The sequence below is a fragment of the Miniopterus natalensis genome, chromosome 2 (genome assembly GCF_054644295.1).
Source record: "Miniopterus natalensis isolate mMinNat1 chromosome 2, mMinNat1.hap1, whole genome shotgun sequence".
NCBI classification, from domain to species: domain Eukaryota; kingdom Metazoa; phylum Chordata; class Mammalia; order Chiroptera; family Miniopteridae; genus Miniopterus; species Miniopterus natalensis.
This window is the reverse complement of record NC_142082.1, coordinates 67453657-67742014: the sequence shown is the minus strand read 5'-3', so window position 1 is coordinate 67742014 and position 288358 is coordinate 67453657. Positions and strand designations below refer to the sequence as shown.

Sequence of the window (288358 nt, the reverse complement as noted above, 5' to 3'; positions counted from 1 at the left end):
AAACTAAGGAGAATATTTACACTATCATTCATGTCATAGAAAACCCAAAGAGAGGCATAAAAAACTATATTGTTTCATTCTATGTAAGAAAACAAAAAGGAAAGCACAGAATGAGTACACAAAAGCCTAAATAGTGCTTGATTCAAGAGGTAAGGTGGAATGTTTGACCACTGAGGGGCTTTTGAGAGGCTTTCAGAATACCAGTAAGATTTGATAGTAAACTCCTTATAATTATCTGTTACAGTGTACATAATTTACATACTACTGTGGCCTGTGTGTTATTTCTCAATAGAGAGGAATACTTTATTTCTCAAAACCAAATACTTTATGAAGTTACGATAATGAGAATTAGAATTGTATTGAACTATAGTATATATAAATACATTTCTTAAAAATCAAGGTTTTCTTTCTCTCATTATCTCTTAGTAAACATACATTAATGCATATGAAAATATCTGAAAAAACACCAAAATATTCACAATGATTACCATGATTATCACCATAGAATGGGATTTCTAAATGCTTAAATTTATTATTTGGTTAAAGTATTATGTATAATTAGATCATTTCTAAAGCTAAGTATCAGTTTTATATTTAGGACAGTAAAGATAGTTTGAAGGTTAGTTACTTAATGCATTTTTTAAGAAAAGATAAACTACATAATTGAATTTCTTTGAAAGGACAATGTTCTTAACTTAAAAACAAATACAAAGTTCTCATTGGAATGTATAAATTTTCTTATTTTCTTTTAATACCTTTTTCTCTTTGGTCAAATTAAACATGATCTTTCAAATTAAGTGATAGAGGGACTTGAAACAAATATATTTATTTATGTAAAAATTTCTCACACAACTTACACGTAGCTTTTTTATAGAGCTACTTTAGTATAAAGTGCATTTAACTGTAGCACTTGTTATAAGACAAATTTTGTAATAGGAAATAGTATGACGGGTTTTTAGTATATCTTTGGAGCTAAAGCCATCTAAAAGAAGTTTTACTTTTCAACAGCAGATTATTCACAATCCTGAAATATTTTTAATTTCAAAATAATTTTCTTGGACCATTCTCTGTGACACTCTTTTATAAGAATATACTACTTGAGATTATAAACATATATATAGCATTGATTTGTCTTTATTGAACATTTTTGCACCTAAGATAAATTTAATCATACCTCAAGTGACCATTTAGAGATGGAATTAAAAAGGATGGCTACTAGGTAGTCTTGTATTTATAAGTATGATAATATTGCAAAATGTATCTGTTTGTTTAGCAGCAATCAAAATCATTATTCTATCCAGAGAAAGCTTGATATAACAAATGGAAAACTTTGTAGAATGAGTTTTTCCCTAATGAATATATTTTAGACATAAGATTTGAACAGCCCCGGTCAGTGTGGCTCAGTTGGGTGGAGTGTAGCCTCTTATTAGAGAAGATGGCAGGTTTGATTCCTGGCCAGGACACATGCCCAGCTTGCAGGCTCCATGCCCGGTCTGGGTGGGTGTGGTCGGCAGCTGATCGATGTTTCTCTCTTACATCAATGTTTCTCTGTCTCTCTCCCTCACCCTTCCTCTCTCTCTAAAATCAATATATATATGTATATATATATACATATTTTAAAAAAAATTTGAACACTTTTTGTTAGACTTCCTTCCTCCCTACCTCCCTCTTTTTCCTTCCCTCCTTCTTTTCCTTTCTTTCTCCATCCATTTATCCCCTCTTCCTCCCTCCCTCCCTGCCTCCCTCCCTGCCTCCCTCCCTGCCTCCCTCCCTCCCTCCCTCTCTCCCTCCCTTCCTTTCCTTCCTTTCCTTCCTACCCTTCCTTCCCTTCCTTCCCTTCCTTCCCTTCCTTCCCTTCCTTTCCTTCCTTTCCTTCTTTGGAACTGTTTTTTTTTAACTTGGTAAGATTGTATTTAACATAGCTAGCAGAGTATTTTAACTCTGGTAGATGCATTAAAATAAACAGTTATCTTTTACAATCTATTATTTCAGGGCCTCATCTGTTTATAGTAAAAATTTATACTATTTATTTTCAATTAAGGACAGAATAAATTTCCAAACTAGAAAAAATGAGCAAATATGCAGGGCTTTAGGATTTTTCTTTATTTTGGCTTCTGATTTAGGCATTTTTTTCTTTCTGATGAACAGCTTTCCATGTGTAAACGATTCTATATTCATGCTTCATAATTTCCAGTTATTTTCAGTACTGAGTTTGTTTCTTAATGATATTTAACTTTGCTTAGTATGTTGAAATGATTACCACACCTTGAATGATTTTCAGCACTTCTAGGTGCAAAAATTTTTTTCTTAAAAGCTTATTCTAAGGATTTTAAAAAATGTTCTGGTAAGTTAAATAATACTTTGCAATCCGCTTAGCATAAAATGCATTTTCTACTAAAAATAATTGATGTATATCAACATTATACATAAAACATGATAAATTCCCAAAAGCAATAGTCTACATTTTAGGGATAAATAAAACACAAAAAACTGCTAAAACAAAATAATACATTTCTCTTTTAAAGCAATATTCCTAATTTACACAAATGACTTCCTTCTATGATATGTAAATAAAATATATCTCTATATGCTGAAATGATTTACCTCAGCTATTTTAGCATGTGAAAATGTATTTTTACCAAGTAAACCTCAGGATATTTTAGATATTTTATTAACAGCAATAGTAGTTATATCATCATCATTATTCATTACCTAGTCATCGTCATGTTTTCTTACTGAAGAGACTGTCTTTACTCCATTGTATGCTCTTGCATCCTTTGTCAAATATTGAGTGTAATGGCTGGTTGGATTTCTGGTTTCTTTGTGCTATTCCACTGATCTATATGCCTGTTCTTGTGCCAGTACCAGACTGTTTTGATTACATTGGCTTTGTAGTATAACTTGATATCTGGTATTGTGATCCCTCCTAAAGAATATTCTTTAGGTACTGTAGAACTTCTATTATTTCAGTTTTCAATTTTTTAAAAATCAGTTAAAAACTCTCACCACTTGCCCCGCCAGGCATGGCTCAGTGGTTGAGCATTGACCTATGATTCAGGAGATTGCGGTTCAATTCCTGCTCAGGGAACATGGCTGGGTTGCAAGCTCAGTCCCCAATCAGGGGTGTGCAGGAGGCAGCCGATCAATGACAACTCTCTCATCACTGATGTTTCTATCTCTCTCTCTCCCTCTCCCTTCCTCTCTCTGAAATCAATAGAGATATATTTAAAAAAAGAAAAACAAATAACAAAAAAACTCCCACCACCAAAATATCACTATATTTTGAGAGTATCTGATTTAATAAGAAAGAAAACACTCAATAAAGCATGAATAATAGAGATATTCCATAAGCATTTGCAGGACAGAAGCAGTAAACATTTCTCACTTGACTTATTAATTTTTTGTTATAGAGAGATACAAAAACTGAAATCTATTTCAGAGGTCAAAAAGCTACATTTTTACTCATATTTAAGTTTGACCTCTGAAACTATGATTCATTATTATTCCACCTGGCACCTTTTTGTATACAGATATCCTTGAGCATTTTTCCATTTACAGACTGGACAATATTGGCAATCATTCAGTTATGAAAAACAACAATTAGAATGTGAATAATATTTTATTATAAATTGGCATAATTAAGACTGAAATGACTGACTGAATCCTATAAAAGGCCAATGGCACTAACTACTATGAGTGGTGTACTTTGGCTTTGCTCCTCTCTGAGAAAGGGTTGCTAAAAAAAAAAAAAAAAAAAGAATATTCTTAACTACAAGACTGTGATGCATAATGTATTAAAGAGAGAAAAATAATTTAAATTTGAAGAAACATAAAAATTCTCAGACCATCACCACTGTGAAATATGTTATTTATAAGATCACTTCTGGAATAAGAATTTTGCCTCAAACTTCAAAATATATGATTGTTTATTTATTAGTTTTGTTGGTTGTTTGGTTTTAGAAAACCTGAAACATGTTATTCAAATTCTTGTATCTCCATTAATTCATCCTACTTTTAAGTGTATAATTATGCATGCATTTTTAAAGATGTTTTGATGATAGACGATTTTTCCCCAGCTTTGAGATAAAATTCACATAAAACATGTGTAAGCTTAAAGTATACAATGTGATGATTTGGAACCCATCGACATATTGTGAAATGATTCCCACAATCAGGTTAGTTAACACATCCATCACTTTGTGTGTGTGGTAACATATAAGACCTACTCTCTTAGTTACTTTCAAGTATATATACATTACTGCTAACTATAGTCACTGTACTGTATATTAGATCCTCAGAATTTATTTATCTTAGAACTAGAAGTTTATACCCTTTGACCAACATCTTCCCTGCCACCTAGCTTCTTGAAAACACCATTCTACTTATTCTGATTTTAATTTTTTTTAGGCTTGACATATAAGTGAGATCATACAGTATTTGTCTTTCTTTATCAGACTTATTTCATTTATCACAATACCCTCAAGATCTGGCCATGTTGTCACAAATGACAAGATTTCTTTCTTTCTCATGGCTAAATAGAGAATAATGTTGCAATGAACACGTGAGCACAGATATGTCTTTGAGATAGTGATTTCATTTCCTTCAGATATAAATCCAGAAGAATTGCTGAATCATAAAAATATCTATTTTTTAGTTTTAGTGGAAGCTCTATAGTGTTTCTATAGTGACTGTACCAATTTGCATTTCCACCAACAGTGCACAAGGGTTCCCTTTTCTTCACATTCTCACCAACACTTGTCTCTTGTCTTTTCGATAATAGAAAACGTATAGGTGTGAAGTGATAGCTCGTTTTGGTTTTTATTTGTGTTTTCATGATTAGTGAAGTTGACTATATTTTCTTATATCTAATGGCCATGTGTATGTACTTTTGTGTACTCTCCATTTTAATTTAACTTTTTATTTATTTATTTTTAAAGTATGATTTTATTCATATGTAACTTTTCTTTTTTTCCCCTGACCTGAGAACATACTTAGAGGGAGGAGAGAGAGAGGGGGAGAGGGAGAAAGAGAGAGAGGGAGAGACATCAATGTGAGTGAGAAACTGATCCGTTGCCACCAGGGATTCAACCTGCATCCCTGACTGGGATTCAAACTGGCAACATTTCAGTGCACATGACGATACTCAACCAACTGAGCTACTCTGGCTCATCTTTAATTTAATTATTTGTGTGGGGTTTTTATTATTGGGTTGTATGAGTTCCTTATAGATTTTGGACCTGTATCCCTTATCAGATATATGGTTTGCAAATTTTCTTCCATTCTATAGGTTGCCTTTTCATTCTGTTGATGGTTTCTTTTGCTTTGCAGAAACTTTGTAGTTTGATGTAGTCTCACTTGTTTATTTTTGTTGTGTTGCCTGTGCTTTAAATGTTATGTCCAAAAAATCATTGCCAGCACAATGTCAAGGAACTTTTCCCCTGTGTTTTCTTCCAGGAGTTTCTTGGTTTCAGATCTTACACTTAACTCTAAAAGCAAATGAATTCTTAAAATATATGACAGAATAAATACTGAAGAAATGTTAGATATCAACAAGATCATCATTTTTAATTGTTAGTCATTTTTATTCATGTTTCTTAATTTTTTCTCATAGCTAGGATTAGTAGGAAAGAAAAGAAACCTCCCTTTTCTATGTAGAATTTTCATATTGTCTTTGAAAGGGCAGAGGCTTTTGCTGTCCCTTTGTCTATTTTTTTTTTCTAAATTTATACGTATAATGGGTATATTCTTTGAATGAGAATTTTACTAAATGTGATTTCTTTCTGTTTTTTAAAAATTAATTATTAAGTTTGTTATCAAATCTAGCTATAATCAGAGTTCAAGGATACCACTGACTTCATGGAGGCTATTATCTTTTTAATTCTTGTTACAACTAAGTTTAATTTTACTTCAATAACTATTGTGTTCCTTATATAACTAAATTTTACTGGTTATTAGGAATCTAAAAGGGCTAATTGTAGTATCCTCATGAAAACATTGCTTAGTCTTAATTTTGTCTTGAGATGAGAAACCTGGCTGCAACAGACTGGAAAAACTGTGAAATTTCTTTTTCAGTGCAAACATTTTTAAACATATTAACTGAAACAGTTTCTAAAAGTCAGTTTCAAAAATTACCTGGGTGAATTCAGCAAAAGTTTCTTAAGGCAACTCAATTATTGTATGCAAATTGTTGAAAATTAATGTTTTTCTGTATTGCTTTAATCATTGCCAGAAGGGATATACTTATATTTTCACTAGCATGATAATAGGTATGAAAATCTTTTGTTTTACAAAGAGAAAAAATTACAAAGAAATCCGACCAGAGAGAATCAATTGGTAACAAAATTAAGCTAAAAGAGTAGCTGGTCTGGCTTGTGAATTTCAGCTTAGAAGCAGGCTTTGTTGTGCTTATGCAACAGCAGTCTCAGAGAAAACTCCTTTGCAGCAGGCATTTAGTTTCCTGATCAGCAGCTCTTCCCTCTTGATCCTTGTAATATAACCTCAGTTTAGTTCAGGGAGCAATGTGCAGAGACTCGTGAGATGAATCTTGATTTATGTAACTAATTGTAACAATGACATTTCTCTTCGCACATTATTCAGTTACTTACCTAAGTGTGAGCATGTGAGTCTTGACCCAATGCCCTCAGAAGCCAGCTGTAAGAAGGGGTCTGCAAAAGTGTTTCTTTCCTAAAAAGAGACAGACATACAGTGAGTACTCTCTTTTTGAGGATGAACCACTAACTTCTGTCTCATGGGACTTCTTTTTGTAAGGATGTGACACTTGCAGGAATCTATGACCTTTCACATAGAAGAAGCTTTAATCCAGTGAAGATCTCAGAGTGGACGAGTTGTTGAAGCAAGGGTCTTTGGAGAATCTTATTATCTTGATAAACCCTGGGACTCCTGCCTTTGGATGTATCATTAAATAACTATAGATTTTCTTCTGGTTTAACTGTGATCTTTAAACTGGGGCACTTGTATCACTAGAGCAGGAGGGAAGAGCTGTTGGAAGACAATCCAAATAGTACTCTGGCATAAATATTTTCAGGGAGAAATCAATTTCCAAATTACCTAAAAGAAGACTGTTTAGTCTAAATATCTACTTGAGTTGGCATCATTCTCTCTCTCTATTTTATTTTACAACTGTTCCTTTACCATTCCAAAATAGAACAACAGTATCCAAAAGCATACAAATTCTTTTAATAAAGAATATCATGACATTTCAGTTTTTGGCTGACTACAGTATTTCATACCAATTGAATAATCTCTAGAGTGTGTGTGCGTGTGTGTGTGTGTAGTGTTTAGATTTTAGAAAATCACATGACAATAATTACAAACTAAATAACCTATAAAATGGTAGTTTTTAGAACCCATTACAGAATTGAGGTCTCAAAGAAACACATGTACTAAAATCTAGAGAAGTAACAAACCCTCTTAACACCAAAGAGACCCATGTCAACAATGATCCTTGGAGCAGCAGGAAGAGAAGCTGGAATGATTATAACGTAAGAAGGGAGCAGCTGAACTTCCAATAAATGTTTAAAGTTTGAGCATATGCCAGTGTGATGGCTTAGAGTCACTAGAAGTGATAGGAGAATTTATAATTTCCTAAGATTGAGCACCTGAATTAATCTGAAATATAATTATATCACTTATAAATTATAGAACACATATACTCATGTAAACAGGGGTTTAAGTTTATTTTTCCCTGGCGTTTGCCCCCTACACTCCCCTTGATTCCAGGCAAAGCAATTAAGGAGGTGACACAGCTGTGAACAATGTATCCTTGAACAGACCTGGTGAGGCCGACCCAATCAGGAGCCAAGATATCATCTTTTCGTGGTATGTCCAGATGGCCAAAAACAATAGCTGACACCTGTGGATACCGGATACTGGGGCTGCACAAGAGCTGAATTCTGTTCCCAGCCTCAGTTTACCCCATTTCCCTCTATAGCCCTATCCCCCAGGCCATTCCTTAAGATAGGTTTGGATGCTCCTATGCTCCCTGTCTTCTTGGTTGGCCGGCCTTCTCAATAAACGCCTTATATGATTCAACCCCGCCTCTGTTGAATTGGACACAGTGACAGCCTGAACCCCAATGGGGTTTCCCTGTAACATATTTTGGGGACTCCTCTGGGACCCTCTTTTGAGCCCTAAGCTAAGTCCCTTTGGGGAGTGCCAAAGAGCTCTGGGTGGTTGCCTGGACTTGGGAGGCTCCGTGCAAGGCCTGTGCAAACTCCCTAACAGCTGCTGAGTTACTTAACTCGGGGACTTTCCTTAAGCGCTTATGAACTTCCCCAGTCACCTTCCCCGTTGGTTGAATCGGCTTCTGTTTGCGCGCCTGTTCTGATCTGATCTGTGAGTCCCGGGCATTGTCTGCCAGGAGTGGCATATTTAAGGGACCTCCTGTTTCTGTTCTTTGTGGGTGTTGTGTAACTCGAAAAGCATGGGAAATGCACCCGCAGCCTGCTGGGCCGCATTCTGCCTGATTGGTCGACTTATGCTTCTGCAACCCTGGAAGGAGGGGCACCTGTTTTCTGGAGTCTGTTGACTGTTGTCCCCCATCGGGGGTGAGCTTGGCCAGCTCCTGGTTGCAAGTGACCCCTCTCGGTCCTTGCCCGATCAGCTTAGGGTTGAGACGTGGCCCGGTGTGGTGCAGGGCATTCGGTCTGGTGTTCTGTCTGGCTGTGCACCGTAAGCCACAAGTGGTTGTCTGTCTCCTGTCGTATGTTGTCTATCTGTTCTATATGTTTGTAAATATTGTATATTAGGGTAGTTTTGCCTTGTGCAACCTTGTTTGTAATCTTGCTTAAAATTTGTTTAAAGATGGGAACACATCCCACTTTGCTGGAGTCCCCAGCTGCTCCTGGTGGGCTAAGCCCTGGGAGGAGGAGGGGACTGCAGGAACTTGCTGCCCTGCTCTTGTCCAAAGGCATCAGCGGCCTGAACTGCTTAAATAGTGAGAGTTTTTTCTGTCTGTCTGCAATGTGACTTTGGTGGTAGATGTTCTTTGCTTGCTTTTGTCTTTTTGGGGACTTATCCTGCTCTTTGCCGTGTGTGGACACTGGGAATCCTGTCCTCTGTTTGGGCTTTGCACCACTTAGAGGGAAGGGCTTTTGCTGCCCTGGGTTCATGTGAGATGAAGATTCTAAGGCTACTTACTGTCCCAGTCCCTCCTTTTGAGAGGACTCATTCATTTACTTTAGGAGCTTTTTCGTTTCTCTTTTAAAATAGCATAAGAGCTCTTCTTATGTACAAATTTCATATTATATTCAACTCAGAAAGGAAAATATGGGAAATAAATCTTTTAACCCCTCCCCCAAGTTTTTCTCCCTGACGGGCCAGAGCTGCTGAAATGCCCTCAGGCAGAGGGAGGGACCACACCCACTCTATAAAGAAAAAGGGTATTTTCATTTTAAGGCCACCTGAGGCCTTGGAGTTACAAAATTTGCCAAGAAAATGCCTTGGGAAATAATAATTGGCTTTAAAATCTCAAGGTTGTTGAGATGTAAAAAAATTAGATATAACTAAAATAAAGGGGTTTTATAAGGCTTTTCAATAATAATTATACATATATATCTAAACAGTTTTCCAAAGTCTTTGGTAACCTAAGACTGGAGTTTTGCTGGGTTAAATAATAAAAATTATTAAATATCTAGGTATTTTGAAATAACAGGGTATTGAAATGTTAATCTGAGTTGCCTACTTTTGGCTTCTTATTGCAGAGATTATAGAGGATGGATTTGAATCTGTTAATGCATATGTCTTGCATTTTATTTGAAATGTATCTTTAAAAAATGTGGATGTATTGCTAACCTGAGGAATGTTAATTAATTACATGTCACCTAAAAATTAAGGTTTCTAATAGTTAAAAATCCTAATTAATTGAAAAGAAATTGTATAGTTTTATTAAAAGAAGGACCCTCCTGAAGAGGGGGAGGGGCTTAAGGAGGCTTACATTGTCGTGCTCCATCAATAAATTTCATTGTATCCAGCAAAAAAAAAAAATCAATGAATATAAAAGGCTTTTTAATATTGAAATGTTAAATCTCTGTAAAAGACAATCAATTTTACAGAATAATAATAATAATAATAATAATGCAATGGGCATTCATAGTATATGTTAAAGTAAAATAGTTGACAAGAGTAGAGCGTATGTCAGGAAAAATTGGAAACAGCAAATGAACAAATAAATAAAAACTGATAGACACAGACACCTCCTGAGTGAAGGAGGTGAGGGTGGTAAAGGGTAAAGGGGGTCAAACATATGGTGTTGGAAGAATATTTGACTTTGGGTGGTGGACACATAGTGCAATATACAGATCATGTGTCATAGAAATGTACACTTGAGAAACCTATAATATGTTATTAAGCAATGTCACCCAATAAAATTAATAAAACAAGAAAAAAGAACAATCTTTAAAACTAAAGACATAAACATGTTGAAAGGAAAACAGCAACATGTATATTATGCCAACATGAACAATTAAAAAATTAGTATGACTATGTTAATATTACACACTACTGCAAGACAGGCAGTTTTAAGGAAGAAATAAAGAACATATCAAAATATTAAAATGGTAAATTGCAACAGAATATGCATACCATCTTTACCCTGATTAATAATGTTTTCACACTTTTGCCAAGAAACACAAATTTTGAACTATATTTGTCTACCTATTAAGTCCAAGTGTATATTTGTTTTTTAAAAAAGTAAAGATTATATTTATCTTCTAAGGTTAATGAAATCTCTGTCTTTAAGACTCAGAAAAAACAGCTAATTTACATTAAAAGCACCTTCACTTTTTGCTTCTTTTAAATTTATTTTAATAAATATTAAGTTGTAATCATAAGGAAAGTATGCTGTTACAGTGTTTTTTATTTATTTACCTTAATGTAATCCTTATCTTAATGTTTCTCACAGTTTTTGTGTATTATAGCTTGAGAATAGTGTTACTAAATTGTCTAAGCCCCACCTCCTATAATTCAGATTAATCATGTTGTGATGAAATTTAAAACTGATATTTTTAAAAGTTACCCCTAGCGATTTTAATGCAAGTGAGCAATGAACTTTAATTGGAGAAACACTCTCCCTGTTTGCCAGACTGAGTGTCCTCCAGAATTTGGGCTCTTCATTTTTTATTAAAATTCCACTTGATAGTAGCTCTGTGTATCTATATAATAATTCTAATTTCTCTTTACTGGTGGAAAGGACACTCTATACCCCTAATATGAACCACTTGGTAGTTATCAGAAGACAACCCTATAAAATTCTAGTAGAAAAAGTTGTGGTGATCATATAAATATATATTAATATAGGTCATACAAAGTTATAATTGTTACAGTTGGGCATGCCTGAGAATCTTGGAATCATATGTTAGAAAAGCTTGATGTGTCAACTTATGTGTAAAAAGTTATGAGAGACATAAACAAGGAGTCCAAGGAGAAGGAACCATATATCATCCCCAGATATAGGGGTCCTCTAAAGAAACACTGGACTTGGAGATCACAAAGCTTGTTTTTTGTTAGTAGTTTTGTGATTGCTGTCCTTTGCTAAAAAACAAAACAGAATAAAACAAATGATGGCTTGCTGTGCAGATTGATGATCTGTTTCATGTGGGCATGGGGGTCAAATCTGCCTAAATGAGTGAAACAGTTTGACCAACAATCCAATGAACTCACCTAACAGATTTTTGAAGCACACAGGCCATGAATCTTCACCACCATACTTCAGGCTTGTTCCAGAGAGCAGAAATCTGCGTACCTGCGCCCAAACAAAATACTAAATGTTCATTTTATCTAGAGATTTTTAAACAAAGTAAAGTTTATCTTAATCATTTTAAACATTATTATTTTTTATTCTAGTCTGTAGCTCTTTATTTCTTTTGCTTTGACTTTTTATTTTTTAAATTTATCTTTCCTGTTGAAAGTATTAAAGATGTCCCCCTTTTTCCTCCATTGATCCCCTCAACCCCCCTGCTGGCCTTAACTGCAGTATTGTCTGTGTCCATGGGTTATGCATATTATTTCCTTAAATACATGAAACTAGCTTCAATAATTACTATTTTCTTTCCATGATCATAGGAAAGGAAACTATGTGAACAAGTGATTTGCTTAGGCCATAAAAGCAGGGTGATATTGTTTTTAATTCTCCCAGAAACTGACTTGATGCCACATTCCTTCCTAGCCTTGATGTGTTTGGAAGCATTTTTACTGATGGTGGAGACATAAACTTCACTCCAGGAAGTCATCCAGGCCTGAAGCACATAAAGTCTTTCTATCCAAGGAGGACCTACTCTATGCCTAATCTACTGTCTGAGAAAACTGCATCTCTTTTGATTAGCTAATGTCTTAACTGTATTTCATACTTGTTTATCATTACACTATGTGGTTCTTTTACTGTTCACACTTCTACTAACATACTGGAATATATCCTAATACTCATCTTTAGTTTGATATCCCTCATGAGTATTCAAAGTGTTTCCATGAAGTCATATTAGGACATGGGTATAGACAAAACGGAAAATGTTATTTTTAATTGACAAAATAATTATGTAAATGCATTCCTCTTCAAATGGAACTTTAGAGGTCATCTTGGACTATATCCTGAAACAAATGAGCAGTTTGTGGAGAAAAGAAATGTGCTCATGAAGTATTAACAATGTTTATCTCTCAGCAAGTGAATTTTATTTTTTATAAATGCACCATTGTTTAGCAAAGAAAGCAATAGGAATATTGGTATCAAATTGCAAATTAACAGGTGGCATAAAAATATTGATATTTCCCCAAATTTATTTCTCTAGGCTATTACCCATTCTAAGGCTTACAATTATTTGAAGAGACTTTCAAAATCACTTATTAAAGCTATTTTAATATTTAGAAGTAATTTTTCCAGCAAAACAAATATTTAAAAGATAAGATACAGTTGTTACTGGACAGCTGCCCAGATCAAAGGGGGTTGGTACTCCCATCCTCAGTTCTTGTCATGCTCCTGAGAAAGAATGCAGATGAGTGACAGAAAGCAGTGTTAAAGCAAAGCAAACGAATTTGTTAAGGAAGCAAAGCAAGTGAATTTACTATGAATGAATTTGGCATAAAGCATAAGTGGGCAACTCAGCTAGTCTGAGCACACCACCTGGTGGGGGTTCAAGCATTTTATAATCTTTCCCCCTATATGTTTCAAGTTTCCCCTGCCAGATAGACTAAATATCAAGGACCTCCTTTTGCACTGTTGCAGCTTTTCTCAGAATTGCTGAGAACATCTGACAATTTTATCTTGGCAAATCTCGAGACTACTGAATTCTTTGTTCAGTGAGTGAGAGAGATTCTCCCTTTATCTTCCCCTCCCCCTCCTCCTGCCCTAGCAGCTATCTATTCTGCCTCACCCCCCTCTCAAGTGATACCATCCAAATGTTTTTTTGGGTTATTGTTATTTGTCCCCCAGACTTCATCTGTCCTGGGTTTAGCTGACACATATGACATTAATTGGGTCTTCATTTTCCCAGGCCAGGGTGATTTCAGTTATGTTTTCTCTGGTTAGGGATGAGAGGTATAAACCATTTGCCCTCAAGTGTCCTTGCTTGGGGAAGATAAGGTCTTATGAATCATAAGCTGGCTGCAAGCTGCCCAAACTGTTTGGCCTTGTTTAATTTTCTTACCTCATTTCCCCATTCTACTTGCCCTGGAATTTTCCTAGTTTCTTATTATCCTTATTTTTTTCAGTTTAATATTTTGTTGCTTGATAAGTAATACTATACCTACCTAGTATATGTTATCTACAGGGAAATACTAATAAGTGGAAACATAAGTTACTTTCACTTACCTCAACTTTTAGATATAAAACATAGAAATTATAAAATTATGCAGTGGACTTGTTAAAAACAGTGTTTGGGTATTATAAATAATAGGTACTGAGCACCATTTATTTTTATATTTGTGATGCTGCAACTTTCATACAAATTGTGGCTCCAAATGGAATACAAAGTCTACAAATCATATGTATTCTCATGTAAATTAAGTTAGTGGTCACTACTTGTTAAATGAGTTAAAACAAAACTGGACTTCATGTGCAATGAAAATAGCTAAGTATAATATTTAAATAAATTTTATAATAACAGTTAATAACATGCTGTTAAAGTTATTTTTATATGTAGAATGGCTTTTTTCATAACATCCCATTCAAAAATGATTAAATATCCCTGAGTGGTTCACAAATTTATACATTTCTGTGAAAATTGTTCATAGGTCAAAAATAATTGTTAAAAGTTTATCTAAATATGACATATAAATATGACAAACATGGTAACAAACTATTACATGTATATTGTCAATGTAATATATAATGGTTTCATTTACACTACTCAGGATTACTATTAATTCGCACAGTATGTTTTCTGCTGTTATAAAGGTAGAAATTGCAAGTGGAACAATTGCCACTTATTAGTGGGTTAACTGATGAGATGTAAATAGGCTTTTTCTTGTCAGTATAGATTCAGAAGAAGATGATGGAATGATTGTATGTAGGCTGTAATAAAATTAATTTTTTAAAATTAATTCTATCTAACAAATAGGAATATATTTTATTTCAGTATTCTGCCTCTCTAATGTTCACATATTACAAAAATACAATTTTGAAAAGTATTCTTGCTTTTTCATATTTTATATTAAAACAACTAGTATTGTGTTTTGCTGTTTTGACCCTCCCAAGTTTTCTCATAGATAACTGAGAAGATTGAGGGCCAGTTAGTGTCTTGGTAAAAAGCTTTAATGAATGTTGAAGAAGGGTAATTTGCATGGAAATGGCATTTTTTGAAGCTTGCGAAATGCACCAAAAGGATAAAAGGGAGCAACCTGTCTTCATCCTGAAGATAATGTTTATGAGTCTGAAAAATAGTAAAACTTTAACCAGGCCCTGTTATATTATAATCTGCTTTTGATTTCTTTTTTTTATTGCTTTTGATTTCTGTGGGAGCTTTTCAAGTAAATGTGGTTGTCACAAAAGGAATTCTATTTGAAACCCTTCAATTAAACTAAGGATTGATAGAAAATAATTTGTTTAGTTAACTATGTATATGACCATCATCAATGATGCAAATCTGTTGATATTTTCATATTTCATTCTCAAATTGAAACCAGTTAATTTAATATTACTTTAGATGATTCTCTCTCACACATACTTTCACTCTATAGGTATATGTAAATTTGTATGTATATGTATATGTATTTTTTCACTGATCGATGTTCAGGTAGAAAGATATAACTTAATACTTTAAAGAGACAGTAGTGTTGAGAGACTGGAGAAGCTAATTGATCAAAACTAACTGCTTATAATAAACATATAGACTATTTCAAGCATTTTCAAAAGTTCAAATCTTTCACTGGTATGCATTCCAGAATATTATCAATAAGTATTAGTGAGGATTAAGAAACCTATGATGTGCTGAATTTTTTAATAAGTGGTTTTGTTATATAGGTAGTTAGGCAGACATGAGCAGAGCAAGGAAGGTGGGCCAGGTACAGAAACTCACCAGGGCAAAAAACCCTAGCTGCCTAGCAAGGGTCAAAACCAGGAAAACAAGAACCTTGTCCCCAGGGTAACCTTTCCTCCCCTAGCAGCATATCATTGGTCATGAAGTTTGGACCCCCTGACTTTTCATATCACTAGTCATGTGGTTTATACCTCCCTGATCCTCCCTAAATATGACATCTAGGCCTCAGTTGTATTTCAGCTCCAGGCCCAGAAAAGCAGCAAAACCAGGCAAGTGACATCCTGGCTGCCTTAGGACCAGCTACATTGACTGACCCTCTGCTCTGGCATCAACCAATCAGTGGAGTCCAGGACCCTGAAATAGCACATCTGGAAAGCTGATGAATATTCTATTGAGACCCTCCCCTGAGCCCTTCCCTAAGATTTCCACTGGCAAGAGATAAATACACTCAGGACAAAGGACCCCTCTCGCTCTCCCCAAAGGGAGCACGCCCATGCCATTCCTTTCCCCCTTTCTTCACTCCAAGGATCCCCATGTGAATTGCAACCAGGGGAGCAATGGGCAGTGGCAGCTTGTCCTGGGCTTACCCCCTGAACCTGTCTCCAAGGTTCCCTTTTCTCTGAATTCTCAGTTAGCTAAGCATTCCAGCCTAAATGTTACTTCTATTCCCTTCCTTGTTTTACTGTCCTAAGTATATGGCCAGTAAATTCTTACTTACTTTGCTACACTTTGTCCCTTGATTGAAATCTTTCCTTCAAGAAGACAGGAACAAAGGTCTCCCCATCTCCTTAGTAACAGTTTTGCTGAAGAGATTTTTCTGACTTTCCTACATTTCAAACCTGTTTTTGTCTCATTGTTGATTTATTTTTCAGCTTATGTAATATAATGAGTAAACTGAAGTTATTAGTTTGTGTGAAAATTAAAAGTTCTTTTTTGACATAATTGGATTATTTGAATCACCATTAGCTACTAATTATCTAACATCTATCAGTAGATACATATCATGTATGTATAATATATTTATATGTATAGTATGTGTTTGAGATATATATATATTTATGTATATATATGTTTATAGCTATTTAAAGAAGAAAAGAATCCTTTATCTTGAACCAAAACTTAATCCATTAAAAAGAAAGAAAGAAAAAATTTCAGTGTTTAAGGTACTCACCTGTTGTGCTAAACATTTGTTATAAACTTTTACTTATTAAAAGGCTTTATAAGGTTTGAAAATATAAAGAAAAAAGATAAATCAATGTGGCATTTTGTTCTGTAATAAGCAGGGTGACACTTGGCAGCATTAGTCCATCAGTATGTTGACAATATTCAGCCCAGCATTGCTTCTCATCTGACCCAGATGGTGTTTTGCCAGCCTTTTATTGTGTGGTGCTGTTAGGGGCATGGATTAAAACTAACTGATCAAGTTGCAGTCCCAACAAGAAAGAACCTTGATAGGCAGGAGGAGCCATCTGGAGCATGTATAAAGAACAGTTTTCTTCTATTATTTTTCTGTCATTGCCACTGAAGCCTGAAGTCTAAGACTTCTTTGATCCACAACACTCATCAGTTAACACCAGTGGCTGAAGTCCCATTGTATATGATTTATAATTTTCATGTCTATTTTAAAGAAAACTCAGAGGAGGAAATCTATGGATGCTGTACTCTTCCAGTAGGAAAATAAAACTCTAATAAGAAAATTAATAGTCTAAACATTGCATATGCAAGAGAGCCATGGGGATATCCTGCTATGTTTTGCTATGAGAACAAATTAAAAATAGTAAAATGATGAGCCTTGTCAATGTAAGAAACATCTAAACATGTAAGAATTTTTTATGAGTTTATTTGAGACAAAATGATGACAATTGCCAGGAAGCAAAATCTCAATGAGTTGAGAAAATGCTCAGGAAAATGGCAGTTTTACCACTTATTTTGTACATCGGAATCAAAGGGGAAGAAAGTAAGGGAGTTACGTGAAGTCCACTGGTGATAGATTAGGGAGGCAGGAGGAAAGCGAAGTGGGGAAACCTCTGGGACTGGATAAAAAGTAAAATGAATAGACACATATTTATTTTACACAGGCAGGTATAGGATAGTTAATCATTCACAATTACTGTAACTTAATAATAACAATGAGGGGATCCGTGGTCTCTGCTATCATGCTGTGGTTTTGCTTCGAGAGGTCTAGAAATAAGAAAATTACTTTGTTATTTCAAAAGTATGTTATCAGGTATGTCATCATACATGCAAAAAAAGACAACAGACAGACTTAGTTAAAGTAAATATTGATCTTTGTCAAGGAAGATACCAGCCTAGGACATGACTAACTCCCATGAACTGCTTTTAGTTAGAAAGTTTTAATTTCAGACCATCCTATGTGGTTACTTTAGGTCTCTGAGTTTGTAAAGCCACCATGTCGGTTTCCTCTGAGCTTTTCAGGCTTAGCATGTGGCCCCTTTTTCATTCACAGCTTTTTCACTCAGTATGCCATTTAATGATAAAGTGTGAACTGTGTTACGAATATGTACTGGAATATTCTTAAATGCCATATGTACTAGAATCTAATTATCTCTCTGTTTCTCCACCCCTATTTGAACCACATGGTGCAACAAATTACTTATTTTCTTCACTTCCTCTCTTATTCCTAAAATACAAACATGATGATAACTGCAAATTCAAACTAATCTCTTTTGGTTTCTTTGTCCCTTCTAGTTGAAAGAGGACGCTTAAATTCTAATTCCAATTCAGCTATTTCTATAACTGTGATTTCAAGTAAACTATTTAAGCTTAAAAATATAGTTTATACATGTGAAGAATAATAAATTGGATAAGGTGATGCGCAAGAATTCTTCACCTAACACTGTAAAACATTTTATTCATCTCTGTTTGATTTGATGAGATGTTCCTCTGGGGGAATGTTTTACAAGGAAACTTCTAAGACTTTAATATTGGGAATAAATTGGGAACAACTGCATTCCAATTCTCTACATCCCATAATCTTGAGAAGATTCATACTATTCCAAATTGTGTTTCCCACTTACCAAGTTGGCCTTATGTTTCATTCATCTTGGTTAAACTTTAGACAGGTTTCCTCCTGACTGTAGGCACCTGATCTCATTTTTCTTAGAACATTTACTTTAGGAAACTTGCAATTGTAAATTCTTTCTCTACCCTTTTGAAATGCATGTGAATCTTTTCCCAGCTCTAGTCAATTTTACAACCCAGGAAATGTCTTGCTCAGGGACCTGGAGACCCTCTCTTTGAAATGTAAACTTCTAAAGAGGTAGTAACACTATTCTCCTGTCCCTGTGGAAGGATAGAAACCTAACTTTGATGGGCACAGATTAGCAGACACAAATGGCCAAATCATAGGGAAGATGGCCAATTGCATACTCAGGAGTAACTCGATTTTCTTTACATATCTCTTTGACTTATCTCCCCCCGAAAGTTCTCCAGTGCTTTTCCATCAGTTCGGTCTAGTGCTTAACCACCTCCCTTTCCTTTTGTTTCAGTTGACTTGAGTTCAATCTCCCTCCCATATTGCAGTGTCTTAAATAAAATCTTCCTAAGTTTGTCTGGTACAATATTTGCTTTGACACGCCTCATCTTTGTGTGATTATTTTTGTTAGTCACAGGGGTGAAAAAAAGCCATCCTTATTTTCTCAGTTATTCCCTTAAGTTTCTGTACTCAAGTTTCTAGCTAATTCTTTTTAGTACACCCTATGATCCTATTTCCCAGTTTTGTTCACATTTTTCCCTAATGTTATCCATCATTATTACATGAAATTCTGTTACTTCAAGACTTTCAAAGCCTTGTTCAAGTGATGGCTACGTCATGAAATATTATCACAATTCATTTATTCAAAAGTGATCTTTCCTTGTCTGAATTTCTATTATATATTTTATACTACTCTCATAACTTAGCATTATATATATATAATGTATAACATACAATTATGTACATATTTGTTAATTTTAACAAATGACTATGCTAGTTGTTTATTTGTCATACTATACTTTTTATAGACTGTACTTTTTCTACTTATGAAAACAAAAGTTTGATGCAAAATACTATGCCATGTTACACCAGCAGCAACCTCATACAACTTGTGTTTACCATATCCCTTGATTGCATAATTCCCTTCTGTGCTTGATTTAATCTCATGTTGTTATGTACAATAACATGCTATACAGTCTTAAAACCTAGAAACAATAGGTATATATAGGCTATACCATCTAGGTTTGTGTAAGTTCACTCTAGGGTGTTCAATGACAACAAAATCGATTAATGAAGCATCTCTCAGAATGTATCTCCTTTGTTATGTAGAACAAATTGTGTATTATTTTTAAAATGCAAGCTAAAAAATATTTACTACTGCAAACAATTGTGTTTTTTGTTGAAATATATTTATATATATAATGTATTTATTTATAAACTATACAAGAAAATAATATAATATTATATAGAACGTTGATTTCATAAGCCTCATTGACACCATGTAACATCTAATGTCATTTTAGAGTAATATGGGCTAGAGAAATGGTTTAATCACTTTTAATCTAACAGAAAGGATTTTGTTTTTTCAAAGAGAATGATAACTAAGATAAAAATATTTTAAATAGGTAAAATCAGAACTATTCCACTGGAAGAAAATATACATTCATTTAGTGTTTCTTAGTCTCATTTCTTAGCTCCCAGGAGACTCTAAATCTCAGGTATTGTTATTAGAGAATCACGTGGGTGGAATTTCTCTGTTGCTAGTGGAGTGGGATTCTTGGGGCTCCGCTGGAATAAGAATTTCTGGAGGCCCCCACAGATAGATGAAATGTGGTAAAAAGTTTATTTGCGTAGCATTATATGCCTCAGTTTCAAAAGTTACATTTCTCTTAAACCAGTCCTAGAAAAGTTTCAGCTAGAGATTCAACAGAGCTAAAAACAAAGCCAGTGTCCAAAGTTTCCCTTCCACAGTGAAGCTGGGTCCAGCAGAGCATCAAGCTAGTCAGAGCCCATTAGTCCATTGTGTGGGGTCCGCATGACTGTGGGCCCTGTGGACGAGTGCGGGGTTGAGAACCACAAGCCAGTAGTCAGGAGTGAGCAGCAAAAGGGAAGGGAGGGAGCTCTTTTATTTAGGAGCTTATGGATCTCAGATTTTGTATCCTTGCAGTGGCCACACCTACTCTGGCCAATGACCTGCTCCCAGGTGTGACTCACAGGTAATGACCTTTCCTATGTGGTTCAGACCTTACTGGGCATGTATCTGTTCTTTCTTTGTCCAGTCCCTTCCCCCAGGATTACTGGAAAAAAGACCTGGAGAGTGTTCATCTGCAGCTTTCTGGTACAAATGGCATGCCTATATTATCTGGCCTGCTCCTTGCTCCTTTCCTATTAATTAATTCATAACTGGGTTGATTACAATGGTATCAATATGATCGAAAAAACCATGGCAATTGTTTTCTCTCCATCTATATTTGAATTATAGTTTAAAAGAGTGATACTTTAAAAAAAATTGTCATTAAATTTAAGGGAGAACCTTCCACTTCTCTTATTTGTCATATTGTTTTCACCTTGAAAAATAAATATCTTTATCTGTTTTTAAGGTACCTGGAACTGGGAGAAAGATGTAGTCCACTAGTGACAGAATCAATAAGTAAGATTCACTTTTCAGCCTGTAACATCAGTTGGAAACCAGGGTTTTTATATACAAAGTTTTATTGCATTATAATCACATTCATTCATGTATAGCCTATGGTGCTTTCCCGCTACAATTATAAAAGTATAGCAAAAAAGTTTGCCAACACCTATTCTTAACTAGAAAAAGACAAAGAATAAAGTAAATAAAGAATTTTAGCTATCCCCGTTTTTGACAGGTATGTGGGTTTCGGATGAGTCAGACATACATAATATTTAATGTGAAAAGTTTCCATGATTTTATTTATCCATAAACTTGGTATGACCTAAGGTTTATGATGTCCTCACTCAACATGTAAATACAATTTTAAAATTATATTACTTTGATGAACTTCCTTAATCAAGAAAGCCTTCTTTGGTGGATTAACTCAGGGGGTGGCAAACTATTGCCTCAGGGCCAAATTCAGCTTGAAACTTATTTTTGTATAGCCTTTAAGCAATACAAAATATTTTAATTGCTGATCTAAACATATAACACACAAAAGAGAGAATATATTACAGAAACCACATGTAGCCAGCAAAACTTAAAATATTTATGATATAACTATACAAAAAAGTTTAGTTCTCAAGATAAGACCATCTTTAGAAATATGTTTAAGTGTTCTGTACTAGACAGATTAAATTGTGTGTGGGGGAATCTTAAAAATAAACAGTCAAATGGTAAGTTAAAAGTTCTCTTAAAATTAAAAATTTTAATGGCACTAAAGGTGCTTATTTTGAAGACACCACTTAGGGTAATGTAGTTAAAGACCCCTTGCATTTGAAGATCTTGCAGAAAAGAGTCCTTGTTATTTTATTGTTCTACAGAGTGAAATTAAGGCCAGAGGCAAATATGTGGAAGCCACACATATGCAAACTTCACTAAAATATAAGAAATAGTTATTTAAATTTACTGGGTCTCACTTATAAATCATGAGTGTTTTCTATTAGCAAGATGGCTGAGTAAAATAGTATAGCAGTGTAAAATAATCTGTTAAGAGTGAAATAAGATTAAGGACCTTATATTGAATTTTCAACACTTTACATTTTCTGAATGTTATTTTATAATGAATTCTGTTATTGTGTTAGAAGTGCATTATTATATTAGAAGCTTTATCTGAAATTCCTACTCATTCTTGACTTTTTTCTGATATTTGCTAAGTAATCACTAAAATGCTGATAGGGAGCCTTATACATAGAGATGGAGCTTGTCTTCTTTGGAGGATAATCCTGTTGTGATCCTTTCTTTGAAATCATGAATGTTGGTATTTTTACATGTTGTCCTTGTGTTCTTCAGATATCGCCAGAAGACTCTTCCAGTGCTCAAAATGGAAAGGGTAGGTCTGTTTTGTCTTCCAGAAATTCCTTAGATGAGTGTCTGATGATGGCTCGAGGTTCAATGTTTAGTGTTGAATTAAAGGTTTCACAGCTGTCTTAGCTTTCCTCTTGCCTCCGAGATGCCTGGGGACTCGGCTTATTTAACCCTCCTGCAATATTAACTCAGAGACCATATGGTACATTAAACATGAGGTAAAGGATGGCCCTTGGCAGTTGTTCTATAGCGATCCAAGCACCTATGCCTGGTTACAGAAAGTGTTTATTGAATACCATGTAATTGATAAATCATTTATGACTGATAAGTAATATATAATTGGTGAAATGAAGCTCCACTTAGGCACAGGAGAGTGTCATGTACCTCCAAGGGAGTATATGACTAGCAGGGTTTAACAGTCCGAAGACTGATGATGATGATTCCACTCAAAACGCATGCACTCTGCCTTGTCTCCCATGTGGGGTCTAGCGTAGTGTGACTGAGACATCCGGATGGCACATCTGGGAGGACCAATAATTCTTCCATGCTGTTGCAGTGCATGCTGTGCAGCCCCATACCCTGTACCCTTCTCCTCACTAAGCACTTCAGTATCCTATGAGTTTGTCATTTCAAACCCAGGAACCCTGTTGTCGGAGCAGAGTGAACATTGATGGCTGTAAACTTTCATCTATTCCTCTCAATTACAGTGATAATACTTTACTCCTGCCTTAAGTTTGACCCTTTATTACACTATTCCAGAGTCCCTCTCTTTTCCTTTTTCAAAAAATACATCATCAGGTCACTTTGCTATGAAGTGTCACCAGTTCCACAAAGTGGCAGAAGAGATATGGACGTCGAATATCTACTTAGGTTGCTTAACCTATTCTTTTAGCCCTACGTTCGCTTCATTTTGGGGAGCAGATAACATTACCAAATCCTGAATCTCTGGGGGAATTCCTTACCTCAGTTGGGTTGTTTCTTGGCTTTTCATTCTGCTGGTTTAGCATTCAGATGGCCTCTTCTAAGGTACCACTTGTCTATCAGCTTTCTAGCTTCCAACATTGTGCATTTGATCTTTCTTTTCTCCTATTTGTGTTGCTTTTGAATTTAAGTTTAAAAAATATTTTTACTATCCTTTAGTTGTAGATGTCACTCATGCATTTGCTCCATAAATCTCTGGCAAGTTAGTAAACCCTATGGACTTCCATTAAATTCATGAAATAAAAAATATGTAGAGAAATATACCAGAAAGCAATTGCATTAAAAAGCAGTTATAAAAATATTTTAAATAGCATTTTTTATATAAGAATAAATATGTGTCTCCATTCATATATTAAACAAAAATATTGAGTTGCAGGTCTAATGTCTATTATCATTTGATAATGACCAGTGTAATCTAAATTTCTATACCTGCAATAGCTAAAATGTGATATAAAACTACCTGTAATTTATAATGATAATAGAGCCATAAGTACTGATAACATTACTGGGGTTTGTTGCCTCCACATATATTTGATGGAAAGATTATTTTCAGTTAAATGTACTTGAAAATAAATATATACATCCAAGTTCAAATCCATTCAAGTTCAGATACCCTGGTTATGAATTCCTGATTTAGAGGCTCTTCAAGGATATAAAAAACGAAATCTTAAACTAAAAGTATCATAACTTAAATCCATGAAAATCATAACAATTTATTTAAAACACACCCTAAATGCCAAAGACAATTTATAGACACTGTACTTGATGTTTCAATACACTTGTAAAGAAAGAAATGCATATACAAATATATTTAATGAGTAATATGTATTATTTTGACTGTGTTCATGCAGGCAGAAGGCTAGCAGAATACAGATGCAGTGTTGATATTTAAACAGAATTGAAATATATCCGTGTTATTAAAATAGGTCATGCTCCAGTTGTTGTGGTAAGTGGGATGAGAAAGAAAACATGTTTTGAGGTTGTCATTATTCACATTGTGGAACTTCTAATGTAATACATCACAAGGCATGGAGTAGGATTTGCTGGTGCGTGAGCATTTCCAACTATGTAGGAGAAAGAGCTGCGCAGAACATTTGCCCATTTCTTTGTAGTTTTGGGAACAGAATATTTCTGAACTAGAGTACAATATATTTTCTTTATCCATTTCATTATATATTTGGTTAATATATATATATCATTTATATATACAAACCATATATATATGTGTATAAAAATGAGTGTCTGAAATGCTTTGTTAAAATATATAATTTTAGGAAGCATAAAAATAAACAGGAACTTCTGGTTTAGCCAAAAGCTTAAAAACATGTTAAATAGAGATTAAAACAATATGATCAGTAGTAATCTGATCATTCCTTCACAAATTCTAATATCTAAAATACATTATAAATGACAACCACATCAAAATCTTGAGCAGATTAATTCTTTATCAAAAGCATTACAAAGGTTACTCAGAATATCACCCCTTTATATTTACTTTTAAGGAAGTTTTATGGTAAAGAATTATTAGCTTATATTGACTGGAACAGTTACCCAAAATTTTCAGCATGGCTTGACTAATTTGTCTATTTGTTATTTTAATCTGTTTGGTTTTGTCCTTCAGCATGATTGACTGAAAATAATATTAAACTAAAGCTAGTTACTTTTGGTGAGTTAAGTACTACACAGATTGACTCTGGAACATCTGATATGCAGGCTGTGGGAGGAGAAGATGGCACTAAAGAATCCAAAGAGAAAAGGAGCATGGTAGTAGAGAGTCTTATCCCAGATCAAACTGAAGAAACTGATTCTTGTTCCCAAGGCTTTGGGTTAATCAGTGCTTAGAAGTAGGTCTGCTGTAGGCACATTTTTAAAGTTTATATTCACCTACGAATGTCTTTATTTCACTGTCATTCCTCAAGGGTACTTTCATAAGATATAGATTTAATGGTTGACAGTACTTTTCATTCAACATTTGAAAGAGGTTGTGCTACTTCCTACTGCCCCTAGAGTTTCAAATAGGAAATCAAAGTTTTCAAATTGATGTTCCCATGTAAGCAATCTGCCATCTCTTTATGGCTGCTTTCCAGATTTTTTTCTTTGTCTTTAGCTTTCAAAATGAGGGTGTTTTCAGTCATTTTTTTCTTCAAATATTCTTTCATATTTATTCATTCTATTTTAATCTCATATTAACATATTTTACAATTGTTACAAGCTCAGGAAAATCAGAAGGAATTGGTGGTTGATTGAGCAACAAATAATAGTTTGGTTTCTCTATGTGCATAATTAATATTAGAATAGTACATGCCACATAAATTTACCTAATGATAAATATTATTATAACAACAAGTAATTATGTAGCACTTACTATGCACCACAACCTAATCTATGTGGTCTGCATATATGAATTAACTGAATTACTCAATACACCTATTTAATAAATAATGAATCTGTACCATCACAAAGATACATAACTTGAAAAATTTATACTTTATTTAGTATTGGTTAACATTCAAGTTCAAAATTTAAGTGAAATTATATATGTGTGTGTGTGTAATATATATATATATATATACACACTTAGATTAAATCCAGTGAAAATGTTTTTGGTCAGCTAGCTCCCATAGGAAGCCCTCTTTGAAACTGTAATGAATGTCACTAACTGATGACATGTTGTCATCTTATGACTTCAAGTTGACCCTGACAACATTGAGTCTGCAGTCAGGTGAAGAAAGAATGAGGAAAGCATACAATACACAGCACAGGGACTTGGAATGGAGATATTTTACATTATACAGACCTAAGTCCATGGCCCAGTCTATAAAATATTAGAAATTAGAAAATATGATAAAATTTACTTCTTAGTATGGAAGCCAATTTCCAGAAAAAGTTTCTTAGTATAGAAGGGAAATGAGGGATTTTGCTTAAGATGGTGGCATAGATAAATGTGGTACTTGAACCTCCTTCAGCCATATCAAAATGACAACTAAACTACAGAACAACCATCATTTCAAACCACTGAAATCTAGCTGAACAGAGGTTCTACAGCTAAGGATATAAAGAAGGAACCACATCAAGATGGTAGGAGAGGTTGAGACATGAAAAGATCTGGTCCCACATCCACATGTGGTGGATAAAAATCAGGAAGAATGCCTTGGCTGTGGAGGTCCCCACTGAGGAGAGGGGTCCCAGCTCCACATCAAAACTCCCAGCCCAAGGTTGTAAGGCTCTGAAGAGAAATCCTTATAACTTCTGACTAAAAAAACCAGCAGGGGTTATGGTTGAGTGAAACAGTGGGGTGCTAGAGTCCCAGGCATTCCTCATAAAGAGCCCTCTCATGGACTTACCCTGATACTCTTGCTCTGAGCTCCAGCACTAGGGCAGCTGATTGAAAGGCGCCAGGAACTTATGGGGAGGAACTGAATTGTCTGCCTTTCTCCCGGGCAGAAGTGTTGGCAGAGGCCATTGTTCCTTTTCTGAGCCCTCCCCCAACAGAGCCAGCAGGCAAGCAACAAATCTGTGTCTCCATCTGTCTGTCTAACACTGTTGGCTCCTTGCTGATGATTCCCTGAGGCCATGCCCCACCCAATTTGGGGGCCCACCCAAGCTGTTTCTAGTGGCTTTTCTACATCAGAGGCTTGTCTTGACTCAGACTTCAGACTTTCCCAAAATCTGTCAAACAAACATCATCTAACTTTGGTGTGCCTCATACCTCTTGATAGGTGGCCCCAGGCTTGGCACTAGTGGCAGCAGGCCTTGCTTCATAGCTTGGCCGCTTCTGGGCACTTTCAAGCCTAGCATAAGTAGCAGCCACCTGCAGATAACATTTTAGCTTGTGCTAGGTGGCCCTGGGCAGGACATAGGTGGCAGTTGACCTTGACCTGAGCCTCCCAGGAGGCCTAAGAGCAAACGCCACAAGCAACGCAATCAAGGAGTGGATTCAATGGGCACCAGATCCCCACTGAAACAAGTCCTGCTCTGTGGGGTGGGACCCTGCACAAGCGATCTTCCATGAAGATGGCAGCCAGTCCTTGCAGCCAGTCAGCCAGGGGATAAATCTTTCTCACTGATGTGTCAAAAGCAATCAAGGCTCAACTACAACAGGAGGGTGTGTGCAGCCCACACAGGGGCACACTTGGAGTGTTCAACTCCGGTGAATATGGAGGCTGTGCCACCAGACCCTACAGAACACGTACTATATAAAACCACTCTATCAAGTTCAAGAGACATAACAGCTCTACCTAATACATAGAAACCAACATACGAAAGCTGCCAGAGTGAGGAAACAATGAAATGTGTTCCGAATGAATGAAAAGAACAAGGCCCCTGGGGGGGGGGGGGAAAGGAAAAAACAACTAAAAAAATAGAGACAAACAATCTAACAGATGCAGAGTTTAAAACACTGATTATAAGGATGATCAATGATCTCAGTGAGAATTTCAATAGAAAGATAGGAAACATAAAAATGGAACTAGAAAACATAAAAAAGAACATGTGAGAAATAAAGAAAACATTAACTGAAATGAAGAATACATTACAGGGTATCAACAGTAGAGTAGATGAAACAGAAGATCAAATCAGAGATTTAGAAGATAAGGAAGCAGGAAACGCCCATTTAGAACAGTAAAAATAACAAAGAATCTAAAGAAATGAGAATAGTTTAAGGAGCCTCTGGAACAATTTCAAGTGTACCAACTTTTGTGTCATGAGGGTGCCAGAATGAAAATTTATGTGAAAAAATAATGACTGAAAACTTTCTTAACCTAGTGAAGGTAATAGACATACAAGTCCAGGAAGTGCAGAGAATCCCAAACAAGGTGAACCTAAGGAGGCCCACACTAAGGCACCCCACAATTAAAGTGCTAGAGGTTAAAGACAAAGAGAGAATCTTAAAAGCAAGGAAAGAAAAGCTGTTAGTTGTCAATCTGGGAACTCCCATAAGACTGTTAGTTGATTTCCCAACAGAAACTTTGCAGGCCAGAAGTACAACTCTGGAGTATAGACAATAATATTGTAATGACTATGTATGGTGTCAGATGGATACTTGATTTATCAGGGTGATAAGTTAGTAAATTATATCATATCAAACCACTGGGTTGTACACCTGAAACTAATATAATATTGTATGTCAACTGTAATTTGAAAAATAAAAAGTTATTTAAAGTCAAAAAGAAAAAAAGAAGGGAAATAAATCTCTAGTAGCCCTCCAGTCACCTATGACACAGTGGGTGAACCAGAATATAAATAAAGGAATCTGGCTGTAAAGACTATGCTACTCTACTTTGTTGTACACAAAAAAGCATACTTCATATTTTACAGTGTAGTATATACCAAATACTATTATATATATAATATAGTGTGGTATAATAGTGTTTGGTATCTTTAGAAATTTAATAAATATAGCCATCATTTTATTATTTAATAAAGAATTAGTGGCAGGAATAATCACAAGTTTAAGAATAAAAGAATGATTCAGTACAATGATACAAGGTTATGTTATAGAATACAAAGGTGGGGGTAAAATATCTTAAGATGACTAAAAAGATTTTAAAAAATCTCATCAGAGAACTAGAAAGTATAAAAATAAAAATTCTAAGACTGAATAAAAATGTATCTGAATTGAAGGGATTAATCAAAGAAAAAAAGGGATTACACACAGACAAGAGTATGGTGACTGCCAGAGGGAAGGGGATGGGGGGAGGTTGAAGAAGGTAAATGGGATAAATGGTGATGGAAGGGAACTTGCTTTGGGGTGGTAAACACAGAATGCAATGTACAGATGATGTGTTGTAGAATTGTATACCTGAAACCTATAAAGTTTTATTAAACAAGGTCACCCCATTAAATTCAATAAAAAATTCTCTGGGTAAGTTTAATAGTAAAATATATATGACAGAGAATAAAAATTAAATTTTAAAATAGATCTACATTATGTTAAATTTAATAAAGGTTAACTTAGTTGAAGTGTATTAAAGGATTATTTAAAGAAAGCCACAGTCATAAGGAAACCAGCACCAGATATTTAGTTGGAAAAATGGCCAATAAAATCAGTCTGTCATCGAATATTTAAATAATATTTATAAATATGTACATGTGTGTATATGTTTAATTTGTCCGTGTAAAGTCATATGGCACTTGTCCCTCCAGATATACCTGGAGATGTGTTTCTTTGTGGTATCTTTTAATAAAAATGTAGAAAATAAAGTTTTCTATTTAGTCTCAAATTTGAATTGGTCAATTCAACATCACAAGGTCAATTTTAAGATAGAAAAACCAAAAGTATTTAGTAAGAAAGAAACACTTGACTAAAATGCATAAAATATTCTGAGAGATACCCAGGGAAAAATTTTTCAGTTGAATTTTTTACTGCAGTATAATTTACAAATACAGTATAATGCTGAAGGTTATAGAAGCAAGGAAAGCAACATGACCTGAATTTAGTTTGTCCTTTACAGAATTCTGGGCATATGTACATAAACACACACCTATACAAATTAAGTATACAAGATGCACCAAAGTGACACACATACTTTGATGTGTGTTTTTTTTAATATAACCAAGCACATATATTTACTAAAATATCAACTGAAAATCTTGATATTTATATTAAACACATCAAATCAGGATTTCAAATTAATTTTTTTACCTTCATCTAAATACTTGGAATGACTGTGATATAACCTAACTCTAGATTAAAACTTAATAAATTTACAAATATATACACTCAAAGTTTGGATTTAATGAAATTGAAGAAAACTGAACATGGTACTGATATAATAAAAAATATAAGAAATGTATAGTTCTCAACAACTTGTAATTAAATTGAAAATATTTATAGTTGATTACTATATAATTAGAGGAATTCCTGGGCATATAGACAGGATTTTGTTTCAATGTCAGTGATATTTAAAATCAAGATGATAACTTAAATGTTTAAGACTTATGGCAAATAAGTCATATTCTTAGTAAACATTGGAAGGAATTCATACTTCTAAGAGCAGAAGTATGTATTTGAAATTCAACTGCAAAATTAATGTCAAATTTTCAAACCATGAAAAAGCTGTCCATATTTCACAAATACAACTGGATGAATTTGTAGATAATTGTACACCAGTGAAACCATCACCACAATCTATGCCATAAACATCCATCACCTAAAAAAGTTTCCTCCCAACCTCTTTATTTATTATTATTTAAGTTTCTGGTGATAACATTTAACATAAGATCTACTCCCTTTGCAAATTTTTAAGTATACAATACAATATTGATAATTATAGGCATTATGTTGTACATAATATTATCTTGGACCCATTCATCTGAACAACTGAAACGAGGTACTGTTTGACTAATACCTCCCTGTTTCCCCTCTCCCTAGGCCCTGGCAACCACCAATCTACTCTTTGCTTTATGAGCTTCACTATTTTCAGTGTTTCATGTAAGTGGCATCATGTAATATTTGTCTTTCTGTGTCTGGCTTATTCCACTTAGCAGAATGTTCTCCAGCCTTATCTACGTTGTCACAAATGGCAGAATATTTTTTAAGGCTGAATAATAATCCAGTGTACGTATATACTGTATTTTCTTTATTCATATAGGTCAATGGACATTTAAGTTGCTTCCATGTCTTGGTTATTGCAAATGATGCTGTAATGAAAAAGGAAATACAGGTGTCTGTTCAAGCTCCTGATACCAATGCCTTTGACTACATACCCAGAAGTGGGATTGCTGGATTATATGGTAGTTCTATTTTTAATTTTTTGAAGAATCTTCATCCTATTTTCAATAGTTGCTACACCTATTGACCTTCCCTATAGTGTATAAGATTATCCTTTTCTCCACATCCTGTCAACATATTATTATTATAATATTATTATTATTTGATAATGGCTACCTAAGAGGTATGAGGTGATATCTAACTATGGTTTTGATTTGCATTCCCCTGATTATTAGTGTGATGTTGATCACTTTTTACATATCTGTTGGCCATTTGTATGTATTTTTTTGGACCAACGCTATTCAGATCTTGTGCTCATCTTTTATTTTTATTTTAAATATCTCTCTATTGATTTCAGAGAGAGGAAGGGAGAGGGAGAGAGAGAGAGAAACATCAATGATGAGAGAGTCATTGATCGGCTGCCTCCTGCATGACCCCAACTGGGGATCAAGCCCGCAACCCTGGCGTGTGCCCTGACCAGAAATCGAACCCCGATCTCATGGCTCCTAGGTTGATGCTCAGCCTCTGAGCTACACCCGGCTGGGCCTGTGCTCATTTTTTAAATTGGATTATTTGTTTTTGTGTTTTTAGGCTACAAGTTTCTCATATTTTAGATATTAACCTCTTCCAGACATATTGTTTGAAATATTTTCTCCCACTCCATAGGTTGCCCTTTTGTTTTGTTGATGGATTTCCTTTGTGGTTTGCTGTTATTCCACTTGTCTATTTTTGTTGTTGTTGTTATTGCTCTGCTTTCGGTGTCAAAATTTTAAATTATTTTGATAGACATGCCTAAAAATAGATGCCAGTATTAAAGGGAATGAGAAAAGAAAGAAAAGGAGACTTTGATATAAAGTAGAAAATTGAAATAAGGAAAAGATAGAGAAAAATGACAGCTGCAAAGTAGAGGCAATATAATATTAATAAACACTCTTGTTTCAGAAGAAAACAGAAGGATATTCTGAACGTGCTGCACACACTGAAGGTTTTGTGGCCATTTGGTGGTAGGTAGGAGAGAGTGGGTGGCTCTCCAGGTTCCTCTGCTCTAATGCTATAACGGTGGGATATTTTTGGAATCTGTGTAAAAATTTCCTTTTTAGCTGTACTGTTCATACTGTTAATCTTTTAAAGAAATCCAACTGTTATTTCTCTTGCTGCCAATGTATTTAATTATTGTTGTGTAGAGCAAACAACTATAAGATATGAACAAAACAGATGGCTCAGCATTGCCAGAAAACTTATCTTTTACCATGAAGTTTTATAACATGCAGAAGAAATACAATTTTGTTTAAAATGTCCAAGTCAAATCAGTATATATATATATATTTTAAAATATATATATATTAAATATATATGTATATTAAATATATATATTAAAAAATATATGTATATTTTAATATATCTTTATTGCTTTCAGAGAGAGGAAGGGAGAAGGAGAGAGAGATAAAAACATCCACGATGAGAGAGTGTTTGATAGGCTGCCTTCTGCATACCTCCCACTGGGGATCGAGCCTGCAACCCAGGCATGTACCCTGACTGGGAGTCGAACCAGGATCTCCTGGATCATAGGTTCATGCTCAACCACTGAGCCATGCCAGCCAGGCAAATCAGTATATTTTTACAATACTTATATGCATTATAGTGGCTAACACAACATCATTTGATATTTCTTCAATGATACTTTTCTAAGAACTTCATAAAAGCATAAAAGGGGTAGAAATATTTTTTTTTAGATATGACATAATTAAAAATAATTGTTTGTTCACATGTATAGCCATATTAACTGGATAATGCTTCTTTGTATAGCTGCATGTCTTTTTGAAAATCAACCTGTGAACTCAAGCTTTAATTAAATTAATTTAGGTTTTAAAATTGCAGGGTTCTTTAGATTTATTGAATGCACTTGCCATGTTAATTTCTAGTATATTAATCAACATATTAAGTGAAAATAAATATTCTGCTCATGCTCATTTCTAGGCGATGTGGTCTAACCAGTGATATATAGATTCATGAGAAAAATCCTTGTTTTTTGGAGAATTTGCACTAAATGAGAGGTTGGAATATATATTAACTGTAAATTTCATTAAATTATTAGGTAAGTATGAAGTTAGCAGTAAGATTCAGGAAGCACAAAGGTTGGAGCCCTAAAATAAAAATAATAGGGCCACAGAAGACTTTCTTGTATATATGATGATATTTATAATTTACACAGAAATAGAAGTTTTATCAAGGCAAAGACAGATGGAAAATGAATTCAAGCCTGTGAGAAGAGCTTAAGAAAGAGCACCATTGCCCTAGCTGGTTTGGCTCAGTGGTTAGAACGTCGGCCTGAGGACTGAAGGGTCCCAGGTTTGATTCCAGTGAAGGGCATGTACTTTGGTGGCAGGCTTGATCCCTGGCCCTAGCTGGGTGTGTGTGAGAGGCAACCAATTGATGTGCCTCTCTCACACTGATGTTTCTCTCTCTCTCTCTCCCCCTTCCACTGCCTCTCTTAAAAGCAATGGAAAAAGTATCCTTGAGTGAGGATTAAAAAAAAGAAAAAGCACCAATACATTATAATATGTGGTGTAGGCAGCCAGACACAATGTGTAATTTTCAGCTCATAGAGAGTTGAGACAGCTGAAGAACTAAGTAGTGTTGCATCATGTTGGGGCCTTGACATGTGAAATATTACATTTTATTCTGTTAATTACAGATAACTATAAATGTGTATAGATAAGTAAAGGAACCATGTGGTTATAATATTAAAGAAGAGTTTAAGGGAGATAGCAATGAAATTAGCATCAATCACATGTATGTCAACAGTGATATGTACATGTTTGGATGATCAACGATGAAATAAATGAAAGATTGCTATCATCTATCTATATCTACATCTCCCTATCATCTATCTATCATCTATCATCTATCATCTGTGGGCTAGCTAAACATTGTTAACTATTTTTTTAATTGTTTTAATTTTCAAAATTATTATTTTTCTAAATAAGTAAATATCAAACATATTATGTCTTCAGGTGAGGATTATGAAATGCAAGAATCTTAGGTGCCTTTTCTGAGAAAACAGGGAGCAAAGTCAGATGTTTCACTTCCAAACAATTTGTTTTCCACTCTACTATTTTCCCCATCAAATTATAAAAATAACTTACAATTTATCTTTATATAGGAAACAATTTTTTTTTCTATTTTTGTGCATTTACAGTAGTCATTTTAGGTTCTTTTTATGTATGCTGAGAGGGGTTTAGATCAGTTCATTTGTACAAACAGATTATCATATTGATAGATCAGAGTTTAAAGGTAATAAAATAAGGCATCTATACAATGTTTTTTAATTACTTCTAAAAGCACATGATGATAGTCTTTATTCTAAAATTAGGTTTAATAGTTTAATAATTGAATCACTTCTTGGGCAAATGCTATTATCAGAATTGTTCTATATTTATTTGAAAACCTTACAAAGTACTATACATAGGACTTAAAATGTGTGAGTGAGTCTGCTCCTAAAAAATACATAAGACCAGTAAATGCATTTTAATTTATTTTTTAAATGTTTATGGTTTTATTTAGATATATTTATGTTCAAAAAATAAGAAATACTAATGGTATAAATACATTAATTATTAACTTTTTATATCTTAGTATAAAGCTTTCACACATTTTTAATGAAATTATGTGCTAATATATTTTAAATACAGTGCTAAATTCATCATACACCTCATTCAAAACACCTTTTCACCTGTGAAAGTCACCACATTTAGTTTTATTTTATTCTTTATTTTTTGTTTCCCCCGTCATCTCTCCCATTGGAGGAGTTTACCACAGGTGCCCACTCTAATGTGTTCATCGACATTGGCCGTTATTCCTGAAAATATAAGCAGTGTGGTTTGTATATATTTGTATTTTAATTTGTATTAATGTTATTACAAGAGTAATTGCGTTTAATTTAATAATTATTTTATTCCATACAGTTTTCAAGATCTATGCCTATACATACCAATAGTCTAGTCTAATTCAGGATGTATATTTACTTTACACTCTACTGTCACAGGCACCCAACATGCTGCCCTTATTCATTTCCTTGATGGTGGGCATCTGAGATGCCACCATCTCACTGCTACCATAAATAAGGCTTAATAAAGACCCAATTATACATCTGTCTGGGGAATTGTGTGAGAGCTTTGCAGTAGTAAATACTGGATAAAGGAATTGCTATCTCATAGGAAAGAGCATGTTTAAATTCACTAAGTACTGCCATTGGTCTACAGATTGCTATGAGTTTAAGTAAGACGTGAGGTTCTCCATATCCCCACAGACCGTGATATAAATTTACCTTTACATTTAGGCAATCTAATGTATATTTACTGGGTCTTATTGTTGTTTAAAATTACATTCTCCTGAATGCTAGTGAAGTTGAACAGATAAATTAATATTTGTGTGTATATAAACTTATGTAAATAAGTGCACTGATGATGAAAAATATTTTTAAAAAGCCAAAGATCAATATTTTTGATGTTGAATTTCTGTACTTCTCTTGTTCATACAAAGAAGTGCTTATTTGTCTTGTTGGTTTAAGATTTTTATATATCTTCTCCAGAATGTGAGCTGCCTGCTGACTCCATCTGTAATATTCCACATTAAGCACATATAATTACTTTTAATCAATTCAGATCTATAGAATTTACTTTTTTTAGAACTATTACCCTCAAAGAAACCAAGAAATTTCTTAAATATTCTTCTATTACCTTTTAATTTGTCTTTCCCACTTAGTTCTTTTATCCATCTAGAAGATAAGTTTGTATATGGTATAAAAACTCTTATTTTAGTTCATGTCGTGGGCCAGTTTTAAAACAATAATGTCCACACTGATTTGTAATGTTTCTTTGATCACATATTTTGTTGTCATATATATAGACATGTCCTTTGCTGAACACTGAATTATGTGTCTAATTTTTTTTTACACAGTATCACCTGTCTTCCTATATTTATTGTTTATTCATTCATTCATTCATCCACTTGTTAATTCATTTATATTAAGATTAGTTGGTAACATGTTTTAACATCTGTAGAACAAATTTTCCTACTTCACTCTTTTAATGTCCATAAATGTTTGTGAACTTTTTCGCTAAAAGTCTTGGAAAATTTCTTTAATTAAAAATCCAGTAGATACTTAATTAAAATGGAGTTGAATTTCTAGGTGTTTTTGAGAAGACCTGGCATTTTACCATGCTAATCCATGACATAAAATGAGGACTGGGCATGTCTTTATTTATATAGTCCTTTTAAATTTTTAACCACATTTGAAAATTGCTTTCATATATTCTCTTCATGCTTAAATAATTACATATCCAAAAACATTGCATTCCAAAAAATAGTACTTTAAGTTCTCTTTCCCCATATCAATTATAAAAAAGTTCAAGTTGTTAATTATTATTCAGATGCTTTATATCATGGCATATTTTATGTGTTTGATAGATAACATTCCTTTTTATTAGTTCACATATGCCTGAAATGTATTTTTCCATCCTATTATTTTAAACTTTAATGAAATCCTTACATTTAAGTTTACTTATCTGGGATAACAGATACTTTTTTCCTTTTTTTGGTCTGGCTGAATTGTTTTTTTCATGATTGTTTATTTCCCCATGTCTTATTTTTCCCAGATCAGGATTTATTTTAAATATTGTAACAAAGATTTTAATAATCTATCTGAGAGTCTTTCTTTTTGATTACTAGTTTACTCAGTTACATTTCTGAAAATAATTTTTATATCACAACTCATTTAAGCTATATTTTAACCTATTTTCCACTAATCAACTTTTATATATTATTTTTCTCTGTTTCCATCCTTCTCTTTTTAGAGCAAATATTTATGCTGATTTACATGTTACACATTTCATTTTCTTCTTCGGGTAGCTATTCCTATCCTATTACTGCCTACCTTTGTATTTGTCTCTTCCTTTTGTTTAAATATCTCTATTTCACTTTTATATTAACTCCAGAAAGACAAATTGTTTTTATTACCCCCTGCTCTTTCCTTCTCCTTTCTCGCCCACTTCCATAAAACATTAATTCTTAGGATAGAAAGACGCAGATGATTTTGCTCCTGCTTTTCTAGACAAGTAGTTATTCTTCCTCTTTGCTTGCCATGCATCTGCTAAAGCATTGTTTCAGCCAGCGTTCAATCAGAGAAGCCGAAGCCTATTATCGGGCTTTAAACAGAAGACTCTTAAACTGGAAATTAGGTACAAATGTGATCAAAGTGCAGGCGGGAAATAATCAAGCAAGGATCTGCAGTAATTGCAGGAAGCAGAGACTATTTTGGGAAAATTTTATCACTGAGCTCCCTAAATGTCTATGCTGCGGAAGCTGCTAAGCACTCAGGATTGTCAGTGTTTGTAACCAAGCTGCAGGCGTGAGTTACAAACCAGGAGCCTGGCAAGGAGGCCTGGAAAAGGGAGTTTCTGACTACTGACCCCAGCCATCCAGAGCAGACTGTAAACGTACAAGTGTGGCACCGAGACAAAAGAGTCACTATTTGGTTCAAGTATCATCTTTGTGAATATTGTTAAGACTTTAATGTTCAAGATAATTTTCATTTTCCTAGTGCATATTCATAGCATTTTGCAAGCTAGAAAATCTTGGTCGAAGCAGCTCTCCTTCAACGTTCTAGAAATATTAACCCATTTTCTTAAACTTTAAATATTGCTGTTTACCAATTTGATGCCAGTATATTTCTTTGTTGCTCTGTGGACAGTGTCTCTATGGAAAATATAACATTTTTGTAGTCTGATGCAATGTAATTTCTCTGTAATGTGTTTAGATTTATTTTTATTTTTTCTTGTATCCTTTTGGTTGCCTTCTTTTTTCATCTGAGATGTCACATTTTTACCTACTTAGACAATCCTAAGGCATCACCTTCAAATTATTCTGCAGTTCTTTTGTTTTAATTGTGGCAAGAACATCTCACATTTTATCTACCCTAAACAAAAATTTAAGTGTAGAGTACAGAATTGTTAACTATAGGCATAAAGTTGTACAGCAGATCTCCTGAGCTTATTTATCTTGCCTATCTGGAACTTGACACAGGTTGAACATCAACTCCCCATTTCCCCCACCTTCAGTCCTTAGCAAACATGATCCTACTCTCTGTTTCTATGAGTTTGATTATTTAGATACATCATATAAGTGGAATCATGCAATATCTGCCTTCTGCAAGTTTTCTTTATTCTTTCCTCTGACTCTGGTATTACATCGGTCTGCGGCATTTTTGCATCTATAGCTCAAATCTGCCAGCTTCTTTTTTCTTAATTCCCATCTTTCCTTACCTCTTTGAAAATGTCTGTTTAAATTCCTTAAAGGTCAGTGATTTATTCTTTAGTACAGTCCACTTTACTACTAAACACATATTGATGACTCTTGTCATTGTGGTAGTAGTTGTTATTTATCTATTATAAGTATTACACCCTGTATTTTCAGCTGTTTCTTCATTACAGCTTATATCCCCAGTGCTATTATGTTCATCAAATGATTTTTCTGTCTAGGCCACTTAATTCTGTTTCTCCTTGTGCTTTATCATGTTTGTATTTTATGCTTTGTTACATTTTATAAAAATTGTGCTTCCTATATTTTACTGTTTCTTCTCATTTTTACATTGAGAACCTAAGCTTCTTTGACTCAGTGTTATTTGGGTAAGATATGACATCACGGTCCCTAGTTTGTACATCTTTTGCTGAGCTTAAGGAGAGAGAAAGAAACTAGGAAACCTTGGGATCAAGAGCCACTGATGTTAAAATCAGAACTCACCTGGACCTTGCTTTCATAACCTAAGATTAATCATCCCAGTCTATTGGGAATTATCTCTCTACCACTAATTTAACAACTTTTATTTTCCAAGTGCTGCTTCTTGAAAAGGTTGGGGGTGGGGCTTTACAAATGACTCTGTAACTGCAGCGGTTGTTATAGGCTCCCACATTCACCATGACGTGATACAATAATATCACTATCTCTGGGAACTTCAGTTTAACTGCCCCACGTGGAGACGAGTATGCAAGGAGATCCTTTCATTTTCTATATTAGATCATTCCCATTACTATAAAATGGTATATTTACTACTTGAATTATCTTTGTTACTTTTCTTCAACTTATTTGTATACTTTAAAGTCTAGGAGGCCAAACCAAAAAAACCAAACAAAAGTAGCAATGAAGCAAACAAGCAAAAAACAAAACGAGGAAACCAAACACTTTAGTAAAAGCTTAGTTAATGCCTGGTGTTGTGAGGGGACTGTTGAAACTTATATTTACTTTTATTGATCAAAGCCTCCACGATTCCTAAACACTAGATCAATTCAAATTTATTTTAATTTAAATTAGAGCTGGATGAGCTAGTACAGCTCTACCATGGAAGTCTGTTTAAAAACAAGTGTTCTCTCAAGATGAGAGCAGGCTGAATTTAGCTGGCTAGAAGTTTTATTATGATTAAATTTCACTTTTTAAGATTATTTTTTTCTTGTTTTTCTTTACTTTTTGTCCTTGGGGTTTTTATTAAAAACAAACAAACTGGTGTTGCATTTAAGAAAGACATGCAAACACTTTAGCTTATTAATGGCATGTGTAAGTAGATACGAGCATAACAGCTGTGATACATATTCTTGGACAGTAATACAAAAATAAAAAGCAAAAGAAAGGGTGGACAAGAAAAAACTGGCTGCTTTTTTTCCATTCCTAGAGGGAGATCACACATAAAGAAACTTCCCTTTCCTCACAACTGGTGGGGTTCCTCAGTGTGATGGATGTCTCCAATTCCAAGCGATATTACAGCAAGTAGCTCAGCACCGCTCTGCTCAGCAGTGAAGGCAATGGGATGTATTTTCAACTACACTGCAGGGAAGCTGAAATTTTTCTTTTTATATATAATTTATAAATTGATACTGTAACTCTACCAGGCAGTAGCTTTTAAAACTTAATGAGGATGAAAAATTGTGTGTATGTTCACGTGTATACCTGTGTGTGTAAGTATATGTTTAACATTTGATGATTCTGAGTTGACAAGAGCAACAATTCAAGCACTTGAGTATGTTATATTTTGATGTTTTTCCCTGCTTCTGTGCAAAAACAACTTATTTACATATTGATAATAAAATATGCAGAACAAATGATGAAAAATATTCTTTTGTTTAAAATTGTAAGGCACCGCTGCATTATAAATATATGATTTTTCAAGTACTCTGGCTATTGTCTAGGGTTGCCAGTTTAACAGATAAAAATAGAAGACACACAGTTAAGTTTGAATTTTAGATAAATAATGAATACGTTTTAGTAATAATATGTCCCAGATTTTGCATGGGAGAATTTATTCTATAAAAATATTTCTTTTTTTAACTGCAATTCAAATTTAACTGAGAATCCTATATTTGGCAACCCTAATATAATTTATCCCATATTTCATTCTCATAAAAAAATCATTTTGAGGAAAATATGAGTTGTTTCAATGTTTATGTATGATTTCAAAACAAACACTTAGGTATATTAAATAGATCCTTGACAATGGAAAAGCTGATTTTTTTTTCTTCCCACTGCTTCTTTATTTCAGTAAAGTCAAGCAGTGAACAATGTTCCATAAAGGTCAATTGGCAACTGTACCATCTGCTCTGGGTCCCCAGAATAAATCTCCTGCTGGGGCCCTGATACACATGAGCACATGTTGTTTTCACAAAGACCAAAATCTTATATTGTATTCTTGTTTGATTCCTGCCGTGGCGATGCTGGCTTAACAGCATCAGTAATGGTGTTTATGGCTGATTTCTGAACCTTCGTTATGCTGATTGCTGCCAATTCCAGGAATAAAGATACTAGTAGGTTAAAGCAACATGAAATGAAATGCTGGAATCCATGTGTTGAACACTAACATGTAATACAACCAGATTACTTTGACCAGACCTGTTTACCCGTGCTCCGTGTTGGCTTGTGAAGCCTCCCAGCTGCACCCTTCCCCTACTGCCTTGGAAAGACAAAAATGCCTAGAAAGTGATGACCCTCCTACCACCCCTGCTATCAATGGATGGTGGATAATAGGTTGCAAAGTATCTCAAGGTGAGACAACTCTATGATGCAATTAGTACTCCTGAGCTTCCTGAGAAATCAGTCGGAGTCTAAACTTTAGGTAAAAGCATACATTTGCTTGACTTTTTCTCTTGTTCTGTTCTCACAGGTTTCACCAGAGCACTGTCTCAATAAATAACTTACACATAAATCTCCACCTTAAATTATGATTCTGGGATTCTCAGACCAAGACATTCTATTATCATAAAGCAAAGTATTTATTTATCATGTATTATAGTATCATAAAGCAAAGGACTATCTGTTGAATGTAAAACCGTATGAGAAAAGTTATAAATAATCACTAATAACTACACATTGTATTCCTCATGGCACAGCACAGCAGCTTTCGGCCTGGAATATGCCGGGAATGACCACCACTGTGACTGACCTGGTGGCCTGAGAATGACTGACAGTTATCAAATGACTGACGGACAAATCTAAGGCTTCTTTATAGCCATAAGCTGTTTCCTCCTTTTTAGTGTTTTACCAAAACAGCCCTAAACTTTCAACTACAGTTGGCATGTGTTGGTTTCTATGTTGATAGAACCATTTAAAGTGAAAAACCATAGTAACAACATGTTATTGTTTTCTTTTTTTTAATGCTCACCCGAGGAAATTTTTTTCCAGTGCTTTTCAGAGAGAGTGGAAAGGGAGAGAGAGAGAGAAGGAGAGAAACATTGATGTGAGAGAGACACACTGATTGGTTGTATCTGCACACGCCCCGACGGGCTGGGGAGCCAACCCGCAACCGAGATACGCACCCTTGGCTGGAATCGAACCCAGAACCCTTTAGTCTGAGGGCCAGTGCTCTAACCACTGAGCCAAACAGGCTAGGACCTGTTTGAAATGTATCCTTTCATTCCAAGGATACAATTAGTCATGATCATAGAGTTAAATATATTTTAGGAGTTACATGTTACATGTGAATATAATTTACTGGAAAATATGTAGATATTTTAAGTACTGATTTCCCAAAATGTAGAATAATGTTAGTGTCTGGTATATTGCAAATCACAGATATGAACATCCCTTCTCTGATATTCATGTAAAACAACAACTCAAAATAAAAGAATGAAGTGAGGGGAGCCTCAACTCAAATTCTAATGATTAAGGGGGCACCATTTTCTATGGTGAGAGGAATTTATAGAAACAACATTGGTTCTTTTTTCTGAGGACTTCTTTAGCTATTTAGGGTCTTGCTTTTCCATAAAAATTTTGATGATTTTTGGTTCTATTTCTTTAAAAAATACCGTTGAGATTTTAATGGGGATTTCATTAAATTTGTATATTGCTTTGGGTAATATGGCAATTTTAACTAAGTTGATTCTTTCAATCCATTAACACAGATTATTTTTTCATTTCTTTATGACTTTTTCAATATCTTTTAATATTGCTACATAGTATTCAATGTATAAGTCCTTCACATCTTTTGTTAAATTTCTTAGTTTGTGTGTGTGTGTGTGTGTGTGTGTGTGTGTGTGTGTGTGTGTGTGTGAAATTGCAAAAGGAATTTTTTTTTCTTTTTTTTTTCTGAAATTATATTGTTGGTATATATGAATGCAATGGATTTTTGTACATTGATTTTGTATCCTGCAACTTTACTGTATTTGCTTATTGTTTCAAATAGCTTTGTAGTGTAGTCTTTAGGGTTTTCCATATATAAAGAATGATGTCATCTTCAAAAAGTGACAATTTTACTTGTTCATTTTCAATTTGGATGCCTTTTATTTCTTGTCTGGTTGTTCTGGCTATATCTTATACTACTATATTAAATAAGAGTGATAAGAGTGGACATCCTTGTCTTGTTCCTGATCTTAGAGAAAAAGAATGAAGCAGGAGGTATCGCACTCTCTGACTTCAAATTTTACTACAAAGTGACAATAATCAGAACAGCATGGTATTGGCAGAAGAAACAGGCACACAGATCAATGGAACAGAACTGAGAGCTCAGAAATAGAATCATGTATATGGACAAGTAATTTTCAACAAAGGAGCTGAAAACATATAATGGAGAAAAGAAACTAGACTACAGTTTGTCCCCACGTACAAAAATTAACTCAAAATGAATCAGACCCCTAAATGTAAGGCCTGAAACAATACATTGCATAAAAGAAAATATAGGAACTAAACTTATAGACCTTGGTTTTAGAGAGGATTTTATAAATTTGACCCCAAAGGCAAGGGAACTAAAAGCAGAAATAAATGAGTTGGACTATATTACACTAAAAAGCTTCTGCATAGCAAAAGGCAACCAGCCAAAGGGAATAAGATATTGGCAAACAATAGTTCTGACAAGGGGTTAATATCCAAAATATATAAAGAACTCCTACAACACAACACCAAACAAGCAGAAAATCCAATTGAAAAATGGTCAGGTGCCCTGGTCGAGTGGTTCAGTTGGAGCATCGTCCCCTACACCAAAAATGTTGCAGGTTTTATTTCCAGTCAAAACACATACTTAGGTTTTAGTTTCAATTCCCAGTCAGGACATGTGCAGGTCATTGATCAATGTTTTTGTCTCACACTGATGTCTCTCTTTCTCTCTCTCACTTTCTTCCATCCTCTCTCTCTAAAATCAATGAAAACATATCTTTGAGTGACAATTAAAAAAAAGGGAGAGGCATATGACTTGAACAGACACTTCTTCCAACAAGCTATATAAATGTCCAACAGGTGTAAAAAGATGCTCAACTTCACTAGCTAGTACGGAAATGCAAATCAAAACTACAATGAGATACCAACTCACACCTGTTAAAATGATTATTAGCAACAAGACAAGTAATAACAAGTGTTAGAGAGGGTGTGGAGGAAAGGAACACACAATTACTGCTGGTGGGAAGATAACCTGACACAGCTGCTATGGAAAACAGTGTGGAGGTTCCTCAAAAAATTAAGAATAGAGTTACCATATGACCTAGCAATCCCTCTCCTGGGCATTTACCTTCCAAAATGGAAAACACTTATTTGCAAAGCTATATGCACCCCTATTTTTATTGCAGCCATAGAAACAACTGAAGTGTCCTCAATCACTGATTGAATAAAGACGTGGTTCACATTTACAATGGAATACTACTAAACTGTAAGAAAAGATGAAGTACTGCCATTTGCGAGAGCATGGATGGATCTTGAGAATATCATGATAAGCAAAATCAGTCAGACAAAGAATGTCAAGAACCATATGATTTCACTCACATGTAGGGGATAAAACCGAAAGCAACAAAAGAACAAGACAAAAAACCAAAAGCTTACAGACAATAGTTTGGTGGTTACTAGAGGGAAGGAGAGCGGAGGGGTAGTAGGGTAAAGAAGGTCAAATATATGGCGATGGGAGAAGATTTGAGCTGTGGGTTCGCAGTGCAATATACAGATCATGTATCATAGAAATGTACACTTGAAACCTATGTAATTTTATTTACCAATGTCACCCCAATAAATTCAATAAAAAAATAAACAACACTGGTAGAATGTAACAATGTCTGCATATAGAGGCAAGGGAGGGAATAGGCTGGGTGCCTTTACATTAGAATTCAGGATAATGAGGGTAAAAATTACCAGATTAAATTTAAACACATATGTACAAGATGCTGATAAGTTTGTGTAAGAGATTTGATAGGGACTCAAATATATAATTGCTTTCAGTTGATGCAGATGAGTTGTCTCATTTTAATCCTTTTATGAAAATTTATGGCTGACAGTCTGTTGTACTAACATTTTATATTGACTTACATGTTTTTATTCTCAAAACTTATCTGTATCTACATCAATAAATAGTATATTTTGGTGCTCACTTTTTAATAATTTAACACGGGACACTATGACAAAAAGAGTAAAACCATTACAAACCACTTTAACATATTTGAAGTATCTCTTTGATGGAAAAGAATGTTTACCTATTAACATATGCAAGACACTGATATAATTTAAAGTCTATTTTGAAGATAGCTTTTTTGCCTATAATAACAAAATCCCATGTGAAATAATATACTAAAAAGGGAGATTTTTTGTGTTTGTTATTGGTTATGTTTTTTGTCTTTACAATTAGCTAAATTCAAAGCAAGCAGAACATGATATTTTTCTGGATTTCTGTGTTTCTACAGAGCTATGCAAGTTTTCACCCATAAAAGGTATTAATTTTTTAAAAGAAATATATTTTTATTGATTTCAGAGAGAGGAAAGGAGAGAGAGAGAGAGACAGAAACATCAATGCAACCCGGGCATGTGCCCTGACCAGGAATCGAGCTTCGATCGCCTGGATCCTAGGTCTACGCTTAACCACTGAGCCACGCCCGCTGGGCAAGGTATTAATTTTTTAATTGGGCAAATATGACATATGAGTGGAACTATAATTCAGTTCCAACAACGTTTTTTAATTTATATTTTCTAACAAGAAAATTGGGAATAAATTAAATTTTAAAAATAAAATTACAGTTTTAAAATCCATTTTTGTTAAAGACAACAAATCTGTCGGAGAGAATACTGCAATACATAAGAAAAATAAAAGCTAGACAAAAGTCACAGAACCTTGAAGGAAACAGGGATGAAAGATAAAACTCACAGCAGAAGTAAGAGAGCACATGCATTCTCAGTGATAGATAATTAAATTCTGAATTGTGTCTCTGAGCTCATCATGCTGTGCTGCATGGGCACATATTTGTCTGGTATTTCTTAAATTTTATTCTTAGGCAGAAAAACTGTGAACCTCTGGAAACTGGCAATTCAGCAGGGCAATTAACTTGTGCCAATATAACTAACTGAACACAACATAGTGCCAATATCCACTTCAGCCAATTCCTGCGGGCAAACCCACTTTGGCTAGACCTTCACAGACCTGGACTAGTGAGACATATAGAGCCTCCCTCAGCAGGACCAAAGAATCAGTTTTTCCAGATTAACAACAGAGTTGGAATACCATGAGTCATTTTTTCAATCTGCCCAGAGAAGTTAACCATCGATACTCCTCTCCCCTGACAAACACATGCCTGGCCTCACTCAGTGTGCAGAAAAGTTATAGATAGGTTTAGGGCTGGGATTCTGTGAGATTTGTTGTGTGTGCATATCATATGTGCCATGCAAAACACAATAACTATGGAGCTACCAAGGCAGACTCTTCCAAAGATATTCTTCAGTCCAAGAAGTCTGTGGTCATTTAACAACAATTAACTTGTCCAAAACTTATCCCAGCAATCCTTCAAGATCCAGTGCTCTTCAGATGAGCTCCAAGTGTCTGGATTACTAGGACAGAATAGTTTTCCCTTCGTGTCTCTTGGTAACAACATTTGCTTTGAACAGTCAATTGTGTTAGATAACCAAAATATTTTTTATAATAATTTTCAATCATTTCTTCAAAAATATGGGGAGTCCTAATGTTTTTTAAAGTTGTTCTTTGTGTAAAATATTGTACATATTCAATCACATTTGCATAAACAATTTCCATTATACAAAAATTAATTGCATGACTATACAATATTCCAGACCAAAGAAGCACAAATTCCAAATCTCCTGCTTTCTTCAGACTACAATTTCACCCTCCAAATAAGATTTATGACTCCACTTGGGACTTGCATTACAGGCCAGTGAGGGAACTTTCCTCAGGAAGGGGGACATGTATCTAAGTCTGACAGAGTTCTGACATATTTTCTTCTAGAAAGGATGGGAAGATTGAGAGTGACCTTAAGTCCCCTTAAGACTCTTTTGATGGGAGCCAGTGAAGCAAGTTTAAGGTGATGTCATTTTCTGCTGCTTTATCAGTACTATCTAAGATAAATTTGACCTTCTTAGCTCAGCATTAGTAGTGATAGTGCAACATATTATCTCAAATAAAAAGTTGTTCATAGAGCTTTGCCTAAACTAATTGTTTTTCTGATATTAGGAGATGTATATAAGCTGTCATTCGCTCAGTATGATTTAAATAATTTTGTAAGAAAAACAACCTGAAGGGGATCCAAGTCTCCTCATTTTTAACACATTCTGTATCTGAAAATCTGCTTCAATATGAATTCTGCACTTTCCTTTACAACAGATTCAGAAAACAGCACTTCATGTGCTGCTACTGAGTTCTCCTTGAACATGCTTCATGTTAATTGCTTGCTTTAAATAAAAGTTAGGAGTAGATGCCTTAGAAATAAAACTCAACAGAAGAAACAATCCTTTTATCTTTTCTCTGCACTCATTTTCTTTTATCATGTATCCTTATAATTCTGTTCTTTTGTGCTTTTTAACTGGCTATGACAATGGTGCAGAATGTTAAAAAGGCATCTTGGTTCAATGTCAGGTAATAATAACCTTCTCTGTAATGATCAACATAGAAGCTAAATATTAACCATTTTCAGATTTTCCTTTTTGACTTTGCTGGCAGTAATCTAATAAAATGTCAGTGTAAAATTCTCTTTTAATATTCATGTACACGATTATATGAATCTACAAAACTCCTCATGCTCTTAACACAGATCAACAAACAATATAGAAAGAGTCTTACCTTGAATCTCACCCTTAGTGTGTGGGTATTTCAAAGTAATGTATTCTCTTGTGTATGCTATATCTAGCTCAATTTCAAAATCTTTGACAATGGCTAAATGCAGTTGAATAAGTAATATATAATGCATTAACCTTCACAGTAACTGTTCTTGTCATAATGGGCTTTTTCAAACACTGAATACCTCTGCTTAACAATTTTTTTACTTCAGAGCCATTTAAATATATGCTTTCTGTTCCTCTTTTGTTTAAACGAAAGAGTGGTCACCATGACATATGTTAACCCCTTCTCCTCTCTATTTGTGTTTGGTCCTTTCTTTTTTTCCAGCGATAATTTAACTTGCCTTTAAGTACTTCTCAAAATGGGTCAAGTATCACCATTTATACTAATAAGTATTTTAATCAAAGTAAAAGGTTTGCTCTCCACACCCCACTTCTAAACCCAATCTTACCACTTTGTGGGATGATTCTAGCAAAACTTCAGTGGCAGATACAGTGGGTGGGGCTATACCACATTTAATAATGTAAAATGCAACCGAAAATATAGATTAAATTATTCTCTTCTTCTCCACACATCCCTAAAATACTCTCAGTGACTAGATGCTTTTTTCCCCTCTGATGTCTCTTTTTTCATTAGTCTCCCCAGACTAATTAATATTAGACTTTCTGTCTTTGGGAACTCCCTCTCCCACAAATGTTCAGTAACATTTTCACTGCCTGCTTTATAATTTGGGATTCTTCTGGTACCTAACTGAAATTCAGCTCCATGTAGGTGAAACAAAAGGGAACTTAGTTGGCTCAGTTAACTTGGAAATCCAGGAAACAGACCTATATTCAGGGACAGATACATTCTTCTATTCAAAGGATGTTGTGGTTTTTCACCTTAGGTTTTGTTTTTTGGCTTCACTGGTCTGGTTGTTTCTTATAAGAAAGAAGATTATCCCTTGAGTCAGGAAATATGACCTCTGGCAAGACCAACAAGTGGCCAGAGCAGTCTTATCTATAAACTTTAATGTTTAGTAATATAATAATAAATTAGTTACCCATAGGGACAGCAATTTCATATTAAATATTGAATAGATTTTATTAAAAAGCACTCAATTTAGTTTGTTTTCTTAGGCTTTGAAGAAAAACCACTTTAATAGATTTTGAGATGTGGGTTTCCTCTTATTTTTTCTCAGTATTTTCAATAGTTATTAATGTGAAGAAATGAGTAATTAACAATTTTATGACTCTATATAATGATATGGTCATTAAAATAATCCCTCATTATGCATGTGAGCGTGTTCAAACAGCCTGTTTTGTCCCAGCAGAGAATAGAGGTGCAACACAATTACATTCTCTCTCTGCCTTTTACAATGACCATTGTTTTCCTAAACCTTTACTGATACTGTGTAGAACTATTAAAATCCTTTTATTTCCTGCACACAAGTATATGAATTATATTCATTTAAAATCATGAGTTATGTAAATTTAATTCATATGGATTATATGTTTTATTTCATGCTTTCTTTCTTCTTTCCTTCTTTTATTTCTTGTTGATGAAAAGCAGAATATAATCCACCATTTCTGAAGCTATATGACTTGAATAATTCCAACCTAAGATATTAATAATAATAACATAAATAGATTTTTAAAAGTTTTCACTTGTTATATATATTTTCCCAGCTACAAATATGATTCTCCTAAAAAGGCAGAGTAAACACTTACTGATTTAGGTTTAATTACCAATTTTCCAATAAATGTGGTGTCATAGGTAATTCAAGTGGTATAAAGTGTGTCATTTTTATCCATCTTTAGGTATCACTAGGTACTCACGAGCTTAATTTTGTTTAATATTTTTAATTAATAAGAATTATTTAATGCTATGATGTGGCTGTTATGAGTACCACGAAGCTTGCCTTTAACCCTTTGCAAACTCCTTTACACTCTGAGTACATCCTAGTTTGGCACAGCAAGGTGCTGAAAATTTACCTTGAACTTTCATGATTCCTAACTTGTCTAAATCATTTATCTTTGCAAACCTGGGCCTTTTTAGTGAAAAATTATATAATGAACCAACATCAGGGAGCTATATGTATTTATTGATACTGGGATATTTTTGTTATCAATCTTCTAAATATGAAAAAAAAAAAGTTAGAAAAAATATATAACATGGGTAAATTCATAGAGAGACACATGGATAACTAGACACAATATCTGATATACAAAATTATTCAAAATTAAATGGAGTAAGCTTAAATTATTTGATTTGTTAGTTGCAGTTTTTTCATGGTTTTAGTATCAGGAAAAAACTGTACTCCAAAAATTCTATAGACAAGACAGACTTCACTGAGCCTATTGAAATAATTAAATAATAATTAAGCATAACAAGAAGAATACTGTTTTCAATAAAAAATCATCATACACATAAGAACATACACACACACACAAAACAAACAAACAAACAAAAAATAAAAAACCAGAAAAGTGTGGCTATACAGAGAAAAATAAATCAGGAAACAGAAACTACCTTCAAAGTGGCTTAAATGTGATACTAAAAAAATAAAAATAAAAATCTTCAAAGATTTTTGTTATAAATATATTCAAAGATGTAAAGACTAAAATCTTTCAAATTTGATGAAAAATTTAATCTAAACACTCAATAAGCTCAACTGACTCCAAGTAGAATGTACGTAAAGATATCACAACCAAACACATCATGACTGAAAAACAAACAAAAAGAAAATCTTAAAAGCAGCAAAAGCAAAAACAAATAAACACACACACATGCAAGGATCAAAAGTTTGTGATTATTAAAAACATTAATAGTTTTCTCGGGCATTTTCACCATGGAATACTATGCAGCTGTAAAAAAGAAGGATCCCTTACCCTTTGAGACAGCATGGAGGGACCTGGAGAGTACTGTGCTAAGCAAAATAAGCCAGTCAGAGAAAGAAAGTATCGCATGACCTTACTCATATGTGGAAGCCAATGAACAAAATAATCCAATGAACAAAACAGATACAGAGACAGAGAAGCATGGCACAGACTGATGAATCTCAGGGGGAAGGAAGGGGTGGGTGGCTGGGGAGAGATTAACCTAAGAATTTATATGCATATATGCATAACCCATGGACACAAACAATAGCGTGGTGAAGGCCTGGAGGGGGGAATGCAGGGTGGAGCTGATCAATGGGAGAAAAAGGGAGTGTTTGTAATACTTTCAACAATAAAGATGAATTAAAACATAAAAAGATTAATATTTACTTAATGTCACCCATTATCATTCATGATGTATTTTAATATAACTAATATAGCAATACTAACAGAGTATTGATAAACTATGATTTGTTTTGGGTAGGTTTTTTCTCTTATAACATACATCATTATAGATGTACAGTGAGAGGGCATTGTTCTAAAGTCACTTGAAAATATGTTTATGTTTTTCTGTGTGGTTAAGTTACCAATTTCAACACATAAACCAAATGTAAGCTTTTAGTGCCAGTCACTAAGCATCTAGAGCTTTTAAGTATTCTAAGCACTCTAGAAAAATTCTGTTTACTGAAGCTATGTTTTTTTTAGAAGTTGCTACTTTACAAAATTAAAGAAACTAATCGAGGAGACTATCAAATTTATTGGCTAAAGTTTTATTATGCATATTAATTGATTTCTGATTTAATAATGAAATAAATTTAGACCTATTAAGTTTAATGCTACTGTTCCTTTTGTAAGAGAGCGTTTTATGCAAAACAGTACATGTTCAGCCATCTTCATTTTCTGGCCAATGAACCAAATACATTGTGTGCTTTCCTAAGTGTGCCAATCTGTTTTCTTTCTTTCTTTCTTTGTGGTTTCAATGCCATTAATATTTTTTTACCCTTAATAATGGCTTTTAATTAACAAATATTTTCAAAACTCATCATTTTTAAAGGTTAAAGTAGGTAAGGGGTGTAAAATGATAAATATACTATCCTTCTAAGCAGATGGAACAAAGGAGAGTTGGGATCTGAAACAAGAAAAAAGCTTATATTTTCTCCCATAGGAAAAGTTTGAAAAAGTAAGGAAAGCTGAAAATATGGCTCAATAGATGTCTAATTGATTTTGATCAACTCTATTCAAAATGTATGCTATCAAGTTTCTTCTAAAAGATGAATATATACATATATTCTAAATATTTTGGAAAATAAATGAGAAAGATGCACAAAGAATATGCTGAAAAGAAATAAGGCAAATGTTACCACAGTCTATATTTAGGAGCAAGATATTTAAAGTTCTACTTATATTTCTTTGTTTTTCATAACCGTTGCAATTAGTATTATTGCTTTACAATAAGGAGGGGTTATTAACTGATTATGACAAAGTCACTTTGCCAGCAATGCTAAAATGTAAGCGGAGTGACTAAAATGACAATGATACTGCTTATGTTAATTTTGTGAAGGTTATTGCAACATTAACTTAGGAAAAAAACCCAAAACAATGCAGGGTGACCCAATATGATTTAAACAGGGAATTATAAAAGAACAATCACTCTTTCCTTCTACCTAATATTATTAGCATTATTTTGTTGTAAGCATGTGTGTCAAATACTGAAGGCAAATAATTTTCATGTAACTCCTGTATCAGTTATTTTAAAATGTGTCTGCTCTTATCTTTCTTTTAATCACAGACTGAATATATTTACATCATATTTGTTATTAGAATCATAGAACATAAAATTATATTACATTTTTTAAATAATAATAATTTGAGTAAAAATGTCATGTTATCTAGTAGAAGAGATGATGTGAAAGATAGATGATAAGCTCTACATTGAGTGTGGAATCAACTCTCTTTTAGATCACATGAGGAATACAATGCATGTTTATTAAGTAGATTCATGTACTGTAATAGGGAAACAAAGCAGCATCCCCAATACCGGTCACATATATTAGAGGAACATGTTTACTACTTTTTAAATGAATAAAACATTAGCTAGAGACAAAGAGGTATGAAGGGCACCCAAGAGTGATTAGTTAATTTACATGGATTTAAAAAAATATTTTACTTGATTTTTTTACAGAGAGAGGAAGGGAGAGGGAAAGAAACATCAATGCAAGTGGGAACCATCAGTTGGCTGTCTCCTGCATGCCACCTGCCAGGAACTGAGTCCCCAACCAAGACATGGACCCTGACTGGGAATTGAACTGACAACCTTTTGGTGCATGGGACGATGCGAAACCAGCTGAGCCACACCAGGAAGAACTACATAGATTTTTTAAAAACAGGTTTTTGGTATTTCCCCAAAATAAGAAAAGCATTCACAACAAATTATTTGTTGTTTATCACACAAACTGATATTTAGCTAATTTTTTATACTATTCCAAAACTTTTTAGCTTTTGAACTTACCTTCTTAGTTAATTATGAATAAATTTTCTAAATACTCCTGATAGTCTGTGCTTCAATAGAAGTGGCTTTGTTGGGCTCCTTATGTTTGGGACATTCCATTCATGTAGCACAGTCCCTTAACAGGAGCAAGTCCTCTGTAAAAATATCAAAACTTTTATTAATTTTGTATTACAAGAAAACAGTCAATATCTTCATTATGTTTAGAAGAGAATGCAAAGCAGAATATACAGTTCGATCTTAGGCTTTTTCTCTCAAATTGGTAGTTTTCTCCGTCGTCTTTGAAGTTATATTAATATTCTACCTATAATTACTTTGTTAACCCAGTTTAGATTATCTACCTACCTATCTGTCTAACTACCTACTATCTGCCTCTTCCCAATTCTTCCCTGTCATATCTTAGTTTAATTATTTGCGGGTTTATCACACTGTCACTATTACTTTTGCCAACAGGGTTCTAATTTTTTTTTTTCTTAATAGCTTTAAATAATTCACAACATACAGTTAACCAATTTAAAATATTCAAGTCAGTGTTCTTTAAATGTATTAACAAAGGTCTGAAAGCATCAACACTACCTAATTTTAGAACACTTTCACCCGCCCAGCCAGGTGTGGCACAGGGGTTGAGTGTCCACCTAGGATCCAGGCGATAGGGGTTCGATTCCCGGTCAGGGCACATGCCCGGGTTGCGGGCTGCAGCCGATCAACGACTCTCATCATTGACGTTTCTATCTCTCTCTCTCCATCTCCTTTCCTTTCTCTGAAATCAATAAAGATATATTAAAAATAAAATATTTTAGGACGCTTTCATCACACACACAAAAATAATCTTGTACCCTTTAGCAGTCACTTCTCATTCTAACACAGTGCCAGCTCAAGGCATCCACTCTTCAGTTCCACAGATTTGTCTATTCTAGATGTTTCATATAAATGGAATAATCTAATATAATATATTTTTGACTGGATTCTTTCACTTAGCATAATGTTTTCAAAGTTTATGCATGTTGTACCATGTATTTGTACTTTATTCATTTTAATACTGAATTAAATTCCATTGTTTGGCCATGCCACATTTATTACACCTTTTTTCAGTTGAGTGACATGTGTGTTGCTTCCACTTTTGGATATTCATTCATAGAGTTTCTTTGTGTACATATCTATTCATATTTTTGTCATTTTAAGTGGTGTTTTACTTTTGATGGTTTGCATTATTTTTATAAATATTTTAAATAATTGAGTTAACAGTTCTTTATGTATTCTAGATACAAATGTCTTAGGGAAATATTTTCTCCCATTTTGTGGCTTACATTTTATTTTCTGAGTGAGGCCTTTCAAAGCACATGTTTTAATTACAGATGAAGTAAAATTCATCTTTTTATTCCTTTATATCTTATGTGTTTATTATCAAATATAATAAAGCTTTACCTATTCAAAAAATTGACACTTATGTTTTCTAAGATTTTTATGGTTTTGCACTTATACTTATTTTGTTGATTCATTTTGATTTTATTTTTGTGTTATGATATAAGATAGAAATATAATTTTATTATTCAGTATGTGGATATCCAGTTGTCCCAGCAATATTTATTGAAAATACTGAAGGGTTTTTTTTGTTTGTTTGTTTTGTTTTGTTTGTTTGTTTGTTTTTAATGCATAGAATTTCTTGGTGCCCTTTTCAATTAACAGTTGATCAGGCAGTTAACGGTTACTTTCTGGACACTAAATTCTATCTCATTGATCTATAGGTCTATCTTTATGCCAATACTGCACTGCTTTGGTTATTGTAGCTCTGCAGTAATTTTGAAATCAGGAAGTTTGAATGATCCAACTTTTTTTTTAATATTGTTTAGAGACTTTAAGTCCATATATAAAAGCTCCATATCTAAATTTCCACGCAAAACATATACAGGCAGAATTGGTGGGAAAATAAGACAAATGTAGAAGCATCCTTGGAGGACTTGTGGCTGCTGCTTTATTTGCTCTGCTTCATTCTGGATTTTAACCTTAGCATCACTTCTATAGTACTCTTCTGAACTTCAGGTTATGTACATTAAAAACAGGTAAGAATTCAATTTGCATAAGTGTCCTTTTCAAGCCCTTTGGTCCATGCTATGTATATTCCTTTTTATTTCTACTCTTATAATTATCTAATTATTATACTCATTTTCTGAACAATCAGCTCTCAATATGAGTAACCCTCACTATGTTATTTTCCTGATCTACCATCTTCTGTGAGTAATCATGGTGCCATATATTAACTTTGGGTTACTGCTCTCTTATATGATGGTACCACACTCATCATGTTAGCCACATGCTGCCTTGATGGTAGGCTCCATCTTAGCTTCCTCTAAGACTGTTTTCAAGTGTGATTTGTACAAATCACTGTGTATTTTTCTGCTCATAAAATATTCATTGTGCAAACTAATAGTAAGATAGTTTCCCTCCAGTATACTGATAGTCCATAGCTTGTTAGGTTCTAAAAAGATTAAATTACATATTTTAAGTAATAAATAAAAATAATAGTTTCCTTGAAATTGATTTTTAGAACAATATCATGCCAAATATAATTGTGGTGAAAGAAGGAGAATGTCCCCTGGAAATAATTTTTTTAAAAATTTTAAAGGCCTATCTCAAGAAACAAGAAAAAGCTCAAATAACCAATGTGACTCTGTACTTAAAGCATCTTGAAAAACAACAACAAACAAAACCCAAAGTGAGTAGAAGAAAGGAAATAATAAATATCAGAGCAGAAATAAAGAAAATAGACTTTAAAAAACACAAAAGATTAAAAAAACAAAACAAAACACCAACAACACAAGAGCTGGTTCTTTGAAAAGATTAGCATGATTAACAAAACTTTAACCATACTCATCAAGGAAAAAAAAAGACTAAACCCAAATAAATAAAATTTGAAATGAAAGAGGAGAAATAACAAATGACACCAAAGAAATAGGATTGTAAGAAGATATTACAAACAACTACAGGACAACAAACTGGACAATCAGGACAAAATGGATAAATTCCTAGAAAAGTACAATCTTCCAAAACTAAATCAGAAAGATTCAGGGAATCCGAATAGATAGATTACAAGTAGTAAAGTTGAAGCAGTAATCAAAAACTTCCAACAAACAAAACCCCTAGACCAAATAGTTTTACAGATGAGTTTTACCAAACATTCAAAGAACTAACACATATCCTTCTCAAACTATTCTAAAAAATTCACAGGAGAAAAGACTCCCAAACTCATTCTATGAGGCAAGTATTATCCCAATTCCAAAACCAGATAAACACACTAAAAAGAAAAAAAAATACATAAACCAATATCCCTGATGAACATAGATGTGAAAATCCTCAACAAAATATTAGTAAACTGAATCCAGTAATACATTAAAAAGATCATACAACATGATCAAGTGGGACTTATACCAGGGATGCAAGGTTGGTACGGTATCTGCAAAACAATAAATATGATGCACTACATAAATAAAATCAAGGATAAAAACCTTGTGATCATATCAATAGATGCAGAAAAAGCATTTTAGAAAATCCAGCACCTATTTATGATAAAAATCTCAGCAAAGTGGGAACAGGGAACATACCTCAATGTAATGAAGGTCATATATGACAAACTCACAGCCAACATCATACTCAATGGAGAAAAGCTACAAACGTTCCCCTTAAGATCAGAAACAAGACAGAGATGTCCACTTTCACCACTCTTAATCAACACAGAACTGGAAGTTCTAGCCACAGCAATTAGACAAGAAGAAGAAAAAAAAGGCACCCAAATTGGAAAGAAAGAAGTAAAACTTTCATTATTTGCAGATGACATAATACTGTATGTAGCAAACCCTAAAGATTACACCCAAAATACTACTACAACTGATAAATATCAATTCAGTAAAGCAGCAGAATACAAAATAAATATCCAAAAGTCAGTTACATTTTTATACATCAATAATGAACTATCAAAAAGAGAAATTAAAAAAAAACACACAAAACAATCCCATTCTCAATTGCTTCAAAAATAATAAAATAACTAGAAATAAATTTAACCAGGATGTAAAAGACCCATACTTGGAAAATTATAAGACACTGAAGAAAGAAATTGAAGATGAAACAAATAAGTGGAAGCATATACCATGCTCATGGATAGGAAGAATTAACATCATTAAAATGTCCACACTATCCAAAGCAATCTACAGATTCAACATAATTTCTATCAAGATGCCAATGGCATATTTCACAGAACTAGAACAAATATTCCAAAAATGTATGTGGAACCACAAAGACCCTGAACACCAACAGCTATCTTCTGAAAGAAGAGCCAAGTTGGAGGAATTATACTACCTGATATCAAACTATACTATAACATCATAGTAATCAAAACAGCATGGTATTGGCTTAAAAACAGACATATGGATCAATGGAACCGAATAGAGAACCCAGAAATAAACCCATGACCTTATAATCAATTAATACTTGACAAAGGAAGGAAAAACATGCAATGGGCTAAAGATAGCCTATTCAATAAATGTTGTTGGAAAAATTGAACAGATACCTGCAAAAAAAATGAACCTAGACTACCTTTGTACACAGCACACAAGGATGAACTGAAATGGATTGAAGGTTTAACTGTTAGGCTTGAAAGCATAAAAATCCTAGGAGAAAATATAAGTAGTAAAATATTGGACATTCCTTGTAGCAATATTTTTTCTGATATATCTCCTCAGGGAAAGGAAACAAAAGAAAAAAATGAACAAATGGTAGTACATCAAAGTAAAAAGTTTTTGCACAAGAAAGGAAACCATCAACAAAATGAATGACAACCCACTGAAAAGGAGAACGTACTCACTAATGATATATCTGATAAGGTCTTAATATCCAAAATTTATAAAGAACTTAGAAAACTGAACAACAAAAGACAGACAATTCAATTTAAAAATGGGCAAAGAACCTGAATATAGATACCAAAATATGCTCAAGGTCACCAATAATCACAGAAATGCAAATTAAAAACATAATGAGATATCACTTCACACCAGTCGCAATGGCTGTCAACAATAAATTAACAAACAAAAAGTATTGGAAAGGATGTGGAAAAAGGGGAATCTTTGTGCACTCTAGGTGGGCATGGAGACTTGCACAGGCACTGTGGAAAGCAGTCTGGAGTTATCTCAAAAAATTTCATGTTAAGCATTGTTACCCCAGTGAATTTAATAAAATAATAAAATAAAATAAATTAATTAAAAATGGACTGGCCTTATGACCCAGTAATTCCACTTCTGGGAATTTATCAGAATAAACATGAAGCACTGATTCCCAAGCATATATGCACCCCTATGTTCATTGTAGCATTATTTGCAATAGCCAAGATTTGGAAGCAGCCCGAGTGTCCATCAGTAGATGTGTGGATAAAACAGCTGTGGGACATTTACACCATGGAATACAATCAGGTGTAAAAAGGAATAAAATGTTACCATTTGTGACAGCATGGGTGGGCCTGGAGAACATTATGCTAAGTGAAATAAGCCAGTCAGAGAAAGACAAGTACCATATGATTTCACTCATATGTGGAATTTAATGAACAAACTGAATTAACAATCAAAATAGAGAGAGACTTTAGAGAGCAGGCAGACAGCTTTGGTGGGTGGGTGGGGGAGGTGAGGGTTGGTGAGGAGGTGGAGGGTTTGAGCAAAACGGAAAAAAAATAGAAAGAACTCATGGACAGGAACAAGGAGGATTGCAGGGGGAAAGCTGGGTGGAGGTGGAAGAGGGTATAAATGGTTACGGGGGAAAATTAAATTTGAAAAAAGAAAATGATAATCCAGTGAAATCTTTACATATACATGCTAACATACTAATTACAGAACTCCTAGAAATCACACAATTTTTTAATTTATTTTTTTGCTAGCTGGAGAGTGCTTGTGTAGAGAGATTTCACCAGAATGTGCTATGCTTAGTCAGTGTAGAATAGTTTGTAAACACAACAGGGATGATGAAATTTTGAGGCCTGCTTCATAGAAAATGTCACATAAGCCGTGCAACTCTGAGTATAAACGGGGGTGTTTCAAGGATGAACATCTCTCCTTTACGTCATTGTGATACATATGAAACTTAGATATTCATATATTAATCTTAGCCTGATTGCATTCTGATGAGGCAGGATAGCACCTGAGGCGGTGGGGTGTAAAGGCATTCCCAGATCTCATCCTGTTTCTTTTGAATATTGTTTCTAGTCATTACTTACAATTAACAGTAAAGCTTGATACAGGGTAAAATTTCTGGTTTGTATTAGTTGGAATTGATGTTCTTATACTTTACTGTGTCTTATCCATAAATGCTGCAGTTTTGCTTAAAAAAATCTATGTAATCCATATCTTTCTAACCTTCCTTTCTCTAGTAAATTAGCCTTTATTATTTTATTTCAATTAGTTGAAATTTAAACTGAAAGAAATATAGTTATTGATACTTACATTACATAAAGATAAAGATATACTTAGAAAGAAAGAGAGATAATTTATCATTCACTTGGTTGTTCTCTGGAGAGATGAGTAGGTTGTTCCTAACTCTGAATTCATATAATTAATCCATAAAATTCTAAATAAAGTCTTAACTAGGAACTATCTTGTGTTTATATTTTAATTACTTTAATAATAATTGTCATGCTCCATTCATTACCAAGCAGAAATTATAAATCTTTTTCCTGAGTCCCCCACTATTTTACCAATAAGAGGGCACTATGCCAATCTCACCCTACTGAGGTTCAGTGCAATAAAAAATGAATATTTAAAATTAAAATATAGCTTGTCACACAGAATGAGCACCTGATGCCATTTATGAGGAACAGGTGGATGTTTATTCAGGCATGTTGGATGTACCAGCAGGAATTATTTCAGTTAAATATCAATGTCATTGTCATTAGAGAAGACTAAAACAAGAGCAAAAGATACACACACACACACACACACACACACACAACATAGAAACTTAAGGCATCTGAACTGAAACAGATTTTCAGGAAGATGGGTTCAATTTGTCTGAATTACCAAAAGTAAGAGGAAGAAGCCTTAGAAATAGATCAAGATGATCTGACCTTTGTTGTTACACTGAAATGTGCCGTTCCTGCAGATGCCATTATTCTTTGGCATTTTCTCAGGGTGAATGAGAGATCATATCGTTTTTTGAGAGGTGAGGGTTAGAAGATAAAATTGACTAAAATAATATTTGCCTTTGCATTTAGTATATAGCATTATGAACTAACAAGTTAGAGCATTTATTTTAATGGAGGATATTATACAAGATAAATATTTAGATTAATATCAAATGTAAATATTCATAACTGGAGAATGAGATGGGGAGAGAGAATATGAATAACCTATTTAAACATATTTTTATTTTAAAAAGACTAGAGGATATTATGGTTTGTAAATATGGATATGTGTTTTCACAAAAAATTAAAGCTACTTAATGTAGGCAAAATTAAGGCATAGTTTGGTACCAAAATACTCCTCAACAACAGAGTACATCAGCAACCGTTCACACTGAATGATGTAGATAATTAATCTAATTTTCCCTCTGCTTCATTTTGTGTTCTATTAGTTTCCTTATTCAAACTTTCAAGTCACAAATCTAATTTAAAACCTCTTAACTAGTCTAACGCATAATGTGTTATATCTGCATTCAGTGTGTAGCAGTGAGCAGCAAAGACAGAATACTAATTTGCTTCAGAGTGTGCAAAACACTCAATAATCAAATAATAAAATACTGGATCCAGCACTTCTTAATGACATCATCAAATGAGCCCAATGCCCTGAAATATGAGCTTATGTTTACAAAACAGAACAAAGAAGAATAAAGTGATGTAAATGAAAGGGGAAAAATCTTGCTAACCCACACCATATATTCAGTATTCTGGGTCTTTATTCAAAACGGTCTTTATTCATGATAACAGGACTTTAAAATTAACAAGACAAGTTTTGATTAACAACTTCACTTAATGATGTTGCTGTTTTAGTATTGCCTCCTCTCTATACTCTTTCTCTCTCTTTCCCTTTCACCCTGTTTATCAACACACATTTGCACACACACACATGCATACAGGCACACACAATTATCATTATGTAGATTTAATATTTGAAGTTATTTTTCATAGTCTGTAGAAATCTATGTGTTTTTTTCAATGGAGAAAGGGGTTTTCTTTTCTTTTTTTTCCCCCTTTCCTGGTATGTTCACATCCCCTTTACTAAAATAAGGTTTATTTCTATATACTCTCTTGAATTCAAAGTAAATAAAAAACACACTAACATTTCATAAAATGAAGAAATAGGATATGTCAGAAAAATTAACCATGTACTGAGTGATTAAACTATTTTGTGTAACAATGTCATTTCTATTTTGTTTAAATGTAATGCAATTTACCAGACCATAAAGAACTCCTCAGATGAAATGGCTGCTTTCCAGGCAATGCTACTCTGCTGCTGATTACAATATATTCTGACACCTATGACAGTTTTCTAATTCTTCTATTCTGGGCTCTGAAGTGTCCTTATTTTGCTGAAAGCTTTCTCCTGGGAAAAAGATACTAAAGTTTTGTGGACTGAAAGAAGGATGAACAGTTTGATGGAAAAACAATATCACTATGTGATGCAATCTTGTTGTTAATTCGTTTTATATTAATATAGGAAAGTATTTCAAAAGACCTTTACATCAGGATTTAGAGGGCATTCAGTTACACATGTAAATATGTTAGGTGAAATATAGGGAACACAATTATAATTCTGTAATATAACACATCCTTAATAGAATCTTATCTTATATATTTCTGCTTTTATTAAAATGGAAATATAGTGTTTATCACATGCTATGCAATTAATAGATTCCTAAAAATTGTATTCAGATATTTTTCACTAAATGTGCTCTAAAAGAATTTTATAAACAGTGAAAATGCTTGGTCACTATTTATGATAAACTGCTATCCAAAGCATACAGTTACAGTGTTTAGCCTAAGATGATCTTTATTAAAAATATCAAACTCAAATCTATTATAATGTCTGACATTTAATATTTTGAACAGTTTGCATAATCTACCTTATTTAATATAACATGTTTTGCATTGTACATAAGAGGCTATCAAAACTGGTGAGTCCTGCCTGGCCAGGCATGGCTCAGTGATTGAGTGCCAACCTAGGATCTAGGAAATAGAGGTTCGATTCCTGGTCAGGGCACATGCCCAGGCTGTGGGCTTGATCCCCAGTTGGGGGCATACAGGAGGCAGCTGATCAATGACTCTCTCATCATTGATGTTTCTGTCTCTTTTTCTCTCTCTGAAATTAATAAAGATATTTTTTTTAAAAAAAATTGGTGAGTCATTTTTTTGATGAAATGTAGAGTTATTTTTAAAGAACATTTTAATTAACATACTTTTATTTACATGCAACAAAGCTAAGTTACAAAGACTCCCTAATCTTAAGAGGATCCGTTTGACATTGACCTCTCAAATACCCATGGGGTGATCTGATTTCGGGGATTCAGTAGGCTAGCAAATGACAGACTGTATTGGCCAAAGCTAGCCCAGCTTCTAGTTATTCACTTATGATTATAAATAAACTTGTAGTTTATGTATTAAAATTATATATCAGAGTGATTCCTAAAAAAAATTTACCTTCAAAACTTGAACATAGGTAGGAATGGAAAATATAAGCAAACTTTGAGGCAAAAATATACAGATGTGAGAGCATATGATGCAGGCTCACAAGAAGTATTCATTAAAATCTGCAGTTACTACAGTCTAACATTTGAACAAAGTTTAAGAAGTCACTTAAATATTCCATATAAAGTGCATAGATTTAGATTTTCATTTTCTTAGGCTATCCCATTTTCCAATAAAAATCATCATTGTGACTCATCTTGCATCATTAACTAACTGACATCTAAAATTCATCTGCTGGTGCTGTAATAAATAGCCTAGGGGAGGGCAATATGGGAGGGCATAGCACATTAAGTAAGCTTCTGAATACAGAGAACTAATAATTTTATACTTTCTTAGAGAACAAATTGTTTAAAGTAAATAAGCAAATTTAAAGGGAGGTAGTGAAAACTATATCTGGAAAAGAAATATACTACTAAATACATTTCAACAACTTTATTTTGCAACATTTCTATCTCACTACTTTTGATTCACTAAATTATTTCCCAGCACTCTTACTCCAAAGATGCAGAATAAAGGAACCAGACATGCTAAATAAAATGAACACATTTATTTTCTTATTAGCCTTTCACAAATGTGCAAAAGTTTATTGCAAATAATAATGCATTTTTCATCTCGTATTTCTTTTTTTTAAGAAACTTTGCAAATAACCACTGGATTAGAAGCTGAATGAATAAAAATGATTTATAAAAGGTGAAATAAAATTCTGCTATTTTCTTTTACATGTGGTTCAATCAGTGAGGTAATACATTTTGAAAACATGGAACACATTATTATTACTGAAGATAAAAATAAAGTATTTCCACCATTAAACTACTAAAACTATATAATATATATTGAGGGCATTCTGTTAATTTGGCCAATATGCTAAGTACTTTATATCCATTAAAATATTTATTTGATTTTCATTGGCTTCATGTATTTGGCAACAATATTGCATTTTACAGAAAATTTGCATGAGGCCATCTTGGAGTAAGTGGTGGAGTTATAAATAAAATCCAGACACCATACTACCAGGCTGTGTACTCTTAAGCCTAGGAAGTATCAATTAATTTTTATAACTGAAAAGAAATAAACCAATTAATTATACTATTTTTAGTTGAATAATCAAACGTGATATTACTTTATAAAGATTCGTGGAAAAATGCACGTCTGAGTTTATTTATAAAAATTGTTTATAATGCCCTGGGTGGTGTGGTTCACTGTTAGAGCATGGGCCTCATGCACTGAAGGGCCACAGGTTCGATTCTTGGTCAAGGAAACATACCTGGGTTGTAGGTTCGATCCCTGGCCCCCATCTGGGCACCTGCAGGAAGCAACCAATCAATGTGTCTCTCTCAAATCAATGTTTCTCTCTCTCTCTTTCTCTCCCTCCTGCTCCCTATTTCCCTTCTCTAAAAATCAATGGAAAAAATATCCTCAGATGAAGATTAACAACAAAAAAAAATGTTTATAATGCATTATGTATCATATATAGAATATAGAATATAAGTACAGAATATGAGCAAGAACGAGTATTTTAATCATTTTATATTATGTAATCTTTTAAATATAAAAATCTAAAAATGTTAGCCACTATCCCCACTCTTGTGTATATGTGTGTGTTCCCTGTTCGAAATCCAACAATTGATTGTAGAGTGACGTTGATTAGAGAATAAGAAAGAATGATATAGAATAGTAATTGAAAAAACTTGATAGCAATGTTGGAGAGAACACTTCAAACTAGTTTCAACTGACTGTCTTCAATTGTCCTCTTGTTATACTCCTGTGTCATTTGACTGATGAATAATATATTAGTTTACAAGTATTTAAATCTATTGCATTGTTCACGTCCTGGTCATACTCCACATCAATCTGTCTTACATAGGGTAAAAATAGCTTAGGAAAAACACTGCAAGGAGGGTTTTTTTAAACTCTGTGAGTAGTTTCAAAATGAATTGTTTAATTTTATTTAAAATAATACAATGAGTTAATCAACATAGCTATGAATGGATTTGATATTCACTATATTGAAATTATAAATAAAACTACACTTATAAGTGAGGAATAATTTGCTAGAGATGCTCAGTGATTCATGGAGTACAAACTTTGAATGCAAAATATTAAACAGGACCAATGCACTCATTTAACAAAGTACTATATCAGTGGATTACTGATATCAATCTCCTGGAAAACAAATATATATTTAACAATTTACTCTGTTTCTTGTTAACTTTGAGGAAATTTAGAAAATCATAAGCATACTTAGGAAACCAGTTAATTTTTTTTTACTTATTTAATACTTATTTGTAAATTATGTATTACAAGAAATTGGCTTACGCAATTGAGTGGGCTGTGGCTAAGCAAGTTCAAAGTGCAGTTTAGGTCATCAGAAAAAAAATATAATGAGCAATCTGGAATCACAGTCACAGGAGGAGGCTGTTATCTATAGTGGGAAATGTATTATCTCTCCCAAGAACCTCAGACATTTTTTAAACACTTCCTTAGGATTTGATCAGATCTGTCAAAGATAATCTCCCTCCCTACTTATTAAGTTAAACAACCCCAGTATAATCCCCTAAAGAAAGTTAACTTTAGGGAATTTAATGATATCAAAATCCCTTCCCTTTTTGTCATATAATGTAACCTAGTCACAGAAGTAAAATCAGAACCTGCTCCCACAGGATTTTGAGTATATTATGAAGAGCATCTACACAAGGGGGTAGGAATCTAGGGCATCATCATAGAATTCTGTTCACTAGAGAATGCAAAGATGGTTCAATGCTAGAGAACTCATCAATGTAATTATATCTTAAGCTTAAAGAGGAAAAAAAAGTAATAAAATTTGTTTCATCATTTAAAAAAATTTATCATTTTTAAATATAAGTTACCTTTCCCAACTTGATAGATTGATAATACCAATGATTTCCTAAAATAATCAATGTACGTACATAAAGGAAAATTTATACCTCGTAAATATCATTTCTTTGTATATATTTCAGATAAATTCTCACACAAATTCATAATGGGATATAAAGAGTAAAAGTTCACTACAAAAAAAATGGTGGTAGCAGGGAGTAGAAAGCTATATATTATGTTTACCTATGGAAAGGGCAAAAGGTAAGTAAAATTCTATATAAATGCATTTAGAAGTAAGAGCACAAAACAAAAGATCATGTTAAAGGTAAAAGATCAGTGTTAAAAGTAAATAAATAAATAAATAATATCTGTAGCAAAAAATTATTTGTACAATTTAAAAATTTACCTATACCAATCAGCAGTACATATTATATAAGAATCTATACAGATAAGAATAAAGAATACATCATAAATTTCACAAAGAAAACTAAGGAGACATAATCGCTAAATATAATATGGTATACTGGATGAGATTTAAGAACTACAAAAGTATTTTAGGTAAAAATTAAGGAAATCCAAATAAAGTTTGGGTGTTAGTTAAAAGTAATGTATAGATATTCATTCATTAAGTCTGATAAATGCAACACACTAATGAAAGCTGTTAATACTCAGAAATACAAGATACAATATGGTATAGATTGAAACTCTGTACTATCTTTTCAACTTTTCTGTCAATCTATTTTGAAATAAAAAGTTATTTAAAAGTAAAAAATGAGCCCAGCTGGCATGTTTCAGCAGTTGAGCCTCGACCTAGAATCCAGGAGATCACAGTTCGACTCCCAGTCAGGGCACATGCCCAGGTTATGTGCTCCATACCCAGTCCGGGGCGTGCAGGAGGCAGCTGATCAATGACTCTCATCATTGATGTTTCTCTCTCTCTCTCTCCCTCTCCCCTCCTCTCTCTAAAACCAATAAAGAGATATTTCAAAAAATAAAATTAAAAAATAAGTTAAATTATACCCTTGTGATACCTGTTTTCAAAACGAACCCAGGCAATTTTAATAGAAGTTATACTTCATAATACTAACATAATAATAACACTAATATTTGGCTACTATGTTTAGTTCTATAATGGTCTTAATTGTTTTGGCTCAATCAATACCTACTTGTTTTTATATTTATTATTCCCACTATGTAGATATATATTTTTAATTCCATTTTGTCAATCAGGGAGAAAAAAAGACCTTAGAGATTAAGTGATTCACACAAGGTCAATAAAGTTTCCCAAGGGAAATGCTGTGAATAGGTGTCAGGTAAGTCAAGATATTGATTACTTTGGGGCATTAGGACATCTGGACTAAATCTGGATCAGCAATGGCAGCCTCAGCCTACTACCCCATTGTAATGCCATTATTTTCATTTACTGTGCTCCATGATATGAAAAAGGTTGAGAATTACACTGTATCTTTCTGTGTCCATGTTCATATAGAACATTAAAAACAAAAAAATGCAAGCATAATAGTTCTTTGAGTCAAATGTTTATAAAGCACATCTGTAATGTGACTGATATATAATTCTTGTAAAAATGTCTGTTGACAATGTCAGGGGATGGAAGGTAATGAACATGACTGAAGATTGGAGAAGGTGTTACACAGTGAAAATCTCTCCCTTAGTTTGGTGGAAGTTATGTAGTCAGGAATATCAGTTTCTCTCTTTCTCACTGCCTAACAGTTTCTGCCTCTCTCATGCTGCTTTTGAAACCTAAAAGGCCAGGGCAATTAGAGGTAGCACCTGCAATCTTCACCATTTCATTTTTATTCTTTGATTATGGAAAATTTCAGGTTTCTTTTCTTTTATATGTATCTGAATGACATTTATATTAATGAAGACATGTTTTAATAATGAAATCTTTCAAGCTGATGATGATTCAATGCTGACTGATCTTGTCAGCTTTTGCAAAATGTCCTAAAAAATGAACAGCACATTTCAGATCATTGTAGAAGAGATTTTTAGGTTGATGGCATGATATTTTATTTTCAAATGGAGAAAATGCCCAAGAGTAAGCAATTTTCAAAATGTATAGCCCAACAGAGATAGGGACATATGAGAGAATTGTTACACTGAACTATGATTAATAGTTCTAGCTTTTCTGATTAATGGACTGTTCAGAAGATGTGCATCTGGGAACATTGAGTTTAAAATTAAATATGAGAAATTCCTGAGTTTTAATTTCATGTCTTCAAACAATATGACTCTTTAATTTATGCAAGCTGTGATGGATTTTTTAAAAGCAGCATTTAAGATGAGCAGTGTCAATTTCACAGGAGAATAATAGTGAATTTACTATGTGTTCATTACTTCATAGAGGCAACTGAAAAGTGAAAATGAAGTCAACTACTCATTTGGCATCTTATAAATACAGTATTTTATACATATGAAATATTTTTGTCCACTATAATTGTTCCTCATATATGAGCTGTATTTCATACTAATACCACATTGTAAATTAGTTGCCAAAATATCTCAAAATTTTGCAAAATTAATTATCTCTTAAAACTTAACAGAGATATTTTTGAATTTCACATTAAAAAATATAAAGTTACAGTCACGTGCCACAGAGCTGTGTTTCTTCTGTTGCACAGTTGACTACATATACAAGGTGGTCCCATAGATTATAATAAAACTAAAAATTCTTAACTTCTCATGATGTAAGCATCTAACATCATAGCTCAATGCATTACTCACATGCTTGTGATAATGCTGCTGTAAAAAAACCTACTGTGCTGCCAGTCATATAAAGTATTGCATATTCACTTATGTACATCACATAATACTTAATACTGATAACAAATGGCTGTGCAATTGGTTTGTGTTTACTGTATTTTACTTTTTTTGTTTTACAGTGTACTCTTTCTACTTATAAACAAAATGTGTGCTGTAAAACAGTACGCCGTGTTATGCCCGTGGCAACCTCATACATCCCCTGTTTATTGCTTCTCTTTATTACATCATGTTCTCTTGTGCTGATTTAATCCCATGTTGTTTCGTTCATATGGCCTCTAAGCCCCCCAAAAATCACTGTACCTATTGTCATTAAGAGGCCTCATGGAGCGGATGACATAGAAACAAAATTAAAAGCGTTTAAGGACTACAGAGATGGTAAAGCAGTGATGGTTATTGCTTGCCAGTCAGACACGTCCCATCCCTTCATACCTACAGTCTCAAAAAACAAGAACAAAGTTATGGAAGCTGCTAAATAATCTGCTTCACTGATGACAATGAGATGAACAAGAATTTGAAAAGGGCCTGTATGAGACATAAACATGCTATTAATGATCTGAAACGAAGACCAACATAGAAGCACGACCATGACGACTGCACAGCAAAAGAAAATGTTTGTTTGGGCTGTTGAAAGAAAAGGCAGGACCCGATTCTGATGTTGAATTTACTACTACCTCTTCAAGGTAAGAGGGGGCCTGACAGACCAGAGCACTAGAGACCCCAAACTAGTGAGTTAGGGGGTGGTTTTCCCTTTCCAATAGCATGTGAGAGTCAAGAGGGCAACAGGGACTGAGGGAGTTTAAGCAGTCTAGATCCTATAGCCTTGTGAATCTGAGCTATCAGAACTGTGTTCCAGCACAGGAACCCAGAGTAAGGGGAAAGTGTTGGCAGTAAACAAAACTGAGTGCTAAAAAGCAAAACAGAGACAAATGAAAGAGAAACACTAGAAGGAATAGTAGAGGATGCTAACAGCCAGGAAATCTGAAAGGCCAAGCCACCATATTTTGGAACATTATAGTAACAAATGACAGAAAGGGTATTCTGTGAAATCAGGATAGCTGTCCTGGAAATGTTTCATTCTAAACAACTGAGATAGCTAATTTCACACAAAAAGTGAACAACATGAAAGCACTGAGGTCAAAACCCATAAAATGCTTTTGCAACAAAAATTATAATAGAATTACTTCACTACAGGATATGAAGACATGTTAAAAATATATCTGCTTACAGAATAGATTTAAAACTATTAGCTTCTATTGAAAATAAGTGAAGATGTTAAAATAATGATAAAATGCATGAACTAATATAAAAATTAGCGTTAGAAAAAACTCAGGAATGAGATAACTCAGGGAATAATTAAATCAAGCGTATCTATACTTAGAAAAAATCATGATCAAAGTTTAGCCCTTTATTATGGATGTAAAGAATATAGTTATAATTGCATTTGTCTCATACATGGTCTATTTTCTGGCTAATTGATTACTGAGGTGAATAATGAAGCCATGGACCATTGAAGTTTTATGGACTAGCTTGATATTTATTTTTTATTGTGATAAACATTTCTGATATTAACTAGTTTCTTTTCATTGCTCCATAGTGTTGTTAAGTAGAAATAAAAAATAGAATGTGGGAATATGCATTTTTGTGTAATCTAAATGAAAAATCAGCAGCATACCATTTTTTTCTAAGAGTTCTTACAATGCTTTCCATTACATGTATTGCACTAGGCATATCTAACTCTAGAAGTAGTTTTGGTGAGTTATAAAAAATCAGATTCATCCGTCTTTAGAGACCAAATATAAAGGCTATTTTGATTCAATTTATGTTTAAAGCTTAATATTTAAATCTCAAATTTTATATTCTATTTGGACAGTGTGATCACATAACTATGATTTTTATAGATATAAAGCTAAAAATACACGAAGAATAGATTTTTGTAGTAATTTCTGAGTCGTGGTATAATACAATATAGAAGAAAAAATATCCTCAGAAAAGCCACTTAAATTGACAGAGGAATGTGCACTGGCTTTGAACTTGTGATTATCCAAAAGGTGATATTTAGGTATCAACATTGATATTAAAATATCAATAAGCTCAATCATTGCATCACATTTTTAATTTGAACTATTGGTCTAGTATGTTTCCAAGTAAAATCTGAATAGAAATTATATTACCTCCCATGACTACAATCCAGGAACTTCATCTTTATATCAGAGGAATTCCTCACTTGTAAATATCTACTATAGAAGGTCAATGGTATAGACCTTGCACTAAGCTCTTCTGTTCAACTTAGGAAGTTGTGACATGCTTGTTTGTGTGTTTCTTTGGTTCAACTACATTATTTTTCCTAATCAATTTTTTTGTGAGTATATTTTTACTATAAAAAGGAAAAGAAACATTGCATGGGACAAATGTTAAGTTTTAATGTATTGAGTATGTAATGGTTGATCACATTTTATTTTTTCCTTGATATGAGAGAAACAAACAGTGTGCATATATTTTGTTTTAAATCTGTTGCTTATATGTAAGTTTTTGGAGAATAGGAATATTTATTATAAAACAGCCAAATTACTTTTTTATACTAAAAAACTATGTGCTACTGATAACATTACTACAAATCCCTCTCATTTAAGCTAAGTAGACATAAATTATGAGGTAAAACCATGTATTTATGTTATCATCTCTTCCTGACAATGTTCAAAATGCAATGAGATTAAAATGAAAAATATTTTAGTGTTTATTAGTTTTTCCTGTTATATTCACACTGAAAAACCCTTGGAAGATAAAGCACTTTTTATAACAATAAAAACTTAGAGGCTAAAACATCCATTATTCAACCATATTTCTGATAAAAGCTAAAGAAAAGAAAGTGTATGTCATTTCTGGCCAATCACAAAGCATGAACTATTGCTTATAATTATGTAAAAAGAATGGCTACATAACTGGTATTTTGATTTTTGTTTTGTTAACTATAGAGCCTTTATAACACTTGAAAAGTGGAACAAAGTCAGAAATCTTTCTGATACTTTAATATATTTTGAGATTTTAGTTCTCATTATCAAAAACTTCTCAGAAACTTTCTAAAAGTAAAGATTTAGGACATCTTGAATAGATTCAATTACTGAAGCTTTTGCAAATGAGGATTTATAAGAAATTGGTCGGGATTGCCTTTCACTCTGGAACATTTATAACGAAAGATAAAATGTTGGGTTAAATCCTTTTAACTACGGAGGTTGATAATTTGATTAGCTCTCTCAGCCCCTTCTACCAGGAGAAACCTGAAACTAATTTTCTCAGAATCTCTTGTAGCTGAATGAAGTTATGCCAATCAGAGGTGGTTGTACAAGACTTGGTGGCAGAAATTAAACAAGAAAAACATCTCCTTCTTCATGGCAGCTAACACACAAATCCCCCAGATAACTGTTTGTGGCAGCTACACAGTCCATTCACAGGTCCTGTAGCTGTGAGGCAGTGTTGGCAGTGGTTGTGGTTAGAGCAATAGCAGTGGCCCCCTGACCTCTGGATAACAAGCCCAGAGGTGGGATCTGGAAAACAAATGTCCAGAGCCTGACCCCCTTACTTCTGATCCATCCTTTCAAAATATTTTATAGCCACTGTACATATTCCTCCATAGCTAAAAACACCAAAGAGTTTTATGACCAACATAAGCACCAATTCTTAATATTGCCATTTCTTTTACATTTATGTACGTATGGTATTACATATTACATAAACCGTGTTAAATAAAATACAAATTATTTTATAGGGTTGGAGGCAGGAGGTTATTTGTTTTTGTTTTAGACAAATAAAGATTTCCCTAAGAGGAAGCTTGTGGCTTGTCTCTGAGCTTCAATTAGGTAGGCCTTGTCTGAATCATTTCAGACCAGCTTTACACTAACCTGGATCAGGAAAAGGGAAAAATAATAAGAATAGATGGTCATCTGTGAGCCAAGAAACTTGCTTTCACCAGACATTGAATCTGCCAGTTTCTTGATGTTGGACTTCCCACCTTCTAGAATTGTGAGAATTTGATGTTTGCTGCTTAAGCCACCCATTCTATGGTATTTTTGTTATAACAGCCCAAACAGACTAAGACACCCAGATATTATATTCAGGACTTTGATGTAAATAAATAAATAAATTATGCATAACTAGGTTATAAAAATAAAACTTTTTAAAAAATATGTTTTTATTGATTTTAGAGAGAGAAGAAGGGAAATGGAGAGAGAGAGAAACATCACGGAGAGATCGGCTGCCTCCTGCATGCCACCTGATGGGGATCAAGCCCACAACTCGGGCATATGCCTTGAACTGGAATCGAACCAGTGACTTCTTTGTGCATGGGATGGTGCTCAACCAACTGAGCCACACTGGCCAGGGCTTAAAAGAAAACCTTCAATTTACAATTTGGGAAATAATTATCTCAATTAAAATACAATGTAAAAAATGTAGAAAAGTAAGAAAACATAAAGATCAAGATTATCAATACGTCTTCTGATAGACTGGATTTAAATGCTTTTTCTAAGTGTAGTATAAATGGAAGAGAATAAGCTCTCTCTATATTATTATTTAATGTCATTAAAGCATGTACTCATCATCTTATATTTTAATGATTATAAATCTATTTTCTAATGTTATAACAGCTTTGTAAAATGAAGTTATACATTTATACACAAATAATCAGGATATTCTCCTTTTTGATAAAATGTTAAATTTTGAAAATCAATTTTGTACTCAATATTAAATAATATATCCCTACATATTCTTGTTTAGCATATATTTATAATGAATACAAAGCTATCCACATTGTACAAACAAAACTTACTTTTTTGCCCAACCAGGGGATATGTATTTATAACAATTTTATGAACAGCTGAGAATCCTATTTCTCAAAAATTATCCTGTAACAATAGCAAGCAGTATGGTGTATGAAAACCCTTTATAATTATGGGCTATGGGGATCTTATTGATCACACAACAGATGAATAGACTGAATGTGTCCAGGATTTAGATTTAACAGAATTAGATAAAATAGAAAAACAAATATGATAATCCAGAACATGACACATCTTAATGTAAAAATGTATATTTTAATTATTCATTTTATTGTTATAAATAAAGCATATTTAGTTGGTGTTAGATTTTATAATACTTTTTAGAATTACATATTAGAGATGCATTTGCATAAAATTGCAAGTCAACAAATGCATACGTTTATATGTATTATACAAAAATATATGATATATATGCAAATATATACAAGGTGGGACAAAAGTAGGTTACAAGAATAAACTCTGTTTCCTGTACTCACAACTGTAAACCTACTTTTGCCCACCCTGTATATCATACTACGTACATTTTTTTTTTCTTTTCTCATAATATGTCATGGACATTTATCCTTTTAACAATACTTAGAAGTCATTTATTCCCTGTAAGTGCTTCAAATTAGCCTGTGACATGAATCTGCATTACTAGTCACAAACTTTTTTTTTTTTTTTCCCAATCCTCACCTAAGGATATTTTTTCCATTGCTTTTCAGAGAGAGTGGAAGGGAGGGAGGGAGAGGCATAGAGAGAGGAACACCAATGTGAGAGAGACACATTGATTGGTTGTCTCCCGACCTGGGCTGGGGATCTAGCCTGTGACCGAGGCATGTGCCCTTGGGCGACATCGAACCCTGGACCCTTCAGTCCACAGGCCAGTGCTCTAGCCACTGAGGCAAACTGGCTAGGGCCTGGTCACAAACTTTATACGAAGGATCAGTTAGTAAATACTTTAGACATTGTGGATTAAACACTTTTTTTCCACAATTTTTCAACAATGTCATTGTAGCATAAAAACATACAACATGTAAATAAGTGGATGTGGCTGTGTTCCAATAAAATGCTATGTATAAAAACAGGTAGGCCCTCACTGTGCAACTCTGATCTATACAATTAGTTTAAAGGTCTCTCCTTGATAGTCAGTTTGGCTCTTTCCAAATAATTTGCTCTTAAAAACAAACCTGCAATGAATACTTTATGTACACATTACATTTTCACATGTGCTTATATATTACCGCATATATTAAGATAATCTCAAGTTTCAGTTTCCCTTTTGTAGCAGACCATCAATTTATACTACAAGGAACTATATATGAGGACTTTTTTTTCTGGTATATGAAAAATTCTATGTAATTGATTTTAATAATATGTTTCTCTTTAATCAATGTTAATTGATCACTTTATTGGTTGGTGTCATTATCGTTTCTTTTACCTTAGAGTATAGATGTGTATTTTTTTGCTTATTTTTCTAATCATAATTCAACATTATCTTGTCTGGTTACTAAAATATCTTGTTAGAAGTTTTATCAACAAATAATTTAGCTTAGATTAGTTTATGAAAAAGATATCTTAGAAATCCTTTTAATGGCTGGTCCTAAGGGGCCGGTAAATTCTCAGAGTGGCTAGAACCACTCTTGGGCTAGAAAGAAAGTGATCAGACATATATATTTCAACTGTTGCTAATGGTTTTACTGGGTTCTTAGGAAATTGCAAATTGCTGATTTGTGTACAAGAAGAGGCTGGCCTTGCCCAACTGGGTGTGGCTCAGGGTTGAGCATCAACCTGGGATCCAGGAGACCAGGGGTTGTCAGGGCACATGCCTGGGTTGCCGGCTTGATCCCCAGTCATGGGCGTGCAGGAAGCAGCCAATGAATGATGATGCTCTCATCATTGATGTTTCTCTTTCTCTCTCTCTCCCTTCCTCTCTCTGAAATCAATAAAAAAAGATATATTTAATAAAAATTTAAAAAAAGAAGCAGCTGGCCTTATAAAAAAGTGGAAAACCTACTGAATACTCAGTTATGTCACCAGCTAGAATTCAACAGCTTGTGAGATAGGACAGTTATCTAGCAAGATGTGGTATGTTCTCTGAACTAGTGGCTATGATGTGGTGCTCTTTCACAGTAAATTTAAATAATTGAATCTATTAATAAATGTAGTAATATCTCCCTTCACCAGGACACAATTATACTTTCTCAATATGTTCTAAAAACTTGGACTTTCCTTCTTCGGAGGCCTTAGTTCATAAAGGACCATTACTTTGGTATGTGAACACTATTTCTATTAAACTTGAAATTTTGACTGGTCCTGTTAATACTGAAATTAGAGAGTTAATAAACTGATTATGGCTATTGATTTTTTACAACCTAGTGGAAATAGCTTTCATGACAGTTTTTTTGGTTTGTGCCTTGTTGTTTTTTTTTTCACAAATAAAGAAATAATGTCACACACCTTTGGTATTGGCAAATGCTGAATTGTCATCCTGAATATGTGTACTACAGCCCACAGTAGTAGCCCAAAACCAGCATGCTAAACCTAAACAGTGTGATTGTTTGTCAAAATAGACTATTTTAATGAGACCCAGAGTCCCTAATAAATAGACAGAATACAAGAAAAAAATCACCCATTGTACCAAGAACCAAAAAAATTAAAATATGAATGAAAAAGGATAGTCAATTGATACAAACAAGATAAATAAGATGTTAAAATTACCTGACAAGGATTTTACAGAACATATAAAACTGCTCCAACAATCAATTACAAGTTATATTTCAACAAATGAGAAAAAAGAAAATCTGAGCAAAGTAATTTGAAGTTATGCAAATATAGAACTGAAAAATATAATAGCCCAAATATTTTTATTGGATACAGTAAATAGCATAATGGAAATAACAGAGGATATAATCGGTGAATTTTAAGTCAATGAGATTTACCTAATTTGAACTGCATAGAGAAAATAGACTGAAAAAAGATGAACAGAACCTCTGAAGGCTTTGAGCAATAATAAAAGATCCAATATTATATCATTTTAGTCCAAGGAGCAGAGAAAGAGGATGGGACTGAAAGAGTGTTATAAGTAATAATTGCTGATAAATTCTCTAATTTGGCAGAAGAGCTAATCTTACAAATGTTTGGAGTGAACCCCAAACAGAATAAATGCAAAGAAATCCAAACCAAGACACATCCTAATTGAATATTTGAAACTGAAAGGGAAAGAAATTATCTTAAAAGCCATCAGAGAGAAATGACATATTACTTATAATGAGAATTCCAGTTCAAGTAACAGCAGATTTCTCATCCGAAACCATAGTGGTAAGTAAGAAGGGGCACAACATTTTTCATATGCTGAAATCACATTTCTATGAATAGTGTATCCTGTATTTGGCAAAACTATCCTTCAAAAATGAAAGAAATAAAGGCATTGTCAGACAAAGTAAAAATAAAGACATTTGTCATTAGCAGATATATCCTTAAAGATTGATAGTTCCATTAAAGAAGGAAAATCTTTAAACAGAAATGTTATAATTAAAAAGAAACAATTGTACTGTGTTAGGATGGAAGAAGGAAGATCACATTAGACAGTGCTATGATTTTTGCTTAATCATCAAACATAACTTATAAAACACAAGAGAAATAGTAATGCCTATTTATTTGCCCCCTTTTTTTCATCATCACCTGAGGATTTTTCCCCCCATTGCTTTTCAGAAAGAATGGAAGGGAGAGAGTGAGAGAGAGACATCGATGTGAGAGGAACATGTCAATTTTTTGGCTCCTGCATGTGCCCTGACCAGGGCTGCAACCGAGGTACGTGTCCTTGGCTAGAATCGAACCCAGGACCCTTCAGTCCAAGGGCCGAGGCTCTAACCACTGAACCAAATGGGCTAGGACTTATTTGCCATTTTGATTATGTTCTTTTTTTCATTCTTGATATTTCAAGATTTCTTCTTTTAACATTTCCATTCTGTTTCTAGAATTTGTTTTATCCCTTCTTTTGTGGTATGTATGCCAGAGATAAATTATTTATTTTCCTTCATGTGAGAATCTCTTGATTTCTCTTTCATTCTTGAAGGGTATTTTCAGTGGATGTAATGGGAGTAGACTGTGTGTGTTTTTGTGTAACATGAAAAAAATATTATTTTTCTATTATTTCTGACATCTATGGTTTCTGATGAGGAATATATTTTATGCAAATCATTTTTCCTCTATAGGTAAACTATCATTTTTCTCTGGCTGATTTTGAGACTTCCTTTGTCTTTAGTTTTCAGAAATTAATTATGATGCATTCTGTGTGGATTTATTTGTCTTTATACTTAACTTCTTAAAACTGTAGGTTTATTTCTCTTGCAAAAATTGGCAAGTTTTCAGCCATTATTTTTTCAAGTACTTATACGCTTCTCTTTTTAATTTTACCTCTCCTTCCAGGAAACATTACTTACATAAATATTTGTTGTTATTGTCCCAAAGGCCCCAGAAGTTTTGCTCACTTTCTTTTCCAGCCTATTTCTTTATGTTGCTTAGATTGCATAATTTCTATTGTTCTGTCTTCTCAAGTTCACTGTTTTTCATCACTGTTGTTGCTCTCTCACTGCATTTCCTCCATTCTGCTACTGAACTTACCCCTGAGCTTCTTATTTGGGTTATTGGACTTTTCAATTGTAACATTTCTATTTAATCCTTTATATATTCAATTTCTTAGAAGAAGCTCTTGACATTTTAATTTCATTTAATCCTGTTCATAATTGTTCGGTTAAGGGTTTTGATAAACGTTATTTTAAAATCTTTGTCAGCTATTTCTAACATCTCTGTCATCTAGTGTTGTCATCAATTTTCAGTTTTCTAATTCAATTTGAAATATCCCTGACCCTTTGTGTAACGACTGATTTTCAGTTGAAGCCTGGGCATTTATGTCTTGTTATTAAAGTCTGTATCTTATTTAAATGTCCTGTTTAAACTGATCTTTTCTGACCTTGTTACTGCCAGATGGTAAGAGAAGTCCAGGTTACCCACTAAATCTATTCTGACACTAGTGGTGAGAGGGTGGGGGACTCTTTGTTATTGTGGACAAAGGTGAGGTGAGACTCTAGATCCTCAGAATACATTTCTCCTTTTCAATGACCCTATACGTGTTTAATTTTCCAAATTTTCTAAGTTTTTTTTAGCAAGCTTCTTGTTTGTCCTAACTAGTATTTCCACCTCAAACAACTGGGATGTTAAACATTTGTCACTGAATGTTTTCTATGAATGCCCTGGGGATAGTGAGAGGGCTCTAATGTCAATATAGAAAAGCTCTGTGAGTGTGATTTTTTTTTTTCAGGAAACTGCCAACCAGGTCAAATAGTGAAGATCTCTGAAGATAGGGCTGTTTGAGAAGCACCAAAGCCATTTTGATATCTCTAAGGGCTATTAGGCTGTTGGTTTTGATGACTACAATTGTTGCAAGGCTGCTGAATTCAAGGCTACAGTGGAATTAGATTAAGGAGATGTCATAAGGCAAATTAAAATACCATGAAACATGTTTTTACTGTGATTAAATGTCTTTCTTGAATAACCACTTTTTCAATTAATCTTTGGTTATTTTTTAGAGTGAACTGACAAAGTTCATTTTGGCAATTTTTGCCAGTATTCTCATTGTTTTTGTGATGGAGCCTATTTTCTTAGGTCCTTACATTTCAAAGGGTTTTCAAGGTTACTGTTTTAAGGCACTGAGTTTTGGGGACATTTGTTTTGCAGCCATTGATAACTAGAAAACCTTTAGGTGGTTGGGAAAAATGCAGAAAAATGAAGAACAATGCATTTTGAACCCTACATATATGGCTTAGGAAAAATAATCTGGTACCATTTCTTATCTTTTTCTGAATTCTGATCTCTGAGAATTGGTTTAAAATTTTACTGACTCTGTAGATTTTTTTTTCTTTTTGTTTTATTTTTGGTCAGTAGATTTTATTAATTAAGATTCCCACCATGCAATTAGCAAAACATTTATATATATAAAATGTTTCTTTGATTATTTTGAAATCAAAAGATGTTCCATGGTTGATTAAATTTGTTTTTTGTTTTATTCTGCTTTTTCCCTTAAGCCATTAACAATGTCAAATTTGTTTTAGCCAAGAGGCATGACTATGATGTTTCAGCATAAAATATACAAGGGCACATATTTTGAAAAAAAAAAATGTTATCAAAAGCTAATGAAAATTGAGATATTTATATTTAAGACATAGCTCTATAACATATGAGCATTATTTTCCCTAATTTAACTTATTTGAATAAAACTATAAAAAAGACAGGTAGAAATAACAATTCATTATTCAACAATTGCACAAATCTATAAAATAGACAAGTTCTAGAAAGGTACATAATTACAGATTATAACTGATTTGTTGCCTTGTGGTTTTGTTTCCAAATCTTAATGAATCTGTGTACATCTTTATAGGCTCATTATTAAATTTGTTTTGAGATGGCAAAGATATAAATGCTAGGATCTATATCAATTAATATTGAGGTTTTCACCTCATCGCGACTTTTATTTTAAGGGGAAGATTTACATATATATATATTTTAATACAGCCATATTCTTCTAATGAGTAGAGCTCAAGATCAGATTTCCACTGCTTGTTTGTATCTCAATCATTGTTAGTTATAGTCTGTGTCTATCATTGCAAGGTACAATAAAGATAAAGGTAAAATTTTAATAATTTTTATTCAGATGAAAGATTATCTGATCTTAGAAATTATCAAATTTCTATCAGGGAAACAGAGTAGCTTCCACAGGTGAGCTATTGAAACACAGAATGTTATATATATTTATATTAGATAGACTGAAGAATTTATAGACAACTGTGAAAAAAAATACTTAATTGTAACAATTCATCTGACTATATAACCCAAGCCAATTAGTACATTATCTGATATACTAAATTTTAAAAATTGATTAAGACATATAAGTGTAAAATGACAGAATCTTCTATATGAAATTTATATATACTTGAACTCAAAAATTAAATAATTTTTCAATATTTTTAAAGATGTAAACACTATATTTCATTATTTTAATATGCTAAATATTTGCTTTTCTTGTATTTCTGGCATTTGTATTTGCTTTGAGGGACATATTTTAAAAGATAAGCATTCATACGTGCATAATCCATTATCATAATTGCAAATCCTAAGGAATAAAATTGTACCAGATTTCATTTTAGAGTATCTTAATAATAGACATAAAAATTAAGTCATCTATCACCATATTTCAAATTGTGTTCCATAAGCTTAAAAACTATTATTTTCAAGAATCCAAAATGGTGGTAGAGTAGGTGAAAGCTACACCCACCTCTTCCCAGGACCAAACTGTAAATACAACTAAATTATAGACAATCATCCTGAATAACCTACTGAATAACTTTGTTGGAGAGAAATGTTATAACCAAGGCTTTACAGGAGAAGCCCCATTGAGACAGGTAGGAAAGGCCGAATCTCAAAAAGAGTGGGACCTCCCCTGGCGGGTATGGCTCAACTGGCTGGAGTGCTGTCCCCTATTCTGAAAGTTTGCAGATGTGATTCCAGGTCAGGGCACATACGGAAGGCAAACAATCAATGTTCTCTCTCACAACAATGGTTCTCTTTCTCTCTTTCCTTCCCTTATTTCTAAAATCAATAATCATACCTTTGGGTGAGGACTGAAAAAAAACACACAAAAAAACAAACAAAAACTACCCCTCTCTTATAGGCAGCAGCTGAAGGAAGACAAGCAATTCAATTAAGAAACGGGCAAAGGACCTGAATAGACACTTCTCCAAAGAGGACATACGGATGGCCAAGAGACACATGAGAAAATGCTCAATGTTGCTAATCATCAGAGGTGCAAATTAAAACCACAATGAGGTATCACTTCACACCTGTCAGAATGGCTGCCATCAACAAATCAACAAACGACATGTGCTGGCGAGGGTGTGGAGAAAGGGGAGCCCTAGTACACTGCTGGTGGGAATGCAGACTGCTGCAGCCACTATGGAAAGCGGTATGGAGGTTCATCAGAAGATTAAAAATTGACCTGCCATTTGACCCAGTGATCCCACTTCTAGGAATATATCCTAAGGAACCCAAAACACCAATCACAAAGAACTTATGCACCCCTATGTTCGTAGCAAAGCAATTTACAACAGCTAAGATCTGGAAACAGCCCAAGTGCCCATCAGTAGATGAGTGAATGAAAAAGCTGTGGCACATTTACATGATGGAATACTATGCAGCTGTAAAAATGAAGGATCTTTTATCCTTTCACCCAGCATGTAGGAAATTAGAAAGTATTATGCTAAGTGAAATAAGCCAGTCAGAGAAAGATAAATACCACATGATCTCACTTATATGTGGAATATTATAAACAAAATAAACTAATGAACAAAATGGATCCAGAGACGTAGAAGCATGGAACAGACTGAGGGATCTCAGAGGGAAGGAGGGGATGGGGCAGTGGGTGGGGAGAGATTAATCAAAGAACTTATATGTTTATATGCATAACCCATGGACACAGTTATTGGCCTGGGGAAGGCCTGGGGGTGGGATGGATGCAGGGTAGAGGGGATCAATGGGGGTTAAAAAGGGGGCATCTGTAATATTTTCAACAATAAAGATAATGAAACTTAAAAAATTAAATAAGAAATATCTGTTTAAAAAATAATGTAATGCATGGATCACATGGTAGATATATGGTTAAATTTTTAAGAAATTATCAAATTGTTTTTAAACTTGAATGTTTCAAACTTGCTTGATTTTCTCAAACTATTTTCAAACTTGCACCATTTTACATTCACACCAATATCCCTGCCAATTATTTACGTGACCAGTTTTTTTTTCAGACATTCCATACATGTGTCGTGGGATATTATATTTTAATTTGCATTTTCCTATTTTCCTAGTAACTAATTATATTGAGCATCTTTTAATATGCTTATGTACCATCTTTGCATATTTTTATCACAATATTTGAAAATTTTTTCTGTGACTTTTATTTTCATTCTTAAAACACTGCCTTTTGAAGAACATAATTAAAAAAAAATTGGTGGCTAACTCATCAATTTATTTTTATGGCTTATGTTTCGTTTTTTCCTCTAAGCAATATGTCTACCCCAAGGTCATAATGACATTCTCCTATGTGGTTTTCCAGAAGTTTTGTAGCTACCATGTAGATATGTGACTAATTGAGTTACTTTTAGTATATGATGCAGGTTTTAAGTTGAAGCTCATTTTCTTTGATATGGATGTCCAATTTTTTCAGTTCAGTACTCTGTACAAAATACACTTCTACTACTAAACTGTATTTTCACTTTTGTCAAAAATCAGTTGCCCATTTATGTATGGCTTTGTTTTTCACTCTCTTTTATTCTACATTAATTTTTGTCTACCTCTCCAGCACATTATTTTGATTACTTTAGCTTGAAATCAAATAGTTATATCACTCCAACTTTGATCTCACTTTTCAAAGTTTTAACTTTTCTAAGTCCTTCCCATTTTCACATTTATTTTAAAAGCAACTTGGTAATTTCTGCAACAACAACAGAAGACCATAATATATCGCCTAAAACTATAGGTTGCACTGGTAAGAACTAATAATGTGAAACCATAGAGTCTCCTTAAGTATGAGAAAAGCATATTCGTTGATGCAGTTTTTTTTAAATTTTATGTCAGCATGTTTTTGTTTTTTTGTTGTTTTTTTAGATTTCAGTACAAAGAATATCAGGGTTTTTTGTTTTTTTTTCTTTTTCAGATTTATCCATTAGTATTTCATATTTTTGATGTTATTATAAATGGTATTTTTAAAACTTCTTTTGGTTGTATGTTGCTATTCTGTAGAAATACTATTGACTTTTTAAACTAAACATTTTGGGGTGACAATGGTTATTATGAACATGGAGGTTTCAGGTGTGGGTTTCTAGTTACAAAATCTGTATAATGTTCTGTGTTTCCACCACCCAAAGTCGTATTTTTTAAATATTGATTTTGTTCTTTATTATTTTGATTAAACACCTTATTAATATTAACCATTTTTCTTAATTTTACTCACTTTCTACATAGATGACCATGTTTTGTGTGAATAAAGGCAGTTTTGCTGCTTCTTTCCCACTCTAGATGCTTTTGTTTTTACTCACAAGTACACTCCCCAGCATGCTCAGGCTTTAGACTGCATTTTTTCTTCTCTTTCCTTCTCCCCACCACTTTCTCCCCTTTTTTCTGATTCTTTCTTCTCTCCCTTTTTTTTCAGTTCTGGCTTTTACTTCTTCTGTGTCAGATTTATAATCCAATCAGATATTTAGGCCTGTGGAGATCCCTCTGGAGAGGTGTCAAAGGAAATTTATTATTTCATGAATTAACCTAAACACATAAATATAAGATTTTATCAGGCTGTTTACTTCAATACTTAAACATGTTTTAATAACTCATCAGCACATATGGAGGCTCCATTTGGGAATTAGAATTTTAAAATATAAGCTATTTGTTTTATAGAATGATTTCAGTATTCTTTCAATTATGTCATCAATTTTATACTTGAAGAACTACAAGTGAAATACAAGCAAAGTATTACTACTAGTTATGAAAGACATGCCACATATATAATGGCACCTGCATGAAAAATAAACAAGAATTAAATATGTACTCTAAATTGACTATCACTGAGGCAAGTGCCGTGGACTGCAAGCAGATTCTCTTTACAAAGCAACTGCAGACATCTCTGAAAGGGAGGGATTATGATAGGGGCCAACAGAAAAATTGTCATGTCTCATGGAACTTACATTTCAGTGAATATCTTTGGTATATATCTGATTTTAGATCTTATCCAAAATTTTTAGAGGGTATAAGACATTGTGGTATTTATTATTAAAAATATAAGTTTAAATGTAACTATATCCTTATTTTATGTATCTGACCAAAGTGTGGCTTCATGATTTATTCTCTCATCTCGCTTAGAGTGCTAGGCAAGTTTTATTCATTCGTCCTCCCATTGACTCACTCAAGAAATACTCATCATATGCAGGGTATTCCATACTTGATGCTAGAAAAATAAAGCATGTTTTTTTCTTCCAAAAATTTACAGTCTAGTAGAGCAAGTCCAAAATGTTAAATAAATATATGCAAACTTTGCTTGTCTTTTAAGGCATTAATTTCTTCTGATTTAATCTCAGATCCCAATACCTATACCCTTTAAGAAGTACGAAGCAGGGAAATGCTGGGATGGAAAGTGAGACTTCACTTCAAGGTTTACCAAGAAATAGAGTTTGTCTCAGGTAACTTTTTCTTTCTTACTTGAATCCATAGAAAATTAAATGTATTAAAAATAAACTTCACCTTGATAAATATAAAATATCTCAGTTTTCCTATCATGAATTCTCAAAAATATCTTTCATTGAGTGACTAATAAAGAATCCTTCTAAGGTACAATTTGCAAATATACATCACAATTTGCCTTCACCTTATATTTATTTGCATCTAATAAATTCTTTTAAAAAGGTATTGTTGAGGTAAGTGCATTATATATGCTGCATAGGTTAGAGGCCAAAGAAACTAGCTCCCAGAAATCTAAGTATAATAGAATGTCATTGAAAGTTTTACTCTTAAAAATTGTAATAATTGGCAAGTGTCCTCCCCATCTCAGAACAGTGACAAGATCCACTGGGGTTTTAGCAGACCTTTTTGTGTATGTGTGTGTGTGTGTGTGTGTGTGTGTGTGTGTGTGTGTGTGTGTTTTGAAGTAAGAAATCCTCTCTCAGGATTTTTATCTCAATTTCTCTTCTTACTCTCTGACAAGCCTGAACTTGATGGCTGAATAACTCAATTAAAACTTTTTTTTTTTTCAGTTTCTCTCCCATTGCCTGAATATTATATAAATGATTCCTATTAAATGTATGAGCAAAGTGAAATGACTTTGCAGGAGATGAACCTTTGATAGCTAGGGATTAACTTTTCTGTGTTTGCACATGGAGGTCTTTTTTCATTCTTTATAAGTGGGTTCTAATGACACAGAAACTCCATTTATCATGGTACATTAATTAGATGTGCTATACTCCCTAAGATAAAATGCATGATAAAAATGTAAAGCAGCTGAAACAACCTTTCCTCTTAAGAATGTCAGGAACCAGGTTATTCAAACACAGATTGCACACTTTCTATCTTTTCTTCACTTTAATAAGGTATTGTTACCGTCTAGCCAGAATAATACTTCTTTTCTATTAGTCAGGGTTATCCTACCCCCTTAATTTTTCAGATTCTTCAGTCAAATACCAGCCAGTTTATTCATAATATTTAAGCATGCTGAGTTCCTGAGATTTGCCACAGCTTTTCCCTTTCTTTCCACCCTGTAAAAAGACAATGAGAATCAGCTGACTCCAGGGAAAATCCCTGCATCCAACCATTTTGTGATTTCACTGATTACAACCAACTTATTCTCCCTTCTCCTGGATAGGTCCACTAAATCCAGAGTCACTCTGTTTTTCCTCTAACATGTTCTCATTCAGAGAACACAGTTATAAAAACAGAAACACAGATTTTAAGAATTCTTATGCTTTCAAATGTCTCTTTTAATTTTTTTTAATGTATGTTTGGAAAAAAGACTCCTGAGTTAAGATTCAAGATAAAAAGGTTTTAAGTGTCCTTTTGCCACAAACTTAGTGTTGGACTGTTGGACCTAAGCTTACCTTTTTTGATCTATAGAATGAGTGTGTTAAAGAACTTCAAAATATCTGGCAAGCTTTGACATATTCATATGTTGTTATATATAAATTAAACTATTTATTATAGATGATATATTTATTCATAATTAATAGTTGGAGAGGATTGCAGAAACTTCAATAAGATTATAGAAAAATAAATTAATAAAAGTATATAATTTTTTTTTTTATTTTCCTGACTCTAATTGATATAATAGATAATAGAGTGTTCAAAATTATATTAGAGACAATATATTTGTTGATTATAACATATGGAAAAGGGACATGAATAACAATAATGTTTTAAGTGGACGAAAATAGAGAATTGAAAATACTATAAGTTACTCATGTTACCTGTGATGCTGTATACAGTTAACCCCTGAACAAAGCAGGGATTAAGGGTGTAAACTCCTTGTGCAACTGAAAATCTGGGTATAACTTTTTATTTCCCCAAAACTTAAGTTGTTCCTCAATATCTGTGGGGAATTTTTTCCAGGACACCCTGCAGATACTAAAATACACATATGCTCAAGTCTCTTATCAAAAGACATAAGTAGATGAATGGACAAGAAAACAAGACCTACATATATGCTGTCCACAAGAGACCCACCTCAGAACAAAAGATACACACAGACTAAAGGTAAAATGATAAAGATATTTTATGCAAAGAGAAATGGGGAAAAAAGAGCTGGGGTAGCAATACTTATATCTGGCAAAATGAACTTAAAACAAAGTCTATAGTAAGAAACATGAAGGACACTATAATAATAATAGGAGCAATCTAACAAGCGTATATAATCCTTGTAAACATTTATGCACCCAATACAGGAGCTCCAAAATCTGTAAAGCAAATCTTCATGGAAATAAAGAGAGAGATTGACAATAATACAGTTATAGTAGGAAATTTTAACACTCCATTGACATCGATGGGTAATTTTACAAACAGAAAATCAACAAGGAAATTACACACTAGATCAGATAGAAGTATAAATTTATATCTTCAGAGCATTTTATCCCAAAGCAGCAAAATATACATTTTTTCAAGTGTATGTGGAACATTTTCTAGAATAGAACACGTTAGAAAACAAAATATAAGTCTCAAAAAATTTAACAAGATTGAAATCATATCAATTGTCTTCTCTGACCGCAATCAACAAAAACCAATCACAAGAAAAAAACTGAAAATACACAGACATGTAGGTTAAATAACATCTTACTAAGCAATGAATGGGTTAAAAATGAGCTAAAAAAAATTAAAAGGTACCTTGCAACAAATGAAAATGAAAACACAGCTACTCAAAATCTACTGGGCATAGCAAAAGCAGTCCTAAGAAGGAAATTCACAGCATTACAGGCCTATCTGAAGAGAGAAGAAAAATTTTAACTAAACAGTGTAACTTTACACTTAAAGAAACTTGAAATAGAACAACAAATAAAACCTAAAGTGAGTAGAAGGATGGTAATGCTAAAGATTAGTGCAGAAATAAACAAAATAGAGTCTAAAAAACAATACAAAAGATAAATTAAACCAAGAGCTGGCTCTTTGAAAGAATAAGCAAGATTAACAAACCTTTAACCAGACTCATAAAGAGAGAGAGAGAGAGAGAGAGAGAGAGAGAGAGAGAAAGGACCCAGATAAAATTAGAGATAGAAGAGAAAATGTAATAAATGACATCAAAGAAACACAAAATATTATTAAGAAAAATATTAAGAACAACTATATGTCAACAAATTGTACAACCTGGGTGAAATGGATGAATTCCTAGAATCATACAATCTTCCAAAACTGAATCGGGAAGAATCAAAAAATATGAATAGATAGGTTCTAATTAGTGAAATTGAAGCAGTAATCAAAAAACTCCCAACAAACCAAAGCCCTGGATTGGATGGTTTCACAGGTGAATTTTACCAAACCTTCAAAGAAGAACTAACATCTATCCTTTTCAATCTATGCCAATAGATTCAAGGGGAAGGAAGATTCCCAAGCTCATTTTAAGAGGCCAGCATTATTCTACATCCAAAACAAGATAAAGACACTATAAAGAAAAAAATGTATATATAGGCCAATATCTCTGATGAACATAGATGCTAAAATCCTCAACAAAATATTAGCAAACCTCATCCAGCAATACATTAGAAACATCATACACCATGATCAAATGGAATTTATTCTAAAGATGCAAGGTTGGTACATTATCTGCAAATGAATTAACATGATATGCGAAATAAACAAAATGAAAGATAAGAACAAAATGATCATATAAATAGATGCATAAAAAGCATTTAATAAAACCCAGCACTCATGATAAAAATTCTCAGCAATGTGGGAACAGAGGGAACATACCTCAACATACTACAGGCCATATATGACAAACCCACAGCCAACATCATACTCAATGGGCAAAAACAAGAAGCATTTTTCTTAAGATTGGGAACAAGACAGGGATGTCTTCTTTCATCACTCTTATTGAATGTAGTACTAGAAATTCTAGCCACAGCAGTCAGAAAGAAGAAATCAAAGGCATATAAACAGAAAAGGAAGAAATAAAACTTTCATTATTTGCAGATGACATTATTCTGTATATAGAAAACCCTAAAGGTTCTACCAAAAAACTACTAGAACAGGTAAGTGAATTCAGTAAAGTAGCAGGACACAAAATAAATATCCAGAGATTAAATGTATTTTTATACATCAATATGAACTATTATAAAGGGAAACTCAGAAAGCAACCCCACTCACAATTGCTTTAGAAGAATAAAATACCTAGGAATAAATTTAACCAAAAATGTAAAAGACCTGTACTCTGAAAGTTATGACACCGAAGAAAAAAATTAAAGAAGATACCAATAGGTGGAAACATATACCACATTCATGAATAGAAATAATTAACATCATTAAAATGTCCATATTACCCAATGCAATCTATAGATTCAATGTAATTCCTATCAAGATGCCACTGGTGCATTTCACAGAACTAGAATAAATATTCCAAAAACTTATATTGAACCACAAAAAACCCCAAACAGCAATCTTAAGAAGAACAAAATTAGAGGAATCATGCTACCTGATATAAAACTATATTACAAGGCCATAATAATCAAGGCAGCATGGTACTTATATAAAACAGACATAGAGATCAATGTAACAGAACAGAAAGCCCAGAAATAATCCCACACCTTTACAGTCAATTAATATTTTACAAAGGAAGCAAAAACATACAATGGGGTAAAGATAGTCTATTCGGTAAATGGTGTTGGGAAAATTAGACAGATATGTGAAAAAAATTTAAAGTAGATGTACTCCATACATAACAATAAAGTCAAAATGGATTAAAGACTTAAATGTTAGACTCAAAATCATAAAAATCCTAGAAGAAAACACAAACAGTAAAATCTCAGACATTTCTCCTAGCAATATATTTTTTATATATGTTGCCTCAGGTAAGGGAAACAAAAGGAAAGATAAACAAATGGGACTATATCTAACTAAAAATGTTTTGCACAACAAAATGATCATTTTTAAAAAACTTACAAAACTCAACACCAAAAAAACCAACAATCCATATAAAAAATGGAAAGAGAACTTCTCCAAAGAGGACACATGGATGGACTATAGAAATATGAAAAGAGGGCCAACGTTACTAATCATCAGACAGATATCACCTCACAATGAGATATCACCTCACACCTGTCAGAATGGCTGCCATTAATGAATCAGCAAACAACAAGTGTTGACTAGGGTGTGGAGAAAAGGGAACCCTCTTTCACTGCTGGTGGGAATGCTGATTAGCGAAGATGCTGTGGAAGTGTGGAGTTACCTCAAAAAATTAAAAATGGAATACCTAATGACCCATCTTTTACACTTCTATGAATATAATCAAAGAAACAGGAAACACAAATTTGAAAGAATATCTGGACCCCTATGTTCATTGCATCATTATTTACAATAGCCAAGATCTGGAAACAGCCCAAGTGCGCATCAGAAAATGAGTGATAAAAAAGTTGTGGTGCATTTATACAATAGAATGGTATTCAGTCATAAAAAATAAGAAAATATTACTCTTTGCTACAGGACTGATGTACCTGGAGAGCCTTACACTAAGTAAAATAAGCCAATCAGAGAAAGACAAAGTACCATATGATTTCACTCACATGTGGACTCTAATGAAGAAAATGAACTATTAAGCAAAATAGAGACAGACCCAGAGACAGAGAGCAGGCTAATAGTTGTTGTGGAGGAGGCTTCGGGGGCTGAGGGGTGGGTGGAAGGATTGAGAAAAAAAAGAGAATAAGCTCATGGTCACAGACAACAGAGTGGGGATTGCTGAGGAGAGGTGGCTTGGGAGGAGGTGGAGGAGGGTATGGGAGGATAAATGCTGATAGAAGGGACTGAACTTGGAGTACTGAACATCCAATACAGTGTACAGAAGATGTTTGGTATCATTATGTACCTGAAACCTGTATAATTTTGTTAACCAGTGTCACCCCAATAAATTCAATAAAAATTTCAAAAAATTGTATAGAACATTGCATACAGTTGGCCCTCTGCCTCTGTGGGTTCCCAACCATGGATGGGAAACACTGTTTTCTATCCTTGGTTGGTTTAATCTGAGAATGCATAAACCTGGGGATACAGAGGGCTTACTCTATCAAAATGTGCATATACATATATATATGGATCCCTGCAGCTCAAACCTGTGTTGCTCCAGGGTCAGCTATAGTGTTATTTGAAAGTGGACTTCAGTTAGTTACAAATGTGTATTGCAAACTCTAGAGTAACCCTAATAAAAAGTAAAAATATATATATAATTTATATACTAAGAGAATATAAAATATATCAAATGTTGGTTAAAAATAGAGAAGACAAAAAAAAGTAAAAGAAAAAACAAAGAAAAAGTAATAGAAAACAGTTACAAATATGGTACATAAATAACCACTTTAAAGTTTATTAGTTTAAATAGATCAATTAAAAGACAGAAACTGTCTGGGTGGATAAAAAAGTAAGACACAACAATGTATTACCTACAAGAAACTTACTTTAAATATTTAGACACAAGTAGACTAAAGAAAATGACTGAGAAAGATGTACCATGTTAACACTAATCAAAAGAAAGTTGGAGTAGTTATATTAATTTCAGGGAAAGCAAACTTTAAACAAGGAAAAGTTATCTTCTTCCCCTTCTCTATCTCCTCCCCCTCTTCCTCTTCTTCCTATTTCTTAAATTTAATATAATCTCTATTAATTAACTGATAACAGAAGAATATTTTATATTCACACCCCAATTTGAAATTTGTACTGCAGAGATCCTTAGTATAGGTTTTAAACTAAATTTATTATTCCATGAATCACTTTATACAAATAAGTAAAATAGTGTATACATCTCTTTTCTAAACACTTGAAATATTTCAATGTCTGTTTAACATATATGGAGGTTATAGTAGGGGGATCACAATTTTAAAATAGAAGCTGTTGGGCTATTGTAACATTCATTTTGGGATCATGAGGGGCATCACATGATATTGAGAGTCAATTCTCTAAGAAGATATAAGATACTAATGTATATGCACATAATTCTACATCAAAATACATGACTCACAAAGTGCTAGAACTACAAGGAAAAACACAAATCTACTCTTACAATCGGGTACTTCAACAACCCTCTGTCAATAATGGACAGATCCAGCAGGCAGAAAATCAGTAAGGATATAGTTGAACTGAAGTGCCTCATAATGCAAATGGCTCTAATTGACATTTATAGAATATGTCATGCAACAAGAGTAGAATACACATTCTTCTCAAGCTCACATTAAATATTCACCAAATTGGTCCGCTTTCTGGGCCATAACACACATTCAAACGATTTTAAAAGAATAGATATAATGCAAAATATAATCTCAGATTCCATGAAATTAAAATAGAAGTTAATAATAGAAAGATAGCTGGAAAAGTATTTTGAGATTAACACCATAGTTGTAAATAACACATTGGTCAAAAAAAGATGTCTTAAGAGGAATTTTAAAATATTTTATACTAAGTTAACATGAAAATATAAGGTATGGATATTTGTGTGATACAGCAAAAGCAGTGCTCAGAGGACAATTTACAGGATTGAATGCATATACTAGAAAAATAATCTAAAACCATTCCTCTAAGCTTCACATTATGAAACAAAAAGTAAAGAGAAAATTAAATCCAAAGTAAGCAGAAGAAAAAAAAAAAAAAACCCAAGGCAATAGTCCATGAAATTAAAACAGGAAAATACAAAAAAATGGACAAAACCCAAAGCTAATTTGTTATGAATTTGTCAAGTTAATACTCGTTAGGTGGAGCACAGGGTGCCAGGTGGTGAGCTGTGGTTCAACAACAGACCACAAGGGAAACTGAAATAGAGAACTTTATTACTCACAGGTCCTGGGGGAAGCACAAGGACTGCCTTGAGGGTCTCCAGAGGGTAGATGAGACAGGACTGGGCTCACCTGCCTCTTCGGGGTCTGTGGCAGGAATGTTTCGCAGCCCAAGGCTGAGACTAATCGGTCAATTCAAGCCAGCAGAGTGGGGTTCATACCCCCGTGAGGGTTTTATGGGAGAGGCGCATAAGGGGAAGGTACGGGGAGGCAGGGGTCTGTTGCCCACAAGGGCTGTTGGAGAAGTTGTTTGGGAAACGTACACGCACTAGTAAACCTGCGGGCGGTTTTGCAGGGCGTGTGCCTGCCCGAGGGGCGTGTCGTGGAGAATCGCGCAGCGCCGGGCCGCCCAGAGCCGACGCTGGGGCCCAGCGCCGCAGAGCCACGCGGCTAAATCCTTCACACGGCGCTTTGAAAACAAATATGACAAGCCCCCAACCGGTTAAACCAAGCAAAAAAGAGAGAACACATTTTTAAAAAATATGTTTTTATTGACTTTAGAGAGAGAGGAAGGGAGAGAGAGAGATGTCGGTGTGAGAGAGAGCCATCAGTCAGCTGCCCCCGCCCAGGGCCGAGCCTGCAACCCGGGCAGGCGGCTGAATGGGAATCGAATCAGAGGCCTTTCTGGTGCAGAAGACAACGCACAAACAACGGAGCCACACCTGGGGGGCAGGACACAACTTTTTAATGTCAGAAATTAAAGAGAGACCATCCCTGTTGATCCCATGGTCATTAAATTGATAGTAAGGGTAGTAATATGATGACCAACTCTATGGCCTCTAATAACTTAGATGAAATCTACCAATTCACTGAAACACACAATTTACCAAACCTTACACAGAACAAATAGATAATCTGAATAGGTCTATGTCTATTAAAGTAATTAAATCAATTAATAAAAACTGTCTAAGTCAGAAAGCACCAGGCCAAATGGTTTCATTGATGAATTCTACCTAACATTAATAGAATAAATGATACCAGTTTTCTACAATCTGTTCCAGAAAATGGAAACAGAGGGAACACTTTCTAACTCATTGTATGAGATCAGCATTACTTTAATACCAAAACTAAATATTGCAAGAAAGAAGAAGCTATACACCAATATCTGAGAAACATAGATAAAAAAATACAAAATAAAATGTTAGTAAATCAAATCTAACATTTTGTCAAGTGATTTTTCTACAAATATTGATGTGATTTCTTCTTTAGCCTCCTGATACAGTGGATTACATAAATCAATATCTGTATGTTGAACCAGCCATGCATATTGAGAAGAAATCCCACTTGTTGTAGTGTGTAATTATATATATATACACACACACACACATATATATGTATATATATGTATATATGTATACATATGACATTCACAAAAAGGGAAACCTATAGAAACAGTAAAAGAATAAGTGTTGGCCAGAAGTTATTTGAAGGGGCTGTAAATAGGTGGAACATAATAAATTTTCAGGGCAGTGAATCTATGTAATACTGTAACAGTAGATACAAGGAATTATGCTTTTGGTAAAACCCATAAGCCTGTACAACATAAAGACTAAATTCTAATTGAAATTGTAGGCTTTACATAATAACAAGATATCAATATTGTTTCATCAGTTGTAACAAATGTACCACAGCAATACAAGATGTTAGTAACAGAAGAAGCAGAGTGTGGAGACAGAGATTATATGTGAGAATTTTCTGCTCAATTTCACTGTACCTTAAGTTGCTATAAAAATAGTCTATTAATTAAAAAGGGTAAAAGGCTTATTTAAAGATTTACTGAATATCTATTATAATCATAAAGTTAATTGGTCATTATAATTCACAAATAGTATAATTAGTCAATAACTGGATAGTGCTTTGAATTGAGTAAAATTGTTTCACTCATTATAAGTTTTTCTTCTGAACAAACACCTAAGGAAAGGCATAGAATTTATTTTTAGCTCCATTTCACAGATAAGGAAAGTGATTGCTAGAGTGGGGCATGAGAGAGAATCTATTATTGTACCAATTCCTTGTACAATAATAGAGTTTTTATGAGGTTTTATATACTTTTCTAGTGCTCTGTGTAAATTATAATTTATTTTACTTGTCCTGGCTTCACAAGACTATATCACTTTTCTCCTTATTTCCTTTCTTCCCTTCTCCCTCCCTCCCTTCTTTCTTTTCTTAATTTTATTCTGTTTTTCTCTTCCTCTCATTTTTTATACTTTTTTTAATTCAATGAAGAAGGAAACTAATATAACAAATGTGTCCAAAAATGTCAACTGAACAAAGGTATGCCAAGTCAAATGAGATAATAACCTATATTTTAGATAATGAACATATTATTAGATTTGGCTGCCCTCTAACTCTCTTATTAATAATTAAAGTAAGAATACTTATGGTGCATTCTTAAACAGTTAAAATACAAAATGCTATTTAAAAGTCCTTTTTTAGTAACAAAGTTTATGTTGCTGACATTTGCTTGGGACATGTGTGAGGGGGTGAGTTAAGGTTACAAAAGAAATCAAGCACCATTGTCCTTACATGTTTAGAAAAAAAATAATATGTATATTAATGTGAAAAAACTATAGACATTATTAAAAAACTTGTAACTGTTACATACTAATATGCCTAAGTATCAATTTAACAATTGTAAATCAAATAATCAAATAATAAATACTAATAATCAAATACTTTCAAAAGTAGTTTTTATTTGTCCCATATATTTTTTAGAGTAAAGTTGTAAATACGAATGTTACTAACTAAATGTTACTAACTAAATGTAACTAAATGTTTTAAATAACGGCATAATCAAAGAAGAAATACCTGGAGTAGCTTACAGTAACAAAATAAGAAATTATAACAAATAACTTCATGTCAAGGCTCTAGTGCGGTAATGATTTTAAATTAGAACACAACATTTCTAGGATAGGTTGCTCATTTAACATTTTTAGGATCTGTCAATAAGATCCCTTTTGGTATGAAACAGCCTATTTATTTTGATTAGAACAAAATCCCCCAATGAGGTGCTGAAACAGAGGCCAGCAATAACACTTGACTAACCAAATGCCTGACGAGCTATTGTATATCCTTGAGGAATCAAATGGGAAAACAAAGACCTGAAAATGGCTATGCCCCTTGCTTAATTCCATATGCACACTTTAAAAATAACTGTTCTAGCCCAGCCAGGCATGGCTCAGCGGTTGAGCATCGACCTAGGATCCAGGTGATTGGGGTTCGATTCCTGGTCAGGGCACATGCCTGGGTTGCGGGCTCATCCCCAGTCAGGGGCGTGCAGGAGGCAGCCGATCAATGACTTTCATCATTGATGTTTCTATCTCTCTCCCTCTCCCTTCCTCTCTCTGAAATCAATAAAGATATATTAAATAAATAAATAAATAAATAAATAAAATAAAAATAAAAATAACTGTTCTACAAAGGTAGGGAGGCTGTAGATATGATCAATCGATTAAGGACTCTCATTGTAGCCTTTGTATAGACAATTCACAAGAGAGATATTGCAAACTTTCCACTCTCATCATGAAATAAACTTTCTAAGTCAGCTTTCTGCATTGCTCAAATATCTGCTGAAGTTTGAAGGAAATACATATTGTTGTTTGTCATTAGAGAGGAAATGGATACTTATAAATTCTTGACTGTCATAAATGATTAAAGTTCTTTGGTAGAATAAGTACATAGTCAATTCAAGGCAAGAGTTTTTAATATACTTGTTGTTTTCTTCCCTGAAATCCATATATTGTGCAAATGTCTACATAAACAAGAATAATTCTCAAATAAAGTTAGACTTTCTAAAAAACTTTTTGGACACTCTATTATTTAAATCAACTGTTTAATTCAACAGAAAATGTTGAAGATGAATGCCAAATTTCCACAAAATGAAAAGTAATCATAAATCCTGTGGTTAATGTACCAAAATGCTTAAGCAAAAATGAATAAATAAATAAATAAATCAAATAAATCTAGGCTCTTAAGCAAATTTCATCGTTTTTATTAAGAAGAAAAGCATGAGGAAAAAGATCATAAAAAGTCTTATGTCTCTACTATCATAAGTGTCATGGTCCTGAAATATAAGAGAAGTCCAATTCTGCAGGTATTATAAACACAAAGGAAATGTATTGCTGTTAGGGACTATATATTTAGAAATTATGTAATAAGTTGATTTCAAAAACAGATCCCATTTTTATCTCCTTGTGGCATGTTGACTCAAAAGCATTTTCTGTTTCCCAGCAAGCAACAGAGATTCTCTGTTCCTTAATTATCTTTAATTGTGTTCTTCTAGTATTTGTCTACATGCCCAGATTTTGAGAAAGACATGTGTTTGGGATCTTTAAAATACAGAATCCCTAACTCCAGACCTGATTTCATTATAAAGACAAAGAAAAAAAAAAATAGTATAGATATGGTTAAAATTACATTTTCTCTTTCCTGGATATACTAGATATAATGTGCACTGAATTAGGTCCTAATATTTCTAAAATCTTGTTCTCTAGGTACCCTGAATACATATAATAAAGGTGGAAATGAGCTGGGATTGCTTGAGTCTTTTGCCTGAGTCTCTCAATTATGACAAAATAACTTAGGGAGTTAGGGAATGAAAATAACAATGCAGACTCAGGAAGTATTCATACTTCTATCATTGTTTAAGTTGGGGGGGGGGAAGCCCATGGTAACATTTGATTAAGACTTTATAGTATTTGAAATTTGAATGGAATGTTTTATTGGGGAGAAAAAAACGTTTTTCTTTTTCCCTTCTATGTTCTCTGGCCAGTCTAATAAATAAATTGACATAAAACAGATTAACAGGGAAAACATTTAATTTTGTATGTATGAGAACCCCAAAGACACGAGGCGCTCCAACAGTGAAGCAATTGAGGCTTATGTGCCATCTGAGCTGAGAGGTAAGATTCTGAGACTTCAAATGGAAGACAAGTCACAGGACCATGCGAGTAGCAAATGTTTAGTTAAAGAATTTTTGCAATGCGAGGCTGATAAACCTTTATGCTGTAAAGTTACCTCTGTTCTCTGGTATTTGCTCTGTCCTGGTACAGGTCTCTTATCTAAATTGTTTTAGGCACTTAAGGGAGAGGTAACTAAAAACAAAAACAAACAAACAAAACTCTTCCTGAGCTGAGCTTTGGTTGCCTTCAGCTCAAAATAACCCACATGCTAAAGTGTTAGTGTAAGTAGTTAGCTAGTTATTAATAAAGGAAGGGAGCAAATGGGATCAGACGTTAAGCCTAATAAACTAGGGAACTGAATCAGATATTAAGCCTCATTCACTAGGAAGACGCAGCATTTGTAGGCTCCCCAAGGAGACCTCTGAATCCTCCACCTCCACACTTAATCCCCGAGCAGTCCCCCAATGTGCAGGAAGAATCTCTCCAGGGAACAACCTACCTGATACTGGGATTATTGTGGGGAGCAGGGGAGAAATTCCTTTGCTTAGCACATACAAAACAGAACCCAAGGTGGCACAGAGGGGGTAAGCACATGCACATTAGAAACCAGGTGACAAAACAGAACTTTGGGACATGTGCAGTAGAAGCCAAGATGAGGCAGGGGAGGTCCTTCTACTTTAGGGCATGCAGCAGGAGCCAGAATGTTGACATAAAGGGGCAAAGCCAGCCTGGGAAAAGGATCAGGTTGCATGAGGAACAGAACCCTGGAAGGTCCAGGAAAAGGACTGGTTCAGGGGAGAGCCCAGCACAAGTCTGGGAAAAACCCAGGAAGTAGGTGGGATAGTTTGAATGACAGTCTACTTATTCCCGTAAACCAAGAAAATGTACCGAGGAGTATCAAGTATCTTCAGGCAGTGGCCCTTCCCACCCTCTATATCCCCAAGAGCATATTGTTTCCCTTCACCCCAATACATTTTGCCACTACACTTAAACTCTCACACTTGTGCCCTTTGAAATTCCTTTCTCGTGATACCACAAGAACCCATTTTCACCAGCAGCAAAAGTAGCATTATTTTAGGATCACATATTCTGCTTGTTCTGCTCTCCCTCAGTTTCATAGATAATAGTTAAGATTTATGTCACCATATTTTTTACATAAGTGCATTATAGTATTACATTATCTTTTTAAACTCATCTTTGAAATACATGCATTATTTTCTTCATATTAAAGGTGGGTGAATTTATTACAGAGAGATTAAAAAATTCTCAAAGTCATGTAGTCATTTAATGGTAGCACCTGAAGTAAAATTCAGGTAGTTTCTGTTGAGAGCTAGATGGATAGTATCAACGAAAAATTGCACTGGGCTAGTTAAACAGACAAGAAAGACTTTATTCAACACCATTGCAACCGGGGAAAGAGATTAAACTCAACTTCCCTGAAGCAAAAGACAGGAGAGTTTTTAAAGTGCTGGAGTGAGCTGGGGGAAATGAACTGGGAGAGAGGGGAGGCTGGTCGACGTGATTAAGTCATTGGTGTTTGCTCATTGGCATTAATCTAAGTCAGGCTTCTACCTTCCCACAGAGACCTGGAGACAGAGGCTTTATTCTTCTTTTTCCTGGAGAAAGACTTTCCTTAGTTGTAAATTGTCAGGCGGCTGGAAAAGATTTACATCTTAATGGGACATAGAAAGAATTTACAATTGCAAATGAACAATTTCAAATAAAGTACATGCTCCCAGAACAAGAAGATTGGGGGACTATAATCAAGAAGAAACCTGTCTAAAATTTAGTTAAACCGATGGGAGTATTTAGATCAGCTTAGTCAATAGATTATGGATAGCTGAATAGATGGATAGAGGAATGAATAAGTTGATGGGTAGATTAGATGGATAATCAATCTCAAGCACATAAGGCTTTGTAAAAAAACAAAAAACAAAAAAACCCAAAACCTTTCAACACAATATAGTTATCTTTGCTTATGATAAACATCTCCTAGGAAAAACATGTGTATATCTTGGTGTGCTTTGCTGAAGGGTCATACTTATATCCCATTAATTTCTTTCATTTTATGTAAAGTAAAATGAAAAATCATTACCTGATAATATCAAAGAGATCTCCTGCCTCATTTAAAGAATTTTCTCAAGATTTACCTTGGGGCCCGGCCGGGTGTGGCTCAGCGATTAAGGGTCAATCTAGGATCCAGGTGATCAGGGTTCAATTCCCGGTCAGGGCACATGCCCCGGTTGCGGGTTGCAGCCGATCAATGACCCTCTCATCATTAATGTTTCTAGCTCTCTCTCTCCCTCTCCTTTCCTCTCTCGGAAATCAATAAAGATATATTTAAAAAAAAAAAAAAAAAAAAGATTTACTTTGGGAAAATGTCACCAGAAACCTAATACATCATCAGTGATGTGTACCACCATAGGACAACACTAGAAAATTTTCATTTATTGCAAACTATAATAGTATCTTTAATCCTTCATTTATTCTTCATTAACATATTTATATTTATACACTGAACAGATAGGTGTTAAGTGAGTACTGTACCACTGACAATATTCTATGCTGGGACAATTCAGAGGTCAGAAATAACAACGTTGTTTTAGGAACAGGAACAGTGAAAATGAATTAAGGCTGGGTAAGGCTATAGGAATATAGAGAATAAAAATATTTATCCTTTGATAATTTAATTTTTAATTTTGGAAGGTAGGTTGGATAGACATCTCTGAATCATAGGGCTCAGAGCATGGGCGAACAAAGTTCCAGGGCAAAGGAGCAAATGCTGCAATTGTCTTGAGGCATAATTGAAGAAAAAAAGGAAAAAGTATCTTAATCAGAAAGAAAATGTTACAAATGATTGAAGAAGAAATAGAGAACCAGACAATAAGGACGTCTGACCATGCTTCATGTAGTATGGAGGTTATCCTAAATTTGAGAGGATATCTTTGAAAAGTTTGAGTAGGAAAATGTACCAAGCCAAGAGACTCTTCAACAGCAAATCCGTAGCTCTATATTCTGGCAACTCTTGAAAATGTTCATATACACTTGACTATGCCTTGTAAACAGATGCTCTGCTATAATCCTTGATGTACATTGTAAGTTTTCCACAAATTCTAAGGCTACATTTCTACTACTTACAGCTGTGGTTCTCACCTTTAACTGAATGAAGAATCACCATATTCCACTTCTTCCTAGCAAGCAGAAAGTTGGAAAGAGTATCCCTTCCGTTTAACCAGAGAAAGTCAGAAGAAAACTGCAAAATCATGATTTCTCCTGAACTCAGAAGCAAGATTCAATTTTAGGACAACCAAATAGTCTAAATCCCTAGAATGGAGAGTGTAGCAGAGTGAAAGGTGCAGTCTCTCTGACTCTATTTCATTCAAGCCTTCATTGTTCCCATGACTTTCAGGCTAATATCTCCTGCTTAGTATTGCATATAGACACACTAATCATTAGAGGAATTGTGACTGGAGCTTTACAAAAACAGCCCCTCCCATTTCCCATTCCTTGATATAAAAGAAGCCTAAACTTTCTACTTTCTTAAGATGGATTTGAGGTACCACTAGGGCTTGCATCTTTTTGGTTGGTACCTTCTTGATCAATAAATCTTTCCATATTTAAAACTCTGATGTTTTGAGTTTTGATATTTTGAAACATCAGGCACACAGACTTTGGATCCTTAACAAGAGGTCAAGCATCTCTTTGAGAGACACAGCATGTGGACTATTTCACCTGTGGCAGAATGCAAGAGAAAGAAAATACTGCTATACAAATGTGTAAGAAGTCTGCTAAAATTTAATGTGAATGCTAAAAGCCATGTATCAGCTAATATAAGAACATAAAGCCACAGGGAACCCCAAGTAAAAGGAATTTCACAAGCACTTGTGGACTCCATTCAACTGGCTTCCACTGGTTTCTCATGAGTATACATTATTACTTATTCATGCCTGTATTTTCTAAAGAAGCATCATAAAATCTGCAGGAACTAGAAAAACTGAAACAATCTTGAAAAAGAAAAAAAAGTTGGATTATTCAAACTTCCCAATTTTAAATGTTACTAGAAAGCTACATGTAGTAATTAAGACAGTATGGTGGTTAGATAAAAATAAACATGGCTTAATGTAACAGAATTGAGAGTGAATAAATACTTACACATATGTCAAGAGATTTTTGACAAGGGTTATAAGACAATTCAATAAAGAAAGAATAGCTTTTTCAATAAATAATGAAGGGACAATGTGATATCCACTTACAATATAATGAAGTTGAACCCCTCTTTATACCACACACAAAAATTTACTCAAAATCACTGACCTAAGTATGAGAGCTGAAACTATAAAACTCTTAGAAGAAAATATCGGAGTAAGTTCTGGTGACCTTTTGTTAGGCAATGATTTTTTAACTATGACATTGAAAGCACAAGGGTCAAAATTTTAAAAATAAGTAAATTTTACTTCATTAGAATGAATTATATTTTTGCTTTAAAAAACACCATAAAATGATAAAAAATGAAATCTACAAAATGTGGGAAAATATTTGCAAATCATCTACCTAATAATAAACATGCATCTAGAATACATAAAGAACTCATATAGCTCAAAAATAAAAATAGAAGAACCACATTAAAAATTAACAGCAAAACTGAGCAGACATGTCTCCCAAGAATGTATATAAATAATAAACACATTAAAAGATGCTTAACATCATTAATGATTAGAGAAATGAAAACCAAAACTAAATGAGATACCGCTATGTACCCACTAGATAGTTATAATAAAAAATATAATAATGGTCGTTGAGGATGTAGATAAATTGGAACTTTCATATATTGTATTTAGAACTATAAAATGATACAGCCATATTGGCAAAAATAGTTTGGCAGTCCATCAAATTGTTGAATCTATAGAGTTACCATATGACCCAGTAAGGTAATTTCTTCTGATATAGCAAGACTAATGAAAACATTTACATGTAAAATTTGTACATAGATATTTATTCAACCTTCTTAAAAACAAAAAGTAGGTACAATTCAATCGTCCATCAGCTACTGAATTAATAAACTATTCAATTGTATAACCACTAAATGGAATGTTATTTGGCAATAAAAAATTAAATATTAATAAAACACTAATATGTATAAATCTTAAAAATATTATGCTAAGTGAAAAAAGCCAGTCACAAAAGATTTATTTTGTATGATTATATTTTTGAAAATAGCCAGTATAGGAGAATCCACAGAGACACAAATAGATTAATCATCGCCAGAGACTAGAGAGAAAGCAGTAGAGTGAATGACTGTGAATGCAAAGGAGTTTCATCCAAGGATGATTAAAATTTTCTTAAATTAGATAGTGGTGGTGTTTGCACAACTCTGTTAATATCTTAAAAGTTACTTCTTTGTATAAATTTAAAACAGATTGTTATGGTAAAGCTGTTGTAAAAGTAATAATTTTTATTACAAGTTAGAGGCTGTGTCTGAAAATGTCTTTACCAGAAGGCAGAGAAAAGAGATATATATTGGGAGTGAGCTCCACTTCGAAAGGAGCTGGACAAAGTCCCTTTATTTCTGAGGGAGGCAATGTGGCCAAATGATGAAGAGAAAGTCCAACAGCCCTGGTTACAATCCCAACCCTGCTATTTATTAGTATCATAAATTGATCAAGTTTTCCCATTTTTAATATGGGGATATATTAGATTGTTGTGAATATTAAAAGGACTAGAACATGCAAGTTGTGTTTCGGCAACGAGTGGCACACAATTAATGTTAACTATTATTATTATTTTAGCAGGCAGGTAGTGGATCAATAGAGACCATGAACCATTCCAGGATTCCATTTTCCATATAGTTATCATAGCTTCATCTCCTCTGGTCTCTGATGATTTCTCAGCCTTTCCTTATTTTTCACAGATAGGAATGCCCTGATGAATACAGGTCAGATATTCTTTAAGATAATCTCAATCTGGGTTTTTCAATTTTTTCCCTCTCATGATTAGTGTAGAGTTATGAATATTGGGAAGGAATAGCACAGCAGTGAAATTCCTTCTCAACATATCATTTCAGGGGCACATGATATAAATGACTTATAACTGAGGGTGTTAACTTTGATCACTTGGTTAAGGTATTGTTTGACAGGTTTCTCTGCTCTGCAGTTATTATATTCCCCTATGTACACTTTATTCTTCAGAAATAAGTCATTAAGTACAGCTCACTGCAAGGCTTTACCTGCTAGAAAGGGAAATATCTACATATATTAGTTGAAATCCTTCTATAACAAAGGTTTGTCTTTTGTATCCTATTTATATACCCAAACATTTATTTATATCAGTATGGCATCTTACGTATGTACTTTATATATGTCCACATCCTAATTCTTAGACAGCGTAAATGTTACTTTACATCAGCACTTGGCAGGTGTGATTAAGGACCTAGAAGTGGAGTAGTTACCCTGGATTATCTTGGTGAGTTCATTCTTCTCACACAAGCCATTAGAGTACTTTTCCATGACTATAGTCAGAGGAAGATAAGACTTAGGAAGAACAGACAGAAGGATGCAATACTGCTGGCTTTAAAAATGGAGAAAAGGGGACACTATTCAAGGTAAGTGAATAGCCTTTAGGATTTGGAAATGGCAAGGGAACAGGTTCTCCTCTACAGTCTCTAAAAAGCGTACAACCTCCTGTAACTTTGACTTTCAGCCAGTGAACCCCTAGTGGGACTTCTGACCTACAGAATTCTAACAGAATTCTGGAAAAGTTTTAAGCCTCTAAATCTCTGTTAAGTTTTCACAGCAGTAATATAAAACTAATGGAGTGATGTAATCCAATACTGGTTAATTTATTTTATTGGGTATTTTTTTCAGGTTGGTTCCTGTATTCTCCTGACTGCTGTCTCCTTGCTTCTTGAGAAAGTCCTTACTTCTGGCACAGTAAGATGAGCTGGGTTCATACTATGTTTTCCTTGCATCAGCCCTTGAATAAGCCATTTTCCAAAGACATTCTCTGTTCATCCTAGAACTGAATTTAGAAACGAGATCTGAGTGCTGGTTATTTTAGTTGCTGCTGGAGTGTCAATGTTTCTAGGCCTTCTTAACAGACAGAAGTAGAAAATACATCTAAATGTAAAAACTCATATATACACACAAATTTTAATTATCACTCTACCTATGTATCTGGGGGTATATCAAACTAAATGGATTCACAATGATGTCTCAGAATTTAACTTATTATGATAGAGTTTATTCTAGCCCCCTCCCTTGCTTATTTCTTGTGTTTTCCTGACAGCGAGAAATCTGGCTCCCATTTTGTTCCATTTATTTTCTTTTCTCAGCATTAATAGTCACATAAACTGCTTACAGAATTGTTAAACTCTACTCATGTGAGAAAAAACAATTTACCAGAGGACAGTTCTGTTTGCTTTTAGCCTTAGAATTTCTAGTGAAATCAAGATTGTTCCAAAGTTAAATAGGTTAGCTTCTCTTGCCCTAATACCTTTCTGTGAGGTCCTGTCATAAATGTATGAGACAGATTACTCTTTCACAGTATATATTGCACCATGGGATCTACATTGTCCTGTCTGTGTAATTTTCATACTTTAAAGTACTTTTTTTTTTTTAATTTTTATCATGGACAGTTGTATAGGTTTTTACAAATGTATAAAATTATGTTTTCATCACTCTAAAATTATCCTGTGCATTGCCTTTATAAAATACCAACTTTTCTCCCAATCCCTGGAAAGTTCTGATTTTTTTAAAAATCTCTTTCTATAGTTTTGCTTTGTCTAAAACATTATATGAATGAAAACATACAATATGTAGCCTTTTGTATCTGGCTTCTTTTCCTTAGCAAATTGCCTTTAAAATCATTTATATGGTTCTGTGACTTAATTGCTCAGTCCTTCTATTTTTCTGAGTAATGTTTCTCTGTACATATGTATTTTTCATTCATTTATCTGTTGATGATCTTGGTTGCTTCTAGTTTGCCATGGTTATGAATAACGATGCTATAAACTGTCATTTACAGAATTTTCTGTAAACATAATTGCCAACTCACTTCTGTTACATAAGAGTTCAGTTGCTGGGTCACCTGATGTCCATGTTTCCACCTATAAGGTACAGCCAAACTGTCTGCCGAAGAGCATGTACTCTTTTACATTCCCATAGCCATTAATTAGAGTTTAGTTTCTCTGCATATTCATTAGCATTTGTCATTGTCAGTGTTTTGGATGTTGGTCATTCAAATAGATGAATAGTGGTGTCACATTGTGGTTTAGTTTGCATTTACATACTGATAAATGATGTTGAGTGTCCTTTTTTAATTCTCACCTAAGGACATTTTCATTGATTTTTTAGATGGGGGGAGGGGAGAGAGAGAAATAGAGACAGAGAGAGAGACAGAGACAGAGAGAGACAGAAAGCATGGAGCAATATAAAATAAAAAGCATTCAATATATGCTAGTTCTTCTAATAATGACTATTATTTTAACCAGTTCCTATCACTATACATGATGCTCTTTAAAATTTCTCACAGCTTTAGATAACAATTTGCCATATATCATGTTCAACATTTTCAAATGTGAAATAATAGAAATAAAAATATTAATTTAAAGCATACTAGATAAGACTCTTAATTGTGACAGTTATCATCATTACCTGTGATAATCTACAGTTGTATTGAGTGCATGAGCGCTTTTTTTCATTTGATACAACTTTTAATATTCACATTTTAAACCAATTTTTGGAAATTTGAGCAACATAGTGCTTCGTTAATTGAAATGTGTATTTCTTTGATTTTTAATAAGACTGAGTTTTTATGTAACTATTTTTTCATGTGGAATTTAGTGTTCATGTAAGAATTTTCTAGCTCTTATGCACAGCTCCTATTTATATCATAATAAAAATATCATTTTTAGTTGTTCAAATAGTTTCCCCACATTGTTCATATTGGCTAGTTTTCTATCATGGTATATTAAAAGTTGTGCTAGTATTTGAAGTCATTTATCTTTTATTAGTAGGAAGATATGCTTTTCAAAATTATACATTGTGTACCCACATGGTTTATATAAATCTAAAAACCAATATAAAACATTAAAAATTATTGAGAACTGTATTTGGTGATCTTAAATAAAGAAAAGGTCAGTGGAAATACTGGTTGATTTCCTGCAGAGCAGCCTAGCCTCCTTCCTGAGAATATTTGGAATAAATGTGGATGGACTGTGATGAAATAAATGACTTCCTATGCACCATGATGGTATTGCTTCTGGGCTATGTTGGCCAGTTGCTAACTCCACTGGGAGAAGAGGGAAGGAATTAAGTTGTATTTGAAACAGCAAAATGTATACTTCAAAAGTCACTACCCTAATCATGACGTGGTCTTGTACTGCCACTCAGTCATTCAGGAACAGGCAGCTCTCCTTCAAGACCGCTGGAGATATGGTGTATTTTTTTAAAAAACTTTATTTTTTATTGTTGACACTATTACAAATGTCCCCATTTTCCCTTTAACCTCTCTTTTACCTACACATAAAAAGTGTTCTCTTTTTGTGTGTGTATTATACAACCTTGACAACAATCACATACTGTGGTGCTAACATATTAAAACAAATGTAAAGTCTCTTTCTGTCTCCATTCTCCCTACTTTTGCCCACCTCTGCCTACAGCTCCCCATCTCCTTACCCTTAGGCTAACACTCTCTCTATATATGCTTTTTTTGCTTAATCCCTTCATCTTCTTTTATCACAAAGTTTAATGTTATGGAATTTGACCCTATGAATATACTGTGTTTTCCTTAATAGATAATTTAATGATGGATATTGTTTCTAAACCAACAATATTGTGTGTTAGGCAATGTTATTAAAATATATGCATTATTTTAAAATATGTTTCTATTTTTGTGAGTCTCTCCTTAGATTGTGGGGAGCCACTGTGGCCCCAGGCATGGAGGAGCTGCCTGGGTGAGCTGCAGATGTGCTCCCCTGCTCCCAGGGAGATGTGGGTGAGCTGCTTTGGCCCCAGGCACAGTGCCTGGGTGAGCTGCGGATGTGCTCCCCCGCTCCCAGGGAGATGTGGATGAGCTGCTGTGGCCCCAGGCACAGAGGAGCTGCCTGGGTGAGCTGCGGATGTGCTCCCCCGCTCCCAGGGAGATGTGGGTGAGCTGCTTTGGCCCCAGGCACAGTGCCTGGGTGAGCTGCGGATGTGCTCCCCTGCTCCCAGGGAGATGTGGATGAGCTGCTGTGGCCCCAGGCACAGAGGAGCTGCCTGGGTGAGCTGCAGAAGTGCTCTCCTGCTCCCTGACTCAGACCTTGAGGCACCAAGGCGATACTAATTTAGTTTGCGGCCTTAAATCCTAGAAAGGCTTATTAGGAAGCTGGCCCCAGCCTGAAGGGTTAAGGGACAATCAAGCTACATACCAAGCCAAGGACTCAATCCTTCCCAAAAAGTTCCCATTAGAAGCCAAGACAAAGATAGTTACCAAGGTCTGAGCTCCTGCAGGAGGCAGGGTGTTTACACTGAAGCTGTGTTTGTGCAGCCTGGAGAGAGCTACTCTGTATCGGGCAAGGGGAAGGAATGCGGGGCGGGGTGCTATTCAGCAAAAACAACAGCGCCGGTATAAACTGAGCTTGGAAAATAAACTCGGGGCTGCGGCCATCACGAGCTGCAGTCCTCCCGATCCCATCTTTTTTGTGTCTGTCTTTTCTCCATCCTCACCCCTTCCTCAGGACCGTTCGACTCTGCCGGCGGGCTCCGGCATTAGATGCATTCTTAAATATTTTACATGTCAAGGACGTTAAAAAATTAATAGATAGTAATAAAGCAATTGGTACTTCTAATACCAAACACTAAACACCATCACTTTGTTAATCCTACAACACTACTATAACCAAAACCATTCCCATCCTATACTCTATAAAATAAAATAAAAGTAAAGAAACAGATTGAAGAAAAACAAAATCCTGTGATAAATTCATTAATTTTATAAAACTAACCTCTAGAATAATTGTAAAAATTATACTCTAGCCAATGGTTGTTTGATATTTTATGTAGTTTCTATAGCAAGTTCTTTGCCAAACCATTTAGTCTTTGCTGCTCTGATAAATTATATTCCTTGCATAAGTAATGAGACTGAATGTATTTATTTTTTTTAGACATTTGCATTTCTTAGTTTTTGAATTGCCAATTTCTTTGTAGTATTAATGTCCTGTTTTGAATTTGTAAATGCCCCATGTACAGTAATGATTTATCCCAATGAATATCAATCTGTAGCAAACAAGTTCGCAGTATTCCCAATGCACTGCAAATTTTGTTTCTCATTACTTAAGTCTTATTTAGATTGATATTTTAATTTTTATTTATAAAGCTTTTTAAAATTTTTCCTTTGACAAAATTATCAAACTTTGTTTGCTCTTGTGATTGTCAACCTTGATGTCTTACATGGAAGTTCCTACTTTTTGCTTTTGCATGTTTGCTTTTGTGTGTAAGTGAACAGAGAGAGAGAAGGGATTTAGACTCTTTTGTAACCAGTTTTTCCAAATGATTATCAGAAACAATGTAGGAAAGGGGATATAGAAAGTGAAGTGCTCCTCCTCTCTGACTCTATCTTGTCCAAGCCTGCTTTGTTCCCATGGTCTTCAAGCTAATAGTTCTGGTTTAGTCTTACATATAAATATGCATATCACTAAAGAATTCTGCTTCCAGTTCTGGTTTTATGAAAACAGCCCCTTAATAGAAGGTACTTCTTCCAAAGATATAAGGAAAGTATGTACAAAAATAATGATTGTTTATCAAAGATTTGCCGGAACCTTGTGATCAGACTCATATTAACTAGAGTCAAAAGACAGTCTTCCTGGGACTCTTGCTGGAACCCAGACATCTGCAGTCATTAGACATCAGTCACTTCTTTCCACTCCCATTTTTCTTCCCTTGACATAAAAGAAACCTGAACTTTGTACTTTCTTAAGGTGGATTGGAGGCACCACTAGGCCTCCCATCTTCTCAGTTTGCACCTTCTTGATCAACTATCCTTTCCTTACCCCAAACCCTGACATTTTAATTTTTGGTCTTTTCAAGTATTGGGCACACAAACTTTAGACAGGTAGCAAGGGAAGGCATAAAATGTTTAAATATTATAGGAAGTTACAGGATATCTTGACTTTGAATCCATCAGAATTTTATTTTTCTTGCAAATTTATTTCATTTCCAGGTAAATGTCTCTTTTTTGTTTCAAACTGAATTCTCTTAAACAGAAACAGTGATTTCCATCTGTCATACAAGAGCCACTTTACTCAGATTTCACAATTGCCAATTAGGTGATTCTGATTACTCAGAAATTCTTCATCTATCTCGCACGAGACCTACTCATTCCCACAAAAAGTTCAGGGTTTCCACATATGGATCACCACCACTCAGCTCAGTCACAAAGGCAGAGAGCAGTTCTTCTGGCACTGGTGATGCTTGCATATTCAGACAGTCTTCAATATTTTGTTCAATAGCTGGAGGAAATGTGTATGTGTGCTGAGTCCCAAATGGAATTGGAATTATGACCCACCTATGGATTCACTGTTCTTTTTCCAGCATCTGGAGCTCTACTATTTGCTACAAGAGAAGGGGTTCCTGAATAACCCTACCCTCTTACCCCTTGTGGTTTCATAAGATATTCTCAATCATCTTTAGTTCTAGAATACAAATACTGTTTTCAACTCCTTTATTTTGCATAAGCAAATGAAAAACAGGAGTATTTGCACTTTCTTAAACTTTTAGAGGCTTTCTTAGAAATATATCCTTGCCAAATCTAAGAAGTTCAAGTTCTAAATTTCTTACGAAGTCGTATTTCTGTAGATGTTACTGGCCACCCTCACATGCATGGCAGATTGATTCTTTCAGGAGATGTCTTTTTATATCTCTTGCATTTCTGTAAGTCTTGTCTAGTGACATTGATTTTTCTTCAAGAATGTTTGTAGAACCCGGCTGGAGTGACTCAGAGGTTGAGCATCAACCTATAATCCAGACGATCATGGTTCGGTTCCCTGTCAGGGCACATGTTGGAGTTGCAGGCTTGATCCCCAGCAAGGGGCGTGCAGGAGGCAGCCGATCAAAGACTCTCTCATCATTGATGTTTCCATCTCTCTTCCTTTCCCTTCCTCTCTCTGAAGTCAATAAAGATATATTAAAAAAACGAAAAAAGAAAATTCGTAGAGCAAGCACCTTTGGAAGACAGAGATAACATCTCCCTCCAAAGAAGAGGGCAATTTTTTTTATTGACTAAGACAATAACAAGAATGTATTTCTCCAGAGAAAATGTTGTGTAGCATGGCTAGCCTCTCCTTCATAAGTCTGAGAGGTTCCCAAGTCTGATGTTCCTCGGCTGTGATACAAAATACTGTGTGTGCAGTTTCCACCTTTGAGAACCAAATGAACTAATGCAAACATAAACTTTGCGCTTCTCGACCCACTGAGAGGATTCTTGTATCTTCTGTGAACATCTATAGAACTGTGCTGCCACTCATTACTTCAGAAAGAGAGCCAAATCTCAGACCCCTCAACTTCTTGACAGAAGCATGTTCTTTTAAAAGTCTCAATAGAAAACCGCTTAATTGACAGTTAATGTTTGGAGGAAAAGTTAGCATGCAAAAACAGGGTGGGCTACAATGTTCAACTGATAAATGAATAAAGAAGATGTTTTATATGTATTACATATATATGTGAATCTATATGTATGTATATAAATGCTTTGTATTCAAAAGAAAAGAAAATCCTGCAACAACTTGAATGGATTTGAGGGCATGTGCTAAATGCAGTAAGTCAGACAGAGGCAGATACTGGATCATATCACTCATATGTGGAAAAACATTGGCCTTAGAGAAGCAGAGTAGAATTATTGTTACCAGAGATTGGGGGCAGAGAAAATGGGTGAGATGTTGCTCAAAGGGGACAAACATGGATTTAGAGGACAGATACATTCTGGGGATATAATGCACAGCATGGTGATCAAGTTTATAATGCTGTATTATATACCTGAGTATTGCTAAGGTAGATCATAAATGTTTGCACTATAAAAAGTAAATTATAATTCTGTGATGTGATGAGGGTTTTAGCTAATGCGATGGTTAGAATCATGTTACAACATATATGTATCAAATCAATATTTTGTATGCCTTAAACTTACACAAATATTATATGTAAATTATCTCAATGAAGCTATGAAAGCAAACTAAACAATGTACAATATATAACAAAAAATGTTTTTGAGGAACCAGGTATATAAAAGAAAGGAATAAACTAGATAATACATGATAAACTAATAACAGGAAGTGAGCAAATTGTGATATGCCTATACTGAAAAGAGCATGCACATTTTTATATTGTGCTTCCTCTTTTGATTTTTCTGTCATTTAATATTTTGCTTGTCAAATAAACTACACAATTAGGCCACATTTAGCTTAAACACCAAAACTTTGTGAATCTACAGAAAAAGTTTTTAATGTTGTAATAATTCTCTATGATCCTTAGCTGAGAGTGTGTAGTTTCCGCTAACAGAATAAAGAAATCCAAAAGTAAGCTTTTGAAAAATCTCTTGTTTCTACATCTCTTTCTAGATATTCACCATGAAATCGAGATAATTTGAAGTGTTCAAAATTGTTCTAAATCCTTCACTAATCCAGGGTTTCTTCCTTCTTCAGGCTACTGTACTTGGTCAGGATTGTAATGACTCCACAGTTCTCTTTTAATTCAACCTCACTACAGTTCAGTGGCATTGCTGAAATCAGCAGTAACTTTTGAGGAGACATCTACTCTCTGAACATCTATTCATTCACAAGGTCAAAACACTTGCATTAAAATGAATGTTAAATTTTTATGGTTTTTAATTAGTTCATAGCATAGTTCATGTACCACATGAAAACGTTTAATAATATGTAAAGTATAATAATCTAAGCCCATCAATTGCCCACAAGAGATAAATTATTCTGTTTTCCCATGAGTCAAGCTAATTTTGCTTTTATGCTCCCTCCACTGAGGTGATGAAAATTTTAACTTCTAACATTTTTAGAGTTCCTTTCATTTTCACTCGTTATTTGCCAAAGTGTCAAAGGTCTTATTCAGTGCCAAAATGTTGGGATGGTCCACTAGTTATCTGTCCATATATTTCTAAAGTGTCCATTTCTCTGATCAGCATGGGATTTCATGTATGGTGACTCCCTCCCCTAAATTATTTCCAAAGCTTTCCAAGGAGCCTTCTGCATATAGACACTTTGCAACCTTTCCTTTTTTGGAGTCTTTTCACTTTCTAGAGGCAATAGCAACAAGCTCAAAGACAATGTTCTTGTTTTCTGCACCACTATTTCAAATAGTTTGGTTGTATTATGTATTTTTTTCTTCCAATGAGAGAATGAAAATTTACCATATAGAATTTACTTTTCATAGTTTGGGCCACTTGTCTCTCTCCCACACCCCTTCCCAATATCATAAATTTCACTTATTTTCAAATCTTTAAATTGCTCTTGGACTATTTAACACACACACAAAAAAAAAAAAAATTGGTAGACTCTGTTTGGTTTCTGCTCTTCCTTGAGAAGCTGGACAAAGGGTCTATTTTTTTACTTAATGAAGGTAAGGCAAAAAAAAAAAAAAAAAAAGACAAAAAAAAAAAAGTAAGACATTATCTGTTGGTATCTGCTCATTAATTAATTACTTAATTTTTATTACTTATTTTATAATTATGCATGCACATTTCTATTAACTTTTTCCCTAAATGCTACCTTAGTAGTATGTCATAGACTCATTGATTTAATACACAGTAATTTATTACCATAATATTTTGGATATGCTGCATACATGGAATTAATTTTCTCTTTGACAAAAGAACAGTTTGTAAAAACAGTTGTTTTTAAATTAGTATTTGCAAATATCCAAGTGTTTAATCAATATTGTGTTTAGAGATTTTTATTTTAATATATAGTTTTATTGTGATGATAAAAATATTTTTTATATTATTTATTCTTTGGAAATTTTACTTTTATTTCCTTTTCTGCTTAATATTGACTCTTAAAATGTTTAATGTTTATTAGAAGATAAAGAACTCTACTTGGTTATGAGATAAGGAACTTGAGATATACCTATAATATCCACTTTTTAAATTGCATTTTTACCATATCTATATGCTTACCTCTTTTTGTCTATTAAATTTATGAAGCCTGAGATATGTGTATCAAACATTTCCCTTATGATAGTTTAGCATTCATAAATTCTATACATTTTCTATAGCTGATAATTATGCACTTCAACATTAATGTTGCAAAATAATTTATATACCTTTTGTTAGAAAATTATTTGTTTAGTTTCAATTATATAAATAATTTTCTATATTTTATTTTTGGTAGAGTACACCATTCTGAGAGCATGTTGAAACTTTGATTGAATTAAATTTAATTACAAAATCAGTAAGGCAATGAACAGGAGAAAGGTTGGGCGGGGCCTGAATCATAGCATGGGAAGCACTGTCAGTGGATTTCCATCCTTATAATGTTTTTCTTGGTCTATTTTTAGCTTTCCCATTATAAATTCTCAGTGTTTCCATCCAGTTTTTATACTTCCTATTTATTTATGCTACCCAACAATTCCCTGCTATTTGGAAATTTTTGACTTGGTGTCATATAACCTAAATAAGCCTGAGATGATTTGATATCACATAAAGAGTCAGATCAATATAGTCTCTGTAATACATAGAGGTACACATACATGCATGTCCAATCACAAATAAGATTTTATTTGAAACACATTTCCATAATAGTATTAGGAAAAGTAGAAAAAAGGAATTATATTACAGAAAACATAATGAAGTTTAATTGAAATTTTTTTGCCCTTCGATCTTTATAAGATTACAATCGCTCTGCAGATCTTTTGTCTCTTCCAACTACCAACTTGTGTTGCTTCTTTCTTCATTTTTCTTACCTCTCTCATATGTGACTTTTTTCTCTTTTTTATATTAACAAGTCCTAAGAACATACAATAAGGGCATTTTCTTATTTTTATCAGCTCCAAAACCAGTCTGAGACTGGTCTTGCCCTTCTACATTAAAAGTTACTAGTTGATAACTTAACTCACATTTTAAATAATTTGATATTATTTCTTAATTATGAAATAATCTCTCAAAAACTACTATTAATGAATATAAAATTATTTTGAAAGAAGTGTTTGGCTTACCTATTGGACAACTTAATTAGCTTAAGATGATCTTTAAATCCTTAAGTATGTAGTTTAAAATATTGTCATTTATATTTATATTCATATTTGAATTTTATATCATAAATATAGGTTGGTTCATCTTCCTCTACATTTATCATACATATTTCAAAATGCTTTTCAAAATATGTAGCTAGAATTTCAGAATGAAGTTAAGGTGGTTATTTTTAATCTGGGGACTAAAATAAATAGACTTTTTAAAATTACATATATTATCATTTTGTTTTTGAGTCAAAATTTATAAATTAAGCAGCATTTCTTAGTTATATTAAAATTTCATATGTAATATTTATACCTAATTACTTTTCAAAATATATTATGTTTTAGAATGTTAACTATGTATTCTTAAATCAGCCTCATTGCAAATTTTAAATATTTGTGTTATGTTTCTCTACCAAATCAAATGTTGAGGCCCTAAACAACAGTGTGGCTGTATTTGGATTAAGGAAGTAATTAAGGTTTCATGAGGTCATGAGAGTACATATTAAAGTGAAGGACAATAGGATTGCTCAGGACATTTGATTCTATAAATACAGTTCCCTTCTGAGTCACTCTTTTTTCCCCCTCATAAGATCAATATCATCTACAAATTTCAAATATTGTACACCCTTCTAAACATGCAGATGCATTGTAAATTTTAAAACACCTCTTTGAATGTTTCCAATTTTCTGGAAGTATAGTCAAAGTCTTAGAAAGTCTCTAACACAAAGACACTGAATCTGGGTTGAACTCAGGGAAAGGGTTGGCCTCACTTTATGTTTGTTGGGTGAATACCTTCCCACTGTAGTGCAGAGTGACACTTTCAAACTCCTGCTAATGTTTTTAAAGCTTACTCTGAAAAACTCTCATAGCATTATATCCCCTCTAAAATATGTTGAAAAAACACACAAACACTAAAGAGTATTTCAAGTTGCTCAACCTGTTTCTGCTTTTAAGCCTCTCAATCCTGCCACTATGCTCCTTTGCTTCCTGTCCAGGTTTTCTTAAAGCCATTCACTAATTAAAGACAACAGGACTCTGTGATGCTTTAGATTTAATTAAATTAGAGGAGCTGAAGTTAATTAATGTATTGAATTAGCTAGTATATTGAATTGACAAACAGAAAATAATTATAAATATTATCAGAATATGCACATTAATACAGTAAGAGTAAAGTCCTGTCAACAAACAATAATATTTAATTTTAAATAGAAGTAATTAAAATCTATTGCTCTGAAGACACTCTAATGCTTGATGAAAAGAATATTCTTGCATTTTTATGGAGTTCTTCATTAATTATACCAGAGGTTATGAACTAAAATATTGAGAAAGCAAATAAAGGAACATGAATCAATGAAGTGATTTGGGGAAGGGAGCTATTTTTACCTACTGAGGATAGGCCTTCTGTAGATTAGGCAGCTATAGCTGTCATTAACTAATTGTTACCGTGAAGAAAGGTAGGCTCAGTTTTGCTACTTAATTATGGTGTTTGAATTCAAATATACTTATTTTTAAATATTGGTTAATAATTTACTTTTTGAGTCAATGTAATCATAGCCAAAGGAAGCTTATAGCAGGATGCCGTATGATGCCATATATTACTAGTTTGCTGAGTCTGCCTGTACAGCTCACATCTTAAACAATTACTTGCATGGGTCTTATATGACAGCAAACACTACGCCTGAAATAAACAAACAACATAACATCCCTATCTCAAGGACCTTATTAGTGAAAGAGAGATAGTTACAGGCATAAAATTGATGTGGAATGTGAATATGTTCCCTCAAGTAATATTTATAGTGAACCTCCTGTATGCTTAACATGAGTAGACAGCAGTGAGCAAAAAAGACAAAATTGTTATTTAGTACAATATCTAGAATAATAATCTTAATATGCATGTTCAATGAGAAAAATGACTATGTTAAAATACCTTGTTTGTTGATAAAACTACTCTTACTGTATATATTTGCTAAGTGATGGAGGATGGTGGTAGTAATATTAAATATGTTGTTTAGAGGCTGAACTTAATAAATGTTTGCAAAACGTAAGTCATGTAATATGTAAGGAAAGAGTGTTTCAGTCAAATGGACAATTGCAAATGCTGCAAGGAGGGAGGAGGCTGGCATGTGCATCCTTCAGAAATGAGAGCACCTCCAACTGAATTGGTTATCTATCCAGTTACCAACGCTGCAGTTGCACAGTCACCTATAGATTATTTACATGCAATAATGACATGGACCTTAATGAAAACAAAGAAAAGAAAGGAGAGCAGAGTGGCTTGAGCAGAGTAAGCTGAGGGAGAGAATAGTGAAATAAAGGGCCAGGGAGGTTTTGACAAAAGAGGCATAGCATGCTCAACATACACTATGAGTGGATGATCACTGTAGACTAAGATGAAGCTGGGAAGGAGGACGGGGTGCCAGGTTGTGGTTAGTGGTATTTATGAACATGAGAAGTTTCTGCAACACTCTACCCTTTGGTACACATTAATATTGTGATAATCAATAAGTATCTAATATCACTTTCCAGTGAAAACTGTTCATCACTTTGCCATCATTTATGATGGATGGGCATGTTTTTATTGGGGCATACATGGTTCAGGTGATCTAACACTTAGCAAGCCCTCCAAGCTCATATCTTCATATACCTCACCACATACCATACTTCTCAGTCTACATGAGCCATACTCCATGCTATTTCTGACATTTCTAATGCCACCTTAATACCAACATTTAACAAACGTGTTGCTCTCTTAAAATTGTTCTAAGCTTTAAATATGCATCTACCAGCTGCTTATTTTTTCGATGTACTTGAGTATCTAACTCAGTCCTAGCACACACAACCTGATTTCCCCACCCTTCAAATGAGGTTTCTCAGCCAGAGCTAAATTTTCATTTTTGTTTATATCCCATACTTAATTTATTACCAAATAGAATTCCTTCTACTAATAATATAAAACCATTTTATTTCTTCAAACTACACCGCCATTATTTATAGCAAATAATAGTTTAAACACATTAGATATTACTAAAGTATAAACATTATCATGGAAATGAATAAGAAAGAAGGCAGAATTCACCTGGTCCCAAATTTACCTAAAGCATCCCTGTCTCCTTAAGGTAGTAGGAGGGACTAATAACCATGACGGAAATACATAAAAGAGTAGTGACAAAAGACTACAAGATAATGTAAAAACACCACAAAAATATATTGATGAAATAGACTGGGAATCAATGGAAGAATGTTGAATAACACCTAACCTACAATAAAATGGAGATTATATTGGTTTTTCTCCTTCCCATCACAATTTCCTGATTTAAAAAAACTGAGTATGTGGCCTTTAGTGAATGAAGTAAAGGAATCACATGAGAGAAAGATGTGTCTTTTTATTTTCATTTCTTTTTCTGCCCTATTTTGACCTGGAGGTTTGTTTTCTTTGCTTAAGAAGAACTATTGATCCAAGAAGACTAAAGGGGTCTCCATGAGACCCAGGGAGAATCAGCAAGGACCAAACTGCTTAGAGCTCAGGACTTCAATTTCAAATGAAAAGAAGTGCAGCTGGAATAGCCAAGTAGGAGCTGAGTCATTATTTCAGAGAATAATTTCCCTTAAAATGTAAGATGTGGATCTTTGCCTAAATTATCTCTGGTTGAAATTTGTCAAACTCTGGGTATAGCAATCACAGTGCTGGACAGTAAGGCACTAACTTTACCTGGGTAAGAATAGCTGTACTTAAATAAATATTCTGAAGAATTCACTTTATCATCAAGAGCCAAAATATTTATATTTTAAGTATCTACTGCAGTGATAATCCCTAAATGAGGCTTAACAGGACCTCAGAACTTCTCAAAGTGGTTGTTAGTTATTTCTGAGCATCCTCCACATATATTTCTTGCACAAGGGAGTCAGCAATCATCTTTTGCATTCCCTTCCTTCTTTGATTCTCACATTAGCAAGTCACTTAGAGAAGCCTCACTGTTACCACTTTCCTGCACAATCTTGCCTAATGTACATTGTTATGGCTGCTGTATCCTGATATTTTCAGAACATCCACTATTAAGGCTGCCTGGAGTGTGAAAATGGCCTCCTTGCTTTGGGCCTGAAGCAGTTTTCTCCTATTCAGAGTATCAGAATATCTCCTCATGGCTTTCCACTGGTTCTATCATAATAACAGGGGTGATATCCAATAGGAATGAGGGATTTTTACAATTATATACTTCCTTTCTTTTTTCTAGAACTTCTTCAATATATATTTTTTTCTTTTTAAATGAACATACACAAAAGGAACATAATGCATATATGTGGTAGCAATCAGATCATTAGCATGCTACTACTGGATGAGTGTGTGCTTATAAGGCAATGGAAAGGTGGAAATTGGCTTTATTACAACGACAGGACCAGCATAAAAATAATTAAAATAAAATAACTGTTAGAAGTGAATTGTTTTGTTTCATTTATGTTGCTTTTTATGCTCTTGCTTGTTCTATAAAGTTATATATTAATATCATCTATACTTTTGGGTGTCTCATGTTATCACTGTTAGTATTTCATAATTTAGAAAAGTACTTATTAAGCCTATATTTATCAGTCTGCTTACTGTGAATTATAGCCTTTAATTTTTATAATACTGGAAACTAGCTAACTACGCAAATGAAAATTGTGTGAAAATTGGCTATGAGTAAATAGCTTATTTAAGAACTGTTAAGATTGCTTCCTAGTTATTGGCAATTCTCTTGATGGCTGAAATTACCAAATATGGGACACTGTGTATAGTGAGCTGCTGTGATTACTTTAAAATATTGGATAGGGGGGTATATTTTTGAAGACTAAGACACAGCTCTATGCTGCAATAATTGAATGCTACCTGCCCAAATACATTAATACTTAGTGTTGACCTAAGCAAATACTATTTACTGTCAGTTAAAATTTTTACTTAATATTTACATATTAATTGAATTGTTTACCTTCCTAGAATTAAATGATTTAGTTAATCCTGCATTGACTAAGATCAATAAGCTGAGACGCATTTCTTCATATGGAAAGAGCCCAGGGAATATCATGTCCAACTGAATAAATAAGACCCACAGTTATTCATACTCAAATACACATTCTACCATCACATCCTGCAAAATACTTGAAGTTTTGTTATCACCCTTAGACTCTTCCACAGAACTGGGTTTCAGGTATTTTCTTTCTCTCTCTAGTATTTTCGTCTATTTCCCCTCACTCTCATGTCTCTCAACACTTCATAATATCTTTAGAAGCTCACTTTTGTCGACTATCTAAAATGAATAGTCTTTTATAAACAAAAGCGAGGCCATGCCTCTACACCTTCCCTCAGAGAATTTGCTGGAATTGATGCCATAAAATAAAGAATTAATAAAATTTCAAAAAATATGATTTACAAATATTATTTTCTCCCATTCCAAACTTGAAAACTGTTTTTTCACATTCACCCAGCTTTGTGTTTTTATAACTTCACAAACATTATTTCCAATAAATAGTGTTTTAAAACAATTACTGTCCAAAATGAGATGCTGTTCATGAAGCATTACATTAGAATGATATTTATTTTAGAACTGTTATTCAGAAAGTCTGATGCTTAAAACTTAATTGAACTAAATATTCTTGATTTAAAATGTATTCTACGCCACTAAAAGCTATCTATTTTCCTACCTACTTATCATGCATCTACCTAATCTAAAGTGTTAACCATGGCTTTTGTGAATAATACTCGACATAAAAGAGAAAACAAAATCTTACTTTTGAGCAATTAGCTTGAATTCAATAGATTTTCTGAGAAAGAATGAACTTATCAAAGTAAATAATGTCTTCTATCACAGTGTTATTACTTATGTTCTAGGTGACTCACTTAAGAAAGCAAACCATATGGGTTAGAGATTTACATTTTATATTTACGTCAAAGGTTCTTGTTTGAAGAGAAAAAACATTTATTGAAAGTATAAATACTACTTGAAAGGGTCACTTTTTAAAAGCTGTAAAACTTTCCTTTGCCAATAAATATTTTGTGAATAGTTAAGGAAGAAGGGATATTTTTGGAGATTTTTTTGGTACTTCCCTGCCCATGTTTTCTGTTCAACATAAAGGCACAATTAAATGTCATTTACTATCTCCTTCTATCCATTTCAGAAATAATGTAGAGAAATGATATTAGGCATGACTTTTCACCTCTGAAATATCTGTGGCACCAAGAAGAAACACAACCTTTAAGTGAGTCTCATTCCATATGTGTTTCTATTGTACTACTTTCTTAAAAGGAATAAAGGTTTTCTTTTAGTATATATACATAGTTTTAAAAGTCAAGTGTATTTCAAGACTCTGCAGTATATTAAAAGTAATACAGCTCTATTAAAAGAACACAGCTATTCAGAATGTTCTAAATATGGTAACTAGTATATTGAGGAAGCTCAAATCAGAAGTCTATAAATAAAATATTGCTTTCCGTTCACTAAATTTAATTGGTCTCTGTCAAATCTCCATGTTTATTTCTTAACTATAGAGCTGATTTCACAATTCTCTAGTGACTACAGGTTTTAAAGATCAGTCCAGTTAAGGATGAATTGATTAAATCTTTTCCCTTCATGCCCTGACCTGAGTTCTTGTTTTATCTGGGACGCTAAGTGAATAATAATTTAAAAGTGCATGATTAGCTTTCAGTCACTGTTTCCATTTTCCTTCTTTAAAGCTGTTTCTTCCACGTTATTGAAGAGAAAGGAGAAAAGCAGGAAGGAAGTATCTTTTTACCCAGCTGACACTTGCTTTATTTTACTTTGCTGTTTTTGACACACCGGCTGACACTTATTGGCCATTAATGTTCTCTGTGCTGTACAAGTCCAGGGACTTGCTTTTCCAAAGGGTTCATGTGGGAATTCTTTGGAGGATCCTGGGATTCCCCACTATGGAGATGCAGTTCTGCTTAGTGCTCCTCTGTGAATCCCCTAACCTCCTGCTACCTTGTGCACCCACAAGCTCATGCTGTTGGTGCTCACCCGGCAGGCAGTCTTCTTGGGAGAAATAACAACAGCTCAAGCTCTATTAATTTCTGGGGTATCCACTTACCCAGTGAAAAACCCACTTTTTCCGTCCTAGAAACACAACACGGAATGCTGGCTGCTCCCTTACTGATTTTCTCTCTGCTCTGTGATAATCCCCTAACTATCTTCTTCATTGTGCAGATATGCACAGGAGAAGGCCAATAAACCTTTTGCTTAAGCAGAGGTCTGACAGGAACCCTTTCTTTTCGAGAACATGTATCCTTGCCCACAACACACACTTGGCTAATGGGAGGGGAAACCACACTCCTCCCCAAAGCGTGGGCTTTGCACCCCTCACAATGTGACTACACTGATGGGGCATTTATGGCTTTTTCTTCTTCCATACACCCTTGTATATTTTTCTCCTTCCTTGTAGTTTTATAAAAACAATAATGTTTATACACAAATGTACAGAGTTGATAGGTTATCAAAATTCCCTAGTTATACATTTTTTATATAAGATATAATTTTAGCACTATATCTTATCACTTAAAATTAATAATGCTTAGATCGAATTTCACTTGAAACTTTCTTACCTTGAGATATGAATTGAAACCACCACTCAGTGATAATCAAAAATCTTGTTAAGCTTCTGAATTTAACAACTGAGGTCTACATTCTGTATTTTATTAAAACAGTATGTTTACTAGAATCAAATGATAATTCTTTCTATAACTGAAGATTCTGATTATTGAAATATTTAAAAATCTCTTCTGATCTCTGTTTTTCCAAAATTGAAAATTTGCCATAAATAGAATATTTCAATGAAATTAGATTAATGAATGATTATGTATTTATTACACATGACAGGATGTTATATTTTCCAGGTATAAGAGCCTGATGATATATGCTATCCATGTATTTTAGTGAACTATTTCCAATGCTATTGTAGACTCAAAATCTGAGTAGATAATGTCCTCCTATGGTGAGTTGGCATGTTCATATATTCATATGTTGTTTCGTGTTTTTATGATATAGCTCCTAAATGTCATTGTTTATTTTTTGATATTTGAAATAACTTTAAAAAGCAATCATCTATTTATTTACTTGTCTACAAGCTAAATTCTTTTGTAATCAGAAGTTCTGGTTTTATAGTATGGAATACCTCTGAGTAACATTTTTATTATTGCTATTTTCTTAATCTTATGAATATAGCTATATCAATTTTATTACTATATTATAAAGTCCATAGAATCATATAACATAAGACCATATTTTTTCTTTCTTCTTTCCTTTTGGACAAATAATTTTCAATACACTTTATTCATTCAGTAATTTTGCATTTTAAAACAGTCACATTTTCTTAAGGAAACCCTTTACATTTATTTGAAACATCTTTGAAAAGAATACATAATCATCACATTGCATTGTGGGATTTTCCTATATATGATACACTTAAATAATACTGATAATTTTTTTGAAAAGCTTTACTATAGAAAGGGAAACAAACTAAAATTATAGATAAATGAGACATAAACTAAAACCATTAATGTAGAAACAAGGAATATAATCAACAATTTAGTGATCAATATTTAGGAAGACAAGTCATATCTTGATACTGAACACTTATAATATACTTAGCTCTTTTCTCAGCTCTTCACATGTATTAATGTATTCAACCTTCACAATAATCCAGTGAAGTGGATATTAATATCTTTATTTCATAAATGAGGAAACTTAAACACAGGAACATCATGTAGCTTGTCGAAGTTCATATACAGGGCAAAAAAACTGAAATTCACATTAGGTAGTCTGTATCTTTAACCATTGCTCTATATTGTGGCTTCATAAGGGTCTTAAGCACATTTTATACTTTTTGTGTTTCTACTAATTTTTATTTGTTTCTTGAAAAGTGAAAAATGAATTCTCAAACTTGTTATATAATTAGTTCAGCCACAATTCAACAGGTAAAGCCTGTTAATCTTTCAGACTCAGAGGAAAAGCTTATGGCCTTGGCAGAAATAAACACATGTGATTGGGAAGAATTATTTGTATGTCTGTTATGACTTTTGGGGCTTACCTAACACTTCACTATCATTATTAGAGAAACAGATATGTCCAATTTAATGTAACAAAGTTTATCAAATTGATGCTAAATACCAATGAATGATTTATTGTGTGTAATTCAACTTTTATGGTTTCTTTGGAAGCTCATTGATACCTTGTATTATTTTTACTGTTTTTTCAATTTAAAAATAGTTTTTACTATAATAAGAATGAAGGATGGCAGAACAAGAACAACTGTGTCAGAAGTAGTTGCTAATCTTTATTTCTTTACTTAGTTGCTTATTTAGTTTCTTGAAAAAGAATACCGTCCTCACTAAAGCGTTTGTACCTTGTAATGCACTGGGCCATTTTAGCTTAAATCTGTATGAAATGCCAGTGCTGGACGGCTCTCTGTTCTCAAAAGCAGGAAAATTTACTTATGACCTCCTCGTAGGTGCTTCAGAAATATCTCTAACTTTTTCTTCCAGTACTCAAGTTAGTTCAAAATTCTTTAGGCACATTTTCCATTCTAACCAAAAAGAAAATAAATATAAAAAGTTTTCAATTTTAGGTTTTCCATTCCCCAAATTTTATTTTCATAGAGATTATGTTTTTGTTTTCTAATATGAACAAAGGAAAAGGCAGAGCTAAGCATAAGAATATTTTGGTGTATATCCCAGACATGCTTGACCAATAAATTAAAAAATCTAAGTAATTTTTTTTGTAATATGATTTATGATATAGAAGCAAGATAAGTCAGTAAGGCGTATTGATCACTTCACTTTGCATGAAGTCTTTTTTTCTCCTTTTAATTTTTTAAAAAACCTGTGTTTTTTAGAATATTTTCTTAAATATATAAAATGGAAATGAAGGCTAAAATATTTTTGAATATTTAAAATATCTAAGAAAGGATTTGGAAATTCATTAGTAGCTCTAAATGTGGATAACAAGGTGTATGTGATCAAAATAAGCAGACAGTGGTGAACTTTTAGCTCATGATTAAGAGTTTTTAACTTCTGTCCTTGAGTCTCACAATAAACATCTCATTTCTTTTCATCTTCCTAGATTTTGCTTCTTGAGCTCTTTTTTTTGTAAACACCAATCACTTGAAATTGAATATCCAGAAGATTAGCCATTTCAAGAGTCATATGTCCTGCCTTACTAAAATATGCTAATGTAGAAAATTATAAGGGATGTCGGTTTTAAAAAAATCTTCTGCTCTTTTCCATTCAAGGCAAATGTCACCACTAAATACTGAAGTATTATTGCAGGCATACTTTATATATATAGCAAACATTAAAAACTGTGATTTAGTTGATTTTTTTTCTTAGGCTCCAAGATTACTTCTAAAAATCATATAAGACTAACTCTCATTCACAACAGATTTATTAAGGACAAGTGAAATATTAAGTCCTTGGAAGTTATATTTTACATTAAAGGTAAATTAAAGCCATAAATTAAATTGTGCACAGATGAGCCCAGCCTTAGCAAACAGTAATCAGGTACTGTTTAATTTTCCTGTACTGAGTAGATAGATTCATCAGGACCCACTGAGTCTCTCTAGTAATTTTCCATATCCCCTGTTAGTCTGACATTTGCTTCATTGGAATCAGGTCTCCTTATAAACATAAGGCAAAAGGCATTCTTATTTTAAGGAGAAAGGATGGCATTGCCATACCAACATTTTAATCTAAACATATATATATATATCTGCTGTTCTCTATAATGACATACTTGGGAAGAAAAATATCCTTAAGATAGAAGTTGATTATAATAAAGCCAGCCCTCTCCTTAAATACTTTAATGATGAATAGAGTTTTGTGTATGAGTGTGCTTAAGTTTAAAATGTACAAAAATAGAAGACAATTAGCCCAAACTAAGTAAATTATTTTGTCAATAATTGATATCTTGAGCGTTACTGAGTGAAAAAGACATCAAAATAAAAGGTCATATAAAGTAAAAGGTGCAGTATATTAACAACAAATTATAGTCACAAAATTACAAATGCAGTTTAGGATGGGGCTAGTCAGGAGGGGGTTAATCCAAACTATGGCAAAGGAAGTCTTCAAACTGCCTTCACAACAGGGCTGCTGATTGTTCATTCCTTTCATCTCTTCTTGTGACCATGAACTCCTTTTAAAAAAAAAATAGTGGATTAACATGGTTGGTAATTTGCAATGTGTTCTTGAGACTACACAGGGTATAGACTGGCAAAGTTTCATGTGGTTTGCATAGGATCTTGTCTGGCAGGATGATCTACTGGAAAGCACATTTTATTTCCACGCAACTCAGCCCCTTGGGAGTTATCATTTCTTCCATATCATTGTTGCAAATGCCTCCATAGCAACCTCCACCAAACTCTCTGCAGATGCTGTGGCAGCCTCTACCAATGCGATCACTGTGCCTGCTGCGCCTACGACCGCTGCTGAAGCTGGAATTGCTGGCAAGCTACTATGTTGATAGCTTCTGGTATGAAATCCTCCACGGAATCTACTCCTCTTAGAATGTCCATGACTGCTATCCTTGCAGCGGTGTTTCTGTGCCATATTTTCTTACCAAGATGGCACTTCTTGTTTAGCTTCCAGAAGAAAATCCAACAAGTCTTTCATAATATTCATGTTCCTTTTGCTGAAGGGCAAGGAGGCGAGGCCAAGATTCCTGACAAATCCTGTACAGCAAATGTAATGTATGTATTCTTCAGTATTATTTGATAAGTCAAATTGATAACTTAATTCACATATGATAGGTCCAGTCTTCTTGCTGCTACTGCTGTAGACTCTAGAATTGGGCTTTTACTTGAGAGAAACTGGTGAAGACCTCTGCTCTTTCTCTCACTGAGATTAGTCTTCATGGACACCAGTACAAGTGTATCATTCACAGAATAAGAAACCCTCCGGAGGACCTGCATGCTTTTTGGTCTCCACAAATACTAAGGTCAGTGAATCCTTGCCTGTTGCATTTAGGAGGTCAAGCAGAAATGACTGAGTCTTTCTGTGTGATGTTCTCGGAGGTAGGGCCAAATCTTTCTATAGCCAAAAAGATGTATTCCTGCAAGATATCATGAATGAACTTCCATATTTCTTTAGGAAGCAGTAATTATTATGGTGTGGTGAACTTCCTTTGGTGGCATAGTATCTTGTATATGTATTTTACTTATTTGAGATTCAAACCCCATATCTAACTTTGGGTCAGCTTTGTCCAACACCAAGTATTTGTAAAAGTCTAATCCAATATATTTTTTTCTTTCCATCATATCACCAAGTGTCTGGGAGAGGATACCAACAAGTGGCATCCATGTTCTAAATCTGCTGGCTAATATTAGCACCGCCGTAAACACCTCACAGACTAACTCTAGATCCATATAAAAATTTTCTAGCTTCTTTATAGATTAGTACTGCCGATTATCTTGTTGGTGTTAATACCAAAGAGATTGGGTATTGTTTGCAGCACCCATAGCTTCCATTTTTCTTAATGGCCCTCAAGGTCTCACCTGGACTATATGAATAAGTCTGACTCAGATGTGCAAGAAAAATGTTGCAGTTTTTCCAGATGCTGTTTGGGCACAAACTACCAAGTGTCTTTTCTCTTTGATAGCAGGAGTAGCATGCTTTTGCGTTGGAATTGGGTGAGAATAACAAGAAACCTAAAACTTTCAGTATGTGGGAACAGTTGTTGCCTGTTGCCTTTATTGAAATATATTTCTCCACGTTAATCCCAGTGTTATCTCCAGAAAACAGTTCCTGTGCCAAGTGTTCGTTCACTTTATGAGAGTGCATCTAACCAATAATATTCATCTGATTTGTCACACCAGTGACTGTTTTCATCATGCTCAGATTCCCCAAGCCACCTCTCAACACACTGCCGAGGCTGTCATAGACACTTCAGCCATGACTATCAAACTTCCCCCTCCATCTTCTTCTGTAATCACTAAAGAAACTAGACTTTCCTTTATGAATCACCATGAGACTCAAAACTGCTGTATACATTTTTATCTTTATTAGAACTCCACCCTGAACTGTCTTTACTGTAGATACTTTTTGAAACTTTGCTGGCTTTACTTCCAGTGGTTAATTAGACAACCAGTCCCCTTATTACCACTGAATGGGAGGTGGATAGGTGAGGGAGTCTTCCTGAGATCTGCATAATGTCAAACTATCAAAACTATTTTCTTCACAGCCCCAGATTGAAAGCTTTATCTCTAGGCGCATATACTTTAAAATTATGATTTCTTAATCATTTTAATCATTTCCTCCCACTAAAAAATAAAAGTAAGGAAACTATTGGTTTCCTTGATAATGGCTATGCAGGTTTATTTGGATTAATATTGTTCATATATAATAGATTAGATTTATGCTGATAAAAAATTCTATACCACATGTAATTGCAGGGAGATTCTTACCCAAGGCAAGGTAAAAAAACAGAGAATCCTCTCCTACTTCAGGAAGGGGAGGAAATATAGTCTATTCTGGTCACAGGGCCTGCCTTAAGGGAAACTAGTGAAGCAGAACCTAACCTTCTGCGGTGTTATCAGAACTTAACTGACCTGGGACAAGAGAGAAATCCAACGCCAAACCACTCTGGCTAACAGGAAAAAAAAAATTAAAACACTTGTGAAGTTCATAGTCCAGAGGCCTGAACTCACTAAAAGATTGAGACATAATCATAGAACTACAGAATGCTTCCCCTGCCCCAATACCTCATCACCACATCACTAAAGGCCTGTTTACAGCAGTTGCTTTTGCTCAGACCATTGTGTCTGGATCAAAAAACATGTAAGACATACAGAAAAGAAAAAATGAAAGAAAGAAAGCAATTTAGAGGTAACAAGTATCAGATCCAAACATGACAAGGATGTTGGAATTATCAGAAAAAGAATTTAAAACAACTATGACTACTCTGCTAAGGGATCTTATGGATAAAATAGCACTCAAGAGCAGTGAAGTGATGTGAAGAGAGAGATGAAAACCCTAAGAGAGAGCCAGGAAAAATGATAGATATAAAAACCCCTGTAACAGAAATGAAAATGCCTTTGATTAGCATATTAATAGACTGGACATAGCTGAAGAAAACTTTCCCAGCTTAAGCGTATCTCAATAGAAACCCTCAAACTGGAAAGCAAAGAGAAGAAAGATTAAACAAGATAGAACTGAATATCCAAGACTTATGGGACAACAATAAAATGCATAACATACACACAGTAAATATACTAAAAGAAAGAGATAAAGAAACAGAAGAAATATTTTTTAAAAAAAATGATGACCAAGAATTTTCTTAAATAAATGTCATACACCAATCCACATATTTAGGAAACCCAGACAGCATCAAGCAAGATTAATGCAAAACAAATATCAAAAAACTACATATAAGCAATCATTTTCAAATTGCAGAAAATCAGAGATAATGGAAAAAAGACCTGAATAGACACCGCACCACAGTAGATATGGAGATTTCAAATAAACATATAACAATATTCTCTACACCGTATGTCATAAGAAAAATGTATATTAAACACCTCTTAAAATGACAAAAATCTTAAACACTGATATGACAACACCAAATGGTGCCAAGGATGCGGAGCAACTGGAAATCTCAATCACTGCTGGCAGGGATGCAAAATGATAGAGCCACATAGGAAGACAGTTTGGCAGTTTCTTACAAAGGCATTTACTCAAAGTATGTGAAAACTGATGCACACACAAAAACCTGCATATGAATGTTTACAACAGCTTTATTCAAAACTGCCAAAACTTAGAAGTAACCAAGATGTCCTTGGGTGGGTGAACTGATAAATAAACTGTGGTACCTACAAACAATGGCATATTATTTGGTGTTAAAAAGAAATGATCTATTAGGTCATGAAAAGTCATGTAGGAACCTTTAATGCACATTCTAAGTGAAAGAAACCATTCTGAAAAGGCTACATACTGTGTGATTACAACTACGTAATATTCTGAAAGCAAGTCTATGGAGACATTACGTACGGGTCCAAATCCATAGCATGTGCAACACCGAGAGTGAACCCTAATGTAAACTATGGACTTTGGGTGACTATGATGTGTCATTGTCAGTTTATCAATTGTAATAAATGTGCCAATCTGGTGAGGGAAGTTGATAATGGATGGGGGCTTTACATGTGTGGAGACAGGGGATATGTGGGATATCTCTGCCTCTTCTCAATTTTGCTGAGCCTATAACTGCTCAAGAAAGTCCTTTAAAATAATAGTAATTATTATAATTCTGAAGCACATACATTTCTTTCTATATCCTACTGCCAATACAAAATAGGTTATATCATGCCCTCAAACTTAAGAATTAATATCATACTATAAAAGTTAAAAGGATAAAAGTAAATTTATTATGCTATTATATTAAAGCAATTGAAAATAACTTACAAATAAATTACCTTTAGTAAAATATGGAAATATGCATTTAAAAGTCACTTTTCCAAAATCATAACTACTTCTCTGTTATTATAATTACCTCCACTTAAAAAACCTCTGAACAGATTGACGTATGTTGATGTCAAAAATAAGTTGCTAGAAAGTGGAGCTAAGATTTAAGCTTTGGTTATATTTTGTTTCCATGTTTCACACTAGACTCTGTCCCTGTCATCCATATTGCACTGAACTCTGGGAAGTTACTTGGATTCAATTGGTCATCCCAAAATATAACCAGTTTTCATAGCCTCTAGTTCAAAAATAAACAATGCCTTCTCTTCTAAAGTAAATGTTTATAGCTTTAAGTTTAGGTTTTAACTGGATATGATTCTGGGAATTGAAGTATGGAAACCACTTTACTTTTAATATATGAACAGTATTTTACCAGATATCATTCACTAGTTGTCTCCTATATATATGGAGTATAAACACTATAAGCTTTAAGTTAAAACACAATAGGCTCCCATGGAACAGAATTAATAAAAAATGAGTATTATTTGACTTCTGATACAGGTATCAAAAATAATTATGAGATCATGCCTATGAGGGCCTTTAGAAGTTAGACTTTAAGAATTTGTTATTTTTAATAGCGGCACTATTGTAGAGAAAATAATAAAATGTTAAATTGTACAAGGAACAGAAATAGCATGACTTAAATTACAGTATTTTTGTGAGACTCTAAATTAATATACTCTGATTACATCTGGAATTTAATTAATTTATTTCATTAATTTCATCCCAATACATACATTACAAAAATGCCATTAATATAGCACTTTCATTTAGTTCACCGATTATTTATTGAGTGAAGTTTGATAATTGTGATCATATGCTAGGCACTAGAATTTTTACAATGAATGCCGTGCTATTTCTCTCTCTTTTTTCCCCTTTTGTAGTAGTACAATCTATTGGGGAAGACATTACAATAAAATTGTCATTTAATTGCAGTATATAAAATACTATGCTATGTGGATGTAGACTATAAGTGGAAGATTAAAAATAAAGTGATCACAGTAGCATGTATGGGAAAAGAGACATAGATAATGCCTGTCAGTAGAACTGACTTTTCTATTGTCCTAGTGTGAAATCTTGAGCAAATAGTTTCAGTTGATCAACTTCCTTTAATCATTAAATAATTGAACAATAGCTAAAACAGCTAATATTTCTTGGGAAGCTTCACTTTATATAAAAACTTACTCTGATTGTTCCCCAAAATATGAAGATCTTTTGAGAGATAAATAAAGCCTTATAGGTCGAACATAAGGGGATCATAGCATCAAGGAATCCTATCACTGTGTTCTAACCCCTGCTAGTTAATGCACAAATTACAATACAATTTTCTAAGGCCCCAGATGAATAAAGAAGTGTAATTGTCTGAAACATGATTGAAAAATGGAAAAGGTAGACATGAATTTTGTTACTTACATGAGGAAAACAACATTTTCTATTTTTAATTACATTTATACTAATTTCTCTTAAGGTAGCAACTCTCAATACAATGTTAAAGACACTTTAAAGTGTGATTTCACAGTACAAAATCAGAGCACCCTGGATGATATTGATGCTGTTTCTGCTTTTGATCTAGGTGGGGGTGTTGTAACACAGGGCAAGGGCTGATAGGAGTGAGGTGCTGAAGTACTTCCACTGAAGCAAGGGAGATTGCAGAGTGAAACTGTAACACTTCATCATAAATCAATTCTCTTTCATTGAAAGGGTATAGATTCACTTATACTAGCAGAATTATTTAATATATTCATTGCAAAATATGCCTCAGGTAATAAATTAAAATGTATTTTCCCTTAAATGAATATCCCTTCCTTCTAAATGAAATTTTAAGTGTCACTGGCAAATCGTTGTTTGTTTTACATTTACTTACAATCATGAGGGAGGGAGAATGGCTGGGGTGTTAGATACGCTCACAAACATATTCAGTTCATTTGAAAGAAAACTTTTATTTTTCCAGAAGATATTAATGAAAAACTATTAACCAAAGTAGATAACCTCATGATAAGATAAATGAAATGTGGAATACACACAGAACCTAAGATGTACTTAATACATGAATGCCATACATTCTACATACTTCTGCACAAGTATATTTTTTACCCCAAAAGTGATTTTTATGAGTTATTTTTTCTCTACTGATATTACTAGAATTATTAGGACATAACAGCTATTAAACAGTAGCAAGCCACACAACGTCAAAACACAGAGTTCAGGAAACACTTATATTAACAATCAGTGAAGTCTCCTACTGCCTGCTGTTTAGGGAAGTTGGTCCTGGGGTGATGTAAACCATTAGACCTTGGAGAAAAGAAATGTCTAAGGAAACGTGCTCTTACCACAATAGGTAGCTAGTATATGTTCCATCTGGGTGACTTGGGCTGTGCAAATTAGCATGTGATCACAAACCAAGACTAAAATAAATTCAAGCCATGAGGGAAAGATATCAAACAGAGAAGATGAGAGAAAAGTAAAGAAGAACCCCTGTCTCTTTTTCCAATTGCTTTTCTATTAGCTTTTCAAAGGAATCTGTATTGGGTGAGAAAGATTTTTATTTTCTGATTTACAGATAGATTTTCTTATATATATGGGAAACAGTGGGGGGTGGAAAAAAACATGGCTCAAGATGGGATGAACAAGTCAACATATCTGAAAAGATTCAATGAATCAGAAAGAACTGTCTACTCTTAAACCACTTATAAACTTGGCTAAGTTAAATGTATCTAAAAGTAAAATAATTCTTTCTAATTAGGGAATATTTAATAACATCAAACACATTTAATTATCTCTTAAACTAAACTAAATATTAAGGACTTTATGATAGTATTTTTGATTACCTATTATGGGTCCTTGTGTTTTATTCTACATATACCCTAAATGTGTGTAAATCACACATACATACATATGGTTTGGAGATGGAGACTGATTACACTACACAAGCACCAGGAAGGTATAAAAAGGTTTTTTACTCACATCATAAGGTTTTCTAAGGAGACTAGTGCTGACTCCAAAGCAGGTACAGAAATGGTTTACTAAAGCAGGAAAAAAGACTTTCTGGGAATCTGAAGTGGTTAAGGGATGAGATTGCGGTGAGGATTTTCTGCGAGGGCTGGGGTTGTGTGGTCAGGACTTCCCGTGAGTGCCAAAGGGAGCAGCACTCATGCTTTCTTTTTTCTTTTTCTTTTTTTAAAATATATCTTTATTGATTTCAGAGAGAGAAGGGAGAGGGAGAGAGAGAGACAGAAACATCAATGATGAAAAAGTCTTCATCCATTAGCTGCCTCCTGCACCCCCCTGACTGGGGATGGAGCCCACAACCCGGGCATGTGCCCTGACCTGGAATCGAAATAGGTTGATGTTAAACCGCCGTGCCACGCCCGGCCAGGCAGGCTTTCTTATCAGCTTGCCCAGATATGCTCTTTTTCTTTGATCCCATTTCATATTTCTCTTTGTGCATTATTTATCCTTCTGGTTTTTTGTTTGTTTGTTTTAGAAAAACTATTTTAGTTGTTGTCCTAGAATTTACAATATGTGTGTTCAAATAATGTATGTGCACCATCACATCTTACTATAACACTTTACGTGCAGTTACTGTTAGGAGCTCAGCTGAGCCGGGTGAGAGAAAGATGAGTTTTCAGATGTCAGAGTAGCCAATTCAAGCAACAAGCCAGGGGAAAAAAAAAAAAAAAAAGTTAAATATTTAATCACTTACTGCAATGGGAAATCAGCAAGAAGCTAAAACCAAGGAAGCCCAACTCTCCAGTTTCCCATTTTCCTCCATGGAACAGCACCCGCGTGCATGGGAAGATGCAGATGCCAGGGTTGCCTCACTGTTGAGAGAGGGACCAGACAAAAAGACTCCGGCACTTTTAGGCACCCTGAGGTTGGGAAGGACTGGAGGGAAGGAGTGGAAAGGTATAGGCACTGAGTCAGAACGGGGGAAAGTGTCTTCATGGATTCCTGGCCCCTTCACATCCCCATAAGGAAGATCTCTGCCCATGGCCTCAGGTAAAGCAACTTCAGAATGAATCTGCTGGGGCTAGAAATCTAAATATCTTAAGAGCATGGATGTCCAGGGGGCCTAAGACCTTGACTGCAACTCTCTTCAGAGGCTGCAAAGTATGGGCTATGCACCAAGTCTGGTGTGGGCGGGTGGAATTTCCCCGTGAGACAAGAAAGGTAAATTGTAATTGCCTATAGTCAGGCCTGAAAAACCACACATAGTTTTGTTGTTGTTGCTGTTTGTTTGTTTGGGGGATAGTGCTTTTTTTTTTTTTTTTTTTAATTTATCTTTATTGTTGAAAATATTACAGATGTCCCCTTTTTCCCCACTGGCCCCTCCATCCCACGCCCACTCCCCGCCCCAGGCTTTCGCCACACTATTGTCCGTGTCCATGGGTTATGCATACATGCATATAAATTCTTTGGTTAATCTCTTCCCACCCACCACCCACTCCCACCTTCCCTCTGAAATTTGTCGGTCTGTTCCATATTTCTATGTCACTTGGATCTGTTTTGTTCATCAGTTTATTATATTCTTTTAATCAAGAAACAAAGTCCTCCGTTGCCTTTAAGAAGTATAATGGATTCCTTCCTCCCATACCTATGACATCACTGTAATTTATATCAATTGTCCATAGGTTATACATACCTGATAAATACTGTTATTAGATTGTTTTAAACAAGCAATTGTTTTTTATATCAACAAAAAATGAGAAACATAAAATATTTTATTTTGTTTTCATTTATACCTTTGTAACCACCTACTTTATGTAGTTCAAAAAGTTTCTGATCTATATCTTTTTTTTCCTCTCTGAAGAACTTTTAACATTTCTTTCAGAGAAAGTCTGCTAGAAATGACTTAACTCTTTTTTCTCTCTCAGCCTTTATTCTTCCTTCAATTTCAAAAGATAATTTCACTGAATGTAAATTGCATATAGATTTCTAGCTGCGTTTTTTTTTTTGCTTTTAACACTTGAAATGTTTCAGCTTCCCCCCTTTTTGCATGGTTGGTTGATGGTAAGTCTGCTGAAATTCTTATCTCTTGTTTCTCTATATGTAAGAGATTTTTTTTTACTCTTTCTTAAAATTTTCTTCTCTTTCTCCCCTGCAGTTTGAATAGAAACCTAGTTTTTTTGTTTGTTTTCACTTTGTTACTGTTATCGTTAATCTTGCTTGAGGTTCTCTGAGATTTTTGAATTTAGGGTTTAGTGCCTGTTATTAATTTAGTAAACTACTTGGACATATTACTTCAAATATTTCTTCTACCTTTTCTCTTCCTTTGCTTTTTAGTATACCAGCTGTTAGATGGGCCAGGTACAGAAGAAACCCAGGTACAGAAACTAGGGTACAGAGACTCACCAGGGCAGGAAGCCCCAGATGCCTAACAAGGGGAGAAACTGGGAAAATAAGATTTTTGTCCCCAGAGGAACCCATCCTACCCTAGCCTATTGCTCCCCTGAGCTTTCCTCCCTAAAGATAACATCTAGGCCTCAGTTGTATTTCAGCTCCAGGCCCATACAAGCAACAAAATCAGATAAGCAGCACCTCGTGGGTGACTCAGGATCAGCTGCATTGACTAATGTCCTCCTGCCCTGGCACCGAGCAATCAGTGGAGACCAGGACCCTGAAAGAGCTCACCTGGGAAGCTGATGAATGTTCTATTAAGACACTCCCTTGAGACCGCCCCTAAGATTTCCACTTGCAAGAAAGAGATAAATACGTTCAGGACAAAGGACACAGTGTGCACCCCTGCCAGGGGAGCACACTAGCACCATCTCCATCCCCCTAACCTGTCTCCAAGGCCCCATTCTTTCTCTCCAGCTTCTCAGGGAGCCAAAGCAGCACAGCCTGGGCTCTCCTCTCGTTGCTTCTATGCTCTTTTTTGTTTCACTGTCCTGAATATATTTTTGCTGCCATCGTGGACCCAGTACCCTTTTGCTCAGAGCTGTGTAGCCCTTCCCTGTGGATTTCCCATCTCCTTTCCCCTTCCTTTAAATAAATTCAATCTTTCTTTATTCACCCATCTGAGATGGCCATTTAGCCTGCCCTTGCACCACTAACCTTAGCCTTCCACCAATTATTTGTTCTTGGGTGTTCCTTTTTTTTTTCTTCTTTTAAATTCATATTTCTCTTTTGGGAAGTTTCTATTGATCTTTCTTCAAGTTCATTGATTTTTTCCTCAGCTGTGTAAAGTGTATTAAGGAACGTGTCCCAGGCGTTGTTCAGTTATAGTACCGTATTTTTAACTTCTAGAGTTTTGTTTTCATTCTTTCTTCGAGATTTCATCTCTCTCTTAGGTTATTTACATAGCCTAGCACATTGTTACTTTTTCCCTTTGGGCCCTTCTCACAGTAATTGTAAATCTCCTTTCTGATAATGCCCACATGTGTCATGTCTGAGACTGGTTTTGATAGTTGCTTTACTTCTTTAGAATGTCTTTTTCTTACCTTTTTGCATGCCTTGCAATTTTTATTGAAGCTGGTGTTTTATGTGAAATAATAGGTACTGAAATAAATAGGCCTTCACTGTGAGGACTTGTGTTAATCTGACTAGGAGTTGGGGTATGTTGGTGTACATTGTAGGCATAAGTATGATAGACATCAAATTTCTTTAGTGTAATTTTCTCAACTTATGGTGTGTTTTTTTAAGTTTTACACTATTACTGATGTCCCCAATTTCTCTCCCCTTTGCTTTTCTTTGTACAGCTCCTAAGAGAGAGTATGATTTTTGACATTTCTCTTGGTTGTAATTTGTGTTTAGAACCCTGGAGGCTTCTGGTTTGGTGGTAGGAGATAAGGAAGGGAGTATTCTATAATTCCGTGATTTTGTCTCAATCTTTTCATGGACTATTTCTTGGGGTTTCACCTTCATAAGTGTTACTGTTCCTCCCCCAAGGGTATAAGATTTTTGTCCCCCAGACATCAATCCCTTTCTTAAAAACAGAACTCAAGTCTATCTTCTGAAACCCTGTCTTCTGCTGACATTCCCCCCCCCCCCCCCCAGCCTTTGGTAAAACAAGAAGACTGGAGCTGGGGCAGAATTCCTTTTTTCAAGTTGGGGTAAGACTTTAGAATTTCTTTCTGGGGATTTTATTCCCCCTTAAGATTAGAAGTTTAATAAGGAAAAGAGTTTAGGCAGTTTTCCAGATTTCTGCCCCCCGCTTCACCCTGACCAAGACAATGCAGTACCCTTTCTCAGATCCCCGCATGAGAAACTACTGAGAATCCTTACATAAAATGCTGCATATCTAAGGCAGTCCACTTATGATAGTGGACCCCAGAAGTTCCTCACTTTCACAGTATTCTAAACTCAGCCCACAGAAATTCTATAAAATAACCATATTAGTTTTCCTATCATCCTATTGATTCTAGCAGCTTCTGCTGCACATGATAAAATCTCAGGATCTGTATCTCTCTGGGTGTGCCTATCTTTCAAGATGTCAGTATAGTGGTTTGTTCAGCTATATCAGTTATCCGATGGGCCTTAGAAAAGCCAAAGTGTTTCAGATTGTATAGCTTTTCCTTGTCATAAGAACAATGACATCTTAGATCTGATACTGGCAGCCCTGTAAAGCAGCTTTTGATTCAGATCTCCAAACAGATTCAACCAATGCTGACCCAATAAGAACTGTACATCATGCAGTACACACTCCACTGCATACACCAGGAAATGTGCTTTTAGTCAATTTAATAGAAGTCTTTGAGAATGGGTTGTCTTTCGCACCATTTTTCCCAGGGGGGGAAAATTATTTTAGTTATATTTTTTGTATTCTTTTTTAATTTAAAGTACAGTATTTTACCTATATAACGTTAATAGTACATGGCTTAGGAAATTACCATTATAAGATACATTGTCCATATGGGAAAAATATGTTGCAGGCTTTTTATAAGTAATGATAAACAAGTCTTAGAATACAACTAGGCAATAAATTACAGCCTGCCTTCAGAGGATAGATATAACTGAAATCTGAAGAAAGTGCTTGAGCTTAATCTTAGCATAAAAATTTATAAGAAAAAAGTACTTACTTAAAATGTGCTTTTGACACATTGTGATAATTGCCTGTTTTATCTCCTAATGTCACTTATTTATTTTAAAATTTAGTAATTTTTATAGATATTGAACATGGAGGTACATTGTTTGAAGTAAGAGCTGTACTTGTCTGAGGCTTCAGTTATTTCAGAGAAATAAAATTTACCTTGGTTAAGGGGAGAGGGAAAAGGAAACACGAATCAATTGTATTATACTGATATGAATACCTAAATCTAAAGGGAAAAATAAATACATATTCAGGAAAATCCAAAATATATTAGCCATAGGGACTCCCTTTACTCACAAATAAAATCTGATTTCCATCTATATTTCACAATATAACAAATACCTCTCCATTCAAAATGAATTTCAGAGTTTTACAATATACCTTATGCTGAAGAGTAAACAGAAGATAATCCTTACAGTATAAAGAAAAGCTTTCACCAAAATAGTTTTGCGGAGTTATATACATAATAGACCTGGGTGAATTTATTGTTTGATTCATATAATCATCACTGTCAGATTCCATGAAATAGCACGCATGACAAATGGCAAGCACAAGCTCCCTGATGCTTTCTTCTTGTAGTCTGAGATGGGCTGTTGTTTTTAGTGATGTGCTTCTTATAAATCCTTCCAATTCTCTCTGTGTTCTCTTCACCAACTTTAATAGTATATAAGGACACTTGCTTGATAAGTTTCAGCAACTTTTGATTTGGGGTAATTATATCTACCATTAGAGATAATTATAAAATGGGTTTATTTCTTCCTGACCCAAACTTTCATGAAGTGTATCCCAAATATGCCTGAGCCATGTCTCTCAGAAAACTGGGTTCTTGAATATAGGCAGAGAAAGGATATTAACAAATCTACCCCTCAAAAAAAGAAAACAGCCTATATGTCCTTATAACCTCCACAACTGTTCTCTAAAATTGTTTATTTCTTGTAATTCTTAAGTTTTATTTTTTAAGTTTATTGATATATGATTTACAGACAAAAGGAATCATGCTTTTTAGGTATATGGTTTGGTGAGTTCTGGCAAATTTATACAATAAGGTAACCGATACCAACATCAGTAGAGAATGTTACCACAAACTCAAAAAAAAAATCTCTTTTATCTTTAACAGTCAGTACCCTTCCCCTTTCCTAAAACTGTGGTCTCCACTAACTACCTTTCCATCATTATAGTTTTGCTTTTCCAAGACTCATATAAATAGAAACAAATAGCATGATTTTCTCATTTCCCTTTCTTTGACCACACATAACTTTTAAGACCTCCCCATTTTTTGGGGGGGTGGAGGGGCGGTTGAATTTGGCAGTTCACGATGAACATTATTTCTTTTTATAAATGTACCACAATATGTTTTTATTTCCTTTTTTACCGAATTTATTGGGGTGCCACTGGTTAATAAAATCATACAGTTTTCAGGTGCACAATTCTGCAGCACATCATTTGTACACTGTGTGGTGCATTTACCACCCCAAGTCAAGCCTCTAATCATCACCATTTATCCCCCCCATCCCCTCCCCTCCCTACCCTACCCCTCCCTCCCAGCAATCACTACACTGTTGTCTGTATATGTAAGTTTTTTTTCTCTTTTTGTTTCTTTTTGCTTAATTCTTCTGCCTCCCAACTCAGTTCCACCCCCACCCTCAATAGCTGTCAGCCTGTTCTCTATGATTCTGTTTCTATTTTGCTTGTTAGTTTATACTGTTTATTAGATTCCACACATGAGTGAAATTATAGGGTACTTGTCTTTCTCTGACTGGCTTATTTCACTTAGCATAATGCTCTCCTGGTCCGTCCATGCTGTGCAAAAGGTAAGATTTCCTTCTTTCTTATGGCTGAGTAGTATTACCTTGTGTAAATGTCCCACAGCTTTTTTATTCACTTATTTTCTGATGGGCACTTGGGCTGCTTCAAAATCTTAGCTATTGTGAATAATGCTGTAATGAACATAGGGATGCATATATTCTTTAAAATTAGTGTTTCAGGTTTCTTCAGATAAATTCCCAGTGGAATCACTGGTTAGTAAAGCAGTTCCATTTTTAATTTTTTGAGATCACTCCATACTGCTTTCCACAGTGGCTGAACCAGTCTGCATTCCCACCAACAGTGCACAGGGTTCCCTTTTCTCCACACCCTCACCAACACTTGTTTGTTGATTTATTGATGATAGTCATTCTGACAGGTGTGAGGTAACATATTATTGTGGTTTTAATTTGCATTTCTCTGATAATTAGTAAAATTGAGCATCTTTACATATCTCTATTGGCCATCTTTGGAAAACTCTGTTCAGGACCTTTGTTCATTTTTTATTAGATTAGTTATTTGGTGTTGAATTTTATAAGTTTTTTATAAATTTTGTGTATTAACCCCTTGTTAGATATATCATAGGCAAATATATTATTTCTTTCAGTGTGTTGTCTTTTAATTTTGTTGATGGTTTACTTTGCAGTGCAATTTTTTTTTTTAGTTTGATGTAATGCCATTTGTTTTGTCTGTTTGTTTGTTTGTTTGTTTGTTTTTAAATCCTCACTGGAGGATATGTTTGCATTGATTTTTTTAGAGAGAAGAAAGGAGAGAGAAACATCAGTGTGAGAGGGAAACATCAGTAGCCTGCCTCCCATAACCTGACCCCCTGACCAGAATTGAATTGGTGACCTCTTAGTGCTTGGGAGGACTCTCAATCCACTGAGACACACTGGCTGGGCATCAATAAGCAGGAAATTTTAACCATGATGAAACCTAATACATTTTTTTTTTGGTTTATGATATTTGTGCTTAAGAAATTATTGCCTAACCCAGAATGACACATATTGGCCTATGTTTCTGATAGAAAGTTATGATTTTTTTGCCCTTAGTATTGGACCATGATCCACTTTGAATTATTTTTTTAAAGGTATGACATAAAGGTCAGGGACTAGTTATCTTCATCTAGATATCCATTTTTTTCTAGCACTGTTTTCTAAAAAGATTGCCCCTTCTTTATTGTATTAACTTGGCAAATTTATCAAAAATCAGTTGACCATATATGTTTGCCTGTTGTTTCTGTTTGTTTGTTGTTGTTTTTTCCTTTTGGTCCCTTTATGCTACTGCATTGATCTATATATGTATCTATAATCCAATACACTGACTTAATTAAGGCAGCTTTATAGCATGCCTTAAATTCTAATGAAATCTTCAACTTTTAATTTTTCCTTTTTTTATACTATTCTAGGTCTTTGGATTTTTATAAACATTTTAATATCAGCTTGTCAATTGTACAAAATGTAAAACTTCAGGAATATTAATGGAGATTACACTGAATCTTTAGATCAATATGAGGAAAATATTTTAAGATTAATTCTCCCATTCTGTTTACCTCTGTATTTTGTTCTGCTCTAATTATTCTTATAAATGTTTTGTAGTTTTTATCAAATACATTTTTATTTTGTAATGTTTAAGCTTAGATAATTGATTTAAATGCTTTTTTTACTGTGTCATTCAAGTATTTAATTCCATGAATTTTCAGTTAGAAATGACGATAACTGCAACTCACAAATAGTTATATTTTGTTTTCATGTTTCTTCATTTTGAATATTTTCTGTTTTGTTTGTTATTTCTTCTTTGACTCAGAGGGAATTTTTAAATTTATTGATGATTTCAAGATGCATTTTCATTATTAATTTCTAGTTTAATTTTTGTGGTCAATATGTTTTTATATGATTAAAATTATTTTAAATGTGGTGAAGTTTTTTGATGGTCTATTTTTATGAAGGTCATAGATGCCCATGAAAATAATACATATTCTACTAGTAAGTTGATAGTGTTGTTCAGATCATCTGTATCATTTTTATATTCTCTCTATTTGTTCTATCAGTTTTTAAGACAAGATTTTGAAGTATCCAATTATAAGTGTGAATTTGTTCTCTCTGTTCTGTGTTTTATGTATCCTAAGCTCTCTTGTTAGTATTATGGGAAAGGGGACCTGGCCCTGAGCAGGTTTGCTTAGGGCCAGCCAAAGGTGTGTGGGTTCTTGACTTTGTGCAGGAAAAATTTCACAGCATGAGTACAGAAGAATATGAGGGAACATTTATTAAAACTGGGGACAGTAAAACAAGAAAGGGCTTAGCATAGAAGAAGCAACAGAAGAGCCCAGGCTGGGCTCTCCTAGTTCTCTGGGAAGTTAGAGAAAAGGGGGCCTTAGAGTCAGGTTCAGGGCAATAGCTTGCAACAAGCTGCTCTTGCCCATTGCTTCCAAGGTTGCAAGTCTTGTGAGGTCCCTTAGAGTTTAGGAGATACATGCCTGTGGGTGAAGAATTGGGGGAAAGGAAATGGCTATTGTGGGAAGGGTGGTGCTTCCCAGAGGTGGAGCACATGCTGGGTTCTTTATCTTGAGGCTTTATCTCTTTCTTTCTGGCAGGAACCTTAGGGGAGGTCTCAGGGGAGGGTTTTAGCAGAATATTTGTCTAGGTGTGTTCCTCCAGGGTCATGGTTTTCACTGATTGATCAGTGTCAGGGCAGGGGTTCATGAGTCAAAGCAGCTGGTCCTGGTGTAGCCCACCTGGTTTTGCTGCTTCTCTGGGTCTGGAGCTGAAATACAACTGAGGCCTAGATGTTATTTCTAGGGAAGTGACCTTCTGTATCTGCTGTAAATTGCTCTGCTATTTTGTTCAGCCCTCTGCTTCAGTTTCCCTGTTTCACTTGTCCTGGTTTACTGGCCTGTCTCATTAGGGGCATATACCTTATAGATGGCTATTTCTTTTTGATATATTCACCCTTTTTCATTATATAATGCCCTTTGTTACCTCTATTATAAAACTACACTCATCTGCTGTTAAAACAGACTCTAGCTCTCTATTGGTTAAGACTTTTGTTTTGTGCCTTTTTAGTATGTTTTTCCTTTTTACATTTAAAGTGGTTTTCTTGCAGAGAACACAAAGTTGAACTTCTTTTTATCTAATACCATTGTCAATGAAGGTAGCTAGCTATTGATATGAGGAAGATAGCTAGTTATTAATATAAGAAAGAAAACAAAAGGGAACTAAATCATCTTAATAAACTAGGAAACAGAAGCAGGTAACAGAGCAAAATTCCACCTAGTTTGCTGGTGAATAGACTCATTCACACACTCCAGGGAACTGCCACAGAGGAGACTTAATGGGACAGGAAATCTCCCTGGGGAAGGGAGGAAATCATGTGCAATAGGAACTAGATGATGTAATGAAGCTTTTGGACATGCTCAGTGGAAGTCAGAGTGATGAAACAGAGGGGCAGGGCCCAGCCTGGGAACAACTGAAAAGGTAACGTGATTGGACAGAAGACATAAAACTCCAATAGAATTTACTGAGAGGAAGGCACAACCCAGGCCCCGGGAAAGTTAGGAATTTTAATTGGATGCTTTGAATGGTTCTTTGTTCTTTGCCCAAACCAAGGAGATATATGGAAAATTAACAAAAGCCTATGTCAGTGCTTTAGTGCCTACCTACTTTCCACATCCCTGAGGTTGTATTAATTCCCTTTAATTTACAATAATATCTTGCCCTTACATTTAAACTTCTCCACACGTGTGCCTTTGAAATTCTTTTTTCAAGTCACCGCAAAAGAACTTCATCACTTTCACCAGCAACACCACAACTTTAATCAACATAATTAGTTAAATTAAATTGATGTAATTATTGTTCTATTTATATTGCAGTTGTTTTATGGGCTCTATCTGTTCTTTCTTGATTTTTATTTTTAATTATTTATTTAGGATTATTCCAGAATTTATTTATTTTTTTGAACAGTATCATTTATCTCTACAATTGGTTTATATGATAGCTTTTTTTGGGTGGTTTCTCCAGTGTTTATACTATACATACATAACTTCTCATAGCTTATCCTTAAATAATATTTTACCATGTCTGATATAAGATTCTTACAACAATATGCTTCCATTTTCTTCCTTCTTATGCTTAGTACAAATGCTGTTATGCTTTTCTTTTTACAGAAATAAATAGAAATAAACATTTTATTTGTTTTCCATTCTACAATTCATTGTTATTTCTTTCTCAATTATATTTCAAATTGATATTTATAAAGTCTTTTGCATTTACCTAAAGTTTTATTATTTCCATGTTCTTTTTTATTCCTCCAACATCTAGATTTCCATCTATTATCATATTCTATCAACTAAAATAATGTTCTTTAAAATTTCTTTTAACATAATTTTTCTGGACATAAATTATCACAACTTCAATTTGTTTTTAAAAACTTCTTTATTTTTCTTTTCCAATGGAAATTATTTTAACAGAGTATACAATTTTGGTTTGGTTGTTTTCTTTTATTTATTTATTTATTTATTTATTTATTTATTTATTTATTTCATTACTTTCACATTACTACTCCATTGTTGTGGAATTACATGTTTTCTGAAGAGAAGACTACTGTAACTAATTTTGCTTTTGTCTATTTTATGATTCTTATTTCTCCTATTCCATTGAGGATTTTCTTTATATCTCTGCTTATCTACAATTTAACTATGATATTATCTAGATGCATGTTTTATTTCTATGTTTTATCTTTTCTAAGCATCTTGGTCTAGCTTTGTTTTCTTTCTCTTGTTTTTTGTTGTTGTTTGGGGGGAGGGGTTCTTTTTTCCCCCCATTATTTAATTTTGGAACTCTCTTAGCCATTGTCTCTTCAATCATTGTTTTTTGTCTTATGATAGTCTCCTGATGCTTGGTACTGAGTGTTTGACTTGTAACATTCTGTTTTCCTTGTCAGATTTCAGGCTTAGTGTGGCCTTGTACATTCTGCAGATTCTAATTTTTACTGTAGGAGGCAGTTCCTTCTATATGTTGGATTATGCAGTGGAGAATCCCAATTCTCTCACAGCAGTAGCAAATATTTATTTTGTGTTGTAAGAGTATTACCTGAAGGGAGATTTCCTCCCACCCTCTTGGGTCATTTTGTTTGTTTGCTTGCTTGTTTTAACTTATTTCCCAGAAGAAATAGATCATTTTATGAACACTGGAGATTGGAGGGTTTATCATCCCCATCTTAGCACATTAAAGATTTTGCTACATATAATTCAGGAATCACATAAAAAGTAGAATTTTGCTCATGCCCCCATAAGCAGGCAGCAAATCATTTGTACTTAAGGTCCTCTCTTCTGTCTCTTGCTCTAATCTTTCTGATAAGCTCCAAGTGAAGGCCCATGGAAAAGACTTATGAGGAATAGCCAACTTCCCTTCTCTCTGGTGTGAGAGGGTCTCAGCAATTCCAAAATGACACAAACCTCATACCTGACATTTAAGAATTTATTAAAATATTTCTGATGAACTTTTTTTTATCCACCTGGATGATTCCACCCTTTTTCTTCTTCCTGTGTTTATCCAATTGTGAAATTGTCCACATATCCTCTCTCTTGTAATGACTATCACACTTTGGAATTCAGTTTAATTATATGCCTGTGACTTCAGCTTTCTGATAGGCTCAAAATATTACTTTGAAAATAATTTGTTCTTTTCTCATTATTGATATGGCAGCAAAATTGTCTTGTGGAGAACATTCTAAGTAGAAATACAACTTCTCATGTCAGGTTTCATGCTTTGGGCATCTGCTATATTACAAATAATCTTTTATGACTACTATAAAATTGCATGTGGGTGACAAAGAAAATGCACAGAAACATACACATATATAAGTAGTATAGATGCAAAATTTGCCTTTGTTTATACACACATATAGAGTTTATCTTAAATTCATTGTGACAAGCAGAGAAAAACTTCAAAAATTTGTATTGAATATCCATTCTATTTATAAGCATCCCTTTGCTATTGATCATTCCCTTGCTATTACTATCCTGGCATAGTGCCAAAATCCATGAAATTAAGTTTTATACAATGAAACTTATTAGAAATATTCCTTAGTAATTTTATAATTTTATACTGTAGTTGAAGGAATACAAGTTCATACAACCTACCCTTCTCTTTTCACATGTTTCTTAGGTCTCACATTGTTTTAAGATTATGACAGAGAAAATGCTTAAATGTTATGGCTCCTCCATACATAATAATACAAATTCTATGTAGGCAACATTTCTTAAAAATCTATATTCCTTCTCCTATTTCATTATCTCACTGTAAAATATCAGACTTAAAGTATATATGTTACTATGTGCTCTCATAACGATAATTTAATGTTCAGCACTCTAAGAGAAAATAAAAGTCAGATATCTAGTAAGTCAACTGTTGTTATTTCAAGGTCATGCAAATGAAATAATAAGAAATTTAAAAAGTTAAACATGATTTATTGATATATCAAATAAGTTATATACTAATTAATACCATTTAAACTTAAAAATCAGATTAACTCTTTGTGGAAGTATATTCAAGACCTCTGACTAGCAGACACTTTGCACTAACTCATGTTGAGCAGTAATTTTTCTGCTGAATTTACCCATGATTAAAAAGATGGTAGAGCTATATGGTTAATAGTGGGGAAATTCAGCATCAGTAATAAAATTCTGGTCTGCATATTTTTAGTAATTCATTTTACTAAAATAATGAATTTATTATCTATTAAGATAATAGAATTTCTGTGTTTTGTAGTTTAAAGGAAACCTAATTACAGAATAAGTCAACTAATTGTTACTATCACAAAAGTATAATTTTAATCTTCAAGTCATGGGCATAAAAACATAAGAGATAAGATAGATAAATACATACAGACATAGGGAGATACATAGAAAGAAAGAAATATATCCCTACTTGTCTCTTACATTTCATTCCATTTTGAATCAATAGTAGATAAATTTCAACCACTTTACATTGTTTTCATCTAATACTAAGACTTTATTCTTGAAGAATATTGTGTATAACAATCTATTTCAAGCTGATAAGAAATGATATGTAGGTAAGGTTATATGCCTTAACTACAAGGGGCTCACTTGGATAGTCAGGCAAATAGGAGCAATTTACTCATGATGATCTAAACTTAAAATAAATAAAATCTTCGAAAAAATGGTGTTGACAAAGTTCAAAATTATGACTTTTAACAATTAAATAGCCCACATTTTTTATATAAAATGTTTCTTGAATAAACTGCTTAAGTCAAATGCTTTTGAAATACTACCGTAAGGTCACCATATGCAGCTTGACTGACCCTTTGAATATTAAAAAGAAATAAAATTAAAAAGTTAAAATAAAATAACCAACTTCTCCCTAAATATTTTCCCATCCTCCCTACAGTATCTTCAATGATCTATTATTACAGCCATTATTTTGGTTTTTGCATAGCAAAGGAGAAGATATTTACATGTCTGTTTTCCTATTTGCTGATAGTTGTGAGTCATCTTATCTGGGCCAGCAACATATGTTACACTTATCATTCAACTAAGAGTTCAATGGTAACTATAATTTTTCTCTATTTAAAACAAGTTGATGTACCTATTTAAATGATCCACAAATAAGAATTTTGGCCATGATGCCCCAAACATGGGAAGCTATTTGTTATGAAAAGTGAATAAGTGATGAATGATTAAGTGTTAATAAACAGTGATGATCATTGTAGGCACATCAAATTACTGGGAGTAAAAAAAGAATGAGGCCCAGGCATGTTGGTCAAAGGAAGAGAGTTAACTATGCAGCAAAAAAAGGAGGGGATATAGAGTGAAAGAGGTTAGTTTTATAAGAAGTAATAGCTTGGTGATAAGTGTGGAGAAAATGGATGTTTTCTGGGCCAAAACTGTATATTGATCTGAACTCAAGCTAAGGTGTTATACATAGATTTTGATATCTTAATTATCTTGTTTTGAAAGTAAATAAGCAATAAACCACACATTACTCTTGTTCAGAAAAAGTTAAAATCCTGTAAGATCAAGATGGTAAAATCCCCAAGCAAACTTTTTTAGTGGGTTTAATTTAAACATTTCAAATGTATCTTAAATTAACTATAGTTTCTATACCATAGTACTACATATTTAATGACCCAGAGACTTCTCTCTCTAAAGTCAATAAAGACATTTAGTTTAAAAAAACAAAAACAACAACAACAAAAAAGCAGGACAAGTATCCAGCAATTAGTCCAGGTGAACAGCTGGATATAATATTAGCAGAAGCAGACAGTTTGACAGAAAGATCAGAGAAAGAGATAAAGAGAACCTTGGAGGAAGCACGTTAATCCCAGTGCAGTCTTGCCCATACATGATGTGAGAAGCAACACTGGAGACCGCACACAAAACAACTAAATCAAGTCACTAAACAAATAAGTAAACAAACAAGAAATATAAAAAGCCCCTGAGTTTGTGGGTGAATATACAAACTTACTATTATATATTATTTAAAATGTTCATTTTCAGAAAAAAAAAAAAAAAAGATAAATTCAGAGAAAAAGGAGAGTGAGACCCATAAAGGATGAAAACATGCAACAGAAGCTGCCTTTGAAAAGGCCCAAAATTGGGTTTTGCAGACAACTGATCAAAGCTACTATTTTAAATATATTCAGAGAACTAAAAACATTCTTTCTAAAGTATACCAATGTATGATGACAATGTCTCATCAAATAAATAATATCAATAAAGAGATAGAAAAAGAAAAAAAAAAACACACAAACAAATGGAAATTCTGGAATTGAAAAGTACAATACAGTAGTCCCCTCTTAATGGTGGTTTCACTTTCCATGGTTTCCATTACTTATAGCCAACACAGTCCAAAAATATTACATTCAAACTTCCAGGAGTAAACAATTCATAAGTTTTAAATTGCATGTCATTCTGAGCAGTGGGATGAAATCTCCTCTTGTATCTCTCTGTTAGGCCAAGGATATGAATTATCCCTTTGTCTAGCATATCCACACTGTATATGCTACCAGTCCATTAGTCACTTAGGAACTGTTTCAGTTATTAGACCAACTGTCCTGGTGTCACAGTGCTTGTGTTCAAATAACTTTTATTTTATTTAACAAAGATCATTGCAATAGATATAGAGAGAGCATTTCAACAAAATGTAAAGATCTTTTATGATAAAAGCACTTCTATGTTCATGAATTGAAATACGTATTAAAGTTAAGAAGGCGATAATTCCTAAGTTGACCTACAGATTGATCAACAATTTCAGTTGGTTTTTGCAGCAGGCCTTTTATGAGATTCCAGAAATAAGCCTTCACAGTTATAGTCGATTTTTGCAAGAGCCAAGATAATTCAATCCTTAATGAATAGTCTTTTCAACAAATGATTCTGGGGACTACTGATATCCACATACAAAGAATAAAGATGAACTCCTTCCTAACCATGCTCAAAAAATAACTTTAAATAAATATGAACTTACATAGCTAAATATATAAAATTCTTAGATTAAAATATAGGGATAAATACAATGATCTGGATTTAGGCAAAACCTTCTTATATATGACACCAGAAGCAGAAAATGGCAAAAGAAAAAGAGACACTGGATTTTGTCAGAATCCAACAAAGTTTTCTTTAAAGGACAGAAAGTGAAAAGGCAACCCAAAGAATGGTGGAAAATATTTACAAATCATATTTATGATGAGACGTATCCAGAACATAAAAAGATCACTTACAACTCTATGATGAAAAAACTTCTCAATTTAACAAAAATGTGAAAAGGATCTAAGTAGACATTTACCATAGGAAATGTGCAAATTAACAATTAGCTCCTAAAATTATCCTCAATATTATTAGCCATTAGGAAAATGCAACTCAAAATCACAATGAGATACCACTTCACACACACTAAATTATGTATAATAAAAAGACACCTGTAATAAGGATTGAGGATGTTGAAAAATTGAAACCATTATAGATTATATATGGAAATGTATAATGGTGCAGTCTTTTTGAAAAATATTTGGCAGTTCTTCAAAAGTTCAACATACAGCAACCATATGATCCAGCATTTCCACTCCTCTGTATATTTCCAAGAGAAATAAAAGTATGTCCACTCAAAAACATGTACAACAATGTTTATAGCAGAATTATATATAATAGCCAAAAACCGAACACAGACCAAAATGTCTATAATCTCATGAATTAACAGATAAAATGTAACGTAATCCCATAGTGACATAATTGTCATTAACAAAAATGAACAAATTCCTGACATATACTACAGCATACACTGATTTGAAAACATAATGCTACATAAAAGAAGCCAGACACAAAATAATATAGATTGTATGGTTTTGTTTATATGGAATGTTTGAATAGAAAATAAAGACAGAAAATTCATTACTGATTGCATTGGTCTGGGAAGTAACTGGAGGGAAATGTGGAGTACCTGATAAAGAGTATGAAAATGTTCTAAAATGGACTGTAGTAATATTTATACAACTCTGTGAATATACTAAAAAACATTTAACTTCACACTGTATGTTAATTTTATGGTATGTGAATTATATCTCGAAAAAAGCTATTTAAAAAACACACACACAGCAAAACAAACTTAATTCTGGAACTCAGTCATATTACCTACCAGTTCTATTTATTTTGGTCTTTTATTTTCTTAAGAAAACTTTACATCGTATGTAACCTACTGATGTTAACCCTGAGAAAGAACATACTTAAGAAGGACTCTTAGTGGCTAACTGGGCTCACATTTTATAAAAACAGAGCCTGGCAGCCATTTCCACGCAGGGACCTCTCACCAAACCCTGCTTCAGGGAGAGCCTGCACTGACCTGCCCGCCTGCGGTTTCTGCCGTCCGAACCAGCCCTTATAAAGGAGTTTCTGGAATCCTACTTCAGCCAATAGGGCTGAGGCTTTCCCTATCCAATCAGAGCTGCACAGCTCTGATCAACCAAAGTGGCTCCATTCTGACCAATCAGGACAGTACTTTTTAGAGGAATCTGTGAGGATTCGGAGTCCAAATTTAAATGAGGGTGAACCAACCAGAGACCAGGGATGGGGACTTTTATCCACATGAGCCAGCTCCCCTCTGGCTTCTGAGTTCAGGAATTCACTTTCTCTTACCACCAAAGACTGCAGCCTGGTTTCCCAGCCTAGGACTAGAGCTGAAACATGCAAAACATCTCCCTTGGGTAGAGCTGAGCAGACCGGCGCAGGAGCAGACAGACCAGCCCAGAATGGACCAAAGCAGAGTGGAGCAGGGCAGAGCGCAACTGCCCAGCTGAAGAGGGGCCTGGCCCTGGGGTTGCCTCAAAGCCATGCTGTTTCCACAGCTGTGATATATTGCGATAGAGCAGTTTGTACTGAATATAGTTACCTTCCTCACAACACCCAAAATTGGGGATTCTCCTTGGTTTTTAATTGGTGCCAATGACCATCATTTAACACTTACTTGTATTACAGGTTTTCTCTTTCTTAACCCAAATATAACATCCAGGCAGGCAAGGATTTTATTTTCTTTTTCTTTTCTTTTTCCCCCATTGATATTTATCAAGAAAATAAAAATGCTTAAGAGTCAAAGGAGAATACCTTCCTCAAAATATATGCCATATAAATGGAGAAATTTGATTTTGCATGGAGAAGTCTAGCAAAAACAAATCTAACTGAGGATGACACCACCAGAGGTGAGAATGGTCTACAAGCACACATGTGATATGATGCACTGAGAGGAGATAAGAATCATTTTGCATTGTTCCTGCTAAGAGGATATTGCCAAAGTCTGCTCATGACAAAATATTGCCACACACACACACACACACACACACACATACACACACACACAAAATGGAAAGTCATTTTTCAGAATGGCAAGCCTGTATTGTGTAAGGCTGTCAAGAACATAAAAGACAAGGAAAGACTAGAGAGAAGTATTCCAGAAATAAGTAGATTTAAGAGCCCTGACAAGTAAATATAATTATCTTCCTGGGTAGGATCCTAAAATAGAAAGAAAAAGAGACTTTGTTGAGAGAGCTAGTGTAATTTAAATGACTTTAGGTGGTTTTCTGATGGAGAGTTTTGCATCGTGATAGGATTAGAGAGTTTCCTTGTTTGTTTTTGAGTATGTACTTCATGCAGCACACAGGTATGATAAAGCATCCTATTTAAAATATGCATTCCACTTCCGCAACTCTTTCTATGTCTGTCCTGTGAAGGGAGGAAGGAAGAAGGGAAGACAGAAAGAAAGAGAGATATAGAGATAGAAATAGAGTTAGAGAGAGAGAGAAAGATGCATAGATGATATAGAGATAGAGATAGAGATGATAGAGATAGAGATGATAGAGATGATAGATAGAGATAGATGATAGAGATAGAGACAGAGATAGATAGAGATGATAGAGATGATAGAGATAGAGATAGAGATAGAGATGATAGAGATAGAGATAGAGATAGAGATGATAGAGATAGAGAGAGATAGAGAGAGATAGAGAGAGATAGAGATGATAGAGATGATAGAGATAGAGATGATAGAGATAGAGATAGAGATAGAGATAGATAGAGATAGAGATAGAGATAGATAGAGATAGAGATAGAGATAGATAGAGATGATAGAGATAGAGATAGATAGAGATGATAGAGATAGAGATAGAGATGATAGAGAGATAGAGATAGAGATAGAGATGATAGAGATGATAGATAGAGATAGAGATAGAGAGATAGAGATAGAGATAGATAGAGATGATAGAGATAGAGATAGAGATAGAGATGATAGAGATAGAGACAGAGATAGAGACAGGTGTGAGAGAAAAAGATGTGGGAAAGAGAGACAAAATATACTAACAATTGTGGTATCTGGGGCGAAAGTGTGAGTGTTTTTGCACAGTTCTTGCAACTGTTCTATATGTTTCAAACTATTTCAAAATGAAAAAAATAATAGAAGGTAACAAAATGATTGTATGAATTAATAAATTATAATAGACAATGGAACATAGATATGAGAGTGCAAATAGACAAATAAATATGTAGACTGTCCATGTTTATGAAAAATAGAAAACAGGAGAAGGAAAAAAATGAGATACTACATAAATAAGGATATTTATCAAAATAGCGCAGTATCAGATATTTTTCCAGTACATAAACATAATCAAAATTGCCAAATTCTACTAAAAAATGCAAGTAATAACTTGATACGGTTCAGTTGTATTTCTGTTTTTACAGATGAGCTCTTAAGGTGTGTTATGCTCAGGGATGTAGGGAAAGAGAAGAATAAAAAAAAGTTCTCTAGTATTTCATGAGAATAAAGTGTTATCTTACGAGTGCTCATAAAAACTAGTACAACTCTGATATCTTCTATTACAAAAAGAATGTGGCATAGAAAAACTTGGTTAAGAAAGATGATTTATCTTTTATTTTATTTTATTTTTACCATTTCATTTATTTAGCTAAACTAGCTTTCTGTGATATGAAATTTAAGAAATCAGAGTACCGTCACATCTTTAAAAAGCAAAGGAGCAGGAATACTGTCCTTCTTACTTTTTTCCTAATAAACTTTTAATGATTTTTAAATATTTAGCTCTCATTTCTCTTTGTCAGTATTTCTTGTTACAGACTGACTGGGTTCTCTATGGGATGCCCTACTGCACCTCTCTGTAATCTAGTTCATACTGCATTGTGCTGATAATATCCCCACTGCTACCTTTCAAGTTTCCCAAAGACAGACACCAGAGATAAGCTCCGACATTAGAATATGACTGAAGCATTGTAGATGTTGCAAGCTTGAGGGAGAATGAATAAAGAAAAATGTATAAATTTAGCACGATGCTCTGGTTGTAGTCTTCAAATCAGTAAAAAATGTTTGCTGATACAGCTGCACAAACATCTGAGTATATATTAAGAGAAGAAAGAGATGGATAAATACCTCTCATTAATCAGGGCATATTTAAACTAAAACAAGTTTGATGGAGTGTTGGTTGCATTTCTGGGAGTTCCATCATTTTTTGAGCCATAGACAATGCATAAAAGAAGAAAAATAATGTTTTACAGATTAAATGCTATATAATTTTGTGAGATATATCTTCTAACAGTGTTTCTATTTATATTTTCAGTATGTGAAGATCTAATTGAGACTATATTGTAATGTTTAACTGGGGTTTAGGTGAGAATTGACTCTATGGAGACAAATATTCCATGTTTTTATAGGATTGTGGAACACAAGAGTATACATGTTTGCCAACACTATCAATATATAGCACTGAAAATCTGTGCATTTCATCTACATAATTTATGTCTTAAATTTACTTATGCCTTAAATTTTAACAGAAACACCCCCACGCACACACCCCGCCAAAAAATAAGGAAGATTCAAATTCAGTGATGAATGGTCCTGGCCAGGTGGCTCAGTAGGTTAGCAATTTGACCTGATGAGCCAAGGTTGCGGGTTTCATCCCTGGTCAGGGCAATGCAAAGAATCAAGCAATGAATACATAAACAAGCGAGAAAACAAGTTGATTTTTTTTCTCTCTCTCCCTTCCTTTCTCTCTCTAAGATCAAGAATAATAAAAATTTCAATGATAAATGGCCTCACAAATCTAACTTATGAAGGATGGAGTGATAGATTCTTTAGGAGTCCCAATTCTCTGATTTAGTACGAAATTAAAAAAAAAAAAAAATCAAGGCTTTATGTAGCATACCTGTATTGAGTCTGTAACTCTTTTCATGCATTTAATTAGAGTCTTGATGTATATGATTTCAACACTCAAGAAGATGAGATTGGTATAATAAAGATAAATAAATTTTTAAATGTTTTCATTTTCAACTTTGCTATATTTAAAGCCACGAGAGAAAACTGTTCCATGAAAGATGAAATATGACAACATGAGATTAAATTAGAATATGAGATACAGTAGAATGTTTTCAGTTTTGTTAAATTTTTGCATTAGGTGTCAAAACAATACCAGCAAAAATCTTAAATAATGAACGATATAGATCAAACATGATAAATTGCCTTCCGAAAGAGAGTGCTAAAAGAAATCGAAATAAATTCCCTCTGAAAATAAAGTGCTACACATTTAAACAGAAAAAACTGTCAACATAGTACAACTTTAATGTCATCTCTATAATTTCACACATCATGCTGATAGATGGAATATGATATTTTATGTGGCAAGAATTTCAAAAATTTCAATCTAGGAAATAACATTATAATGAAAAATAAGGCAAGCTGCATTGCTATAAGCCTAAGTATTACAGTTTTCAAGAATTCAAATAAACAAAACTATTATAGAACATATTTTCTTATATAAGGAAATATAAATAAATTAGAATGAAGTAAACATTTGTTGTTTTGGTCATATTTGTAAAAAGATCAATTGAAATTAGTGGGTGACTTAAGTCATAAAATACATGACATTTCCATAAACTAAAAACTTAAATTTTAAAATACATCTTTTGATCAACAAATAGTTAATTGCTTAACTTCTCAGAGAATCTAAATAAGTATATGTTTTAAATGTATTCAGAAGTTTGTATTTTATTGGTTAATTAATGAGGAACCACAAAGTAAATCAGATATATGTTAGTATTTTTACTTTTTTACTTCCTTTTATATTTAAGCAAGTTATTTCTTATCTTAGAGACTGCACTTTTGATTACATAAAATGGAAATTGCAGAATTTATTTCATGCGATTGAACAAAATACTAAATAAAAAATATACAAAGTTTTTGGTAAGTGCCTAGCTAATTAATACTGGTAGATTAGTAAGTGTTTCTTTCCTTTGCCCTTGATATTTTTTTTGAAAAAGGTATATTGATCTTTGAAAATATTTATCATACAAAACTTGAATACTATGAATGTGTTTAAAATATTCTAATGTGTTTAAACAAATTAAGTTAACCCAAAATGTATTAAAGATAATACATGTCATAAGGCATGGAAAACACAGCCAAGCTAAAGGATGTTTATGTAACATTTGCTTATTTGAATTCTATCCCTTCATTATATATTCCTGAGTTAGTTCTTTCATCAGAAAATGGAATTAAAAAGCCATAAAATAAAGTCATGGTGTTTAATATCAACATTTACATTTAAGAACTGGCACGGTAAAGTTAAAATAGTTTAATTCACGGATGATATAAACCAGAATATCTAATATTAATCATTACCAAGTGATCTCAGGGTATTGCATTATTATAATTTCCAGGGCCTTTGGTAATTTATTTCATACACTTTTTTATGGTTCATTGAGATCCACCTCTGATTAATGGTTACAGTAAACTACCTTATCATTTTACTTTTGATATTATAGTACATAATGATTTGAAACTAACATTTCCCACAGAGTCACTTATACAGAGAGCTGGTTCAATAAGGTGCATTTATATAAAATGTGCATTTGCTTTAGTTGATTAAAGAGCTGAATATAGGTTTTATCCTTTCATACCACTTCTATTTGCATTTGTAACTGAGATTTCCTGAGCTAGCCAAAGAATAGAATTTAAGTAGAAGAAAAATATTCATTAGCAAATGCTCCTATGTAAAAATGAGTTTATATTTCCACTATTTTTTTTGTCCAAATAACTAGTCTCAAGTCATCCCTTTGTCCTAAAATATCTTAAAGAAAGAAATTTTGAGATACATAAGGTATTCTAAATAAATTCATCATTTCAAATCCTCAAAAATTTAATTATAAGTTTACTTTGAAAATCATAGAGATTTTCTTACTCAATTTGTCATTTTCATTTAACTTTTTGAAATATGCAGACTATGATAGCTTTCTCAAAATGCGATGATGTTTGACTGATATCAGGAAATTCTAATTACGATCTTTGAGAATATAAATAAACATTATTTTTGTTAAAATGCCTTCTTTAAAATTACTTTTTGCAGGAGAGATTTCCAGAAATAGTATTTAAAATGTCTGACTTTATTTTCTATGCACAAAGATAACTTTAAATGTTATAATATATTTAAGTGTTGTTTTTTAAAAATATTTTTAAACATGAAAGGATTTGACCCATTAAAAACAATCAATATGACAAACTATGTGATACACTCAGCCTGCTTTACCTCACATTACATAATGAGAATTTTTGGTTAAAAACTTACATTAACAGAAAACGTATTCTGCTGGAGTAGTATATGTGAAAAGAAGCAGGAGTTAGGTGAGCAAGTTTAGATTCTACTTCCCACGTGGTGTGAGCGCATTCATATGCATCGCATTTACTACCTCAGAGGATTAGCCTTCTGCTCCATAAAGTGAAGATGATACGGTCTCTACTAGTTCATGAGAACACCTCCCCCCATAAAAAAATAAAACACTTAACACATTCCAAAGTGCTGTGAAAGTTGAGAATTGATGTAAATAAAACATCATGTTGTTTTAATGTACTGTTCAAACACACACACACACACACAAATATTACACAAGTGGATTCCAGTTTCTAATTTCTAATGCTTTCATATACTGAAGTTTTCTGAATTAATTCCTTATTGATGTCGGAATATCCTAGCACAAGGAACCCAAAGACCAAGAATGGGGCGGTCCAGTAATCCACACCTGTTGATAGATCATTCTGTTTGCTATGACCTATGAATAAACATAACTTTATCTTGCTTTCTATAGGTTTGACACCCTTTGGGCTTAACTTATCATGAACCCCTCCTGCTTTTGCACACCAGCTAGCCACAATGTTTACAATGATTCTGAAACTAACTTTCCCCTTAGGAAAAATTTTAAACAAGCGTTTTCTGCCATTGTAGAACACAGTACTTGGTAGTAAGCAGAATACAAAACTACTCCTATAGTGAAACATTATAAAGTATATCCAAACACCTTAGAAAATTATAATTTTATAATGTAAACATGGAAAATAAGACCTCTTGAATAGTTTAACAAATATACCACTTAACAGAAAAATAACTATTTCTATATAAGTAAATGTTAAGGTATATTTCATCACTTGCATTTGTTTGATCAAACAAATTTATTGCTCACTTACATTAGCTTTAAGAACTACTAAGTTAAGTGTTAGATAGACTTTTTCCTTTAGTCCAGTGACTTTCAACCTTTTTTATCTTATTGCACACATAAATTAATTACTAAAATTCTGTGGCACACCGCTGCCCCCCAAAAACACAAAAAACTTGACCTGACCAAAAAAAAAAAAAAAAAAAAAGATATAATTTTGCTTCATTTACACTGAACAGCTATTGTTCTGTTGGTTGTTGTTATTTTTTAATTTGATAATCTAAAGGAAAAGATAACCTAAATAGTAAGGTATCTCATGTTTTAAAAATTTTGCATCACACCAGTGTGCCTTGGCACGATAGGTGAAAATTGATGCTCTAGGTCGATGAAAAAAACAATAAAAAATTATACTAACAATGAGAAAAGGAATCTGATGAAAATATATTCAATACATAAGAGCAATGAGGAGAAACTTCTTCATAAAGAGATAAAGATCCAAAAGACTTCTCAAAAACCAAAGTGAAATAGCATATTTATTTTTTTGAGTTTTAAATATGAAAGACATGGAGTTAGATAAAGAGGAGAAGTCAGAGGCTTTAACTTACTAGAAAGAACCAAGGTCTGGTGCAGCTTGGTATGTTAAAAGAAATGTCCTTTTATTTCTTTAATATTTATGTTTATTTCATTATGTTTTGTTAAATGCAAGTAAATTATATTTAATACTTTTAGATATATTATACATAAGATGATCATCATTCAGATATCCAAAACAGATATGACATTTAATTATATATAATGTGTCTGAGCTCACAGAAAGTATATTTCAATGTTCTACATTATAAAAACAAAACAAAAATCCAAATGGTACATAATTTTTGAAAAATGACTAGTTCAGTGATATCACAGAAATCACTGTGGAAAAGGGAGCTCCAAGACCTGCTTCCATTTTAGGTTGGCAAAAACTGAAAAAAGCAATTTTTGGAATGTTGAAATCTAATAAAAAATTTACAGCCACTAAGGCTGTACTTACTAAACAATGAGGTTAAGTTTCAGTAAGCAAGATTTGTTACATGAATGCACAAAACAACAGAGTCCCCAAATATATGAAACACTGAAAGAACTGAAGTGAGAAAGAGATAGCTCTACAATAATAGTTGGAAACTTCAATGCATTACTTGCAGTAATGGATAGAACATCTAGACAGAAAATCAATAAGGAAATTAATGGCTTGAACAATATTATAAATAAACTAGACCTAACAAACATATATAAAAATCTCCAACCCAAAACAGTAGAATTTACATTCTCTTTAAAGGCACATAAAGTGTTCTCCAGTATAGACCATATGTTAAGCTACAATACAAATCTTAATAAACTTAAAAAGATTTAAATCATATAAAGTGTTTACTAAGACCATAGTGGAAGGAACCTAGAAATTGATTGCAGAAGAAAAAACAGAAAATAGATAAAAACGGGAAAATTAAATAGCACGTTATTAAACAATGAATGGGCCAGAAAAGAAAAGACAAGTGAAATTATAAAATGCCTAGAGACAAATGAAAATAAAAACACACAATACCAAAACTTAAGGGATGCAATGAAGGCAATATTCAGTAAGAAATTTAGAACTGTCAATGACTACGTTAAAAGTAATAATAAATTAATAACCCAATTTTACATCTTGAGAAACTAGGAAAAGAAGAACAAATTAAATCCAAAGCCAAGAGACAGGAAAAAATAATAACTACTGTAGAGAAATGAAACAGATACTATAAAAAGAAATTGTGAGAGTAAATAAGATCAAAAGTTGATTCTTTAAAAAAGATCAAGAGAATTAATAAACCTTTAGTTAATCTGACAAAGAAAAAAATAAAAAAGATGAAATAACTAAAATCAGAAATGAAAGTGGGGATATTACTACTAAATTTACAGAAATATAAAGGATTATGAGAAAATTCTATAAACAGTTAAATATTGATAAATTAAATGCCTAAATGAATTGGATAAATATCTACAAACACAAACTCAAGAACAAATAGAAAATTTCTGCATCCTATAACAACTAAACAAGTTTAACAGGTAATCAAATATATCAAAACAAAGTCCAGGAACGGATTATTTCCCTGGCATATAATATAAAAAACTTAAAGACAAATTAACAACATTCCTCAAATTCTTCAGAAAAATAAAAAGGAGGGAACATTTGCTACATCTTTGAGGTCCCATCAAGACAGATACAAATCAAAATCACAGAAAAAGGTAATTTCAGACTAATATCCTTTATGAATATAGATGCAAAAAATCATCAACAAAACATGACAAAATAACAGCATACTAAAAACTTTATACGTTATGACCAAAGACAATTTATTCCAGGAATGCAAAGTAGTTCAACATAAGAATATAATCCATAGAACACGCTTCTTAGATAGAATGAAGGAAACATACACTTTATCATCTAAATTGAGGCGAAAAAAGCATTTGATAAAGTTCAGCACCATTTCGTGATGAAAGCTCAGAAGACTAGGAATAAAAGAGGGCTTACTCAACATGGTAAAGAACATTTATGAAAAATACATAACTAACATCATGATCAATAGTAAAAGAATGAGAGCTTTTTCCCAAAATTAGAAACAATATTAAAATACCAACTTTCAACTCTGCTATTCAACATTCCACTGAAAGTTCTAACCAGAACAATTCAACAAGAAAAGGAAATAGAATTTAAACAAGAAGAAATACGTAAAACTATTTCTATTTACAAATGACATCATTCTACATATAGAATATTCTAAAGAATCCACAAAAAGGTACTAGAGCTAATAAAACAAATTAATCAAATTTACAAAGTACAAGATCAATATGAAAATATACTGTTTGAGTACACACAATAAATGAAATTAAAAAGGACATTGAGTAAACAATTCCATATGCAATAGCATCTAAAGTGATAAAATAACTAGGATTAAATTTAACAAAAGTGGTGTAATACTTGTATAAAGAGAACGAAAAGACACTGCTGAAAACAATTTAAGAAGAGGAACTGACATAAGCAAGATGGCAGAATAGGAGGTTGTAGTTCTGAAACTCCCAGCAAAAAACAATTTTAACAAATTCTCATGGATAAGGGTATCTTTAGGGGAGCCTGGGAGTCCATCTCAGAGGTTCCAATACATCAGTGGAGCAAACAAACAAACAAAAAGCACATATATATATATATATATATATATATATATATATATATATATATATATACACACACACACACACACACACACACACACATATATATTTGAATAGATACATTGAAGAAGGTGAAAAGAATAGTTTTCCTTTACATAGGTCACCCTTCCCCTAAGGTGGCACAGCTCACTGGCAAGAGAGACCTCATGGCCTGCGATTTCTCCCACAGGAAAAAGTAAAAGCAAAGTGAATGCCCAGCTTCAGTAGCCTTGTGGAACAGAACCCAAGAGGCCACTCCTGTCTCACCCGTAGAGAACACTGAGTGGGTGGGCATAGCTGAACAGTCTGGGAACAGATACGATCAAGAAAAAGCGCTGGGGGTGCGGGGGGAGTGTCACAGCAACTGGTTCACCGAACTCAACAACAGGCTATAGATTTTACTCACTGGCTCATGAACTCCACCAAGAGCCCTGCACAAAATGCTGAAGGATGCCATAACAGCAGAACCACCCAACTAGCTGATGAGCCCCCTAAACACTCAGCAACAGGAAATTGAGGCCTGGAACAATCCTAGTGTTATGGGTTGAATTGTGTCCCCTCCCAAATTCATATGTTGAAGTCCAAAATTCCAGTACCTCAGAATGTGATGAGATGGGTTGTAGATGTAATAATCTGTTAAACTAAAATGAGATCATACTGAAATAGGGTGAGCCTCTGTTGCAATATGACTGGTTCCTTAATAATAAAAGAATTTGGACATAAACACATATACAGGGAAAACACCATGTCAACATGAAAACAAAGATTGAAGTTATGCTTCTCTAATTCAAGTAACATCAAAGAAGCCAACAAACATCACCAGAAGCTAAGGAAGGGGTATTGAATTGATTCTTTCTCACAACCTTTAGAAGGAACCAACCCTGCTAACAACTTGATATTGGAATTCTAACCTACAAAAACATAAGACAATAAATATGAGTTGGTTAAGCCACCCAGTTTGTGGTATCTTGTTATGGAAGCCCTATCATCTGTTAATACAGAAAAACACTTGAAACAATCTAACATTCTTAAATAACAAAAACATTAGGAAAATTAGGGAGAGAAGAAAATGTCTTCACATGATTAAATGCATTTATGAAAAATGCACCACAACAATGTGAATTGTGAATTGCACAGCATGGTGAATGTATAAAATATACTGAATGTTCACTTAGAAATGGTTACATCTGTTATATGAATTTCACTTCAATTTAAAAGAAATAGGAGGTAAACTTTACCTTTTCCATTTATCTATATTTTGAAATATATGAGGTTTGCAAGTATTGCACAAGTACAAAATTAACTAAAACATTCAAAAATAGTATAGATGACTCATGAAGAAATGTAGGAGACTTCTGATAGGGCATCTCTTCATTTGTATGAAAATCAAGAATGTATGCATTGCCTGATATCCTTTATTGGATCTCTTCATTTTCATAAATTTAGTTACTGAGTAAGAGTTCTTTAGAGCACTCATCTTGTATTTCTCTGCTCTATATATCATCTATAATTTTTGTTGATATATAACAGAAAGATCACCTTCCCTATTATTTGATATATTCAAATTGCACACTTTTATGTCTTTGATAATCAGGTGCTAGACATATTGGAAAGAAAATTTTTGGTCTTAACATATCATAGTAAACTTACAGATTTAAGGATTTATAAAAAAAAGGATGTTTATGTCCAAATTAGTAATGAATGATGAGATGCTATGAGTTTCTGGGGGAAAAATCTATTTAGAGGGTTAATCTACAAGGAGAGAGTAAAAATAAAGAAAACCTCATTTAAAATGGAGTTGGGAACGTCTTAAGGGGTTGTTCTCATGCACAGACCAGTCATTGCAGCCAATATAACCAGCAGGATGAAGGAAAATAATAATTATTTTGACAAGAGAGAACATTTTCACTTAGAATTTTTATCTCCTGCTTTAAAAATAAAAGAAGGAAGAGCCCTCCCTTTCCCAGCAACACACTAACCACTGCATGCAGCTAATGAAAAACTACCAAAATCTCCTACTCTTCTTCTCCTCCAATGAATTTTTGTTCATAAAGATCCTCCCCAATTTTCTCCTAAAACCTATAAAAGCTGACCTTCTCTTTGTCTCTTTGGACTTGCCTGGAGCATGCTACAGTTTGCTGATCCTGAAGTGCAGTTCTTTGCTATTATTGAATAAACACCTTTTGCTGGTAAAATAACTGACTATTTATTTTCTTTGTGATATTAACAAGTCACATAAAGGTTTTTAATTTATTTTTTATTTGTTTTTCTGTTTTTCCTAATGACTGTTTCTATGTTTTCAGATATGTTGTTCTCTAGAAGAAAGTGGACAGTTGAATGATACAGTCTCAATGATCTGAAGGCTGTAAAAGTGTCTTCCCCATACTCAGATTTTATAACAGACATAAATTGCTTCCTTGATGGGAGCAACAACTTGTCAGTAAAAATATTACAAGACTCTGATTCAAATTGCTTATTGCCTTCTCTACATTACCTGGTATGCCATATTTGAAATTAGCACTCTGGTTAATTACCATAGAAAGTTACTCTTGAATATAAATTTTTTTTTCTCTTGTGAAATGTGTAAGGTGATAAATAATAATAATGTAGATTCACCAAATGAAATAATAGGATACTATTTATTTTATATAAATCTATACATGGTGTACATTTTGGAAAAATGTAAGAACATGCTTTTAACCTATGGAAGAATTTGTCAGTTTATATACGATGTGCTGATTAAATATGTTCTGTTTTGTTTTGTTTTTTAACATTCACACAGGGGAATGCCTGGCAGCAATAAAAAGGAATGAACTATGTATAAATGCTGTAGCATGGGTGTGCCTCAAATCATTAGGGTTATGAAAGAAGCCAGACACAGAAGACCACATATGATTCTGTTTACATGAAATCTCCAGAAAAGTCAAAACTATAGAGAAAGATAGAACAGTAGTTGTCTAGACCTGGGGGTGATAGCAAACAATGATTGCACACAGGCACAAAGGAACATCATGGGGCCATGAAATGTTTTCAAACTGGGTTGTGGTGATGGCTGCACAACTGTTTACATTTACTAAAAATCATTAAATTGTACACTTATGAGGAGTATCTTTTATAATATGCAAATTATGTCTCAATAAATCTGTTTAAAAAGCAAATAGATTTCTAAAAAACAAGAAAGAAAGAAGAAAAGAAGAAAGAAAGAAGAAAGAAAGAAAGAAAGAAAGAAAGAAAGAAAGAAAGAAAGAAAGAAAGAAAGAGAGAAAGAAAGAAAGAGAGAGAGAAAGAAAGAGAGAAAGAAAGAGAGAAAGAAGAGAGAAAGAGAGAAAGAGAGAAAGAGAGAAAGAGAGAAAGAAAGAAAGAAAGAAAGAAAGAAAGAAAGAAAGAAAGAAAGAAAGAAAGAGAGAAAGAAAGAGAGAAAGAAAGAAAGAGAGAGAGAAAGAAAGAGAGAGAGAAAGAAAGAGAGAAAGAAGAGAGAAAGAGAGAAAGAGAGAAAGAAAGAAAGAAAGAAAGAAAGAAAGAAAGAAAGAAAGAAAGAAAGAAAGAAAGAGAGAAAGAAAGAAAGAGAGAGAGAAAGAAAGAGAGAAAGAAGGAAAGAAGGAAAGAAGGAAAGAAAGAAAGAAGGAAAGAAGGAAAGAAGGAAAGAAGGAAAGAAGGAAAGAAGAGAAGCACACTTCAGTATTCATGTGCATGATCAGAGTATTTGAAATACAACTTTAATTAACCTCAAAGGTGTGGTATCTAAGTAGCCTTTGCTTTGAGATGCCTTTTGTCACAATATATTTTCTCAGTCTCTACAATCAGAGTTGATGAACTACAGTAACTACAGAAATATAATCTTTCTTGTATTGTGACAAATAAATATCTAATTGAATCCTAAAAATATCTGGTTAAAGCCAATGAATCATATATATGTTCTATATGACATCACTGTGTATTATGCTAAAAGTGAATTACATTTTTATTATTTTATTTCTTTTTCTTTTCTTTATTTTTGTTTAGCACCTGTTTTTGTTTTTGTTTATTTTATCTTTATTGTTGAAAATATTAGAGATGCCCCCTTTTTACTCACATTGATCCCTTTCACATCACATCCATCTCACCCCAGGCCTTCCCTAGACCAGTGTCTGTGTCCTTGGGTTATCCTTATAAACATGTAAGTTCTTTAATTGATCTCTCCCTACCTCCTCCCCCCGCCCTACCTTCCCTCTGAGATCCTTCAGTCTGCTCCATGCTTCTATGTCTCTGGTTCCATTTTGTTCATCAGTTTATTTTTGTTTATTATATTCCACATATAAGTGCTATGATGTGGTACTTGACTTTCTCTGACTGGCTTATTTCACTTAGCATAATACTTTCTAGTTCCCTCCATGCTGTGCCAACGTATAAAAGATCCTTCTTTTTTATAGCTGCAGAGTATTCCACAGTGTGAATGTCCCACAGCATTTTATCTATTCATCTACTGATGGGCAAGTGGACTGTTTCCAGATCTTAGCTATTGTAAATTGTGCTGCTATGAACATAAGGGTGCATAAGTTCTTTGCAATTGGTGTTTCAGGTTCCTTAGGATATATTCCTAAAAGTGGGATCACTGGGTCAAATGGCAGGTCAATTTTTAATCTTTTGAGGAAACTCCATACTGTGTTCCATAGTGGCTGCACCAGTCGGCATTTCTACCAGCAGTGTACTAGGATTCCCTTTTCTCCACACCCTCGCCAGTACTTGTAGTTCTTTGATTTGTTGATGGCAGCCATTCTGACAGGTGTGAAGTGATACCTCATTGTAGTCTTAATTTGCATCTCTCTGATGATTAGTGACATTGAGCATTGTTTCATACATCTCTTAGCCACCTGTATGTCTTCTTTGGAGAAGTGCCTATTTAAGTCCTTTGCCCATTTTTTATTTGGATTGTTTGTCTTCCTCTTGTTAAGTTGTATGATTTCCTTATATATTTTGGGTATTAACCCTTTATCAGATGTGTCCTTGGCAAATATGTTATCCCATATACTGGGCTCCCTTTCCGTTTTGTTGATGGTTTCTTTTGCTGTGCAGAAGCTTTTTATTTTGATGCAGTTTGATTTGTTTATTTTCTCCTTCATTTCTCTTGCCCTAGGAGATGTATCAGCAAACATATGGCTACCAGAGATGTCTGAGATTTTGCTGCCTATGTTTTCCTCTAGAATTTTTATGGTTTCATGTCTTACATTTAAGTCTTTTATCCATTTTGAATTTACTTTTGTGTATGGTATAAGTTGGTGGTCTAGTTTCATTTTTTTTGCATGTACCTGCCCAATTTTCCCAACACCATTTATTGAAGAGACTGTCTTTACTCCATTGTATGTTCGTGCCTCCTTTGTCAGATATTAATTGAGCAAAATGGTGTGGGCCAATTTCTGGATTCTCTGTTCTGTTCCACTGATTGATATGTCTGTTCTTGTGCCAGTACCAGGCTCTTTTGATTACAGTGGCTTTGTAGTATAACTTGATATCTGGTATTGTGATCCCTCAAACTCTGTTCTTTCTTAAGATTGCCATAGCTATTCGAGGTGTTTTTTGGCACCATATAAATTTCCAAGTATTTGTTCTAGATCTGTGAAATATGCTGTTGGTATTTTAATAGGGATTGGATTGAATTTACAGATTGCTTTGGGTAGTATGGACATTATAATGATGTTATTTCTTCCAATCCACAAACATGGTATATTTTTCCATTTGTTTATATCATCCTCTATTTCTTTTTTCAGTCCTGTAGTTTTCTGAGTAATGGTCTTTTACATCTTTGGTTAAGTTTATTCCTAGGTATCTTATTTTTTCAGTTGCGCTGGTAAATGGGACTGTTCTTTTAGTTTCTCTTTCTGAGAGCTCATTATTGGTGCATAAAAATGCCATCGATTTCTGGGTGTTAATTTTGTATCCTGCTACCTTGCTGAATTCAGTTATTAAATCTAGTAGTTTTTTGGTGGAGTCTTTAACAGTTTCTATGTACAGTATCAAGTCATCTGCAAATAATGACAGTTTTGTTTACTCCTTTCCAACTTGGATGCCTTTTATGTTTTCTTCTTGCCTGATCACTGTGGCTAGGACTTCCAGTACTATGATGAATAAGAGTGGTGAAAGTGGACACCCCTTTCTTGTTCCTCTTCTTAGGGGAAATGGTTTTAGTTTTTGCCCATTGAGTAATGTTGGCTGTGGTTTTGTCATATATGGCCTTTATTGTGTTGCGATATAATCTCTCTATTATCACTTTGCTGAGAGTTTTTATCAAAAATGGGTGTTGGATTTTATCAAATGCTTTTTCTGTGTCTATTGATAGGATCATGTGATTTTTGTCTTTCAATTTGTTTATGTGACACATCACATTTATTGATTTGCAAATATTGTACAAGCCTTGCATCCCTGGAACAAATCCTACTTGGTCATGATGTGTGATCTTTTTAATATATTGCTGGATCCTATTTGCTAATATTTTGTTGAGGGTGTAGCATCTAAGTTCTTCAGAGATATTGGCCTGTAATTCTAGATGGCCTGAGGTCCAAGATGGCAGCAGACTGAGTGGAAGCTACACTGACACTCTCCAGGAACCAATCCTGATTTACAACTAAAACATAGAAAAACCATCCTGAAAACCAACTAAAGACTGGCTGGAGAGCACCCTCATAACTGAGGAGGAAAAGTGGAGACCACAGAGGGACTGGTAAAATGTGCAGACACAAGAGGGCTGGCTGGGCTCCCACAGGCAGCAGCTGAAAGTCTGGAGGAATATCTCAGCTGTGGGGGGTTCCCACTGAGGACTCTGGGGCCTCAATCCCAGGCTGGGCTTCCCAGCCAAGAGCACCAGAACTGAGAATGGTGCCCACATAACGGCTGGAGGTGAAAAGCAGCTGGGTTTCTGTCTGCCAGGGAGAGGCATCTGGAAGTGCTATCACTCTCTTAAAGAGCCAATGCACAAATTTTCACTTGCAGTCACTCACCTTGGGCTCTGGTGGAGGGGGAGTGGAGTGGACTGGAGCTGTGTGGGGAGATTCTGGAGTTATGGGCTCTGGAGAGTGAGATCAGAGGATGCCCATCTGGATTCCTGTGCCAAGCCATTTCCCCAGATTGTGGAGAACATCTTTCTTGGGTGACAAATTTTCAGGTTTTGCCTGAGGGGGAAAGCAATTGCCCCACCCTGCTGAAAAGCCTCTCACCCTACCCAGAGGAGTTTCTACAGCCTGAGGCTTGTTAAGAGACTGATAAGAACCAGGGACCTCACCCAGTGGAGCTTCTATGGCCTGAGGCTTATTAAGAGAATCAGATTAATCAGTCTGCCGGCAGAGACAGACCTCAGGGTGCTTTGAGTCTTTGCCTGATCTGCTGCAGGACCTGGCCTTGAAAAAGCAGACTTTGGTGTGCATCTTGGTCCTGTCCAAATGCACCCAGCCCCAGCAGTGTAGACCTCAAGCCTAGGGTTGTTGATAGCTCCAAACAGGGTACTCAGGGCCAGTCACAACCTGCACCTGACATTGGCCTGTTCCAGAGACCCTCCAAAAAGACTGAGAATCCTAGCAGATCTACCTAATACTTAGAAACAAACTAAAAAAAAAGTAGCCAAAATGGGGAGACCAAAAAACAAGCCCCAAATGAAAGAACAAGAGAAGTCTCCAGAAAAAGAGCTAAATGAAATGGAGATAAGAAATCTCTCAAATATAGAGTTCAGAATAGTGATTGTAAGGATGCTCAACAGCATGAAAAAAGTTATGGAATCTATGAAAAATGTCCAATCAGAAATGAAGAATGACATAGCAGAAATAAAAAATACACTGGACGTCCCGGCCGGGAGTGGCTCAGCAGTTGAGTTTCAACCTGGGATCCAGACAATTGGGGTTCAATTCCCAGTCAGGGCACATGCCCCGGTTGTGGGCTCGATCAGTGACTCTCTCATCATTGATGTTTCTCTCTCTCCCTCTCCTTTCCTCTCTCTGAAATCAATAAAGATATATTAAAAAAAAAAAAAAAAGAATACACTGGAAGGAATAAATAGCAGATTTGAGGAAGCTGAGGATTGGATCAGTGAATTAGAAGGTAGGGCAGAAAAAAATCACTCAATCAGAGAACTAAGAACAAAAGACAATTAAAAAACAGGAGGACAGTCTAAGGGAGCTGTGGAACAACATGAAATGTAACAATATTTGTATTATAGGAGTGCCAGAGGAGGTCAAAAGTAAGCAGGGCTTAGAAAAATAATGAAGTAATGGCAGAAAACTTCCCTAACCTGGTCTAGGAAAAAGCCACGCAAGTTCAAGAGGCACAGAGAGCTCCAGGCAAGAAGAATCTAAAGAGGCCCATGCCCAGACACATCATAATTAAAATGCCAAAAATTCAAGACAAAGAGAGAATCTTAAAGGAAGCTAGAGAAAAGCAATGTGTTATCTACAAAAAAGCCCCCAAAAGGCTGTCAGCTGACTTCTCATCAGAAACGCTACAGCCAGAAGGGAATAGCATGAAGTATTCAAGGTAATGCAAAACAAGGGTCTGAAACCAAGACTACTCTATCCAGCAAGATTATCAATCAAGATAGATGGTGAAATAAAGATCTTCCCAGACAAAAAAAGGCTAACAGAGTTTATCACTACAAAACCAGAATGACAGGAAATATTAAAGGGATTGCTATAATTAGAAGTAGAAACAGAATTGGAAACATAGGCATAAAGAAATAAAATGGCAGTACATAAGTATCTTTCAATAATAACCTTAAATGTAAATGGATAAAATGCCCCAATAAAAAGATATAGGGTGGCTGAATGGATAAGAAAACATGACCCAAAGATATGCTGTCTATAAGAGACCAACCTCAGAACAAAAGACTCACACAGGATGAGAATGAAGGGATGGATAAAAATTTTCCATAAAAATGGAAATGAAAAAAATCTGGGGTAGCAATACTCATATCGGAAAAAAGTAGATTTCAAAATGAAGACCATAACGAGAGGTAAGAAAGGTCATTACATAATACTAAAGAAATCAATCCAACAATAGGATATAACTCTGATAAACATATATGCACCCAATAGAGGAGCACCTAAATTTATTAAGAAACTTCTAGAGGACTTTAAGGCAGATATCAATAGCAATACAGTCATACTAGGGGACTGTAGCACCCCACTGACTTTACTGGATAGGTCTTCCAAACAAAAAGTCAACAAGGAAACAGTGACACTAAAGGAAACACTAGAGCAGATGGATTTAATTGATCTTTACGGAACATTCTACCCCATAGCTGCAGAAAATATATTTTTCTCAAGTGCACATGGGACATTCTGAAAGATAGAACACATGTTAGGACACAAAACAAATCTCTACAAGTTCAAGAAGATTGAAATCATATCAAGTATCTTCTTAGACCACAGTGGCATGAAATTAGAAATCAACTATAATAAAAACACTAAAAAACTTTCAAACACATGGAGGCTAAAAAGCATGTTTTTAAACAATGAATGGGTTACCAAAGAGATCAAGAAAGAAGTCAAAAACTTCCTGGAAACAAATGAAGATGAACACACACAACAACCCCAAGTCTATGGGACACAATGAAAGCAGTCCTGAGAGGGAAGTTCATAGCACTACAAGCCTACCTCAAAAACCAAGAAAAACTTCTAATAGACTCTCTACCCCTACAACTTTAAAACTTAGAAAGAGAACAACAAGAAAAGCCCAGAGTAAGTAGAAGAAAGAAATAATAAAGATCAGAGCAGAAATAAATGGCATAGAGACTAAAGAAACAATACAAAATATCAATGAAACCAAGAGCTGGTTCTTTGAAAAGATAAACAAGATTAATGAACCTTTAGCCAGACTCATCAAGAAACAAAGAGAAAGAACTCAAACAAAATCAGAAACTAAGGAGGCGAAATAACAACTGACTCAACAGAAATACAAAAGATTTTTTAAAAATACTATGTACAACTATATGTACAACTATATGCCACCAAGCTGGACAACCTGGATGAAATGGATAAATTCCTAGAAAAATACAACCTTCCAAAACTCAATCAGGAAGAGTTAGAAAGCCTGAATAGGCCAAAAACTGCTGATGAAGTTGAAGCAGTAATCAAAGGGCTCCCAGCACACCAAAGCCCTGGCCTGGATGGCTTCACGTGGGAGTTTTACCAAACATTCAAAAAAGAATTAACACTTATCCTCCTCAAACTATTTCAAAATATCCAAGAGGAAGGAACACTTCCAAACTCTTTTTATGAGGCCAGCATTAGCCTAATTCCAAACCCAGATAAAGACACCACAAAGAATATGCTTGAATATGCTTGAAAAGTACTTAAAATTTTATTAAAAAGTACTTAAGGGATGACAATAAACATTGAAACACAGATTATACCTTATCCAAAAACAGAGAAAGAAAAAAATACAAAGCATATCTACACTTCACACATTTAAGTAGAAATGGGAAGAAATTTGCACTTTTCTCTTCATATGTCAGTGTTTAAAATTTCAGATGATGTCATAGGAGTAAATATCATGAGACATTAAACAATTAATGAGTTAAAATGTTCATTCCTGCACACTTAACAAATTATTTCAGTAAACAAAATAAACATTTTGCTAATGACAACTTATAAAAAGTACAAATGTCCTGAAGTAATTGTTTGGTTTCATATGAATGAACATTCCACTTACCTAGTGAACAGTGGAGTTTTCTGTTCTTTTTTTAATGTTATCTACATTTTGTGCATGAGGTTTTGAAGATAATGCCATTTAACAAACTGTATCTGCCAATCTCAACATCATTTGAATAATATATTCAAGAATAAATCTCATATGACATATGAGCTAACAATATATACTTCAATATACATACAAATACATACTCATGTCTGTGTCTATGATCATAACAACGTTCTTAGTGGATGTGTTTCCTTCTTGCTGCTCAAGATTGGTCAATTTACCCCACTTGTAACTTCCACTATATCCCATTTCTGTTAATTATTTCTGCTCTCAATATTCATTTGCACCATCTCCATTGACTACTGTCCTAAGTCTTATAACATGAAAAAAACTTTATAAAAACCAATGACCTAATGAAATGCATTCAAACACTGAAGCAGCAACTTTTGACACTAAGGTCCTTAGACATTCTCACTATTTCTTCACCTCCTGATTAATTCTTGACATATCAGAATCTAAGAATTCATTTTTTCATGTGGCCATTTTAGTTTCTTACATAAGTGAGAACTGATATGTGGTATAGAATAAACACACAAAATTGAAAATTTCTCAAAAAATTTGTCCTATCTACAATCCTTTTGTTTACCTACCCACCTACTTATAGTGACAGATTTTAGCTTTTTCCTATAGTGACAGATCTCAGCGGTGACAGAAAGATAAAGGTGTCTTTTCCAAACATAACTACATTATGAAAATATTCAAGTGTTCTCTTGGATTTCATATAAATCTTTAATAGATTTTAGAATTGAAAAATAACTTTTTATGAATGTCTTTAAAAGTGTTCAGTTTATCAAAATCTTCACATATAGTATCATCTTGAACCTAAAGCATTTTAAGTTTTTTTTTATTTTTTAAGCTTGAATTTCTCCAGTATATGGGATAGTTTAGGACAATCTGTTAACACTTTATAGAGAAACAATTTTCAAAATATGGCAACAAATCTCATATTCTAAAATTGGAATTTAAATAATTTGATTATATCTGGAAAAAAATAATTGCAGTGATAGAATATGGGAACAATAGTTTAGCATATTCTTTAGTATAGTTACACCTTTAAGAAATAAAGTAAGGTCTGCCTTCAATTATATATTTAGGACGCTATATATAAACAGACTGAAAATAAATGTAGTTTATTTATTTAAAAGATAAAATGCTTCTTGAAAGGGATCATTTATACATAATAATCTAAATATATTTTTCATAAAATAAACTTACTACATTTTGGTTGTACATCTAGCTAGTAGTTATTGAAGTACATAACTTTTAAAATATCAACTGTCTTGTATGATTAGAATATTGTATGTGCATGAGTAATTTACTCTGTATCAGGAATATTTTGATACTGTATTTTTGCTCAAACCACTAACATATTTACAGATACTACTGTATATAAAGTACTGAAGACAGATTATAGTTATTGAGCTTAACAGATTGTGCCTCTTAAATTTATGTGTATAGAGGTTATTCATATTTTAATGTAATCAAATATGACTTTACAGTTTTTATTTGTTTGTTTTGTTTAATTAAAGGTGTGATAAAGTGCTGCTGTTCATGAGAATTGTAATGTTAAAACTTTCAAGTTGTCTATGTAGGAAAAAAACACATTTATTTAATCTATCATAAACCATTATTTTTGAAAATACAATTAAAGGTAATAGAAAAATAGCAAAATCAGAGATATATAGGATAAAAACTCATGTATTATTGTCAACACAAATAAATTATCCTGTTTAATTTTTATCAAAGCATATCTATTGTTACTTTCAATTTTAGTACCTATGTCTTAAAATATGACTAAACAGTTCTTATAGCAGCAGGATCCAAGAACATTGCTTTATAGCTTTATAGTAGCACAATTCAGATTTTTTTCCCCCCTCACATGTAGCTGTACATTGTAATGCTACATGTAGTGTCTAGGTTTCATGATTTGGAAATATCAAGGCCCCATTTCTATAATGTATATAGCAACTAGATAGAACACCAAAATGAAATAAAAGACTTAAAGGAAATTACAAATCAATTAAAGCTAATGGGCATCTGTACAACATTCTGTCCCAAAACAAAAATACACATTCTTCTCAAATGTATATGAAATAATCTCCAGGAGATACTATACCACATATTAGGCCATAAAAATAAGTCTTAAGAAACTTAAAATAATTGAAAACATACAAAATACATGTTCTTTCCAAAACTGAATAAAATAAAAAATAACTGAAAATATTTTGAAAATTCACAAATATGTGAAAATTAAAGATATTTATAAATTATCTGTGAGTTAAAGAAGACATCTAAAATACAATTAGAACATAATTTGAGGCGAATAAAATGTATGGGATTCACTTACAGCAATGTTTAAATGAAAGAGCTACACAATCTTGAAGAAGAACAAAGCTGGGGAAGATGGGATCTCACTTACATTGTGGGATAAACCTAGATGATGTATGTGCGATGGTTTATTCTACCAATCTCTAATTTTGTATTTGAAGATGTTCATGTAACTTTTTTAAATTGACAAATCCTATCACCTTTTAAAATGTGAAAGAATATTAAAAACTTTAATTATATAAAAAATTTTTGTGATGACAATATGTTGCTGTTTTAAGGCTCTCTGGTGTCTGTATCTATGATATATATGAAAAGTATTACTTTAAAAAAAAACAACACAGTAAAACCAAAGTGAAATAAATAACCCTAATCTTGGCCTTGCTCATTAATAAAAAAATTATAAAGACTGTCCCTTGAAGAGAAAACTTTTAAAAACAGAGATCCAGTCTTGGATCACTGACTTTAATAGCTCATTCTCCATACCCAGAAACATCATACTTTGTTTTATAATAGTTTATATGTAAGTTAGGATTTTAGTATTGTTTGATTGGAATTTACATTTAGATGTATGGTTGTCTTAGACTTAATATTTCAATACTATGTCACAGTTTTCCCATTTGTTCCCAACAGAAATATTCTGAAAGTGCAAATGGAATTTAAGGGCTAACAAGAGTTATTGCTGCCTTATCAATATTATTTCCACACATTTAGCTAGGTCTCAAAATATGCCTAAATTTCTGGGACAAGCTTTAAAACAAATATATAATGAATCAGTTAAACTTTCCACCCATCTTGGTAAACGGCTTTTATTAAAACACACTATTTTTTTAAGTGTTGAAGTTCTGATAGCTTGAAAAGTTACTTTATCATTAAAACAGATGCTCAGATACTAGCATAAAAGTGTATGCATGATAGTCTCTTCAGGTATAAGTTAATCTATTGTTTCAACAATGTCATCAAAAGCCAGGTTTCTCTCTGCCTGTTCTATCTGCTCCCAGAAGGTTGGCATAATCCTACAATGTCCCCTGTGACTACATGTCTTGTGGTCCAAATGGGAGAGAGAAAGCCTCTCTTCCTCTTTCATCCAACATATGCTCTGGGTTTAAAGCAGTTTGGATAAATTGTCACCTATTCATTGCTGAACAAATTACCCTAGACTATGTACAGCAGAAGAAAAATGTGGCAATTTGAATTAACCTGCTTTATTTAGCCAATCATGGCCCAGCCTGGGAAAGTGAATCGACTCCATCTCACCTAAACTGCCATAGACTCCAATGAGGGAGAATGAAATAAATTCTGGAAACAGAATCACACTAATTGGACAAAGGTATATTCAGATAATCAATCCCAAAATATATTTTTAAAAAAATAGTTAAAACAGACATGATTAAAGCATAATTATAGAACAAAATGATATAAATCTAAAGGTATTTTTCAAAAATAGTGTTTGAACAACTAGATATGCATTTTGGGGGGGAAATGAATGTATAAAAAATACTAAGTTGATATGAGTAGACAGATTTAAAATCTAATATTTTATCATCTAGTGAAAACCATAAAAGTACATATTTTACTCCCTGGGAGTAGACAAAAAAATCTAGATAGAACATAATAGGCAATGATCACAAAGGAAAAACTGGGTAATTTAGACTTCTTTGAAATGAACAACTTCTACTAAATAGGTACCTATAGGAAAAAGAACAGCTAATTCACAGATTGAGAGAATATATTCTTAAAGAATAAGTTGGTCAAAACATTTGTATCCAGAATCTACAAGAAACATTTACAACTCAATAAAAAAAGAAAGCAAAAACAAACAAACTGCTATGAAAAAGAGAGAAAAGAATTGAAATATGTTTTGCAAAGTGTATTACATAAAAAAGTACTCAGTATTATTAACCATAAGAGGAATTATAATTGCATTTAAAGTGCGTTATTACTACAAATTTAAATTTAATGGCCAAATTTAAAATGATACCATGTGACAGTAAGGATACAGAGTAATTGAAGCTCTCCTGTATATATAAGGTGGGCATGTAAAAGAGCACACTTTGTAAAGTGTTTCTTACAGAGTAAAATATACACTTACCCTGCAGATAAAAATAAAATAATTGTTTTCAGGGATTTATTGAAGGTAAAGGAAAGGATGAAAGTCCATAAAGAGATTGTATAAAATGTGCATAGTGACTGTATTCATAATAGTCAAAAGCTGGAAACACTCCAAATGCCCTCAAGAAAATGAATAAACAAATGGTGGTATAAAATGGAATAATAATTAGACAATAAAAATAACTGATGTCACCTAGAGTCACAGGGATGAATCTCTCATGGAAATTGCTCTTGAGGGAAGGAAGCTAAACACAAGAGTACCTAGTGAATGATTATTACGTAAAGATTTGGAACAGGCAAAGTTAATCTGTGCTGAGAACAAATCAGGATAGTAGTTGCTCCTCTAATGGGAATTGGATATGGTGGAATTTTAGGGGGTGTTAAAAATGTTGTATACTTTTGTAGATCTGTAAAATTTTCAATACCTATTAAACGATACCTTGAGATTCGTGCATTTCACCCAATAAAATTTTACTTAAAACAAATACTTGCAAAGAAATATTGAGCTCTAGTTAATTACTAAATTATGTAACTACTTTCTTTGTATTCTAAACTCGAGCTAAAAAATAAATATATTATGGATATTAGAAGCTATACTCTTCTCTATTGGAGAGGGGAGTTCCAAATATAAAATTGAGGAGACTAGACTAAAAACTATATGGTACTGAAATGGAATTAGAAGTATATATAAAATCATATTGTATTTCATAGAATCTTTTCACTGCAAAGGCCTAGAAGGAATGACATAAGAGACACTTGAATAAAAGACTGATTCTAGAGCTGAGGAAGACAAAAATAACATATAAGCCTGAAATATCATGTAACGCCAGAAAAATACAAAGTCTCAAAGCCTACTGTGAATATCAAAAAGACAGTAGTGACACTTAGGGAGTCCCTCACTGGCTATATCAGGAAACATTTAAGCATCAAAATGAATAATAAGTTACAAACCCTAGGAAAAATTATAATCACAAGTCTATAACAATACAAATAAATGACTCAACAAGTAAATGGAAAAGAAAGGCTTTTTTGAGAGGATACTGACAAATATTAAATAAAAAATGCAGAATTAAAAAAAATCAATAAACTTTAAAACTACATGAAAGTTTGAAAAAAGAAAAGGAAACTTAGACTTAAGCATATTCCAGAGATGATCAATCATAAGGGAACAGTAGGTAGCTTGTAGCCACCACTTTAACCATGTGATCACCAACATTGGCACAAACCTTCATCACGTGCTTTGTGATGATGCATTGAGAAAGATACACCATTGCATTTGTGCTCTTTCTGACAAAAATATGTAGCTTGAATATAATCAGGAGGAAATATTAAAGCAACCCAAGTTAATAGACATTTTATGAAATAATGACTTGTACTCTTGAAAGATTACCAGGCTAAAAAAATTCAGAAAAAGTTTGAGAAACATTACAGATATTCAGAAAATAAGGAGACATTAACTCAAAGTTTGTTCTTAGATTAGATTCTGGCAAAGAAAAAAAAAATAGCTTCTAAGGCAATTATTCAGACAATTGATTCTATTACAATATGGACTATGCATTAAATGATACTATTATATAAATAATAGGGTTGCTGTTAGCAAATCCATAATAAGGTATTTAAGAAAAAATGGGCACAATTTCCCCCAAATTATTCTTAAATAGTTTAGGAAATATATGTGCATATATCTAGTTCTATAATTCTATAAGTCTAATTTTATCTATCTATTATCTATCTGTCTATTAAGAAAGTAAAGCAAATAGGGCAACCTTTTTTTAAAAAATGAACTGCATGTAAAGTATGCACAAATTTTTTAAAGTATTATTGAACTTACATATGTTGATTATTATATCAAACAAAAAGTTACCAAAAAAAGCACAATTAAAAGTGTCCTGGAGGAGGGAAGATGGCAGCCCTGTGAGAAGCAGCAGCGCCCCCGCTCCCAGCCACGGACTGGATTTACTCCTAAAATCCTACGTAACCAGCTTGGAAAAACCAGAGAAACTTACCTGAGTGGACGGAGCACGAGTGGGGAGCACTGAAGACACATCACGGAGTCCGGTAAGAGGTGGGCGTAGGAAGGGGGATCCCCCCTGAAGCCTGTGCTGGGCGCCGAGCCCTGAGGCCTGGAGGCTGCAAAGCTCCCCCATCGGGAGTGCAGACGGCATCCAAAAGCGGGGACCCCACACCCGGAGCGACGAGAGGGGAAGGAGCGCCCCGCACACAGGGCAGAGGGACCCAGGGGAGCGGTGAGTCCATGAGGAGGGGACGGCACCTTCCAAGGAAACAAAGCCTCTAATGGCGGACGGCGCCTTCCAAGGAAACAAAGCTTCTAGTGGCGGCTGCAACCGGTGTCTAGTGCTCAGGGTGCCGACCATAGGGAAGGCTGTCCCAAGGTCTATGGCACCAAAGGGGTAAGGGACCAGAGGACTGCACTTAGCAGCTGCACACGGGGACCCTCTGCCTCCCTGTGGGGCACTGTGTTGAGCCTCAGAAAGCGCTGAATCTGCGTGGCGTGGGGGAGGGGAGGAGCCCTACCTGCCTGAGCTCCCGGTGCCAAGAGGCTGGGATCTGCGACCAGCCCTGAGGGGTCCCGTGGTGGCGTGAGAAGCCTCCCCAACTGTGCAGAGACCAGCGGTGCGGGGAGCTGCGTGGAGCTGACTTTGAGTCCCCTCTCACTGGGTGCCTTGGAGCGAGGGCTGCGGGACCTTGCAGGGCAGACTCTCTTCCTGTGTGTTGCTTTGTGCGTTTGTGAGTCTGATCGTGCAACTGGCTCCCACCTTCCCAGCGTGCACTGCCCGGACAGACCAGCGGGGGCTGGGGTTGGGTTCTGCACAGTAGACTGTCTGAGGGGCGGGCCTGGAGCGACCAGCCAACCAGAGCTGAGCAGGGAGGGGTGGAGCCCGCCGGCCTCTCCTGCAGCCAGGAGCACCGCCCCCAGCAGGAAAGGGGTAGGTCCCGCTCACTGAGGCCCCAGACACCCCCGAAGGGCACAGTCCTCAGGGGGATGGGAGAGCAGCTCACAGGAGGACATCACAAGAATGAGACTCTCAGAGACTGTTGTTTGGGAACTGGAGGAAATGCTGAAAACCCCTGCTGGGGGCTGGGCAGGCAGAGGGCTCACCAGAATGTATTTTTAATTGAACCCACTGAGCCCAGGCTGCTGAAACGGCCCCTAGGCAACAGGCTGAAATCAATCTGAAGCTGCAACAGGCCGGAGCTTGGGGAACTAGAATCAGAGGACAAGGTAGGGACTGAGGCTCTGGCTGTGAGCAGAGACTAACTCCCTCAGAGTGAGCTCCTGACAGCGACACCTCTAAGGGGAGTGATACCCTGAGCTACACTAGCCACCCTGCACCCTGAAGACTCTACAGAAGACTCTGGAGTAAGACCAGGCAACTACAAGGTTGCAAAATAGCTGACAAGAGGAGGTGGCCCATGGAGAGCCTCAGATCAACCATCTACCTAAGGACACCAGAGCCAAACCTAGATAGCTCCTAACAATGGCTGATACAGAAGTACCTCCCAGGAGAACAGAAACCAGCCCACAAAACTGAGCTGCAGACAACACAAGCTGCCCAGAAGAAACTCACCTGATTGACTACCTTTTTTTCATCTGTTTTTTTTGTTTGGTTTGGTTTTGGTTTTGGTTTTTTTGGTTTCCGGGATTTTTTGTTTGTTTTCTGTTTGTGGGTTTGTTTATTTTTTCTCTTTTATCCTTAGGAAGAAGAGAAAGGGGAGAAATTTTGTTCATCCTTCTTTTTTAAATTTTATAATAATTTTTTTAAACATTTTTTAACTAAATTCTTTTTTCTCTTTTTTATAAAAGAATTTTGTCTTGCTTAGTTTGTTTTTAGTTTTGTTTTGGTTATTTGCTTTGTTTTGTTTTATCCTTGCTTCAGTGTTGGTGATCACATGGTTAAAGTGGTGACTACCAGTTACTACTGTTCCCTTATGATTGATCATCTCTGGAATATGCTTAAGTCTATGTTTCCTTTTCTTTTTTCAAACTTTCATGTAGTAGTTTTAAAGTTTATTGATATTTTTTTAATTCTGCATTTTTTATTTAATATTTGTCAGTATCCTCTCAAAAAAGCCTTTCTTTTCCATTTACTTGTTGAGTCATTTATTTGTATTGTTATAGATTTGTGATTATAATTTTTCCTAGGGTTTGTAACTTATTATTCATTTTGATGCTTAAATGTTTCCTGATATAGCCAGTGAGGGACTCCCTAAGTGTCACTACTGTCTTTTTGATATTCACAGTAGGCTTTGAGACTTTGTATTCTTTCTGGTGTTATAAGATATTTCAGGCTTATATGTTATTTTTGCCTTCCTCAGCTCTAGAATCAGTCTTTTATTCAAGTGTCTCTTATGTCATTCTTTCTAGGACTTTGCAGTGAAAAGATTCTATGAAATACAATATGATTTTATATATACTTCTAATTCCATTTCAGTATCATATAGTTTTTAGTCTAGTCTCCTCAATTTTATATTTGGAACTCCCCTCTCCAATAGAGAAGAGTATACCTTCTATTATCCATAATATATTTATTTTTTAGCTCGAGTTTAGAATACAAAGAAAGTAGTTACATAATTTAGTAATTAACTAGAGCTCAATATTTCTTTGCAAGTATTTGTTTTAAGTAAAATTTTATTGGGTGAAATGCATGAATCTCAAGGTATCGTTTAATAGGTATTGAAAATTTTACAAATCTACAAAAGTATACAACATTTTTAAGACCCCCTATCAAGACTTTATTGATATCCCTGCTTAACGACTGGGACGTTATCATTATAACCAAGGTTACAGCTTTCCTCTATAGTTTCCACCAAATCTCTTACCGGACTCCCTCCCTGTCTGGACGATATCTCTCTCTCTCCTCTCGATCCATTGGCATAACTTTTTTTTCTTTTTCTTTTGTCTTTTTCTACTTTTCTTTCATTCTTTTCATCCTCCCTTCTGTCCTCTTATCTTTTTGTTTGATTGTTAGTTTCTCTTATTCTCTTTATTGTATTTTTCTTTTCTCATTTTCAACTATTATCCTATTCCTATTCTTTCCCTTAATTTTTTGCTGGCCCTTCTTTCAGAATCTTTTCTCTGCTTCTGTTATCTTCCAGTACCTTCTCTATTTTTTACATTTTAGTTTATTATTATTTTCTAAATTTTCACCAGTATTAACAACAATCTCTCTCTCTCTCTCTAAGTGTTACTTTTCTTTCTCTCTTTTTTTCAAGCATTTTTGTTTCTGTGTGTGTGTTCTTTCTTCACTCTCCCAGTTCTATTTTCACTTGGGTTGTTTTCATTGTGACTTTCAATATATTTTGTTTCCTAGAAATTTAGTTGTGTATTGTCCTGCCTTCCCAGCACCTGTACAACAGCTTATATGATGAGGTTGGGGCTGAGACATGGTTAGCCAAGCTGAGAGAAGGGTTCTCCCAAGGACTGAACAACCACAATCTAGACCCAACCACAACAGGAGAATATAAAGAAACCACAAAAGGGACACCAACAAGAGGGGCATGCCTAGAGCAAAGAGCTCAGAAATATAAGGAAAACACACCTCTGGGCTGAGCCCATAAGACAAAATCCCATCTCATAAGACTGGGAGACAGCAAATATATCTAATATATAGAGACAAACACTAAGACCTACCAAAATGGGGAGACAAAGAACCCCCAAATTAAAGGAAAATCGCCAGAAAGACTTTGATGAGATGGAGTTAAGCAAGTTATCAGAAATGGAGTTCAGAGTATTGCTGTTGAAGATGTTCAAGGAACTTAAGAAGACACTAGATAATAAGATTGAGGACCTTAGTGAAAACATGAAAAAAGAGATACATACCATAAACAAAACTCAGACAGGGATAAAGAATGCTGTATCTGATATGAAGAATGCAATGGAAGGAATGAAAAGCAGGCTCAATGAAGCAGAGGATAGAATAAGTGATTTAGAAAACAAGGTAGAAAAAATCACACAACCAGAGCAGCAAAAAGAAAAAAAAAAATTAAAAAGCATGAGGACAGTCTAAGGGAGCATTGGGACACCATGAAGCAAAACAACATTCACATTATAGGAGAGTTAGAGGGGGAGGAAAGAGCAAGGGATAGAGAACTTGGTGGAGGAAATAATGATAGAAAACTTCCCTATGCTGGTGAAGAAGAAAGCCACACAAGTTCAGGAAGCACAGAGGGTTCCAAACAAGAGGGACCCAAAGAGACCACTCCAAGACACATCATAATTAAAATGGCAAATGTCAAGGACAAAGAGAAAAGATTAAGGGCTGCAAGAGAGAGACAAGCAGTGACCTATAAGGGAACCCCCATAAGGCCGACAGCTGATTTCTCAACAGAGACTCTTCAGGCAAGAAGGGAGTTGCATGAAATTCTCCAAGTAATGAAAAGCAAGAACATGCAACCAAGATTGCTTCATCCAGCAATGCTATCATTTAAAACTGAAGGTGAAATAAAGAGCTTCCCAGACAAAAAGGCTAAAGGAGTTCAGTACCACCAAACCAGCATTGCAAGAAATGATAAAACAACTGCTTTAAGAAAAAGGAATAGTGAGTGAAAGGTACATCAGCATAAAGTGGAAAATGGCATTAAATAAGTTGATATCAATAGTAACCTTAAATGTAAATGGAATAAATGTTCCAATCAAAAGACATAGGGTAGCTGAATGGATAAGAAAACAGGACCCAAATATATGCTGTCTACAAAAGACCCACCTGAGAGCAAAAGACTCACACAGGCTAAAAGTGAAGGGATGGAGTAAAATATTCCATGCAAATGGAAAGCAAAAGAAAGCTGGAGTAGCAATTCTTATTTCTGACAAAACAGACTTCAAAACAAAGACCATAACAAGAGACAAAGATGATCACTGCATATTAATAAAGGGATAAATCCAACAGGAGGAAATAACCCTTATAAACACTTACCCAATATAGGAGCACCTAAATACATAAAAAATTTCCTGGGGGACTTTAAAGGGGAGATTGACAGCAACACAATCATAATGGGGGACTTTAACACCCCACTGTCAACATTGGACAGATCATCAAGACAAAAACCAACAGGGAAACACAGACCTTAAATGACTCACTAGACCTAATGGGTTTAATTGATATTTATGGAACATTTCACCCCAAAGCAGCAGAATACACATTCTTCTCAAGTGCACATGGAACATTCTCAAAAATAGACCACATGTTAGGGCACAAGGCAAGTCTCTACAAATATAAGAAGTCTGAAATCATATCAAGCATCTTCTCGGATCACAATTCCATGAAACTAGAAATCAACCACTATAAAAAAACTCAAAAATATTCAAACACATGGAGGCTAAATAGCATGTTATTAAACAATGAGTGGGTTACCAGTGAGGTCAAGGAAGAAATCAAACACTTCATGCAAAGTAATGAAAATGAACAGACAACAAACCAAAATCTATGGGACTCAGCGGAAGCAGTCCTGAGAGGAAAATTCATAGCATTACAGGCCTATCTCAAGAAACAAGAAAAAGATCTAATGAACCATCTAACACAACAACTAAAAGAACTAGAATAAGAACAGCAAGAAAAGCCCTGAGGAAGCAGAAGGAAGGAAATAATAAAAATCAGAGCAGAGATTAATGACATAGAGACTAAAAAAACAATACAAAAAGTCAATGAGACCAAGAGCTGGTTCTTTGGAAAGGTAAATAAGATTGATGCACCTTTAGCCAGATTCACTAAGAAACAAAGAGAGAGGACCCAAATAAATAAAATCAGAAATGAAAGAGGTGATATAACAACTGACCCAACAGAAATACAAAGGATTGTAAGAAAATATTATGAGCAACTACATGCCAACAAATTGGACAACACGGAGGAAATGAACAAATTCCTAGAAGCATACAACTTTCCAAAGCTGAATCAAGAAGAGGCAGAAAATCTGAATAGGCCGATAACAACTAATGGAATTGAAGCAGTAATCAAAAAACTCCCAGCAAACAAAAGTCCTGGACCAGATGGATTTACAGGTGAGTTTTACCAAACATTCAAGAGGAGGGAAAACTCCCAAATTCTTTTTATGAGGCCAGCATCATCCTAATCCCCAAACCAGATAAAGATACTACAAAGAAAAAAATTACAGGCCAATATCCCTGATGAACATAGATGCTAAAATCCTCACTAAAATACTAGCAACTGGATCCAGCAATACATTAAAAAGATCATACATCATAAGCAAGTGGGATTTATTCTGGGGATGCAAGGCTGGTACAACATTTGCAAGTCAATAAATGTGGTACATCACATAAACAAAATGAAGGACAAAAATCATATGATCATATCAATAGACATGACACTGAAAAAAGAAACAGAAGAAGATTTAAACAAGTAGAGGAATATACCATGCTCATGGATTGGAAGATTTAATATCACTAAAATGTTCATACTACCCAAAGTAATTTATAAATTCAATGCAATTCCTATTAAAATACCAACAGCATATTTCATATACGTAGAACAAACATTTTGAAAATTTATATGGAACCAAAAAAGACCCTGAATAGATGCAGCCATCCTGACAAAAAAGAACAGAGTGGGAGGGATCACATTACTGGACTTCAAACTCTATTACAAAGCCACTGTAATCAAAACGTCCTTGTATTGGTACAACAACAGGCATATCAATCAATGGAACAGAACAGAAACCCCAGAAATAGACCCACGCCATTATGGCCAGTTAATATTTGACAGAGGAGGCAAGAGTATCCAACGGAGTAAAGACAGTCTCTTCAATAAGTGGTGCTAGGAAAATTGGACAAATACTTGCAAAAAAAATGAAACTAGACCACCAACTTTCACCATACAAAAAAATAAACTCAAAATGGATAAAAGGCTTAAATGTAAGCCACGAAACCATAAAAATTATGGAAGAAAACATAAGCAGTAAAGTCAAAGACATCCCACATATTGGAGTTTTCACTGGTACATCTCCTAGGGCAAGAGAAATAAAAGAAAAAATAAACATATGGGACTACATCAAACTAAAAAGCTTCTGCACAGCAAAAGAAAACAGCCTCAAAATACAAAGGAACCCCACAGTCTGGGAAAACATATTTGCCAAGGATGTATCTGATAAGGGGCTAATTGCCAAAGTGTACAAAGAACTCATATTACTCAACAAGAGGAAGACAAATAATCCAATTAAGAAATGGGCAAAGGACTTGAATATACATTTCTCCAAAGAGGACACACAGATGGCCAAGAGACACATGAGAAAATACTCAACATTGCTAATCATCAGAGAGATGCAAATTAAAACCACAATGAGGTATCACTTCACACCTGCCAGAATGGCTGCCATCAACAAATCAACAAAGGACATGTGCTGGCGAGGGTGTGGAGAAAGGGGATCCCTAGTACACTGCTGGGGGGAATGCAGACTGGTACAACCACTATGGAAAACAGTACGGGGGTTCCTCAAAAAATTAGAAATGAAGCTGCCTTTTGACCCAGTGATTCCACTTTAGGAATGTATCCTAAGAATCCTGAAACACTAATCAGAAAGAATATATGTATCCCCGATGTTCATAGCAGCACAGTTTATAATAGTTAAGATCCGGAAACAGCCCAAGTGCCCATCAGTAGATGAGTAACTAAAAAAGCTGTGGGACATTTACACCATGGAATACTACACAGCTGTAAAGAAGAAGAATCTCGTACCCTTTGGGACAGTATGGATGGACCTGGAGAAAATTATGATAAATGAAATAAACCAGGCAGAGAAAGACAAACATCACATTATCTCTCCTATACGTGGAATCTAAAGAACTTAATAAACTGATGAACAGAATAGATTCAATGACATGGAAGCATAGATGAGACTGACGAATGTCAGAGGGATGGAGGAGGGTGGGTGGGTGGAGGGGGAGAGAGTAACCAAAGAATTTATATGCATATATGCACAACCCAAGGACAGGGACAATGGTGGGGAGAGGGACTGGGGAGAGGGAGGGGATGGGGTGGAATGGGTCATTGGGGAGAAAAAGGGAAATCTGTAATATTTTAAACAAAAATAAAATTTTAAAATGATAAAAAATTAAAAAGCAAAAAAGAAAAAGTGTCCTTAAAATACTTTGCTCTATATTATTATTATTTTTAAAGTTTTTTATTTTGTTATTTGTTTGTTTTTAGAAAAAGCTACTGAGGAGCATACATAAAATCTTGTGGCAGTGAGTGAAAGTGGTCCCAGGACAGGAACTAGTACCATGTATGCCCCTGTGATGCGGTGACTCATCACTAACTCCTTTCACAATACTATACGTTACTCATATTGTGGTGGTTTTATGCGATGATTATATGATTTTTTAATATATTTAGGGGTCAGACAGGGAGTGTGTTGAGCAGAAAAATGGAGTGGGTCAGAAAGAGATAGGTAACAGTGCATCCAGGAGAAGTAAAAACCCTCAAGGTAACTCAAAATTGGGAATTGTTAAACATTACATAATAATAACATTGTATGAATTACCAAAACAATTAACTAAATTATATATAAAGCAATTTTGTTAGTTCTTAGAAAGGAAGATGTTATTTAGTGATATCTATTAGGCAAGAACTAGAAGTAAAATTAAGTAATAAAATAAAACCATATTTCAATTTATTTTTATTTTTTAGTATTTGAATTTGGAATTCATTAGACTTTGTGTCAGTTGGGTATATGTGTGTGTGGTGTGCATGTGTTGTATGAGTTTGAACAGTCACTCTTTTCTAAATATAGGTATATTTTTTATTACCTTTCCTTACACATAGGGTAGGGCAAAAGTACGTTTACTGTTCAGAGTACATGAAACAGAGAGTTTATCCTTGTATTATTATTTATTAATTAGTCTATTATTTTCCATACAAACAACTGTTCGACCTACTTTTGCCATACCCAGTATAACAACAACAACAAAAATATAAAATAATAGTGGGTTGAAGAAAACAGAAGTTTTTCTCTTTGATGTAAAAACATCCTGAGGTTTTCAGGCCAGTATGCTCGTTCCAATGTGTCATTAATAACCCAGGGTTCACAAGTTTGCACCAGCAGTTTTGTAACTGATGTTTTCTCAAAAAATTAAAAATGGAATTGCCACTTGATCCAGTGATCCCACTTCTAGGAATATATCCTAAGAAAGCCAAAACATCAATAAGAAAGAACTTATGCATCCCTATGTTCACAGCAGTGCAGTTTATAATAGCTAAGATCTGGAAACAGCCCAAGTGCCCATCAGTAGATAAGTGGATAAAAAAGCTGTGGGATAGTCACACCATGGAATACTTCGCAGCTGTAAAAAAGAAGGATCTCTTACCCTCTGGGGCAGCATGGATGGACCTGGAGAGGATTATGCTAAGTGAAATAAGCCAGGCAGAGAAAGACAAACATCACGTCTCACTTATAAGTGGAACCTAATGAAGAAAATAAACTCATGAACAAGATAGATACAGAGACGTAGAACCGTAGAGCAGTTGGACGAATTTCAGTGGGAAGGTGGGGGTGGGGAGTGGGGGCAGGGAGAGAGTAATCAAAGAACTTGGATGCATATATACATGACCTATGGACACAGACAATAATGTGTAGAAGGCCTGGGGGTGGGGTGGGGGTGGATGCTGGGTGGAAGAGATCAATGGGGGGAACAGAATTAGAATCTAAAATATAAAAGCATAAGAAAACAACTTTAAGAAAGGACAATTAATAAATTAAAATAACCTCTTCTTTCAAAGATGCTGACATGTTGACTCACATCAGTAAAGCCTTTTAAGGGAAATGTCTTTTAAATCATAAGTCAGAAAAACATAAGTCTTGCAGGGATCTTCAGGCATTTTCTGGGGGGGGGGGGGGAATTGTGTGCAATTTTTCATTAGTTCAAGCATCCAAAAAAGGAGTAAGTAATAAAAACAATATATGAACCCTTTGAATTAATTTACTTGCATTTATAATTTCTTTGGAAAACTTATTGCAATTCACATTGGTAAAAACATTTACTTCCCATGCTATTCACAAAGGTGTTAATTTTTGTAAACTGAAAACATTCCCTACCTGCTTCCCTACATTCATTGCCATTTATCACGAGTTTGTGTTTATGGCCTGCTAGTCAGTTTCAGTCCATGTGACTGTTCATATTCAAGGGAATTTATATCAATTTCTTAGTAAGATTTTTGAGACATAGTATCTACTGGTTTATTAAAGTCAACTTATATAACATCAAGTGAATTAATGATCATCATTTATATCAAATCTATTTTTTCTGACATTACTTATTCTCCATCTGTTTTCCTAAAATGAATTTTATTACATAGTATAGCTTTTTTTTTTCTTTTCCTTTTCCAAGTCTTTCAGCTTCCTAAATATGCAGTGGTTGAAAATAATATTGGTTGATCATTAACAAATTTAGTCTTTTTTTTCTTGTTAACCAAGTCCAAGTTTTGTTCAGGTATCCAGATTTCATTGGATTCAGAATATGTACCACACAGGTGCCAACTCAAAAAAGGAATTACAATTGTTCTATTGTAATCATGAAGTCCAACTGCACTTGGCAGTGAAAATAGCATGCAAAGGTATATGTAACAATTTGGGCTATGTAATTACAAGGAATATATTGACAATATTCTTTAGTTTGATTTAGCTTGTTCATTATAGGGTACACTCCTTTTCTGAGTAGTTATATTCAGATATACATATCCTTCCTGGTTTTGAAGTAATTGCCTTTAGACCGTTAGAAAAATTACCTTGAAAAAAAAAGTGCTTCAAAGTCTAATATGAAGAGACAGGAAAAAAAATGTGGATTTTAAAAAAACAATGTTGAGCTATGTATTAATCATCATGAAAGTTTCTGGCTGCCAGAATTTTGATATTGCTTAAAGTAATTTCATTTGGATTTTTGTTATTGAGGCTGAACATTAAATATACTACAATAAGATATAATTTTTTACAACCATCCTTTTTCCACAAGGACATATTCTACAGCACAAAAATCTCTGGTTTCAAGACAAAGACAAAATCCCCAAACTAAGTAATCTATAGTGAATCACACTTTTTATTCAATGCTCTTAGACTTCAAAGATGTTTAAGTCCAAAAATGATTCTAACACCTTTGCAAAATAAAGATCTAATAGAAGATTATAAACTTTAATTAAATAAGGATGGAGATAATTGTAATAAAGAAAAACGCATGCTGTTTATTAATATAACATATATATGTGCAAGCTTGTGCTGTCCAATAAGTAGTCATCAGTCATATGTAGTTATTGACATTTGCATTTAAAGTGTTTGTTGTAACTTTATTTAAAAACTTAGTTTCTCAGCAGCATTACACACATTTTAAGTGCTCAGTAGTCAAATGTCGCTAGTGACTTCCATATTGCACAATACACATGTAGAACATTTGCAGAAAGTTTTACTGGACAGCACTGGTCTAAATCAAGTGTCAGCAAACTATGATCGACAGACCATCATCGATTTTTGTAAATAAAATGTTGCTGAATACAGCTATGCTCATTTATGTATTGTCCATGGAAGCTTTCACAGTGCACTGGCAGAATAAAGTAGTTGCAACAGAGACCATGTGGACTGCAAAGCCCAAAATATTAGTCATTACAATCTTTAAAAAACATTTGCTGAGCCATGTTCTAAACAAGCCTAAAACAGTGATTTTTAACTTTTTTCATCTCATGGCACACAAACTAATTACTAAAATCCTGGGGCACATCAAAAATATATTTTTTGCCTATTTGACCAAAAAAAAAAAAAAAAATAGGTATACTTTTGATTCATTCAACCCAGGATGGCTATTGTGTTGGTTGTTGTCGCTTTTTGTTTTCTTCTCTTTTGAGTCTTTTTAAAAAAATATATCTTTACTGTTGAAAATATTTCAAATGTCCCCTTTTCTTCCCCATTGATCCCTCCACCACACGCCCACCCCCTCTTCAGGCCTTCACCACACTGTTGCTTTTGTCCATGGCTTACGCATATAAAAATTTTTTTTATTTGACAATCTAAGGGAAAAGAGGTCAGGATCTCATGTTTTAAAAATTCTTGTGGCAAACATTGGTTGAAAATCCCTGGTCTAAAGAAAATAAAACATAAATTAAATATAACTACATGTAAACATGTCTTAGAGGAAAGAGTAAAGAAAAATGCTTTATATTGTTGCAAGTTTTGAAGAATACATTAATTTGAATCATAACATGTATTTTTTTAAATAAATTTTTCAGAGTAACCTGCCATAAAAGTACAACTTTGTTTATATTCAGAAGCATATAAAATAAAAAATATGAACTTCAACTTAAAAGTATAAAAACAGAATCTTAGGTTTCCTTTAGATTCACATATTTCACAAAACTCATTTGTTATATATTTGTAAAGTTCTGATATTTTCCAAAGGGATTGTTTTTATCATATATTCAAAAATAACTTTTCATATTGCCAGTTTTTAGCAATAAGGCCAATTTAAAGAGAATCATTTGCACCTGCTAAGTTTCCATAGTTGCAGGATGTAAATTGATTTGGACGTATAGCTTTATCAGTGTGAGAAAACCACAAGTCTCTTCTCTTTCCTGAATAATCAAAAATGTTGTATAATCAGAAAAGCTGATTAAAGTGAAATTGACTTATACTCATCAATGAAATATTTTAGGAATTTCTAAAATTACAAAAAATATGTTTTTCCCCCAAATCCTATAATTTTGACACCAAGTTTTGCTTAGAAGCTAAGATCTGTTTTAAGATCCATTTAGAAATCAGTATATGCATGCAAAGTGGAGTAGGAAAAAGCCAGAGTGTGATCAAGTATGAGAATGATCAGTTGTTCATCACCACTAGAGAAAATCTAATGTCCTGATTAAGAGCTGCAGTTTTCCAGTCAAACTTCTATGTTTTGAGTTTTCATTTGCACCTCTCTCACTCACTAGGTAAACTAGAGCAACATATTAATGTAGGAACTAAGATATGCTAACAAACGTAAGAAACATTGCAGTGACTTAACTAAGAATAATGTTTATTTCTTAAGTACATACAATTCTAGAATTGAGCACTATTGAGCAGTCCATATGGATGGCACATCTGCTCAATAAGGTTTTTCATGGTACCAAGATATTTTTGTTCTTTTATCCACTTTGATATTGCCCCATTCTCATGGTCAAAACTGGACTTGATATAATCTGCTTTTTAACTTGCTGAAAAAGTTAGAAAGAATAATGGGATATTAAACAGTTTCATTTTAAGCAAGTTTAGCACATACTAATAATTACAACTGGTTAGAACATAATTAAACAGATGTAACTATTTTCAAAGAAGGATTGGAGTTTTAATACCTAGCTAAACAAGCGTTTAGTTTGGGAAAATTATATTGGAGAACCATTGTTCTATGTTTCACAATTTAAATTGTATATTAATGGACTTGTGGCAAGTGACCATGTCAATGTATGAAAAATTCTTGGAAAAGTACTTGAGACATCCTGAGCCCTCAATACTTTTACATCTTATCTTTATTTATGTAATTTTTTTATTCTGTGGGCTGCTTCAGCATATTAGAGATTAAAAATATAAATAGAAATTCTTTATTTATTAAAATTATATTATCAACTTTTTAATAATAAAAAAAAATCAATGATAAAAAATAAATAATCAACTTAATGGCTTATACTGAAATCCCTGATTAAAAGAATATCATGGGATGTTTAGTTTAATGGGTTTCTAAGTTGGTGTTCCAAGTAACCACATCAGTGCCTTTTGTCAAATATCGTGTTATGAAGGAACCTTTCAAATAGACTGGGAGAATCATTAAGCTTCTAAATAAACAAAAATAAAGCATTATCAGTGTTTTGAAAATGTTAGGTGAGAAAGGTAAAAATAGAAGATTTTAAATCATATTTTGAAAATAAGTATAAGTGAGATAAAAACAATTTTAATTTATAAGACAGGATTTATGGCAATAGAGTTTAGCATTCTATTACTAGAAACATTGTGTAATATATTCATGAAATTTAAATTAAACATTTAAATTGTTTACCTGAGCAACTGTTATAAGATAGAAGATAGGAAATTTTCAGGACAAGTGGAACAGTGAAACTAAGGGAGTTAAACAAGTTGACAGTCACCTAGTAAATCCCATTTTCCCTAAACCAAGGACACTTAAGAGTAAATGGTTTGCATATATTCTTTGCGATTGGTGTTTCAGGATTCTTAGCATATACTCTTAGAAGTGGGATCACTGGGTCAAATGGCAGTTTCATTTTTAATTTATTGAGGAAACTCCATACTGTTTTCCACAGTGGCTTCACCAGTCTGCACTCCACATGATCTCACTTATATGTGGAATCTAATTTATTAAAGAAACTGACCAACAAAATAGATCCAGTGACATGGAGAGGGAAGAGATTAACCAAAGAATTTATATGCATAAATGCATAACCCATGACACAGACAATAGTGGGGTAGGTCTGGGAGGTGGGGTGGGCGTGTGGTGAGGGAGTCAATGGGGAAAAAGGGGGACATCTGTAATACTTTCAACAATAAAGATAAAATTTTTAAAAATAATTTTTAAAAAAAGAGTAAATAGTTTGCACTTCTCCTCCCAAACCAGAGGGTAAATACCTTAAATCATCCTACTCAGGGAGACAGATAACAGAAATTTTGGTGTGGTTGACCATTTGCCAACCACACTCAAGGACAAATGAGGTTAGAATAAATCTCATTTTTGTACATCAGCATAAAGCTGATGAGTATTATATTCACCGACCCCTAGAACTTCCCTTGAATGACCAGCCTTTAAAACCCCTGAAAATGAAGGTCCCAGGGTGCTCCCCCTCCAGAAAGCATGCCCATGCCATTCCCTTCTCCCTCTCCTTCCCCCAGAGGCCCATGTTTCCTAAACTCCGAGGGACCCCTGGAGATTTGCAACCAGGGGAGCAGTGGGCAGCAGCATATGGGCTCCGGCTAACTCGGAACCTGAACCCAAGGCCCCCTTCCCTCTGCCTTCCCGGGGGCCAGAGCAGCCCAGCCTGCGCTCTCCTGCTGCTGCTTCTACACTCTTCCTTGTTTCACTGTCCTAAGGATATTTTTGCTGCAGCCAATAAATTCTTGCTTCCTTTTCTTCATTTCCTCTCTTGGCTGAAATCTTCCCTTCAAAAAGACAGGAATCGAGGTCTCACCGTCTTGCCAGTAACAGCTATGTAAAGAAATAATTATAAGTTTATTGATATACATGGTTTAGTACATACACACACACACACACACACACACACACACACACTTCTGTGTTCTGTCAGCTAACAGGGCTAAAAGAAATGATGCTCCAGTAGCTTCAAACACTGCTAACATCTATATTCCCCAATGAAAGAAATGAGTGTTCCTCGCAGAAGCAGCTTATTCTAGAACTAGGACAGAAAATACATATGATGAACATGGATCACATTATGGTGTTAGAATAAAAGGAGGGGCTCAAAAAAGAACACACACACACACACACACACACACACACACACACTCATTGATGGGAGCATGTTAAAGGAGCACAGGAGCCAGGTGAAATACCTGATGGTCAAAGATCAGAGAATTTGAACAAATATACAAAGAAGTAGTAGATTGTTATGCAAAGTATAAAATAACTATTTATGTGTTCATGCTGATATATACATATATAATAATATATAATATAATATATAATATATAGTATATATGTAATATATATTATATAGAATATATAACTTTTAAATTACATGTAAATTATGTAGCTTTTACAATTTTAGAAACAAATAAAATGTGACACTATTTAAAAGGATAAAACATCATGATAAAATGAGGTTTATCTCACAAATGCAAAGTTGGTGTAACATTTTAAATTCAATCAAAATAATAATAACAAACTAAAACATTAAACCATATGATCATTTCAATATATGTAGATTGTCTCCTACTTGGACATTTATTCCACTACATTTTATTAAGTAATTTTCAGGATGAAACACTTTACATATCTTTTTCATCTCTAAACAAGGTCTACACACTTGGACGTTGTCTTGAGGTTGCTGACAAAAGTCAGGTTATATCAGTCGCCACATTTTGTTCTTTTTTCAGTATTGTTTGTTTATTGTGGGTGTTTTGCTTTCCAATATAAACTTTAGATTCATTTTGTCATTACCTACAGAATAATTTTCCTTAATGTTGATTTGGACTCTATTAAATCAAAATATCAATTTGGGAATAACAAACATCTTAATAAATCAAGTCTTTACATCCATACACATAACATTTCTATTTGTTTACATCTTTTAATTCTTCAGAGTTTTATAAATTTTCAAAAATAATTCCTGAACATGGTGTTAGATTTATACCTAAGTATCTCTTTTTATTTTCTTCTTCCTTTGTTTTTTGTGGGTTTTTTTTTTTGGTGCTAAGGTAAATGATATTGTGTTTTGAATTTCAAATTCTAATCGCTCCTTTCAAAGATATAGGAAAGAAAATGTCTTTTCTACTTTAATCCTGTATTACAACTTTAATAATCACTTATTAATTCCAGGATTCTTTATGATTTGGAATTTTATACATACATAATCATATCATTTGTAAATAATGTCAGCTTATTTTATCTCCAAACTGTATACCTTTATTTCCATATTTTGTATTAGCTTGCATTACCTAGGGCTTTCAGGACTCTGTTGAATAAGAGTCGTGATGGGCCAGTCTTGCCTTGCTCCTGATTTTAGGAGGAACCCATCTGTTTTTTCCCATCATTAAGTGTGTGAGCTCACTTAAGTATGTAAGTGCTTTTGTAGATGTTCTTTGGCAAGTTGAGGGAATTTACCACTATTCCCAGTTTTCCAAAAGTTTTTATGATAAATGGAGTTGAATTTTTGTCCAAATGTTTTTTTTATCAATTGTTAAAATCATTTGATTTTTCTTAACCCCAATAATGTAATAAGTTTCATTAATTGATTTGTAAATGTTGACCAGCCTTGTGTACTTGACATAAATCCAAAATGATTGTTTTGTGTAATGCTCTGTATGTATCATTTGATTCTATTTGCTAAAATTTTCTTGATTAATTTTGTATCTATATCCACTAGAGTTTTTGGTGAATAATTTTTTCTTTCTATAATGGCTTTATGTGGTTTTGATGTTGAGGTCTGCTAGCCTCATAGATTGTTAAAAGTGATTCCTCTACTTCAATTCTCTGAAAAAGATTGTAAAAAAATGGTATTATTTCATCTTTAAATGTTTGGGAGTAGTCATCAGTGAAAAGATCTGGGACTGGTGTTTTATTTTTTGAGAAGTTATTAATCATTTGTTTAATTTCTTACTATATAAAGGCATATTAGAATATTTGCTTATCTTGTGTGAGTTTTGGTATTTTAGGAATTGGTTCATTTCATCTGTTATTACAGATTTTGGCATATTATCCCTTTATTATTCTTTAAATGATTATAGGTTCATCACTGATAACTCCTCTTTCACTTTGTGGTTAGTAATATGTGTCTTTTCTCTTTTTCTTCTGGTTAGCTTGTGTAGATACTTACCCATGTTACTGATTTATTTTTATTTTATTTTTTTATGAACAAGATTTTTTATGTCATTTATTTTCTCTATTGACTTCCTATTTTCAATTTCAACTTTTTATTATGTTTTCTCACACTTGCTTTATGTTTATACTTCTGTCCTTTCTATAGTCTCCTAATGTAAAGCTTAGATTATTGATTTCACATCTTTTTTCTAATATATGATTCCATACTATAAATTTTCCACTAAGCATGTTTTCACTGCATCCCACAAATTTTGACAAGTTTTATTTTCATTTTCTTGATTTCAAATTCATCACTTAAAACTTCCACTTTGACCTATGTGTAGTTAGCTGTGTAGTGCTTAATCTCAAAGTATTTTCAGATTTTTCCAGCTCTTTTTGTTACTGATATCCGGATAATTCCATTGTGGTTTAAGAGCATGCTTTGTATGACTTATATTCTTTAATTTTTTTTTTTTTGAGCAAGGATGTGGTCTCTTTTGGTGAATGCTTCCTGAGAACTTGAGAAGAAATTGTATTCTGCCGTTGATAGATGAACTATTCTAGAAATGTTAATTAGATACAGTTTACTAATGGATCTGATCAGTTTCACTATATCCTTACTTTTTTCTGTCAGTTGGATCTGCTAGTTAATTATACAGAGCTGTTGAAATATTCAAATATGATAGTGGATTTGACAATTTCTTCTTTTCTTTCTATCAATTTTACCCTCTCACATTTTGATGTTCTGTTGTTAAGTGCATTTATGCGGAGGATTGTTATACCTTTTTGGAGAACAGACTCTTTTATCTTTAAGTAATATTTTTCTTTATCACAGCAACGTTACTATAGTTTCAAAGTCTGCTATTTCAGAAATAAATGCTTGGATTCCAGCTTTCTATAATTTGTGTTAGCCAGGTATATATTGTTCTCCATCCCTTTAATTTTAAGCTGTGTCTTTATAATTAAAGTGGGTTTCTTTATGGCAATATAGTTGTGTCTTTTATTTTGTTTTGGTTTTAAAAATTCATGCTGGCAAACTCTGTCTTTAATGGATATATTTAGAACTTTCAGATTTATCTTATTAGAGTTGGATTAAAATATACTATGTTTACTATGTTTATAACTGTTTCTTTCCTTTGTACTTGCTCTTTTTTTCACTTTTGAAAAAAATCATCTTTATTGTTGGCAGTATTACAGGTGTTCTCATTTTTCCCCCATTGACCCCTCCCACCCCACTCCCTCCAACTGCCCTAGGCCTTCACAACACTATTGTTACTTTTATCTTCCATTTTTTTCTGCCTTCTCTGGTTTAAATTAAAAAAAAACACTTATATCATTTTATAAGATTGTATCTTCTCTTATACCTTTGTATATCAGTTATTCTTATTTTAAGTTTTTATCTTTTGCCTATAATTTGCAATATATATTTACAAATAATATAACTCCACTTTCAGAGAACACTGTAAGTCTTTACAGTTACTGCAGTTACCTTATACTAGGTTATTCCAAATTCCTCTCCATCATTTATAATATTGCTGTCAATTATTTTACTTATCAATATGCTATGATCACCCTATACATTGTTGCTCTTATTACTTTAAAAATTATCCATTTGATCAATTAAGAATAAGAGAAATAAATATCTTATTTTACCCATATTTATTCCTTCTCTGATGCTCTTCTTTATGTAATACAACTTATATTTCATTTTCATTTTCTCTAAATAACTCAACATTTCTTGCAAGTCAGATGTACTTGTGACAGATGTCCTCAGTTCTTGTTTGTCTGAGAAAGTCCTTATTTGTCTTCACTTTTGAGGAGCCACTTAGCTGGAAACAGAATTCTATGTGGGTTTTTCTTCAATAATCTATGTTTCATTCTTGCTTATGTTGTTTCTGATGAGAATCTAATATACTTCTTGTCTTTCTTCCTCAATAGGTAAGATTGTTTTCCCTTTCTGGCTATTGTCAAAGTTATCCCTTTGCCTTTGTTTTCTGCAATTTATTGTGATATGCCTAGGCATACGGTTATAGTATTTATGGTGCTTTTCATCCTATAAGCTTCCTGGATCTGTTTTTGATATATCATTAATTTTGGAAAATTCTCAGTCCTTAATTTTAAATGTTTCTTCTCCTTTCTCACTTCTCCTTCTGGTCTTTCTAGTAAAGTGTATCTTTTGTAATTATCCCACATTACCTTCATATTCTGTTGTGTGTGTGTGTGTGTGTGTGTTTCACTCTTTGGGGAAAAAAATCACTTCACTTTGAGAAGTTTGTATTGACAGAATCTTGAATCCCACTGACTTGCTCTGTCTGCTGAGGCCTATCAAAAGCATCCTTTATTTGTGTTACAATGTATTTTGTTTCTAGCTTTTTCTTTTAATTCCTTCTATTTAAGTGGTGGTAAGGAGTTGAGAATAGAAGTATTCTTTAATCTTATGATTAAATTTAAGTTTGTGCGGACCTAATTTCCCAGGCCATGACCCTTTTCTTTCTTAGCCTTTTCCCCTCCCTTTACTTAAGATGGGCAGGTTAGAGGGGACTGGAATTGGTAACTGTCCTCACTCCAGGAGAGATAAGGTGCTTTGTCTGCAAAGGGAAGTCTTTTTTAATGGAAAACACTCTAAATATGCTGTAAAATGGTGATTTTCCCCCCCTTTGCCTTCCATGCTCAAGCGGATATTTTTCAGATCTTCAGCATGAAACCCTAATATGATTCATAATGACAAAACTTTGTAAAGCTTGGGAAGCCCCAAATACTGGGCCCCCAGGAGATTTTAACTCTTAAAAGAGACTTTACTCAGTCTCCAGCAATTTGTCAAATTACCACTCAGAGTTCTTACCAGTTACTGACGCTAATGGCTTCTTTGAGGTAAGCTGATTTCAGTTCTGGGTCTCTGTATTTCCCTGTCTCCCCAGATTTCCATTTGATGTGAACTCAATTCTATAATGAATTTAAAAAAAAAACTTCTGATTTTTAATTCATTAAAACTTTTTTCTTGTTTCAGGGTGAGTGACAATTTCCAACTATTTACATATTGCAGCTAAATAAAAACAGAAGTTTTTTTTGTTTGTTTTTTTTTCTTACACAAATTATGAGCATACCATATACTCTGCACATTGCTTTTTGTAATTAGTTTAGCCTAGGGACTTTTCTGATTTTGTAGTTGCTTAGTGTTTAATGTTTAAACATTCATCTATTTAACACATTTATTATTTATTGTGTAGATTTATAAAAAATTCTCAAAACTCTCAGTAGACATGTATATTTAAGATGAGTATCGCTAAAAATGGTTTGGTGTGTTAAAACACCTTAAGTAATTCACTCTGTACACAAAGCTAAAAGTAGAAAGATTAAAATGTGTGTGCGGGGGGGGGGGGTGGTGAGACAAGAAGACTGTTCAAAAATTACACAAAGGATGCAGAGCCTATATTATTAATTTCAGAAGGAGAAAAGAAAGAGAATAACTGATAAATGATACTAAATATATGATGAGGAAAGAGTGCTAGGGAATAAGTTGGTGCTAAGCAGAACACTGAAAAAAAATTTTCATGTTGATACATACATACCTTGTTTCAACAAATGGTAACATATATATATATTTTTCATATTAAATCAAGATCTTCTTGGTGGTTATTCAATATATTTTATAGTACATATGTTTCATATATATATATATATATATATATACATACATATATATAAAACTAATTTTAGATTCAGAACTGTAACTTCAATATTTTTTATTCATTTATGCGATACACTCAGCAATGCAATCACATGTATTCAGAAATTGTCAATATATGTACATATAGATAATGTGTTGTATATAACTAAATAGTTACATCATTATCAGGAGAAAATGAGATTATGGGAATGAGTGTTTTCCCTTTCATTTTCACACTGCTTTACACTTTTAGTAAACCTTTATTATTAATTAAAATATATTATCATACATTAAATTATATTATTATAAGCACTAGCAATATTTTATTAATGTAGACATACTTGAACATTTTTTTTTGTATCAGTGAACTCTAAATAAGATTCACAGGGAAAAAATTTGTAGTGTATATCAAAAATCTTAATAGTGTTTATGTATTGATGACCAACATTTCTACATTTATTAATTTTTCTGTTAATTTAACAAGTGAACTTAGGAACAATTCATAGGTAACTGAATATTGATCTCAGTTACATATATTATTGTATATGCACAGAATAGGAGAATTATTCTTAAAACACATTCAGTGGTATGTGTTTAATATTAAATTTTAAAAAGCCATATTAAAACATTAAAACACGTATCTACTTTTAATACCTTAGTACTGGAAAAAAAGTAAATGATAAAAGACAGAATATTTGGAGAAATATATAAAAATATTTTTCCAGTTTTTGGTTCTTATAAATAATACAAATAATATTCTTATGAATATACTTATAGATGTCCTTAAATCAACATATTTGTAGAGTTCTTTTGGGTATAGTGTATTTAGTAGTGAAATACCAGTGTCATAGAGCATGCCGTGTTCAACTTTAGTACATATTGTCATCTTCCAACGTGTTTGTACCAATTTATATGCCTACCAGTGGAGTGTGAAAGTTCCTGTTGCTTTACAACCTTGCCAAAACTTGAAAATGCCAACATTGTTAATCTCAGAGTTGTAAGTTTACTGGTGGTCTTTTTATTTTTCCTATTCATATTTTATATTCTAACATTTTAAAAGTGAATAAAAGTAAACATTATTAAAATAAGATCATTATATACTAAATAATATAGTTCTATAGATCTTTTAGAAGAATTATATTTCCTAGGTTACACATGTAGAATTCATCTCATATATCAGTTAAGTAAAAGGATTAGGATTAATTTAAAATATGTTGTGAAGATAAATAGTTCTATAGGTTTAAAATGACATAGAATAAACTACACTATTTGTAAAGGGACTTCCAGATGTGGCAGAGGGATAGATTTGCTGAGTTAGGAGCCCTTTTGTATCCCTAATGTGCCTGCATCTATGATGATAGCAGTCCTTTATTAACAACAGGGTTATTTTTCCTTAATTGGAAATTTCTTGGCCTATTGTTCAGTGTTTGTCTAGAAAAGCTGGCCAAAAAATGTAATTCCACTTCTCTTTATTTTATAAGTACTCTTGTAAATAATTGTATAAAATCCTGTTATTCACATTCCTTAAATAACAAATAAAGATTATCAGCCCTTGTGAACAGAGCTCATTATCTTTAAGCCTTAGTAGAAAATATTATAGAGTATTTTGTTTTATTTCCTGTTCTCAAAAGATATGTAACACATATTCATAATCCCTTTTTTCTGGTTTCCCCCCACAAGAATTGTTTGAATAATTAACGTGTATGGTAATATACCATATATGGGATACATCTGCACTTTTTAGTTTGTTCCCTGGGAATTACATGTCCTTACTTAACATGTACCTTGTTTCTGCTATTATGCAAGAAATCATGCCTGATTAAGTTCAGACAGTTTGCAAGGCAGGGGGTTTGTGTAATTGCTATCATGCTCTGCAGGTTTCTACTTGTCATCTCTTTCGAAACTAGATTAAGAGATTTTTTTTTTTAAGAGTGTGCTGCTCACCTGTTTGTTCATTACATTAATTTAAGTTGTCTTCCTACTATTTGTTCAGAACCTTCCACCAGGAGGATTTGGTGAGGTCATTTCCCCCCCCCCCATCTTATCTGCCTAAAGGCATTAGATCACCTTGTTATACATTATCATGTATACAGTAAACTCTCTGACTTCCCTCAGATATTGGATAACAGTGCCAGAATCAGTCCATTTGTCCCTAGGGATAGCTATGTATACTCTTCTAGTCTACGAGAATGGGCTGTAAAGCATTTAAAGCATAAATATCTATGAAAGACATTCACAATATAAAATAGTATATTCCTCTTGATACAGAGTGCTGCAAACCCAAGTGACATCAGTTGAATCACATTTTCCTCTCTAGTCAGATGAAATGAATTCATTTTCTGACTTAGAGTCTAATTCTCCATATTCTATAGACATGGCAATAAACACATTTCTTTACCTGTATTATCAATTAATCTTTATACCTGTAATTTCTGTACTTGAAAGTTTGAGAATAAATATGAAACATGGTAACTGAGAAAAAATATTATTTAATATTATTTATTACAGTATTTTATTGTATAATTTTATTATTTTAATAAGCAACATTTAGAAATTTAAAGAATAATCCTATCACCTGCTTATCATTTATGAATTGCTACATATAATTAAGATAAAGTTATTTGTGCCATAGGTGTATTTAAATCCAGAGTATATTTGCAGTTATTATCAATTCTTTATAATATCCTCTTAAGTCACTTCTAATTAAGTCCTTTGAGCATCACATATCAAGACAATTTCATCTTGCCAACCATCTGCGCACAACACATCTAAAAAGTTATTCTAAAAACTAATTTAAGTGACCAATATTATAGTCAGAAGGATGTTTACTTTTGGACTATATAAATTATTAAAAAATATATAGTAGCCTCTAAAGAAGAGATTCTATTCTTATAATAGGATACTGTAATAAAATTCAAAATGTGTCATATAGGTTTTTTGTTTGTTTGTTTAAAATACTTTAATTGTGAATTAAAGCACATAAAAAGGAAAATCCACAAAATGTGTGAGCTCAGAAAATGTTCACAAACTGAATGTCAGTTTAACCACCACCAGGTCAAGAACGTGAAACTTGTGTGCCCCCAACAAAACCACACCCTTTCCTGTAGCACCGCCTGGTCCTGCAAGTCCATCAGTGTTAGGTGACGAATGCTATCACATTGCACGCACTCCATGAATCTCACCTATTGCTGAGCTGAATGTTTGGGACATTCACCCCTTTTCACATGTGATTATAGGTTGTTGATTTCTCTTGAAAGTAAGATATTTATTCAAGTGAGCTCATGGATATCATTTGTCCATCCTACTCTTGATGGGCTTCAGGGTTATTTGTTGGTTTTGTCTCTTATGAACAGTCTGCTGTGACCTCCAGCATACGCCTCCTGGGGATGTCTGTCCACACTTGTGTTGTGCACATACCCAGAGATGGCCTGCTGGCCGTGGGTTTATAGCTTGAGTAGAATTGCCAACTTAGACTTTGACCAGCACCTCCACTGCCCTCTGCATCAACACCGACATTGCCAGTCTTGCTTATTTTAGCCTGGTAGTTTTAATATGACTAAAAATATTCAGGTATTTTGTTTGCTAAAAAAGGAAGGGGCATGCCACTTTTGTTATATTTTTTATCGTATATAAACAAACACATACACACAATGATTATTTCATGTGAGACTAATTTGTTTTAAAATACATGTTAATGCTCTTGCCGGTTTGGCTTAGTGTTAAGAGAGTTGGCCCTCAGCCTGGAGGTTTGATTCCAGCCAAGGGCATGTACCTAGTTTGCAGGCTCCATCCCCTGGTCGGGGCACATGTGGGAGGCAACCAATCGATGTGTCTCTCTCACACCCATGTTTCTCTGTCTGCCTGTTTCTCTCTCCCTTCCACTCTTTCTGAAAAGCAATGGAAAAAATATCCTGGGTGAGGATTCAAAATAAATAAATAAAATAAGTAAATAAATAAAATACATGTTGATGGTGGACGATTTAGTCTTAATGTGAGATAAATATTTTTATATTTCCCTGAAAATAAAAACCATAAATTCTACAGTACTCAAAATCTTCATTAGAGTTTTAAATACGAGAAAATAATAGGAGCCCAAGCCAGGTAGTGCCATAAAACTTTAATTTAGAAAATCAGATTTAAAGATATCATAAATACCAAGTCAAAGGGGGATTTTGAAGAATTTCAGAGTTAGCAAGAGCTGGAAGATATTTGTGCCCCTAACGCAGAAGGGACCAAGGGAGGCATATTTATTGTACCAGGGTCCCAAACTGGGGCTGCTCCATGGGAGTCCAGTCTGTGAAAAAAGGCAACCATTGTCAGAAAAACTGCCAGCAGCAAAAACATAGAGAGAAATACCCTAGGTTTCTCCTTTCTCCTGTACTCCAGTCTCCTGTCAATACTTCACGTCATCCAAACCTAGAGGAAACTGGTTAGCAAGGGATTTGACTCCAAATGTGGTTGGCAAACGTGTGGTGTGGGGTAGCTGCCTAAATACATAAAAGCAAATGGCCTGTCAGGTTCCACCATTATGTTAATCAGCACATATTTTAAACTCTCTGCTCATGTTTTGCACAGCAAAATTTGTGCTTTTCTCTAACTAAAGTAATTATCTTTTTCACAAAATAATATTATCTCACCTTATCCCCTGTTGGGGAAGTATAATTAAAAAGAAAACTTCCTCCCAACCCAGAAAATCTCCCCACAAAGTTAGGGGAGAAAGAAAAAATTATTATTGATTATGCATTTGATAGAAATGTGACGCACATCACAGGCAATCCACTAAGAGGTTGAATGGACAGGGAGAATCTCACCGTTTTATACATATAGTCACACAGATCCAACCGGTTACATGTTTTCAACAAAACACAAGAGGACTTGACAGCAACGTTTCTCACACATAGTTTATCCTAAAATCATTTGAAAATTTCAGGGGCCACCTTTGTTAGATAATTGACTTTATCCAAAGGAAAATAGCTTCTTGTATCTTTATAATAGGAAATAATTTTGCAACTCAGAGCAAGGCAGCCCCTAAGTTAGGCTCCTACCCACCCACTGAAACTGGGAGATAAAGGCCCTCTCTTCCTTGACGTATATATTTTAAGATGATTCCTAGGTCCTTGAGAAAGATGCCTTCATGTCTTAAAGCTGGCAAGAGGCTTACTAACATTTGAACAAGTTCTACAGTCATTTCAAAGAAACAGAATGAATTTACAATTACAAATTTTCTAAAGTAAATCTTCTTTAAAAAAGAAAAGAGAGGAGAAGCACTTCCCGTACTTTCAACAATAAGAATTAAACCTTTTATTTGTAATTCATATTTGCACTTATGCCCACAGATAAGGGAAGACACATGATCCCACCAGTCACTTTAGCTCTCTCAAAGTCCAGGACCTTCATCATTCCTTCCAAGTCTAAATGTAGTTGCTCAGGGTCTGATCAGTCATGAACTAAACATCATAAAGTTAAGCTCCACTAACACTCTTTGCCCAAAATACTAGAGGAACGAAAAAGAAGAAAATAATTGCAGGTACGTGTAGACATATGCATAGCAATCTGTTCAATGCTGTCACTGTCCTCCTGTAGGCAGATGTTCAAGAATCTATAGTTTTTACTTACCAATATCATTACTCAGTTTTTTATTGTATATAACCCTTGCGCTGTTTGAGTCTTATTTAATAGCTGCCGCTTCTTGGGAAATTGTGTTCTCAGGAATTTTGTTTTGTATTTACAACTTTAAAAAAATATTTTTATTGATTTTTAGAGAGAGGGAAACATTGATATGAAAACAAAACATTGAGGGGCTGCCTCCTGCATGCCCTTTACGGGGTATAAGCCTGCAACCCAGGCATGTGTCCTGACTGGAATTTGAACAGGGAGCCTTTCAGTGCGTGGGCTGATGCACAGCCAACTGAGCCACACCGGCCAGGGCTCTATTTACAACTTTTGTTGAAGAAAACTAGCAGGGCCATTCAAGCCTCAGGTCCCTCTTTGAATCACTCCTAAAAAGGAACCTTGTTCAAAACAAGCAAACTGTTTATGTACACTTAGGTCATATAGTGAAGTGAACTATTTTTTTCATAATACATGCTATTTTAATAATATTGATATTAATAATAAAGTTGTTTGATCTTTGTAAAACGATGCACTTGAGAATGCAGCATCATGTGAAAGGTCTCTAATGATTTCAAAGTGATGGAGAGTTGGATCAGGCATTATGTTAGAATCAGAAAATGTTTGTTTGTACTAAGATTGTAGTTTCCAACCCAAATATATGACCTAGAAACACTATGCAGCATCCTTACTTCATTCTGAGATCATCAAGTTACCAAACTCTTCATTGTAAAAGTTTCTGTGTCTTTTTCAAGCTTATAAAGCAAGCCTACGATCTCACTGTCATGACTCATGTTCCGAACCAGCTGCTATTCAGATTTCATCCAAATCTCCCTAAATAGTCTGAATGCCATATTTTCTCTTTCTCACACTCTCATTTACCATCACTGAGAGAGATCTGATTTCTGCCCCTTATGCTGAGATCTCCAAAACTTTACTTTTTGCTAAAATCCTTTAGCCACTATCTGGGTGTAGCTGCTACTTTTGACATTAAATATTCTCTTTCTCTAGCATTTTTTCCTTTGGTTTTCACAACAGTAAGCTAGGTTTACTTATCAACCAGTTAAGAATGATGAAATAAGTTCACCAAAATGTTTTTTATTTGGAAGGAAGCAAAAAGTTTTAACTCTGCTCCCACCAAGCCTTTTCTGCCGCAGATGGACAATGTCAGTTCAAAATGCCTGGGTGATGCTGCATATTGACGAGCCTCATTCTGGAGTCAAGAAGCCTGACTTTCATTCTGACTCTGCCACTTATGAGTGTATATTTAAGAAAACACCTGTTTTTCCTCCCCTTATTTGTAAAATGGGTAGATAATGACTATAAAATAAAGATAACTTATTTAATTTTAGAATATCTTCTAGCACAAAGTTGTTTCTGACTCATTAGGCTACTGGGAGATTCAACGATAGAGTAAATCAAAGAAACTAAAACAGGGCTTGGCATACAGTAAGCAGGGTGGTTAAATGTCACGTGGACATGGCTTCAAAGATCAAAATCTTTTGGAAAGGATACATATTTGCTGTTGTAAATGGCTTTAGTGAATGAATTTTTTTTCCTTTTAATCCTAAACAGAAGTCTATAGTGTAAATTGTAATTATGGCAGCTACAATGCTCAATGTCACAAAGTCTGATGTTTGGCAATTGAATAGTAAGAAGGAAAACAAAATTGGACCGGAATAAACTGATTACCAAAGAGGCTAATGTAAAATTAAGTAACATGTGTGCTAATTTGCCTTTTCCCCTTAAATTAAGAAGTTAATCCTCAAGTCCTCCTAAATAAGCAGTTCCCATGATTCTGTGTTTCTCACCAGATCTCTACTGACCCTTTTTCACTGTTTAGTGTGCACTGGGCACCACCACCTCTCCAACTCCAACAGCGTAAAGATGTTAAAATAATAATGGTATATGAACATACAAAGCAAAATGCAGGATGACATAGTAAGACTAAAATAAGATGTAAAATCCCAGTACACAGAGGAGACCAACATTCCATTACTAAAAATCACACACACACACACACACACACACACACACACACACACACACACACACACCCCAGCCACTGTAATTCTAAGGGTCTGACTCTGTGATCTCTCATCTCTAAATGCCGGGATAAAGCTCTCCTGTGTCTACCTATGGAACTTTTTCTATAGGCCTTGATAAACTACCAGGCCTTCATTTTGAGAAATATTGTTCCAGGGTACATTGACTAGAGTGTAGTTATTAGGGTTTGATTATGAGTTTTAGGAATAGTATTTAAAGGCTTCAATACAATATTGATCACACTGCTTTATTTGTTCTTGTTTTGAAATACGAATTTGCCTGGAATTCTAGACAGTCATTTTAAATGCTCACATCTTTGGCACTACATTGCTGTTTCCATATAGATTTTCTGTTTGGCAATTTTACACAGTTAGCAAAGCCTGTCCCATTGTTCAAAGGGAATACGCTTTATAAGAATCTTTTATTGTGTAATTCAAACACCCAAGACTTCATGTACTTACCATTTGTTTAATTTTAGTTCAAAGAACTATGTTCATGTAGATAATTCCTGATTTCTATCAAATGATATAAAAAGTAGGGAAAAAATCTAGTATACCTGTAATAAAAATTAATACCTTTAAAACATTTTTAACACTAGGCCTAACTTCTCTCATTTTTAGCGTTTCTTAATTTTACTATTGATGGTGTGATGGAGGAGATTAGAGATCCTTATTCTCTTACAGTATGAATATAATTGGGAACCAATTAAATTTATAAACTAATGCCCTCAGCTGTGTGGCTCACAGCTGGTTGAGCTTCATCCCATGCATCGAAAGTCTCTGGTTTGATTCCCAGTTAGGGCACATGCCTGAGTTTCGGGCTCGATCCCCAGTAGGGGGTGTGCATGAGGCAGTCATTAATGTTTCTTTCTCCCCCTTCTCTCTTTCTCTCTCTAAAAAAAATCAATAAAAACATTTAAAAATTTATAAACTAGTAAACAGGTTTATAAACCTGTATTATTTTCAAATGACATTTTGATAGTGTAATGTTTTCTAAACATCCAATTTCTCATATATTTATTTATTTAATATTAAAGTTATTTCTACATATCTATTCACTGACATACCCTTAAATGGAATTGTATATTTCCTTCTGATTTCTGAGAGTATATTTGCTGAAAATGAAATTACATCTAAGTGATTTTCTTGACAGTGCAAGATGTTCACTGTCATCCAACAAACCTCATATTTACAAAATAATTACATATTTACAAAATAATTACATTTACATTAATCTGTGCAGAGGTGACCTGCAAATATAGTTCAGTGCAAAGTTACTAAATAGAATATTGCTGTTTTTGTTTTTTGTTTTATGCTCAGTTTTTGGAAAATTATTTTATAATTAAATAAGTAAAAATCTTCTATTTGTCATCATCTGCCACATTTTCCCTTCCTGGATTACTTGGGTTTTTTTTTTAGGTCAAAAATACTTTACAATGTACTCTTTCTAAGAGGAATGTATTTTAACGTGGATATATAGTGCATGAAATACAGCTTTCATAATCCAACAGTAATTGAAAGGTGATGCTTAATAATATAACTTCTTCTATGCTTATTTTATGACCTATTTTGTTTGCTTGTGTGCCTTCCTATTTCTTCAGTATGATGAAAACTAAAAGTCAAAAGAAGCATATTTAAGTTACATTTTAAAAATAAACTATGGAGCCCGGCCGGGCATGGCTCAGTGGTTAAGTGTCGACCTAGGATCCAGGCGATCAGGGTTCGATCCCCGGTCAGGGCACATGCCCGGGTTGTGGGCTGCAGCTGATCAATGATTCTCTCATCATTGATGTTTCTATCTCTCTCTCTCCCTCTCCTTTCCTCTCTCTGAAATCAATAAAGATATATTTAAATAAATAAATAAATAAATAAATAAAAATAAAAAACTATGGAGAAAAAAACAGATCATTTCATCTTTTTATTATTTATTGCATTATTCATTTTATATTAATAATCTACTAGTGTAGGGTATTGGGTTCATATATTTGAAAATGTAAAATGAAATATGACATTTCCATCATTTCTGAGGAAGTGCAACTTTTGAAAATTCTAAAAATATCATGCTAAGTGAAATAAGTCAGAGGGAAAAAGTTAAGAACCATATGATTTCACTCATATGTGGGGTATACAACTAAAAGCAACAAATTAACAAGAAAAATAAACAAAAACTTATAGGCACAGATAACTGTACAGTTGTTACCGGAGGAGAGGGGATGAGGGGTACTAAAGGGTACTGGGGGTCAAATATATGTTTTTTTGACTTTGGGTGGTGGACACACAATACAATATACAGATTATGTATCATAGAATTGTACACTTGAAACCTATATAATTTTATTAACCAATAATGCCCCAATAAATTTAATTTTAATAGAAAAAACAAAAAATAAATAAAAATATAACACATATTGCAGTTGTTTATAATGAACATTAAAGTGGGAAGCAGAAAGAAAATCAATTTGACCTTTTTAAATAATAAAAGACAAGACTGCTCTTAGCATCCATTGGTGTCCTTATACCATCCACCTTACCCTAGGACAACCTGCTGCCACTGAGCCCTTAGAATAATCTAATTTAAGTAGTGTTATTCAACACCCAGTTTGCTAACATCAACATTATTTGGGGTCCATTTTAACTTATTTTCTGTTTCTTCTCTTTGCATAGAGGATGTTTAGTAAACATGTCTCATTTGTGAAGGATGTCTGGTAAAATCAAATTTAAGGTTAAATTTAATTAGATCCACAGATGGTGAAACATAATTGATGAAAATATGTCAATATAAACTGGAGGTAACTGTTTCTAATATTGTGTCAACAGGAGGAAAAAACAACAGCATTATTAAGAACTGTACTTAAGTGTTTTGAAGAGTAATGCAGTTAATTTTTAATTTCAGTTCAGACATCTTAGATACAAGAAATTCTGGTTTATGTGAACAGTTTTTCTTCAATAAGATGGATATTTTGTTTCATATTTGCTATAGGAATAAAAGAAGACAATTTTTTCTGCTGATACTATATAAGCTATTCTCCTTAGTAATTATATGAGACACTACTACCTAAGCAAAGGAGAAGAAAGAGTATATAACCTTTCCTTTAAATTATATAATGTCTGCTGAAGTGAAATAACTTTGATTTTGTGATTCTGTGTGACAGTGGTCACTCCACATTTGTATATGACAAGATGTGTGTAAATTTGAAACAAGTCCTATTAGATGAAAAATGACCACACAATATCTTTAAGGAATAAATATCAATACAGTTTTTACAGTTTATGTGCAGTGGACTTTGACATTTACTATGAATGAGGACATGAAACTTTATATTTGGAAATGCAGTTAATCAGATTAGGAAAGCCATAGTAAGCCACAAATTACAAAATAACTAGAACACCAATTCTTTTAAAAAAACCAACTCTTTTGTAGTGAAATAAATTATTCATTTATCGTAAAATTTTATTTTAAGCATATTAAACTCTATCTTGATCAACTGGTAAAAAAAATCCTGAATAATCATTCTAATACAAAATAATTTATAAATTAATTTTCAAGGTTTGTTATTCTAGTGTCAATTAAAGTTAACAATACTAATAATAGCAATAAAAATAATGGACATCATTTTTGGCTATCTACTATACATGCACACTGTTTATAACTTCATATATGCTATCTCATTTAAGAATACAAAAATATGAAATCTAACTTATTGATCCCCACATTACAAGTAAAAATTGGAATCTCAGGGCCACATGAGTGACTTTTTAAAGAAAATTCAGAGGAAAAAAGAAAGTAATTCCAATTTTCCAACATATATATGATATACATGTTGACACCTAGATCATCACCTAGTACCTTTAAAACCAGGGTTACCTTCCATCATAAACATTATTATTCCTGTACTAAATATATGAACATACTGATATGGTTCCTTCATGGCAAACACTTAAGTTATTAGGCTGATTTATAGAGGCTCCATTTTTATCTAACCATTCCATGGATGTCTACTGTCCCCTATCTCACAGACTTCATTATCTTTTCCATATGCCTCTGCCCCATGCTCATTTTCCCCAACTTGTTTTTTAATATATTCATTCAAGTAATATTTTTGAGTACCTACTATGTGCCAGGTAATGTTTAAAAGCTTATGTTCAAAGAATAACAGGGCCTGGTTATCAAATGCTCTCAACGTCTAGTATGAGATACTGAGGACAATAAAACATAGTGTGAGGAATAATATATGATTACATAGGAAGTCAGCTCACAAAGCCTGGGATGGTTTGTGGTAGATGAATGTCAAGCACATGATTTCTACACTGCAAGCTGAAGGGTGAGTAGGCAGTAGCCAGAATAACAAATAGGGGAGTCATTTGTACAAGGAGAAAACAAGGGAGAGTATTAGAAGTAGAGATGCCTAAAGGTGCAAATGTGAATTTTTATTTTTCATTCATTTGTTTATTTATACATTCCTTAAAATATTATTGGATGCTGACCACTTACTATAGTTTTAGGGATAGGCATTTGACTTTTAAACAAATATATTCCCTCTTGGACCAAATAAGTGAATTAGGGGTTTTGGTGTAAAACTCAGTTAGAAGTACCTAAAAGTTCAAATTTGTCCGATTCTAAGCTATATCCAATTTTTGCCTCACACTACATTTTGATATTTAGGAAATGTTCTTATTATGTAATGTGTTTCTTTGTCTCATACCTTTGTGCTTTCAACCCTGGCATATTGGAAACGATTACGCATGTTCCTTAGGATCATGACTTGTTTGATATGCTTCTGTTCTTGGACTTTCTGCTTTCTTTCTTGCATTATTTGTTTCTGCCCATAGTTCTACACACCCTCAAGGTTGTTTACAATGAGCTTCTTTCTTCTCACTGTACAAAGAAACTCAGAGAGACTAAGAAAACCTGTTGGAGAAGGGTAAGAATGTAGGTTTCCTGTTCATAAACCCTTCACAAAATTCCATCCCCTGCTTTTATTTGCACCTTGTCATAACCTTCCCCTTGTATTTTTGATGGAAACATGCAATTTGGAGTCTAACCACACTTCTGCACTTTAAACTTTCCCTCTTGTCCACAAATTTCCAAATTTTTTCCAACACCATTAACATTTAATCAGTACCTAATAGTTTTGTTGAGTCTTTCTTTTTGGAAAAAAGATATCTTCACTTATTCTTTAACTCTGAAAAGAAATAATCTAAAACAGCAACAAACAAAAAAACAATGACCTTTTCATAGTAACAGATATTGTGTACTGAAAGTATCAGCACACATTTGTCAGCTCCAAATAGGCAAAACAATCTTATTATTGTTGTTAATTTATTATTTTGATTTTTATGTTTACTTTGGTACTTTTTTATATGGTATTGTTATATAAAGTATGAAGCTAGGAAAATTCCAGGAAAAGTGGAATAGGGAAACTGAGACAGATTGTTAAACACCAGTTTGCAGCCACCTAGTAAATCCTACCTTCCCTAAACCAAGGACAGTTGGGAGTTAAAGTTTTGTGTTAGATGGGCCAGATATGGAAACCCAGGAACAGAAATTAGGGCACAGAAACTCACCAAGGCAGGAAGCCTCAGGTGCCTAGCAAGGGGCAAAGGGCAACCTATCCTCCCCTAGCATACCGTTAGTCATGTGGTTTAGATCCCTTCAGCTTTCCTCCCTAAAGATAACATCTAGGCCTCGGTTGTATTTCAGCTCCAGGCTCAGATAAGTGGTGATGTGGCTGCCTCAGGACCAGCTGCATTGACTAATGACCCCCTGCCCTGGCACTGACCAATCAGTGGAGACCAGGATCCTGAAAGAGCTCACCTGGAAAGCTGATGGATATTCTATGGAGACCCTCCCCTAAGATTTCCACCCTCAAGAGAGAGATAAATACTCTCAGGACAAAGGACTCAGCTTGCTCTCCCCCCCCCCCCAAGGGGAGCACCACCACCATTTTCTTTTCCTCTCCCAGGGGACCCCACAAGACTTGCAACCAGGGGAGCAATGGGCAGCAGCAGCTTGTCCCGGGCCTACCCCCTGAACCTGTCTCCAAGGTCCCTGAATCTGTCTCCAAGGCCCCCTTCTCTCCCTGACTTCCCAGGGAGCCAGAGCAGCACAGCCTGGGCTCTCCTGTTCCTTCTTCTATGCACCTTCCTTGTTTCACTGTCCTAAGGATAATTTTACTGCAGCCAATAAATTCTTGCTTTTTTTCCTACACTTGTCTCTTAATTGAAATCTTTCCCTCAAGAAGACAAGAACTTAGGTGTCCTCCTCCTCATCTCCTGGTAACAGTATAGGACACGTTCAATACTGACAACACACAATGATTAATTGAAAATATCATGCATTTCTGTACATCTCTCTAACATTTTAATAGCATTCTATTATTTCCCAAATAAAATATTTCATGTGTGTACAAAAGATTTTTTTTGGCACTTTAAAGTGAAATGATTTTTTATTTTTTTTTTTGTAATTTGAAAGCAAAATACATATTTAAATAGAAACAAATACTGGAAATAAAAGAAAGATGTTTCTGAAGTTCAGATAATTTCCTTTAAGAAATTATACTTTGTCCCAAAAAAGATTATTTTAAAGTTTAATAAGGAATGAGAATATTTATGAGGGATTTTAATCTAAGTTTATGACTAATCTGACTTTACATTTATTCGATCTATTTATAAAAATCAGAAGACTTCTTCAATTGTTAAAAAATAAACACCATCAAATATTCCTCTTTTTAACCTAAATAGAAATAATATATTTAGCCTTGAATATTCTTTAAGAATTACTATTTAAGAATAAAAGTATATAATAACAAAAACATTCCCTATACAAATACATGAAACTTAAATGAATAGGAAAATAATTTCTTACAAATAGTCTAATGTAACCCTAGAGTATTAGTTGGACATTAACTATAATGTGACAATAACTTGCTTTGCAATTACAAAAAAAGCTACAAATTTCCAAAATAATGTCAGTTTTCCTGTTTGTTTAAACGTAGATATTTTTGTTGTGTAATTTATAATTTATTTTTATATTCTTAAGAGATCTATGTCTTTTTCCCAGATATAACAAGCTATAGGCATGCTTTTACATTCATAATTATATACCATTATAAGTAGTCACATACATGTGCCATTTTTTTACTCATTTATCTTGTAAAGAAAATTTACTTAGAAATCTCTAACTTTTATTTCTAGATTGAACCAAATGAATGCTAGGCTTGCTGAACAACAGTCATATTGGGATTTTATTCTATCTTAGTCCAGATTTATTTCTTATGTTTGAAAAGATCTCATCAAAATGCAAATTACCTACATTAAAATCTATTTATTTTAACTATACAGATTGATGAGTTTTGAGATACTTGTGTAACACCTACCATCATAAAGATATTAAACATTACCATCACCCCCAAAAGCTCCCTGGAGCCAGCTCCACAGTCCTCATTCTAGAAAATCACTGATATTGCTATCATCACATTAAATTAGTGCTGCCTATTGTAAAAAGTGACATGAATGGAATCATATAGTTATATAATAGTATAATATTTTAGAGATAAATTGATGTGATATCTACAGTTGTTTTATAAAATTTAATTTCTTTGTACTAATCAATTTTATATTCATATATAGATCTGTTTATTTACTCTCCTATTTATGAATATTTGGATGTTTCTAATTTGGAGCTGTTAAGAATAAAGCTTCAATGAACAATCCTATACAAGTTTTTTTGTTAACAATATTTCCATTTCTCTTTGGTAAATATATAGGAGTAGAATTGTTGGGCATATGGTAATTGTGTATATACATTTTAAAAAAGCTGTCAAACTGTTTTCACAAATGATTACAAAATTTTACATTTCCACCAGTAATGTATAAATGCCCCGGCATCTGCACATCTTCACCAAACCTAGATATTGTCCATCTTTTAAAATTTGGTCATTCTGGTGAAAGTGTAATGATCTCATATTATGATTTTAATATGCATTTGGACTGTCCTGATGACTAAAATACTTAACAGTTTTTCTGCATATATTAGTCATATGCATATCTGTGTGTATGTTTGGTTTGTTTGACTCTCTAAATATTTTTATTGGTTTTTCTTATTATTATTGCGTTATATATATCTTTAGATATTTAGGATAAAAATTCCTGGTCTTATGTACTTATTGTACACATTTCAGCTCAGTATGACTTTCCATTCCATTATCTTTTAATGGGAGCATTTGAAGAGCAATAGTTTTAACTTTAATAAAGACTAATTTATCAATTTTGCTCTGTTTTAACTGGTAAATCTTATTGTGCTTTACATATATATGCATATATGATTTGCCCTATAAGAACCCATCAACACTTACTCTTCTTTAAGCAAGGATGGTGATAACATTCACTTTATAGGATTTTTGACATTATGGAGAAATTTATTATACTTTGAAAACAACTCAGTACATAAGCACTAAATAAATATTAGTTATTATTATTGAACTAGTTAAAAATTCTGAGATTAATGTAATAAAATTTCTGAGCCCAGGATTTACTATATTTAAAGTGAGACAGTGGTCAAGGCTATTTAATATTAGCATAAAGATAAACATAGAAAACAGAGCAGAATAAATAATTCAGAAACACTTTCACACATATAAAGTCAATTTATTGTTCCTAACAAAATTACTAAGTTAAAGCAATTAGGGAAAAGTCTAGTTTTTTAAAAAATTAGTAGAAGAAAATGGGACATATCCTAAGCAAAAATTATAAAAAATAGGCCTCAGCTTTTACCTGCATCACAAAAATAACAACAGGAAATAATTATATATCTAAATAGAAAATATTAAAAAATTCTAAAGTAAACACAAGAAAAATCTTTTTTACAAAGGGTAATTCAAAATGTTCTTAGGATAAAATATAGTAAAAAATAAAATAATTAAAAAAAAACTTTATAGACTGTACCTCAAGAAAATGAAAAAAATTTATACTATTTAAAACCACTATTAAAGAAATAAAGGAAATATCACTGACAAGATGAATATATATCTGAAAAAAGATATATGCAGAATTTAAAGAACTTCTTACAATTAAATAAGACAAAATAACCAATTTACTAAAATTAGATAAAATGTTCAATCAGACACTAAACCAAAGAAGAAATATCGATGTCAAATAAACACAAAAAATGTTAAAATTATTTAGTTATCAGGTAAATAAAACTTTAAACTATAATGAGACACTATTTCATATCCACTAAAATAAACAAGGACAACATTTTAAAAATCTAACATATAAAGTACTTGTGAAAAAACAGAATTAATGAAAATTTTTATATTGCTTGTAGGAAAGCAAATGTCACATTCAGGTAAGGAAAATGTTATAGGGACAAAATTATATCCTTGGTTGCCATCAGTTTAGAGCGGGAAGTGTTTCATGACAAATGTGCATGAGAGAACTTTCGGGAGTGAAAAGAAGATCCTAAATCCCAATCATCATGGTGTTTACATGACTGTGACATTTTGTTAACACTCATGTAACTGTAAACCTATTAAAGGATGAAGTTTTACTGTCTGTAAACTACATCTTAATAAACCTGATTTTAAGAAATCAAAGTAAAATAGAGACTTTTATAACAAACAAAAGTTTTTCTTGTCTCCACCAGACCTGACTCCAGAAGGTCTGACCTCATGCATATTTCCAACATAAGGAAACTCATCCTTGCTGGAAGCAAAGGTTTCACCCAACAAGAAATAAGGACCATGATAAGGGTAAATACAGATGTACATATAAATAAATATTGACTATTTAAAACAAAAGTGAATTAGAATTAAGAAATCTCTTCAGGAATTTTTTAAAGAACTTACATGCTTAAATAAAATGTATGAAAAGGGTAGCACAAAAAAATTAAAGATCTTAATTTTTAGGATTATTAGGAAAAGTATTGAACATAAAGATAAAAAATTAACATCTTACATTGATAGCGGGCTATGTATCAAAACTTTTACAATGTTGGCAAACATTTGGAACTAGCATGAGAATATTTCCATATATGTATTTAAAATGTATATATAAAATTATTAAATAGTCTTTGTATAAGAGCAAAACAGAACATTTTTAATATTTAAAAATTAAAAATTGGGTAAAAAATTATTAATAAAGGTACATTGATGTAAAATATTTGCATACCCATTAAAAAATATTCCTCTGTCTACTTAGAATTGACCATTTTTTGGTGGAATTGCTTTGACATATTATAGGCGAAAAACACAAAGAATGAAAGAAGTCATTCCCTGGCAGGTGTGGCTCAGTTGGTTGAGGGTCTTCTCATGCACTAAAAGGTTCAATTCATGGTCAGCACAGGCCTGAGTTGTGGGCTCAATCCCCAGTGGGGGGCATGCCTGAGGCAGCCAATTGATATTTCTCTCTCAAATCAATGTTTCTCTCTCTCTCTTTTTCTATCTCCAAAAAATCATTAAGAACATATTTTAAAAAAAGAATAAAGAAGAAATGAGTAATAAAACACTGATGATGATAGCAGTATGAAACATAAAATGGGGTCACTGAAATTTTCTATAAATAGGTGAATTTTCAAATTAAACCCAGTTCAATGTTTACTTATAAGATTTTGCTTCAGATAAAGTGACAGGATTTAATAAAAATCAGCATGTCCCTGTGCTTCTCATAATGTATGCATTTGTCATAAAACAAATATTTTACATTCTAGATTGCAAGGTTCTCTGTTATTGAGAATAAATAAGACAATGTAAAACAAGTACTCTGAGTTTCATAACTGAGGCCAGGGTATTCTAGATAAAGATCTTGAAAAATGAACATAAAAGTAATGAGTGTATGGATGGTTTTTGATATATGCTTATACATTACTTTGGTAGAGGAAAAAGATCTTTGAAATATGGAACCAGACTCCATTGATTCTTCTGTTGCTTTTGGTCCTATTCCAGTAACACATTAATGTGTATATCAATATCTCTGCTGGGAAGCAGCATCATTTATTTTGTATTTTCTCATATACTGGCTTTGCTTATTCCCCATTATTTAAAAAAACAAAAAAAAAAATCCATTATGTTAAAATCTTCTACAGTTTTTAAATAGTTTAATGGAAACGTTTTAAATTAAGAAAATCTATATGCTTATTACTATTCAAATAAAAATGTTATTTTTAATTTATAGTTAAGAATTATTATTTTGAGTCTGTATATACTATTATCTTTGAAATTTTAAAGTAGCCTTTAAAGTAGTCTGATATGCAATTGCCTATAGATAATATTAAAACTTTTTTTCCTGTCCTAGCAGTTTAAGGCTTAGCCCTTGAAATGGGACATTAATAAAGGGTTGAGCATCACACAACAAGATGGGAGCATAGGTACCCACGGCACCCGCACCTCCTACAACCACATCAAAATTACAACTAAAATACAGAATGATCGTCACTCTGACCCTCCTGAAATCTGGCTAAACAGAAGCCCTATAGCCAGGGAACTGAAGGAGCGATGAGACCAGTAGGAAGGGTGGAGATGCCAGTGGATTGGAGCTGAATCTTAGAGACTCAGCCAAGTTCCCACACCTGGTGCTGTTGTTTAAAAGTAGGAGGGACATCTTGACCATGGAGGTTTCCCAGAGGGTGAGGGGTCCCAGGCCCACATCAGGGCCCCCAGCCCAGGGTCCCAGGGCTAGGGAGAGAAGTCCCCACAACTTCGGGCTGTGAAAACCAGAGCGGACCATTGCTGATGGTGCAGAGGGAGCTCCTCTTAAAAGACTGGCACACCGGCTCATTCAGATGTGCTCCTTCTGAGCTCCAGGGCTGGGCAGCAGCTTGAAAGGAACCTGATACATTCAGGGAGGAACTAACTTGCCTGAAATCAGGGCCAGAGCAGGAGGGGCAGCTTTCTCCCAGACAGAAGAGCTGCCAGAGGGCATTGTTCCTTTGGTGAGCCCTCCCCCATATTTGAATCTCCAGCACCTGACTTACATCTTTGGCCCCACCCTAGTGATTCCCAGGAGACCCCGCCCCTCCCTACTTGCAAGCTCATCCAAGCCATTTCCAGTGGCTTTTCTATGCAGTCGCCTCTTGAGCCTCATGCTTAGGACTTTCCTAAAATCTCTCAAAAAAGCAGCAGCTTGCCTCAACATGGCTCATACCTCTTGATAAGTGACCCCCAGGTTTGGCACTAGTGGCAGCCTGCATTCCTTCATAGCTTGACCTCTCCTGAAAACCTCCAAGCCCAGCACAAGTAGCAGCCAACTACAGTTTGCTATGTAGCTCATGCTGGGTGGCCCTGGGCAAGACACTGGCACAGGCTGACTTTGCACATCCCAGGAGGCCCCAGAGACAGTGCACCTGGTGGTCAGACTCGACCACACTGGATTACAACTCTACCACATCCACAAGTGACCCACTGAAAGGGCGCACTTGGCGAATACCACAGCTCCATTGAAGTAAATCCTGCACCATAGGGGTGTCTCCAACACAGCAGCTCTTTGGCTATAGTTGCAGCTGGTCCTCACAGCCAATTGGCCTGGGGGTTAATTCCTCCTAGTAAGGCCAACAGCAACCAAGGCTCAACTACAACAGGAGAGGGCACACAGCCCACATAGGGGAGCATTTAGAAGGTCTAGCTCAGGTGACTGGGGAGGCTGAGCCACTGGACCCTACAGGACACCTACTACACAAAGCCACTCTACAAATTCCAGGAGACATAGCAGCTCTACCTAATACATAGAAACAAATATCTGGAAGCAGCCAAAATTCAGAGGCAAAGAAACATGTCACAAAGGAAAGAACAGAAGAAATCTCCAGAAAATGGACTAAATGAAATAGAGCCAAGCAAGATAACAGATACAGAGTTCACAATAATGATTATAACGGTACTCAAGGATCTTAGTAAGACTATTAAGAAAACAAGTGAGATCATCGATGACATAATAAAGTACCAATCAGAAATGAAGTCTACACAAACGGAAATTAATAATAATTTACAGGGGATCAACTGTAGAGTAGAGGACCCTGAGAATCAAATCAGCAATTTGGAATATGAGGAAGCAAAAAACACCCAACCAGATGAACAAAAAGAAAAAACAATCCAGAAATATGAAGATAATATAAGGAGTCTCTGGGACAACTTCAAGCAGCTAAACATTCATATTATGGGGGTCCCAGAAGAAAGAAAGAGAGCAAGAAGCTGAAAACCTATTTCAAAAAATAATGACAAAAATTTTCCCCTACCTGGTGCAAGAAATAGACTTAAAAGTCAGGAAGCACAGAGTCCCAAACAAGAGGAACCCAAAGAGGCTCACAGCAAGACACATCATAAATAAAATGTCAAAGATTAGAGATAAAGAGAAAGTCTTAAAAGCAGCAAGAGAAAAGCAATGTTACCTACAAGCACCCATACAACTGTCAGCTGATTTCTTAACAAAAACTTTGCAGGCCAGAAGGAAGTGGCAAGAAATACTTGAAGTGATGAAAAGCAAGAACCTACAACCAAGATTACTCTACCCAGCAAAGCTATCAGTTAGAACTGAAGGTCAAATAAAGAGCTTCACAGGTAAGAAAAAGCTAAAGGAGTTCATCACCACCAGACCAGTATTACCTGAAAGGTTGAAGGGTCTTCTTTAAGAAGAAGCTAATGAAAAAAATAATCTGACAAACTAAATAGATTCAGACACACTGAAGCATGCAACAGACAGTCATATTTCGGAGGAAAGAGGGAAGGGGGTTGGAGGGTGGCAAGAGGTTAACCAAAGAGTTATATGCATGTATGCATAACCCATGGGCACAAACAATAATGGGGTGAAGACCTGGGGAGGGGGTGGAAGGGAGGTGGAGGGGGTAAATGGGGGGGGGTGGGATACCTGCAATATTTTCAACAATAAAGATAAATTTAAAAATAAATAAAAATAAGGAGTTGAGTTGATTCTGGGTAAAGTCACCCTCCCTTCCTAACCATCCTTTCTGCACACCCATTATGACACTAATTAAAAAAGTATGTGGAGCTGAGCTTGGTTGGCCTGAATTGAGTTTTCTCCCTTGCCTACCAGCTAGTCAAATCAAAACTCGCCTGTGCACAGGCTACTTTTCCTCACTTGAACATTAAATGGAAGCATCTGAATAAACTTAAATGTACTTTATTTTGTCATATTTTCTATTTATATTACCATATGTTGAAATTAAGCATATTGCATATATTTTAATATTTTAAAATATTTTATTTGTTTTTACATTTTTTATATATTTTTAAGTGTGACATATTGTATAGCATATCTGCATGCAATGTTACTAAACAAGTTTTACATACATTTCATATTTCACTATGCTATCTCTTAGAAGAACAAACTTTACACGTCTTAGTGAGATTTTTTTACTGCTGGTTACTATTTTTTGTAAAGCATGATCTTTTAATTTTCCTGATAAACTGAATGACAAATATTTATTTTGCACACATAATGAAGAGGAAATTGGGGATGGTGGAAATAAGTGTCAGCAGTGAAATTCAGAAACGAGTTATCTTGTGACAGGTCAAAAGCATTTGGAAATGGACACATGAGTTAACTCTTTACTGGTCAGCAATATTCAGACAGGGAAATAGGTGTATACTCGTGACCCATCAGCAAGGTCTTTTAATTAACTAATATGACCTGAGGCACCAATTTTAGAGGAATAAACCAAATTGTTAATAGTAAGAGTAGTTAAAGCCTTAAAAAGTTCTAATGTAAGAAATTACCTGAGCCCTGGCTGCGTAGCTCAATTGGTTAAAGCATAGTCCTGATACTCCAAGGTTGCAAGTTTGATCTCTAGTCAGGGCATCATTGGAATCAACCAATGAATGCATCACTAAATGGAACAACAAAATTGATGTTTTCTCTCTCCATCTCCCTCCTTCTGTCTGTCTAAAATTAATAAGTAAAAATAATAAATAAATAAGTAAATACATAAATAAATAATAAATAAATAAATAATAAAAAGAAATGACCTGAGATGTCTGGCCCATCTAGTTAATTAAAACCATGACTATGATGTTACGTAAAGAGTTCACACTACAGTTCATAGAATCAGATAAAGAGATCGTACATGGAATGGTTCTTATGGGTTATTCAGTTTTAATTTAATAGACATTCAGTAATAATTGAGGGGTCAATTTTACAGGGGTTAGCTGTATGGTTAATACTAGCCTTCATGGCTTAAATTGCAAGTACTTTTACTGGCATAAAATATTCAAATAATTTCCAGTGATTGGTGATACCGTATGCAATTTAAAATTACTAGTCTGGCACATAATCATCTTCTTGTTTACCAGAATCTTGTGAAGTAAACAAATTGTCTGTATAAGAGCCTTATGTTATACAAAAATATGAAATAAGCCTCTTGGCTCATTCAAATTATAGTCTTGTCTGTTAGGGCATTTTTCTAAGAAGAACTCACTCTAGCTTCTGCTCCTATAGGGCACATCACTTATTTTTTAAGCTCATTAATCACTCTCTTTACAAATCACTTATAGTAGTTGATTCTTTTTTGTTATTTTTCTCTCTTTTTTCTTTTTTTTTTGTGTGTCTCTTAAAAGTATACTTTTTTCCATCACCATTATATATACCTTTTTCCATCACCATTTATCCCCGTATACCCTCCTCCACCTCCACCCACACCCCCCCTTGTCCCCTACAATTACCACATTTTGTCCAAGTCCATGAGTTCTTTCTCTTTTTTTTCCCCTTTTGTGCAATCTCTCCCCCCACCCCTGGGAATCCCCCTTCCCAGAGCTTTCAGCTTGCTCTCTATCTATGAATTTGTCTCTATTTTACTTGTTAGTTCAGTTTGTTCATTAGAACATATGAATGAACTCATATGTTACTTGTCTGTCTCTGACTGGCTTATTTTACTTAGTTTAATGTTCTCCAGGTCCATCAATTCTGTCGCAAAGAGTAAGATTTCCTTCTTTTTTTTAATCTGAAAGAATATGTGCACTCCTATGTTCATTGCAGAGTTATTTACAATAGCCAAGGTTTGGAAGCAGCCCAAGTGTCCATCAGTACATGAGTGGATGAAAAATCTGTGGTACATTTACATAATAGAATAATACTCAGCCAGCCCAGCCAGGCGTTGCTCAGAGGTTGAGCGTCAACCTAGGATCCAGGCGATCGGGTTCGATTCCTGGTCAGGGCACATGCCCAGGTTGTGGGCTCGATCAGTGACTCATCATTGATGTTTCTATCTCTCTCTCTCCCTCCCCTTTCCTCTCTCTGAAATCAATAAAGATATATTTAAAAAAAAAAAAAAAAAAAAGAATAATACTCGGCCATAAAAGAGAAGAAAATATTTTTCTTAATGGAGCATACAATATCACAACAGCAACTGATTATATAAATCTATACATAGATATATATAGATATATATATATGTGTATATGTGAAAAATTATTTTCCTCAAGGAAATCTCAGTAAGAGCAAGAAACTAACAAGTATGGAGACAGAAGAAATCTAGATAGTTGCTAAAACAGAGGTTTTCAGGAACGGTTGTAGAGACTATAGAATGGTAAACTCTGAATCATCCTAAAATGGGTGATCAGTAGTGTGATGAAAGATTTACAGAGAAGGAAGAATTGATTCATGTTAAGACTTCACTGTAAGAAGTGATATCTTAGTTAGACATAGAATATATACAAAAGCACATTCAGAGAAAGGAGCACTGACAAAGGGTAGTATACCCAGGAAGCCATGACAGTAAATTGCTGATAATATATAATTAATTGTTGATTTTGGAAATCTGTGGGAATGAAACTGAAATGGTAAGCAAGGGATAATAAAGATAATATATTCACAATCCACTTGTATAATTATGTCATGTCTCTGTCATGTACTAGGCCTAGTATTAAGGATATGTGAGCAAATAAGATAAGCATGTCCCTATCCTCATAGAAATTATCAAAGTAGCAAGGAACATAAATATAGGTTCAGATAATGTATTAAACAAATAATAATAAAAATGTTGTGTGAGAACATAAAGCTCTGATAAATTTAGGGCAGCATTTTAGAGCAATGTAAAGGCCAGAAACATATTTTTGTTGAGATGAGGTCTCTTCTGAATTCTCTATCATATGATTGATATTATCTTGTGCATTTATTGTATGTATAGGTTTGTTTAGATATTTTGTTATACACATGAGAGAGAGAATTAAATTGGGATTTTAGGTTCATTATTAACAATGTTGATAAAAGAATGAAAGAAGAAAAAAACAAAGGCAGAAACATCATTTAGGCAAGTGCTACACAGTAGACAAATTATAAGGGCCAAATCCCAGCCAGTTGCATTAGTAACAAAAGAGGTTGATTGATTTGAGAAAATGTTAAGTAGAATTAATTTAACATATATATCAGGGTAGCATAGATTTTATTTTTGATTTGCTTTGCTTTGTTTAAAATGAAAACAATCAATACCATCCAGGCGAGAGGGAAATGGACACTGCTGTTAGTTGCATAAATTATTATATCTCTTTTGTGAAACAAGTTGGTAATATGCATAATAAGTCTTCAAATTATTGATGCTCCTTGATAGTTATTCTATGTTTGGGAATTAGTCATATAGATATAACTGTAAATCAAAGCGTTTTGTTAGAAAAGATCAATAAAACATTATTTATAATAGTAAAATGAATGGAAATTGCCTAAATGTTCAATTTAGTGGAGGTGGTTACATAAGTTACTATGTGGAATTAAAAAATATCATATGTTAAATAATGTAAATTAAATACCAAAGTATGTGGCTTTACTTCCACACCTATTGAAAAAATATGCATTAAAAAAGGAAAGAATGCCCAGCCGGGCATGGCTCAGCGGTTGAGCATCGACCTAGGATCCAGGCAATTAGGGTTTGATTCCCAGTCAAGGCACATGCCTGGGTTTCGGGCTGCATCAATGACTCTCTCATCATTGATGTTTCTACCTCTCTCTCCTTTCCTCTCTCTGAAATCAATAAAGATATATTTTTTTTAAAAAAGGAAAGAATTATCAAACTTATTTGTTTTATCTCTGGGTGGTAAGATCATTTTATATTTTCTTTTAAATTTATTTTCAAATTAGCTGAATGTGAAAATGTATTGTGTTTGTAGTTAAAAAAATAAATTTACTTTATTATTCTTAGGATGTAGTAACCCATTATATGTGGTGGTAAGGAATAAATTAAAAATTGATGAAACTGTACGAGATTTCTAGATTTCTGTCTTGACATGGATACAATGAGGAGGAGTATATTTTGAAGAGAATGATGTGTGTAATTTTGGTAATAACTCACTGTAATTTACCATATCAGGCTAAAAAATAAAAATTATATGCTTAGTACAAAAAATACTTGTATTCTAGCTACTGCTTTTTTGTATAGATTTATATCTTTACTGATTTCAGAGATAAGAAGAGAGAGGGAGAGAGAGAGAAACATCAATGATGAGAGTCATTGATTGGCTGCATCCTGCACGCCCCCTACTGAGATTTGAGCCTGCAACCTGGGCTGTGCCCATACCAGGAATTAAACTGTGATCTCCTGGATGATAGGTTGATGTTCAACTGCTGAGCCATGCCATCTGGCCTCTAGCTACTGCTTCTGTATTTATTGGCATTATTATTGGTTTTATTGATTGTTTTCCATAAGGAATAAAAGTATATGTTTACAAAAAATCTGAATGTAAATGTTTATAGCAGCTTTATTTGCAATATACAAATCTCAAAATGGCTCATATGCCCATCAACAGGTAAATGAACCAAATGTTTATGATGTACACATATAATATTCAATGCCATATTGCTAAATGATATTCAGCAATTAAGAGTACTGATCTATGGAGACATGCAACAGCATGGATGAACCTCCAAATAAATAAGCTGAGCAAAAGAACTCAGATAAAAAGACATTTTAAAAAATTTATTTATATAAAAATGTAGAATATGCAAATATCACTATTTCACTTATATGTGGAATCTAATGAACAAAATAAGCTGATGAATAAAATAGAACCAGAGGCATAGAAACATGAAACAGACTAAAGAATCTCAGAAGGAAGGGGGAGGGAAGGGCAGGAAAAGATTAAGCAAAGAATTTATATGCATATATACATAACCCATGGACACAGACAATAGGGTGGTGGAGGCCTGGGGTGGGTAAGAACTGGGTGGACATGGGCGGTGGGGGGAAATAAGGGGGTACCCCTGTAATACTCTGGACAATAAAGATTAAAAAACTGGCCACCAAAAAAAAAAAAAAATTAGAACATGCAAACTAACCTGCAGTGACATAATTCAGATCAGTGTTCGACTGGGGGAGGAAATGGGAGGCATGATTTACAACAGTATAAAAAATACAAAAGGTATTTTTGTGGGTTATAAAAATATTGAATCTGGTATTTGAGTGATTATTTATGGATGTTTATAAAGTTCAAAAGTCATCAAATTTTATCTTAAACATGTGAATTATATTTCAATAAAGTGTTAAAAATTAAAAAAGATAAAATATATTTGTGTATATCAGCAATAAGCAAATGCACACTGACATCAATTTAAATATCATTAAAAACACATACCTAAGAATAAAACCATAGTGCATAAATAATTACTGAGGAAATTAAAGAAGCTCTAAAGGAATGGAGGAATATATATTTGTTTGCATCTGTTTGTATGTGTACATGCACATGTGTGATTAATGCAGATTTTTGTGTAATTTATCAATTGAGTTGGATAGTTAAATAGACAGACTGATAAAGTATAGCCAATGCAATCTTTAGAAATAAAATAAAAAAATCTAGAGGACTTATAACAAGTATAAAGAACTTGTATATTCCTTAAGACTATGTAAAGTTGGCAGAAGTAAATAATCATTAATCAATGGAATAGAATATTGTTTATAAAAAAATCATAATGCAGTGGGTAAAAGATAACTTTTTAAATAAACGGAACTGGGTCAATTGAATATCCATTTAAAAATAAAAAATCTAGAAACCTACTTCATGCCACATTCAAACATTTCTTGATGAATTTTAGATTAATGTGAAAGAAAAATCATTTAAGTTTCTAAACATAACTTAAAATAACAATTTTATAATTGCAAATAATACACAATAAAAATTAACCAAAAGATTTACAATTTAAATCATGTTAAAATAAAAAGTTTTTGTCCCTTAAAAAACACTGTTACAAAACAAAAAGTTAATCCCCTGAGTCAGAGATGATATTTGATTTGTGTATCTTATATGGACTTAACATTCTGAATTTTAAAAAGTAGCGTTTATAAATCAATAACAAAAGAATGGATAATACAATAAATATGGGCAAAATTTGAGTTGAAACTTCAGGATAAAGACACTGAAATCATTAAAAAACACATGAAAAGGTTAATAAAATAATATAGGTTTCAGGTATACAATTCTATAATACGCCATCTGCATTGTGTGTTCACCATCTCAAGTCCAGTTTCCTTCCATCACAGTTTATGCCCTATTTACCCTCTTCTACCTTCCCCCATCCCACTTTTCCTTTTCTTTTTTTGACATGTTTTATTGATTTCAGAGAGAGGAAAGGAGAGGGAGACAAAGAGAAGCATCAATGATGAGAGTCATTGATTGGCTGCCTCTTGCTCGCCCCCCACTGGGAACTGAGCCTGAAACCCAAGCTTGTGCCCTGACCTGGAATCAGACCATGGCCTCCTGGTTCATGAGCCACACCAGCCAGGCTATGATTTTTTTGTATGTTTTTTTCTTTGCTTAATCCCACATTGAAGAAGTTACAAATAAGTGGAATCATCCTGTGTTCACGGATAAGCAGAATTAACATAATTTAAATATCCATACTACCCAAAGCAATCTTTAGATTCAACTCGACTCCTGTCAAGATACCAACGGTATATTTTACAGAACTAGAACAAACGTTCCAAAACTGTATATGGAACCACAAAGACTCCAAATAGCCACAGAAATCTTGAGAAAGGAGAACATACACTCTTATTTCTGTTGGGCATGAAATTCTTGTACATTTCAGCAATTTATTCGAGAAATTTATGATCTTTGGTTTAGAGTGATGTAAACTTACTAAGCATTATCTCTTCACTACAAAAGTAATCTTTATGTTCCTGCAAACTCTGTGAACTCAAAGGTCTGTCAGGAAAATTATTGTAACTGTTTATACAAAAATGCATATATATTTTTTTATTGAAAGTTAATTATATCCTTAAATAAAATTATGACACACTTCTGTGAAATACATGTATACCAAACTCACTTTGAAAAACAAAAGCTATCCATTGTTCCCTATGTCTATCATGTAGCATAAATGTTAGTCTGATTGGTAGCCTTTCTGTTTTCCACACAGATGCAGCCAACACAAACATTTTAGAATTTTAACCTAAATGTCTCCTGCTTTACTGTGTGCTAATAAAAGCAAATTAGAGAAATAAGATCTTTATATATTTTAAACATATATTATGAAATAAGAAAGCAACCTTTGAAAGTATAAAGCTTGCAATTGACTCAAGAAGAGGCTAACATCTGTTTTGATACTGTTCTATCTTCTTATAGCGTTTGTGTAAAATACCAATAGTGAAAAGACAAAATTTATTTTTCATTTTGAAATAATTCTGTGTCTGACTCAAATTCTAATATGTTCAAGATGCTTGCCAAACAAATTTAAATCAACAAAAGCAAGTATATTAAGATGATAACTGTTTTTCTTTTTTTCTGTGTGTTTCAAAGAGTTATTTTGTCACAGGAAATTACCCTGTTTCTAGCTAAATATTATTTTCAAGGAGAATGGGTTTTGCTCGGCTTATTTCTACCCTAGAGAAGTTTCTTATGCATACGTTTAGAAAATAATTGAGAATTCTTGCTTTTTTCATTCCCAGGGATTCTTTTAAGTAAACTTCTAATATCCCGTGAAGGAAGTAAGAAGAAATAGTACAATTTATATTTTGTGTTGCCTAGGGATTAGACTGGTTTCTACATAAAAGAGAGAAAAGCAGGCAACTCTTTAACCAATGAAATGATTGAAGATTTTCTGTCAAATGTGACCTTGTTGATATCATTTTTATTGTTGGATCATCTGTGTAGTTGTCATCTGATTTCATGCCCTCTTTTAAAGTTTAATAGCAAAGTTATGCTTTCCACAGTAGTTCATTCAAAAGAAGATTTCATTATAAAAATATTGGTGTTTTATGATTTAGATAGCAATAAAAAGGAAAAATAAATAAAACATATAAAACTTTCCCTTTCTTTTTTTACTATGGTGCAATAAAAACTATAGCATGTAAATTGCATTAGTTGTTTGAGATCAGCACACGTATCTTTAACTCTATTATTTACACTACAAAAAAATAAATAGTATCATGAATTTGTACTGAGTAAACAGATATATTTCCTTCACGAACATTAATTTCCCACACAAACTATATATTTTACTTAAAATCTCTGTGCTATACAAGTTGGTAGTTACAAAATAGTCACAGGGAATAAAGTAAAGCATAGAAAATAGTCAGTAATATTGTGATAACTATGTATGATGCCAGTTAGGGTACTGGAATTATTGAAGGGACACTATGTAAAGTATATAAGTGTCTAACCACTAAACTGTACATCCAAAACCAATGTAAAATTTTAAAATAAGGCAAAATATATGTTGTATTCTTTTACAAGTCTCAGAATTTCAAAATCTAATTTTTCAAGGTCAACATCCGCAAAACTTTTTCTAATAATTATAACTTTTAAAAGCATCCCCCTCTCCTAAAATGCCATACTATTTTATCAGTGTTTCTCTCAAAATATGTAATACACAACCATTTTAAAAATAACATTTTGAAGTATATTTACTATTATATTCATGAGGTAACTATTCAAACAAGATAAATCTGAAATTACAAAGAAGTATGAGATAACTAACATACTTTCACATTCATATTAAATATTCATTGTTGCTGCTAATTTATTTAATTATAAACACAGAATGCTTTTCCTTTTTTTTTTTTTTTTTTTAAGTAAATACTACCCGCTATAGTCTATTGAGAAATCATCTAGCTGCTTCCACAGAATAATGGGATTAAAAATGATAACTCAGAGAAATTCTGTATCATTTCTGCCATTTTATGTTATTAAGATAAAGTATTTTGCATTTTAAACATTCAATTTCAGTCCTGGCTGGGTGGCTAGTTTGGTTAGAGTGTCTTCCCCATACACCAAAAGGTTGAGGGTTCGATTCCTGGTCACAGCGTGTAGGGAAGGCAATGGTTTGTTTCTCTCTCACATTGGTGTTTCTCTCCCTCTCTCTGTCTCTCTCTTTGTAAAAATCAATTAAAACAAAAATGTCCTCAGGTGAGGATTAAAAAAATAAGCAAATTCAATTTCATATTTGATTTTAAGTTCACTGTTTCATCCAGCACCAGCTAGAGTTAGGTCTTCAGCGATGCGGAATTCAAGAGGGACATGCTCTCAGTCATCTCTCCTCGCGCCTTTGCTTCTCTCAGACCTTCCTCCTCTCACCCCCAACTCGACTCAGATCATGAACAAGCAATAGTCCTGGCCAGCAGAGAGGGCCTCTGTGTCTGACTTGACAGCGAGGTTTGGCGATATTGTTAAAGCGGCAGGTGCCTTCAGTGGGGAAAGGAGAGCCTGCCTCACCCCAGCGCTTCCTGAGTGGGTAACGGGGGGCCTCTGTCTTTGTCTCCCAGGCAGTGGTACAGAAGTTGTGCCAAAGTGAAGGGAAGCCATAAAGCAAAGAGTTTTGCAACTTTGCCTGAGGTGAATAACTTTATTTGGAACAAAGCTTAGAGAATTCCACAACTAAAGGCATTTTAGAAAACAATGTAAATCTTGGGGGAGAACAGCAGAGGAAGCTGGTAGCTCCCTGATACAAGTAGCCAAAAGTTTAATACAGGCAATCAGGGGAACTGAGAGTCAAGAATTGCCCTGTGCATGTGCATTAGGCTGCACCCACTCAGAAGCACTCAAAACAGGACACAGGGCAGCCAGGAAAGCATTCCCCAAGCCTCAGCCGCAATAATCAGCACAAGGCAGAAAAATGATCTTACTAGCACAGGGGGCGAAAATAGAACCTCTGACCAAACACTGGCTGAGAATGAGCTACCCTGATCCAGTATTACACAACTCCTAGGAAACCAGGCTTAAAAAGAAGTCATGCTTATCTCTGTCAGTCTGAAAGGCTGTATGCACCCTCATGGCTACACCTTCTCATGAACACTGGGTGAGGGAACCTTGAAACCCCTAGTCCCAGGCTGAAAGTGGGGCAAATAGTTGAAGTTCCTAAACTGTGATAGCAACTGCAAAGTATGCACATACTAAATATATATGAAAAAAATTAAGTAGCTAAAGGATTTAAGAGCAATATTTAATTGGTAAACAGCTTATGACTTCTCAAAGGTGACATGTTGGTAGATAAGATGAAAAATAAAAACACACAGAGAAAAATATAACCAGGTCCACCAGAGGCTGCACACACATGAGAACTACATTTTGCAGAGTAAGTTGAGCCAAGTCACTTAAACAAACAAATAAAATAACTAAGCAAATAATGACAATAACAATAGCCATCGAAAGTAGGGAGAATGCGGGTGTCATTATCTAGAATTGCTACATTATATTATTAAAAAGTGAAGTTTTTTAAAACCAAAAATTAAGAGATAGCAAAACAAATAAACAAAAACATAACATTATATGGGTATGAGACACCCCTCCCAAGAATCAAAGTAAAGGTGTTAAGATCAGACTTTGAAGGAGCCCAAGGGTGGACTTGGATACAAATATTTCAAAGCAGGTATTTGAAATATGTGAAAATATAAAGGAAAATATGAAAAAATGTTGAATCAAAAAAAATGATTGAAGACATTGAATTAAAAAAGAATCAAATAGGAATTTTATAGTTTAAAGTATAATAAGTAAAATGAAAAATTTGCCAGAGCTCAATAGTATATTTTGGCTAGCAGAAGAAAGAATTAGTGAACTCGAGGAGATAGCAACAAAGATTATACAATCTGCAAAACAGGGAACAAGAGAAAAATGAGCAGATCCTTAGAAATATGGGAAACACAATTCCACCAACATATGAGTAATGGGAATGTTATAGAGAGAGGTGGGAGGAAAACCAACAGAAAAAAATGCAAAAAAATAATGTCAGTGGCTGAACATGTCCCATAATTTGAAGAAAAACATTATTCTTCCAGAAAACTCAGTACATTTCTGGAAAGCTATTTAACTCAGACACTTTAACAATCAAAATGTTGAAAGACAGACTTAAAGGGAAACTGTTTAAACCAGTGAGAGAAAACAATGCATCACTTACTAGAGGACACCAGTAATGCTAATTAACACCCAGAAAATAATAAAAAGTGTGGGAAATGTTAGGCCTCAGTGCTTATAATAGTTTTAATAAGTATATTATATTAATATGTATTATATTAATAAGCACAATAGAGTATATATCTACAACATTGTGGTATTGAATCAGTTATATTGTCCATGGGCAATGCATTTATGCATATAAATTCTTTGGTTAATCTCTTCCCATCCCTCCCTCCCCCTTCCCTCAGAGATTTGTATATTCTGAATTAGTGTCCAAATGATTCTCTCCAGAAGAGGATCTCATCCATGTGATATCGTAGCTGTTTCCCATGGAGGAAAATTGATGTGGTTAAGATCTTGCATGCAAATGTTGTATATGAAGTAACTGAGGTACTCCACAAATATCTCATTGTGTCACTTTGAAGGGGAAGGCAAAATGCAACTGTATTAGTTTCTTATTTCTGCTTTAACAAATTAATTCTTAGTTCCATCTATAGTCCTAATTTGTTTTAGCCATGTAATATAAAAACATATTGATAGGTTCTGGGGATTAGGGCATATATTCTTTAGTATTTAATAATTCTGTATTCCAAGAATTACAAACATGCATTTCACTTCTGACTATTGTTTTTATGTTTCTTATCTCTATTTCATTTATAAATCATGTCAAAAATGTGTATATGTTGTTAGCATTGCTAAAGAAATCAACTATCCATTGATTTATATGATATGTATGCTCACTCTCACATAGAGTAGATTTTTTCTCTCTTTTGTTTAATAATTTTAGATTGTGAGTTCATTATTTTGTATCATCCTCAGAAAAAAGAAAAAAAAAAAGATTCTGTCATCTCAGAAGAGACATAGTTCTGTTTTCTGTTTGTGTGCTTTATTTGTTTTATTGCTATCCAAGTCTTGATATCTTCCTTATTGTCTCTCTGTGTTAATTTCTTTATTTTTCTAGCCTAGCCAGCTTTTTGCTAAGGATGAAGCCTTTCAAGGATGTTAAATATAGATATGATTCTAACCTCCCACTTGTCATGTTCAAAGTCTTAATTCCTGTCCCCAATGAGGCATCAAGACTTAAGTTTCTGAATTTCTAAAATTAACAACATGCTCCATGAAATATCCTTGGTATTTAGTCTCTTTTTTTTACTTAATTTTAAACCCGGAAAAGTTCCTTAGCTGCTTTAAAAACTACCTAATCATTTAATGGGATTTTCTGAAGCATTTCTAAATGTTAGTAGTAAAAGAGTTTTTAGATTATTCAATCTCTCAGATTGACCTTTCTTGTAAATTTATGATTTTGTTTTTGATATTTAAAGAGTTTTCTAAGTAGAGAAAAGGACATTAATACTAATAGCTCACCATGAGAAAGTGAATTATCAATTTACTATGTATACAATGGATACTTTCCTGCATTGTATACACTTTAATCCTCATTGATATACAAAATACATAGTATTACTCTATAGTTTTTTCAGATAAGAAAACCATAGCTTAGTGACATTAATTAGAAATTCTAATTTAGGTTGGCCTTTTTCCATCCATTCAGCCTTTCATGCATGCATTCATCCATTTATTTAACAATATGCATGCAGTGTAGTGGGAGAGATGGATATAAAACAAAATAATCGAAACCTGATTATCCAATTGTAGTTGCAATGATAACTTTGAAAACATATTGTCGTATCCAACAAGAACTAATGGCCATATAAGTCATCAAGGGAGACCTCTTAAAAAAAGTAATGTTTAACATTGACATAAAATTTGTATCTATACAGACTATATTAAGGTGATGTGTGTGTGGTATATGAGTGTGTGTGTGTCTGTGTGTGTGTGATGGTGGAGGTGGAAAGAGACACAGAAAGAGAGATGAATTAGGGAATATATGAGGGTGCTGACTTTGGCATGTAAAGGTATCTTTAGACTATGACATGAAAAACCAATGGCCAATTCAGAGAACCATAGAAGATTAATATGGGCAGAATATTATATAAAAATGAAGAATCCAGGCTGAACCTAAACCATGTTGGTACTCACAGGTCATGATAAAAGCATTAAAAATATATTGAATGATATTATTGTACTGAACGCATGGATAGAAATGATATGCCCTAAATTTTTATTGAACATGCTAATCCAGAACATTCTGTTTTAACGTTCACAAGAGATTAAGCATTTTTAAGTATTGTGGCACTTAAAACTGAGGAATTGGAATTCCATGAATTCTTACAAATTACAATCATACTGCGTAAGTAAGGCAGGTGTGGGTAAGACATTACAACTTGAGGAGTTAATGCTGTCAAATGAAATAATATAGAAAGAAGGGTTATTAAAATTGGTAGAGAAGTTATTACCACTTATACTGAGAGTTCAGGTAATGTGTGTGAATAAACTATTGTAAATATCAATTGAAGGCTGGTTAAGTAGCTTATTCATTGTAATTGTTACAGGCATTGCTTCAAAAGAGTCTCCTTGTACACACGAGTTTCTCTAGGGTAGACATTCAGAAATGAAATATAAAGGTCGCAGAGTACATGCCATTTTAACTTTCTGATATAATTAAATTATCTCCAAACTGATTTAACAATATTTAACAACTTCAATCATCAATGAGGTTTCATTTTCAAAACTTTAAGGACATTACCTTAAGCAGTCAGTAAAGAAACATCAAAGGAGCTACAGTTATACAGTCACAATGAGAGAAACACAGACACATGACAAATTCCAAATCTAAGCAAGTAAGATATTTCTATTCCTTTGCTTCTCTTTCAGCACCATTCAAGATCATGGCAAAAACAGTAGCTGGAAAAGGGAGAAACTGAATGCAAGGAAATGGAAATGAAGTTCTCAAGGTAACCCTACATCTTCCCAATTAAAGATTTAGACTTCAATCAGCCCAAGCTGGAACAAAAGAGATGTTTTAGATGTTTCAAGTTTATGAACAGTCACCTATATGACCCTTGGTCTACTCAGGCTCTGTTCTAAGCAAGTTACTAATACCAAAACAAAACCTCATGATATTAACGTTATTATTCTTTAATTTTATGATGAGAAAACTAAAGCACAGGTGAGTTAAGAATTTTCTCAAAGTTGCAGAGTTATTAAGCATTGACACTAGGTTTGAGCCTAAGCAACTGAAAAATCTATGGTCTAAAACCACCATGTGTTCCTACCTTTCAGAACCAAAGACTTACTCATTACCAAACTGAAACTGCTTTTGTGACCAGATAATTTAATTTTTCTAAGAACTCTGAAAATAGTTCAGTTTTAATTCAAAGACATAGAAAGAATGTATGAAAGTGTATTGGTGTTGACTGAAAGGGAGAGAAAATATTTGCATCATGGTTAACAGCCTACTCAGTTCCACACTCTCAATACAACAGACAGATTTGGATTACTTGGGGATGTCCTGGCTTGAAAATTATTTTTAAGTATCCCAAACCAAAGCCTTGTTTTGCCAGAAGTGCTGCCAGTCTCGAAAGACTAGGAATAAGCTGGTAGGTACTGAAGTTGATATGGGAGAATATACAATTAGAAAAAGGACAGCTTTGAGTTTATCAAAGAAGCTACTTCAATCAGTTGCCTGCAGAAACAAATCTCTAAGGAAATTATGTTAGAGCATCCTGGGAGAATTAATTAGAACACTCCTCAAACCCTTAAACTACCAATGACAGATAAAGACAATGTTAGTCAAGTAAATATTTCCAGACCTGTACTGCTCTTCTCTCTCCTAGCAGGATCCCACAGGAACCAGAGGTAATCCATTTGGGGGATGGGTAGAGGTAAAAATATAAAGAGGGAAATAAAACACACCAAACATGCCCTCTTCATTAATTGGAAGCTTTGTAGCTTGAAGCATTGCCAAGTTGAGAGAGAGGAAATTGTTTTTGTTCATGAAGCTTAATATCTTTACCATTAGAATGAAGTGGAAATAATATTTGCAGTATAGGGCTAATATTATACTATCAGATTAATAACTAAAACTAAAGAGTTATGGGAAATATCTGTATTTTTATCTAAGGAACCGTGAAAACTAGGTGCATAGAATGATTTTGAATGGAAAATGTGGAAAAAATAGTAATGTTTTCTATTTGTATCCTCTGAAGTTATGCTCTTTTAATATCATGGCTAGATATAGATATAGATAAAGATATGTAGATATATAGATGATAGATAGATGATAGATAATTTTCTTTTCTGAAAACAAACTATGGAGCAATTTTTAAAATCAATTATCTTAATTGAAAAAATATTGACTACAAATGGTCATAAACAGTTTTCTCAGATGGTAGAAAGAGTAAAGATCTCTTCCTAATCTCAGTGTAGAAAAAACAATACTAATAATAAAATAGAAGGAAAAATTAATTCTAGAAAATTTTAATAAAAAATAAATTTCAAAGTTAAAGACAAATATTATGTCAGAAAAAATTTAAAAATTGCAGCATTTCAAAATGTTATGTAAAATAAGTATATAAAAGGATTTAAATATCAATTTAGTAAAACCATAACAAAAAGTAGACTGAAATAAAATAATAAGGTAATGAATATAAAATTAGAAATATAAATGAATAAAATATTAAGTATTATTTAACATTACACAGGAAATATAAATGAGGTAAAATGGATTCATTTACCAGTCAAAGAAATTAGATATGTTTATGGAAATATGTATTATTTTTAATATATACAATTTAAATATTTTTTCAATATAATTTATAAAACAAAAACAATATTTTGTGGTTTGTTTGTTTGTTTCCTGGAAAAAGAAGTAACATATAAAATACATTTATAATATTTTGTTTTCTAAAAATTAAGAAGTCAAAATTCAACAATTATTTGAGTTTCACTCAAGTAATGGTATATGTATGTCTTGATTATATTATTTTATTTGATTTATATACTAAGTAAAATAAATTTTTCTCATAAAATATTAAAAATTAAAATTGAAGTAACTCAAATAAAATAAGTAGGCCTATTATCTCCCATAGAAAGTGGATAAGTTACAGTCACTGCATGGATAAATGCTACACACATACACAAACACACATTTGCTAAAAGTGTTAAATCCACTGGAAAGAAAAAAACAGGCACTTACAAAAGTAACAACAACTATAGAAATTTCAAGAATATCAGTAAATATTATTTTACATGTTCTGGGCAATTGTGGAATTAGGGAACCTTTCGATATCATTATATTCTCCATTACATTCTCTATATAACAGTAAGAATGTACAGAAGAACTACACTATTTTCATGTACGAACACTGACTGAAAAACACGAGTACTAAAATTATCTATACAATGAAATAAAGCAATGAGATAAGTACGGATGTGAAAAGATTTGCAAGTTACTTATGATACTTATATATGTGTGTATGTATATATACACATATATACATATTTATGAATATGAATACTTGTATATAAACACACAGTTTTTCTTGACATGTGCAGGAAAGACTACCAGAAAAACGGAAGTTTCTTTGCAAACTCTGGTGTACTGTTTTTCTTTTGTTCATGTGTTTCTTCTTCTGTTAATGCATGTTAGTGAATTTTTAGAGTTGAAATATTTACAATTACCAAGGAGAAGCCATGGATTGATGAGAATGAAAGTAATAGAGAATAGATGAACAAATTAAGAACAATAAAGGTGGGTTAAATTCAAAGAGACTTTTTGGAACATATTTAATTGGTTAAAACTGGGTATAGTGCCAACAAATGAACACACCTGGATTTTTTTGTTTTCTTCATTCTAATCTAAGAAAATATATAAACAATCATCTATACCATCTGTTGTCGACCATCTGTTGAGGGAAGGGAATGGGTATTATATTTGTTTAGCAATTAATTATTTTAAAAATACTACAAAACTAGAAAACACATGAAGAAAAGAAGTTTGTAGAACTTCTACCTTTAGCACAAGAAAAGGAAGTCATTCTCATCAGACTAATATGCAGCACTGTGACCTAATTTTTCAAATAATAATTACAAGGTCAATTTTATATTGGTTAAAAATTGAGTCAGCTTCTCAATGGAGAATTTTCAGAAAGTGTTATTTTTCAAATAACTGGTACATTTAATGGATACTATAACACAGTTATGCTTATTTAAAGAATATTACAAAAAACAATATTTTATGAAAATTAATTTTGACCAGTTAAATAAAAATATTTTCATAGCCTGGCCGGGCGTGGTTCAGCAGTTGAGCGTCAACCTAGGATCCAGTCAATCGGGGTTTGATTCCTGGTCAGGGCACATGCCCGGGTTGTGGGCTCAATCAATGACTCTCTCATCACTGATGTTTCTATTTCTCTCTCCCTCTCCTTTTCTTTCTCAGAAATCAATAAAGATATTTTAAAAAATATATATTTTTTCATAAATTCCTCTTACTTCTTTGTTTTCCGAATAGATTAATATACTATTTTGTTCTAAATTAAGAGAAAAAAATATGAAATATAGTAGATAATAATGAAAAATTTTACCTGTTTTTTTCACTGTGTCAAAAAGAAGTAAATTTAGCAAACATCTACAAATAAGAACGTTGCAACAATGTTCTACTTTAATAGTTGGTAATCTGCAGGAAAATCGTCTCCCAATAAGTGAGAAAAGTCAAAATGGTTTTAGTTTTTAAGAGAAGTTTATATTTAAAATTTGATTTATTATCTATTAAATATGTAATGATTTTCTATATGTATATATTTTATTTTATGTTATTTTTCAATTGTAGTTTACTTTCAATATTATTTTATATTAGTTTCAGGTGTATGGTTTTTCTATACTTTTTATTTTCTAAGTTTAAGAAATTTTATTTGATTTACATTATACCATATAATTTAATAATACATAAGGATTGTAAGAAAAGAATACAATTTTTCTTTGAAAAAATAAAACAGGACACTATGTTATTTGTTAAGATGATTATATATTTTTCTTAAGCTGTGTAGTTCTTGGTTTGCTTTCAAAGAAGTAAAATAAAAAACCTTTTTTAATAAAAAGGATGCTTTGAGAGTAATGATCTTCACATTTTTTGGGTCTTAAAACAGAAAACAATTAATTTTAATAGCAATATCATTGAAACTTAGTATATAAAATTTGATAAAGCTGTGTCAGCCTGGCCTTTCTTATAGCTGTTGAGGGTCTCTAAGGACATATTTTAAGAACAAGTATAATTTAGAGAATGGGCAGAATCAAGTAACTGAAATTGTTTTGTAATTTTAAAGTTTAATTATTATTTTTAGTGTTTATTTTTCTTATCCTTATTCACTTCCTCAATCTTAGAAATGTGATTTCTGACCAAACTCTCCAATGCGGCTCTTCTGAATAGTGTCGTGCATGATGCCCTCATGGCTATCACCTGGGCACTTTTTTTTTTTCATGCTTATGACATCTGAAATGATTTTTTATGGAATAACTTTTCAACATTTTCTTCTTATTTCCTTTACACTACAAGCTCTAAACATGTGCCTCCCTCCCTTTATGTCAGGTTTAATTTTTATGGTTGGCTCTGCTTCATTTTTTTGACTCTTAACCCAAATTATCAGGAACACACCCTTAACACTTTTCCTTCTTACTCTAATATTCAAAAGATATTTTGAACCCTATATATGTCTAGGTTTATGAAAACTTTTATTCTTATGATTATATACCTCTACCAAAGAGAGGTCTAAACATGATTCCCAATGGTAACTACAACTCATCTGAACATATTATCTACTCCTAAAAATTTATTCTCCAACATATTTTGTTCTACTTCAAAAGCAGTGGCATCTATCCACTTACATAGAGTTATTTCCTCATTAATTTATGCATTATTTAGTGTGTTTTTCTCTATCAGTATTCTATTTTAAAATAAAAATGTCAATTTAAATGTGATGTAAAACTTCCAATGACAATAAATTTGAGTATCACCCATTTATCATAAAACTCACCAAAGAGGGAAGAGAGGGACCATACCGCAGCATAATAAAGGCCACATTTGAGAAATCTACAGCTGACATCATACTCAATAGGCAAAACTAAAAGTGTTTTCCTTAAGATCAGGAACAAGACAGGGATGTCAGCTTTCACCACTCTTATACAACATAGTACTGGAAATCCTAGCCATAATGATCAGACAAGAAAAGGAATAAAAGACATGCAAATTGGAAGGGAGAGAGTAAAACTGTCATTATTCCCAGGTTACATGATACTGTACATAGAAAACCCTAAGGACTTGACAAAAACCTACTAGATCTAATAAATGAATTCAACAAAGCAGCAGGATACAAAATAAGTATTCAGAAATCTATAGAATTTATATACACCAAAAATAAACTCAGAAAGAGAAACTAAAAAAACAATCCCATTTACTAATGCAACAACAACAACAAAAATAAGGTACCTAGTAATAAAATTAGCCAAGGAGGTAAAGATCTGTACTCAGAATACAGGACAATGAAGAAAGAAATCGAGAAAGGTACAAATAAGGGGAAAATAGTCCATGTTCATGGATAGGAAGAATTAACATCATTAAAATGCCCACACTACCTAAAACAATGTATAGATTTAATACAATTCTTATTAAAATGCCAATGGCATGTTTCACACATCTGGAACAAATGTTCCAAAAATTTATGTGGAACCACAAAAGGCTCAGAATAGCTTCAGTAATCTTAAGAAAAAAGAACAAAGTTGGAGGTATGACAACACCAGATATCAAACTACAATACAAGGCCATTGTAATCAAAACAGCCTGGTACTGGCATAAGAACAGGCATATAGATCAATGGAATAGAACAGAGAACCCAGAAGTCAACCCATTTCTCTATGGTCAATTAATATTGACATAAGAAGCAAGAGCATACAATGGAGTAAAGACAGTGTCTTCAATAAATGGTGTTGGGAAAAATTAGACAGATACATGTGAAAGTGAAACTAGACCACCAACTTACGCCATACTCACGAATAAACTCAAAATGGATAAAATATTTAAATGTAAGTTATAAAACAAAAAAAATACTAGAAGAAAATATCGGCAGTAAAATCTCAGACATCTCTCATAGCAGTATTTTTACCAATATATCTCCTAGGTCAGGGAAACAAAGGAAAAATAAACAAATGAGACTACATCAAACTGAAAACTGCTGCACAGGTAAGGAAACCATCAATAAAATAAAAATGGAACCCACTGTATAGAAGAACATATTCACCAATGATACATCTGATAAGGGGTTGATTTCCAAAATATATAGAGAACTTACACAACTCAACACCAGGAAGACAAACAATCCAATTAAAAATGGACAAAAGACCCAAATAAACACTTCTCCAAAGAGGACATACAGATGACCAATAGACATGTGAAAAACTGCTCAATACCACTCATAATCAGATAAATGCAAATTAGAACTGCAATGAGATATCACCTCACACTTGTTAGTCTGGCTATCATCAATAAATCAACAATAGGTGCTGGAGAAGATGTGGAGAAAAAGGAACTCTTGTGCAATGTTGGGATGGAGATTGGTGCAAACACTGTTGAAAGCAGTATGGAGTTACCTCAAAAAATTAAAAATGGAACTGACTTATGACTCAGTAATTCCACTTCTGGGAATTTATCTGAAGAAATCCAAAACACTAATCTTAAAAGATATAAGCATTCCTATGTTCACTGCAGCATATTTACACCAACCAGGATTTTGTGCCCATCAGTAGATGAGTGGATAAAAAAGCTATGATAGGTTTACACAATGGAATACTGCTCAGTCATAAAAATGAAGGAAATCTTACTTTTTGTGACAACATAGATGCACTTGGAGATTATTATGTTAAGTGTAATAAGCCAGTCAGAGAAAGACAAATACCATATGATTTCACTTATATGTGGAATCTAATGAACAAAATAAACTAATAAACAAAATAGAAACAGTCTCATAGCTGTCTGAAGGGAGAGGGCAGTGGTACTCAGTGAAAAAAGTGAAGGACTTAAGCAAAAAACAAAAGAAAACAAACAAACAAAAACTTATTGGCAAACAATAATGTGGCCATTACCAGAGGGAAATTGGGATGAGGGAGGCAGGAGAGGGTAAAGGAGGCATAAATGGTTATGGAAAGGGACCTGACCTGGGGTGGTGAACATGTAATACAATATACAGATGATGTATTATAGATTGTATGTTTCTAGAAATGTATTCATTTCATCCAGATAATCCAATTTAGCATATAAAGATTCAAAATATTTTGTTACAATCCTTTTTATTTCTGTGGAGTCACTTGTAGGACATAAAACAAATCTCATTAATTTTAAGAAGCTTTAAATCATATCAAACATCTACTCTGACTGTAATAATATGAAGCTAGAAATCATTTATAAGAAAAAAACTGAAAAACACTCAAAGACTCAGAAGCCAAATAAGATGTGACTAAAAAATAAATAGGTCAATGAGTTCAAAGTAGACATCAAAAGATACCATGAAATAAATGAAAATTAGAACACAACAGCCTAAAATCTATGGGACATAGCAAAAGCAGGCCTAAGAGGGAAATTCATAGCATTACAATCCTACTGCAAGAACCAAGAAAATCTCAAACAAAGAATCCAACTTTACCTTTAAAGGAACTATAAAAATGACAACTAACAAAGCCTAAAGTGAGTAGAAGGAAGGAAATAATAATGATCGGAGGAAAAAAATAAATGAAACAGAATCTAACTGACAATACTAAAGACTAATGAAACCAAGAACTTGTTCTTTGAAATTATAAAAAGATTGACAAGACTTTAACCAGACTCATCAAGAAAAAAGCAAAAAAGAGAAGACTCAAATAAACAAAATCATAAATGAAAGAGGAGAAATAACACTTTTCAGTTCTCTTCATCTTATTAACTCCAAGATATGCTACAATGATCTTTTTTTGAAAACCTTTTATAAAATATCCATCCAACTTTTCAAACTGCATTAGTGTTTTCTGTTTTTTTTTTTACTCCAATTGAATTGATAATTTTTTCTTATAATTATCACAATATCATGACAGCCTGAATACCTATCTCTTTCAAAAGACAGTAAGTTTTATGTACTATATAAACACATCAGGTCATATAATACATTGCATGAAATAGGAACATAGTAAATATATTTTGAATTGAATTTGTTGAGTAGTGAACAAAAGTGAAAGGAAAAACTGGGTTAAATATTTAAAAATTTTACAAAAATAATATCAAAAAGTTGGAACCCAAAGAGAAAAAGTAGGAAATGATAAAAGAATCTAGAGTGGCAGGACAAAAGAAATGAATAAAAACAAAGTATCAAACACAACAGTGTAGAATAAAATATTGAGAGAAAAAGAAATTATAGCCATGTGTTGCCCTCATGTGATTTTCTTTATTGCACATGCAAGAATAGTCTCAATTTTGGTTATATGTAAAGCTGGAAAATATGAATTCTTGACATGTCATATATAAATCCATAGTAAATTTTACTTCTGGTTGTCCCATGATTATGTAGACTCAGGTTGTAGATTTTATTCAAAATTATAAAATGTTAATGAATTATTTTTTTGAATTATGGATGGGTACCATTGTATATTTCAACTACTATAAGCCTCTCAAATTTCACTAAACATAAAAACAAATTATTATAAATTCACTTAAATGTATACCAAAAAATAACCCAAAATATTCTGAAAAAATAAAAATAAAAAACAGGTTAAATTATTTAGCCAGGAAATATATTTAGTTGAAAATCATTCTTATAATTTTTTGGCATTCTAATTTCAACAGACAATTGTATTTCTTACAAGAGTTATGAACATTAATTTTATTGAATTTGAATGTGATACTAGCTTGGAAGGTGTTATAAATATTACTTATAAGAAAAGGCTATAAAAATTATCTTGAGGAAATATAACTGAAATAAAAAAAAAGTTTATTTCTCTTAGAATGATAAGAGTTGAAAAAACATACCCTAAAGGGTAGAAGACATGGAATAAAAAATAGGAAATGTTAATCAAATTTCCCATGAAGAGAAAAAATTTAGAGTACATATAAATAGAAAATGAAAATGTAATTTAAAAACACAGATTTAAAAAAAATTTAAATAACCTATTAAAAATCACTTTTTATCTCCTTTACATTTTCAATTGAATAAATTTAAGTGGTAAAAATATTGATTTGTTGTTTAATGTGTGTGAATAAAAGAGAGAACATGTATGAGTAATAGGTACTATATATATATATTTAAATATATCTTTATTGATTTCAGAGACAGGAAGGGAGAGAGAGATAGAAACATCAATGATGGGAGAAAGTCATCATTGATTGGCTGCCTCCTGCAAGCCCCCTACTGGGGATTGAGCCCACAACCAGGGCATGTGCCCTGACCGGGAATCGAACCTCGATCTCCTGGATCCTAGGTTGATGCTCAACTGCTGAGACATGCCTGGCCGGGCTAGGTACTATGCTTTAACTGACAACTATGTCTTGTATTGAAACAGTACTAAACCTAAAAGGTTTAGGATTAGTAACCTAAATTTGGAATAGCAACAAAAATAATCCTATTTCAAAGTAATTTCTTGTGTTGTTCACACTTTCCTTAGAACTAATCCAGGTTTATTCCTAAGATTTTGCAATTATTGCTAATAGTATGTTTTATTATTCTCAAAATGATCTAAGATTAAACAGTAAATTCTATGGCCAGTCTATATATAAAACCATCAATATATATTATATATACCACAAAATTTTAAACTTTGAGAGAGTGGGCCTGTGCTTGTGTGTGTGTGTGTGTAGACCTGTGGCTGAGAATTAATATCCTATTGCATACTCCAAATAAGAATCAGTTAAGTGAAGTTTTATGCAGGCAGGCAAAAAGCCAAGCCAAGTTCTCAGTATACAAAACAAGACAAACAAACAAGAAGGCAATAACTATCCCTGAGTATACCATTTCTTAGCTACACCATGGGTTTTGTGGAGCCAAATTCATACCAAAGAGGAATGTACCACTCACTCGGGGACTTTTGCGATATTTTACAGTGTACCTTGTTGCACAGAATTTTTCTTTACTTTGGTGGGTGCACTAGTGTCAATCTCACCTGTTCCATAACCAATTTATCCTAGCATGGGAGTCTTAGAGTTAGGTAGTAAGTGCTCTCACAGCTTTTATGTGCTTGGCCATGCCCACAAATTTTGCAGTTTTGACTTTTGAGACTCCCATTAGCAATTTCCCATAGGTTATTATCAGTAAGCTTCAGATCTCATTCTTGATTGCCAAAAACTCTTAAAAATAATTTTTAAAAATTTACTTAATGCAATCAAATTTTATTTAACACTCATGAAGTTGGCAGTGTACTCTCAGAAAACTGGAAAATGGGACTGTTGGTTTGCAAACTGATCCCATACTCAAAGGGCAAGAAGAGACCCAAAAAAGGGGAACCACTGCAGATTGGTAGGTGGCAAGTTTAATAAACAAGGAAATTTACAAATGAGGCTTTCTTGGGTGGTTACAAAACAAATACATCTCCACACCTGCACACCAAATTTTTTTAAGTTTATACAGCGGCCTTAACTGAGTTCAGTTCTATATTCAGTCCAGGTGGTCTTGACAACACATTTTTTTCTCTTAAACTTATGTATTTGAAATGGTCCTAGTGTGAGAAAAGAGAGGAACATACATTCCAAGGATAGGGGAGGGAGTAAGGAACTTCTGATTGCCTGGATCCAGTTCTTAAGGTCAACCATGTCTCAATGACCTCCTCTACAGGGGTAGAAGGCAGGAAGATTTTTATAGGATAAAGAATAAAGACCAAGGAAGGACAAATAGGAAATATCTAACTGTCTGGGAGCAAATAGTCATTCTTGTTTGGGGTAAAAAGACAGAACTTACCAAATGTGTCATTAAATAGAGATGTTCCAGAATGCAAATTAAACTGAATAACCACAGAGATATGCCTGTTTAATTTGTAAACCTCTGTTAAATGCCTAAGTAAATACCTGACATTGAGTAGACATTCCATAAGTATTTATTGAATAGAGGAATGAATGAATGAATGAATGAATGAATGAATGAATGAATGAATGAATGAATGAATATCTTTCCAGGGTCAATGGAGGCTTAAGATGGGCAGTCTAAACAGAGAAGTTGATTTTAACAAAATATTTATAGACATCAGAAACATTTGACAAGAGAGTTGAGTCAGCTGAAAAAGAGTGGGTTTATAAAGTCAGAAAATCAAATGAAAGATAGTACAAATATTCTTATTTGAAACTTTCACAGAGGCAGAAAAATATGGAAAAATAAGTCCCAACTAATTTGCCATGTGAAGGATATCAATTCAATTGACCTATATACAAATTGCTTATGTTTTTGCTCCTCAAAAAAATCAGAAATGTGAGGTCAAGGCAATACTCTAGTTAAACATAATTCACATTCATATGAGACTTTTAAGGCTTAAAAAAGGCAATTTTATTTTGTAAACAATTATATTGCTATGGCTATCTAAAAGTTATTTATTGTGAGCACTTGGTGAGAAAGCATTAAAATGTTTGTCATGGACATACATACAATACTTAATAAGTGGTAGAATTTATTACTAGAAAAAATTTAGTAGAGATAAATGTGTTAGAATTAGGAGTGATATGATTGAGTGTAATATTAAATTTATATAATTTAAAAAAATATTTTGCATAACAAACATTCTTCTAAAATTTCAGTATGCTTACACATGTAAACATATATCTCATATGTTAATATCTAATATGCTCACATCTAATCGTGAGCTCCGAAACACGGATAATGGTAAATAGTTAGATGCTATTTACCATTTTTCTAATTAGTCAGGACACACAATTGAGGGAAAATTATTTTCTCAAAGATCTAAAATTATAAGATAGGATGCAAACTCTAAATCTAATTATTGCAATAAGTGTTATTTACATACCCAATTATATCATCTTGTAAAATATAAGAGAACTCGGTAAAAGTAAAAGTGTATTTTGGTTATGTTATAGTTTTTATATATGAATGACTAATTGTGGTTTCAGAAATTATCACACCCAGATGATATTTTACCTTTAAAATAACAAGGGCTTTTATCAAGCAATGGCTCAACATGTTTTTTGACTGACAGTTACGTCAAGGCATTTTTCTTATTATTGGAAACTTGTAGATAATTATTTAAAACCCTTTTTTAAAAGCAAAGCTTTTAAGTAAAACTTGTACTGGGAGAGTACATCAAGATAAGATTAGGAAGTTAAGACGATAAAGGCTAAGAAAAGTTATAGAACAAGTGATGATAACTTAAACAGAGACAAATGGGAAAGGAGATTACAAACAGTTTGATATTCTGATAGAGTGAAACTCGAAGAAGAGAATGTCACGAAATGACTCTGAGCAAATGTAGTCATGCAGGTTCTGGAAAGCAAAATGAGCCCTTAATAAGTAATTTTAGTTTCACCTAGGTGATGGATAGAAAATGAACGAGTATTGAAAGCCTTCCAGATCAATGTCTGTCTGTCTCGATAATAAATTCTTCCTCATAATAGATGGTAGAAACATCCAAAACACTTCAGCTCTGTGTGTACAGAGGCAGTGGACAGAATGAACCCACGTATTAAGGGGCAAGTGAGGGCGAGTGGGTGACTTCATGCTGCCCAAACACGTGACATTAGAATGCGTATTCCTTGGATTCTCACAAAACACTGAACCTGCGGGTACCTTGATCTTGGACTTCCTAGCCTCCATAGCAAACCAACTGGCTAAGACAGAAATTGTCACGGATAGATTTAAAATGAAATTTTACTGGTTTTTTTTTTTAGCTTCCTTAATTCCCATGGGTCACTTATTATTTTATTTTATATCTTTTATATTTACTTTTCACCTACTTTATATGAGCCAGGGTGAAGAATATATAGTTTTGCAAAACTTGATAAGTTGAAAGCAAGGTTGAGATATAAAGGCTATTTTCTGACATACTAGAATATTCTGTTTACTAATCAAAAATTGAATTTTGATTGACTTAATTTGATTAAAAGTAATTTTAAAAAATTATATGGTCTTTATTTCCCTTATGCTGGATTAGCTCTGTCAAAAAGTAATTTAGGGGTAAGTCTCAATACATGAAAATTTAATCATTTTTTTTTTTATTCCATCACTGTAAAATTCACAGTTGTTAAGTGGAGCAGTAGTGGTTCAGTGAAAGAATACAAGAGAAATTGATAGAGACGTCTGTTTCCCACAGGTCCTGGATAAAGTACCCATCATGCCTTGAAGAGCCACCTGAGGAAGTCAAGGCAAAGAGCACATGGACAGAGAGAGGCAGGACCTGGGGCACATGCTTTTATTCGGGTCTGTGAATAGAATGTTTTGGGGTTCACAATCCAGAGCCAGATTGGTCTATTCCAACCAAAAGAGTGAAGTTTTGGTAAGCCCCCTGGGGTCTAATCTAAGAGGCACAAGAGGTGGCATGCAAACACTGAGGTCAGGGGAGGCTGTTGATTGCAAAAGCTATAGGGAAAGTCATACCAGGAACTTATATTTGCTTGTGACTCTGTGCACTGCTGCTATCTAGGGAATGCCAGCGCTTGAGGGGCTTAGTGCCAGTTTAAGGTCACTGGAGACCGCTTTGCCAAACAAAATGCATGCAGAAGCAGCAATACCATGTAGTGGCTTTAGCTAAACTCAACAATCATTTACACATTCATTCCAATAAATATTAGCTGAGCAGCTATTTATATGTGGAGTAACCTGAGATATTATGTATCAGATTTTTTAAAAATCTATTAACCATTCTCTTTACTTAAGGAACTTGCAGTCCACCTCAAAGTTATAACATAAATAATATATATATGATTATTAAGAAGTATTCTTACAAAAAGCCATACAATCACTGGCTAAATGAGTGACATATATTTCTGCTTCAATGTTTTAACTAGGTAAGTTTATTGGTATTAAAAAATAAAATTCCTAGAATAAAAATTTGTATTCTAGTAAGATTTAAGTAATTTAATTTCAGTTTCACAGATGCAATTTTTGTGACTTAGATTTTAGTAATGTCAGAGGTTTTCTCAAACCAAGTGCATTATATTACTGCCAATCACCAGCTGCCAATATCTTATTTGATAAGCTGTACTCCACTGAAATAAGCAATATTCAAGCGAACAAATGTTAACCAGGCTTTCATGTTGGAGTTTGCATATCATAGTTATAATTCTTTAATTTTATTTTATTGTCTTAAATTACAAACTCAAAGGAGTTTTTTATATGTTTTAAATAAAAAAATAGAATAGGTAGCACACTTTGGCCCCTAATATTTTATTGACAACATAGTAAGGATTGTATCTCTTTACTTTCTGAAAATATAATTGTCTTGTCATGTAATTATAGCAGAATTATATTACTTACAGACATAATGTTATTTTGGTGGAGTGGGAGCAGAATGGATAGTTTGGTATCAAATTTCTAATATACCTTATAACCCTCATCTGAGGTCATAAATGTATCAATTTTGTTATTACTTTATAAAAAAAAACATTATCATTATTCACCATGATGTTATTTTTTTTAATCATTTTCTTCTCTGATCTTTACTCTTTTCTTTCTTTTACTTCAGATTAAATTCTTCTTTGATTACAATTTTTAGATATATGTGTACACTATTAATTTTTTCTTCTAATAAATGCATTTTGGGCTATAATTTTCTATCTTAGTACAGTCTAACTTGCATACCTCTAGAAACATTATGGAAGCAATATAAGGCTTAAAATATTTTTCTTAAGAGACTATTTACGTGTAGCAGGCAGTACACTGAGAGCATTAGTGATCTTCCTTTACCCTAATCCAATGAGAAGGGTTGAGATCATCCCAAACTGGACTTGAGTAATTGACAAAAGTGTTCCCAGTGCTTTCTAACACTAGGGTACAGCAGAATATGGTGTCTCTTCCACAGGCCCAAGATTTCAACTTTTGCCTTCCTAGTTCCATCAGAATATGGAAAGTTTCCTTAACCTCTTATACCTCGGGTGGCCCTTTTAATAAGCAGGTCTCTGTAAGGGAAAAGCACTCTCAAATTCTGGGGTCTTTACTCTGGGTTTCCAGTTTTATTCATGTTATTGACTCATAATTCTCCACTGGCATGAGAATTCTCTGTGCCTTCTCCTGCTATTACCAAGAAGAAGTCCTTTCTGTGTTATTTTAAAGCACTTTATCTTTAACAAAACAAAACAAAAAAATGAGTATGAGAGCTATACAGAGCGTCTTTGACTTAATGGTGGTTGGACTTGATTTTTTTGACTTTAGGATTGTGTGCTGGGCAGCAGCAGCTAGCTACCCGCGGCTCCCAATGAGCCATTCGGTGGTTAGCGTTAACAACAGTGTACTGTTTTGCCAGTGTTTTGTGGGTATTGTGTTTTGGGTCTTTCCATCCCATCATGACTACAAAACACCCATACCTGTGGCTCCTGTTTCTGGTGCAAGAAAGAAGAGCAAGACGTTACTCTTGAGATGAAACTCGATAACTGCCAACAGTCGGCTAATGTTCAATGTCTGACTACATTTAGGATAGGCTAGGCCAAGCTCTGAAGTTCAGTAGGTTAGGTGTATTAAATACACTTTTGACTTATGATATTTTCAACTTACTATTTATGGAAACATAACTCTATCATAAGCTGAGGAGCATCTGCAGATCCTCTATGTTTTATTGAATCTTCCTTACATCTTAAAAAATGTGTGATAAACTCCTTGCTGTAATGCTTTGCTATAACAGTTTTCAATGGAGATCTTTAAAGCTCTGCTATTGACTATGTATTAGTTGTTGATTTTTATTAGCATGTATCATTTAAAATATTTATCATAAAATGCTACTGGGGAAGCATGATACAGCACCAAGCAAATTAAACTACTCTATACATTTTAAATTTAAAAATTTTAAAAATATAGTGCAAGATCCACATTTATTTTCAAGATATCTCTTTACTACAAGCTACACTTTTAAACTTACAAACTCAATTTACGGTAATATGTTCTTGAAACTAAGTAGTTTACTAACGTATTGTATTTCACAAAATCTGAGAAGAAATTGTTATCTTTTAATGATACAGGAACTTTCTCATATAGGAACTTCCTTTATAAAAAATTTTCAATTTGCATAAATTTACTATCTGTCAAAATTCCAAAATATGTTTATATTCAGTATTTAAGCAGAAAAAATGTTCTCCTTATTAAATATATTTTCCTACTCTTTGCATTTTGATCCTATGCAAGTAATTTGTTAAATTTATTTCCCTTTCATAGTACATTTGCTCATTAAGCTTTTAACACATTGTCTGTGTTCTTCACAACAAAGACTTAGTTTCTCTCAGTATAATCAAAAGTTGGAGGGTCCTAAGATACCTGCTTTATTATGTTGCTTTTTACATCTCATTAACTAGTTCTAATTGACACTGGTACTCGATGTAAACTTTTTGTGCTGCTGTTGCCACAGAGCAAATTATTCTACCCTCGTGACTGCTCTGGCAACTTTCCAAAAACCACCCAGGCTAGTTTCTTGGTTTTTATTGATATTAATGTATTCTGAAATAGTCTTCATCTGTCGTACAAATGCTGCAATTTTAATTAGAGTGTTGTTAAATCTCCATACTTCAGATCTTCTATAATTTATTATATCACCAGAGACACTGACACCAGGAAATTACCAAGCAAAGTTAGATTTTCAATAGCAGATGGTTACATTCTCCAACGTATCTCATCTATTTTTTTTTAATATTCCAGAAATCATTCTTCAATAAAACATAATAAAAAAATCAGTGCTCATACTTATTTTCAGTAGTTTATTTCTCAATTAATATGAAATTGGATATGTTACCTATGCAAAATATTATTCTGCACCTTGCCTTGTTTTTTGTATTTTTTTAACAAAGCAGTTTCCTCAACTTGGGGAGAAGGATCTGCACAGTATTATATCATTTAGATATATCATAATTTATTTAACTAGCTCCTGTAAATTGATATCAAGGTGATTTTAGTGTTTCCGAGGATATCTTGGCATGATAAGGGTGGCAGGTTTCAAGCAAATTTTTGAAGTTGAGCTTTTTGGACTTCTGATATTAACATCCCTGTGTCTAGGAATTTATGCTCTCAATATCACATTTTGTCTCATAGAATAAGCTTATTGATAGGTTTGATTTGATAGTGTTTTTCTTTCTTTTATATAAAAAAGAAGTACAAAAATCATACCCAAAGAATATAGCAATCTGAAGAATGTGTGTAATCATACTTAAGTACTTTTCCAAATTGTGAAATATATCAAATATCTAGAAAGCTCAAGAGATATAACAGACAAGTACAAGCTCTCTCTTGCTCTCTTGCCCTCTCAGTTACATCTGAACAGTTATGAACTGTTATGATAAGTTATAAATCTTAGAGACCCTCCCTTTCCCTTCCCAATACAAGTAACTATTATTCTTAAGTGCAAGTTTCTGCTCCTGATTAATGTTTCTGTGCTCTTTTTAATATGAAAATTTCTTTCCATGCTATATACTACTGTTTACTGTATTCTAAAATTTATAAAATTTCTATCACACTCTATCATACTTCATAGCCTGTTACAAATGTTATTCATTATTCAACATTATTATTATAAAATTCAACTAGCATTGATACACATAGATGTATTTCACTGACTCAAAAAATTATATAGCATAAAAAAGCATGAATAAACAACATTTGTGTGCCAAGGACAAATTTGTATCCACACTTTTTCTTATACCAATACAAATCTCACTGTTATGAATCCCCATCTGTATATATTTCTCCAGTGTGGATAATTAGATGTAAAATTAATACACCTTATAAGATGAATATCATCTAAGTTTTCAGATACTATCAGGTGTTGCTTAACAATAGAATGCATTCTAAGAAAAGCAGCATGAGGAGATTTTGACATTATGCAAACATCATAACGTATAATATACACAAACCTAGATAGTATAACATACTATACACATAGGCTGTTTGCTATAGTCTATTATTCCAAGGCTGCAAAGCTGTATAGCATGTTATTATACTGAATGCTGTAGGCAATTTTAACACAATGGTAAGAATTTGAGTATTTAAATGTATATAAAGATAGAAAAGGTACAGTGAAATATGATATAAAATATAAAAATGCTACACCTGGCCTTGGCTGGTGTTGTTCAGTGGTTGGAGAGTCAGGCCACAGACTGAAAGGTTGAGGGTTCAATTCCTGGTAAAGGGCACATAGCTGAGTTGCTGGTTCTATACCTGGCCTTGTCAGGACACATGTGGGATCGATGTGTCTCTTTCACATTGATGTTGCTCTCTTTCTCTTTCTCTCCTTCCCTTCCTCCCTTCCACTCTCTCTAAAAATCAATGGAAAATATATCCTCAGGTAAGGATTAAAATGAATAATAAATAAATAAAAATGGTACACCTGTACAAGGTAAATTCTATGAATGGGATTTGCAAGACTAGAAGTTGCTCTGGTGAGACACTGAGTGAGTAGTGAGTGAATGTGAAGGCTTGGGACATTACGGTACACTATTGCAGACTTTATAAACACTGCACACTTAGTCTATACATAATTTATAATTGTTTCCTTCAATCAATAGTGATCTTAACTTGCTGTAACGTTTTACTTTCTAAAATTTTTAATTTTTTAAACTTTCAACCTTTTTGTAAGAACATTTAGCTTAAAATACATACACAGTGTACAGCTGTACAAAATATTTACTTATTTATTTATTCTATAAGCTTTCATCTATTTAATTTTTTAAAAACACTTTACTATTTTATTAAAAACTGAGACACAAACCCACACATTTGGCCTAGGCCTACAAGAGGTCAGGATGCTCAATACCACCATCTTCCACTGCCATGTCTTGTCACCCTGAAAGGTCTTCAGAGGTAATAACATGCATAGAGCTGTCATCTCCTATGATAACAATGCCTTTTTCTGGAATACCTACTGAAGGATTTGCCAGAGGCTCTTCTTAAAAAATGGTCACTCTTTTCAAAAATATGCTCATGGTGATTTGCTTGATTAGTTTCTGTTTCATTTTAGGTTTCCTTGTATGCAGATAATGCACCACAAACATTCCTGTCTGTTAATGGGAATCCTTTGTTTTGGGGGTTCACGTTTTCAAACTTTCTAAAAAGTTTTTGGAGGCCTACGAAAGCTTCTGCTAACCCCTTCGCTGTAAATTTTCTGAGGATTCTTCTTTTTCTTCTCCTACATGTTCATTTTTTTCTTGCCTTCTTTTAAGTGATGCATTCCTGTTTCCTTTCCAACAACTTTTATTAGTCAGTTCCTCAGGAACCACTTTAAGGAGCAATTCAATGTGATTCTCATCCACACCCAGGTTAAAGTTCTTTGTCGTCTCAATCACAGCCTTGTTGATTTTTGAAACATCTGCATCCTTGGCAAATCCTTTGAAGTCATGGACAAACCTCTTGAGTGTCTGCTTCCAGATGCTGTTATACACTCATTGGTGACAAAACCCCAAGTCCGAGCAAGATCCCTGATGCAGTCATGGATGTTGTGGTTCTTCCAGAATGGCATCAGTATTTTCCCCGTGTCTTTCTCGGTTGCAGCAATAGCCAGGACAAAGGTCCTCCTCAGAAAGTAAGCCCTGTAACTCCTATTACTTCTTGACCCATTGGTTGGATCAAATAAGTAGTATTTTGATGAGAAAAATCACTTCAATAATGAGATAAAAGTCACCAATAAAAGGACATTGTCTGGAAGCATTATCAGGTATAAGCAAATTTTGAAAGTATATTATTCTCTATTTCCCTGGCATTGCAATTCAGGAGGGCTCCTTGGAAGAGGAGCTGCATTATCCATGTTTTCTTATTTCTCCTGCAGTACACCGGCAGTGTCTGCTTGTTAATATGCTTGAAGGTGCTGGGGTTCTCACTGCGCCAGGTCACATTTTCAACCTATAGCCTGCAACACTGCCCCCAAGCATGGCTGTTATCCTGCCTTTAGAAGCCTTGAAACCTGGCACTGATTTTGCCTCCTTATTGAAGAAAATCCTTTCAAGCACCTGACTCCAGTATAGGGAGTGTCATCCATATTGAATATTTGCTCTGACAAGTATATTTCTTCCACATTCAGCTTAGTTAGGGTTTCCAAAAATTATTTAGCTGCCTTCACATCAGTGTGCATAAACTTACTACCCACTTTCTGATTATCTAATGAATAGCAACCTTTAATTGTTTAAACTACTCAAAACTAGCAGTAAATTCAACATAGCCAACAAACTTTTTTTGCTTTAGCCATAAGCATCATAGTGCTGAGAAGGAAATGCTTCTGTGTCTGGTTTTCGATCCAGATCATTAGAAGTTTCTCATATCTGATAAAAAACCACCTCAGATTCGTGTTAGTCTCATTGCCTTCAATAAAATAGATTCTTTAATGTTTTCCATCACTTTGTTCCTTATTTCAAGATTGTAGCTATGGTGGAATGGGGCATGCCTGACCGGCAAGTAATAACTATCACTGATTTTCCACCCCAACAGTCCTTAATCACTCTTAATTTAGTCCCAGGAAAATTTCTTGCAATGTGGCCTCTTATTGGAAATATTGGCAGTGGAATTTGCACCCTTAGGGGTCATGACGAACAGAACAATACAAGATTAAATAAAGCACAAGAGAAAATGACTCAATCAAGACTTGTGGTAATCAAGTTACGTTTGAGGATGCTCCTGTAATAATACAGCACTGTTTTACAGCAAACTTTTTTTTTTTTTGATAAGTAGCAAAAGTAAAACTCTAAAAGAATGATAAAACATATTGCACAGTAAATACATAAACCAGCAATATAGTTGTTTATTACCATTATCAAGTGTCATGAACTATATGTAATTATATGTGCTATACTTTTATACGACTAATAGTACATTTCTTTTGTTTATACCAGTGTCACCACAAACCCAAGAGTAATGTGTTGTGCCATGACATTATGACTGCTATGACATCACTGGTTACAGGAATCTTTCAGCTCCATAATAATCTTATGGGACCACTAACATACCCCGTTTGTTGTTGTCTGAAACTTCACTATGTGGTGCATGAATGTACTGCCAAATTGCTCTCTAAGTATAAGTAACAGTTGACATTCTCAACAGTAATCACTAACTATTAATGTCATAACTCATTAATTTTTGTCAATCTCATAGGTGTAAAACTTACATTTTTAAATATTTGGATTCTCTTGTATACACTAGCAATTTGAAATTCCACTTTTGTAAATTGCCTGTTCCAATTCAATGAATATATTTCAACTGCAATGTGCATGGTGTTATTTGATTATTGAAATTTTATAATCTATAGCATAGTTAATATTTTTGTGATTGCATATTTTTGAGAAAACATTGACTCTGCCTGATATTCAGCTTTAATTTTACAATATTGCTGTATAGAATGTTAAGATGTGTATTTCATTGAATGATTTGTTTGTGCTTGTGTGTAGTAAAAAATATATATTTATTTTTAAATAAAGAAGTATATATTCTACATTTCTATTAAAATAATTTTCTTTGTTAAACTTACATTTTAATATATTTAGAATTTTTTTCTATCTGTCATACGATCCAAAAAATATAAATTTACAAATGGATATATATACACATATAAAGCCCAATATACATGGGCAAAAAGAGATTTACAGTTGTTCATATGATAAATTATATGATAATTAATAAATAATAATACAAGAATGAACTCTGTGCTTCACATACTCACAACAGTAAACCCACTTTTGCCCACCCTGTATATATAAATAATTTCTACCTTTCTGAAATAAATCCAAATTGTTCATGGTATGTTGACACACAAAGTACTCTTTCCATGTTTTTATTTTGATTTGTTCTATGAATATTGTGTCATTAAAATGTGATTTTGAATGTTTTTTTGATTCCTTAGAATTCTTTAGAATATTGTCAAAAATAAAACTGCATCTTCTTTAAATATAAGGATTAACCACCTTTAAAAATATCTAGAAGTGATTTCCTGACATGTTTTTGCATTTAATAAGTAGGAAGATTTTAATGATTGAAAATGAAAGTTTATGCATGTTTTTAGATTTCAAAAAATATTAGTTTTGTTGTCATATTTTCCTAGAAAATTATTCATTTATTTAACGCTATCACATTAAAATATTCATACTTTCTACATTGTCTTTTTTTAAATTGATTTTAAAGAGAGAAAGGGAGAGAGAGAAAAAAAATATTGATGTGAGAGAAAAACATCAATCAGTTGCCCCTCTCATGCACTCCAAATAGGGCCTGAACCTGAACCTGGGTACGTGCTATGACTAAGAATCAAACCCACCACTTTTAGTTGTACTGGATGATGCCCCAACCGACTGAGCCACAGTGCCAGGCCTACACTGTCTTTTTAAAATAACTGTCCACTATATCTATATTTCATTTTTTCCCTATTATTTATTTACACACTGTTTTTTCATCCTAAATTATGAGTTTCTATAGGGTTAATCTATCACAGAACTAAGGTATGTTTGCCCTTATTTGGGTTTAGTATATCATTTATCTTCTTGAATTTAATGCTTGAATTATTGATTTAAAATTTTTATATCCTCATGTATGTATTGATCTCTAAAAAACTCGCAGCATTTTTTTTTAATTCTACCACAGAGGTTTTGACATTTAGCGATTTTTGTTATTTTTAAATTTTTACCAATGTAAAACTCCTCTAATCCTGATGTGTAACTTCAAACTGTAAATTAGTTTTGTCTTTTCTAAATTTAATATTTTTTAGTTTTTAATATTTATTTTCATTATTTTATTTACACATATACACACAAAAATGCTAGAATTTGCCAATTACTCGTCAGATGTGTATTTGTTTGCTCTATGACTTTAATTACTTTTTTGATTGATAATAAAATATACAGTATTCTTTATTGTAAATTTATATAGCAAGTTGGTTCTCAGAGAATGTTTTAGTTGATTTTTGCCAAATAATTGTATCTATAACATTTGCTGCATCACTTTCTTATGTCTAGACAATCAATAAACCAATAAATCAAGCCTAGCTCTGTAGAACCTGCCAGTTTCCATGGCGTAAATGCTCTCAACATAGCCAATTTCAAGTTACTGACATATCACTGATTGCAGAGTTGGAAAGATTCACAGTAACACACCATTATACAGTATTTCCACCATAGAGATATAATATATGTAAATAACCTGAGAAGCATAAATAATAAAATAGAGTAGAATAATTAGAAAATGATGAGTTTTGTGTATTTATTGCCTTTTAATTATGGTTAATATAATTTTATGTTTAAAGAATTTAGTTTTTAATAAAATCTGTGTTTAATAACTAGTTTTCAAAATTCTTGAAAAATTAATAATCAGCTCTTACAGTCTGCTAACAGCTGTTTCCTGCACACCATTCACTAAAAACACCTTTACCTTTCACCACCTGGGGAACTCTCAGTATTTCAACACTCAGAATTAAACACGAACCAACTAAGGAAAATAACATCTTATGTAAGAAGAAACAGTAGTTTGTGGCAGATGTTACCAGACAAAGTGTGTGGGGGGGTGTCCTTATTCCCATTGGGTGTTGGAGGTGGAGTACTTACATTATCTTAAGAGAAATAATTTTCTGAGACTTGCATGGGAGAATGAGTGATTTTTATTTGCGTGGAATTATATATCTGTGTTTCTAAAGTCCCATTTTCCTTAACCCACTAATGGAAAAAATGTAGGTGGGGTTTTAGTAGAGCTAAAAGTAAAGCCAGTGCCCAGAGTTTCCTTTCCATGATGAAGTAGGGTTCAGTACAGCATCAGGCCAGCTGCAGTCCATTGTGTGTGGGGTTTGCGTGGTTGTGGGTCATGTGGGCAAATGCAAGGGGAGCCAGAGTTACACAAGTCCCCAGAGTCCCATGAGCAGTAACAGCACAAGAGAGTGTACTTTTTTCAGGGGATTAAATATCCTAATTTGCTCCCTTGCAGAGGACATAATACCCATTCTAGCCAATGACCTATGTTCCCAGGTGTGGCTGAGAGCAAGCACCTTCTCTAGTCATTCCAGATTTACTGGGCATGCATCTATCTCCCCTTTGTTGGACCCGTGGGGAGTATAAAGTTGTAGCTTCCTGGTGAAGCTGTCTAAATGATATGCTTATAATATCTGGCCTTCCCTTTGCTCTTTTCTATTATTAATAATAAGCTAATTACAATGGTATCAGAGCCACTGTGTAAAACAATATAGAGTCTCCTCAAAACATTAAAAATGGAGCTGCCTTTTGACTCAGCATTCCCACTTCTGGGAATATACCCCAAGAACCCTGAAACACCAATCAGAAACAATATATGAACCTCTAAGTTCACAGCAGTATTATTTACAATAACCAAGGTCTGGAAATAGCCCAAGTGCGCATCAGCAAATGCGTGGATGAAAGAGCTATGGGACATTTACGCAATATTATTTTTAATGGATGTTTATTCCAGTTTAGACATATGTTCACCAACTTAGTTGCTCAGATTTTCTCTCATATATATATCACTGCTTTTTTCCAGATTGTATTATTTTATTCCTGGAGGATATCCTATACCTATAGTAGTTGTTTCAGCAAGAATGTATCATTGGTTATTAATAAATATGTTGATTATTTCCTAGTTTGAAGGTTATATACCTTCATTCTATTATGCTATAACTTATGTTTTTCTGTTGGGAAGTCTGTTATCAATTGCAGTTTTAATACTTACAGATGCTCTGTCTTTTCTTTGCCATTATTTTAAAGATCTCTGCCATTATTTTAAAAATCTGATCTTCAGTGCAGATTTTTTACAAAACATCTAGGTAATGTTTTATTTTTATTTATCCCATCCTTAACATGCTGAATTAAATTAATTTGAAAAACCACATCTTCTAAAATTTTGACAGAGTTCTTGGATAATTTTTTCTTTATTTTATTTTATTTTTTTATTTTATTTATTTATTTATTTATTTATTTAATTATTTTATTTTATTTTATTTTATTTTTTCCCATCACCATTTACCCCCCCTAAACCATCTTCCACCTCCACCCACTCCCCTAACCCTTGCAGTCACCACACTGTTGTCCATGTCCATGAGTTATTTCTCTTTTTTTTCATTTTTGCTCAATTCTTCCCACCCCTGCAACACCCCACCACCACCCAAGTCTTCTGCCTGCTCTTTATCTATGAGGCTGTTTCTATTTTGCTTGTTCGTTCATTTTGTTCATTAGATTCCACATACGAGTGGAATCATATGGTGCTTGTCTTTCTCTGACTGACTTATTTCACTCAGCATAAAGCTCTCCAGGTCTATCCACGCTGTCCCAAAGCGTAATTTTTTCTTTTTTATAGCTGTGTAATATTCCATTGTGTAATTGTACCATAGCTTGTTAGTACGTAGGTAATTTTTTCTTAATTGCAGCATCTTCCTCATTATCTCAACCTTGTCTTATGATACTTGATTTTGATGTACAATCTATCTTCTTTTTCCAAATACCATGTGTTTTTGATTTTTCCTCCTGTATAGAATTCTGTGTGTTTTCCTTAGATCTTTCTTATAATTTACTAATTTTGACTTAAATATCTTTTTTATTTACATTTCTATGTCCACACATTACATTTGAAGTGCTTTTCCACAGTGACTTTGCCTATTACATACTATGTGTCCTAGAAGTGTGTTTAAAATTAAATATCTAGGTTAACAGGGCTGCAAAATCTTATATATATTTTCATCATCACCTGAGAATTTTTTTTTCCCCATTCTATTCAGAGAGGGTGGAAGGGAGAGACAGAGAGAGAGAATCAATATGAGAGAGACACATTGATTGGTAGCCTCCTGCATGCACCCCAACCAGTGCCAGGGACCAAGCCTGCAACCAAGGCAGGTGCCCTTAGCCAGAACTGAACCAAGACCCTTCAGTCTACAGTCTGATGCTCTAACCACTGAGCCAAACCTGCTAAGGCAAATCTTACAATATGCAATTCCTTCTTCATTTCTGGTTCATTACTATTTCATTAGTATTTTATTTGTTTTATAAAATACAGTATGGATTGAAAGGTATTCTGGTTCATCTTGCATTTCAAAGTGTTTTTCAAGAGAAAATATATATTTTCATATTTCCAGAACATAAAATGAATATTGCTATTTATTTAATGGTGACAAACTCACTTTAAATTTATGTTAATGCAATCAAATATGTTTATCTCTCTCTGTGTGTGTGTGTATATATATATATATATAGAGAGAGAGAGAGAGAGAGAGTCATTTTTCAACATCTCATTTAATAGATAAATAGATTTTAAATTTGTACAGAAGCTTTACATGTAGGCAAATTAAAATAGATAATTTAAAAAAATATTTCAGTTTGGAAAGTAGAGCTTATAAAATTTTATTAAAAATAGACTAAACTTTGTAGCTATTGTTTCTTAATTCCCTAGCTTTGTCTTCTCTTCATAGTTATGTTTAACTATGCTATATCTTAAATTATAGGTTTGGTTTTCATCATCAGAACAGATGGTATATCTTTAATGTTTTTATATATAACCGCCAGTGGAGTCAAGAAAATATGCTTATAAGCTTTATTAGTTTGTTAGAAATAACCTTTTTTATTTTAAGGATATTAACACACAAAGCAATGTTATTAATAAGAAATGTGGTCTTCATAAATTAAGAGACTTATGGAGTAAAAGAGTAGATTGGAAGCAGTCATAGAAACCTAAGTTGGGTATATATAGTAACATAATAAATTGAAGAAAAGAGGTTTAGATTTATTTTCAGAAAATTTAAAGTAAAAGTAGTCAGGAGAAAATTAGAAAAGGTCAAATAATAGAATGGTATTTTTTCTATTATTGGAGAAGAAATTAATGCAAATAAAAATTGAAAACATCTAACACAAGTCCAAGACTGAGGCTATTGATAATACATCATGGAGTCTTACTATATAAATAAATAATAATTGAATCGCTAAGGGATTAATTTTTGTCCAACAAACATACTCTTGCTTTTCACAGCTTGAATAGATGTAAGATTAACAAATTCTTATTCAATACAGATAGGCTATAAGTTGTTTTCCAACAGTCAGCGTATTAGCCTACTTTGGGAATTTTCCCACATGCTGATATAATTTTTAATGTATTGCTATACCTTCATTTACTTTTTCCTCTGTTTTTCCAAACAATCTTTCTTAATATTTTGACACATTTAAGGTAAACCAGTCATTGCATTCATTTGAAAATGGAATTTAAATAATATAATTGTGTTAATTTTTATAAAAATTATCTATTGTGCCAATAATAGAATGCTTAAAATTATGTTTTGAAATTCAAGTTTTTGCCTCTATCAGTGAGCTTATTTTTCTTTTGTTATTTCTCTTTTGTCTATTGAAAAATAATGAAGAATCTTTGCTTTGATTTTATAGAAATATGTTTATTTTTTTGTTTCTGGCTTTTGTTATCTGTATCCTTAGAGTGTTTACAAACTATTTTATTCCAATAAATGTATGTATATTATCTTCATAGTTACTGGAAGAATTAACACTAATAATAGAATTTCTGGGAATAATGTCAAAATTTTGATTAATGACTATTAACTGATACAATAATTTCATTACTTAGAACATCACTCTTCCAAATAAGACAATTTTAAAAGAGAATAAATTAGAAAAGGTTCAACATGTATACATTTATTATATCAAAATGTGATCAACAAAATGTGCAATATTGAACACTGGGGTTCCTTAAAAATACTAACCGGAAATTGGCATTTGGTACTTATTTCCATTTGTGATACTTTTATTTTTAAATCAAATGTATGCCCTATTAAGGACTGCATTACATATTTTTTTCATTTATTATATTTTCCTAGAAGTTTCACTGTAGACAATGAATGTTTTTTCCTACGTCTGAAAGAGTAGTAAGTTTCTGGAACTAACAGAAAACATTTTAAATTTAAAATGTGAATTTGGGGAATTAAGATAATATTTTTCATAAAATAATTTTTAATATAAATGTATCTTGAGCAATTTATTTAAAGAGCTAGTCAATCATTTTGTGTCATGATTCTAACATCTTCCCTCCCCATGTATCTTTTATATATACATTCCTGATGTAGCTTTCAGTTTTTATTAATTACATCTCTGGTCTTCAGTGAAAAGTCTGGATTCTGACCTTAATCCAAAGAGTCTGTATTCCTGGAAGATTTACATAGACATTTTGTCAAAAGAGAGTGAACCACTGGCAACTGGATGTAAGACTAGATTGGTACATATGCTTAAGGCAAACTTATTCTCTCACTTGCCTGGAGCCAGTATAATTCTAGTGTCTCACTTGGTGATATCAAGTAACCTACATTTCATTTCCAGGTCTTTGAACTACTTCAGGAGGGTGAAGACGTCCTTTAACGTTTATAGACTAAAGAAGTTCAGATAGATAACACCGATTTTTTTTTAAGAAAAGAATAAAAAAAGCAGATCAATATTTCTCACAAAGTAAGCAATTATTCTCATCCAGAAATCATATGGGGCTGAATTTCAGAAAATCCTTTAAAAAACACACCTGTTGACCGATATGCACATGAGAATCATCCAATAATATTAATAATATAACTTAGCCGAAAATGAAGAAAATGAAACAAAAAGTATCATTAAGGTTTTAAGTATTTGTTTTATTGTATGACTGCCAAATTTAAATTACTAAAAAAGCTTTATTGCTAAATTGCTATGCTATGTCTTATGAATAATTTAAATCTTATAAGGGAGATAATTATTAAATTATCAGATTTTTTTTTTTAAAGTCAAAAGTCAAGGGAAAAAATGAAGTCAAATGCAGGATTAAAAGTCAGTGATAATTTTTCTGCTCTTCTACATAATTATAAAGTTTGAAGAATTATTTAATGATTTTTATATTACATAATCTATTATTTTTAGAGTAAAATAAAAAGTATAAAGATCATGTTTTTTATTGGCCTAGTCAAAATAATGAATCCTTCAGGTGTCCCTATTGAGTAAGATATCAAAGAGTTTTATAGGTAGATCAACAAAAGTGCAAAAAATCTTGAAAATACTTGGACAACACCCTTTGCATTACTGATGAGACGAGGCTCTTTTATTCTCACTCCAATTTCAGCCACACCATTCAAACAGATATTGCCTTATAAAAGCAGTAATAATTTGGTAACTTTTCCAGACTCATTTATGAGAAAGCAAAGAGCTCAATTTAAGCTACCTTTTGTAGGGCTCTTCATTTTTTCATTGTGACCTGAATCTCTTACACAGGACTCTTTGTACTCATTGTGTGGGAGCAAAGGAACCTTCATTGTGTGCATCCCTTTGTCACTTTAAATGCATTATTCTCTACTGGGTATGCAGGAAACAATCCAAGCCCTTCACTGAAGATTCATTCTGTGAAATGCAAGATAGTGACTCAATTTGAGAACAATGTGTTTTGCTTTCTTTCAGGTGGAGCTGGTCAACATGTACCTCCTTGTTTCCAAACTTAGAAGTTTCTCTGATAGTCCTCAAGTTTACATTGTGAAATATACAACAGACATAATAGGAAAAAAATTAAATGTTTTTATATTCATTTGGTATCAAAATGATCACCACCGCTCGATCTAATTATAATTGTAGATACAATTTTGGGCAAAAAAGGTAGCTAGTATATTTTCTTAACCATGTTTTTGTTCCAAGCTTTCTGCATTCCAAGATTTTTCCCCCCTGATTTTCTTTTTTTTAATAAAATATTTTCCTTACTCTTTCACTGTAATTAGATTTGTCTTTTTTGTCAACGTTGATATTAAGCTTTTCTAACTTTCCTGGTTTGAAGAAAGCCTGTTCTAACACATTCTTTCACTGTATTTTTCTACTTATTGAATATTTTATCACCATTTTAATAGTATTCCCTATATTTAAGACCAGTGAAGGAGAAGTATACGAACAACTAAGTGTGCTTCTCAATGAATCTGGTTGTATCCATAATAATCTTCATAAATTGTGGTCCAAAAAGCTAAAAGCAAAGCAACTTACATCTGAAACCAAACATCATTCATTTTTTTTATCATTCATTCAGTTTCTTTCAAATAATTTTTTAATCTTCTAGTATCAGATAATGTCTTAAGAAGACTTATTTCACCTCATTGAATTTTCACAAAGATTAATTTTAGATAAAAATATAAATATATTTTGAAATTACTTTTAACTACAATCTAATTAGGTACTATATAACATTTAAAAGCTGGTAATTATATATAAGTTTTGCTTATTCAATGAGCAAGGTCTGAAGTCATTAGAATTTTATCCTGTTTCCTGTTTATTACACCAAAGATCTTTTCAAGTTAGAACCACACAATATTATTTAGTAATACATTAATTATTTGAAGAATAATTTGATATAAATAAAATAATTAAATTCTTATAATTAGCCATCTTTGGGTAATTCTGCATACGCTACATTAGTGCACCAGAATACTATCTGTGATACTTTCCAATGAAAAGCCAGCCTACCATTAAAAAATATAGGCTAAAAAATTCTGCCCTCATAGAGAATTGATCCTTCATTACTTTATAATGCATCTTTTTAAACCTGATTGTTTTTGGTTTTGTTTTGAAGTTAGCTCTGTCTGAAATTAAGATCACTACTCCAGCATCTTTTCATTAGCGTTAGTATGGTACATCTATTACAATAATAAAGAGCATATAGGTATATCTCTAACAAAATATATGCAAGATTTGTATAGAAGTAATTTTAAAAATCTTTGATGAAAGATATCAAAGAGCATCTAAATAAATGGGGTAATTTAATATTCATAGATAGAAAAACAATATTTTAAAATGGCAATTATTCTTAAATTGATTTCTAGGCCCAAGTCAACTCCAATGAAAATTTAAGGAAACTATATTTTAGGTATCTACAAACTAATTCTAAAGTTTATAAGGAAAAGCAGTATCCCCCAAATAACAAACAAAATACTGACAAAGAACAATGTTTGAGGACTAACACTACCTTATTTTTAGACTTATGATAAATCTATTATAATCAATAAATCATGGTATTAACAAAAGGACAGATATGTCAATTAGTGAAACATATAGGGAGCCTATAAGTTGAATAAAAATATAATAAACTGATATTTGACAAAAGGAGTAAAGGCAATTTAATGGAGAGATGACAGCCTTTTCAACAAATGGTTCTAAAAAAAATTAGACATTACGTACCAAAAGATCAATCTACAGACAGATAAGTCATTCACAAAAATTAACTCAAAGTACAGCTTAAACTAAATATAGAACAACACTAGAAAACTCCTAGAAAATATCTAGCCAAAACTTGTGATTCTTGGTTTGGTGATGTGTTTTTAGATGCAAAACCAAAGTTAAAAATTCTGGGGAAAAATAATTGATTTGAGAGTTTATTGAAATGGAAAACCTCTGCTCTGATGTAGACACTCTTAAGAAAGGAAAGTACTACTCGTTGAAGGTAGAAAAAATTACAAAACACATATAAAGATTTGTACAAAAATATACAAGATATTCTTATAAATCAACAATAAAAAATAAGCAACAAAAGTGGGGGAAAAGGAAAAATGATCTGAACAGACACTTCACAAACAAGATATACAGATGGCAAATGAGTATATGAAGAGATGCTCAACATCATGTGCTGTTTTGGAATTGTGCATTAAACCTAACAATAAGATGCCACTACACTCCTAAAACGACTATAATCCAAAAATCTAACAGTACCAAATTCTGGCAAGAAATTACAGAAACAAGAACTCCCCTTCATTCTTGCTGGGAATGAAAAATTTACAGCCACTTTGGCAGACAGTTTAGCAGCAACTTCCAAAGCTGAGCAATGTCTTACTATATGATCCAGTAATTGTGCTCTTAGTGGTTTGCTCAATAGATTTCAAACCTTATGTCCAAACAAAAATCTGCACAAAAATGTTCATAAACACTTTATTCCTAATCATGAAACCCTGGAAAAAAATAAGGTGTCTTTTACGACATTTATAGGTGAACAGATAAATAAACTATGGTACATCTATGCAACACAATATCATTCACCAATAAAAAGAAATAAGTGATTAGGCTACGGAAAATTTGAAGGAAACTTAAATGCATCTTGCTAAAGGAAGGATGCCAGACTAAAAAGCTTATATAGTTTGTGATTCTTATTATGTGGCATTCTGGAAAAAGTAAATCTATAGAGACAGTTAAAAAAATCAGTGGTTAGCAGAGGTTTGGGAACATAAGGAGAACTTACTAAGAGCAGTACGAAGATTAATAAGGCGCTGAAAATATTCCATGGCACTGCAATCATGTATATATGATATTATGTATTTGACAAAACCTGTGCAACTTTACATCACAAAAATGAATTCTAATGCATACAAATGTTTTAAAATCATTTAGGAGGCCGAAGACCAGAGGAAAGAGTGCAAACTGTGACAGAAGAATCTAATTGTATCACAAATGTATGAAACAACCATTGTGAAAGGGATGGGAGGAAAGATGCTGATCTAAGTTACCTGGAAATGGGTGGGATCTATAAGGCCAAGTGCAAAGGAGCAACACACAGCGCAGCAGTATAGCTGTAAAAATTGTTACCCATGGAGACATAAATTCGCAATTCTGATACTTATATATTATAGTATAGATATCTACTTCATTTGAACAATTAAGTAAACAAATGACAGATGGTGATGTCCTTATTTCTCACTAATGGCCTATGAATTACAGATCAGCAAGTTGAGGAAGTTAGAGTCATCTATGTGGCAATAGATCAGAGTTGAAGACATGAGAAAGACATGGGTAGCTTTTTGTATTTACCTAGAAACATTTATAGTTATATAAATATATACATATATATATAGAGAGAGAGAGACAGAGAGAGAGGCACTTTAAGGGTCAGGGAGAAACAGAGGGATTGAGCAAAAAAGAAAAAAAAAGAGAGAACTCATGGTTATGGACAACAGTGTGGTGACTGTGGGGGGTGAGGGTGGAGATAGAAGAGGACATCGAGGAATAAATTGTCATGGAAAAAAATAAAATAAAATATTATCTTTAAAAATTTAAATTTTCCCTTAATATTTTTGTACAAAACATAATTTAATGCTGACCTAAAATTTACATTATTAAATTGTCTTATTTAACTCATTTATCAGCATGGAAAGGTTCTCTGAAAGTGGTAACTAAACCAAATCATTTAGCATCTCAAAAAACTGTTCAGGTAAGTAAGTCTATCTAATAGCATTTTCATATACTCTTTGTTTTTGTGTGTATTAAATCTATTTATAGTCACTGAGAAATGGGAAAATTTACATGGCTTAATTCAGAATCACACAAGTTGTTAATTTTAAATAGATGAAGAAGAAAACTATTGGTTCTCTAGTCTTTCACAACAGTGAGCACACCTGGGGTCATTGAAAGGTAAGACAATAAAATGATGATATTATTTTCCCATTTCATTATTTTCATGTAAGAATGTTCTAAAATATAAATTATATAAGAACATAGAATGGATGCTGCTTAAGTAAATATTGTAATTGTTTACTCATTGATAGCAGCAAATTGAGTGGTAATCATTTCTTTTTCTTTAAACAGTGTCTGATTATAGAAAAGCAAAATAAAACATTTAAAATTTGTTTTGCAAGGCCCCTGAACTGAATGGAAAGACTAAGAAAATGTGTATAATCAGATGTGTAATGCTTGGAGAAAAAATAAAACATCTAAATCTTTAAATAATTTCAGACCTTGATTAACCTTTCAAAAAATATAATTGTTTCAACCCGTGCCCTTTCTTGTTAGCGAAAACATACACACACACACACACGAAAATGCATACTCATTATAAATGAGAATAATTAAATTTGAAAATGCAGTGTCTAATGATTTTTGCAATAATTCTGTAGTAAATGTATTTATGGAACATTATTTAAATCATCCTATCCATCTTCTGATGAAAAAGTAAAATCATAAGTGAATACACTATTTTTAATATCTTGAAGGAACTGACAAATGCATAGAACATATACACTAATATTAACACTAAACCATGGGTGCTTTACTAAGAATTACATCAATCACAGCTCCCGTTTAATTGAGTTTATTATAGCTGTAAATAAGTGGAAATACTCTAAGTAGTATAGATTCAAAAGCATCCATCATTGTAGATATGGTAATTAAATTTTTAAAAATGCAAGAATGAATGGAACATTCCTTATCCTCAACAAGCTTAAAGAGAAGACCACTTATTTCATAAACATCTTCTTCCTGCTAACTAGTGGAATGCTATAAAATGTAAGTAGCAAAGAGCTGCTTAGAAGCTAAAACACTGTTGTGAAACTGGCAAATTCTTCCATTAATTACCTAAAACAGAAAATCCCAAAGAAATAATGCTATTAATTTTATGATGGGATTGTTGGCTAATCATAGTTCATTAAATATGCATTTTACTTTCTTTTAGTTTTTCAATCTAATGAAAAACTTCACATAATATTTTCACAAACAAATTTTTATGAGCAAAGTTAATGTATTTTTTTCTGAAATGTATATTCTAGAAGTTCAATTTTAACAAAAAAATAAGATCATTCTCATTATTTTATCATTTTCTTTTTCTTATTTTATTCACCAAATATAAAAGACATGGTGGGAATTTCATACTTCATATACATTACACATAAAATATTGCTTGATCTTTTCAAGATTTTCTTTTGCTTTTTGTTAGATTGGATGAGAACAGTTTTTCGTTTAGGGCCAATTTCCACTTATTACTGAGACAATAACATACTGAGTACTTTAACCAACACCTTTTGAATTATGAGGTTTTTCTACTCTGGCTGGCGAGCACACAAACTATTTTGGGCCCTGGGTGAGCTCATTGGATTGTTCTGCCTGTTAATTTCTGGTGAGTCTTTCCCCAGGCTCAGGGTTATCTTCACATAAATGATCTGGTCCGTGTTCAGTCAAGACTCAGGGAAGCTTTGGCAGATCTCTGGGACTCTTTCTCTGTGTAACAGTATTAACAAACAGTAAAAACACCAGCCCACTTGTCCAGTTGAGTATATTAACAAAGAATACCCACAATTGCTGAAAAGCTTTTGGAATACTGCTGTGCTTACTATAAAAGGCCACATTTTCTCCATATTTAACCATAATAACATCTCGACAGATTGAATCCAGAGGCAGAAAGAGTTCAGATCTTTTCAATTAAGCCAAACTTCTTTTTTTAATTGGAAAAATGTAAACCAATTTCACTCATCACTATTCTGAGACAAACAAGATATTTTTAATCTGTTAGTTTTGTCAGTTTGTTTTGCTGTTTTTAATGAATTCATTAATAAGAACTTTTAAATGTAATGTTTTTATTTCCAATATTATAGGTGTTAATACTTATAAACCAAATAAACAGCATCTCTATAGGTTTCCAAGTATTTAAATAAGTTAAATATTCCTATAATCAAGATTTTGAGAATTGTCCATCTATTTAATTTCCTTAGTCAGTTTTACTCATTTGAAGAAAATTAATGATAATAATTTTCTGTGTGCTCTTTTTTGTTCTCAGTATAAACTTAATAAACATTTAGTTAAACTAAAACTTTCAGATGAAAATCACATTAGCCTCAATAATTAAAGGTATTTGCCCATTCTTTGTGATTCAGCAAAATGTCTGAAAATTATGTGAGAAGCACCTGTGTAATTTTTCCTTTGGGCTACTCAAATCGTTTCTTGTCAATTAGGATGTGTGCATGAGATATGAAGATGTGGTGAGAGTTTTGTACAGGGGATATCATGTATTTATACCTGCCCCCCTCAAAACTCAAGATTCTGCTTGGATTTCAATTCTCAGAGAGATCCAAGTATAACAGTGTCTCTCCATTTCTGAGATTTATACTACAGCATCATAAAGGGAAAATCCACCCACAGAAAAATGTTCAAAGCTCTGCACAAAGATCTTAAAAGATCTGGCAATAGAATATGGAACCAGGACTCTATCTCATTTCCAGGAGCATTGTGATTTATCACTCCCTAGATATCTTTTTCAGCAAAGAAATCTATAAATTTCACCTTGGAGGAATTAGCTGAGCTGCTTTTGGTGAATTTGTAACATGTTCATGAATTCTGTTTCTGCTGTTTTATTAGCGTGAATCATGAGCAGTCAGTTCTTTATTCCTTAGTCTTCTACATCTTCTTCTCAAAAAAGACCTTTAAAAGTCACCTAAAAAAAAAAAAGGTTGTGGGTCCCTTGAGACTAGTAAATCTCTACCCCTTATCTGGTTTGTTACAATGTTAAACTCATTTCCTGACAAGCCTAAAGCTCCATATAGGAAATGTTTGCCCTTTTTTTAAAGGTCTTCCATCAGGATAAGGAATTAGATTGTGTTTAATTTAAAATCTAGCAAAACTTGACACCATCTAAGATTAAAAGAAAAATTGATTGGCTTCATAATAAATATTTCTAATGTAATTGCATGTGATAAAATCATTTCTATCTTTAGTAAAACTGTCCAATTTTATTACCTTTACAGCAAATTTATAGTTATTATTTTTTTCCATTGCAATCTTAGAAACTCACACAAAGATTCCATTTTCTAATTGTTCATTAAATGAATTAAAAAAATATTTCTTGCAATGTAAATGTAAATGTATAAATGTAAATCAATTCAAGTAATAATTTTTAATCTCCTAAGCATAAGTTAATGTATATACACAGTAAATAACATGGAAAAAAATACAGTAAAACCTTGATATAGTGGACTAATTCCGGTGAGGGGGTGTCTGTTGAAGCCAAAAGTCCATTATATAATAAAGTAGGTTTTCCAAATGTGTATGCATAAATTTGTAATGTGCAAAAATTTGACAAATTAGTTATTTTACTTGTTTTTATTTATGTAGACAGATTTGTGTAATTAAAATTAAGTATGTATGAAAAGTTCAGTTTCACAGAAAAGTTTTCTATATTTATTACAGTAATTTTAAGTTTATACTGAATAGGCCTAGTAAATGCGTGCATTCACCTGTCACTGCAAGTAAACAAATGCACAGGGCTGGGGCATGGCTTAGTGCACGTCAGAACAGCTGCAGTAAGTCATCCCACACTAAAACAAAATCAATTACCAGGTGCTGTGGTGTGATCATGTGCTAATTATTTGCAGAACATTGTTTACCATCGGTGACTCTTGGATTTAAATATGTAGACTATAGATGTAGATGTACAATATTTATTTATGTTGGTGAAATTACTATAGTGACTTTTCCAACATATGGCCTATTCACTAAATTTTTTTTGAAATAAGAGTGAATTGCCCGGCTGGGCGTGGCTCAGCGGTTGAGCGTCGACCTAGGATCCAGGAGATCGAGGTTCGATTCCCGGTCAGGGCACATGCCCAGGTTGCAGGCTCGATCCCCAATGACTCTCTCATCATTGGTGTTTCTATCTCTCCCTCTGCTGCCCTCTCCCTGAAGTCAATAAAGATATATAAAAAATAAAATAAAATAAATGTTTGAAATAAGAGTGAATTAATAACGAATGTAACCTATTAATTTAATTTTTAGCAAATCTTGGTTAAAATCATTTTAAAATTTATACTGTGTTAATTTTCACATATGACATATGGACCAGAAATTTTGCCTGTTAAATCCTAAGTCAGTTAAATTGAGGTCCACAAAATCGAGGGTTTACTGTACCTCACATATTTTATCATTATTTTTTAGGTGATTATCATACACAAATTTATCTTCATGTGTATATGTGTTTGTGTGTTCGTGTTTTGGTAGGTATATATTTGTTCAACTCAAGTCAATTAATGGTAAGCTCCCCGACAAAATGACAGAAATTAATTATTTAAAACTTGCATTCTTTTTATCACTAACCAAAGTACACTATAAATAATAGATGAATAATTTTTGCTTGATTGTAAGATTTATAAACTTATTAATATATTTTATTTAAATTCCCTAAATATAACATTGAAGACTTCATAAAAGAATAGATAAGAACAATTGCTCCCTTCCAAAATTTCAGAATTTTATACATTAAGAATGGATTTATTGACTTTATATTATTTTTACTAGGAAAGTATAAGAACATATAACAAAAACATTTAAAATTAAAAAATATTTATCTATTATGATAAATATCTATTATTGGTTCAATCAAAAATTTATATGAACATACTAAATTTTTTAATAACATCCCTGATGAAATGGCAAAATAGATGACATAAAAACTCTCCCAATACAAGTGACTAAAAAGAAAAGAAAATAAACAAACAAACAAACAGCTGTTTCAATAAACAGATATAAATAAATAAATTTTCAGGAACCATTAACAAAAAAAAGAAGTATAAAGAAGAGCAGTGAACATATGTACAGTGATATCTAATATAATTTCTATAAAACAAGAATAAATGAGTGAAGCAATGTGCAAAAGAAAATGACCACAAATTTCCCAGTATTGATGAACAACGAGAATCCTTAGATGCTGAAATACAATGCACATACACAAGACAAATACTTTATAACTTATATAAACATTTAATAATATGCATGTAAAAACAAAGATTGAATCAGAGTGATAATTTAGACTACATGACTGAACTAATTTTCAAGAAAGAAAATTAAACTAAGAAATAATTTTATATGAGTAAAAAGAGAAATCACAAAATAATGGAATAGCATTAATTACTGAGAAAAAAATTATTTGTCCACCTGATGAAATACTATTACATTTAAAATTAAATCCAGACCAATTTATATCTCCTTATATCTTACCCAGTGGAAATTTTTGTCCTACATCAAGACCCATGATTACCAAGTACATACTTTTGCTACATTATATATGTATTTGCCCATAAAATGTTTTGTTGATTCATGCTTATATCTTTTTGCATCTTTGTTATTTATTCTTAAGGTAAAGCTTATCCCATACATACATAAATGTATGATATTTATATACTAGTCGAGTAACTTGTTCTGCATGCATTAGTATCAATAACCTTTTGTAAATTTAATGAGTAAACTTCTCACAAAATTTTAGTAGATTTATTCCCAGATACCACATAGCTTTGTTGATTTCTGAAATGGTATCCTCAGAGTTCACCATTTAGGAAAAGTATTAATATGTTTTTCTAATGGATAAGAATAATGAATGTGGATTAGAGGAATGATTAAAATATATAATGGTATATCCATAGACAATTTTGAAAGGAAATAATTTAAATTATTAACTTAATTGAGATTAATAGCATAAAATAGAACTTTCTCTTATATAAGATTCTATTAATTTGGTCAGATAATTTATAGAGAGGTGTAATAACAACATAATTCAAAATGACCAGTCCTTCAATTTATTTCAAAAGTTATAATTTATGGGCCTACATATTCTGATCAATAACATAAGCCTCCTAAATTTAAAAATAGTTATACAAAGTGTGTTCTCAGACCACAATGGGGTATCAAATTAGATATGTATAATAAAAATATATTTTAAAATTCTGCAATATTTGGATAATAAATACACTTCTTAGTTTAAAGACCTCTCTATATAGAAATCAGTACATTTCCTGTCTCTTAAGATTTAAAGCCACTACCTTATATAGCTGAGTCATTCTGCATGAACTCTCCTTATCTCAGCTTAAACTTCAAGGATACTGCATTCCAGTGTTATTCCTTAAAAAGAGCATTCATTGCTGGTTATCTCTATTTTTCCTCAATTAACCAGACTTGAAGAAAGAAAATTCTCTCATTATATTCTTTTCCCCAAAAGGACACTCTTAAAGAGCTTCCCTGATACCTGTTAGATCTATCCTGCCTCTGTCTTCATTTAATAGTCCCCATCTATATTCTATTTTATTTAACTTGTTAGTATCCACAAAACAGTGTCTGCTCCTTTTTGGCTTTTAAACATTTAGAATCTGAAATCTGAATTCTCAACCTACAATTTTATACATACTTAGGTGCTGATATACAAATGGAAGCATACTCTGACACATCAAATTTTAAACTACTGACAACTTTTAGAGGAGGGCAGGAGAGACTTTATAACAGTATGCTTTAGTTCTCTGCACCTGACTCTTTCGTACTTCTTTCAATATCTATTTGTGGTAAGCCACCTACTATTTTAAATCTTCAATTCCAATGCAATTTCTGGCATTTGAAGCTATCCTCAACAATTATTTGGGGTATAGGCTCTACTATGCTGAAATGCCCCAATATATGAGAACTCTTTCTTTCAGAATCAGTCTTAACAGAGCCAAGATTGGGACTCTGATATAGCTAGTCGTATCTCTTTGATGTTAGCTTAAATAATAATTCAGAGACCATGACCACAGCTGGATACATAAAGGCTGAGAATGCAATCTCAATCACAAAATGGTTCCCAGTGATTACCTCTGAATATGAGGTAATACTAAAAATTAAGTATTAATTTTTATTTTTTTATTTTTTATTTTATTTGACCAGTTTGACCAGTAAAACAATAAAGAGAGTAAAGTGGTACCCCAGTTTTATCCTTGAACCTCAAGAATTATTGCATAAATGATGATGGAAGGAGACTTAACTTGGGGTGGTGAACACACAATACAATATACAGATGATGTATTACAGAATTGTACACTTGAAACTGATATAATTTTATTAACCAATGTTACCTCAGTAAATTCAATAAAAATGATTTATTTCATGCTTTTTCCTTTTTTACATAGGATTTTTTTTCTCTTGCATTTTTGCTATCTCTATAAAAAGGATATGCTTAAATCTGCTCAGTGATCCAGAAGAAGAATGAAAAATACCTGGAATACACCCAAGTAAATCTGGATCAGCTAACCAATGCTTACACATGAGATAGAAATATTCCTTTCTGTATGCCCCTAAGATTCTGTGGCTGCTTGTAATTAGAAATTTTGTGGCAATACTTATTAGAAATAATTGAGCTAACTACTGAAAACCAGTCAAAGCACATAGCCCCTTTTAATTGACTTTTCTCACACAACACTCACAAAAAGCATTTATGTGTATGTATTAGATTTCACTGTATGTTTTGGATGTACATGGTTTCCAATATCAAAATCTTTAAAACTGGAATTATTACATAGTCCTTTAGCCATCTTGCAGTAAGGAAATCCTCAGTATACATTTCCTCAGAGTTCTACCTCCTGACAAGGCCCTGCCATTGAACAAGAGATTAATCTGCATCTACATTCCCCAGCCTTCCGTGGCTCTGGCTCCTCTCTTTATTTCATCACATAGGTGAATTAAATTCCCCTTATCCTCAGGCCTGGGTTTACTTTGCATATAGAAAGGGTATTTAATGGAATTTTCTGAGAGAATCACTTAATCAGTGTCTCATCACTTCATATCTAAAAGAACTGGAAAAGCTGGGAAATACTAACATTTTTCTTTCTCCCTTCCCAGGTTCTTGTAGATGAAAGTGAGCAAAAGCCATATTTATTTTTCCACTGAAAACTATGTATCATCTTTGAAGACAGAAGCCTCTATAATAATTTTTAACATAACAAATTTTTCTTCAACTGCATTAATTTGTATAATACTGATGTTTATATGAACGTTGTACATACACACTCAACTCATCTATAGTTGCCAATTTATTATTGAAAAGTTGTGATTGGCAGGGTCTTATGTAATGGAACTAAATATTGCCATTGTATTACTGAGAGATTATGAAAATTATACATACACAAAATTATTGTAAAGATAATCTTCTATTAAAAATTGTATATTATTATAAATTCATATTAACTTAGAAATACCAAAGTGAAATCTAAAGCTACAGGCACATTAAAAGTGAAGTATATGCCTCTGGGGCTCAGAAAACAAGTATGCTAATAATATTCATTTGGTCATGATTTGGCTAGTATATGTTATAATTTTTAAAAGGAATATTAATGTACTATGTTGATTAAATTTCATTTTTACAAAAAATCATTTAGTAGCAACATGAAGACTAATCTGAAGGGGAAATAGGAAGACTCATTAGATGTCTACTATATTCATTTAAAAAATAAGGATGGTTATTGCAATGAAAATTGAAGAATATATTAGCTACATTTGAAGGTATTTAGGAAGCACATTTCATAGAACTTAAATACAGATTGGATATTAATTGTTAGGAAGAAAGACTAGAAGAAGACTGCTCTATGAACTAATAGACAAATTGTAATATGAATCCAATAGATTCAAAATATATTTAATGTTTTTTGATCCAACTACAGCTGATAGAAATATCAAACACTACATTCAAACCTGCATTTATTTTAACTAAGTATTTCTAGTTATTTAATAAGAGCCTGGGTATATTATTTTCCTTTATCTTTCAGGTATTCTTCTAATAGTGAGATTGAAACTATAGATTTACTTGTGGAAGTCAGTTAGCATAATAAGTCACTTATTCTTTTTTAATTTTTTTAATTTAATTTTTAATTATAGCTTACATTTAATATTATTTTTTATTTGTTTCAATTATACAGAATAGTAGTTAGACAATCATTTACTTTACAAAATGCCGCCCCCCCCCCCAATTTTTCAAGTACCTACCTGGCACCATACCTAGTTATTACTATTAATATTATTGACTATATTCCTATACTGCACTTTACATCCCCAGGACTATTTTGTGACTATGAATTTGTAGTTCTTAATCCCTTCATCTTTTTCATCTTTTCCCCGACTCACTTATTCTGGAAAGGGCAAATACTATGTTCCCTCTCATCAAAGTGATTAATATTATGCTTTAGATCAAGTGAAACTTCTTGGAGATACTAAATCTCATGCCTTAAAGCATCACAAAATATAAGATGGATGGAATCAATGGCCTGGTAACTCGTAAACTTCATCTACCAAATAGTGACTCTTATCAGTTACCAGTGAGGGTACCTCCTTAGAAAGTTTTTCCATTAAACTAGATGTGAGAGAAAAAGAAAAAAATCATCTATCTCCACTGAATTGTTCAATTTACACCTCAAGAGTTGTTAGTGGTCAAAGGACAAAATCTAGCTGAGATTGAAACTAACATTCAGAAAAAAGCAGTGAAAGAGACAGGAGAGAGCTATTCCCAGCGTCATTCTTATGTGTGGATTGGGTTAAATCCACAACCTTGCAGTAATACCTGATTATGGGATCGATGAATTCCTTTTTTTGCCCAAGATGATTTCATTTGTGTTTCTGAGCTCAAAGCCAACAGTCATGTTGAATTCCATATTGTATAAGTGATTTCTAAGAGTGGTTATTTATATAAGAATGTACTATATTTCACTATTTTGTTGGACATACTTTGAATTACTTAGTTAATCAAATTGCAGCCATAATTTTGTTTTTTATTATAGTGGTTAACTATAAAAGTCTATGTTTATGCTTCATGAGAAATATATTCTACTGATGAAATTAAATATTTTCTACTATGTCTCAATATATAACTTTCGTGAAATCAAGATATTGTAATATCCCACATATTTAAAAATATTTTAAGGTTTTTCTATGGTATCATTACCCTATATTTCATGAATCCATATATCTAGAAACACTTGGGAGTAGGAGCAGAATTTTAAGTGCCACTGACCATGTCTGGTATTTATATAGCTATATTTTGGAAAATATAATAAAATTATAATAATGTGTATAATTCATTGCTATTCTATAGAGCAAATTCCTAGTCAATATAATCACTTCTCATTGTAAACTTGGGAATAAAGATAATATTTGCAGTGAACAATAGGTTTAGAATTAAACTATTAGATTAATAGAAAATATTCAATGTATTTTATTCATATGATTTTAAAAAATGGTTGGAATTATAAAGTTATATACAGAAAATGAACACTGCATTATGATCTCAATCTAAACATAATTCTTTTTTGAGTGGAGGTAAAACTCTGGCTAAATTAAAGCAACTAATTAAGGATCAAAAAAAGAAAGCCTGGAATACTTAAAGAACATTTTACATTTTAAAGACTACATTTTCCAAGTAATTATTTGACCATCAAAGCTTAAAACCTGTATGGTTTAATTAACCAATTTCACCCCATAAATTCAATAAAAATAAAAACTTTTAGTTTTGTGATCATTAATGTCTTCTTTCAGTGATATTTCCATTGCTGTCATAGACTAAACACACACACACGCACACACACACACACACACACACAGGAATTATAATGAATTGAGCATAAATTAAAAAAAAAAAGTTGTGTGTGGGTTTTAAAACATCTTACACTCATGCTCATAAATGCCAGAAAAATGCTTCTTGAATTATGTTACAAAAAATATCGCTTAGTTTTAACTTTTAAGGATATTAAATATTCCTTTATTATAAACTCTCCAAAACAGAGGTTACTACTCTAGAAAACTAAAAGATTACTTGAAGTGATATCCTAACAGAAGCATCCTATCTTAGTGAGATAACATTGCAATTCCTATCATTCTGTTAGAATTCTCAGATAATGATCTTATCACTTGACAGATGGTTGTAATGTCTTTACAATACTTTTAGTAATGACACAGAGTGGAACAAGCAGCCTCATTTGTTATATAACATTTTGCAAGTTGTCAGTGAAAGGAAGCAGAAAGACACTCCACTTGTAATCTATTTCTCACTACATCTTTTAAAAATGTAAATTAATTAGCAATACTGAAAATCAAACTATTTCACACAAAAACACAAATTTTCTGTTTCCAAAAGTGAGAATATTTTACGAAAATGGACTCACATTCCCAGAGAGCAGCAGTGCACCTGAACAGGCTTTGCTTATTTACATAAAGTGCCACATTCTTTTCTTTGCTAATTTATATCAAGGAATGACCCCTGTAGCTCTTTGAGTATGGGATCTATATTCCATAATGTGACATATAAGTCATTCTAAATAGTTTCTTAGATACAAATAGTTAAAAATATAATATGGAAATCAAAACAGATCAGCTCTTGGAACCACAAGAATAGAGTTGATGTCTAAAACGTTGTAAACACTACTCATAAGTTTAGAGTAAAGAAATAAATTTGGAGCACAAAACGTTTTGATATAGGAACAAAAGATTATTATAAAATAAACAATATTCATGAGCTTAAATGAATGAAAGTGGAAAATTGAGTCATTCATATCTATTTATGTGACTAGTCAGAATTATAGTTTTCCTTTCTAATACAGGATTTTATATTATATACCTGAAATATTGGTCCTTAGATATGAAGTACAGTTAGGGCTCTCAAAGGTATAACTCAAAGCATACTTGAATAATAAAAATATTCATGTTATACAATGAAGTAGTTATGCACTTTTGTACAAGTTTTACTTATTATAGACTTGTATTTTCACAACTATAAAAAAGAGTATATAATTTCATTTTTAAGTGTTCTTTTTATACCATATGATAATTGACTTTGAAAAGCCTTTGTAAATAATAAAAGGTGTGGAAAATAACTTCTTATTTCATTAATTTTTTATGTGACTCTAAAACTTTGGTGTATATATAAAATGGAAAAGTTATACAAGAAAAAAAAACTGAGAGCTTCTCTCAATTATTGAAATACAGTACCAAAGCACCATGATTTTTAATTGTTAAAATTTAATAGAATTCCATATGATTATGTAGGTTTTTAAAAATCTCAGATGTCAAAGGACAGACCTATGCATGAAAACTTGAAAAGGTCAACCACATAGATGCACTCATGAGATTGGTGGAGATATAGCAATAAAAAGAAATAAATTAAAAACCTTTGATGTAATAGAATTTGCTAACAAGCAGATACATGTAAAATTTCAGAAAATTTTATAGTAATTTTGGAGAAAGAACAACATGTTAACATATAAATAAGGTAGTCAAGGGAGCCTTTAATAAGAAGATAATATTGAGTAATGGAAAGGAAAAGATAAGGTATAAGTGATAAATATGTCCAAAGAAACTTGGTTATACTGAGAAAAAACAATTTTCAAAATCCTTGAGTGGTAGCCAGTATATCATGTTCCAGGAATATATAGGAGACTTCTGTGTTTAGGTGCATAGAATGAGGAAAAGTTAGCTCCTGATTGGAGAGAGCTTAAGGAAAAAATAAGGGGGAATGGGGACAGAAGAAGCAATGATCTTTCTGAAGAAGTTCTACATAAACTGCAGAGAGAATTTTAAGGAAGTGGTGGGGTGACAAGAAAATTCTTTTGAAAAATAGGAGAAAAAAATGGAAAAGATACAGCAAAAATTTTAAAAAAATGTGAAGAGAAAATTGTTTGAGTGAGGTCTTTGAATAGGCAAACTAAATTATATCTAGTGTAGAATAAAAGAGTTGGACTTAAATATAAATATGGGTAGGTAAATTAGAAGACTTGAATAGAAATGGCCTAATATTTTAACCACAGAACTGCATTTATGAGATAACCAAAAATTAATGGCTCTTAATGTGTCTATCCTCAGATATAGTTTTCATCTTTCCACTAATTGGCTCTATATTTATTTATAAAGGCCACTTATCCTTGATTAAAAAATTAATGTAAGCTAACTTGAGTAGCTTAAAATAGATCTAAAATAGCTGTTTTGGTCTGGAGACTGAAGCCTAGAAACAGTAGTGGCTTATTATAAATGCTAAAACATTTGAGACAAAATGTACAAAGTAAAATTCAAAGATTTCCTTTGATGATATTGGTGGAACAAATTTTAAATACAAATGTCACCCCACTCTGCAAACTATATTCTCTAGGGAACAAAAGAAACATTCGTGAAGGCATTGAAAAATATATCCATAAGGGATGCACCACATCCTTAAAAATCTCAATGAGTTATGTACTCAAGAGGTTGGGGAAAATGGTGAGAGATGAAATGAAAGAGAGCTCCTGAGCATGCTGTAAATGCCTTAAACACTTAGGAATATTTAAATATTTCTTATAACTCAAGACATTAAATTGAATAAAAGTGATCAACGATGATGGGAGAAAAGAAAAGAAAAGAAAGAAAAAGAGAAGAGAAGAGAAGAGAAGAGAAGAGAAGAGAAGAGAAGAGAAGAGAAGAGAAGAGAAGAGAAGAGAAGAGAAGAGAAGAGAAGAAAAGAAAAGAAAAGAAAAGAAAAGAAAAGAAAAGAAAAGAAAAGAAAAGAAAAGAAAGAGGGGAGGAGAGGAGAGGGAGAGGAGAGGGGAGGGGAGGGGAGGGGAGGGGAGGGGAGGGGAGGAGAGAAAGAGGAAAAACAAAGAAAAGAAAAAGAAAAGAAAAGAAAGGAAAAGAAAAGAAAAAAGGAAAAGAAAAGAAAGGGAAAAGAAAAATAGAAAAGAAAAGCATGTGCTCCAAGGAAGTCATTGGATACAAGATTGATAGAGCTCAGTTAGTGACACTTCACCATCACAGGCAAAATAAATGCAATAACTATCACAAGGAGGAACAGAGTGACAACCAGAGTGTTTCAAACCAGAATCTGTGTTAGTTCCTAATTGATCTGGAGGTGGTCACTAGGATTGAAATATGGTGCCCATCTACTACTTTCTAATCTATGTAACAGTAAATCTCTAGTTCTGGTGAACTGTCTCCTGACCTTAGAAAACACAATAGATTCAGAGCTTCTCAAACAGTTCTTAAACTTAAGCTAACTCCATATACCAATATTCTATGATTGAAGTATCCTTGAGAAAATATGCTGGGTGACTGCTAAAGTTATTACTGTAAATATTTCTCCAGGTATGTTTCAAAGAGATCTATGAGAAACTTCAAGGATGAGATTATATGACTCTAGCTGTAAATTGATGCCAATATCTGGAAAACCAAAACACTATTATTATTTTCTGGTCAGAATAGAGACTTAGATCTTAGCCTAAACTAATCTCACAGTGTTTCCAATGACTATGCTGAAGCACCAAGCAATTATTTATCTAGTTCCTGACAATACTAAACTGTATATATAATACTATTCTGATAACTGAAAATATCCATATATTGGAATCTCAATTGGTGTAGGGAAGGTTATTATGTTTGCAAGTATCAAATGGAAGCTCTTTTGATCTGCCTCACTCAACCAAAATAGGTAATCCACTGAGTGATTGCAAATACTAAGGATTTCATTAAATATTTAAAAGGTGCAAGATAATGGTTTCTACCCAATATTTACTTGGGTAGAAAATCACCTCTGCAAGTAGTGTGAAAGCCAGATAGTCTTGGGGAATTATTGTACACATAATCAGGTGGTGCCTCAAATTGTGGTTCCCATTCAAGATGTGGTATCCTTGTTGGAGCAAATAATTATATTCTCTGGCACCTGGCATACAGCTATTACTCTGTAAAGTGGGCTTTTCTCCAGATCAGTTAGTAAACATGATCCATAACAGTTTGCCATTATGCGACAAGAGAGCATTTTAACCCAGCAAATATATCAATTCTCTTTCTCTGTATCACAGTGTAATCCAGAGGTGATTTGTTATATTGATAATATGATGCAGTGAGGTACATGATCAACAAAGGTATGCTACAAGCCCTTTGCATGATAAAGGACCTACCATATTAATAAATGTTTACAGGCCCAGTTGTTTGTGGCTTGGCTCAAGGGAAAAACTAGTTGCTGTACCTAGAGTCACAACCACTACAAAGAAGCACAACAATTGTTGGCTTCTTCCGATTTTAATGGTAACATATACTATATACCAGTGAACTATTCCAATTCAATAAATAAATAAAAAATTAAGGCTGATATTTTTGAATAGGACCCAGGATAAGAAAAAGTTCAGCCTCATGTCCAGTTATGTATGTGCCACATTTTATCCACTCAACCATCAACTGACATTGAGGTTGCTTCCACATCTTGGTCATTGTGAATAGTGCTGCAATGAACACGGGTGTACAAATATCTCTTCAAGATTCTGATTTCAATTATTTAGATAAATACCTAGAAGTTGGATTGCTGGATCATATGGCAGTTCTATTTGAAAAAATTTTTGTTGAAACTTCATATTGTTTTTAATAACATTTGCACCAATCTGCACTCATACCAAGGGCATAAGTGTTCCAATTTTTTTATATCCTTGCCCACACTTGTTGTTTTTCATTTTGTTTTTTATAATAGCATTCATAACAAAAGTGAATTGATATATCATTGTGGTTTTAACCTTTATCCGATGAAAGGGAACTTTAGTTCCCGGCAAGGAGTGGGTCCTGCTGGCCGAATTTAAATGCTGACAGAATTTAAATGCCGTCTTTTAAAGGTTAAATACTCAGAAACCTAAGCATATACGTTCTTTTTTACAGGCAAAAGGAAAGAAACCATTCTTTGTACAGTTGATCCTGGAAAATATATGGAGTTTGTATGATGCTGTCTTTTAAATGCCATCTTTTAAAGGTTAATTTCCCTTTTCTTGATTAGTGATGTTAAACTTATTTTCTTACACCTTTTGGCCATTTCTACTTTTTTCTTTAGAGAAATGTCTCCACAAGAACTCTGCTCATTTTAAAATTAAATTATTTGGGTTTTGTTTTATTATCTTACCATTGAGTTTTAGGAGTTCTTTATATATTTTGAACATTAACTCCTTATCAGATAGATAGTTTGTAAATATTTTCTCCTTTAAATTCTATTGCTTGTGGGAGGCAGGAAGATGGTGGCCCTGCGAGAAGCAGCAGAGGCCCCTGCTCCCAGCCACGGACTCAATTTCCTCCTAAAATCCTATGGAGCCAGCTTGGAAAAACCAGAGAAACCTACCTGAGTGGGCGGAGTGCGCGAGGGAGCACTAAAGAAGCATCATGGAGTCCGGTAAGAGAGGGGGGCATAGGAAGGGGGATCCCCCCTGAAGCCGGTGCTGGGCGCCGAGCCCTGAGGCCTGGAGGCTGCAAAGCTCCCTCCTCTCAGGAGTGCGGACCCCCATCCAAAAGCGGGGCCCCCACACCCGGAGTGATGAGAGGGGAAGGAGCGCCCCAGGGTGGGTAGAGGGACGCCGGGAAGTGGTGAGTCCGAGAGGAGGGGTTGGCTTCTTCCTAGGAAACAGCCTCTAATGGTGGACGGCACCTTCCCAGGAAGCAGAGCCTCTAATGGCAGCTACGACTGGTGTCTAATGCTCAGGGTGCCGGCATAGGGAAGGCTGTCCCAAGGTCTGGGGCACCCAAGTGGAAAAAGACCAGAGGACTGCTCTGAGCAGCCGCACATGGGGACCCTCTGCCTCCCTGTGGGGCACTGTGTTGAGCCCCAGAAAGCACTGAATCTGCGTGGCGCGGGGGAGGGGAGGGGCCCTCCTGCCCTGAGCTCCCGGTGCCGGTGCCGGGAGGCTGGGATCTGAGACCAGCCCTGAGGGGCACCATGGTGGCATGAAGCAGCCCCAGCTTTGCTGGGACCAGTGGTGTGGGGAGCTTCGTGGAGCTGACTTTGGGCCCCCTTCCACTGGGGGCCTTGGCGTGCAGCCAATGGGACCTAGCAAGGCGGACTCTCTGCCTGTGTGTTGCTTTGTGCATTTGTGAGTTTGATCCTGAAACTGGCTCCCACCTTCCCAGCATGCACTGGGCGAACAGACCAGTGGAGGCTGGGATTGGGGTTGCACAGTAGATGGACTGAGGGGCAGGCCTGGTGCAACCATTCAACCAGAGCTGAGCAGGGAGGGGAGGAGCCTGCCTGCCTCTTCTGCAGTCAGAAGCACCACCCCCAATAGGAAAGGGGCGGGTCCTGCTCGCTGAGGCCCCAGAGACACCACCCCCAGGACACAGTCCTGAGGGGGGAAGGAGGACATCACAAGAATAAGACTCTCAGGACTGTTGTTTGGGAACTGGAGGAAAAGCTGAAAACCCCTGCTGGGAGCAGGGTAGGCAAAGGGCTCACCATAATGTTTTTTTAATTGAACCCACTGAACCCAGGCTGCTGAAATGGCCCAGACAGAAATGGCAACAGGCTGCAATCAACCTGAAGCTTCAGCAGGAAAGAACCTGGGGAACTAGAATCAGAGAACAAGGTAGGGACTAAGGAGCTGGCTGTGAGCAGAGACTAACTCCAGCAGAGTAAGTGTCTGACACCAAAACCTCTAAGGGGAGTGATACCCTGAGCTACACTAGCCACCCTGCACCCTAAAGGCTCTACAGAAGACTCTGGTGTAAGACCAGGCAACTACAAGGTTGCAAAATAGTTGACAAGAGGAGGTGGCCCACGGAGAGCCTCAGATCAACCATCTACCTAAGGACACCAGAGCCAAACCTAGACAGCTCCTCACATTGGCTGATACACAAGTACCTCCCAGGAGAACTGAAATGAGCCAACAAAACAGTGAGCCTCAGACAACATAAGCTGCCCAAAAGAAACTCACCTGTCTTTTTTTCTTCTGTTTTTGTTTTGTTTTGGTTTGGTTTGGTTTTATTTTGTTTGTTTTTTGTTTGTGTGTTTATTTGTTTTTTCTCTTTTTTTCTTAGGAAGAAGAGATAGGGGAGAAAATTTGTTTTTTCTCCCTTTTTAAATATTATAATAATTTTTTTAAACTAATTTTTTTCTTTTTTATAAAAGAATTTTGTCTTGCTTAGCTTGTTTTTAGTTTTGTTTGGGTTATTTCCTTTGTTTTGTTTTATCCTTGCTTCTACTATCAAGACTTTCTTGATATTTCCTGCTTAATGACTGGGACTTTATCAGTATAACCAAGTTTACTGCTTTCCTCTACAGTTTCCACCAAATCTCTTACCAGACTCCCTCCCTGCTTCGGCTACATCTCTCTCTCTCCTCTCGTTCCATTGGCATAACTTTTTTTCTTTTTCCTTTTTTTTTTTCTTTTTCTACTTTTCTTTTGTTCTTCTGTTATCCTCCCTTCTGTCTTCCTGTCTTTTTGTTCCATTGTTAGTTTCTCTTATTCTCTTTATTGTATTTTTGTTTTCTCATTTTCAACTATTATCCTATTCCTAGTCTCTCCCTTAATTGTTTGCTGGCCCTTCTTTCAGAATCTTGTCTCTGCTTCTGTTATCGCCCAGTAGTTTCTCTATTTTTTACATTTTCGTTTATTATTATTTTCTAAATTTTCACCAGTATCAACAATATACATCTCTCTCTGTAAGAGTCACTTTTCTTTCTCTCATTTTTTTTGTTTTTGTGTGTGTGTGTGTGTGTGTTCTCCTTTAACTCTCCCAGTTCTATTTTCACGTGGATTGTTTTCATTGTGACTGTCAAGATATTTTATAAGATACCTCTTGCTTCCTGGAAGTTTAGTTGTGTATTGTCCTGCCTTGCCAGCACCCATACAACAGCTTACATGATGATGTTGGGATGAGACAGTTAGCCAACCTGAGAGGAGGGTCCTCCCAAGGATTGATCAATAACAATCTAGACCCAACCACAACAGGAGAACATAAAGAGACCACAAAAGGGACACCCAAAAGAGGGACATGCCTAGAGCCAAGATCTCAGAAGTATAAGGAAAACACACCTCTGGGCTCCACTGAACCCACAAGACTGAGAGGTGGCAAATTTATCTAATATATAGATACAAATACTAAGACCTACCAAAATGAGGAGACAGAGAAACAACTCCCAAATTAAAGAAAAGGAAAAATCACCAGAAAAAGACTTTGATGAGATGGAGTTAAGCAAGTTATCAGAAACGGAGTTTGGAGTATTGATGATGAAGATGTTCAGGGAACTTAAGAAGACACTAGATGATAAGATCGAGGACCTTAGTGAAAACATGAAAAAAGAGATACATACCATAAACAAAACTCAGACAGAGATAAAGAATGCTGTATCTGATATCAAGAATGCACTGGAAGGAATTAAAAGCAGGCTCAATGAAGCAGAGGATAGAATAAGTGATTTAGAAAAAAAAGGTAGAAAAAATCAATCAGAGCAGCTAAAAGTGAAAACGCTTAAAAAGCATGAGGGCAGTCTAGGAGAGTTTTTGGACAACATGAAGAAGAACAACATTCGCATTACTGGAGTTCCAGAGGGGGAGGAAAAAGAGCAAGGGATAGAGAACTTGGTTGAGGAAATAATGATAGAAAACTTCCCCAGGCTGGTGAAGGAGAAAGCCACACAAGTTCAGGAAGCACAGAGTGTTCCAAACAAGAGGGACCCAAAGAGACCCACTCCAAGACACATCACAATTAAAATGGCAAATGTCAAGGACAAAGAGAAAATATTAAGGGCTGCAAGAGAGA

At 33.6% G+C, this 288358-nt stretch overlaps 1 pseudogene; it reads right to left on the bottom strand.

The window, feature by feature from the left end:
- Window positions 1-125703: 125703 nt before the first annotated feature.
- LOC107545194 (ATP-dependent RNA helicase DDX3X-like) lies at window positions 125704-241216 on the bottom strand (annotated as a pseudogene).
- Between the last annotated feature and the right edge of the window lie 47142 nt (window positions 241217-288358).